Consider the following 288,358-nt stretch of genomic DNA (forward strand, 5'->3'; position numbering starts at 1 on the left):
GGAAGCAGAAGGAAGCAGTGGAATTGTTCACAGTGATGGAGTTTGTCTTCTGAAGTCACCATTACGTGTGATGAAGCCCCGGTTTGCTGGAGGTTGCTGAACACCCTCCTGCTCATGGAAAGTTGTGAATTAATTCCTTGGCTTACTTTGCTCCTCTTGCCTATTAAACTATCTTCATTTCAACTCACAAGTTTTCCTGCTTTCTTCTGGTTCTCTGCCCCACTGGGTGTGAACGAGCATCTGTGTGGGGCTGAGTTGCCAGCTGGAGTTAAACCAGAACACCCTGAACTTCATACATGCTGCTGTGAGTAGTTTTGAGTTTGCTAACAGGTCAACTGCCCCTTTAGCAAGCACCCTATTTCATCAAAGCTCCTCCATTGGGCCCTGTTCATAGCTTATGCCTTAAATTTTCTGTGCAATTTAAGGCATGAGCTGTGTTCATACTGCATGGTAATAGCTGAGCTGCAGAGGTTATCACAGGAGTGCACCAGCAAGGCTTACTTCCACCTGATACTCTTGTCCAAAGGAATTTGGAAAGCATGTGTTGAAGAGCTCTGAGACCCTCTTGCAGTACTGATTGCTTCACTGCTTGCTGTACTGGAACAGGTGACTCTGTTGGGCAAACATCTCAAGCAGACTCCTGATTCTGGGGTCTGCATATCTGTGTCATCATGTCCCAGTTTCACCTTGGCCTGTGCTCAGGCTGAGGGAAAAATGTGCCTTCCTGGCTGCAGACCTGGCTCCAGAGCTGGGCTAGGCTCAGTCTTTTTGGTGATGCTTCTGTGGACACCAAATCTCAGCAGCTCAGCCAATTTCTGCTGCTGTCAGTGGGTCTAACTAGTGCGAGTGGCAGGCTCATTACCTTTCAAGTATAGAGTCCTGCAGGACTTCTCTCAGCGATGCATAAGGAGAGCCAGGAAGCACAGCATTCATATTCATAGAGGTTTGAGACTCTGGAGGGCTCTTGGGGTTGAAAGCAGCCAAACACTTTTTTTGTGCTGATGTCAGCAATAGCTATCCAGTAACTCAGGGAATTTTTTACAGTAATGAGACCAAGGAAAAGTTGATTTACCTGATAGCCCAAGTCAGAGATGTCACAAAATTAAAACAATGATCCCCAACTTTCCTGACATATTTAGCATAGGATAAACAGCTCATCTTGCCCCTGCTACACCTTGGTCATGCCAAAATGACACATGTGCCGTCTTCAAGAGCGAAACTCATTACAGTCATTCTTACAGGAAGTTATACCCCTGTAAGGGTAGAGAAGCAGTGTGGAAAGTAGTATAATTGTAACATGAATTGTTGTTGTAAATAATATAGTTCCCCTCTAGGGAGTGAAGCCTTGCTGAAGGAAGGCACTGTGCCTTGTGAGCAGTGGGAATGGAGCAGATCTGTCCTGCAAGACCACCAGCCCTATGCAAACTACAGTGAAAATTCATCAAGCTTCTGCTTACCTTTGGCTTCTATCCTTCAGCTGGAAAAAAAATAATGGCTTTTAGATTATTATTCAGACTTCAGGAAACATTAGGTTTGAGTACTTTGTGATCTATATTTGTGATAAACCTATGTATTTACAATAGATCTGGGCAAAAAAGGCTGTTTCCTAACACTCAGGGCCCTTTTTGTTATTTAAAACATGAAAGAACATTCAAACAGAGATATTCCTCAAAATGTTTAGGTTTAATTCTCAATGTCAGGCAACTTCTGGTGCTCATTTTGTTCTTACACACCAGCAGGGAAAATCTGTCCTTCCTTATTGTACCTAAACCAGAAAATCTGTCCTTCCTTATTGTACCTAAACTTCAATTCACATTTCAGTTCAGACTAGTCTTTAGTTTTCAGTTTTTCCCATTTTTACACTTGACCTCTGGCTTGAGAAGTCAGTAGCAGGGCACATCTCCTTTATGCTGCAGTTCATTATGTTAGCCATTTTTGTGCATTTGTTCTACGTACTTGTTCTCAAAAAGACTGTGGTGGGCGTATTTATTTTTAGAAGTAAACAGTGACAAATATTCCCATATGGAGAGTAATAAAAAAGTTTCTTCAGTTGAACCTTAAGTTTGACTCACAAGGAAACAGACTTTTCCCATACTTTGAGCTTCTTAAGTGGAAATTTAGGAGACAATTTGAGATAGTACTGAAGATTTTCAGCAGCTCCTGTGTCTGCCAGACATCTAATTGTCTATGAATTTTCTCTGGGAAAACTTTGAGACTCCTGACTGTTCTTTAATATCTCTAAAGATCTCTTCTTGCCTGGTCCTGTGCTGTACATATTGTGTGGCAATAATTCTGACTTTCCCAGAGGTGCTTTACTTAGGTCAGCCTGGATGCTTGAAAGGCACCTGGCTCTGAGAGCACTGCCTGGCAGCACATTTCTGTAAAGCCTTAAAGGCAGGGATGAATCCCACAAATACAAAGCACTGCTGTTTGAATAGTAAAACAAGCAAGGTTATTACTTGGAGGAAGCAATGGAAGTTGGCACTACAGTGTGTCACAGTAAGGTTAAGTGATCTAAAGACTGCAGGCCTATTTAATTAAGTAAATAGATGATCAATCACAAAGAATAACTGTCTTAAATAATAGGTTTATAAGCCTTGCCATCTTCTTCCACAGATTCCAGTGCTGTCCTGTTTTCATTATGCAGAACTGAAGATTTTCATTTAGGAATATATTCTCTGCAGGACAGTGGCTACAAGCTCCTGGCAATTCAGGGAAAAACATAGCCAGATGCTTAGAATAGGTTTGACACTTCAAGTTAAGAGATAGATAGAGTACCACCAGTCCCAAGTGTGCCAAGCTCATGGGTGATTTTGAAATTTTAAGTTCCAGAAGGTAGCAAATATCCTCAGGATTTTACTTTGTATTCTGAATTCTGTAATTACTTTATTTGTATTTTCAGGCTTAAAGGTTGAAGTTTGCTTTATATGTTTTTAACCAAAAACTAAGCTTCTGCTATAATTGTGTAGCTCAGTTGAAATTAAAACACTAAACTGCTGAGCCTCTGAGATATGATCATGAGGGCTAGCAAGACAGTGAGCTGCTCATAAATTCCAGGGAGGAGACACAACAATAAATTCAAGCTGATAGGAGCCATTTTTAATTGAGGTGCCTGAGATCTGATGCTAAATTCTGAAGTCTCCTACTGATTTATTGTAATTCATGTACAACCTACAAATACTTTTCCCCTGCATCCCATAATGATGCCACCTCTTCCATGGTTATGGTTATCCAGAGATCCGAGAAGGTGACTGGATCTCCTACACCTACTGGTGTGTCCCACTGTTCCTTCTTTTGTGGAGATAAATATTAAATCACAAAACTTGACAGCAATGACATAAGAAATCAGACCTCAGGCATCTGGTGCTTGTAAGACAGCAGAAAATTTGCCCTATGACCTTTATTTACAAAAAGAATTAAAAACATGTGTGCATACTCCCTAGTAGGTGTTTGGGATTTGTTTTGGTTTGGCTTCTTTTATTTTTTAAATCCAAAGAATAGAACTTACTATAATTTTTAGTTGACCTTCTCTACAGTTTACCAGTCTTAGCCTAGTATTAAAGAAACTTTCTAACTCTAAACTGCTTTGCTAAAGGTTAATCTTCCTGGTCCTGCTCCAAGCAGCATTGGAGAAGTACTTTCTGTTTCTCTGTAAGACCTGGTACCAGATCTCTAATATTACTGGTTTAGTCAAATCAGATCTTAAACCTCCCATCTGGGTTTCTGAAACTCTTTTTGCTTTTCTGTCTGTGCTATGTCTGCACTTCATCTCATGGTCTTTAAATTGTGGTTTGGGAAAGGGGACACAAACCTCCTCCCCATTACAAATAGAGCAGGAAAGTTTCCTTTCTTAGGGCCCATGTGTCACTACTATTATTGAATGTAGGGTTGACATTTCAAAATGCATGACATACTTCCTGGATAATCCTTGACTGGACCACTTACATAAACAGCTGCTGCCTAACATAAGAAATTACAAAAATGGGTTTTTGTCTTTTCTGAAATTTACAAAGAAAGTCTGATAAAAGTGCATTTAAATTTCATCTCAATAACAACACAAAGGCTGCAACTTAAGATTCTTGTAAGTAAAGAGTTTTTGCTAATGTACAAAACTGTTAGAAATGCCTGTCTATAAAACCCTGGCTAACCTGAACATTTTACTGTAAACTATTCAAATTGACTGCCCTACAAGTTCACCAGTCCTCTCTGGTACAGATCACTTGATAGTTGCATGGGCTAAGCAATCTATCCAGTAATACTTCTGGAAAAATTTCCCATTTTTTCTCCTAGGTCATAGCAGGTTGGGTGGGGGCAAGGTGGTGATGGGGAAAGAAAAAGTACTGACTGAAAACTATGCAATTTCAAAGTGTAAGAAATACAGTTCTCTAGAGACAATAAGAGAAGTAGGGGCAGCTTCTGTTTAATTTAAGTTGCCTTTTCTGTCTCTGTTGTACAGCACACCTGATCCCAAGAAAAGCTGAACTTTCATCCTCTCCTGTTCCTGGCAGAATTAGTGGAAGGTATCCTGTTCTATTGTGTGATTGTGAGCTTCAACTGTATTTCTCTAAATTAACTTAACTGACACTGAAGACACTTCTGATCCCTGGTATCCCAGAAGAATTACATGCTGTGCCCTCTTCATCTGCTTTAGATCTTAGACTAAGCCTCTGATTTCATCTCTCAGTAAATACCTAAATTCTCATCTGCTGTGAAATGTGAGAAAATACACATTGATCTACCTGAATGATTACATACTTTTTTACAGAATGATTGTTCTAAAATGGATGGAAAGGCACTTTGCTTTTACCCTGATATTACCAATACTTGACTTTGGAAAGTTTTATTGCTCAGATCACCAGCCCGAGTATCTCCCAAAGCAGGATATCTGCAGGTAATCAAGAAATTAATTAGAAAGATATTAGTGAAACATTCTAACTTTAACTTTTATTCTGAGGTGGGAAATAAACCATAGAATTTTAGAATCCTTTTTTAAGTATGTAAATGGGGGAAAATATAAAAGAGAAGTGTCTGGAAACAGGAAGACAAAACTTCATTATAATTTATTATTTTATCAGTTCTTCCTCTGTCTTTCTAAGGTCATGTTTGTCTTTCTGCATTTTAGATACTTGGTATTCTAAGAAAACCTTTTTTTTTTACTTACATCTTGGGGAAGAAGGAGGTTGCATTTTTGTCAGCTGATCCAGCTCCATAGCCACTGTGCTGTTTCTGAGCTGAATCCTAAGCAGGAAGAAGAATCAAAATTTGAGACACTGCTAAAATCTATGGTAATCTCAGTTTTTGGGACCAAATCTCACTGGAGCTGATGAAGGGAAGGGGGAAGGGAAAAGAACATCTGCTCTAGTTAGTACTTAATTATGGTCTAAATGTCTGCTCTTCTACAAGGCTCTTTTAGACTATTTCCCATGGCATGGGTTATTCAGAAGTAGACAGCACAAAACACAATTTTAATTCCTAATTTATCCAATCATCCATTAAGTTCTCCAATCTCTATTTTTAAAAACTTCCAACACTCTCACTAATTAGGACTGCCTTCTACCTCCAGCTGTTAATGGGCACAAACATGGACAATTTGAAATATGTCTAATCAGAGTGCTGCCTGATTCTGTCCTCATACAACAGCTATTACCCTAAGGGACAAATTATGTTTTCAGATGCACACACTCATCCCATTCAGAAACAGCTATAGGAAGTTCATCCATTAGAGGGAAAATATATATTGCAATTAGCTGCACAAGTTACATATTTATTCCTTTTTTCCTTAACCTTTATTGATTTATCTATTGTGGATTTGTTTTGCATCTTATTTTTTATTCTAGGAGTGCTATTTTCTTGAAGATACTCTCTCTCCTTTATATTTGTGCCAAAGCCTACAAAGAACCTTGAAGAAACCCACTCTCTTTAAATACCCTTCACAGAACATACTCACAGGAACTCAAGCTACTCTGCAGTTGCAAATTAATCTCAAAATAGCTGTGTTTACTGACAGTTAAAGTTTGATAATCTCTCCAGTGTGATCAGAGACTGCAGGTTCTCTGCCACAAAATATTGCACAATTTCTTGTGGAGGTGCAGATCAAGCTTCACACACTGCTTAGGCAGAGAATAGAGATGGCTTGTGGATTATCCTCAGCCCATGGCTCCTGCATGTATTGTGCTTAAATGGCACTTTGCAACAGCAGAAGGATGTATTTTGAAGGTAGGAAGAAGAAATAAAAGCATCAGGACTCAGCTCTGAGAGGAGGTTGGGAAGGAGGGATTGGAGCATTTGTGGTCCAAGCAAAGGTGCTGGAGGCACAAGCTGTTATCCCTAAGTTTTAGCAAGTGGAGAGGGAAAGGCAGGGTTGGCTCAAGTGTTGTTTTGATCTATACCCAAGCAAGAGTCCCCATGTCACCTCTTGCCTTTAAGTGTCCTCTGCTACTCTTTTGCTTGTTTGCTGAAATTCTTAATGCCGTATAAGAGGAAGGGAATGAGAAAATCAGTGCTTGGAATTTTAACTTCTAGCAAGTCAGAAGCTGATTTCAAAATAGTATGACAAAAGTTGCTGAAAATAAAGGGGAAACTGACTATCAGTCAACTTAGGGCTATTTTCAGTGAAAACCAGAAAGCTGACTGTAAACCACTTAACCCAAGGAAGGCAACCAGTAACTAATACTTCACAGGCATTTAATTGCCGTGTTCACTATTGTCAAGCTTTAGGGCTTTGGGCCTACTTTTACTTAGTACTAATTTACTTCTTAATACTAATTTACTTCTAGCATCACCAAATTCAACTTCCTAGAGTGTTATGCTCTCTCTTCAGTGCTGAATTCACACATAATTTGAGGGTCACAGCCAGGTTAAAGACAGTTGTATTTTAGCTTTGAAGGTGTTGGTAGATCAGATGAGGTAGCAGCTTTTGTACAAACACCTGCTTCCAGAGACATCTGCAATTCAACCCAGCAGGCAATCTCCACAAGATTTGACTCTTACCTAAATGTATAATGTGTCTTGAAAAGTTGGAACAGAGGAATAAAATGTTTGTTAAATTCAGTGGGAGGGAAGGGGGACATGCATGCTTACTAGGTAACAGTAACCCTGCCTTATAGGAATATTCCAGGATTTCAAAACATTCATGTCAATAACGATTTTTCCAAACGAAAAGCATCACCAAGAATTTCATAGGAGTCTTGCTGGTACTGTGAAAGATGTTAAAAATGTTGGACTACCGGTGATCTACATGCTACACAAAAGGTTTGCCTTTTCTGACAGGCATATAAAATTGATTCTGCACCTTCATCCACCTGAATGCTTTCAAGTCTTTTTAATGGGTAAAATGCAGTCCATCCCAAGGTGGCTTGGTTATGCAGGCAGAACTGCTGCTACCTGGATGGATCAGTGACAGATTACACACAGTCTCGAGTAGGTATTCACAGGCTCTAGATGAAGATGAGAGCAGTTGCTCTCTGCTTAACATCTGCAGGAAAGAAATGGATTTGAATTGGTAAATGAAAAAAGGCTGTGGTCTGAGCTGCTCTGGCATCTCATCTTAATGAGTGCAAAAGCTTTTTAAGATGACTCATGGTGGGTCATAGCCTTTATTATCAGTATTGTTTGTCAGGAAAAGTTACCTGTATCCTGACAGAGAAGGAAGAGCAGGCAGGCAAGTAGCAACAGCATTAAAATGCAAAGTGTATTTAGCATAAGCTGTCAGATAGTGAAATACTGCTCTGTTGTTGCTCCTGACTGCAATTCCACTTGCCTTGAATTTGTATTCTAGCTTGCAAATTAATCTATTAGTTATATTTCTGTCAACATAAGAACACAGTTAATGCAGCCTGTATATACTACAGTTTTCTTTGCTCTTTAAGAATGACAGAATTTTTGGCTATTTCAACTAATTAGTACTTGACCTTTTTTCCCTCCATGACTTCGATATGTGACCCTAATTCTTCATGAACCAATATATAAGCATGTTAATACTTGCAGATAGAAAAAGCTTTGCTTAGGATTTTAGATTAAGAAAACAGTTCCTTACTAGAAAAGAAATAATGAAAGTTACTTTTTTTCCTGAGAAAACTGCCTCTGAACAGTGCTATTCATAGAATATCAAGAACAATTTGGCTAATAATCAATTTTCATTTGCTTGTAAGTAAAGCAGCCCAGAGGAAACTGCCGGAACATTTTTCCTAATCCAAAGTTTAAGGAAAAATCTAGGTGATTTTTTATTCTGTTTTGCAGTTTCTGCTGGCTATAGATGTGCAGTGAGGTTTGCATTTTGTGGCTCATTACGGAACCCATTAAAACCATGGAAACCATGAAAAGCCTCTTGCTTAGAAGCAAGGGAACTCAGCAATTGCAGTGGGCACCACTCACACTGAGACTCCTGTGAATGCTTACATTTATCATGACCCAGACCAGCCATGGTGAAGAATTCTTTCTTCCCTTTGTTGATGGTCCAAGGCTTTTCTGCAATGTGGAAAAGTCCACTGCAAAGTTTGCACCATATCCATGCTTAAAGTTGTCTTTAAATCATCACTTCAGCTCAAGGATCAAGTATTTCTGTTTTCAGTCAGTTCTCAGTTCCCTCTGAACTGGTATCTTAAGTTTTCTCATACTACTTGGTTAAGCATCTTAAAATTCTTAAGAATTCTCAAGATTTTTCTTGCTGCTACAAGACTTTTAAGGTGCCTTCCACTTTCATTCTAATATATAACTAAGCAGAAATAGGAATGTAATTTCTAATTATTCTGATCTGGGGTTGAAACTAGAAATACTTAAAGCTTATGAGACAGATTGCTCTTCTAAGATTTCAAGTTAACTTCCATGAATGAAAAAAGCTGAAAATTTGTGGGGAATTATCTATATTAGGCATGAACTCTACATAGCCCAGTTTCTGTATAAAAGTTAAATGCCTGGTCTGAACTCATTGTCGGCCTCCCTTGACAGCTAATGGAGACAATGACACCTACCTTCTAGAGCAGAGACCTTTGCCTAAATGAGACATCTTTCATAGTATAAGATAAAATTCTGTATAAAGGCTCTTATTGCTCTCTGCTGATACAAGTTAGGCACTCCAATTTGACATTTAACTCTTAGCCCACATAAATTAACTGTTATGAATCCACTCATGAATATTTGCACTTTCTATGTTTTGTTTTTAAATTGAAGTAGTAAACAAGGTGATTTGATATGGATTCTTAATTAGTCACACATGATTTCTTTATCTGAGGATATAACTTTTCATTTTTGGCATGTGAGTATGAGGCTTTGAAGCATAACAGTAAAGAAGAACTTGTCTAGATGCCTCTTTTGTTTTCTTGCTCAGGTCATTCTTATTGCAATTTTGAATGAAAAAAAATACCACAAAAACTTGTCCTTTTTATGGGCTTAATAGCAAAATAATGAAAAATCAAAATCTATCAAAATAGTTTTAAAATTCTATAACTGTAATTAAACTTAATAAATTTGAGTATTGCATTTCTCCAGACTAAGATAACTAAAGTCTAATCAATGAATTGATGAATTAACCATAGTGTGTAATTAAGTTAATAATATTCACAAGTGTTGGACAACAGTTAAGGTTCACTTAATGAAAATCTTCTGCATATAGGTGACTCTTACACATGATCAATTATAGAAATAAAAATAATGCAACCTACTTTCCTTACTGTCTTCTGTGTGGGAAGAAGGAGCCTGTTCTAGATGGGATTTACACAGTTAACTCTTGTTCCTTGTGTCAATATAGACTTATGCTTACCTTTATTTTAAGGGTTGTGTGGCAGATTTTTTTTTCATGATTACAATATTAAGCTATGGTGATATGTGGCATTGTGAAATTGTGCTTGCCAAAAATAAGAATCCTCTGGTGCATTTGCTAAATATACAAGGGCAGACTCATCTGCACTCTACACATTGGAGAATATCAGAACAGTATTTATAGGCAAAGGTAATGTCTTTATTAAAAAATCTCTTGCTGGAAGAATGTGATTGGCTTTCAGATGGGCAAGTCCCTTTCCAGATCTGAAGTAGAAATAAGGAATTTAAAATCCTCAGTGGAATGCATTAGATGGGATGTGTTCAAATGAGAGCAGTTGGTGCTTGTGGAGAAGCAGAGAAGGGGAGACAGTAGAAAGGTGTTTATTGCCTGCAGTAAAGGAAGTATTCCCTTCACTCCTCATTCTTGTGTATTTTTATTAGCTCAGCATGTCTTCAAAAAATCACTTTAACAGAAAATTAACAAAGATTCTTGCTTATTTGGCTCAGATAAAAGATTGTCTCTAATGGTAAGCACACTTTACCAGAACAGTATTCCACAAACTTCAAAGTACTTTCAAAAGAAAATTTAAAACTCATATACACTAATTCTTACCCAATCTATAGCACTTTCCCCAAATTTAACAATATGTAATTTACCCTTAATAAATCTATTTAAGGCAATAAAAAAGTTATATTAATTTAAATAGGAACAAGACAGAAGATTATTCAATGAAATAGAATGTACTTTACTGGTATCCAAGTGATACATTCTTTCTCAGCCGTTTGAACAAGATGGAAAGGACACTACCAATTGGAAATAATATAAAATTATTTATCATGTATTTAAAGACAGGAAATTCATACATAACATGTAAAAATTATGGATAATAATTCTTGTACAGTTGTTGTCCTGGGTACTTAGTTTGTGGCATTATTTGATACTTGAAAGTGGAAGTTTATTAATCTTCTAATGCCAATGAAACAATTATTCAGGTTTACATTCATCAGAATTTATTCCCTGAATAACCCTACCAGAATCAGGTATGGAATGAATTTCACTGATTACTTTTTGTAAAGAATCATTTTAATTTGCATTTACACAGTGCTTGGTATCAAAGGATCTCAAAGCATATGACTGTTAATTAAATTTCATGACTGGTCCCTGTGAAAGATATGCCTAGCATTATCATTTAAAGTTTTATTGTATTATTAAAATCTAGGCATTCATTCTCACCATTGTCTTCCCATGGAAAATGTTGAGCTGAATTTTTTGTCAACTTTGTTTTTGTCAGTTCTACCTCAGTGATTACAGTCAATGAAGACTGATAGAAAATTTTAGGTGTGATGGCCCATGGAATGGAATGTTCATTTTAGGAGATTTAGGGAGTATTTTAGGACTCATTGTAAACTTCTTGAACATTGAACAACTTAAGATAATTCCAGGAAATACTGAGGCAAAGAATGGTTATTGGGGTCTTGTTTTTCAGCCCCTTGTTTAAAGATGCAGGACATATTCCCTTCATGGGGGTTTCATAGTTCTAATTCCTCGAAAATAGGTCTGCATCTCTATGAGACATACTTCTAAATGCAGCCCTGTAGAGGAAGACAATTCTGTCCTTTTTTCTGTTGTTAGTTCTCTTGCAAAAGTGAGCTTGGTTTTGGATTTAGGCATCTAAATTTCACCTACATCCAACTTATGGTATTACTAGCCTCTTTTTTTGCAGCTGACTTGATGAGACTAAGCAAATGTAACACATCAAATTTTCCCCTTTTAGGAAATCATAGGAAAACAGTGTATGAGGAGTATAGTTCAACATCACAACAAATTACCCAGGGAGATCACACAATTTCTGTCTTTGGAAATTTTTGGGAACACATTAGACATATCCATGCTACCTGATCTTATGTTGGAAACTGACCCACTCCAAGTAAGACAGTGGTCTATGTGGCCTCGTGATTTCCCTTACAACTGAGATGATTATGCATCTGTGAAATCTTGCTATGTGGGTATCTAGTATGGGTACTCTGATAGCAACCAGCAATGAACTGTCAGTGGTATGCTCACTCTGATAGGATTATGTCAACCCAGCAAGACATCTATCAACAGGTTGATTTTTGGGGATTATTATTGCTCAGATTTATTTGGGTTTGTATTGTATCCAGCTTCTTAATAGTTTTGTCTGCTTCTTCTGGGCTCTACATTCTTATTTATCTTCAACAACAAGAGATGCAAAACCAGGAAATGCTGATGCATGAGAGACTCATCGGCATAGTTGTGAATACAAACCAGAAAACTCAACTCTCCATCCTCATGATGGTGTCTGCACTGAACATCAGCTTTTCCAAGAAGACATGTTCTGGATTGCACGAGCAGAATGGAGCAGAGCACAGTTATAGGAATTAAAGCTCTGCTTCTTGGCAGAAGCCTGTGTGAAATCCCAAGGTTTCTGTGCAACAGTCAATGTCTGGTAGTCAGTGCTAGTTACAGCCACCACTCAAAAATTATAGAGTAGTTATTTCTTTTAAGCATTTAAAAGGGAGCAAAATCATATAAAAGGCTTCTACTTTGGCTGCAGCTGTACAGCAAATATCAGTAAAGAACTACTTTGTCTAAAGTTTTGCAATTCACTGCCTACAGAAGGCTCCAGTAGGCTTGCAAAACTTTTCAGGGTCTGATGGTGATCAATCATTTATCTGCCATCCATAGTCCACCATCCTGGTTGAAAATTAAGAGAGAGATGATTTTTCTGGAGGTGATGCAACTTCTCAGTTACTGGCAGTTCAAAACAATAGGAAGATAAATGGAAAGTATATATGCAGGCATATGTATATGCAAACATAGCAAAAATATTCTTTATTATGACCAAAATCATGAGACAGAGTAAATTTGGTTCTATTGTTTTCTTACATTGATAGTTTTACTAAAATTTAGTGCCTGCGTAACCAGAGGTTGATGTTAATCTCAACTAACTATAGGCAACTAATTTCAAGCTATTTTTCTTCCATGAGTAGTGAGAAGAATCTGGGCACAATAAAACAGTGTGTCATGCATGAAACCTCTAAGATAGATGCATGGACACAGGAGATGAATCCTAACCAGAACTTTCCCACTTCAGCTCAGTTACCATCAATGTCCTTACTTTCTTAAGAAATTCTTCCAAAAAGAGGATGTTCCAGCTTCCAAGAATTTTGACCTTAAAATGTAGTGTGATGACTTCTGCTTTCTTCTGTATGGTAACTATCACGATCTTGGTGGATTCTGTTTCTCATCATAAGACTTATGAAAAGTCCAAGGGGGTTGGAACTAGATGATCATTAAGGTACTTTACATCCCAAACCATTCTATGGTTCTATGATCTTCTTTCTCCAGAGATCACACACACAGAATCACACACACAGAAATTCTAGGTTGGAAGAGACCTTTAAGATCATCGAGTCCAACCCATGTTCTAATACCTCAACTAGATCATGGCACCAAGTGCCACATCCAGTCTTTTTTTAAACTCTTCGAGGGATGGTGACTCCACGACCTCCCTGGGTAGATGATTCCAGTATTTGACTACTCTTTCTGTAAAATACTTCCTCCTTATTTCTAGCTTGCATCTCCCTTGGCGCAGCTTGAGACTGTGTCCTCTTGTTCTGTCGGTTGTTGCCCGGAGAAAGAGACCGACCCCCAGCTCACCACAGCTACCCTTCAGGAAGTTGAAGAGGGTGATAAGGTCACCCCTGAGTCTCCTTTTCTCCAGGCTGAACAACCCCAGCTCCCTCAGTCGCTCTTCATATGGCTTGTGTTCCAAGATCTATCATGAACAGTAATTTCTTTTTGTGTTTTTGGGTTTCTTTTGGGTTTGTTTTATTTTTTTGCTTGGCCTTACTTTTTTTTTTTTGGAATCCTCATTTGAATGCACATACCAAGTAAGAACGAGAAGTTGATCCCTGTTGTCAAAAATCAATATATATTAACTAGGATATTAAATATTGATGAGTTCAAAATCAATCAAATATCAAGGAACAATACATTTTGCTGTGCATCAAAACAAACATAAACCCAGTATTTTGGCCCTGGTATATGTGCAGATATTGCTAAATTCACTACAACTGTGTGCATTTGAAGATAAAAACTGATGAGTTATGCTTTGCTATGTATATTGACCACCATGATCATATATATGTGTTGATACATACATTTTGAACTTCCTACTTAAATTTATGAGTTGCTTTACTTATTTTTCTGAATGAAAATTCTAAAGAAGAAGTGAAATTAAAACCACTGAAAAAGAAATAATGGCCCTTCTCTTCTGTAAAGGCAGCATTAAATTTGATAAAGTTCATTGTTATGAATTAGGATTGAATGAATTATCATGACAAGAAAAATGTATTTCCAGGACCTGTTATTAACCATTACTCATGTGCTAAAAGAACAGAGATAGTTTCAGCTGGTTTCATCCAATCAAGAAATATGCTTCCTATGTGCAATAATACTACATATTTCACATTAATTTTTCTATATTTTTCATCTTTATAATTGTTTTTATAAATATTTTCTTTATTAATTTCTCTATATCCATACTTTCTGAGGCTTTGCTTACTGGAAAAGATTCAATAATTGTGAATGAAATACAGGTATGGGAAACATGATGCATGGGAAAATATGTTTAGGAAGATAAGCATGAACAGAAGCACACTAAAAGATGACCTTGGCAAAGCTAAAGCAAAATTTGAACAAAGCTGAAATCTAACCATTCTATTCAAAAAGTCCTTATTCATCCAAGATAAGCAGTTCCAGACTTAGGGGAGAAGGCTTGAGTCCTTTTATATTTAGAATTTCACTCATATCTCAGAATTAGCCTCCTTGTTTTGGAGAAAGTACTTCACATTTGTCAGGAACAGCATTTATGCCAGAGATGTAGGGCCACAGGAAGCCCAGAGGAGAGGCCAAGCCAACCACTATATAATATGGATGTGTCACTTTTGTCTATATTCTGCTTACAGGAGGGTCTGATTATTGACTCCCTCCTCAGAGCCTCTTTCCTTTATCCTGATCATCAGGAAAAGAGTCAGGCAGGAGATCATTTTGGCTGAACAGGAATTCCTGATGGAGGTCAAATGCATAAGGGAAACTCAGATGGAAGCTTTGTCGGGAAATAGAAATGAGGACAGGCTACCAGGAAAGAATTATTTGCAGTGATTCTTCAAGTGTTGGATACCAGGCTATACAACAATAAAGGTAGAGAGAAAATACTTATTAGATGTGGTTTTGCTCTCTTTTTTTAAGTATGTCTGGGTTTGGGACCCAAGTACCTGTTAGGAATCCAGGTCACAAGATATATGAAAAGAGGGACCTGGCTTTTTTCAGCTGGAGAAGATATTAGAAAGGAAATCTGACTGCTCTCTTCACCTACCTGAAGAGAATTCCAGAGAAGATGGAATCAGATTCTCTCAGTGGTGCATGATGAACAGAGAAGAATCAACAACTGCAAGTCATAATAAAGAAAATAACTGCAAATTCTTTAGAAAAGAACCAACAACAGCAAGTCATAATAAAGAAAATTCCCATTAGGCATAAGGGAATAACAGACTGAATGTGACAGAGCCCACAGAGGCTGTGAAATCTCCATCTCTGGAAATGTTGCAAACTGGTCTGGAAAAGTTGGTCAGCAGCCTAATCAGACTCCATGCCTTGAACAGGAATTTGCATCATGTAGTCTCCACAAATCCCTCCCAGCTTAATATTTTCTCATTCTATGCCATCCAGCTTTGGATCAAGATATTAATTCCTATCCATTTTTCATTCCTGAAAGTGTTCAATTACTGTTTTCCAGTTAGTGACTGTGTCTAAAAAATAATTCTTCAATCTCAAAAAGAGCAAGAATGCAAGCTGGGTTGGAAGAGAATAAAAGGAATATTGCAGTGCAAGAAACCTCAGACTTTTGCAGTGGAATGGAAATCTTATGTGTGAAGTTTAAACTGTGGATATATAATGTAATTGGGATGACTTTCTGTTAACTCAATGGATTTAAAAATGGTGTATCAGAGAAGACAGGACTTAGTACAGACACATTATCAAAGAATCTCCACAGCTCTAAGTTTTTGCAGGAGGAAAAGTCAATAGTGACACCAGAACTTGAGACCAAAGAGGCAAAAATTATCATTTTCACTGTATAAAGTATGGATACTCTAGCTGGGAAAAGAACAGGCAGGCAAGGTCTGTGCATGAATGAAGTTTTTTAAACATCAGTGGGAATGTAGAAGCTGTGAAAGGTGCTAGCAGTATCTGTTAATGGCCAGGGAAACAGTCACATTGAGGAAAGGCAGACTGAAAAGAGAAATGTGATACAGGCTTGCCAAGGAAGGAGATTGAAACAAGAACTGGAAAAAAAATTAAATAAGAGTGTCAATCTCAATGTCAAAGGCTCTGCTTATCACTCCATGAGAAATGAAGTGCAGAGCTGGTGAACGGACCAATCCTCCACCATTAACAGAAGTGCATGAAACATACCTGGGAGCATTTTTGCTTCCCTTTCTTAAGTCTTTGGTACAGGTTGTGTTTAAATCAAGTTATACATGTATTCAGCTCTGGAGCTCTATAGCAGAGGTTCATGTACCACTTGGACTGAGTCCAGAGGAGGGCCATAAGGATGATCAGAGGGATGGAGCACTTCTCATATGAGGAAAGGCTGAGAATTGTTCAGCCTGGAGAGGAGAACACTTCATGGAGACATTATAGCACCTCCCTGTATGCACAAGAAACCTGGAGACGAACTTCTAACAAGGGTATGTAGTCATGCAACAAGGCCTAATGGCTTTTTATTGAAAAAGACTATATTTAGATTAGCTCTTAAGAAGAAATTCTTTACTCAGAGTGGTGAGATACTGGCACAAGTTTCCCAGAGAAGTAGTGTAAGTCTCATTCCTTTTTGCATTTTCAAATTATGATTCTCAAGTCCAATCCAGCTGCAAAGCAGGTGGCAGGAGAGAGCAGCCTATGGGAATACTAATGGTGGAGTCTTGTTTATTGGATGTCAAAATGCTTTTTCCATCCTGAGAGAGTTGGTATTTTATATTTGAAGTATATTGAAGTTTATGCCCTCTCATAATTTTTACACTGTACTAGTGCCATTCAGAGATTTTTTTTTGTTTTAATTCATCCTACCTTTTATAAAAAAAAAAATCATCTTGTTGAAGTTTTGATATTGGGAAATTTTTGTGGCTGTTCCCCAGGTTAAGTGGATGCCACAGAAACACTGTTGTGTTCTAGAACTTCTGCATCTGTCACTTTTCTTTCTATGTGTGTGTTGGTTTTTTTTAATATTCTCATGATGCTAGAAAAAAGTGTCAAGGAGGGAGACTTTTTCTGTGCAGTCATTTTTTTAATCTTGGGCCTTGCACTCCCCAGTTCAGAATGCATGGATGTAAAAGGGTAAATTCCTCACAAATATCAAACTGTCATGAAATGTTCCCTGTTTCGGAATACGGAAAGTAGCCACAGGCTACCTTTGTTTTATCAGTGTTTCCTCCTTTTTTTAAAGTTGAATTTCAAAAAAAGACCTGAAACTGTGAAATCACTTCTTTAGTTTGTTTTCTAGCTTCCTCTGTCTGAATAAACATGTCAATCAGTCTCAGATCCTCTATCTTTCATAGGCCTGGGAAAAGAACAAATAAAAGAGGTTTCTCTTTTCTCTCATTGACTTGCTCTGTTTTCTTGAGTCCTAGTCCACAGGGTCTGTTTGGAAAGAAATTAAGAGCCTTGACATCAGCTTTTTAAAGATCTGAACCTTTTTAAACTAAATGTTCTCCAGGCTTCACTCAGGAAACATATTATCTTAGCAGAAAACTAACTGAGATCAATGCTTGGCATCATAATGATAGAATCATAGAATGCTTTGGATTGGAAGGAGCCTTACAGATGTCCACCTTCTCTGCCATGAGCAGGAGCGCCTTCCACTAGACCAGGTTGCTCAGAGCATCTGACCTGGCATTGAACAATTCCAGGGATGGGGCAGCCACAACTTCTGTGGGAAACCTGTGATAGTATCTCATCACTCTCATAGTGAAGAAATAATAGTTTATTTTATTAAGCGATACTTACATTAACTCCAGCAGTGTTAATTTTGTTTTCTCATGAGCCCAAAAGAGAGCTTAAAAAAAGGGAAAATGAGAGATAAATTAGGTAGATATTTGTGGTCTGGTTTGCTTGGTGATTAATTTCTCTATGCATTTTCCAGGTTCAAATGGAGTGTTCTGGTCAATGTCATTCTTTCATGCAGCAGCACATTTTTTCATGAATTATGCATTTGCACAAAGTACCTATGACTCATGAATGGTGTGCTTAGTAGTCAGGTGCTTCTTTTTCCTCTAAACTGGATAATATGTAAATAAAACAAAGACTGTAAAATTTCATCATCAATCTGTTTGGCTGTAGTTTATGACTCCTCTGCAATTCATGTGTATTTTCTCTCTGCTGTTTTTGCTCATCTTCTTGTGTGCAGGTTTTATTGTATCAAGTTCCCTTTCCAGGTCCTTATGCAGCACTCTTAAGCTTTCAGCTCAGAACTGCTTACACAGGCAAAACTTCCCTTCACTTCACTAGAGATTTCCTTCAGTGAGACACACTCATAGTACTTCATTTTCTCCTGCAATAAGTTAGAGGGGGAATGGAAGAGTCTAATTTCTTGTAAGAGAAGTGGCTCTAAGGCAATATGATTAACAACTGCTTACAGAACACACAAAAATGTAATAGAATATTTTTACTCCAAAACATATCTGTGTCCATGAACAAATATTAGCTGACTTGTTTCCTTTCCAGACCCATGAGTTGACTTTGTACTTCCATCAATTTTGTTTCCATTGTAAATGCAAAATATAGTTTGTGTTGTAGAAGCTCTAAATGAACAGTTTTGGTAAAGAGATGGAGGAATATCTAACTTCAAAGTGAAAGATTCTCCCAAAGTGACTTCCTCTATTACTAAAATATATAAAAAAATTCAATTTAAAAAGAAAAATATGTAAACATAACACATAAAAACAACTTATCCTGATGATAGACCTGAATCAAACTATTAAATTCAATTTTCCTTTGGTTCAGTGGGCACAGGTGGCACTTGAAGATTGCAGGTCATCCTACCAGAGGAGGTGTGTACCCTGAAGCTTTTTTTGTTGCAGGTGGACAATAGCACTTTCCCCTCAGCACAGCATTGCCTCCCATTGACCAAAGAACTAACGAATGTTTTTTTGCACATTCTATTCTTCTTTGTACTTGAATTAAAAATCAGTTGAAGTTGCTTGACTGGGAGCAACTTCAAGACAAGAGCATCTTGCTGGCTGTAAAACAGCATGTGGAGTGCTTTTGGAAATCCCTCCACCCCACTGTGAGCCTTTCTGAGAAGCTCCTTTAATGGTTCCCTACATTCAGACTGCCAATTATTTTTCCAGTAAAGGCTAGTTTCAGTGTTACCTTCTGTAAAGGGAAGCCACGGACTCTTTTCAATAAGCCATTGAGCAGGTTTTATGCACCTTTTCTTTTCGGTCACTGTCAATAGGGCCTGACTCCAGTAATAGCCTAACTTGCTGTCATTCAGATATTACTGGCTGTGTCCCAGTCACTCTTTGTGGTTACTGAGGTGTAATTCAGTTCCAAGGGAACCTGAGGCTCATCTATCACTTTGATATTGCTCTGCTATTATAATTGCACAGATGACTCATCGTGGACTATAACAAAGTCTTCCAAGACACTTAATGGGAACAATAAGGACTCAAAGATATTGGCTGCTGCTTACCCAGTGGAAAAGTTACACTTTTTTTGTTATGCGGGGTAGGACACTGGATTCTGGCTGTCCCCTGTTCTTGCTATGAAAGCCTAGATGTTCAACCAGGATAGACCAATGCACTGGGTTTGGGATGGATCTCGGTTCCTGAAATGAAGTGGGCTCCTACAAGACTTTGCACATGATACACTTACACTTGCTAAATCTTTTCCTTTGAAGCTCCTTCCTGGGCTTTCTAATCACTATACATTTATGTACAGTCATACATCTTAAATCTTACCTGCTCCCATCTATGTTTAGAAAATTGTAGGGGACATTAAACCATTTAAACAAGTGTTTAATACAGGAATTGTTTATCAGGTACTGGAGCTTATATGAAGAGTCATCTGTCTGGTAGCCCTAAAAATAGGGAAATTCAGGTATGTTCCTGTATGAAGAAATTCCTATTGCTTAGTATGTGGCTTTTGCTGGCTATCTGGATATTGCAGATTTCTTTTCTGAGGTTTTTTGTTCATAATAACAGTGACCTTTGGGTTTCCTATTAGTGCCAGACATATAAAGTATTTGTGCTATGATACCCAACTTAAAGGCAAGTAAGACCAATGATGAGGTTTGCTCTGAAGTCTACTTCTGTTCCCAAATTGATTGAGCTGATACAGCCACAAGAAATTTTGGTGCATAGAACTGTGGCAGAGTCTCATTATCTCTGAGATCTTAAACAATTAAATCTATCAGTTAGGCTATTGAAGAGCATGTCCCTGAGACAGTCTATCACTTTTTCTTCCATTGATGTGATGACTTTTACTTCAGGCTGATGGTCAGGAAGCCTGAAGAGATGATACAGCAATGGCTGCTTGTCTCTCACTTCAGTGGGTCCTTCAGGATGGCTGAGCAAAGGCTTGTTACACGGAAAATGAAACTTTTCACAAGTTCTTGTTATTAGAAAATGTGAGGATAAAATTAAACCTGAGACTGAAAAAACACAAACTCTTAGCTGACTGGAGCTGCAGCAACTTAATTTTCCCCATAGTGCATGTTGAAAAGTATCTGAAGAGTTAATGTAACTTTTTCAAAGCAACTATTATAGGCAAAGTTTTAACAATTTTCTTTATTCAGTCTGCTAAAAAATTCACCTGAAATATTCTTTCAGCTTGTTATATCTCCCTACCTTTCAATTTGTTCAATACATTTTTTTCCTGCTAATTTTATATTGTCTCTCTTTACTGAAATGTGAAAGCGACCTATCAGCAGAAACAATTATTGTAGCTTTTCCCTCCAACTTCAGAATGCAGTTGTTATTCTTTAGATTTGTTTGGGTGCTATGGAAACTCTTAATTGACTTTTAATTAATAGCCAAGCTAGATACACCTGAATATTTTAACTGGCATATATACCTTTAGGATTTATAAACCACCACTAACCCACTGCAAACTGTGCTTGAGCATGCTAAAGATTATGCAGAGTTAGTCAGAAAAAGGAAAGCTAAGAAGGGCAAAAGTTGCAGTCATATGCTTCCTGGGAACTTATCAAACAGAAACAAAGTCTATTTAAAAAAGCCAAGGTTATTCCTTTGCCCAGGCTAATCTGTTGTGCTCTGACAGATCAAAACTTGAAGGTACAAACACAGTTTTGGAATAGAGAACTGCTGTGAGCCATGAATTTGCAAAAGTGGAGCTGGCAAAGAGGGGAAGGTGAGCAGGCTGGGCTTAGCTTTAGATGGCTGTTTTTAGACTACCTTCCTCACCTTCAGTTTCTTCTTTAAAACTGTATCTGTCACCGTGGAATTTTTGCATAAAGGACATTGCTTCAAAGCTTTGCATAATTTACGTTCCTCTCCCTCTGATCTTTCTGTTGGCTACTTACAAAGGAATCCATAATAAATTATCACTGGACTAACCAGGAAAAGGCAAGAATGCCAATGTTAAATTTTGAAATTTACAATATCTCCTATATTTCATCCTTATATATCAGTGATCTCAAGTAATTTCAACATTTTCATATAGACCACTTAAAAATTGTACTCACAAAGCAATTATGGAAATACTTATGCATTCAGAAGCTGTCAACCTCTGCTCAGGATACTGGATCTGAACTTCCATAAAAAGTCATCTGTATAAGCCTGTTCCCTCCTGCCTTTTTATTTCAGGAGCCTTCAGACAGGGGTAAATAAGTAAAGCAAGGGCTGTCATGTTTTGGCCATATGATGAGCATTCAACCTGTTATGTGATGGGCTTGAGTAGAGGGACCTGACCAGTTTGATAGAAAGAGATCAGCCAGCTCTATTTCAAGGGCTTCTTATGGCTAATGACAATGAAAATATTGTGCACCCAGAGAGCAAAGTTACACAATCCCATGTTATTTGTTTCGAAGCTGCAATATGAGGTACTTCTGAAAAGTGTTTTTCACAGGCAAATGCTCTCTGTCAGTAGAGTTACTTAGCCAGAGCAAACTGAATTTGTAAGAGAAATTTATGAGAGCGCTACTCCCATTTAAAGAATCTCAGTGAATGAGTAGAAATTCCTTACATTTGGGAACCTCTCCCTCTAAGTTGCACATGGCTGTATGGTGGCTCAACAGCACCATGCAGGACCAAGGATTCGAGTTCACACAATTCCTGTGTTGTCCTTTCCTCAACCATATAGCTTCCCTATCACCTTTAACTCTAGTCCAGTATCTCCTAATGCATGTTGGGTCATAGAACTCTTAGGAACTTAAAATGTCTGGGCAGTACATGTGGAGTCCAGTGCAAGCATACAAAAAGCCAGGGTGTTTTGTCATGCCTTGTAAAGTTGTTCTGATGACTGTAGAAATTTCTTTTTCAACCTTCATGGAAAGGGAAATAAGATGTATTAACTTATACGAAATGATCAGAGTTTCTTTGATGGTAACATTTCAGATGTGTTTGTTATTATTAAAGAATCAGAATAGCCAGTTGATATCTTGTATTTTCTACGCTATTTAATATGCTTTTTTTACATAGGTTGGGTTAATCTGCTAGTGAATGAACACCAATATAGCTCAATATCATCTTTTGGATGTGAATTTTGACTTCATGAAATGCCAATTTCCCTGGAATTACTCTCAATTTAAACTGGTGAAAAAGGAAACCAAAATGAGTTAAAAGTTTATGAATCAAAGAGATTTTCTTTGATTTTGATAGGACATGCTTATATATTCATAGGCAGAATTGGTTGTGCAGCAATCATCTGGCATTTTGCAGCTCTCACACTACTTGAATACAGAAAATGAGAAAGAAGTTTTGGAAACTCAAATAGGTCTCATTACTAAGTGATGCATGAACACCCTCGTGTGCACAGCCTGCAGCACCTAGGAGATATGAAAAATTAAGAATGGCATAAAATTAACACAGAGCTTGCTGTTCCTGTATCTCTTAGGATGTAATTTAATGATTAATTCTCCAGAGAATAGACTGTGTCAACTGATCAATGCAAATGAAAGCTGTTGAGTGGCTAATACCTGCAGTGATGGTTTGAAAAGTGGATGGAGCTAAAAAGTCATAAGCACCAGAAGTAAAACTTGTATTACATTAAGAGACATTCTTTTTGCTTCACTCAAAGGAAGTCTAACGTGCTTATGGAAAACAGGAAACACACTCACTGCAGATAGGTATCTTGTGTAACCCAAGTTAAGTCTATAGGGTGTGATGGGACCATGTTGAGTATGCCCTTATGTCTTGTCCATTATCTCCTGTGAAAATATAGCTTTCTGTACCTGTCCCAGTAAAGTTTTTCTATTTTGTTTCTGAGAGCCTGGAATTCTCAATTTGAATTTAAAGAAGGATATCATAAAGATCTTCTTATCTAAATATCTTTTACTGATATGCTGAGAGGCACACAGCCAGTAACTCAACTTTCCTGTGTAAAAATATCTGCATGTTTTTTTGTGTTTGTCCTGCACAGTGCTCTTGAAAAAATTTCTTCTTCAGCAAACTTTCATGTACAATGTCATCATGATGCACATCAGCTTGAAATCCTAAAACATTGAGCCCAGTGGTGGCCTTCATTTAATAAAAAAAGGCAAACAACTAAAGCTCGACAAAATAAGTGGAGGTTCAAGTGTGGTATTACAAAGCATTTTTTTACTGAGAAGGTGGAAAAACACGGGAACAAGCTTCCTGCAGAGGTGATAGATCCCCAAGCCACTAAGAAGCATCTGTACAATGGCCATAATAATGTGCTTTTATTTTTGATCAGCTCTGAAGTAGTCAGGCAGTTGGACCAGAAGACTGTTGTAGGTCTCTTGCAACTGGAACTGTTCTATTCCATTATATTCTGTGAATGTCACGCAAGGTCAGATTCTGATCTTTTGCCCCCAACTGCTGATTTTAACTTGATCCAAGAGCTCTTGGTGAATCTTCATTAGGAAATGTTCTTGATTGATGTTGCATGATTGGTCACTGTTGCTCCTATCCTTTATTAGTTTGTTTCTGTCAGGTGATGCTATTCTGCATCTCTAGCTGCTTATATCTCATTCCACTGTTTCCTATTTTTCTTCTGTGGTCTTTATACTTTTAAATTTCACTGATCCACATTTAACAATTTTCTATTCATTTCCCTACAATCATTTCATGGACCATTACTTGCATAAATTTTCAAATGACCCTATGGATTAAAATCTCTCTTGGATGAAGATTGGCAGTAAACCATACTCATTCAGAAAGTCTTCAGATATTATCAACTTGTAACACCACCTTTTTTTCTGAAAAAGTCTTCTTTGCTTTTAGACCTTTAATAAAAAACTGCATTCCTTATTTTTTATGTTTAGGAGAGTGAGGGTGAATTTAAAATGAACTGTAAAGATGAAATAGAATTAAGAGCAGAAAATGTACAAGACCTCCTGACGGAGCGTATATACTCACAAGGGCAAAAAGTAGAGGACAATATGTGTGGTATATAAATATCTCATGAAAAATCTGTTCTGCTGAGAAATGGCATCCTGTTGATGTTAGCTTTGTCACAAATACCAAGATTTCTCCTAAATTGGGCAACCTACTGGGAAAGCAGAAAGGATTGCCTGATGCAAGTTTCCTTCTTGCTACAAAAACATTGTGCAACCATCATAAGCATTTAGATATCATTTATGATGGAATTATCAGAGCACATCAAAGTATACTGCCTTGAGCTCAGTGACCTCATCAGCTGCAAGCTGAAAGCATGTTTGACTTTTACATTTGGCTACACATATAAATATATAAATTGAGTTAAAACTCCCTGATCTCATGGAATGGACATCACCACAGCAGCACTATATGGTCCTTTGTGAGCTTGGTTGCTTTTTTCAACAGATGAAGACCAGAAAGGGATTTTAAACATGTCCAAGCTTTTTTCCAAAGCTACCTTAGCAATACAATCCATGTTGGAATAACATCTGGCACATGTAATTATTGCTGTTGGATGGGTCACTGAAGCACTTAACACAAATCTGTGTCCAAAAAATCAACCCAATACTGCCTAACAGCTGCAAAGCAAATGGTGAGGCTAGTTTTGGCAAAAATTACATGACAGGAAATCAAAGAGCTGGTCTGATGCTCACAGCTGCTGCACCTGCTTCTGAAACTCTTTCCAAGAATCATTGTATTAGGAAGAACAGCAAACTTTATATTACTTTTTCTTCGTGCTCCAAATTCCTAGTTTTAATGATGTAAAAGTTCTTTTAGTTTAACAGTTATTTAAATAAGAAGCATAGATTGTGTTAGTTAGGTATATGACTTAACCAGCAGAAAGATGGCTGTTACAAAAATTTATTTTTAAGCCAAAATCTGGTTACTTTGTATGAAAAGCCCATGTTTTTGTGTCAAGGAAGATGAATTGTATGCGTAGCCTGACAATAACCATACATGCACTGCAGGTGGAGGCAGTTTCTGGAAAAGCTCTGGTTGGAGGGAACTAGTCAAGACCACAGATCAAAGACTGAGAAGACATATGTCAATCCTTAAATTTACATGTTTGGTGTTTTGGTGTTGATGTGAATGCCAAACAGTTCATAATTTGAGGAGACTGTTGCCATTTTAAACAAGCTAGGGCAAACTGGGTTCAACTCCTTTGTAATAACCTGGAACCATGCCTAGACATTTGATCCAGGCAGCTCCCAACTACATGACTTCATTAACTTCTCTTATCTGGTTGATGCTGATGAATGTTGTGGATTTCGACTTTATATGCTGTGAGTCACATCAAAGGCTTTAAGGAAGAGGAGAACCTGACAGTCACTGGCTTGGTCTTCTCTTAGATATCCTAGTGGTGCTCTTGTGGAAGAAAAAAAAAGACTTCTGAAATTGCAATGTCACACTGGATAAAGTGCAGAAAAACAAGCACAATTTTTATCTTTGGAAGTGTATCCAAGGCACTAGGGAAAAATCTAAGCATTTGTAACACACATTGGAAACAGTGAGCCAATGAGCCAACCTGGATTTCAGAGCATCATGCTAAAACTGTCCTAGACAAAAAGCTTTTGCTCAGTTTTGAGACAGAGCTCTGTGCTGGTGTATTTAGAACAGATCTTTCCAGTAAAATAATAGTCCAACACTAATTAAAATGAAAATTCATTTCCTCATGTGACAATTCAGAAATTATTGTGGATTGGTTTTTAGTACTAAAATCCAGTTTGAGAGTATCCTAAATCCTTTCTATATTCTTTTTTTTTTTTTTCACTAGAACTGTTTTGAGTCCACATTGGCTCTTATACAAAACTATCAAGGTTTTTTGAAACTTCAGCTCAGCAGATATTTTTTTATTATTTCAGCAAATAATATTAGCCACTCTAAGTAATGCTTGTAAATCACACTCAGCCATGAAATTCTTTTTACTTCCCTTGATTCAGTCACTTACTGTTTCAGTAAGTAAAAACTGCATGTGTGAGGAATTTTTTTCAAGGAGGGCCTACTTAAAGTATAGATAGTTTATGTTTTTGAGAACCAATTGCCTAAGTTTCATACACATCACTGGGAAGCATATACCCAAACATTCCCCCCAGCACAAATTGACCTTTGGCAAGGTCCTACGAATTTATTATATCAGAAAAGTATAATTTGTATGTGCAGATTTGCATTATGCTTATTTACATCATATTGCTAAATATCCTGTGATCCTGCTGAGTCACAAGAAAAAAAAGGCCAGTTTTTGAGAAGTCTTCAATGTCCATGAAATTTTCTCACATTATTGTTTGCTGTTACTTTGTTGGCTAACTTTCCCTCAGCTTCAAAATAAACAAAACAAGTTCCCGCATTGCACATAAAAGTTGGGGCCACTGAAAAATAATGTTTATATGAATATAGTGAAAAATGTTCATGCCAAAAACTTCTTCCAGACTTCCTGCTTTGGCTGATCTTAAATTGTTGGATGTGTTACATTTCTTACCTTATAGCACCAAAAAACATATTGGATGCTTTCCAAAATGCATCAGTTGATGGTCATTCTGACTCCAAGACCAAAAAAAATAAAGGTTAAGATATTTACACCTGAGGATTTGAAATAATTCTGTATTTTTGCATAAGGACCCAGTTGGTAGAATCAACTGATTGCATATAAATGTATTGGATTAATATAAACTTTTTTTTAGATTTTACTATTACAAAGTTATAAACTCAGGAGCCAAGTGTAATTTGAAAAAATACAAGGGAAATATTTGTTTCTTCAGAGAATTCTTTCTGAATATGTAGGCTTAAGTGGCACTTTGAAAACATGAGGGTGTTTGAGATTATTAAGAGAGGATCATACAAAATATTTAGCCTGACTTGCATTTCCCTGACTATTTAGTGCAGGAGTTCCAGTGTTAACTCATTTTTGCCCTCTGTATTTTGTGATTAAGGGTGATGTTATTTAGGAAGAGGTAGATTACTCAGTCAAGTGCATCTGTGATGATCACAAATGTTTTCCAACAAAATTTGCACTTATACCCAAAATTTGCATTAACAGTCGTCCTTTTATTCTGCAATGCTCCAGGATATTCTTGTGTATATTTATCACATTGCTACACACTGAGTCTTCTTCCTTCTTTTATCTGAATATTCCATGTTATCTATTAAAAAGCATGATCAAAGGAGCTCCCTCTTGCAAGGCTTCAATTCATTGTAGGAGAGCTGCCTTGCCTATTCTGTGTCATTCATCAGAAGCACAGGAGGGATTTATCCTAACTAGCTGTAGACATCCCTGCTAATAGCTACAGCTGAGTTTGTGTCTCTAGTGTGTTCATAATGACTGGAGGGAAATGGTAGTCTGTGCTGTGCATCAGCTGGTCCATTCTAGACATCTACTCAGGATGAAATCCATCAGAGTAACACTAGGCACCCTAATATCTCCATTGATTATGAGAAGAGTCTAAGGCCACTACATATTTGAATTCAAGATATTGGCATTCACTCGTGAGTCATTGGCATGACTCATTAGTCCCTTGGTGCATGTTGATAATTTGTTCTACTGACTAGGGTAGAGCAAAGTGGTACTCAGAATGAACACCTTCAGCAGACAGGCAAACGTCCCACACGGCGTAAAACCCTGATGTTTCAGAGCCAAGGATGGATTGAGTTTGATTGACAAGGAAGGCTGAGAGAAGGATTTTGTTTCGAGACGTGTAAAAGTGAAAGATGCAAATGTCATTTCTAGCTATATGAGAAAATTGTCAGCTGGCCATACTTTTTGCTCGTTTTTGGATATTCTTCAGTACCCCAAAATAAGGATAACCATAATTTTCAGAGTGCTGTGAATTTCCATTACCTTATCTGACATATTTAATTAGCATTTTGGTAAAAGCAGTCTTACATCTTGAAATATGCCAAGCACCTAAAGCTTCTTCACATTTCAATGGTTCTTGTCAGCCAGAGTCTCTAATTTCCAGGCAAAGAAGAGATTTAAGGACTAATTTTAAGCACTGAAGACCCAGCCTGGGCCACAAGAATCTATAGTATTTATAAACTAGTATAGCTATCTAGGATGAGAGATATTAAGTGACCATAATCAGATGCAGAAATCCAGGGCTTGAATCCAGAAATGTCTCTAAGACCAGAACTAAGAATCTGTAAGAACTGTAACCATGGTACTATAAAGGCTACTGCACCTGTAGTATCCCATGGTAGCATACTTTAAAAAAAATCAATAAAATCTTTCCTGGACTAATACAAAACTTCAAAAATGTAAATGATTTACAGCTGAATTTTGCAGACCCATTGTCTTCTATGGAATCTAGAACTAAATCTTGCATATCTCTAAAATACAGGTTTACTTAAGAGTTCACAAGTGTTTCAATGCATTCCTCATAAGCATTGCCATAATAAAAATTGAATAATAGATATGCATTTTATGAGGAGTTTCTATGAGCTTATAAGAGAATTTTTTCATCCCGTCTTTCCAGTGTTCTATTCGCAATGAGTACAATGTGCTTGAACATGGCCTCGGGGAGGAGTCTATTTGTAGTTCATTAATAAGGGCTGTTTTCCAAAGAGCTATCTGTTATATAATTACAAAGAACTCTGACAAAATGACCTCACAGTGTCTGTAGTGGGGTTGTTCAATGCTTTCTGAGGGCATGAGAACAGATGAAAACATCTGTGCAGTCCTAGCTTCTTGCCTAATTAGGCAGCCCTTGTATATTTGCTTTTTCTTAAACCATGCAAACACATTTTTCAATTTCATTCTCTCATTTATAGTCTATTGGGTGTAGGGATAAGATGTAAATTACTGTAGTTAACCCTTTTTCTTTCTGCAGACAGATAATATTTCTCCTTTTATGTGACTGGGAATGGCATGCTGGGTATTTCCTGGGTGATCCTAGGATGTAACTGTGCCTGATATATCATTAAGGTGAATAATATGCAGCAGGACCAGCAACTGAGAGGCAAAACTTCTTTCTTTTGACGTTTTCATCACATCTGAGAAAAGAAGGAGGCCTGACAGCCCTTAGGTTGGGCAGGATCCTGCTCAGCAGACTTGGTGAGTAGGGTGCATCCCACTGATCTTCACTGGCATAAAGCACTCTGCCATCTGTGTGGCTCTAAGCAAGGTGCTGGGTTCCTTCATCACTCTGTGAAATATTAATGCCAATATATAATCATCCACCCTACTGTGAAAGGGGAGTTCTGTTTGTAATGGGCTTTGAGCTCCAGGAACACAAGGTGCCCCAGCAAACACAAAATATATGATGGCTCTGAGACTGAATTATATATCTAGCGGGACAAGGGAAGGCACCCTGCTGGAGACTGCATAATGCTTCCAAATGCTCATTTTTTGGTGTGTTTTCCAGGAGTATTTATTGTTTTAAAATTCCTTGTACATGTGTAAAAAACAACAAGGTGACCACGTGTAGCAGAAATGTTGTTTATGTTAGTAGGTGATAGGATTATAAAGAAAAGAGAAAGCCCACCTTCTTCTTCCTAGCTTTCCTCTAGTCTCACAGTATAGTTCTTAGTAATGGAAAATCAACACAAAACCCACCTGTGTTTTCTTTTTTAGCTCTGTAAAACAAATCCTTACTAATAGACTCTTCTCAGATTATTTCATGACGTGTACTGCACTGCTCCATAGTAAACATTATTAAATACTATTGCGGGCTATGTTCTGAGTCATTGCTACATGACTAGGAAAGAAGGAATTTTTATTAAACTTTCAGATATAAATTTATGTATAGGGGCCTAGTAGATGGTTAATAGCTATTTCAATATATAATGAATTATTACAGAGCTTATCAGCTCATTATTTTGCCACTTTCATGTATTTATGTGCATGATGCACTTATAACCATTTGGTACATGTGCAGCTTAGACCTCTTCTATGCTTTTAACATCTATTAATTATTGTAAATAATTTTAATATTTGAATGGTGTGTGGGTTTTAGCATATGAAAAATAGCATTTCAGGTTTCTTAAAAGGAAAGAATAATTTTGTTGTTGGTTGAATGCTCAATATGTTTGGCATCTAATTTAATTTTAGCTTTTCTTGGTTTATGACATGATCTTTCCCTGACAGCTTTCCTTTGACTGTGCCAATACTTGCAGTTGCTTGCTCATGTGTGAATACCATTTGATAAGTCTCTATATCCATATGCTGTGATTATTCTGCAGTAAAATAAAACACCATCCTTTTCAGCCATGGGTAGAATCAGATCCGAGCTTTTCTTTTCACATGAACATAAAGTAAAATGCTGAAGGACAGTATTGCTGTGTTTTGGGAGCTTTGTGAACTGAGCTGATGAGGAAGCAATTAAAGACAGGAAAAAACAGTCCCACTGAATCCTTCTCATACAAATTACAGGAATCAGAAAAGGTTTTCCTATGTAGGAGCCTGTTTCAAAAGCTCTGAGCAGTGAGGAGTAAAAAAACCTGATTTGTGAGCAGTGCACAAAATGGACTAGGGTGAACAGGCATTAGCTCCAGGAGCTTGGAAACTGTGATTCACCTTTATTGTGTAGTAAGTGTTTTGGGGAGCTAGATGTCCAAGTCCTTTCAGATGTATTCACTGAATCTGAACAATAAGGAAGAATTCTACTGTGATTGCAAAATGTTAAATATTTCTCACATTTCCTTCAGGGATTAAAGGCAAGTTCTGCACCCCTCCTGACTGAGACAGAGGCACAGGTTTAAAAAGATAGTTTAATTCCTTGCACACTGGAAGCAGATAGGAAGGGATAGTTCTTCATATTAAGGACTACAGATAATTCTTCAATACGACTGTTGAGTTTTTGAGGTCCCCAGGACGAGGTGAGAGGTGAGAGAATCTGACTCCATGTTCTCAGAAGGCTGATTTTTTATTTTATTATATATTATATTAAAGAATGCTATACTAAAACTATACTAAAGAATACAGAAAGGATACAGACAGAATGCTTAACAAGAATGATAATGAAAACTCAAGACTGACTCCTGAGTCCGACACAGCTGGACTGTGATTTTTCATGAATTAAAAACAGTTCACATGAAACCAATCAAACATGTTGGTAAACAATCTCCAGCCACATTCCAAAGCAGCAAAACATGGAGAAACAAATGAGATAATATTGTTTTTTCTCTGAGGCTTCTCATCTTCCCAGGAGAAGAAATCCTGGTGAAGGGATTTTTTAGAAAATGTGACAGTGACATATGACATCACATAAGATTTGCTGTGAGTCGAAGTCAGGCAGCTGCCTCTGAAAGTGCCTATTGCCCAACCTGTTCCAGGCTCAGGCAGACTCCCACCACCAGCACTGCTGCTGTTGAGGATGTCGCATCTTGTACATGGGTTTGCAGAGCCCTCCACAGCCACACAAGGAGGCTAGTGCAGCACCAGCCAGCACACCAGGTGGGATTTTACTCAGAAGACTGAGAGATGGAGCAGGGGGTGATAGAATTGATTTTTAGCAATTTTCAGTGTAGCTAAGCCATGTTTAGCTACACTGAAAATTGCCATTTTTGCCTTAACAGCTGTTCAAGCAATTTTTGCCTTAAACAGCTTCCACAGGGTTGCAAATTCTTGCTGCTTCCAGGATAAAGATAAAGGGAGTGTGATGGAATATTACAAAAAATACAGTAGATTCTTCTCTTCCCTTCCTCTACCACAAATGACTGTGAAACAATGTTCATGGTCACAAGAGCTAAATTGACCTGTTAGTAGGGTGAAACAATGTTCATGGTCACAAGAGCTAAACTGACCTGTTAGTAGGGTGAAACAATGTTCATGGTCACAAGAGCTAAACTGACCTGTTAGTAGGGTTCCCAATATGCTTTTCATTCTTGCCAGTACCCTCACCCACACTATTCCTGGATATGACACAAGGGCTCTTTCCAAGGGGCTGCCTGGATACAGCCACATGATCTTGGAAGCTCTGAGAGCTCACTCTATGGACACAGGTTAGTTCAGCCCAGTGGGTCTCAGGGCCAAAGTAAGACCCTGGGCACATTTAATTTACTCATACATGTGCACACTCTGTGCTTAACTGGTACATTAGTGAGTCAGGCCCCTCTGATGGAGCAGATGTCACCCTGGATCTCCCAGCTCCAGATGGTTTTGGCAGAGGGGGTGCTAGGGTGCTATGCACGACTGCACAAGTGGGATCCTCCTGCCTCTTTATTCTCTCATTAGGGATTGCTGTTCTTGTCAGTCCCACTGTAAAGACATGATTGTGTAAGAGTAAGGAAAGCAGAGAACAAAGCTCCTGACCATCACCATATTAACACAAATCAATGAAAAGCTGATGAGCAAAATGTTTTGTGAAAGATGATATTGAGTGCATTAATGTTGTTAAAGGGGAAATTAGATTCAAATTGTTGGAAAGCAGTGCAAAACCAGGCTTACAAGAAGTAATTCCTGGAAAAAGCTGGGAGAAGTCAAGAGGCAAAATGCCACTCTGTGATACACAGAAAGGAATACAGCTGTGGCGCTGATGGGGCACTGCATGATAGCACAGGGTTGCAGCAGACAGGGAGGATAGAGGTGGAGAATGCTGCAGCTACTGCTGTCCCCTCCAGCAGAGGCACAATATGGGTCGAAGAGGCAGCTCACCATGACAGGACCTGATTGCTTCAGTTCATGGTTTCACCAGGGCCTTTGTGCACAGACAGACCCCATGGCATCTCCAGTTTCAAGATTTGTAAAACCCAAAAATATGAAGTAAATCAATGTCTAGAGGTGAACAGCACTAGGTATTCTTACAGTGTTTAGTTTGAGGATCTCAATACCATGGAAGTTCATCACCATTCAGAAGCAGCAAGATGGTATTTTTATGCTCAGATTTTTTCTTGAACAGACAAATAACAAAATCTAAAGACAGATCAAATACCAAAATCTAAAACCCATTAACTTAGTACAGCATCATAAATAAGCACCCATTTAGAATCCTAGTCCAACAAGTCATTTTTCAGTTTGTTTTAAACTTCCCCTTCTTCTTATACACATGATATTGGCAAAGAAACTTGATAAGATAATATGAAGTCAAGCCTCTTTAATACAGGATACCCTTTACATGCTAAAAAATGTTAATTGCAAACTATCTCTACAAGTTTATTTACAACCATAATTTTTCATTGCAATTTGTGCATTTGACCTCCCTATGGAATCCTTGATCTGGGGCCAGTCTGGAAACCTTGTATTCCTATGGCAAGACCCATTAAGTAAGTGAAGATCAAGCCCAATGCTATTTCATTGAAAGGGTGAAGTTATTTCTCTTTCTTACAGGAGTCCGAGGTAGTTAGCTTACATTAGATTCTAAGTTTACAGATAACTAGACTCAAGCAGTGTGACTGTCACATGTTAATAACCCGAGGTCTTCGTCCTAATAAAGGTTACATAAAGCTACAAAATTTGTAGCTGCTTTTGCTCTTAGCAGAAAGAAAAGCGGACAACAGTCACCCTCTTCTGTCCTGCAACAAGGGTGGGAGAAAGTGTGTGGTAAAAGGGTTTATTTGTACAGTCCATGCAGAAAGAACTGGCTTGTAGTCGTCCACCACTGCCAGAGGTGGGCACAAGAAAGCCAATAAAGTCAAATGTTCCATTGCTGCTGTAATTGCTGTTCCTGCAGCAACCTCAAAGAACACCTGCCATACATCAGCACCTCACAATGCCAGGCTCCTACTAACACAGGACAAAGGATGATCCTTCCAACAGTTTTACTATTCAAAAGCATCCTAAAATATTCTTACTGCTAACACTCCCTGGTCCGTAATGGTCTGAGTCACTATAGAAGAGTACAACTGAGAAAAAACAATCTCTTCAGCAATATGAATACTACCTGAATATTGATTTTTTAAATTTATCTTTGCTTACTGCTCTTCCAGCTCGTGTCTGGCACTGAGCTGCAAGGCCATTTCTGCATGCTGCTGCTGGAGGAGCCATCCATTCCCAGTCAACCTTTCATTCTGTTTGCTTGGTTTTCAAATGATTCCTCATTCCTCCCAGATGAGTTTCAGTCTCTTAACTGAAACAGCTTCACCAGCATCTGGATGTTTCTGACATCTGGAAACTGGTAAAAAAGTTGAGATTTAAAAAATGTCATGTAGTTACCTCTTATAAGTAATTGCCAGGTCTGAAGGCCTTTTTTCAATATAATTTGTGATAATGGAATTTATACTGCACATAATTAACAGGGTTTGTTTTATGGAACTAAGGATAGGCACCCAAAAAAACATTAGCAGCAATCCTGCTTCCACAGAAATGGGCCCATCTAATGCACAGAATTTAATTAATCTAGGAAAAGCACAGGTGTGTAGAAGGACAGGAAATAACAGTGATATAAAATATGGGGAAAAATATTCTGAGTTCAGTTAAGGGGTAATGTAATAGTGAAAAAAATCAGGTAAACAGAATATTTTGTGCACACAAAATATATTGCTTCAAATTAATAGCATAGTGCAGACACAGATGACAATGAGCACAGCCATGTATTTGTCTTTGTCATAACTGTGCATTGAATACTAAATTAACTCAAAATCCAAAACAATTCAGGGACATAGAAAGCTTCTGTCTAAGTCATCAGTGCAGGAATGCTGTGTAGAGCCAGAGTAATGTAGTCAAAACGGGGAGCAGTGCTTAAATCAATTGTCCTGAGATGCTGCAGTTCCCATAAAGAAAATAATTTATTACTCTCATGTGGGTCTCTGAGTAAAGACGAAGAAATGCAGTGCAATTGTAAGTGAAGAAGCTTTGACGTAGAAAAATTGTAGCCTGATCTTTTAGAATACATTATAAAAAATAATTACAAACTCTCCCAAATATTGAAAGATAATGAAAGAAACAGCATCTGTTTCCCCTATTCTTGTTTACTTTACATATAAACAACAATAATGTCAAGATCTTAAAATTGGAGGTAGGGCAGGCCATAGAAAGTCCTACCTCACCTCCATTTGTGTAAACAGAATCTGGACCTATGACAGCAGCAAGATAGAAACTATCTGGGAGAAATGATAAAACACAAAGTAGACTGATTTTGTCAGGGTGGAACCATCCTTCATCTGTGAAGAGCTGCTTGACACAGTATGGTCAACTGCTTTTGTCTGTGGATTAATCTCGCTAGATGTCAGGAGAGAGAGGTCAGGATTCAAAATGCTAATAGTGAAGGAAATTAATTTCCTCCCTCATCCTCCAGAAATTAATTGGAAAGACTTCAAAAACCTGACCAGAGTGATGGGATCCTGCCTAGCTCAAGGGCAGTAAGAAAGCTTCAGCATGGGTGGTTGTGGAGGAAAGACCCAAACACGGTACAGGAACCAAATGCCCCTCTGTTGTTTAGAAATATTTGAAATTTTCAGGGTTGGTGTTGAAAAAGCAAAATGAGCTGGGAAATGTAAGGAGTTCTCTCAGCATAGATGTGGCAACAAACAAAGAATTGTGCAGACATGAACAAGCCTTGTTGGCAGTCATCACTCTTAACTCCAGGTGTCCAAAGCTTCTTGATTCTGGTAATCTCAGTTTCCTTTGGGGTGACTATAGGGAAGGAGGACTGTTCAAAAATAATACAGATTGCTCTCAGGATGCACTTTTCTTTTTTTCAGTGACTAAAGGAGCTCAAACAACCAGCTTGGACCAGACACCATACTCAAGATGCAAGAAATAAGGTAAATCCCATCTTTAGTAACCCAAAACATACCAGAGGCTTGCCAGTCAAAGAGGGTGACAGAGCCATGGGCCACACCAGGCTCAAAGCTATCATCAGAAGCTCCTGAATTTCTGTGCAAGAGTGGATTTGGGACAAAACCAGCTCTCCATGTCAGCCTACAGTGAGAAGTTCTACCAGTTCAGAAGCAAGTTTCCACAGCTGCATGAAATCTGGTCAGCCTTGACTCCTACAACATGGTTGGTGCTCAGAATTAGAGAGTCAGTGCTGTTTTGAGTGAGGATGGTAAAGCCATTGTGCTAAGAGTTTACCAGAGCTGGTAGAAATTTCCAACTTCTGGAAAAGAAGAAAAAAAGATTTAAAACATGGATTCCAATACAAAATCTGTTTTCACATGAACAACTTTTCCACAAGGCTCCACAGTATGTGCTCTTCACATTCCCTGCACATCACAGAGTATTCTATTAATTTGATTCTCCATTTTAAATTGTGAGCTTCGGATACCAACGTTGCAATATGCTTGAAGCTCTATGGTCAAAGGATCCAGGGGTGATTGTCCTCACTGTAATTCCTTACTCCCCCAAAAAATTTGCTGACATGACTATTGATTACTTTTGGATGGTTTTGACTTAATATTCCTGTGTGCACATATGAAGAGACAGGTACCAGATGTTGACTACAATATCTGTAGGACCAAAATTAGTAACCATTGTGCATTATTTGTTCCATCACCACCTTGAATGCATAACTCAGAAGCTGACTTGTGAGCACTGGCTGCCGTGATCTTGGCAGCGTGAAGAACAAACCTAGCAAAGATTTACTTAGAAGCTCAACACCTCATTAAACAAGTGACTGGAAAGAGGTAGAATAAAACGACTATGAGGCTGAAAATAAAGAAAGTGTTTCACAAGTTTGCTCATGCTCAAGGGAATAGTTCTAGTTCAAAACATAAAAGGGATGCTTTGACTTAGAAGCATATGGCATGCTTGTTCAACTCACAGCCATTAAATCTGCAAAAAATAGGTAAATATTCTGGGAGCTTTATTAGGCATTCTGTTTTCTCTAGAAAGGCATATCCTGGACTAGATTCAGTTCAGAGAGAGGTTCTTAGGCTTTATCAAAGGCACAGAATGCAGCATTTATATCACCCAATTGCTGGAGCTGCCATCACCTCCATTGGGAGGCTTTTCAGTCTGGTAGATCTCACTACAAGGAAAATCACACTAAAATATCAGGTTGAGATCCAATCCTTTCTTTTTTCTTTTGTACTTTTTTAAAATGTATCTTCCTCCCCCTTCACATTAAGGGGGAGGAAGATACATTATGCAAAATATTGTTACAATCATCAGCACCGAGGTATAAGCCCTTCAATTTCTGACACTTAGTTGTCTTTTTCTTGAAATTTGAGCCTTTTGGGTTAAGTTGTAATAATTTCTAATGTATTTCGTCTGGCAGAATCAATCAGGACCTTAGCTGCTGTAGTCACAAGCTATTACTGCCAGCCAGGAATACTCTACCTCCAGTGCAGCTGTGGGCTCCTCTGTGCAGTGCAAGGAGACACATAGGCATGTGAGCAGGGAATTTTCAGAAAACACAGTGAGCTAAATATGATGCGTCTAATAGGTGCAGACATTTGATAGATCCCTGCCATTTAAAAGCAGTGGATATCCACCTGCTCTCGGCATTCCCAACAATGTATCCAGGTCAGCACTTTACCATGAAGGACCTTAAAGTCTACTGCCAATGTGCTCCATAGATGAGGTCTGTGTCCTCTCTTTTTTCCCATAATTACTGAAGAGTGTAGTTAAATAACTCATGACTCTCTGTCATGCTCCTGTGTTTTCTTCCAGAAAGAAGGAATTGTCACATCCCTGAGCTCTTCAACTTAACCTGCTCCAAGAAATGTACTTCTCTGTGTTTTGTGAGTATAATGACCTTGTTTAACCTCAGAAGGGGTCAGCAGCAGAGGCTGTAATGGGAGCTCTCAGCAGTTCAGCAGGGACATGTTGGTGTGCTGGAACAAGAATGCAGACATGAATATAAGCACCTAATGGATGTTGCTGTCTGTTTTGGCTCTCAGCTGCTGTAAAGTTAGGCTGTAGTTGGGCAGAGGGTTTAAGGACTGAAATGGTACTTAGACAGCCAGTCCAGTGTGTCTCTGGAGAGACCTGAAACCTGTATCTGCCATGGTGTGGGCATTTGGTTTCCTGTAACTGAGAAAATGTTCCTTGAGAAGAAGGAAAACACACCTTTTGAGAGAAAAAGGAGATTAAAAATTATGCAAGAACTATAAATTAATTTTGTCTTTTTTTCCTCTAAAGGATTGAAACACAATAGCTGAGTAGGTCCTACAACAAAACTTTGATAGTGGTGAGAAGGTTGTGTGACTCTACATGTTACAGATTTATTCTTGAAGCTGAAGTGGGGTTTGCAGCAAAACAGCAGTGCCTATGGTGACACCTGGCCTCTGTGAAGTCAGTGGGAAAACTCCAGCAATCCCAGAGGATGAGCAGCCTTGAATGTGGGAAAGAGTGAGCAGGATCCAATCTGCTGTCTGACCTGTCAGCTTCTGAATCTCTGACAGAGGGGTGCTCAGTTACAAGTAATTTGGAAGAATATTGTAAGTGTAGAATACTCAATTCCTGGGCCAGTATCTTGTAGCCAAGATATTGTCACTGCTTTTATGTCCTTAACCATGATTTTAGATTATTTAGATATGTTTATCTCATTGCATGAGATATTACATGTGTTCTTTGGACATGGAAAAGCCACATCCTCAGCCTTGAAGACAAAATAATTCAACATTTCAACTTCTTTTTCACTGAGATTAAGGTGATAATTTGTGCTCTCTTTGGAGCAGAATGCATTTTTTCATGGTCCAGACTACAGTTTTGTCCTATGCCTTCTGAACCAAACAGATTCTCCCTTCCCCAAGGGTGCATCATCAAAACCCATGAAATACCAGTGCACTATGAAGTTTTCTTCTTTCCATTTAGTATTTAACATGAGTTGGACAGGGAAATACATTGTACGCAGAGCCCCAAGACTGTCTGGCACAGTTGCTGAGACACGTCAAATGCATTAGTGCGTGTCAGCCCGGGCCAGGTTCTGCACAGGTTGGGAAGTAACGGAGCCTCAGTCCCAGTCACCACTGCCCTCCCAGGGGAATTCCGTGCATGCTTGTGAAACTTCTCCTAGGGGATCTCCCTGGCTGGGAGGGTGTGAGAATAGAGCAATGGACACAGCTGTTTTCCTTATTCTGTGTGCTGAATGTTTTCCCTTCTTGTTTACAATGCCATAAATTATTTTTTAGTTGAACCTTTGTTCTGGGCACAGCTTAGCCTTGAGCTGGGTTTGCTTGTTTGTTTCCGTTCCTGCTTCATTTCCTCTGCCTGCCTCCCAGCATGACTAACGCTGTCTGTGCTGCTTCCCTTGTCTCCCCAGCTTCCCCTCCAGTGCTCTGGCCTGGACATGGCAGCTGCCATGCTGGTCCTCCCTATACTGCCTTCAAAGAGCAGCCTGCTCAGCATGGAGCAGCACGGGGAGGCCTGCTAGTAGTGACAGAGAGGTGCTGACTTCATAGAATCAGAGTTGTGTGGGATAGGAAAGACCTCTGAGATCATTGATCTGGTCATTAATCCAGCACTGCCAAATCCCCCAATTAAGCACGTCCCTAAGTGCTACACCCACACATCTTTTAAATACTCCAGGGATAGTGACTCCACCGTTTCTCTGGGCAACAGGCCTTTGTTTCTCGTTATGAAAACTTTGCTAGGCTTTCCTTATTTTCCTCTTGCACTGCATGAGCAAAACAAGATGGATGTGTGACAAAGAGAAAGAAGTCCTGTGTTCCCTGATGTTGTGGTCTAGGTGCCAGCAGCTAGACCCACACAGCTGCTTGCTCACTGCCTCCAGGGGCATGGGAGAGAGAATCAGAAAGGTGTTAGAAAACTCCTGGGTTGAGATTAAAGACAGTTTAATAGGTAAAGCAAAAGTTGTGCATGCAAACAAAGCAAAACAAGGAATTAATTCATCCCTTCCTTTGGTCAGGCAGGTGTTCAGCCATCCCCAGGAAAGCAGGGCTCCATCACACAAAACCATTTTTGGGAAGATAAACTCTATCTGTCTGAAAGTGTCCCCCTTGCTTCTTCTCCCCCTGCTTGATATGCTGAGCATGATGCCATAAGGTCTGGAACACCCTTTGGATTGGTTAGGGTCAGCTGTCCCAGCTGTGTCCCCTCCCAGCTCCTTGTGCACCCTTAGCCTCCTCACTGGTGGGGTGGGGTGAGGAGCAGAAAAGCCTTGGCTCTGTGTAAACCCTGCTCAGCAGGAATGAAAACATCCCTGTATTATCCACAGTTTCAGCACAAAACCAAAACACAGCCCCATAGTAGGTACTAGGAAGAGCATTAACTCTGCCCCAGCTGAAACCAATACCTGATGTAATTTCTGATGGATTTATATGTCTGGGAGATGTAAAGTGGCACCTGCCTTCATTTGATCATTCATATTCATTTGAACTGATATGCATTTTTCTTCTTTCACTTTGTTTTATATTTTGCTGGTCTGGGACAAGCTTTTTGCTCTCCTATAATCGATATGATACATCTTCATAGATAACAACCCACTTTATCATTTCAAGCCTGCTAAGCCTCCCTGCAGACCTTCACCACAGTCCTTCAGACTCCACAGTGTCTTTGCTGCTTTTGCAGCTGCTGGCAGCCTCTGAGCTCATGGGTTTTCAATGATTTTAGTGAGCTCTGCTTCATGGGTTTTCAATGTTTCTCAGAAAGTGCAGACAGCCCCTTAGCACAGGAATGGCTTTGTGCAATCATGGGTGAGCGTGCACTGCAAGTGTGGACCTGGTGAGCTGACTGGCCTGAGCAAAAGGGCTGAACTATTTCCCTTATTTACTACTCCATTCATGTCTTTTGCAAGTTGAAGTGAAAATGAACTTGAACCAAATTCCACTGTGGTCAGTGAAAAAATTACTGCTTATTTCAGGGGATACTGGAAACTGGCCCTGAAACCTACAGCTCCTCAGGGTACCTACATTTGACCAGCTTTGCACCTCAAGTTATCCTACTGACTTCAGGCAAGTATTTAAAGCTTTGCTGCATCCATTGGGAGTTCACAGAGACCATGCTTCAAAGGTTGTGTGGCAACAGAGTGATAACAGCTCAAAATTCAGCAAAGTAATGGGAAAAGCAAGAGTTCTGTTCCTTAACAGGAATGATTCAACAGAATCAAAATGAGTCAGTGTAAGTTTGTGAGTGGATTTAATGAAAGTTTTGCCAAACCTAGCACATGTTTTGGAATGGACAGATTTCACAAAATACCACTGTTTTTTTATCTCTGTTTTTTTTTATTTCTCTGATATAAATTAAGATGTTGATGGCAGTATTTTTCACTCTGTTACCTGTTTCCTGTCAAGTGTGAAAAACAGTGCTTTTAACACTGGGAGTTATTGTATCCACAGCCTGGGACACCTGCTGGGACTCAAAGGACCTGGATCATTCTACAGCTTCATCATGGACATCATAGATGGTCTGTGTCAGCTACTGCATCTCATTTCCTCATTTATAAAATACGGATTGCAGTGCCTCTCTGTTTTAGAGAATGCTGTCAGGATAATTTCTTCTAATGATTATAAGACACCTGATAGTGATTGAAAGCACACATGTGGATAGATGAAACCTGCTGAGAGACACAGATTGACAAAAATAAATGGGGATGATCTGAATCCAGGGAATTGTTTTCTGCTGAACTACACTGTAGAAAATCTGCTCTTACATGCACCACCCCAACACAAAAATACAAACATTGTGTACATCCTTTCTAGGAATCTTTCTGAATGTATCCGAGGTCCCAACAAACAAAGGAAAGTATTTCAGGATATTCTCTGTGCACAATCTTAGTCATTACTCACTGGCAGGAAGCCAGCTACGCATTTCCCCAGCTTGTCAGCTTTCTGGGCAGCTGAAGCCAGGCCCTATTGCTGGGCAGGACTGCCAGTGGAAGGCTTGTCTTTCTTGTCCTCCTTTCTGTGGAGCTCAGCCCCGGACACAGCTCTCCAGATGTGCCTCATCAGAGCTGAATAGAGGGACAGAATCACCTCCCCTGACCTGCTGGCACTGCTCTTCCTGATGCACCCCAGGATCCCACTGGCCTTCTTAGCCAGGAGGACACTGCTGGCTCAGGGACATCTTACTGTCCACCAGGACCCCCAGGTCCTTCCCTGCACAGCTGCCCTCCATCAGTTTGGCCTCCAGCCTGTGCTGGTGCCTGGGATTATTCCTCCCCAGGTGCAGGATCCTGCCTTTGCCTTTGGGTATCACTCTCTCCTCCCAGTTCTGTATCCTCAGCAAACTTGCTGGGGTTGCACTCTGTCCCACATCCAGGTCACTGATGAGTAAGTTGAACAGCTTGTTCAGTTTAGGCAAAGCTGAACAACCTGCTAACAATATATAATGTATTTCTGATTGCACATTTATTACTGTATAAGTCTGTTAAAATGCTCTAGCATGGAGGCATGTGAGCTTAAATAAATATTAGAATCCTTTGTAAAAACAACTTGTATTTTAAGCAGTAAGTTCCCCATATTGTATGGTTCTTTTATGTATCATTCAACAAATGGAATAAGGAATATATATCCTTATTGATTTAAAATGGACTACAATTCAAAATAGTATTAAAATTTAAGTAGTCTGAAAAGCAATGGCTGTTACCCTTCCTGGCCTAAGCCAAATATCTTGAATGAAGTCCATATGCCAATTATAAAGTGTAGAGTGCAGTGCAAGTTCCTGGTACCAGAACATTGCATTGCCCAAGTGTTTTATTCAGAGTATCAAACAACATGTTCATAACTTATTTAAATGCCAGTGCATCCAGTAATTTCATGATTTTTGTGATTTAATTTATTCCCTAATTAAACTGAGAAAACTAAGGCAGGAGAAGAAAATTAAAAAAAGGGCAATGAAGGTGAGATTTGAATGTAAATGTGACTCCATCAATGATTTGAAGCTGGAAAGAAAGTATTCATCCCATAATCCATATTCTTTATCAGAAAAATAAGCATAAAATATGGTTAACCTAAAAAAAGTAGCATCTGGACAGCTTGTTGTATAGACAATATGGAGAGAGAGAAAACCTCTGGCTTGCTCTAAGGAACTTGTCCCAGAAAATTTGTTATTGAGGTCCCAAAGAGAACTGAACAAAACTAAATAACTTGGAATACAGAAAGGATAAGAAAAATTATAAAATATTTTTTCTGGATAAGAAAAGGATAAGAAAATTTATAAAATGATGCAATGTGCACCACAAGAAAATCAGAATAACCACCCAACCTCTCCTGAAGAAAAGGAGGAAGACACATGCTCCCAGCCTTTCTCCATGTATAGACCTCAGGATGCTGACACACCCCTGACTGACTGTCAGCATTAGTACCCAGAACAGCACTGACAGAGTGAGCATAACTCCAAAGAAAAGAAGGACATACTAAGAGGGCTTTTCTATATAAAATATTTTAAAGATATTGCATTTTTTCTGTATAAAATATTTTAAAGATATTGCAGGTTTTTTGTATTAATTTGGGTTAGCGTACAGTGTGGAGAGATGGATGTGATTGTTACATTGTGAGATGGAGAGGAAAGTGGTTGGATGGTCACATCCAGAGTGTGGTAGTCAATGACTCAGAGTCCCAGTGAACATCAGTGACAAGTGATGTCTCTCAGGGGTCCACATTGGGACCAGTGTTACTTAATATCTTCATTAATGACGCAGGTTAAGGGATTGAGTGCGCCCTCAGCAGGTTTTGAGAGGACACCAAGCTGAGTGGTGCTGTTGATGGACCTGAAGGACAGGATGCCATCTAGAGGGACCTGGGCAAGCCTGAGAAGTGGATCCATGGCAATTTCATGAGGTTTTACTAAATGAAGTGCAAGGTGCTGCACCTGAGTCAGGGCATTCCCCAGTATCAACACAGGCTGGAAAGAGATGGAGAGCAGCTCTGCTGAGAGGAACCTGGGGATGGCTGAGAGGCTGGCCATGAGCTGTCAGTGTGCTCCCACAGCCCAGAGAGCCAAACATGTCCTGGGCTGCATCCATGGTGGGCAGCAGGGCCAGGGAGGGGATTCTGCCCCTCTGCTCTGCTCAGAGCCCACCTGCAGGGCCGCATCAGCTCTGGATCTGCTAGCATAAGAAGGACATGGACCTTTTGGAGTCAGTACAGAGGAGGCCACAAAAATTATCAGAGGGATGGACCACCTCTTATTTGAGGAAAGCTGAGAGAATTGGGATTGTTCAGCCTGGAAAAGCGAAGGCTCTGGAGTGACCTAATTTCAGCTTTTGAGTACCTGAAGGGAGCCTACAAGAAAGACAGAGAGACGTTGTTTACAAGGGCATGCAGTGACAGGACAAGGGTGAATGGCTTAAAACTGCAAGAGTAAGTTTTGATTACATATGAGAAAAAGACTTTTCATAATTATTCTTGACATTATAAATAATGTATCTGACTTTCTGAAAATAGCCTAGCTGTTCAGCAAAGCAACTAAAGTTCCTCAGACCATGGGGAGCCTATCCCTTTCTATATGATGGTTTCACACATTGTAATAATTCTTCTTTGCAAGGCTATGATGTGTTTTATTTCTCACTGGTAGTATTACATACCATGATATAAGCTTTGGAGTATAGCATTTCAGTTTAAGTAAAACTTTCTTCATTGAATAATTTGCAATAAAGCTTTTTTCAGTGACTAAATTATGATTCTGTTAGCAGCTTCCTGTTCTATTTTATTTCTACAAAAAAAACACCCTTTCTATTAAAAGGAGTTTAAAAGAATAAAAAAATATGGTTTAATTAGGAGTTCAGCTGCATCAGAATGGATTCATTTTTGACAACCTGCTCCTGAGCTGTTAGTTTGGCTGTTTAGAGAGCTCAGGCACAGGTGAAGTTTTCAGGTACTTCATATTTGTCCTATAGGTAGAAACATGATCCCACAGGAAATACATGTACTCTGTTCTGGCATTTTCACTAAAAAAACCAACTTAAGCCTGAGATCATATTTTAGGAAATGAGCAGTTAACTGACTTCCTTCAGAAGAATATTTTCAAACCTAATTTGATTTTTTTTTAATCAATATTTTGGTGACTGAAAATAGGACTGTTTTTAAAAGAACTTAAACACTGCAAAGATTAAAAGTGAAGTGTTTGATGCAGTGTAATGCCACAGCCTTTGGCAAATCAGGTAATAGTTTTTGTGCTGGGTTATGCAGCATGAAGCTGGTCCCCACACATAGAGGAGCCCACAGAATCAGTGTGGGGAATCCCAAATGTGTCCCAGACCGCTGCTCTTTGGGCAACCAAAGAGGGTGGCTAACCCCCTGCAGGCTTGTTCCCTACCATGAAGGACCCTAAGACACGGAGATGTGCAGACTCCTGGTATGTCCCCATCTGGGCCCAATTCACCCCTCTGGGGTGTTCTGGGGAGCCTCAGGCCCTGGGCTGGAGCACCTCAGCACCACAAGCCAAAGGAAGAGTTGCCATCCCCCCACTGACAAAGGGATGTGAGGATCACCACTGAGGGGTAGGGAAAGGATATTTTAGGATTGAATGGGATTTACGGGATATTCTGTGAAGGATGGAGGAAAGGGGGACTGAGGTGCTTTGGTGAGAGGTGAGTGGGAAATCAGTAGGATAAGGGGATGCAATGTACATCTATGGGCTGGTCAGTGCACCTGCCTGGCTGTGCCCTATGTGTGACCAGTGTAGTCCATCCTGGACTCTGACTAAACCCCACTTCTAGTCATTTTTCCAGGCAAACAGCCCTGTCCTCTGTGCAGGGAGTCTCAGTGACAGCCCCTGCACTGAGACTAGGGGCTGGAGAGCCCTGTCTATCTGGTGAAAAAGAGACTCTGGTGTCTGGAGAGACCAAGTTAGCTGCTGGAGGGACCAGAGCCTCTGTGTGTGTGTGTGTGTGTGTGTGTGTTTGCATATCAGGGAGTTGTCCATAGCAGCAGCTGCAGGGTGGCAGCCTCAGAGGTTCAGATGTCCAAGTGCCAGCAGCTGGGGAAACTGGGAACCCAGGACAACTGCTGAAACAGCTGAGTGTCTGAGCCCAGTTACTGCAGGAATTCATCTTGGAGGATCACGTTTCCCAGCACAGGACATTCTGCCTGAGCTGACAGACAGAGGACAGAATGAGGCCATTTTGGTGTGGTTTGTGTCTTTTGGAGAACTCTATTCTCTAGCTCTGTTGCTCTGTGTGGCCAGCTAGGTATATATGTACATATGATGGATAAATGTGCTGTATATGCACATGTGCCTTTGGGGGACACCAGTGCACCCTCACTGATGGCTGGATCTGGGGCTATGGAGATGTGACAGCCTTGCTTCTGTCAGGCTGCAGCATTTAGCAATCTCCTAACATCATGTGTAGCTTCACCTTCCTCTAAGTGCCAGCAGCAAGGCAGTCCTCTGCTCTTTAACATACAAAGTTCAAATTAAAGAAGTTGTCCTCAAACAATTTTTTACTTGGAACAAAAATATGGTGTTCAAAGGACTCAAAACAACCTATGATTCTGCGATTGTGTGGTCACTGACCTGAGCTGAGATGTGAGGCCAGGCAGTTCAGGTGAATAAGGATATTATCTAGTTTCCAGGAATGGGAGTGCAGAGCCAATCTCAATGAAGTCACTTGGAAACTCAAGTAGAGACTGAACCATGAGGAAGTTATGGCTATTGGGCTCTAGTCTTTTTTTACAAATTTAAAACTAAGTTGTGGTAATTTCCTTATATGTGTTGAGATTTTGTTTCATGAGTCAGTGCAAATAATTGTCTGGAGAACTACAGTAATTGCTGGGAAACAAAGCTGAAATCCCAGACAGTGACTCTTGGGTCAAAGCAGCTTTATTATTTATCAAAGATTTGTTTTCTGTCCTGTACCCAAGCTGTGCAGATGTGACAACTTCCTCTATAGCAGACAATAGGGAATGATTCCTGAGACTGAAAACACCAGGCTTAGCCAATGACCAATTTTCAGTTTATTTTTTCCTTGACATAAGAGGGTCATTTTCTATTTCATATTTCTACCCATGTCTTGCTGCCTGAATGGCAACAACGTTACTGACATGTGAGGTGAGATGGATTGCTGTGATGGATTGCTTGAGCAGCAGAGCCAGTGTGGGGAGAATACCAACAACCTAGGCAGAGAGAAAACAAATAGAGCAGGAACCAGCAGATGGCTGGGATACACATCTATGAGAAATGTTTGTCAAACACCAAACAGAAGCTCTAAAGGGTCATTTTATGGGCACATTTTATGCATTGTTTGCTGCTTGTTTAAAGACTTGCCACATCTCTTTCCCAGTGAAGCCAGGTTGCAGAAAAACATAGCAAGCAGTTACATGTGAGACATGGCCCATGGATTCTGGTTCTATTTGGTAATTGGTGTCTAATGGGCAGTGGACGTTCAGTGATGTAATAATAAATATTAAAATTAAAGGACAAGTGATTTCCTGTTTCTCAGGGTCTCACAATGCAGTGGGTTGTACTGCTCTGTCTTTGAAATCCTCATGCTTCTTGTAGGAATCAAGGATAATTTTTGTCCCCCATAACAAGAAAATCCTGACCCAAAGCATCTCTTCAACATTCTCTGTTCTTAATTTTTTCTCTGTATTTATAACAATATGCTTAGATATGCTATTTGATTATTCTGTGGTGGTTTGCTTATTTAATTACAGAGCCCAGAGAAATCCAGACTCATGAGCCTTTGTTCTTCATTCTAAACTATGAACTGAAGAGAGGTGAAGGAGCTGCTTGATAGACTCTTTTGAAGACAAGGGTCAAGTAAGAATATATTCAGCTTATTGGTAAGTAGGATGTTTTTCGTGGGAAAGGCACTTGGACTTTCCATGCAGTTCATCTCACAAGCTGCTTGCACAAGCCAAAAAACAGAAAAGGTGTGGGGGCTGAGGGTTTTTGTGCACTGAGTGAACTTATCATATAGTGGTGCAATACTGCAATGTTCAGAGAGATAAGCATAGGCAAGGTTATGCACAGGAGCCAAGGACCATCACACAGGCATCAAATTTTATAACATGGACTCTAATCTTTAGAAGTTAAAGCAATGTATTACCACCCTGAAAGGTTTTTTGCCTTTAGAAAAAATGCCTTTAAGAAAAAATGTTTTGTTGCAGAGCACAGCCATGCTTGCCCATCCTTGTCCTGACTTCCTAGAATCTGTACATCACATGGGAGCAGATCATCAAAGCTTTGTCTGCTCTGGCAGTGTAGTAGTATCAGTTACTCAAGCCTAAAAACAATATACAGATTACAGCACCTAAAGGCCATGGGTATCAGCATTCACACAGAGCTGTGTTACAGGATAGGGGTTTGGGGCCAAAATATCATTCACAGGAAAAAAAAAAAAACAAACCCAAAATAGAATACATCAGTCTCACAGTCTGTTTTGGGGGGTTTTTCCTCAAAGGGGAACATGAGCTGATTTTCAGCAGTGATTTTTCCTCATGATGACCCCTCATGACTGGCAGATTTTTGAGTTTAGACGGTTAAAACAGGTTAATAAAAGTGGCGCAGGGTTGATCTCCCCAATCCCCAACCTGCAGTAGGGCATTTGGAATGACTGTCCTGAGTATTGCTGACTGCTGCAACTTGTGCAGGTCCATGCTCTCAGCTGCATTGTTTTTGTGTGCATGTGCAGTTCACCAAGGGCACAATGGTTTAATTCTGCAGCTTTTGCTGCAGTTTGGGGAGTTTCCATGGTATTCTCAGTATTTTAGGTGAGAGGGTTGCTCTTTGTGGACACCACCAGTCCCTCCAGCCCCCACTGTGCTGCCTCCAGTCCCATGGTTTGGCCATCCACAGACAGCAGCAGGGGTAGTGGGTGCTGCTGCCACCAACAAGGCCTCCGCAGTTGAGCTTGCACTGCCACAGCTGAGCTCACAGCTGGTTAAGAGCAGGGTGATCTGTGCAAATGCAGATTGTGATATTCTTGGGTTTAGATCACATTCTATAGAGAGGCAAGGACTGCTTTGTATCGGAGGCTGATGGGATGAAGCTTAGGTAGTCGCAAAATCTTATCTCATGGTATTGACATTGCCAGGATGGGCACTCTCAGATTCATTATTAGATGATGGTTAACAACCCTTAGAGACAGAGAGGCTATACAGTGACAGTGATTTAGTGCCTGGGCGTCCAGATGCACAGAGCTTTGCTGAAATCAATACCTGTTAGTTATCTGACCAGCTCTGAAGATCTGGGCCAATGGACTCTAAAGCTTCATCAGCTCAGCAAGCACAGCTTTTGCTCGGAAAAACAAGGACAGAGGCTCCTGCTGAGTGTCTAATAATGCCTCATTATGCCTGCTGATTTTACATAAGAGGTGCTCAGACCATCTGCAGACGGACAGCAGCACAAATCTTTCAGGAGCTGTCTAGAAAACTCAGTGTTAGTGTTCAGTCCATTGGATGCTGCTGTTTCACATCGATGCTGCTTACGCTCCTTCTTGTTACGGCAGTGATAAACTGTCAGGCTTATCAGCAAGTTCTTGTCAAAGGTGTGACTTGCATGCACATTCAGAAATCTCCTTTTTCAGTCCTACTCTAGAGCTATCTATCAGCATAAATTTTAATCATTGATATCTCAAGAGGAAATGCTATACTGCAATTAGTGGCTCAAATAATTGTGCTCAGTGTGCGATTTGGCTGACAGTCACAGCTCCTGTTAACTATATGATCGCTTCTGTGGCGTGTACTGGAAAATCATGTTATTACCATTCCAAGATAATCAGCATTAACTCTGTGAATTCGAGGCTGAGCAGGTCAGAGGCACACAGACCAGAGTTACTCTCTGTAACATACTGCATTGCAGCAAGACAGCTAATAACAGTGCAGCAAAGCACATTAGCTGTCAAGCAATACACTAGGCTGTGGAGAACAGACTGACACCATGTCATATTTTTGTAATCATGCATACACTGGGGGATTTTTTAGGAGCTGAGGCGTATTTCTAACAGGGATGCTAATATAATGAGTGCTCAAATGCATTTCTTTCACTGTTATTTGCAAAATATTATCACTCTGCTATTTGTAGATGTTGGTGAGATAATTCTCTATCTGTTAGAGTGCAGTTTGTCTGATGGCATATCCCTTTGGGGACAGAGAAGGATGTAATGTTGCAGGAGTTATACCCTGGTTTAAAGCAAAATCCAACAGCAAGATTTATAGAGCCATAGCATTTTGGGATGAATATACCTTTTCTGTGAGGATTTTTTCAGCCATACAAACCAGAGATGGACCTTTGTTTTCTAGTAAATATGAGCTGTTCCTCTAGAACAAATGGAAATTTCACTGCATAGTTGTCATTGCTGTAATGGTTGTCACTGTTTTGCCTTGTAATTGAGGATCCTTGCAGAGAAAGTATGAGAGCTAGACCTACTCCCATGAGTAAAAAACTACAGACCACAATACATTCTCCCATGTCTTTGCAGGCAGTTTGGGAAGCCCCTGTTAACTCAGCTGTCCTGGACTTTCCCACTGGCCAGTAAGGGTGGTGGTGGGAGAAAAGGCCAAGTCTGATGGGTGCTCAAGTACCTTTGCAGACCTAAGCACAGTAATCACACTTCACAGCACCTTTCAGACTGTGAGGTGACTTGCACTTGTACCTTTTGCTTTGCACCCTTTCCTTACACAAAAACATGTACCAGTCCCAAGAACTGGAGGTTATTTTCCTCCCTAGGGCATGTCATGCAGCCAATTAGTAGTTACGGGTGCAAAAGGTTAATAAATCCCTCTCAGACAAAATATCCCTTAGCCTGTTCTTTAAAACCTGTCCTGAGAAATTATCCTTCCATTTTCTACGCATCCAAGTTGTCTAGAAATGCCCTGGTAAGTAGGATTAACTGTACTGCATAGCTGTACACTAACACATATTTAGCGTCACTGAAGAGAAAAAAATCTGCTACTTTTCTATGCACACATGGAGGAAAATTTTCAAAATACCTCCAGAAATATTAACAGAAGATGCCATTTCATAAGTGAGAGGTGAATCAGGTGGAAGACTTCTGCAGATTTTATTTTATTATGACAAATAAATAAAACAGCTTTCTGATTTTGCACTGAAATACTGAAACTGCTTTTAAACAGCTCACATAAACTGCACAGTGATCCAAAGTAACAATCAGAAATTTTTACCATGAACACTGCAGCAAGATTTAGCAAATTCACAAGGATATATTTTAAAAAACCACGCTCATTTACTGTATACAAAAGTAGCTATGCAGAAAACTGAAGAAAGGAAAGCATCTTGCTGCCTTATATATGCCAATAAATGGTTACATTATATATATACAAATAAGGTATAACAAATTTTAGTGCAAACATGAAGACAACAAAAAAAGCAAGAGAAAGTAGCTGCCTCTCTGGCTTCTAAATTTCTGATTAATCAGAAATGTGTTATTGTGGAGAAGAATTTAACTGGTCTATAGTCTATATGGTCTTTTAACTTTGTCATGAAAAAAATGAAGAATCATGCATAGAAATGTTGATCTCTTTAAAAGTGCTTTATATGAATGGAATATTTTAATAATAAAACAAAACAAATAGCAACAGCTGTTTAATGACCTTCAAGTGATTTAGCTTAAACTCTCTCCAAATGCTCCTCTTGTCAGAGATAAATACAGCAATCTCCAGGTTTATAGACAGCTTTTTGAGAAAAAAATGAGGGGTACATGATAATCGTTTCCCAAATTCATAACCTTAAATATAGTGCCTTTTTCAATAAATTAGGACTATTTTTTTTGATTTTGAAAATACAGATTTGTCTTTGCATCTTTGCATTCATAACTTCTATGAACATAATGATATTTTTATTAAGGTGATTGCTGAAGTTGATTAGTCTTTATCAAACAAATTTTAGGTTATGGGCAATTTTTGAGTGGTTCTCTGCATTATTTCTTCAACAGTGTGACAGTTTTAAACCATCATGATGCTTGTGTTGCTACTGAAGAAGACAGAAGGTGAAATTAGTTTTGTACAAGGAACCCATGCAAATTATTTATGCCTGCCATGAATAAATCGATCATGATTTCCCCAGCAGTGTATGATCAAGGAGACTTGTTTTTTATGCTACTGCTGCTATTTGCATCTTTGCAATGGGCTTCTGTAGCATCTATGAATATTTTGTCTCTAATTACTTAATTTTGTTAACAAGGCAACCTGTTAATCAAAATGTATTCTGCTCCATGTTCAGGGAGTTAGTCTTTCAGCATCCCTCTTGCTGACCAGTTAAAAAAATCTCCTGTAAGGTATACGTAAGAGGCAATACTAAGTTAAAGAAAAAATATGGAGATGAACAAACTACCCTTTATTTAAGAGTATTGATTTCCTGAAGTGTTGAGTTGTAGAGCTCTGTGCTCCTTATTTTAGCCTCAGAGTGAGCTTTTTTTAATATTCTTTTAACAATTAATAGGATTTTGGTTTGGAGAAGAAACAATTCAGCTCAGCTAGGAAACATCACTTTCCCACCAGTAGCCTTGAATATTTTATCACCAAGTAGCTAACAAAATGAAAAGTACTGAGACAATATTCTCTTTCTTTAAAGTCATTTGGGCAAAAGAATGGCATCAAAGAAGCATTTTCTGCAGAGGATGAAAGGCTTCTGGGCTACCTAGCTGCTAGTAGAGTTTTTTGTGCTGTTTGGGGATCAGTTTTTGCTCAGATTTAAGCTAATGTCAATCTCGAATGGAACATGAAGAACCATGATGGTCTAAGAATAGCCTGGCTCCATCTTCTCTGTAATATCCCATCAGATAACTGTAGACAACATCACCTGTTTTCCAGGCTTTTTTACAGGATGAGCAGTGCCAGCTCACTCAACTTCTCCCAGTAGGACAGATACTCCAAAACATAAACATAAACCAGCTTTATTTCCCATCACTATCAAGATCTGCACTCTGCAAAGCTTAGTTAGAAGTACCACGCCAATGGATTGCATCTAAGCATTGGCTGAAGAAGTGAAGTATTCATGTGTTCAGCATCAATTGATCTCCACTGTCACAGGCTTGAAAAGTTATAATTTCAGCAAATTCAAAATAATTAGCATCTCTGAAAAAAAATACAATCCAATGCACTAATTTTGGAAATGGTCATGGCTCTCTTTGTCATAGAGTAAGCAAGTGTGGTTTTGAGTCACTTGGCCATTCTTGTGAATTATGAATTTCTTCTGTTCTTGTTTACACAGAGCCCTGTTAAGGTTCACTTTCTACCTGCTCTGATTTGAAACAGGCACTGAATAGTTATCTACAACAGAGACAATGCATGTCCCCTATCTACTTTTGCAAGTTGCTTTCCAGGGCACAGGTAAAACAAAGCATCCACAGATTAATTTGTTCCATGCTCAGTAAAAGAGTGTTAATCATTGTGAACTAATGTGTTTTTAATAGGAATGTCATAAGTTCCCCAATGCAAATTCTATTTTAATGTAGCCATTAATTGTGCTATAATTTCACTGAATGAGATAGCTTGCAATGCAGCATTAGGGCTGGTGCACTGAAATGATGCGACCTTTGATGCAGACCTGTGTTACTGACAGGATCCGCCTACACAAACCTTGAAAACAGTGTGGGCCAGGTGGCTGGAAGGGGGTACGTACAGACCAAATTTCATTCTCTACTCTTGTTTCTTACAAAGTAATTAAGCCAACTGAAGGAATCAAAAGCAGGCTACTAGAGGATGACTGGCCAATATTTCTGGTAGAGATACCTAGTTTATAAATCACTTAAGACAAGAATCCCTAATTCTCACAGGGAAAAGAACTTCTGTCTCCACTGACCAGCATGACTTATTTATTTGCACTCAATTACCTCCACTGGAACTTTCCCATTGCCTGTAGCATTTCCAAGAGTCATAGACAGAAGAACAGACCTTCCCATCTCACAAAGAAGTATAGAAACTCCCTCTGTAGTACTGCTGAAAGAATTGTCCATCTTCCCAGTGAGCTGGGACAGTAAGAAGGGTAAATAGCCCTCAGTACCTGCATCAACAGCTGAAAAATAGGTGTTTGGAGAGGTGTTTTGAGGCTAATATGCTCTGTCCCACACTTCTATGACCACCTTAACACTGAAGTGATCTTCTCACACTGCCCAACTCATGTGATATCAGTTACAGAACTGCAGTGACCTCCAAAGAGAAGAGAGAACGGGGTATTAACTTCTCACAGCCACTGATAGACACAAGTGGCTGTCCCGACTTTGAGCAAGTCTTCTCTATCAGTGGATAAGGGAAAGGCTGATGTCCAGGTCACTGGATACAAGCAGGAGTCAGGCTTCCTCCCAGATATATTCTGTCCTGTCAGCTGGAATTTGACTTGCCTTCTTGTGCAATACCCCCAGTTCTGCTAGTGTTGTGGCATTTTTTTGTGAACTAAGGGCATATTCTGGGAAGGGATCCAAGAATAAGAAATTCAAACCCTCAAAGCCTGAGAAGGAAAAAAAATCCCAAACTTTTTCTTTTTCCTAGGTAGTAGTCTGGTTGGTAAGTAGTCTTCCAAACTAGATCTCTTCTGAGGAGTTTTTGAATGGTCAAAGGCGCTACTGTGTAAAGAAAGGGTTTAAAGGTAGGTTGCAAATAAATTGATGCTGGCTCATTGTGAAAATATGGATAATATTTCTCCAAGGTGAGTAAAAATCATTTGAACTCTATGACTTCTCTGGCAGAAAACATAATTGGTACAAGTAAATTGGTTATAAATAAAAATAGGTCAGAATTCACAAGAAATTTCCTAAACTTCTAAAGACTGAATCTTTGGTAGATTTCTCCAAAGCTCCTCCAACTGGGGAAAGAAAGTCAACACTCTTTAAGGCAGAGTTTGTTAAAGATAATTAGGAGAAACTTATGACTTGGCTGAATATAACATCAAGAGTCTGGACTGAGTGAATCAGGAAGACTTTCTGGTTTATATTCTTATAGCTATCATCTTTGTAAGTACCTCTGGGGCAAGACTTGGCAGCTTACATGAGAAGATTATGAGGGAATTGCTATTTTTCATCCAGTCAATTTTGCCTCTTGTTTCTGCCATTTCATTTCCACTTTTCATCCAAAGTGATACCTGTGATCAGGTTTTGTTGTTCTTGTTTTCAATCAGAATGAACAGAGGCAATAAACACCTGAGATAATCCCACAGCTGTTAGCAATTGGATTTTTTTTAGGAAAGCCTTACAGCTACTGAATTGGAATCAGAAATGAATTTGGAAGTCAAACAGGACCCTGACTGATGCACATTCCTGTTTTCTAGATGAGACTCCCGTCCCCCAGAGCAATGAGAACTACACACAACTCGTACAAAGCTTGAGCCTTCAGTTGTGGCTGTTTCCTGCAAAATGTTTTCAGAGCAAGTTCACTCTGCAGCATGTATCTCAATTACACATTTATTCCAATGGCTAGATGCATTGTCAGGAGGATAATAAGGATAGTGGGGACAGGTAAGATTTATCTGGCTAGGAAAAATCACATTGTGTTCAAACTCCCTGTAAAGCTTTCATTGACTCTGCTGCCAGCACAGATTAGTGCAATGCAGAAATGTTAAATACAAAACATGCACTTCCCATTTAAATGGTTCAAATAATTAACAGTTCTGAGCCTTTCCAGTTACATCTTTTTAACAGCTGGCAGACTCATTTTCAAAAATATATTTTCATGGATTTATCTGCCCCTTTACCACTTCTGAATTCAAAGTCTTTTACTGGGCACTCCGTAACTATGGATAAACATCATACCAAGTGCAACATCTTCAGAAGAATATGTCAATTAATATATTCATTTATATCAGTCATATAACTCCCGTACCTACAGGGTTTAAATTGTGTGGTAGCATGAATATAATAAATTCCTTTCTGATTCTCTTTCAATCAGATTTCTTTCCACTAACAATAGAGAGACCCTGAAGGTATTCAGTCCTATCTTGACTTCAGTATCTAATAGTTTATAGAAAGCTGTCAATGTTTCGTCTCAGGTGTGAGGCAATGTACCCTTTCTGACAGCCTGGTATTCAGCACAGGATAGGAAGGAAGTGAAGGAAGAATGGATCTCCAAAGTGTATTACAGTGTATTGGGTTTTCATGGACATGTTTTGGAATTGGGAGGGACCACAGGAGTGGTGAGAAGCTGCCAGAAGCTTCTCCTATGTCTGAGAGAGCCAATGCTAGCTGGCTCTAAGACGGACATACGGCCACCGGCCAAAGCCAAGCCAACTAGCAATGGTGGTAGTGCCTTTGGGATAACAAATTTATGAAGGAAAAAAAGTTATTGCATAGATGTAATTGTGTCCAGAAGAGAGAGGAGTGAGAATATGTGCAAGGAACAGCCTTGCAGACCCCAAGGTCAGTGGAGAAGGAAGGGAAGGATGTGCTTCAGTCACCAGAGCTGAGATTTCCCTGTAGCCCCTGGTGCAGACTATGGTGAGGCAGTTGTGCCCCTGTTTCCCCATGGAAATCCATGGTGGAGCAGAGATCCACCTGCAGCCCCTGGAAGAACCCCACTGGAGGAGGTGGCTGCCCAAAAGAACACTGTGACCCTGTGGGCAGCCCACATTGGAGAAGGTCCCTGGCAGGAGCTGTAGCCCATAGAGAGAGAAGCCCACACGGGAGGAGATTCGCTGGCAGGACTTCTGATCCTGTGGAGGGACCCAGGCTGGAGCACCATGCTCCTAAAGACTTCATCCTATGGAAGGGACCCATGCAGGAGCAGTTCCTGAAGAACTGTAGCCTGTGGGAAGGGCTCACTGAGGAGGAAGTGGCAGAGGAAACAACATGGTATGAACTGACCATAAACCCCATTCTTGTCTCCCTGTGCCACTGGAGGGGAGGAGATAGAGAAATGGGAAATAAGTGAAGCCCAAGAAGGAGGAAAGGGTGGTGGAAAGGTGTTTTTAAAATCAGTTTTACTTCTCATTATTCTACTCTGATTTTGATCAGTAATAAATTCAAGTAATTTCCCTAAGTCAAGTCTGTTTAGCCCATGACAGTAACTGGTGAGTGATCTCTCCCTGTTCTTATTTTAAGCCATGAGAATTTTATTATAATTTTTTTCTCTCCTGTCCAGTTGCAGAGGTGAATGATAGAGGAGCTTCGGTGGGCACCTGGTGTCCAGTCAGGGTTAACTACCTATATACAGTTATCAAGTTCTCAGCTCTTTTTCAGATCCAAAGGGTTATACCTCAAAACAGGGAGGGTACAGGAATAAATTGTTTCTGTGTGTTCTAGGTGCTTCATTATTATTGTGTAAGAGCAGCACTTTCTCTTCATTGGTTTATACAGTACCATATAAAATTTTACTTCTTCTGCCTCCTTGTCTGGCTAAATGATACTTGAAGCTTGCAGTAGAAGAGGTTCAGAATTTCAAACATATGTGGAGAAAATAGTGATGGAGAGGAGGTGCATGCTGTGTATAAATTGTCTACCTAAGAGCAAGTATTGCTTCAGACAAGGTGGGACCCTGAGAAAAAAAAGATGAGAAATGGGACTCTAAAATATACTTTAAAAAGGAAAAACCAATGTGACCCTGCCAGAAGCCTATCCACTAAGCAGGTCAACTTCCTTTTCTTGTTTGCATAAGCCCACTTTCCCCAAAAAGCAGGATTAAAGAGAACAGCATGTACATTGGCTGTACTATGCAACAACTGCAGGTCCAGCACTAAGTGCAGTGCTATTTTATTATTAGCTTTGATTTTTTTCTTGCCTCCTGCCAGATTCTTTTGAGCCTGATATTTGACTTCAGAGAATAGCTTCCATGAATTTGCAGGAACCTCTTTGCTTAGTTTTTTTAAATTGCAGGTGACTTCTGTGTGTAAAACGGGAGACAATAATTGGTAGTTGTAATGACCATATGGCTGAAGTCCAACCCTGTAAAAGTTGCTGCCTTCAAATCCTCTGACCTTGGTATCATTTTATGTTCCCAGGCAAAGGGTCTTTACACTGGTAGCTGTGAAAAATCAATTACGACTCCCTAAAGATGGAAGCACTGTTGCTAAATGTCACTGAGAGTTAGCAGCTGCTTTTCACTGGCTGTAGCTTCGAAGAGAAATTTTAAAAAGTAAATAGCGGTTTGGGGACAGTATGCAGGTTCCAGTGTTTGGGTTGATGTTTCAACTGTGATTTTAAATTTTTGGTATCCATATCTGGAGAGATTTTGTCTCAGTGTACACTGTTGTCTTTTCCTCTCCTAAGATTTTATGTGTTTTGGGGGTCATCCATAGAGCTGTGTATGTTCTGGGTTCTCATTACAGGCATCAACGAAACTGTGTGGGACTGATGTTCACATTATTCTGGTCCAATAAATTCTCTGTGAATAATTGGTAAAACAGAAGAACTGACTTCATTAGAATATCTTCTTCTATTTAATTTAACCAAATAAAACTCAGAACCAAATATCTTAGGAAATAGACTCCACAAAGATTAATTAGTACAACTCACAACTAGTATGTGCAAATGTGTACCAGTGTATCTGTGTTTGTGCTTTCTGCTGGGTATAATACAAGCAGTGATTGAGTTAAATTTTTATATCTGTTGGTTTCTTGATGATTGATATTTTAGAAACTTAAATAAATAAATAAATAAAATTAAGAAAAGCCAAAAACAACCAAAGGAAGAAAAACAGTACAGGTGATTAAACACGGAATTAATAATGAAAATTTCCAGAGGTCCCTAGACTCAGCTAAATCCCTATATTTCCTCAGTGTCTTTAGCAACTCCTGAAACCCTTTTCTCTCTGGAGCATGGGCATAATAAGAGTTATTTGTCTAATTCATTGTGAATTTGAGGCTTTCATAATAGATTTTTTTATGTCCTAACTGTTGTTACTCAATTTTTTTAAACACAAAACTGCTGAAAAACATAATCTTGAAAAAAATAGCTATGCTTGTCTTCTATTTTTCTGTGGATATTCATTTCTCCTTCAAATTCTGAGTTGCGCACCAGCAAATTATAACCCTGCCCAGATAATCCTGTATCTTCCTTTCCTTCCCAGATTTGTAGTATTACAGTTATTAATTTGGATTACTGTTATTTATAATCACTGGTGTCAGTCTTGAATACACAGATTGCAGGGTTAAAGGAAAACAGTGGTTAAAACGTAGTTGTACTCTCCAGGATATTCATAAAGCCTTTTCAGTATGTTTGATGACAAATACTAGAAGGAAGTACCCTAAGACCCTTAAAATTGTTTTAAATGAGATATTGCAATTTTATGTTTTAATCAGCAGTATCAAATTATTGCTAGCATTAACTATCTGCCACAACTGACACATTTAAACAAAAAAGCTTCACTGAAATGTTGGTCTAGCCATGCTGCCACTGTGCTTTCTCAGAAATACAACAAATTGTTTGACTAATAGGGTGGGATGCAGTCTTCTAAATACAGGTCTCAAGCTGCCTTTCCGAAAGGGTTTGGGACTCTCCAGACCATGTTTCACATCTGCTGATCCCATCTGGCGTCTCAGATACCACAGAGCACCTGAAAAATGTGGTCCTGAATATCAGTGTTCAGGCAACTGGTCTCCTCTCACTATGTGCCTTATCAAGCAGTTGATCTGCCCTGGGGGAAGGAAGATAGAGGAAGAGGATACAAATTAGTTGCCATTTCCATATCTGGTGCAGTTTTAAAAGGCCTCGAAATTACTTAACTGATTTCAGAAAATTAAATCCTCAGTCATTTATACTTTTCATATGTATCAGGACAAAGTGCAAGTCTTGGAGAGTCACTTAAATTGTTGGGAGGAAGTCCTGGAGTCTTCTTGTCCAACCTCTTGCTCAAAGTAGGATTGTTGCTGACACTAGATGATAGCTATGTGGCTTTAGTGAGATGAGTCTTGAAAGCCTCCAAGGATGGAGGTTTGAAAATCTCTCTAGGCAGCCTGTGCCAGGGCTGCACTTCTGCAAAAAATATTTTCTCCTCATGTCCATGCAGACTGTCTCAAGGCAGGAACTGTGACTGTTGCTCCTTCTTACACCATTTAATATAAAAATGAGTTTTACACTGCTGCTTCTCTAAGTCTCCTTCAAGCAGCCACTGACAGCTATTAGCTTTTCCCTAACTCTCCTCTTCACCAGATCAAACAAACCCATTTCCTCAGCCTTTCCTTATGGGCCATGAGTTCAAGGTTTCCTCACCATCTTGTATTTTCTTCAGGTTTTTGATGCTGTTCTTGAACTAGAGGGACTAAATCTAGACATGGGATTCCTGGTGTTGCCTCATCAGTGGTAAATGTTGGGGGACACCACCTTCTCTTCAGCTGATGAAATCACCCTAAAGTATCTCAGGATGCAGTTTGCACTATTTGCACTGGGAGCACACAGCTGGCTGATGTTCAGCCCGGTGCCAACAGTAATTGTCCTTTGATCATGACTCTACTCAGCTGGTCATCTCCCAGATTGCATTGGTCCACCAGGGCACAGAAATTTTTGGTTCCCACTACTGAAATCTGTGTAATTTCTGCTGTCCAGAAATCGAGTCCTTCTGGACTGAGACTTTATAATGCACTGTCTTCATTGTGCCTTCCTTTTTTTCACCTCCTATGTATTATCATTTAAAGATATGATAAAGTTTTTACTTCTCTGTGTACAGGACAACAATGAAGACACTAAATAAGACTGCTTTTGTACTGGCCTTTGGGTCTCTTGTTTACAGTCTTGCAGAGAATTCACAGTTGTTATATGGTTTACATTATTTCCCAGTCAATTCTTTGCTGTTTGTTCACATGTATCAGATTACACTGGCACTGCATATTCTTAAACTCAGTAGACCTCTTAAATTAAAACAGACAATTAAGGTCTAAGTGCTGGGAACATATACTTCCTGCAGAAAACAAAGACAGCTGGGTGAACTCAGTAACTTTGAAAGAGTAGAGAAAAAACTAGTTTAAATATGGACTTAGGTACTAAATTTTTGTGATTTAATGTGATATTATTAATGAAATTTATGGCTTGTACAATGTCCAGAGAATGCACTAATTTCTACTGTCAGATACCTAACAGATGTCTAAGGTAGAAGCTGCATCTCATTACTAAATTCAGTAAAGGAAGATAGGAAAATAGGAACAGAGAAGCACAGCTACAGCCACACACAATTTTGTCCAGCGGGTTCTTCATCCCACCTCAGAGGCACCTTTGACTCTTACAGTGTTAGAGGTCTACAGGCAGATACTGAGCATGCTGTTAAAATTGCTGTGGGGAAATAAGCATTTTTAGGCATAATTCTTCTGACTAAATGTAGAAATCCACCTTAGGTTGTCTGTTTCTCTCTGTTCGTTATATATATGGGATGTTCTTATTGTTGATTTACTTGTGAATGCTTATGTTATGGACATCTTCACCTGGTCAACTGAATCTCACCCTTGTTGACTATAGAGGGATCTCATGGTTTACACAAATTCCAAACTTCCATACCTAAATAAATATGTTTCTTCTTTATGTTCTGCAATGAAATGAAAGCTGTCTCTTACTGATTTCTGTGATCTCAGATCAAGTGAAGTTGCTGTCAAATATCTCATCTAAATGCTTTGCAGCAATTTAAATTCATCTTTGCTGTGCTCATTTTTGGTTTACTTTTTGGTCATTGCAAGTACAGGAGTGGCTCCAAATATCAGAGTTTTCTTTTCTCCTGTATAGCCATAATGAGAGGACACCTCTGGAGATTATCAAAATGCATCCTAGAAAGACATTTGGTTTATCCAAACTATAAAACAAAGAGTGATCTGATAGTAGTTGAAACTGCAGGTGACAAAAATAAAAATCTTTGATAGAATCAGAGAGGAAAGAATCAGGAAGAACATCTAGAGGAATGACAGAACTCAATACAATTCACTATCCAAATAGAAAATTAAATGAACCTTGGTCTTACTCAGTTAGGTAAGACTGACTCCATCACAGTGAATAAGCCACTTACATTGATGTCATTTTAGTATTAGAACATATGCACAAGATTTTAGTTTCTTGTAATTGTACACAAATGACTAGAGATTTGAATCACTAATATTAACAGAATTGAAGAAGACGCCTGCTGTTAATGCCATGTGCGAAGAACAATGGATTGTCCATAGAAACAATACAGTGCAATACCATTAGTAGTATTAGGTAACTACTAATATCAAAGAATCACAGAATCATAGGATTTCCTGAGTTCCCCAAGATGTCCTGTGCAGGGCCAGGAGCACACTGCCCAAATGCTCCTTGAACTCTGTCAGGCTGGTGCTGTGAACATTCCCTGGGGAGCCTGTTCCAGTGCCCAGCCACCCTCTGGGTGAAGAACCTTTTCCTGATATCCAACCTAAATCTCCCCCAACTCAGCTTCATGCTGTTTCCTTGGGTCCTTACTTTTTTCTCAGCTATTTCTTCTTAGTTGAGATCTGCTACCCAGAAAAACTTGCTTCTGATTGATGTGGAACTTCTTTTGCAACCCTCAGCAATGTTCTAGCATAGAAGAGCCCTGACCTAAGCCTGAGAGCACTCAGAGGCCTTTTTGTGTTATGGAACCACAATTTTTGATTTCAGTGGGGAAACAGGATTCTTCACAAGGCAATGCCAGCCACTACCTAGAAAGTATAATTTGTTTGAAATAAAACTATTTTCTACTGTTTCATATTCTGTTTGTTACATAGAATTCTAGTCTGGGAATTGAAAAGTTGCCCAGTTGATCTCAGTGGGAATTTTCGTAGTGAAAAAAGAGGTAGTTTATGTAGTGTTGCATATGATAAAATTCCTTAATGAAATCATGCTTTTATTGGCTGTAAAACACACCCCTCCTGGTGTAGTAAAATTCTGTAGGTTCTATGGAAAGCGCTGGTGTGCACTGCTCAGATAGTATTTCTTCTCTGGCGAGCTGTTGAATCTTGCCTCAAAATCCAAAGTGGTAATGTATGCTTTTGGCAACTAATAAGGTGGTTAAAGTTTCACTTCTTTTAAAGACTGTGTAAAACTTACAGTGTATTTTTTCTGACTTCAGAGTTTTAAGAATCATTTGCTGACTGCAGCACAGCATTATTAAAAAAAAAAATGTTGAAAAATTGGCACTATTTACTGTGCAGTCAGCAGGGGTGGCAGGTAACATTTAATTACATATTTAAATGCCCACATGTTCTGCTATGAACATTCAAACAAGGAAAAAGATCGCATTTTATTAATAACACTAATTCCCGATCTGGCTATTATTCCACATGGCAGGTGGTGCTGCTAGGATCACAAAGCTGTAATCAAAAGGGCATTAAAGCAAGATTGATCACTTTCAGAACACTTACTTTTTTTCAACTTGCAGGATTTTTACAGTCTTTTACAATTGTCTCACTTTGTGCCATTGTAACTCCATACAAAGGCATAATTTTCTGCAGTTGCAGCTCTCTCCTTAGGAGTTGGATTTTTAATTTTTTTTATTTACGTGCTTTCCTCTCCCTCCCTCCCTCCCTTCCTTCCTCCCTTCCTTCCTTCCTTCCTTCCTCCCTTCCTCCCTTCCTTCCTTCCTTCCTTCCTTCCTTCCTTCCTTCCTTCCTTCCTTCCTTCCTTCCTTCCTTCCTTCCTTCCTTCCTTCCTTCCTTCCTTCCTTCCTTCCTTCCTCCCTCCCTCCCTCCCTCCCTCCCTCCCTCTTTAAATGCTTACCAATAAACTTGAGTTTAACTAGCTAAAACAATTAATTATTAAAATTACCTAATTTATGATAAAGAATTTACTTTGAACTGCAAAAATACAAAGCTGAATAAGCTCCACACTATGCTGCCAGGGAACAAGGTGATACTGCCTTCCCCAGTCAGCCTTTACTAACAGCTTAAAGTGATGATTCTGAGGTTTTGGGTTTTTTTTCCTTTTCAGTTAATTTTAATGCAGATACTTCCATGGTGTAGCTCACTTCATGACTATGTGTTAGCAACATTGGAGGTCAGGCAGAAGAAGCTAAAGTCCACTGGACTGATATCAAAGCTACTGGAACTTAGCTTTTTGGATGAAGGACAAACCATCCAAGTCAAAGTGACAACATTACCAAACCTCATTACCTTCAAGAAATTAACTTAAGCGTACACACACAAGCTTTGCTGAAATTCTGTTGTGAACAAGTCTCTTTGAGATTCAGAGATTGAATATGTACCCTCTAGACATGCTCAGATCCATGAAACCAAACCAGAATTAACAACACAGAAATTAACTTATTTTCCAGGTTATGATGAATTTTTCTCAGCTTCCAGTTTTGGGACACTTGTACCCCTCTGGCACTTCTTTTTTTCTTTAAAGTTATGTCTTAAACCCAAAATCTTTTTAACTGCAGGAAACTGATAATTTATATATTCTGTATATAAATATTTCTACCTCATTGTAGAACAGTTCTTGCAAGTGGTCCTTCTGGACAATTTTTTCTTTCTCAAAAACTGCACAGGTAATTATTTTTAAGCTCACTTATGATATTTACTGTCTATAATTAAAAAAAATGTTTTGCAAAATATACTGCAGCACCAATTTGTTTTAGTGTTTAGAATCTGTCTCTGTTTACTGGATCAAAACAAAATTAATCCAGTCTTTCTCTACAGCATGAAAGCAGCATTAAATTAAATGGTGTCTTCTCTATGGTATCATTCTGCCCATGCTGCTAAGAAGTACAGCACTAGAAATAAGATGCCATAGTACCTATCATGCACTTTAATTCCTGCAAGGCTTCTGTCATTTGTTTCTCTGCAATCTAGGATTTCCTTAGCACAGTAAGAAACACAGAGAAGATTTTTGAGAGAGCAAAAGCATAATTTATAGCATGGTCCTTGATCCATTCCTCAACTAATAAGACCAGTTCTATCCTCTGTGATACCTGAATGTCATGGGGAGTTAATCATCAGAGCTTTTGGCTGTTGCAAAGTTCCCACCAGGCATACCGCACTATGGTTTCTCAGTCTAATGTCTCTTCCCAAATTCATATTCCTTATCCTGTCCATATTATTCTGCAGAATTATTTATTTGGGATTTTACTAATGCACCACGCACTTCAGCTGGCCCAACATTGATTGAATGAACACATTAGGTTTCTACAAAAATTCTGAATTTCAAAGGTGATTTTCAATATCCAGTTTGTCTTTACAGTGACTGGGAATTTATAATCAGCTATGTTAGACAGCTAGATAAATATTTTTATTTTTCTGGAGTCAGAATTAGCATATCTGTCTCTTAAAAAAATAATCCTGTGAGTGCCAGCTTTCTGTCATTACATCTGCAATATCTACAGTTTCCTGCAGTGCTCAAGGGTTCAGCTTCTTCTGGCACATTTTATTGGCACCCATTGCTCATGAATGAGCGCTGGCTGATGCCGATGAGGTTTGACTGAGCAATGTTGCTGCAGGGATCGTACATGGAATCAGGGGGTGCAAATCACCAGCTGTTCACAGGTTGGAAAGGAACCTGCTTTAAAAATTGGCTGTTTTTCTCAGAAAAAAAAATTGGTTTTAGGTGGGATTTTATCTTCAAAAACTCAGGAAAGCCTCTACAGAAAATAAGTATTTGTGAAGAAGGTATCTATATATTTATTCTAAGTTTCACTATTTTTCCAATTAATATCACACATCAGGAAATATGGGGAAACTGAAACCCTGAGTTGTATTCATTTTTGGATGTGCGCTCTTAGAATGTTTTTCTAACTTGTGGTGACATCACTTTGATCTAGGTAAATAAATAGCACAAGCTGAAAACTGTGTAAATAAATAGCACAAGCTGAAAACTATGGCTCAAGAGAAGCATGGCTGCTCTGATTTGCACAAAGAGGTTTGCCGTGTCATTCCACCAAAATAAACTTATTGCAGACAAGATCTAATGTAAATTAATCAGCAGGACTACGACAGAAGGAATAACTGTTTCTTTGTGGACCAGAATCAGTTAGCCCGTGAATCCACTGGGGAAAACAACTGACACGGACATGGGGTTAAAATTAAATCTTGCTTTTGCACACTAGCTGATATAGAGGGACCTGAAAAACCTGGAGCAAACTGGTTGTGTTGGAATATAAATAATAGAAATACCAAGCTCTGAGTTTTAAGCATGTACTCCAACTAAGCTTGGGAGCTAAGGGGTTGGTATTTTCCTGTAGAACTACCTCTGGAAACAATTGTAATGATCCACACCACAAATGACATGATATATGACATTGTACGCCTCAATAGAATTAGTACTCTACAAGCGTGATAAATCCATCTGCCATCCTTCCCAAGGAAAAAGGAATTTCTATAGCTTCCTCTGCCTCACACAATCCATTTCAGCTGAATTCCAAACAACAGGGCAGGGTAGGTTTCCCAGCCACTTGTACATTCTCTCATAATAATTCTTTTGGGGGAACTCAGTCTTCCTGTTATTAGTCAGAATGTATTTTAGAATTGCCCATTGCTTCACTCTGTCCTAACTGTTCAGAATGAAGAGGCAGCTCAGAATTAATTGACGGGAAGTTTCTGTTTTCTGCAGTTTTTATGACTTTTTTGTTACATTGCATCCTGCCATTCAGTCATCACTGGAAAGAACACAGAGCATTGTTTGCCAATAGATATGGGAGAGGACTTTGCAGTGATCTGTCATTTATTTTTAGTTTCAATGGATTTTAGTGTGAAATAACGGATGATGTAATCCTCATGGCCAGTTTAGTTGGCAAAAACTGCCTTGGACTAGGCAGTGTGAATAAACAGCTTTGTATTAGTAATTTTCTTCAATGAGGAAAATTATTTATTTGCAATGCAATAGTGTGCTTGTGCTTGAATTTACCTTACTTTTTACAGAACATGCCAACATATCTGCATTCTAGTCTTGTAAATGCTGCCTCAAGGCCATATTTAACAAATATAACTGCATTTAACCTCATATTTAGTTCAGGCCTGTGTAGCAATAACATGTAAAACCACTGTTTTAGAAGGAAGAGGTGGGGAATGGTTACACAATCAAGTAGGAACAGTTAATCTACATGACCTTTATTCAAAGCTCAGGGAGAGGTGTGTTTAGTTACCAGTGACAACTCAGTCCAATTATTCAGCTTTCCATCTACAAATGCGTCTACTGGGACCAGCCTTCAACCTTCATCAGAAAGGCTTCATAACCCTCTGTATTACCCTGTATGAACAACTCTTTCCATGCCTCACCAGTCCCTACTTCTTATGGTACCACCTGCTAATTGGTATGCATTAGGAACCAAAGGTGTAGAAGTTGTACCAAAGTGAGCTTTTGGGTGACCTTGACAAGGGAGTGCTTCTTCCTCTCTGTTCTCCTTCCCTGATCTGGTTTAGATATTTGTGTTGTGGTCAGGGAAGCTGCCCTGCATTGACTTGATTCTGTCTTGTGACTGTCAGAGGATAAAAGGCCAGGCCAGAGATGCATTACCAGACATTTTAACAATGCTGGCTTTCTGGGCCAAAGACTCCATTAATTATCCAACTGATAAGCAGTGTACAGTCATGATATAGAATGGAAGGAAAGCATCTCAAAGCCAGACTAATCTTGCTGCTTTTAGAGGAAAGAAGGCTCATACTCATCATTCATCCTTGTGTGTCTTTTCCCACTCTGTCCAGACTCCTGTAGTACATATTGGATATCTTCTTTAAGGTCTCCTCTCTCCATAGGTTGTGGCCTTATGAACCTGGGACTAATTATCACCGTAGATGAAAATGATAGTGCTAGAGGGTTTTCTAGGAGTCACAGCCCAAGGTTGCTGCTTGCAAGTGAAATAAGGTAAGGAGGGTGTTCATGCTTTCATGCAGTTCACCATTTGCTATATCTTGAGACAGTGAGACCTCAGGGTTCTTCTAACAGAGATCTGAGGTCAACAGCAATGCCTAAAATTCAAAGACCTTGGCAGAGGTATATGGAGCATTTCCTCTTTTCTTGTGCACTGCATTTCTCTATCAAAGGCACATTTCTTTGATGTAGGCTTAAACACCCAAAAGACAAAGTGTAGCTGTTGGCAATCTTTCAAGTCTTGTGCAGAAAAGCCAAACTGCAAAATTCACAGAAAGAAATTCAGCTGAAGAGTTTCAATGAACTACAACTAACAACCTTCAGTAACTGTGCTGAGCAGACATCTCAAGATTTCTTGTGTGAACAATGGAAGCCTGGAAGAAAAATGAGACTGTCTTGCAGAGCACTTGTATTAAAAGCCTTCAGTGATTTTTAAAGAAAGGAAATTTACCTACAGTGTAAGAATATTTCTCTTTGCCTGCTGATGAATTTTATCTTAGAGGAGGATTTGAAAATTTTCTGCCTATTTTTAAATATAGATTTATGGAATAGTTTGTATACTTGTATGCAAATTTTTAAAATTTATATATATTGTGGCTATAATCATACATACACAGATAAATTCCCAAGATGCATTTGATCAGGGAATTATTGAGTTTTTTAATAAACTGAGGAGAAGTAGGTGCTTGGAACAAATTGCAGTTAAAGAAATTACTCTGGAAACTTCCTGAGATAATAAAAATCACTACATCTTAAGAGTAATTTATTGTACGCTGTTGTACAGCAAGTTTCTCTGTTATTTGGTACCTTATCAGGTGCTCTACATGAAGGAAAGTTCATAAGGTCCTTTGCAGTTTTCAAGGACCACCTAGATAATTTGTTTTTTCTGGAGCATGCAGCCTCCACAAGTTTTCTCTGAGTTAAAGGCTTTAAAATGGCCTTTTAAAATTTCCAGCATTTATCTATAGGCACCTTTTTTCCTGTTTTATGCTGCCCATAATTTTGTGGCTTACACATATTTTATAAAGAGTAAATAATATTATTGTGTGTCAGCCTTCACTTTGATAAGCTAAAAATGTCAGGTTGATTCTTTGGTCAAACCACTTGTGGAGTGTTTACTTACATGTTCCTGAAGGTCAATGTCATTGGGAATCAGACATTGCAGTTTGTGTAATGCTAATCTAGTTTAGTGTCAGGATGCAGTGGAAAAGGGAGGAGGTGTCAATGGGAAGAACAGTTCACTTAGCAGATGCCTCAAATATGGTTTATAGTTGGGTTATCACTTCCAGCTGATAGGTGGGTTATTACTTTGCCAACTTACAGTAGGGTCCTACATGAGTATTCAACATGGTGTTTTGGGAACTAAAAGCAAACTGCTGCCTGTAAACACATCAGCCACAAGAAAACTCCTTCAGCATACACCCACAATCATTCTAAACATTCTGTGTTGTTTTGTTTTTAATGTATAGATTTTTGTGTCCATGGGAGCTTTGGTCTATCCAATGAGTACCCTTTGGTCTCTGTTTTTCAATAAGCACTTTTGTGAGGGGTAAAGAACAGCAGTTTGGTATTTGCTGAACATTGCATAGCTTCTTAAAATGCTTGTCAGACAGAACTCAGATAAAATAAAAAGCTCTTGATGCTGGCCAAAGCTCACTGCAATCAGCTATGATATTAAAATGCAAGGACTAGTTTTCATTTGCTCCTTGATTTAGCTTTATGTAGAAGGACTTTTCAAGGGATACTTCCATTTTGATTATTAAAATCGCTGACTCATTTGCTCCTGAACATTTCAGGTATGCGGTAGCTGCATTTCCCAGTGAAACTAATTTGCTTACCTTTTCTTGTCAGGGTCCTAATTTGGACCCAAGCGTCTTCATTTTAATTGAAAAAAACAATTAGTCTTCTTCATGCAGCCTACATGGCTTATCTTCATTTAATAATCAGTTGTGTAATTGGTGCTCAGATACAGTTTAACTGAGAAAATTGCAGTGTTTTGCCAGTGTGGGGTTATTTGAATACTGAAAGAGCAGCTTCCTATAATGCGATCAATTCCTTGAGGGCACACAAATCCTTGCCTGACCTTTTGAAATAAATTAGCAACAGAATCCAAGGGTTGGTATTTTGATGTAAAGGTTGCAATGAATGCCATCTGTTGGGTATCAGAACAGTTTAATGAAGGCCTCTTACATCAGGTGCTCTACAGGTTCAGGAAGATGCTCTGGGGGCTCAGCTCTGTGCTGCACCTGACCTGTATATTCTGGGAAAGCTGGACAATTTGCTTTCCTATGCCTTAATGAGAGAACATGTCTGGAAGCTGCAAAATAACTGCAGTCTCCAGTCCTTCCCTGGTGTATAAAGGATCCCTGTGATGGCCTCCTGAGCAGTGCTAGTGGCCCCTGAGTCTGGCAGCTGGATGGAGGCTGATGCATTCACCCTCCCATGACGGTCCCCTGACAGTGACCACCCTCCCCTCTGTGAGGTGATGGGGACCCTGTCCTCTTGGCTTGTGGTGATGGGTATCCCACATCCCTGAGACTCTCCAGGGAAGCCTGGAGTGAGGGTGTTGGGGTCTCCATTGCTGTGGTGAGGTGACTGGGTCTTCCTCCTGGGCCATGTGTCCCTCTGCTCATCTTGTGCACTGGCAGAAGTCTTTAGCCATTTAAGCTAAAAAATTGTTACTGTACCTTGGCGGAAAATCCTCCAGCACGGATGTTTGGCCTTTCTCCCCCCACCACCTAAGATACTCTTTCTGGTCCTGGAATTTACCATCCTGGTGATACTGTTGGATATATGTGGCAGGGAGAAGGCCTGGTCATCACAGACTGGAGAGTCTTCCACGAGCCACAGTCCTCAGTGGAAGTCCAAGGGTTCATCAGACTTTTCTCTGTCTCCACACAATTTGTCAAAACTAATGCCTCACCTTTCCTCTACAAAATCTAGTAAAAAGAGCTGAATCTCCATCCCTGAAGAAATTCAAAACCCAACTGGACAGGACTGAGCACTGCTGTAGTGCTGTAGATGGCCCTGCTTTGGACAGAGGGCTGGACAAGACCATCTCCAGAGGTCCCTTCCCACCTCAGCCAGCCTGGGATTCTTCAATGTAAAATGGTCCCCCATTTTGAAGGAGGGAATCCTCTTTCTTCCCATAATAAATGCAAGTGGAAGAACAGTATTACCAAAAAATTTTTTTATTCTTTCACAAAAAGTGATGAGAATGGGAGCACAAAGAAATATTTGACAGAATTGTATTGGTATGAAGGGTGGTTCTCCAGACCACCTTCATCTCAGAAAGGGTAAACTGGTTTCAGATTGAAATGAGAGAGTTCATTTCAGTATCCCCTACCTGAGATGTATCCCCTACTTGAGATGATACTCTCCAAACTCAAAACAAAAAGGTTAAGATGTCTGCTCTTATTATTTTTCTAAGGAAATGTGATGAATAAAAGTTGAGTTTTTTCCTTATGTCAAAGAATTTGATCCTTTATGTCAAAATATTTGAAGGTACCCAGTCATTTTTATCCTGTTTGCTTTGTACTAGCTCTGAAACTGAAATTCTTTCAAGTGAAGCAGAAATCTTTGTCAGCTTGAAATTGGAGCATCAAACACATTAACTGTTATTACATAACTATTTCCATTTTTATTAAAGCTTGTCTGTGCCACAGCAAGTTTCTATAAGCAGTACATAAATGAGGCTTTGAAACTCAGTTTCAAAAAGCAGGTTATATAAGCTCAGTTTTGAAATATAAATTTTTGCTAGAAGAATTTCAGACCATCTTAAGTCAAATCAGTTTTAAAAGACAGACTGAACCTAGAATATTTCCCTCCTATTATTCATGGCAGAACATTTGCTGGTTTGGAAATTCCATTTCTAGGAGAAGTATTTGGAACTAGATGATCTTCAAGGTCACTTCCAACCCAAGCCATTCTGTGATTCTTTAAAAAGAAATGGAAAATTGAATTTGTAGTTTGAACATTTAAAGCAGATTTTCACTGCCTGTCAATGAATGACTAAATAAACTATGAATGTTTATTTCAGCATATTTGACCAAGACTGTCAATAAACAAAGTTAAAACTCCTTTAATGAGGTACAGGAATACTGATTTCTAAATTTTCATTATGTGCTGCACTGGAGTCCCTGTGAGAATAAGTACAAATTGGACCTCTGCTGAAATTTACATTACAGCAGTGTATATGGGCAATGCACTCTGGACAAGAGCAAGAGAAATCTTAACTGAATTTACAGGCAAATATTTTTACAGCTGTTACAGTTCTTAAAATTAGCTAGAGGAAGATTCTGTTCTTCAAAAAGGAGAAGATGAACATTTTAAAAAAACACTACTTTTAGAAAAAGGTGATGGTAAGTTCCTGAATGATGTGAACGAAAAACTTTTATAGATGAAGAAACGCAGAGCTGCTTTCTAAGTTTCAGATTTATTTAAGCTTTCACTTACACATTCCTTGAGGACAAACTGGTGTTAGCTAGCCATTAGTTATGGAGGTGTGTAGCAATGCCAGGTGGGAGGGCTTTATGCCATCCTTGAACATTTTGGAGTTGCTGAGTTGCTGTCTATGAAGTTTATTCAGTGCATTTCCAAAAGGCAAAAAATATCTCCTCTACCAATTAACTATGGCCCTGTTCTGTATCTTCTGACTGCCTTTAAAAAAAAAAAAAAGAAAAAATATACAGTATTTTTTTTCTTTGAGTAACAAGGAGCAAACCAAAGGGGATAAATATGCTCATCTGAATGTCTGAGTTCTTCAGATCACTAGCATTACTGTACAGAAAAAGGTGCTCATGCATGAGGACAGACTAAAAAGCTGGGTTCCCACACTACTGTATGCTCTCTGAATTTCCCTTATCAGGGGATCTGGCTTGTGAATAATCAATTGGGCAAAAATTTCATGTTCTTATTCAGTCCAAGATCCAATGACAGCCTAAGGCAGCTTCAGCTTAACACAAGAACCTTAAATTGAAAGTAGTTACCAAAGCTTTGAAGGTTACTATTTGCCGCAACACAGCAAAAGCTGCTTCTGGCAAAGCTGGAGGAAATGCCCAAACCCAGAAGCATAGCTCAAATTTGCCCAGCTCGAGAGCCCCTAGGCTCCTTCAGCTGCCCTGCAGGCATTGGATGCTCAGCTCTGCCCTTGCTGAGGTGAGATGCAGAGCTCCTGCAGCAGCCTTCTCTGGCAGTAAGGAGCAGCTATAGCAAGATGAGTTCAGACGTCTCTCCTGGAGCCAAGCCAAGCCTGCAGGGGCTGAGATCAGCACCAAATATGGGGGGATGTCCTAATCCAGCTCTAAGAAATGCTGTGCTGCTGTCACACTACTGCTGTTCCACAAGGAAGCTGTCAGCTCTGCCAGCTTGGGGGTTCAAACTCGATTGTCCCAAAATTGCACTTTGGTCCTTCCCTGATGCTCCTGGGAATGACTGCTAAAATTCAGAAGGAGACCTTGTGAGTATGGATGGTGTCATGTTGTGGAAATGTCTTTCATTTTTTCTTCATCCAAATACGAATAATCACTCAGAATGTCTTCTTTCAAAAGCAGTATTTATTTTTTCATCAAGATAAGACACATTACATACCGCACCAAGAAAAAAGTACTGCTAGGAAAGCTGCATTTAACTGAGATAAAAAAAATATACATGGATTGCACTTGAGAAAGTAGGCTCCATCCCAGAAGAACATAGTAAATAAAAAGCTGATGAGTGGTTTGAAATTAGGACTTTTTCTGAATTGCCTTTGAAAATGTATTTGTTTTGGGGGGTTTCCAATTCCACAAATAAAACTGAACCAGATTAGGTTTTTTTTAACATCTTTGTTCTTTAAGTATGTAAACAACATAATTATACAAAGACAAAAGAGGGAAAAAAGTATGAAGATACACCTTTGCAATTTCTGCTAATAAATAAAAAGGAAAAATGTTGCTGTTTTTTGGTTTCACCAGGGTCACTGCATCTTGGGGCTTGTGTTTTGGGGAGTTTTTCTTATTTCACATATATGCCATCATCCCCACACTGCCACACAAAGCCCATCCTTGACCCTCCTGCACTGGCTGGGAGAACGGTGTCTGTATGGCAGCAGGAAGCACTGAGTGGTTCCATTAATTAATAAGTGTCCCAGGAGTAATATTTGAAAATTTGTGACAAACTTAGCTTACATTTAAGAAGGTTAAAACATCATTAAGCAAGAGGATTTTTTTTTTACTTTGCATGTGAATTTTTCTGTTGGACCCAGGCATCCATTGCTGCCTTTATCTGACTCAGTTAGCTGAATTCTCAGCTGTTCAGCCTTTAAAAGGAGTATTCATACTATCTACTTCTGTGTATCCCACTTAGATGTCCAAATCAAATCTCTAATATTTCTATATAGTCAAAGGAGAGAAAGGAATGCTCCCAAACTGTGTGATTTCAATCTCTGGACTAAGGAACACTATGGGAGAGCCTCTCCCAGCTGCCTCTAGGGGTAACTCAGGCTCCCAGCCAAGGCTGAAATCCTCTGATTAGGAGTGATAAGTGCCCCTCACAACACTTGGGGTGGGACTGGGCAAGCAGGTGGTGCTGCCTGGCACACATCTGGCACAACACTGCCTGTTGCCCAGTTCCCTTGGAGGGTGGGAATCAAAGGACCCCTTAGAGCTCTTTGTGTATCCTGCAACCAATGCTAACTATGAAATCAGAGTGCTTAGGCATGATTCAGACAGAGATAAAAACAGGAGTTCAGTATCTCAGAAACAATCCGTACTGCCAAGGTCTTGCATGCAAATTTATTCCAAACTTAGCTAAAACTTATGGAAGGGCTGGGTCAATCTTGTTATTAAGCTAGAGACAGAAAAAGAATGAGATGTTCTTTAAATAGTCCTGAACTACAAAATGAAGGTGGTAATCTTTGGTAACAGGGCTGTTCTTTAAATGCGAATTGCTTTGAAAAATGATGAATCACTTCCCAAGTAAGCATTCAGGAGCATTTTTAAACAGACATCTGGGAGCCAGAGAGGAAAAATTAATATAAATAATAAAACCCCCACACTTTCTGAATCTCCAAGGTTAACGTACAGGAAAGAAAGTAACATAACATTTTTAAGGGACCTTTCAGCAAAGTTTTGCTAAAATTATAAAAAAGCACTTACAAAATACTTGAGCTGATGAAGAGGGAAAATGAGAACATTAGGGTGCTTTTGTAACAAACCTGTGGAGTACTAAAACATACTGGTTTGAAGGCCTTGTATTTTATAGCACATGCCATTTTCCACTAATTATAATGCACTATTGTCAACCTACTTCACTCTTTTAGAGAGACAGAAAGACAAGAGCCAACACAGACAAGATGATTTGATGCAGCCTATGTCTACCATAAAACATAAAACCTCAGCCATTAAATGTGCCATCCTATTCCCTCTGTTACAATCATGATCAAAACTCCAAATCTTTGCGAAACTTAAATCTGCCTGGTTTTTACATTTTTGGAGCAGCACTTGAAAATCCTTAAAGATAGCTTGGAAAGATCTTTTTTGTTTTTCAGCTAGAGCACTTTTGTAATAGTTTAAAAGGCATAGGAAGCTATGCTGTAGCTTTTAAAGTGCTAATTTTATTATGAGGTGGTTATTTAGTGATATTCTGAAATTTAATAAATGATGCACATTCGTGATGACTGACAGACATTACTTAATGAGCTAATATGCTTCAGCAAAATGCAATTTAAAAAAAAAAAAGAAATTCACTGTCAACACTTTAACCATGGCAACACACAGAGCTGGAATGAGACAACTAACCTCAGATAACTAAGATTAATGCATATATGACAAAGTTAAAAAACAAATAAAGAAACCCCAAACCAAATAATGATAATTAAATCTCAAACACAGTTTTGTTTCCCAGTAACACAACTGCAAAACAAATCAATATTTTCAACAAACAAGTGCCCTATCTTCATCTCCTCCACAGGAAAGCACGGCACTCCTCGAACTGCTGCGAGGAGGATCCAAGGGGAGGGCTGGCTCTCCCTCCTTCTATAGAGGGGGCTCCTCTTGGGCAACTGTGGGGCCACTCTGGGCAAGGGGCTGGAATCCAGATCAGGTAGGTAGTGACCAATATCAGTTCCAGCCCACAGGTATTTAGCTGGGGAGCTGGCAGGAGCCCCCTCTTGCAGAAGCACTTGGGCGATGGCTGCCTTGGAGCCACCTTGGCAGAAGTGCCAGCCTCGGCACCCCCTACCACCCTCGGTGTCCTGGCTAATGCAAAGCATCTACTAACTTCAGCACACGACTTGCTCCAGTACAAACAGCAAGATTTGACTTTTCTGACGTGTGATTTTATGTAATGATGGATTTGAAGCATTCTATCTCACTCTGTCGGGCCAGAATGCTGAGAAGTTCCCTCTGAGAGTGGGGCAAACCATTTTGCACTCCTACAGGCTCAAATTCTCTCCTCATTTATACCCATCATTAAACCCTACCTACCATCAGGAGAGCTGAGGAGGTAGAAATGGGAGCAGAATTTGAGTGTAGGAACTGGTGAGTGAAAAAGAAACACAATGCTATTTCATTGCCAGCTATCACAAAAACCTACACACCTGGTATTTAAATTCAGTGGGAACTGTGTGCCTAAGGACTGCAATTGAGCTTTTAAAATCTCAACCCTCAGAATCTAGCTACAGATAACCACAATCCTAAATCCTTGGATGCTGACACATAAATGTATGATATATCTTTTTAGTTGCCATGACACTAATCAGCACAGCAATGGTTTTTGCTAATTGCAAAGGCAGGCTAGTAGCAAATTTCAAATGATTAGTGAGTAAAGGTCCTCAGAGCAATCCTGCTTGAAAGTAAATGTCCGGTAAGATGCAATTAGTGTGTCTGTTTTTTTCTTTTCTTTCTTTGTTTTTCCTTTTTTATCGGGGTGGTCTTGAACTGCAGACACAATCACAACGCTCATGGTGATCCAGCTGTATGTCTACCAAGGACATGTTGTTCCTGATTCTGCTTCTTTTTCTGGTATGCCCGGCCTCAGGGACAAACTTCAGCACCTGCGAGGATCAACAGAAATGCATTGAATTAGAAAACGCTGTGGGAGATCTGAGGATGAGAACGTTGGGGCCCGAAGGGCCCCAACAGCCCTTAATAGCCCTGACCATCATTAATTTGGACACATTTTTGTTTTATTTCCAGCTTTTTCTTTGCACACTTTGACATCCTGCTGTATTGTTTGTCCTGGAGCTTGGACAGACTGTATTTTTTCCTATATCAGGTATCTTTGAATCATGCAGCTTCCTAACCATGTCCAGAGTTGCTCCTTTGCATGCGAACTATCAAGCAGGTTTCCTTTGGCTCATTTTTGCAGTCCCATTCCTATTTGAGCTGCCCTATCCCTCCTCTCTCTTGTAGAATATTTTTGCTCTTAAGAAAAAGGGACATTTTTTTATGCAATTTGAAATTTCTGAAGCACCTATCATTAGATTTGGTCCAAAACTTAAATACTTGTGAAGGGCAGAAGGAGATGAAGGAGCTTGCACAAAATACATGTGAGATACTATTGAGTTTTGGTGGAATCTGAGTTCTGTTGGGTTATCTTAAAAATCTCTGCCTCAACCTAAATGATTTTTGAAGAATTTAATGTGAATAATGTCAAGCAAACAAGAAAGCAAAATTACTTCCTAGGGAAGCATGGATCATAATAGACATTTCTGAAAAAAATCCATCTAGGCAAGATGATCATGAGACCCCTAGGAAGGAGGCTGTAAGTTGTAAAAAGGAGCTGGCTTGGCCAAGTGACTGCCAGATCAGCTGCATTTCTCTTGCTTTTTCAAAGATGGAGAGATGTCTGTTAAGTTCATGTCTTCCCAAAGCCAGTGGCCAGCTGGGAAGTGGGACCTAAATGTCTGTAACACTTCAGCACCTCACTGAAGCACCCATGTTTCTGCCCTAACAAATCATACTGGTTTATAACAGATCACTCTGTTACTCAACAATCCTCTTTTTTCTTCCTTTTTACAAAGCAGTTTCTGTATTTTGATGTCATAGCACCTTACGAGAGTTGAGATGGTTTTGGAAATGACAGGGAATAAGAGGCTGTGTTCCAGATCAACAGAGTATTAGCATTTTCAACAGGATTAGAAAGCCCCAGAAAGCAAATGTGAAGCACTTGCCAAAGGACAACCAGAGATGCTGTGCAGGGTGGGTGGGGAAAGGCAGGCAGGTTAGCAGCTCTCAGGAGGAGACCTTTTGTTCTCTGCCATTAATGTCTTGAGGCTAGAAAAGCCATGAGATATAACAAAAGTGATAAGCACTGAACAGAGTCTATTATTTTGTTCTCTGTTTTGTGATGAAATTGATATTTAGCCTATGTAATACTGAAAGGAAGGACCGTGCCTAAGCAAGTTACAGAATTATTTTATAGTATCTTTGAATTGATTTCAAACATTGGTTGCATCCATATATGCAATAAATCCTGATGGACACTAGGACAATTTGCTGTATCACACTGTCATCCCAAGCACAAAGGAACTGAACCCAATCAGGTTGCTGCAATTATTACAGAGCTAAAAATAGAGCACAACTTCAAAGATGCTTTTTCAAGGAAAACGTACTTTAAAAATCAAGTACAGATGCTGACACTGAACCCATGATAAATTCCTTATTTAAAGAAGTCTTCAAGCAAATTATGACCAATCCAGATGACTGGCAGTTTGCAAAATCATAGAGTAGATAGATCTGATTTTTTCCAGCTGAGAACAAATCAAAGTATGCAATGGGATAAGAGCAAAGATGTGGACTGTATTTAAGTTAACAGACCATCTGACAGCTCGGGGACTTTCTCTGTGTTTTTTATCAAGAAGCATTAGCACAGTATATAGGCTTTGCTGATAAGAAAATGAACTGTCAGGCACTTCCTCCGACAAGACAGGAAAACAGTGATTGAACACAGCTGAAATTATCAAATCATAGAGTCCTTTAGGTGGGAAAAGACCTCTGAGATCATTGGGTCCAACCCTCATCCCAGCACCACCAAGTCAACCACTAACTTCTGTCCCCTAATGCCACATCTCACATGCTTTTTGAATTCTTCCAGGAATAGCAACTCTTCCACTTCCCTGGGCAGCCCGTTTCAATGTTTGACCATTGTTGCAGTAAAGAAAATTTCCCTTATATCCAGTTTCCCTTATCCCTTATATCCCTTATATCCATTGTTGCAGTAAAGAAAATTTCCCTTATATCTAAACCTCCCCTGGTGCAACTTGAGGCATGTCCTCTTGTTCTGACACTTGTTATCTGGGAGAAGAGGCCCACCGCACCTGCTACACCCTCCTTCAGGCACTTAGAGAGAGGGATAAGGTTCCCCCGAGCCTCTTTTGCTCCAGTCTAAACACTCTGAGCTCCCTCAGATGTGAGACTTGTGCTCCAGACCCTTCTCCAGCTCTGTTCCTCTTCCCTGGATTTGAGGTGACCTTACCAGTGCTGGGTGACCTCAGCAGTGCTGGCTACAGGGGGACGGTCACTGCCCTGCTCCTGCTGGCCACACCTGGCTGATCCAGGCCAGGATGCCATCGGCCTTCTTGGCCACCTGGGCACACTCTGGATCGTGTTCAGCTGCTGTCAACCAGCACCCCCAGGGCCTTTTCTGCCAGAGAGCTTTTCACTCTGCCACATCCTGTAGCACTGCCTGGGGCTGTTGTGACCCAAGTGCAGGACCCAGCACTTGGTCTTGTTGGACCTCACACAACTGGTCTCAGATTCAGTCTGTCCAGATCCCCCTCCAGAGCTCCTTTAATAGCTGATCACAGAGCTGATATTCAAAGCTCCCTGTCTTACTCCCACCTAACAGTTTTATTTTCATCTAAGTATAAGGAAATTAAAAAGAATCTGGAAATAAGGCCAATTCTGGTGACCACAGTAGAAGGAACATAACCCTTTATTCTGCAAATAGCTGCTGTTTATTTATCACATGGTTATGTCCTTAAAACTGAGAAACTATTGAATTAATGAGAACAGCTCAAATAAATTCTGTTCAGGACACTTTATCACTCATTTTTTCATGGGATCAGTAGCTGTAAGAAAATATGGATATGATAGGTCTACAATGCTCAAAAGGCTTGTTTTTTGGGGTTTTTTTGTTTGTTGCTTCTTTTTTTTTTTTTTTGCGGTGAAAAGGAACAACCTTGTAGTTTTCAAATTAAAGGATCAACATCTGTCACTTCTCACCAAATTGCAGTGCCTCAGCTACTCAGATCATTGCCTCACAAAGAGCATGTAACTACAGTCATGTCCCTCTCATCAAACACTGAGTAAATTATGGTTATCAAACTATTAAAATAAAATAAAATCAAGACAGATTATTCTGCTTTTGAGCTGGATTTGGTGCTTATAGGTAATACAAGAAAAAGGGCAGTAGGGCATTTTTTTACAGAGAGGCTCATAGGAGCACACCAATATGCTGGATGGTATTTTACTTTGTAGATGTGTCTGAGCATCTATCTGAGAAGTTTCAAGGTATGATGACTGTAGCCACCACGTAACTTTCCTTGGGGGCAGTGATCTAGGAAATATAAAGAAAATGCTTACATGTGTTTCCCTGCCAGCAATCTTGCTCATTGATTATGTATTGGATTTGGATGCCAGTTTCTGAAAGCCTCTTTAAATGAGATCAAAGCCATGACAAAAACCAGGATCTGGAAACTGAAGCCAGAAAAACTTCAAGTGGAATTAGGGCACACATGTTTAAGTCAGGCCCACACATCACTTAGACAGCCCTCCAAGGAACTGGGGGGTTTCCAGCCTGTTTGAGGATTGCCTTTCCAGGAGGTGTATGGGTTGTGCTCTGGGGGCAGCAGGTGCTCTCCTGTCGCCTGTGGAGCACAGGAAGTCAGGGCTGATGGCCCCTATCATCTCAGCAGGTCTGTAAGAACACTTAAGAACTCTTAACACTTCAAGATGTGGGGCTGAGGACAGCAGAGTGGCAGTGACTGCCAGGAAAAGGACCCAGCTAGAGAGAACTTGTTCACCCTGATCCATACATGGCATGTCTCCAGTAGAAGCTGGAATAAAGCAGCAACTCCAGAGCATGATACACCTGAAACACCCACCTCTGGCAGGGATAGCTCTGGGGACTGGGAAAGGAGCCCAAAGCTTGGACTCAAAGTGTTAGATGGGTAGAGGCAGATGAGGTGAACCATCCCTTCAGCATTTGCTGATGGTCCTAGCCAGGTATCACTGACCCTTGCAGTCAGGCAACATTTAGCAATGACAGTCCATGATAGCTGATTTCTATTTCTATTTTATTAAAAAGCAAATAAGGGGTAGCAAACATAGTCAAAACTTAAAAAAAAATTCCTGACAGGTATTTTTGACTTATCATTTACTTATTAGCAACAACAGTAATATTGTTTTTTTAAATTCTTGACCAGTATTTTAAGCACCAACAGAAAAATGAAGCCTCACTCAAAAATTGGCTTTTTTTTTTCTTATTAGCTTAAGAAGCCTACAGAAAATCAATAATATGTCTATGGCTTACCCAATATCTAATTAGCTTCATATTCTTGTGACAGAGAATGGTGAGCAACTCTGGATGCTATTTTAGTTAGTGAAATTTGTACTTTGCAGAACTTATTTTAAAATTCTACTATGCAGCATTATCTAATCTCCTTCTGCACATCTAAAAATAACACCATTCTAGCATGAAAACCAAATTATATTTGTCTGAGATTCATGAAAGAGGAAGCATCAAAAGTGCAAAACATTCAACACAGATCCAAGTTCTGATAGACATAAAAAATCTTACTCTGCAATTTTTGAAAGTTATCTAATCCAAAGGTCACACACGGTTTAGCTGTGCTCTGAGTATAAGAAGCCAAGTATTATGGGAATGTGGTTCATTATTTAGCACAAGGACCTTTGTTCTAGTAGGAACATAGCCCAAACCAATGACATAGACCCAAAGATGTATTCTTACAAATACAGGTTATCGGAGACAAGAAAAATGAGTTGCCTTGCTGATCACTGGTAGCAGGCAAAATAAGGGATTATTAAATATAGATGGGATTATTATTTCTATTTTTTTATTTTTATGCATAAGAAACGCCTGGTTTTAATACAACAAACATGGAAAAAAATTAATTGGCTTAAAACTCAAGTACCTGAAGCACTCACTAAAGCAATGATGTTTTTGACATATGTGACATCAACAAGACCCTCACTTTTTCTGATCTTGTCAGGAATTATGTGTGCATTATGCTACAGCTGTTGTTTTCTCACTGACTAGACACAGGTGCTCCTCCTTCACAAACTGCCTCCCTGTCCTGACATGTTACAGGATGTCTCACTTAACTTCCAGATGTCAACCAAAGAACTTCATTTTTCGTCTAGTTAAAAATGAACCTTTTTCTCTCACTGCAGTTCTGTGTTCTCTCTGCTCATCCCGTGACCTAGCAGTAATTTCTGACTCATTTTTTTCCTTGTACTTGCATTCCAAATAAATCCCATTGCTGCTTCTTGTACAATATTCCACAAATTAACTCTTTTGTCAGACTAATTCTATGCCTTTATTACCATAACAACCTTTTATCTCCTTTATACATGTACTATCAACTCCAGGACATACAACAATCAGACCATATTCCTTGCACACTGCTTTGATGATTCTAGCTCTTTTTAATCCCTTAGCAACTTTCCTTTGTTCTGTCAGCAGCATTTGGATCATTTTTTGACCAGTTTTCTTATGGTTCCCTGTGTAAGGATAGGCTGAGAATTATTGTCCTCTCTCTCAAGTGCCTCCTTGAGGTTTGCTTCTCATTTCTCCGAAAAATGAAAGAAAAAAAGAAAAAAGCCCTGACAGCATCCAATTGTATTAGTTACATTTCTTAACTCCACTGCAGTAAGATTGTCTCACTGAAGTTTCACTTTTTAATTCTCTATTGTGCTCCCATGTTCTTTTCTCCTGTATAATATTCCCTCTGTCTTGTTTTCCCTTTGCACTGTTGGGTTCAGTTGAAGCTGTTTTTATGCCCCAGCAATTTGTGTCAAGATACAATACTGTGTGCTCTGGGGTACCTACTGCCTCTCTCAAAGCAACCAAAGGTTATGAAATTGCCACCCTAACACTGATCAAAATCTTCTCTCTGAGAATTAACTGAATCTACATCCTGTGAAGGCACCAGACAAGCTACAGTCAAGATCAAACTTGAATTGAGGCATAATTCTTCAAAAAGGGGTGGGGGAAGAATCACCTTATAGACAGCCGACAACACATCAGGATTTACAGGAGACACAAATAAGTAGGTAAAAGCTGCAATCAGCTATCACCACTTTTCTTTTTTCCTTTTATGTCCCTTAGGTGTGCAGCTCAGTACTGTTTGCAGAGTTTTATACATTCTGACAAATTCTGGTTGCTACCTTAAGAGCACTTATTCCCCAGGGAAACTCATTTCACATCTCATCAGTTATAGCAATGAGATGGGGAAACTGATTTCTTGTTTCTCTGAGATATGTGCATGCTGGCTGGATGGAACAGCCACAGCCACAGCTGAACTGAGTCCTGGCCTGAGTTCCCCCACACCTTCTCTGTGCTGAGTAACCTCCAGGTTTAGAGCCTGTGCCTCTTTAAAGAGAAGCTCCAGGCATTTTTAAGGAAATTAACTACAATGGGAAGCACATTTTTATATCAGGTCTGCTTTAGAAAGTTAGACAGCTGTAGGGCTGAGCTTTGATTAAGGTGTGCTGAGTCCACTTCCATGTACTGCTTTGTCCTTCCCTTGCACAGAGCATTGCAACATAACTCAGTATCACTCATGGCAGACTATGCCTGAGAGACGTTTTCAGACACTGCCAGGACTTGGCCTGTTTGGTTTCAAGGGTTCGTGACACTGTGTGGTAAGTCATGAATATTTGTCCAGAGTATTTGCTCTGCTCCAAAGCAAACCCAGAAGCCATGGAAAAACCACAGAGCATCACAAGACTCCTGCAAGGGAAAAAAAAAAATCCATCCCCACCAATAAAACTATCTGTTTACCCAAGTTATGACCCCATTCATTTCTGAAAACTGCTGAGTATTTTGGTAAAGTCAGGGCAAACTTCCAGGCTACAAAGAAGACCAAAGATCTCATGATTACCATCTCCCAGGGCAATAAAGAAAAAGCTACCCCTTATTGTGGCCATCTCACGTTCTCATTTTCCCTGTTTTTGCATCACTTCCTACAGTCAGACATGATAGAGAAGAGCGGTACATTCCGTTCAGGAAACTGGAGCAGCACTCTCCAGCTTGGGAAAATTAAAGGCTCCACATGACAGCTATTAGTCCTGAGAGGCCAGGCTAGGAGAGAGTGCTCAGTGATTACACTGGGAGGCTTTGAACAGGAACTCAGAGGGAACTAAAAAGCAGTAAGAGCATAAGGAGAAGATAACCTTGAAACCTCTCTGGACTAGAAGCCTCTCTTTCAAGAAACACCCTGGACTTTAAGGTCCCCACAGCTACCAACATGCAGCTACTCCAGAATTGGCTACAAAGCCAAAAAAGGAGCCTATTGCTTATGGAAAATTTGCCTGTCTTTCTCACATAGAAATACTGGGTAGCTCAGAAATGCCTGGGAACTTTTAAGTGATCTCCAGAGACACTTTTACATTTTGAGGACAAGCATATCCATGCGCAGGACACAAAACTCTTGCAGGTTCAGGAGCTGAGCAGAATAAGCTCCAGGATAGGGAAAATCAGTCTGGCAGGAGAAGGGGTCTGGGGTCTGCAGGTCTCAAGTCTCAGATACTTCAAACATCTTCTTTGCTCCAACACCTAGTATTTCCTTCTGGTGTCTTCTGTAAATCAAATTAACTGAGACTTGTGTTTGAATCTGGCCTATGTCCTCCTGCAGTAGGAGGCTGAGCTTTTTAACCAAATTAATGGTGCTGGGGATTTCATAAGTGTAAAGCTCCATCCTTCGTTATGCAAGTAAACGCTCTTTGGATAAGGTTGGTGGGTTTCAAATAGGCTTTTAAGAGAGTAAACTGGCTCTATAGTTCTAAAACTGGCATGTGGAGAGGGCTCTCCTCAGTGCCTTTTCCACCTGGTATTTAAGTAAAATTAAAGTGTCAAAGGAGAATAAGAATAAAACTGATTAACTGTGTGTGGCTAATAATAATAATAAAGTGGAAAACATTTTGGACTAAAATTAATGGACACATCTTTAGTATGTCATACATGAATTTATCTGCATGACTTCCACTCATGTTAATGGGAGACACTAGACTAAATATCTGCTCAGTGAGCTGTTAATTCATCCCTAAGGGATAAAATTTAAATTTAAACTTACAAAGGCCATTTAATGTTAAAGATAAAACACTGTCTTGAATTCATATGATTTTCAGAGTAGAAATGAGCAGGAAAATAAATTAGAAGTGATATATTTGTGTGAATGTTGAATGTTGAGTTTCCTGAATTTCATTATTAATTTGGGGCAGTCATAAGTCATGACATCCTGATGCTGAGCAATACCTGGCTAGTGTGATATTCTGATATTCCAGCAATACTTGTTTCTAAACACCTGAAAAAAGTCCTTTACAACATATTTATAACAGCACTTTTCTTTCTAGCTACTGTCAATAGTTGACTTATTTTTGATACAGCTGTAAACCAGGATTCCTCAGTTTATATTTGACTTCTAGTTCTTTCAGAAATCTTCTGCATTATGCACAACTCATAGTTAAGTGTTGAAATTCCATACAGATTTACTGTGAAAAAACCCAATTCCCTTTTATAATTTTAATTTAGTTTCCTTCCAGTCTCTCTCTTGTTCTTTTCTTAACAAAAAGATTACTTAGGAAGGTCTAATTTTCCTTTAGCTATTATTCATTATTTCCTATCTTTTGGTGTCCTCTCTTTAGTTTTTTTTTCCTAAATGAAATGATCCAGAACTTTTGAGCCACTTTCCTTAAATATATTTTTGATCTGTATCTTCCCCTGCATCTCTCATGATGTATGCTTGCTGCTTCTATTTATTTTTTCTAGTCCTGCCTTTGTCCTTTTAAGCACCAATGGTCAAGTCCTCCACCAATTTATCCAGACCACAATATTTACTGTGTTATTACCCCTTCATCTCCATTCCTGCAGAAGACTGTCACTTGTCTTTTTCTTATCACTGCACTAAACTGTTTTCCTGAAGCTCTTCACAGTGATTCACTGCTTGACCTTTAGCCCAATTTCCACCCCTCATTTCTTCCTCCTCCCCTCACACACCCAGAGTTATATGAATGAATAGTTGAGATGTCTCACACTAATGCTTGTTGCTTTTCTAACCTGCATTTATAAGCATTTACAAAGACCTTCTGAAATTCCTCACAGCCTTCTCTGCTGTTCAAGTATGCTATCTCCTGTTCAAGTATGTTATCACCTGTCATTTTTGCCACCTCTCTGTTCACCTCCCTCCAGACTGAACATATGTGAAATAATAACCTTTGTACTGGGGGCACCCTCAGATAGCCCTTTCCCATTTAGAAAATCACTTGTCTCTTCCACCTCGTTGCTCTTTATCTCTTAACCAGCTTCTAATCCATGTCTGATCTTGTCTGGCTGACTGTTTGCTCTCTGCAGGAGGTGCCAGTCCTTTTAGCATTCTTGTACAATATTGTGGTGCTATATAAATATTTATTCACATATAAGGCATTCTGAGTTAATTTTATCAGCTCATAGTCATCTAGGTGCTTTATACTATTAATTTTTTTCCAATTAACTTTTCTACCACTGAGATAAGGCTTTCTACTCTGTAATTACTAGGGTCATCCCCTGCATCTTGTTTAAAATTAGAGAAAATATTAACTATTCTCCAGTCTTGTCTTCATCTGAAAATACTGTGTTAGTGGTAGGAATACAAAATGCTCTTTCATTGTGTTTTTTCCTCTCTAGATGCATCCTGAATGGATTAAAATAATGGGCATTGTTCCTATGCAAAAATTTTGCTTTCCTGAAAAATTGCTGAGTGGGGAAAGAAAAGCTAAGGCTGAATGATTCAGCTGCCTCCTATAAGTGACTTAATTTTAATTTCCAAGTGTGAGCATAAGTTTAAAGAAAGAGGAAATGAAGTCAAGTATCTCAAGGAATCCATGTCTCTGTGCTACTAAAAAGAGTATTTCCAGTGGTATATATATTTACTTTGTATTAGTCCTCGACTGGGAAAAATCAGTCTAACATAAGGCTCATTCTTGAAACAAAGTTCACTAGGATGAGTGGTTCTCAAAGTTCACTGTGCTGGCACTCAGGTGGCAAAAGTTCTCTCCAACTTCTTCTGAGTTAACTTACACATAAATACTGTCAACACCCCTTTCTCATACCTACATAGTCTCTTAACAAGCAGCATACACAGCTCTGAGAAAAGACTTCAGAATCCATGGAAGCAATAAATACCCAAAAGAAGTAACAAAGAAAGAATGAAAATACCTCATGATACTTTTTCACAGTTTTCCCTGTCACGCAGGTGCAGGACTTCCAGTTTGGAGTGCCACAGCCACAGTTTCCGCCACAGCGCTGGACAAGGAGGCAGCGGGGGAAGAAAACGACGTTTGTCAGCTTCAGCTCCTCCCTTAAATTGACAGAGTAGTTCCTTGGAGTGCAGCTGTAACGCTTCACATCATCATTCAACCTGTCCAGGTCAACTGCAATGCAAAAAAAGCTTCATTAGTGAGGTGAGAAGCTTCATTAGAGAGGGACATTCCTTTGGCTGATGCTGCTCCCCGGGCAGTCAATAACACAGAGTGATGGGGTGCTGGTTGAAAAATATGTGAACTATAGGAGTGACTTCTGAACAGATAAACATAAACCTACCAAATTTAAATCATTACAGGTGACCATCCAGGCTATCATCCTTCTCCCACTGACTGCCATAGCATAGATCACACCGACTATAAAGGTGCAGGGAAGGTTTGCAGTAAAATACTGGCCTGAAAGCTGAGGACTGGTCATTTTATTTGCTTTGTCACTCCACATATTTGGATCCTTGGGCAAGAGATTCCACCTCTGACACTCTCTTCCCTTCTCTGTTTATACCTGGCTTACTTAGATGCTAAGATCTATTTTTTTTTATTATGAGCAAAAACAAGGCCCTTCCTGTGCTCACTAGAGAAACATTTTTGGGGAGTGATACATCCCTTCCATGGCAAGAGCATTTAGGACTTTCTTCCTCAAGTTGCCTGCCTATACTGTTTATGAATAGAATTTAGACAGTTCATTTTTAGATGGAGAAACCAATCTCAGCAGCATTAATTTTATCTGGTGTTACTATTAGAGGCATACAAATAAATACAATTAAAATTAATAGGCCCTTTGAATGCCAGTAGTTGGTTGATGTTTAAATGCCTAGTATGAGAGATCTGTCATGTAAACAAGTGGTAAAGCCAGCCATAAAAATAACTTATAGACTATCAAATGTGAGCCTAAATGCTGTTTTTAGTTTTGGCTTGTAAAGCTAAAGCAAAACCAAAAACTGCTTTTATAAATATATTTTCCACAATTGTGACACAGATAAAAGCAACAAATTTAATGAGTTCTATTTCTATAGAAATAGATTTCTTTTTCCTTCCTTTTCTGTCTTCTTTTTTCCTTAGTATTCTGTCTACCAACTAGGTGTTCAAAGCTCAGTAATTCATTCAGGAGTGCGGGGCATGTGAACTTGTGTTGAGTTTGACTCCAAACAGTATTTGCTAACAGAAGCATCAACAGGAAAACAGGATTGGCTCAAATGAGAACTGAGATAACAGTCTAGTGTTTGTGAACATATCAAATTTTCAGGGCATATTTAACAGGTCAACATAACCTCTGCTTCTGACAACACTTATGCTTGTGCTTTAATACAAATATGTGAAACCTTACAACAAAGATAATTCATACTTTCTGTGACTCAGGCCTTGTCAACATCACTAAGTTAATTGTGGAAAAAGTGGTTGATTTGTAAACATCATGCACCTTTACATTCTAACCTGGAGGTAATCACAAGGCTGATATGCAAGAGACAAGGATACATAAATATCAGAAGTGCTATTACAGAAAATCATAGCAGATTCACTTTTTTTCTGACAAGGTGTTATCTCAGTCAATGGGAATTTAGCAGATAAATTGCTATTTTATAGCAATTATGATACATTCCCCCATGAAATCTCAGTGGTTCTCTCCAGAGAGCTAGCATCTCTCCAGAAGAGGTATAGATCATCCTCCTGCTATAAGCACAAAATCAATGGGACTGGTGGTACACTCATGCACGGAGAGAAAAATACACTGTGAGTGTCCTTAGCCAGGACTGGCAAGTCCAGGGTATATTGATTTCTTTGTTTTAACAGATTATATTTTCTTCTCCACTGTCATTCTTCAAAGCCACGTATTCTCACTGCAGGCTTTCAGGCTAATTCTTTCCACAAGGAAGTGTTTCCCACACCTCTAAACATTCTCACCAGGACCTTTGCCATCAGCTTTGCTAACTGGTAAAGAAAGCACTAGCTGGCTACTATTCACTTCAGCCAACTGATGTGACAGAAAAATCTACTAAAGGAAGAAGAGGGCTGAAAATTTGCTGCCTTCATCACTAATGAGATTGCTTGAGGGGAAGGCCTGGATCATCCACACTGACACTGCAGCAATTCAGGGGAGTATCCATGAGATACTCAGATAAGCAGGAAGGTCTTATATTAGTGATGTTGCAAATGAAAATGAGTAATCTCAAGGAGAGAAGAAAAGCCTAAATAAACAATTTAAGAGACACACAAGTCATCCTCCATTAAAATTAATTTGGAAGTAAACACCTGCACTCTTTTTTTACTCTGCTCTACAGAACTGCAGTGCTTGGTGGGAATAAGGTGAGCATGCAGAGTACTCAGAACAATGTATCCTGTACTCTGGTAGCACCACACTGACATACAAGAACAGTTCCCATTGCCTAATTAAATCCTAAGCTCTAGACCACAGTTTATTGCCCCCCAACAAAAGAGCACATTTTATTCTAAAGAACTCTCTCTGCTGAAAGCTTTAATAATCATTTTTTCCTGTCTTTGGATTGTTTTACTGTCTGGAGCTAGTCCATTTCCTCATCCATATAAGAATGAGATTTTACAGTACAGTCAGTTTCATGCATCACTTCACTGCTGTGACTAAAATGTAACCGAGCCTTGGTGTGATTGGTGTGAAATCCAGCTGCTTTACTTATCAAGGACTGAAACCACTGGAGTCCTTAATTTAAAACTAGAACTAAAAGGTTCTTTAGACTGGATGCAAATAATTCCCAAGCATTATTGCAGAATGTCTGCATCAGAGACAGCTTAAAAGTAAGGCAAGCATAAAAGGGATGCACTGGAGCACTAAACTGGATACTTGGGACCCAATGTTTGCCCCTTCCTTCTCTTAAATCCTCTGATTAAATCCATCCTCATTTCACATAGCTTTATGGCATGTGTTTACCTTGAAGCATTCATCAAAATATTTTGTGATTCTATGATCTTAATCAGAGGTAGGCACTGAAATCAGAGAAGACAGCTAATGCCAAGTTTTATTCTGAAAAAGGAGGCCTTAAAGATTGAGAAGAAAACCTCTGCTGCTGGTCACTGATTAATTTTAATAAGACAGTCGGTCTGTTAAGGTTGCTTTTAACACTTTATCTGCTTCAAATGCACATCTGATCATTCTACACTTCTTCATGCATCAGTCACAGAGCAGAGCTAAGGTGTAAGAGATGGCAGCCACCTTGCCATGGTATTCCTATACCACATGTCAAAGCCATCTACAAGACAAGGCAAGGCAAGGAGGATTCGGGCAGCTGCAGACTGGTCAGCCTACGATGAAATTAAGGGGCAAATCCTTCTTGGAAGCAATGCCCAGGCATATGACAGACAAGGGGGTGACTGGGAACATCCAGAATAGATTTAACGAGACCAACCTCAGAACTGGCTCTGAGACATCTGTCTTGCTGGATGAGGTGAAAGCAGCAGAGGCATCTGCTGATTTTTGAAAGAGATGCATAGCATCCTTGCAGCCAGATTTCTGAGATATAATGGAATAGGTGGACTACAAATTCAGTAGATAACTGGAATATCTGAAACTTGATGAAAGTAGTCAGCAATTCCAAGAACATCTGGTAGCTGGTTAATATTTGTGTTCCCCACAGGGTAACACTGGGGTCAATACTGCTAAAGATCTGCAGGTAAACTAGAGGCACTGTAAAAGCCATCAAAAACATTCAGAGCAGTGCTGTATCTGACTGAAGCTATGATGTGGCTGAACTTGAGTTGGAAAATTCACAAATAAGCTGGAGAGGGACTTTTTACAAGGGCAAGTAGTGATAGGACAAGGGGATATTGCTTCATACAAAAAAAAAAATAGGTTTAGATTAGATATTAGGAAGAAATTCATTACTGTGAGGCTGGTGAGACACTGGAAAAGGTGATACAGAGAGGTTGTGGATGCCCCATTCCCAGCAGTGTTCTAGGTTGGATGGGTTTTGAGCAACCTGGTCTGGTGCAAGGAGTCTCTGTCCATAGCAAGGGCACTGGAATTGGATGATCTCTGAGTCCCTTCGAGTCCAAACCATTCTGTGATTCTATAATCTCAACAATGTAACAAAGAATATTTGGATTTCCAAGATAATGATATTCTTACAATTATATGGCAATAACAAATGAAATATAATTTCCCAGTCTCATCTTCTGCTGGTTAAATCATCTAAATGCTCAGACACTGATGAAATCATTCTTCTCTATACAAAATTTTGACCAAACCCTGTAGCTTTTAGACTTCAACACATATGCCTAATGGTTTTGACTGTTCCACTGCACGTGCTTAATGATATCACAATAAGCAATTTGTTAAATATACCTGGAAACTTGAGAGCTATCTAAATCCTTCTCATGGGAGCTAAGAAGATCTAAGATCTTGCAATTTGCATTTACTGCAGAATCACAGCACCAAGACAAATCTCCTCAATACAGCAGCTATCATTTTAGAGGAACAAAAGATCAAGATTTCAGTAGGATTATAACTGTTTTCATGGAACAAAGGGCAAAATATATAGGCCTATTATGGACTGGCAAACCAATTACCAGCTGTGGTACAGGTCAAGTAGCAAAAGCAGGCCAAACTATTGGACACTGCTTCACTGAAATCAATGGAAAAGAGCAGCTTATTCCAGTGATAAATAACATGCTATAAGTTTCACTAGCATTTTAAAAAAGGGTTTAATAAGAGAATCTTTCACTGCAGTGACCAACAATTGCATCACGTAACATGCGAGGGAAAATCTCATTTGTCACAGAGGGGGAAGGTAGGAATGTAGATCTGAATTATTCTGTGAAATGAAGGAATGTGTGCAGTTTGCATGCAACAGACAACTTGGCTCCTAACTGAAGAAGAGTGGGGAAAATATTCTGGTTTTTAAGCCCAGGGAATACTTTAAATTACAGCTATTTAAGAAGGTATTCCATGTACTTAGAATATTCAAATTTGCCATGAATGAGCAAGCATTCAGCATTTGTGATGCCTGCACTCCCTGTCTGGTGCACTGAAACTTGCTGGTAGCCATCCCAGAATCTTTCAAGGAAGAGTGCATGGATGCTTGCAGTAATTTATTGGCCACTGCTTGCATGCCTGCGAGAAATAACATTAAAATTTTAACTTCTTGCTGGACTATTTTAAGTTATGACAATTAAAAACTATTGTTAAGGACATGGTGAAACTTGCCTGATCTTGGGAACTGATTTGGCAGTGAACAGCAGAAACATTCCGTGAAGATTCATGGTTTGACCTCACTATTCCCCTTCCAGAGAGCAGTGTGGCTATGCCAGCAAGTGTTTATTTATTTAACTTGTAAAGCTGTCACTGGAGAGAGATGCTATTGCAAAAATGTCCCACCTGATTAATTTCCTCTGATAGCCAAAAGCTTCTTGTGTATTATTTCCAAAGAAAATGAACTTAGAGGAAGGGATAATCTTGTGAATTACCAGAATGTATCTATCTACATGTGCTCCTGCTTCTAAGGTTTATTTATGGGAAAACAAAAAAACCCACTCCATTCCTTTCTAAAGATAACCCCTTTCTTTGGGTACCAGCTCCATGACATTTAGATTTACTTCTATGATGAGAAACAGTGACCTTGTTCTTTTTCCTTTCTTTCTTCATTTGTATGGAAACTATTTCACAGGTGGAGGTCTTTTTTTAATTAAAAATCCTTATTCAATGGGAGGTAAGAAATCAGAGACGACAGCAAAACATAAATGCAAACAAGTATGTGGGAAAAATTAAATAATGTTTAATTGGTGGATTGAATTGCTTGCAACAGTATCTCTTAGAAGCTCTTCTAATATTATTAGTCAGATAAATTCATGCTTACAGAAATTTAAACTAGGATGAAGATGCTTCCTTGAAACATGTCTGTACTCTCCTCATGACTCTCTAGAAGAACAGAAACCTTTGTCTGTGAAGAACTTCAACATAATGGTGAAGCATGGATGTTTACTTCTTTACCTGTGTTCTTGCCATGAACAGTATTAAATAACCCAAAAGTGATATCTTTCTGGAGATGCTTAATATTTGTAATAATCAAATTACTATGACACTGAGATCATCAATATATTACAATATATTACAGAAATGTAAAAGGAATTATTTTAAAATAATACTTTTTTCCTAACAACCTAGGATGAAAATAAAGCTGAATATTTATACTTTCAGAGTTTCTAAAATGCAGAAATTGGTCACCTTTATGAGTATATTTACAACTGGAGAGGTTATTTGAAATAACTATCATATTTTCATGTAGGTGTACACCATAGTTTATAGCTTATACAAGGCCTCTCATTTCAGAATTGTGAAAATCTGAATGCATCTTCTCCTTTCTTTTCTGTCCTGTTCTGCCATCTGGATTGCACTGTAATTTTATGGTTAGCTTTCACTGGAGTGGTTAACAGCAAACCTTGCTGAACATATAGAGAATTAAATATCAAACTTCATGTGGTTATTAGTGAGACACATTTCATACCAATATCTCACTTCAATAGTAAGAAATGCAATAGAAATTTCAATAGAAATGCAATTTTGGTTTCAGAAGAAAGAAATGCACTTAACTCAATAGAATTGCATGAATATTGTAGAGGTGTGAGATCAGATTTTGTTGACTGAATGGAGTTACCATAAATATGGATTTAATCCACACACTCTTCAACTTTCAGGTACTTGCAAGAGATATATAGGAAAAGACTGATCTGTATATGCATACATTAATGTGTACGAATACAAAAAAATCATAAAATCCTTTGGCCTTCAAACATCAAAGATACAACTGTAAATCAAGCACTGCCATAATAATCTCTAAACCATATTCCCACATGCCACATTCACACATCTTTTGAATATTTCCAGGGATGGCATCTCCACCACTTTCCCTGCGTAGTCCGTTCCAATGCCTGATGACCATTTCTGTGAAACTCATTTCCCTAATATCCAATCTAAACCTCCCCTGTTGTAAATTCATGCCATTTCCTCTTGTCCTGTCACTTGCAGCCTGGGAGAGGAGACCAATCCCAGTTTGGCCGCACCCTCCTGTCAGGCAGCTGCAGAGAGTGATGAGGTCCCCCTGAGCCTCCTTTTCTCCAGGCTGAACACCCCCAGCTCCCTCAGCTGCTCCTCACAGCACTTGTGCTCCAGAGCCTTCCCCAGCTCCGCTGCCCTTCCCTGGACACGCTCCAGCCCCTCAATGTCTCTCTTGCACTGAGGGGCCCAGAACTGAGCACAGCATTGGAGCTGTGGCCTCAGCAGTGCTGGCTACAGGGGGACGGTCACTGCCCTGCTCCTGCTGGCCACACCTGGCTGATCCAGGCCAGGATGCCATCGGCCTTCTTGGCCACCTGGGCACACTCTGGATCGTGTTCAGCTGCTGTTGAACAGCACCCCCAGGTCTTTTTTCACTGGGAAGCTTTCCAGCTCCTGTCCCCAGCCTGCAGCACTGCCTGGGGTTGCTGTGACCCAAGGCAGGATGCAGAACTCAGCCTTGCTGAGCCTCATACCATTGGCATCAATGTAGCAATGATGGGAAGAAGCAAGAATGGAGCCAGAGACTACTTTTAAAGAACAAAAGGTTCTGAACTCAAATTTTAAGATATAAAAACCTATTTAAACGTTGAAAACTAGATTTTGGGTTTTTGTTTGTTTGTTTTTGTTCAGAGAGTGGTTCCAGAGAGATTGAGCAGCCTCCATGCTTGGAGATATTAAAAACCTGACTTGACATGGTCATGAGCAATCTTCTATTGATGACCCTGCCTTGAGGAAGGGCATTTAAGTTCCTGAGGTGGCCTCCCACTTAATCTATTCCCCGATTCTGTGAGTTTCAGTTATGATAAAATAGTGACTTCTTATTTGCTTGACCTTGATAGTTGTAGATTATTAATTGGCGAATTAAGAAAACACACCATTTAAATATCATTTATCACCTGTCCCTGTTATCAAAATTAGTATTCAGCAACACTGCCTCTCTTAGCTCAATTTCGTGCCAGAGTTTGGTATGGGTAGAAGGTTGGATAGGAGTGAAAGTATTAGTGATTAATTTATACCATTTACATGGTGTGATCTGAAAATGCTGTGAAAGATAGGCAGAGATTACATCAAATTGCTCTTACCTGCCCCAAGGCTGTTCTAACTTAGGATAAAAAAATAAAACCTAAGCTGTAAGCTGAAACAGATAGATATCTGAAATAAATTATGATATAATCTACTGCTCTCTTTGCTACAAGGTTACCCCAGTGCCTATAAACATTCCTCAGAGATCCACTCTGTCTGTGTTTAAAAGCCACCAAACATTTCTAATTTAAGGATTTGTAAAGCTGTTCCTTACTCCTCACATCCTCCAAGAACAAGCCTTTAATCTTGTCAGAAGTTTATGACTAAAAAAAATTCTTAACTGAAATTTTTAAAAGATTTCTCTGTGGTGAGGTACTTTAGCCCAGAGAGCTGCTAACAGTCAGGGAATTCGGCCTTTAGTTCAAAAACAAAAGGAAAACTGTTATAAAACCTTTTTTCTTTTTCCTGTAACCAACCACCACCAACAAAAAAGCCTATTAAATCAAGTATTAAAACTGTAACTGGAAAAATGTTATGCATCTGAATTTTCTGAGCACTATCAGATCAGTTTGATACCTCCAGTCTGCATAATTAGCATCAATAAAGCATCAAATGCTATTTTATACTTATGTGGTTATTTAAATATATGGGATACTGGGCCAAATAGGATCTGAGAATGAAATGATATCTGGAAATCAGAACCAGTACAGGATACAGGATCCTAAACAGCTTCTAATAAAAACAGAACAGACCCTTCATTTCTTTTTTATACATATCTACTGGTGCCAAATCCAGCCTGGATGAATTAGGGACACACAGATCATGTTCCACACACCACAGAAGATCAAAACACTCTTGAAAGTCACACAGTGATACTTAGGTGAAGTTTTTCCCCAACAATGGTGGTTCTTGCCTGAAAATTCTGACGTGCCAAAAGGGAGCAAAGTAAAGGGGTTCACTTCTTGCTGAATGGGTGCTCAGGGCTTTATTACAGATTCCTTTGAAATGCTGAGCCCAGAAACAAAGAAAGCCAACCTGTCTTGGAAACTGTACACCAGTACTGTGTCTACTAATACACAGCAAGTGCCTGTGGTTATTCTCCTGCTCCAAGGATAACAGCCACAGGACAGCCCACATTCCTGCCATTCACCTCTTACTCTCCAAGTCAAGGTGGGCACATAAATGACAGGTGGCCTCTGCCAGATCCTGGTTCATGCCTAACAATGACCAGGCTGACAATTTAGCAATATAATGATTGTATTTCAGGGCCTGGGAACACTTCTTGACAGTTTTCCCTAATACAGATGTAGTCTATATATTCCTTTTAAGAGCAAAGCCTCATAATTTGATAACAAGTTACAAACATGGAACTACAGTTCTCTCTTGCTCCTTAGAACATGCTTAAGGTATGGGGGGATGGGATCTGAGATGTAAATAAATGCTAGATTGCAAAGAATTGGAATTGTGATTTGGGAATTATAATTTTAAAGTTACAAATAAGAATGCATGTGATTACATAACTTGAAAATAGATGACAACATGAGAAATCAAACAAAATTCTTAACTCCAGATCTGGTGTGAAAACTACAGTGACTGTCATCCTAAAGAATCCTAACAGACATCCTACATTTATACTGCACATGAAGGGCAATTTCGTCAGGCCCTTCAGTGCATGGTTACCTCAGAGCACAACTGTGACTTCTCAATAGTGTTGCTTTATTCATTATGGCTTTGTACTGCCAGCTAAACACCCCTTTGCTTTACCATTTGGTGGATGATTTGAACTAACAGAAGGAAACAAGAAACATAACCCAGAAATGTATGCTTTGCTCAATTACAGACAAAGATGTTAAACCATAATAATGTTCCCTGCCAACATAATGAAAAACAGTGAAATGTTCACATCCTAAAAAAACCAGCTGCACATACAGGTGTCTGCACCAGATGCTTTCCTAAGCACAATGTGATAAAAGTGATCATTCCTCACTCAACAGAGAACAGTCCCTAAGCAGGGTATTTAAAGAAGGATAATAACACTGGTAATTAGGAGCCCCACGCTTTACACACAAAGCAATGATTAAGAGGGTAAAGCTTAGAACCATATGTCTTTACATGTGGACCTGTGTTTTTATTTGTGAATTTATCATAAAAATGGGCAGTTTTCAGTCTGATTTCTCACGTGAGATCCTACCTGGAAACTGATTAAGGATTGAACGACACATCCCTGGTTTTAATAGGTGGTACCTTGCCCTGTGACTCCAATAGGAACATGAGCGCCAGAATGTAACACCTGACTGATGGACTTTCCTATGAGGAGTGAAGGAATATCCTGTCCTTTCCCCAAAGTATGTGTAAGTATGTTCCAAAGTATTTTCCTACCTTTGGACTTTCTGTCATGGTAGCTCCTGCCTCGATAATGGTGGCCACTGTCTGTGTACAGATTCTCAAGATCTTCTTGCCAGGAGTCTGGGTTGAAGTGTTTGAGCAGATCCTCCACCGTGTCAAAGGCAGCGATGGTCTGATCCAGTGCTTCCGCCGTGAGCGTAGGGTCAGTCACTGATGGAGAGGGATAGGATACCCCCTAAGAGTGACATACATCTCAGTGTACTTGGAATAAATTACAGCACCACTTTAAACAACTGAAAACAGTTACTGACAAGCTTGTTTCATTATTGAGAGAAACAGTTACTTTGGGCCATCTTTTCAAGTCTTTGGGCCAGGACTTTCTTACACCTGTGTTTTCTTTTTGTAAGACGAGATACCAAGAAATTTCCAAGTAAATCCCAGAAGAGATGCCGGGAGCAAAAGTACTGCCACTGGTGGACTGTGAGTATTCAAATGCAGTCCTCAAAGGGAATGATGGTTTGCATACATGCAAAGATGCAATGAAAATGTGTTTTGAAAGCACTGTGATAGTCATGGCCACAGAAATGGAAATGCCAGTTGCTATTTCACATGAGGCAGATCAGAGACCACAGCAGAGTAAGACAAATGCAAAGAAGTCCACTAGACAATCTTTCTCTGGTCAATTTGGACAACAATTTTGGCATGGCTAGAGACTTGGAAAAATGGCCCTTTATTATCCAGAATTAAATGTTTTAAAAAACAAAGATGAATTGACATTGAACTGACATTTTACCAAAAATAAACTTACTAAGCAAACAGAAAAAACATGATATTTGGATCTTGGAGATGTTGGTGGGTGAGAAGCTGGACATGACCTGGCAATGTGCTCACAGTCAGGAAAGCCAATGGTGTCCTGGGCTGCATCTAAAACAGCGTGGGCAGCAGGGCCAGGGAGGGGATTCTGCCCCTCTGCTCTGCTGAGATCCCACCAGCACTGGGGTGTCAGCACAGGGAGGACATGGACCTGTTGGAGTGAGTCCAGAGGAGGGACACCAAGATGATTAGTGGGATGAAGGAAAGACTATGAGAATTGGAATTGTTCAGCCTAGAGAAGAAAAGGCATCAGGGTGACCTAACTCCGTCCTTCCAATGCCTGAAGGGAGCCTACAAGAAAGATGAAGAGAAACTTTTTACAAGAGGAGGTAGTGATAAGACAAGGTGGAATGGCTTTAAAATCAAAGAGGGCAGGTCTGGATTAGATTTGAGGAAAAAATTCTTTACTGTGAGGGTGATGAGACACTGGAACAGGTCTGAAAGAGTCTGTGGAAGCCCCATCCCTGACAGTGTTCACAGTCAGGTTGGAGAGGGCTGTGAGCAGTCTGGTCCACTGAAAGGCATTCCTGCCCATTGCAAGGGCATTGAAACTAGGTGATCTCTAAGGAACCTTCCAACCCTAAACATTCTATAATTCTACCATCTCAGCAAGGTAAAAATGAATATTTGGACGACTAACGTAGTATCCTCACAATTATAACACCAAATGGAATGCTTATTTTCCACCAGTAAGGACCAAGTACTGTTCTCTGAGTGTTCCCACTGAACTTTGGCACAATTTGACTTTGACAGAAGGATTGCAGCATTTTCAGTTTTATTGGAGAGGACTTGAAACATTGTTAAAATTCTTAATTTAGTATCAAAATATTCACTATCCTGATATCACTTTTTCCATTATCTAAGCACAAGGCCGAATAGTATGCAAAATATGCACTAGAAAAACTATTAATACAGATCTCTTACTTTCTGAAGAACCACAATCAATTTTGTCCAAAAACAGGCATAGTACAGCACACAAATTGTTTGGTCTTGTAAGTTCAAACGTTGGGGAGAAACCCCTAGAAACCTAAATTCTTTCATGAAAACCCAGCTCTGAAGTAATGCACCAGAAATATGCCAGTTAAAATTGATGGCTTCCCAAAATATTTGTTTTGCCTCATCTCCCAAGTAAATCTGTATGTTAAACTATTAATCTTTGTGATTAACTTCACTCCGTTAGGTCAGAATGGGAAGGTCTACTCATTTGAGCAAATTCACTCACTTGTTTGCAGGATTGTGTCTTTCAATTCCTCCTATAATGGTTTTAGAGTATATATTTTTTTTTTTTTTCAAATAAAACGCTTCTCTTTAATGGTAAGCTGTATCACACAGCTAACAACTCTTTACATTTTCCTGCATATATTTGCTGAAAATATGGACAGTCCAAATCATTAAAAATCAGGAAGAGAAGAAACAGCAAACATAACAATAGTGCAGTCAAGAAAGCATAGCTGCACTTTACAGCTTAGCACCCATAGCCCAAGAAGTTTCAGTGGGCCCACCTGGGATTGCAGTGCCTTTCTAGTGCAGTGCCAAGGCACAGTGCAGAGGCCTGTAAAAATTCATGATCCCTTAAAAAGGAAGGCACACCTTTAAGCCTCTCTCCTGACTTCTACATGGCTGGGACTAGAGACTGTCAGAGAGGTGGAAGTCCCAGCAGTAGAAAAGCTCACAGCAGCAAAGTGAACACAGCATTGGTATTTAAAGCAGTGTTGTAGGACAGACTGTGCTGCAGCCAGCATCATGCAGTGTGCTAACACAGGGGCTGGGGTTACAAAAGGGAAAGGCACCTAAACGCTACTCATGGCAGTCCAGTAGGGAAAGATCAGCCCCTGACTGCCTTTCAAAAGTGAGAGAGATGCTCCAAGAATGCTGAAGAAACGGGAGCATAAATATCAGTCATAGGTGTGTGGTTTACTCAGTGTAGGAGATTTTTTCCCACATGTTCAACTGCACATTTCATTACAGAAGTGGAGGTCAAGCTGTGAAAATGAAGGGCATGTCAAACTCATACAGGCAGCTGGGATTCCCCATTTTCTTTTCAAATAAAAGCTCCTACTCAAGAGATTCATGCAGCCTTGCTAAAACACAGAAGAAAGCTTAACTTTTTCTCAGTGACAGCCAAATCAAGAGGAATTATTTCAACAGCTGAGATAGCCTCCTGGCAGCAACATCATGTGACAGGCCCAAAAGCAACTTCAAAGCTGCCAACCCAACTGCCTCTCTTTTGTCCTGCCAAGAATGAGGCGCTCGCTTTGGGAGAGTTTGTGCTTGTCATAATCTGACTTCTGAGATCATATCCAAAGAGGGGGCAAGAGGAAATGTAAGAAGCAGTAAGAGTAAGAAATGTAAGAAGAGGAGCAAAGATCTTCCACATTATGTACCTCCTTTGTATTTCTTAAACGCACTGAGTACATTTTTAATTTACTGCAACACAAAGGTATCTCTTTTGTATGTGCTCTTGCCCTTAATTTCTGTTCACTCATTCTTTTCACTTTTCTATCTCTATTGTGTGCCTGACAGGCAATTCAATGTACACCACAGTTTTTTGTTGGTCATAAAATTACTTTACATATAATGGAAACTAACCTTATAAGAAGTTAGGTTTTATTTCCTTTTTTTTTTCCTGGGTTTGCCACTATGGGTTAAGGGTAGAAGCATTTTTTTAAGCTTTCTGAGAAAAAACCCTAACAAAAAACCAGACCAAAATATAACTCTGTAATACGACCTCAGAGATGGAAGAAAGACTTTGCTTACTCTAAAATTTTTATTCTGAGAGTTGTAATGTGTCTATATCCTAAAATGAGTCTTTTGGTTACTTGTGGGTTTGAGAGAAGAAACTCAGGCCTTCCCTGCTACCTGAGCATCAGCAGAATTGTATGTCATCTTGTCCAAGACTCACAGGTCTGAGTTTGTCCTTCTGCTTCTCAAGACCATAACAGAATCCCTGAATCTTTCTCTCCTGAAGAACTTGGATGTCCTCAGACATTTTCCTTGGTGCTTTTGTGAAAAATTGCTCAATCTCCCTGCCTTATTTTCTCTGAGGATAAAAATGACTTGTGGGTGCAATGTGCAGGAGAAAGTATATCTTATTACATAGGGAATGACATGGGAAAACCAATGAAACTGAGGTTCTGCTTCTGGTTTAGCTGTAGGTTTCTACATGACCTTGGGCATCAGCTTGCTACCTGTGATATTTGTATTGAACTTCCTTAGCTGCAACACATTAAAAACAATTTTTAAGGAAAAAAAAAAAGGGAAGCAAAAAGATAAACTTGATTTTTCAATATGAAAAGGATACTGGGTTATTGTTTGGTATATTGTGCATTTTATGACATTAACAATGGTAACTAACATGGCGTTTACCATAGGCTTAGTCTCATTTACATACTTACCTGATGAGGGAGCCCTAGGCTTACTTTTTCAAACATCAGCCTACCATATTTTTAAACAAAATATTTCATTACACTGAGGTATTTTTCCCATGCCCACATTAGAATGAAAAATGGATTTGTGTATTTTAGTAAACCTGTTCTATCATCTCCTGCTTGGCACATCCAGTAGATCTCACCCCTGCTAACATCACTCCTCAAGACTTTCAGCACAGTTGGTTCCAGGCAATCAGTGAATCGTATCATGAAGGGCAAGTGTCATTTGCAAATTCAAGAGTAAACACAAGTGAGATTGGCTTAACATCTTCTCATTTTGGCAGCACAGAGTTTTCTCTCTACTTGCTGCCTTGATTGGACCCCTATCAGTAGAATTAACCCATATTTTATTCACTGCTCATTCGCTAGCTACTCCTGGCAGCTACTGTAACAAAGGCACTATTAATAAGCTCTCTTCCATGAATGCTTCAGACATTGGTCTCAAGCCTGCTTTAAGCATTTACCCCCATCTCATGTGTTTTAAGAGGAGTTAACAAGAACCACGACGTGGTGTGGAGCAGGCAGCAAAGCACACAGAAGAGGACTGCCCATATTATGAACTCTCATGGTACTGTGCCATTCCCCAGTACTGGGAAATGGCAGAGAGGGCAGATTTTTTGCCAACGACACAAATCAAATGTAATGAAGAGAAAATTGAAATTTTTTACTAGCTTACTTGGGTTTTTTTTCTTTCTTGATTTTTCTCCCAAGCTGCAATTCGCTGCTGAATATGGAGTAACTGTACCTGACTTCAGATATAATATTTTATTGGAAACACTTAAAAAAAAAATCTCAGTATTGACAATGAAATGCCAGATCCATTTTCCTGCCAGCCTGCTTTATGTGTGGTCTTCCATGTAAGTTGAGACATTCAATGATTAAAAATTTAGGTTTGTATCTGGTATTTTCATACTGGCAGGATGAGTTTGAAAACAAGAAATGTTTCTCAATGGCTGTCTCATGTGTTTACAACAGCAAAGGGCATATCCTGAATCTTTTATCCCTAAAAACATACTGATTGAGTCCAGTTTCATCAGCTGGATAAAAACTTTATTCACCTTCTTTCAGGTGAATACATAGTTTCTCTGTACAGAAACTCTGCCATTTTATTGACTTGGATTCAAGCCACTCTATCAATCCATTGACGGGCAAAACAGCGAGAAATTACTTACTGAGACAGAGCTTGTGACTGACTCCCAGTTGGTTTCTGAGGCTGCATGCTGGAAATCATCCTAAGGGGAGAAACACACAGGAAAAATCACCATTAAGGCAATATCCTAAATTAATTACAAAATCTAAAAAAATTTTCAGCATTCAACATCTGTCACTTTTTCTAACCCTTTTTTTTAATGCAAAAGTCCCTTGCTATGTGTCACTCCTCAATAAAGCTACTTCCATTCAGGTTCCTCCCTTTTCAATGTTTATAAAATCCTTGTGAGCTTGCTTGGACAATAATGGATGAATATTATTATTGTTATTGTTATTATTATTATCATCATAATCAACCACAATAACAGTAATAATAATAATACCAATCTGATATATGCTGCTTTGCAGAGCAAGACCTAATCTGGTCAAGGACATTACATTCATCTGCCAACATAAATATTAAACAACATCTCTGTATGTCTACAACCAGAGTATTAATGCAGTTGCCAAACTGATCTGTTGGAAAAAATTTGAACGTGCTAATTCCCTGGTACTACTTAGTCCAGGTGAAAAGCAGGATAATCTAATCCATCTCAAAAGTAGTCCTAACATGACTGTACTGCTTTTGGTACTTGTGCTGAACAGTACATGATCATCACTGTACCATGTTTTGTTACATCAAAAAACCTAGCCACAGTACATTGCCATTAATGGTGTCATTGCACAGAATCTCTGGCATTTATGATTAATTTGAGCACAAGGATCGGATCCATAACATCTGTCTTTGGACAACTATGAAGCCAACATCTAAGCAAGCCTTGTTTCCATTTACAATCAACTAAACCTGCCATTTCTGGGGTGCAAATCATCTGATCTGGGTTAGAAGCTTTACTTGGGATGACAGTGCACCCTGAAAATGCATTTTTGTCTCCATTGTCTCTATAAAGGGAACCTGGGAGGCTGATCTTAGAAACAGATGTCAAAACTGTAGATATTGACATGTGGTCACCTAAAACCCAATCCACTTGTCTGACCAGTGATGAGCAATCACTACTTAAATAATGAAGAAGCCACTTCTTTAATATTTTGACAGCTTTATTCATTTCCAATTGGAATAACTAAACTGTGAAAAATGGAAAAAAAAAGGCAGCATTATAGAATGGTTATTAAACACACACATGCAGTGAATAGCTAATGATCAGCATGAATATGCAGGTAAGGAAAGTGGACTGAAGTGACAGCATACCAAGTTTTTAATTTCTAAAAAAAGAATATATAATGAAAAGGTTTAAGGAAGATGGATCAATGCCTTTGCTCACAATTTCATACTGAGTCAGTATCTGATAAGCTTTTTTTTAAGCTGGCAACTGAAAGGGGAAATGGAAAGGAAACTGCACAGCTGATGTGCAGTTGCTAGACTTGATCCTGTATTCCACCATACATATATATATATGCATATATTAAATTATTTCTTAGGAATGGAAAACTGAAAATTGATCTCATAATTTGCTAATTTGCCAATAAAAGGTTCCTTTACCCAAGAAGGAAGAGAGCTACTTTCAGATCCAGAATCAATATACTTCGTTTTTTAATATTTTCCATTTGCTATAGAAAAATATTTAATGCCTCAAAAGTTACAGGATTGTTTATTCAAAAATGTTACTGTTTCTTCTTCTTCAGTATTTAAGATTAAAAGAGATTGAGAAATCTCAACCCTAAGTGACCACTGAAGCTGCAGAGCAATAAAAATATTTATAACTATGTGGTCATTTTCTGCTAAGAATACAGAAGAAAAACTGGTGAAATTTTCAATGCAGATTTTTTTCTTAAAAATAGTACAGAGATCTGAAAGCTATAATCAGATCATACACCATTCTGAATATGCCTCCCTTGGCCACATTCTCTACACGTTTGGTTGCCCAGTTTTTGACAAGTAACAATTTAAATTAAATAAAAATGTATTTGAAAAGCTTATGAATCCTCTGGTAAAGTCTGCCAGTTGCAGAACTTGGAAATAATTTCCCCTCTGTCATTAGCTTCCATTTAGCACTTCCAGGAAAAAAAAGTGGCATGGAGTTCTAAAGCATTATTTTAAAACAGAAACAATTTGCTTCACTGAATGTTTTCAGAAGACTGTAGTCTTATGTTCAAAGGGATGGGCCACTTTTTTATCTAAATGTGGATATCTAAACTGTTTCTTTAGTCTGTGATTCTTTGAGTTGGTTCATGCCAGGAAACCCCTCCAAAATCCTGATATAGACACGTGTACCACCTGCTTCTTGGATCTCAAACCTGATGACTGCACATTTCAACTCTGATTATATTCAATCTGCATAAACTATTCACAACTATATGGCTTTGTTCCACCACCACTCAAGGCAGCTGCAGTCATTCTTGGCTTCACGGTGCTTTCAACCTCTACAGTTTGGAGAATATTATTATCTATGGCTTCTGCTCGCAGCTATTTCAAATAATAATATCAAAGTGGTTCTCATCATTACAAAACCCTCTCCTCCTTCTCACCATCGCCCCTAGCAGAAGCTGAAGGACAAATCTATTTTCAGTGCTATTTGTTCGGTTCATTCTACCTTGTTCATGTGAATTTGCCTGTGCTTTGGCTGTTGTTTTGCTGTTACTTCTTCATTACTTGAAACAACATTAAAACTTTTAGTTCAAACATTGAAAAAACACCAAAATTCTCATATGTTTTCTTACCAAATCAGGAACAACAGGGTGGTAATAATTTGGTGACATCACCTTGACAACAGTGCTTCTATTTTTGCATTTGTGTCATGGTAACATAAAAACTTTACTAGAGACTTCAGCAAAGCATTGAATTAATTGTTCTACAAGCAGCAAAAAAACAGGCAAAACAACAGAACTACCAATCACCTTCTGATAGCAGCTACACTCAGTGAAGAAAAATTACTTCCAAACATCAACTTCCAAAATTACACCTCAGCAAGACAAATTCTGAGTCAGTCCCCAGAGTAAAATATGTATGGACATTGATGCATTGTTCCTGGCTCTGTTTTGGACAAAGAAAAGCTACTCTCTTCTTTGCAGACAGACTTTATAGCCTGTCTCTCACCATTGATGGCCACTAAGTGACAAGGAGTCAAGGGGAATAATCCCTGTTTCACCCAGGTCTTTCCAAGTGGAGATCATGATGCAAAACCACAGCTATCAATGATATATGAGACTGCAGAGCCAGATAGCACTGGTTCCTGAGGAAGATGATTTGCACCCATGACCTGCAGCAGCACAGGCTCTGCTGTGTTGAAGCCATGGGGCTTGGTAGGGTCATTAGGAACTGAGAGACATCAGGAAAACACCCGGGATGTGGCTGGGAAGCTTTCCAGTTGGAGAAGCATATTGTCATGACTCACTTTGTTGTACCACCCATGTGGCAAAACATGCGAGTCCTCTCAGCTATGCTGAGTTACTGCCTGGTCCTCAAATTACAAGCAAGAAGCACTGTGATTTTTCGCCTTTTTTACATGTTTTTTCACTGAAGATTAGTCTTTTGTCATCTTGGTGCATGACTACTGTGAGGAAGGATGCCTGGGATAGGCAATAACCACTACAGGATGGGCACAACACCCAGACAGCTCTTTCCAATGCAAAGAAGCAGCCTCACATCTCTATAAGCTTCTCTGTCAATTATTTTTTCTTAATCTGCAGTTTTCTGGGGTGATTGGACTAGTTTTGGTAAAAAAAATGTTCGTCTGACAAAACAACCACAAACTATTGCTCATGAAAGCTGAGGCAATGCTCTCCACTTCAGTGAGTGGGAAAGGTTCTCAAAGGAGTTGTGATTAAGAATTAGATTACAGGCAGTACCCTGACTGATGATTTGGGCTCACTGGTTCAGTAAGGTCCTCTCCTAAAGGAGCACCTTCTCTACTGTACCCTTCTACTCAGAAGACAAGTGAGGGAGAAAGGGTCAAAATGCAGGCATGATCTTGGGGAAATAAGCATGAAAAAGAATGCAGTAAACTAAGAAAAAATTAAGACAGAGAAGCTGAAGTGTTGAGCTCTGCCTGTGGTCATCCCATTTGTGGTATTTAGACACCATAATTATAAATGATCCAAAAGAAAAGCAGTTTCTAGAAATTTACAGAAGAACGGGGCTAATGGATGTACTGAGACACACAGATGATCCTGCAGAAACAAATCATGGGTGAAATGGAGCATGTTCAAAGAGGTCCAGTACAGAAACAAAAGGAAGTTGTGAGCTCTCCCTGGAATGAATGAATTAGGGATGAAGGCCAATGGAATGTCTGTAAGGAAAAATTAGAGTAAATCGCAACTTGAAGAAAAAAAGAGACAAAATTATCCTAACATTTAGGTTAATAAACAGAAACTCAATGATACTCATTGTTGAAAAACAGTCAACATGTACTCTATTGCATTCAGAGTTATGTGCAGACAGGTGGCTGATAAGCAGATAAACTTGTATTTGTATATAGTAACAATAAAATATAATAACCTGTAAATTATTTTTTTTTCCTGCCACAAGCAATAGTACCTATATTCTCACTAACAATTATATTTACAGGTATTACATTTCCTATACAAAGAGACACATATTTCAAGCAAATAAACTCCAAACTCAGAACATGCTGTATAACAGAAATGGTGTTATATAAGTTAGAGGTAAAATAAAAATCATAGTTCCATTCAAAAAAGTGCTGTGATACACATTCAAGTTTGTACAATTCAACTGATTAAATTTAGTTTCTCATGCAGCATTTTAGGACACTCCAATTTCTATAAATATAAGCATATATATTTACACTTTGAAATAACTGTTTCTTCTACTATACTTTCATTTTGTCACATTGCTGGGTTTTAATTTAGTATCAGAATGATATTTATTAACAACTCCTAAGGATGCTGAAAGGTACCTACAGCAGGTTACTATGAAGCCAGAGGCTGCATTTTTCTTACAGTAATGGTCAAACTGCTGCTTCTCTGTTCAGCTCTGGTGACCAGACATTAATAAAAATAAAAGTTACTGAATTTGGAGAGTGAGCAACAATGACAGCGCATAATCTGGGAATCATGCCTTGCAATGAAACATTGAGCTCAGGCCAGTGTTTTTAATGAAGGTTAGATGTGAATTGACCTTGTCTCTCCAGATAATAACCCATCCTCTGCTAAAAGAGCCTATTACCAATGTCAACAAGTTCTTTCATTTGGCAGTGCAAGCATTAACAAATCCAGGTAACAGTAATGTGAAGGCAGTAGTATCCAAACTGGAAGTATGAGCAAATTTTACCACTGACGCCAGCTATTACTGGAACAGCTAAGAAATCAACAAATATCTTTAATCATATTGAATTTTCTTTTCTACTTTTTGATGCAGTCCTATAAAGGCAGGGCATCCATGACAAGAGTATTTTAAAGTCAGTAACAAAAGGTCAGACAGCCACCAAACTGTCTGATCTCAAGTGTAATAGTGTGATTCTTGCCCCTCAAAAAAGACATAAATTGAGTTTCTGAAGCCCAGTTGCCACTACACATCAGTAGCTACAACCTTATCAACCAAGTTAATACTAGAGCAAGGTAATATATAAAATCCCTCTTGATTTTTTCTGACACATTTACTAGCTATAAATGGACAGGAAACATAAGATACTTAAAATTTTAAAAGTTTAAGGTGGTAATAATGACTTAGGTTAACTGCAGTTTGTTACATTAATTTATGAAAAGCTGAAGTAAAACTGAAGCAGAAGAATATATTTAATAAGTTAGGTTTTGTCAATACTCCTCTTCATCCTTCACCTAAGCCTGGAAATAGGCATTGCTGGGTGCATACTGGAAGAATGTCCAAGACACTGACTTTAAATGATCTGTCTAAGAGGTCACATAATACTTGTTCAAATGAGATTACAGTTATGCCTTTGAAAAATCAGATGTCATCTGACACTATTATGCCTATCAGCATCCTGTTTGCTACTCATACCTACAAGGACTTCATTACCAAGCTGTGCAAATTGTGCATTACCATTATTTTTTCCATTTATCACAGAAACCTGTCCTCATATATCCATGTACAAGGGATTTGCTAATAGCTAATCTGCTGCATACTGCAATTAAGCAATTGTAAACAAAACACAAATCAACTAACATTCATTGTAAATATTCTGCAATTTCTCCTTTACCATTTTTATCTGAACGGCAAATTTTGATTCTGCAGTCAAACACCAGGACACAAAACTTGAAAGGTTCTCTCTCTCAGGCTGTCTCTTCCAAACCCCTCAGACTGGTTGGCTGTTTCCAAGCTAAATTTATCTTTATTGCACTTATGTAACTACCAGCTTTATCCTTTTCTTCCTCTCCCAAGTTTGCTTCCTGCAGTAATTCTGAAGAGATGTTATATCTCCTCTCAGCATCCGTTTTATTACATTAAGCAAGCCAAGCTGTCTTGGCCCTTAGTAAGAAATGCCCTCTTCTCCCCCATTGTCCCTGAACTCAGTCCAAGAAAAATGTGGTTGCTGTGTACCATGGAGACCAGAACTGTACAAAGTACTCCAGAAGAGATGTAACTACAGCCTCATTGGTCACATGCCTCGTACACTGACAAATTTTCTTTTCCCCTTTTCAATAACCAGTGCTATGCCATTTAACAGCAAATAATGTTGCTATTAATCTCTAAATGAGTGACCTCTTTGCTCATTTTTGGGCTGTTCCATTTCACTGCAAATCAATTCTGTGCTGCTCAAGATCATCCAGCTTGCCTCTCCGATACACTGATTTCCCCATTCATGAGCAACGAACTTCAGCATTGTGCTTGCTGCAAAAACCACTAAAATGCTACTCTGCAGATTGTTCCCTGGTCCCTAAAACATCCCAAAAATAAACCTGACTATGAGATTAACCTTTTAGAAGCCTTTTAGGATTAGCAAGCTGTGCCTGGCTGGATACTCCTTTCTGCATTACAGGACACTGCCTGCCCTTTGACTGTTATGTACCATCCAAGCACAAGGGACAGTTTCCTGCATGACACTGGGTGAGATGTTCCTCTGAAGTCCAATTACATTTGTTAGACAGCACTTCCTTCCATTCCAAGCAATCCTTCAGTCTGGATTGAGTTTCTTTGATAAAGAGATGTGGAGTTTTATTCCTAAATTCCTGCATGCTTAACCACCTTTTTTGCTGACGAGTGCCCTGTAAGCATTCTAGGTCAGACTTAGGAGCGTGAAGGTGCCCTGGCACTCTCCTGTCATTGATGCTATAGGCTGCCAGCCATTCACCATCTCCATGTGAGCCGTGGCTCACCTTACAGGGGATGCAATCCAGCTATATTACACTTACACTGCATCTGCTCCACTCCCTCTCTATTCCTATTGCATGTAAAGGAGACCTGCTTTCAGAAGTGCCTCTTGATGCCTTATGGTCTGTAGTGCCCATCTTTTGGCAGTGACAGTGGAGCAGTCTGAAGGCAACTGGGCTCCTTGCTCACCTTGGGTCTGTGTCTAAGCACACCTGGGCCATGGTGGCATCCCATTTTGCAGGGTTTGCTGGTCCCTCGAGATGCCCCATGCTAGCTCTGCTGGGGCAGTGGGAAGCAAACATCCAGAGGGGTCCTGGTCAGGGCAATGCTGCACATCAGAGTGAGAAAAGAGCTTGGGAGGAGTTATCCCATGAGCCAAAAACTTGATGTCAGGTCAGTTTTTGACATTATATGTGTGCCCTTGCGAGGACTTTGGTGAACTTCTGCCACACTGACTGGCAGGGTTTTGGAAGCAGCCTCCCTGGTAATAGGTGACTCTGCCCTGAGCAAAACTGAAAAGCTGATACTTCACTTGTCCATAGTGTCCAGGTGGGCAAAAAACTCTTTCAGAGAAACAGAAGGCAGTGACAGCTGGTTATTTCAGGTCCCCTCCTACTTGGTGTGACTCATAACAAAAGGGAATGTACTGAAAGGCCCCAGTACTAGGGATAGAAGGAAAAATATTAATGAGAGAAAACCTCCTAGGAGCAAGCTATTAATTTTCTGACTTCTTTCCACTTTGGTTTCTACACATTTTTTATAGATTTAAACACGGTCCATAATTACAAAAAAATAATCATTAACAAATACAGTGTAATTTCATTTAATAGTCCAAGTTTTCCATTAGAATATTAAATGAATAAGATCTACTAAGTGCTCGGACATGCACACTTACATCTTCAGACATCATCTGGGAGAAACATGGAAGCAATAATAATAATAACAAAAAACTCTAATGGAGCTCAGCAAATTTAATTCTGAAGCTGAGGACACAATATAGAAGGGTACTGGTAAGGGACATTAGCTATCCTAGCAGTAATCCCAGCCTATTGATTTTTTGTGAAGGATCCATTTGTTTTTGAGCTCTCTGTCAGAGGATGGTGTTTAATTCTGCAGTAAGCATGCAGCAGGGAGCATGTGTTATGTTTCACAGATAATGCAAAACAAAGCAATTTGTTCATCCTCCTGCTTTGACTGGAAGGCATTGCATTTTCTAGGACAACTAAAAAGGACTTCTATCCAAGCTTTCTAAGATGTTCAATAATCATAAAAATAGAGAGAAAACCTAATCTTTGAAGACTAAAAGAACTAATTTCTCATAGCTTTTCTAGGTTTTTGATGTGATCAAAAGCAGTTAATTTACTGCACACAGCACAGGATACTGCTTATTGGGGATTTTGTTTAACATGAGTTTCATCAAAGAGCTAAATTAAGGAAAAATCCAAATTATCCCAACTGAACTTCCAGATCCAGATCTATTCCTCAGAAACACCACTGCTGTTAAAGCTAAATACAAGTACTTTAGGAGCAGTTAAGCTTCCCATTTATCTTATGCATAATTTCGCAAATATCAATTGTAAGTGATACTATGAGTAAAGACAAGGTAAAGAGCACCTTACATTTGCCACCTTTTGCAAACAATCTAACAAAATCATGTTAACAGTTTCGGGATTAGTTTACCAAAAAAACGGCCTTGAAAATCCTTCTAAACACCAAACTGAGACCATAATCTCAGGACCAGGAGGGTGTGTACTGGGCCACAATTAGTGTGTGACACATTTTATTTGAATTCTGACTAAACATAAGCATAACCAAATAGACTAAGGGTGGCTGTAAAATTATAATAGGATAAATATTTTCAAGCAATGAAAATCAAGACAAACAGTTTAATTCAGTTTCATACTAATGACATGGAAAATGTCACAGAAAATTGAACTGGCAAAAAAAATAAAAAGAAGTTGTAAACATCATTCAATAGAAAGAAAAATGGTAGGATTACCAGAGGTCAGAAGCAGTGGCAGGTAAGAAAAACAAGCTTTCACTTTAAAGAATGTAAGTGGAGAAAAAGGTACAAGCCATAAACTCTGATGGCACACATGGACTCTGAAAGGAACTGGTGCCAAGAGACTGAATGGAACAAAGATAAAAAAACATGACATTAATCCGAAATGTAACACAGTGGCACAGCATGGAGGGTGACTTATGCCTGTACAGAGATCTTCCCCAGGCACAGAGATGCTTTCCCCATACCAAGGGGACACCCACTATCACAAATCACCACCTAGGGGATACCACATCACCATAAACCACCACCTCCCAGGGAACGTGGGCACAGGTAGGGCTTCTCCTCACTGGGAGGGATGGGTGAGCATTTGCACATCTTCACCACCTTCCTATGTGTGCAGAACAGGGTTATGCTCAGAAAAAAGTGATGTTTGTAGGTGCAAGCAGCTCTTCTGGAAACTGAAGATGGGTATTCTCAAGACAACAGGCACAGTTAGGTTTATACTGCATTGGTGTGATATCAGTATTGATAAAAATTGCAGAAGTAGCTACATACCCCATCTGTGGAGATGCCAAGGTGACACCAAACCCCTGCCATCCTGGCCTTGCACTGCTGGTCTGCACAGGCCAGGCATTTCAGCTCCCCACCTCCATCAGCAATGCAGGCTTGTGAGGAGAAAGCATTGGGGAGGGCTCTCACACACTCCGGCAGAAAGACCTTGCTCTATGGTATAAAAACTCTTGAGCATTTCCTGAACATCAGACAGCACTTTTAAAGTACCAGACCCACAGACTGTTTAGTTTCTACTCCTGGTTTTTAGCACAGCTCTCCTAGCCACCTTGTCCATCTTTGTCCAGGAGGACTAGACCTGGACTGCAGCAGCAGTAGGCTCACACCCATGCAATACTCCTAATTTCAGCTGCTATTACAAGCATTGTCTCTGCTTTTAATCTATCCCTTAATGCACCTGGAAAATGTACCTGAACCAGCACTGAGCTAGCACTGTCAGCACACAAAGTTGCTGCTAAGGTGAGAAAACAGTGTTTATTTTCACGTATTTCTGACAGAGATAAATTATCTGTATAGGGAGCAGAGTGTCCTATTTCTGCTGCCTTACAAACCTTCTCTGAGTTGGTCTTTTTGCTCTCTCTTCAGAACTAAATAATGCCAATTTTTCTGTATCAACTCATGCATATGCAAAAGGAGATGGAAGGCCTGAATAAGAATATGACTGGTACACTCAGGTTCTTTCCTAACCATCAGCATAAGATAAGCACACAAGACTTTGTCTGCACCACACCTGCTTAGAGGAGAGGCAGCTCAGAGATGAATACACACATGTAAGTACAATGCACATTTTGAAATAAGATCCCATTTCCAATCAGGCACAAAAGTTCCGCCTCATCTGTAAAAAACAGCAATTGCTTTGTGCTTGGTTTAGGTTCCCATCCCAACAGAGCATTCCCAATTTTTTGTCGAGAAGGCAAAGTTTTCAGCAGCCTATTTCTATTACTAGTGGTCTCTTCAGCATGCAACAGAAACCACACAGAGCAGTCAGACGACTAGTCCTCATGATGCCCAGGTTCTTTCAGGAATTTTTTTTTGTTTCAAGTTTATTGGCCAGACCTTGGTGTGAGATAAATTTTTGCAGTCCCAAGGTGTTTTTTTTTTTACCCTGCCCTACAACAGTGGAAAAATTAGCCTCATACTTTCTAAGCTGTTTTCTCAAGTTTCAGGGATTTTTTGTTATTATCATTTTTCTTTCCTCAAAGATAAAATTACTTTTCAAACTTACCCATAAGTCTGAAAACACTGAATCCCAGGTTTCACAAATGCTGTTAATTGTGTCACTCACAACATTGTCCGGAGTTACAAGAAAATGAAAGAAAAGATGACCTCCATATAATAACTTCTGGGCTACATCTATATTAAGTGGTAAAATGAGGTGGAGATTGATCAGATACGGTGTGACTCATTCAGACACAACTATTACCCTGTAAAACAGAGTGGCCACAACAAATTGCACATTAGAAACAGCCCAGGGCCTGTTCTAGCTGCAAACTAGCCATGCTAAAAATGTGATGGGTGCAAACAATCTTGGGCCTATGCCTTGACTTACACACATCCCATTGAAAAGTCTCTGCTGACAATTCTGGATATATAGACTTCCTTATTAGAGGGTCTGATCCTGCAAGAGCGTGCCTTAAAGCTTCATGCCTGGACAACAACAGTGCCAAGAATCAGGAACACAAAATGAGACAATATAGTGCCCCATTCCTAGAGTCTAAGGAAAAGTTTATTACTGTTTCTCACAAAACATGACCTAAGGACAAGATCAGGACAAAAATATTGATTGAAAGGAAGCATTTTTATAGCTGCCAAGATCAGAAGTATTATTTAAAAAAACCAGGATTCTTCAGGTTGGGAAAGGGACCTGGAAAATAAGTTTTATCTGCCACAAAACACCATTTTGTACAATTAAGCTATATTCCTGAACAAAAACTATTAAAATGAAAAAAAGCCCCTGTTATTACCGGTCACAGAAAAAGTGGCTGTTATTTGATTCTGCTGAAAATGATCTAACAAGAAGATACACTAATTCCATGTACCTAAAAGCTATTTTTAGCTTTCAGTGTTAAAGATGAGTTGCAAAATCTGACCCTGTGTTGTTATAGGCTCAGACCTTCCCTAATTAAGCTCTGACTAGTTATCAAACTGACAATTGAGGAAAATAGAACTGAATTTTTCTTGGTATTACAAGAGATAGGAAATATGATTTTTTTTTTTTGCATGCCATTTATATTCAAAATCAGTTCAACGTGGAGAGAAATCTGTGGGTTGAAACAGAGATGAGGTTGCAGGCAAAGAATGATGAAGAACCCAAGCCCTGGGCTGGAGGAGGTGTTCAGTTCAGTAGCACAAAGCTCAGCAACATGCTGAGTTATTTTATGTAACAGTGCCATTTAGCCAAAAATTTTCAACTAAGATTTATCCTAAAAAGTCTAAAAAATGACAGGAACCCTGCAAGTAATAAAACATGTGCGTGTAAATATACATGTGTAAGGGCAAACCAAAACCACTCTGCCATGTGTGTCACCTATTTTATTATGAAGACATGCATGGACTTTATTGAGTGCTCAGGGCAAAACCAAAGGCTGTCAATTTAATAAAGATGCATGCATACAAAACACAATTTACACAGCACCATGACTGTCTTTGGAAATGTGGTGTAGGCTGTGAAGGTTATTGAAGCCAGAACCACTGTGCTGAGCAAACAACAGCAGCAGCCTGAGAGCAAACCAGCTTCCCCAGCAGGGAGGAAGGACCATCTTTGATGACCTGTGCCTGGGGCTATAGAGTCAGAACAAAACTAAGCTTTGTTAAAAGGAAGTGTGGAGATCACAAGTGCTCCAGTCATCATTGCTACCTAAGAAGAAAGGCAGGATGAAAACAGGGACAAGCTTTCTCACACCCACCAGAGACCAGTGGCTCAGTGAGGTCTGAAGCTGGGATTTTTGTTCTTTCACCTTCCTGGTTTGGAATCTGGGATTGCTGTTCTCTATTCTGTAGGCATGTAATTTCTTACACTACAGAGGACCCAGGTAAATCTGGCAGGCACAGGGAAAGTGAGCATCCAAATGAAACAGCACAGCAGACAAACCCCTTTGCTGATCACTCTTGGTTGGACCATGCAGCCCACCCTGCTGGCAGTGTCCCAGACTGGAAGCTGGAACACCACCTGCTTCTCTAGTGTCTTTTAGAAGTTAATTTTGTGGCATTTTACAAATGAGGTGCCTATCTTTGAGGTGAGAAGGTCTCAGGCTGTGAGCAGGTGTTAGGGCACTGGTGGAGCCTGGCCTGGAAGCCAGCACCCTCCCTTATGTCATGATGCTGCATCCAAACCCATGGAAATCGCAACTGCATGCACAACCATCTTCACTGAGGACATGCAAAAATCACTGCATGGGTATCATAACCCAACACAAGGAAAGTTTGCTGTGGAAAGATGCAACCTAATGTGTTTCTGGATTACATGCTGAATGGAAGGAGGAGCCTAGGAAACCTGGGAGCCCAAAGATGGACTGAGCTGACAAAACAAAACCCATTAAAGGACACATTCCCAGTGTTAGGGTAGGCAGGCTGTCAACTGTCATGCAGACCTGCCTAAGAAGTGTAACCTGATAGGTGACACTGATGCCAAAATGATTTTTGACAACACTACCCATGACACAGCCCTGGTGATGCCTGAACAACCAGACCCAGAGAGACATTGTAAAAAGTTAGGAAAATCTGGGGCAGTTCTGATAAGAACATCAAAAACTCTGAGGGGATTAAATAGCCTGATTTTTTTGGATAAGATTAAAAGCTAAACATGGACATCTTTGCTTGACTAAGCAAAAAGCAAAGAAGCATGAAAGCACTGCAAATATCTAAGGGAGATATACACCCACAACAAACGAACAGACTTCTTTATCATAAATCAGTAAGAGGTATAATTGCAGGCAAGGGTATGGCATTAAAAAAAAGGAAATTAAAACTTATTATGAAAGAAAAAATGTCTTTGCAACAGTGATTTATTACTCCATGGTTAAATGTTCCTATGTGCTTGTGATATTTAAAAATTATACTAGATGATCAAGTAATGAATTTACAATACAGAAAATTCTTGTCCTGAAGGAAAGTTGACTGAATCACCTCACATCAGAATTCTAGGTTTGTCTGCATTAGACATTACTTGGGAAAAAAAAGCCTAAATTTAGATTCAGTAATCTTAAAACAATCAGTATCATCTGATCCAGAGATGTAAGTAGTCTACAGCAGTTACAGCTGCTGCAACAAACAAGGCAAAGATTTATTATGTAAGCAATTAAACACCCATTATACACAATGCATTGTGTTCCCTGGCTTGCCAAGAATGACAGAAACACATTGAACAGTGCTAAGGCTGAAAGAGACTCTGCAACCCAAACTCAGCTAGAACAGTACAAGAGCAGAATTGTGCTGCCAGGCTTTGCAAGGTGCTGACACACAGTCAAATAAATAGTACTGAAGGAGCACAGAACATGAAGTTGTGCCTTTGAGCCTCTCTCTACACAAGGCTGTGAAGACACGCAATCCTTGTTTTGATTTAAAAGACAACTTGCAACCAACACCTGCTGTGATGGATTTTCACAAGTTCCTCAGTGCAGCTGGAGGTCTAGCATGTTTCAATGCACCATACCACTTTTGGTATTTGCTTCTGACAGACTTCCAGAGGAAGCAGACTGACTTCCTACTCTTCTCCAACACAGTTGGTACACTTAAATTAAGCTGTGCACCTTCATCTTCTGTAGAAAATCTAGAGCAGAGGCTGCTCAACAGGAATAGGGCCTGGGAAGAACTGGTCATTTCCTCTTCCCTTGTGTCCATGGTAGCAAGTCAGAGTAGTGTTGCCACATTGAAGAACCATAAGTTAATTAACGCCTCTTTGAAGCACTGCAATAGAATTAAACTTTTTACAGAATCAAGCATAGCCCCTCTCTTCTCCCAAAAAATCTTCCATTTTAACTAAATTTTTAGAAAACACTCTCCAGATTTACCAAACCAAGTTCTTCATATGTTATGAACATTTCACATGCCAAAATTCTTCAACTGTTGCTGAACTGGAAGTACAGGACAGAAGATGGATTTACACAGACAGCATTACATCCTCAAGGTCTAAAACAGTCCTGCTTTTCAAATAAACAGCTCATGTGATCGACAGGTTAATAATGAGTGCTGTTAAAAAAGTCTGACAGTGTAAACTCACCTCATGTTCATGCATACTGATGTGCTGTTTAGGGTTAGTTAACAGGGGAGAATGGTTGGATTTACTCTCCTCTTTAGTGCAGATACAAAAGAGGATCACAAGTCTACCAGCAGCACTGACTGGGTGTTTATGTTGGCTCAGTTTGCTACTGCATTTGCAATCTCTTCTGGTGTCTTCTTAATGGCCAACTCCAAGCAGACAAATTAACTATGAGGCCTTTCTATGTCATCTAACAGAAACTGAATTAAAGCTGTGACTGGTCTGTCTCTTTTACAAAACACCAGCTCCAAGATATTTATATTTTCTGTTTGTTTGCACAGACATGGGAAGCAAAGCCAGTGAACAGGGTGGTCTTTGCCCTCTCCCAGGTTATGCTCATTATGGCACATAAAATATACCCCTTCATTTCATGCTCTATGATTTTTGGTGTTGGATTCATCCTATCTTTCTGCTACCTACACATATTTAGTGTTAATTAAAAATATCGCTTTATAGATACCATGAGAAAGCTGTCCAACACACTCGGTAAGTAAAGTTATGGATTTTAACACTGGCAAGCTCTAAAAAAAGCCTTAGGTATTAAATATCTTTTAAAACTGACTGATTTATCCAGAGTAGTTTTAATAAACAATACCTTAAATATCTTCCATCCATTTCCTAACCAAAATTAATTCTAAAGATTCCTAGACTACTAGGAATCATTGATTTGTTTCCCTAATTAAAAAAAACAAACAACAAAACCAAACAAAACCAAACAAAACAAAAAAACCCCAAAAAACAAAAAACTACATAAGAGTTTCCCAAGTTTGGGAATGGATTTAATTTTTTACTTTTCCAATAGAACAATTTTGCCACAACCAGTATCATTAACTCTGGCTCACTGGAAGTCTGCTTTTCTTGTACTCTGTATTTTTCTTTAACAGAGATTGCTTGACTGTAACTGACACTTGAAGAACAGGGAAAAGATTGGCTTTTGTATTGAATTTTTTATGTATCCAAATATATTATGACTAAAATATGACTATGAACCAGGAAGCAATATAGGCATGTATCCTGGGTTGAGCTAGGCTGGAGTTAATTTCTTCTCAGTAGCTGTTACAGTGCAGATTTGGAAAGTGAATAGTGTTGAAAACATACAGATTTAGGTTTTTGCTAAGTCATGTTTATCCTAAGTCAAAAACTTCTTTTTTCTCTCCTAGTCTCATGCTTTGCCAGTGAGGAGGCATGCAAAAGAAACTGGGAGGGAGCTGGGACTGCTGACCCAAACTGACCAAAGGGATATTGCACATCACAGAACAACACTTTTTGTTTACTGTTTATTATCATCATTATTACTGTATTTTACTTTATTTTCAATTATTAAACTGTTCTTATGTCAACATACAAGTTTTACTTCAATCCTCCTCCCCATTCCACCAGGGTGGAGAGAGGAGGGGCATGAGTGAGTGGCTGCGTGGTGCTTAATTTCCATCTGGGATTAAACCACAACAGTATGAAAACTAACAGGGCATATGATTTACTGTGAATCTTCACACATGCCCTCACTTAGTCAAATACAATGGCAAGATCATGGCCAGTTGCTATGATACCATGGCTCCCTTCATTCAATTAAAATACTGAAGTCACTGTTCTACCAGTATACACACTTTCCAACAACTGCAACATTCCTGTGATTCTCATCTGCTACTCTTACATGCTATGATCTCATTGCTAATATGAATGTGTGCTTCTTGCAATTTGCATTTTCCAATTTACTTCTGTTGTATTTTGCAAGAAATCATCCTCATACTGAATGAGGCTTGTGAGTCTCTGATTATTTTTGTCTAACATAGGTAAGTAACCCTCTTGTACTGCATATGATGATTTTTCCCTGTTGGTGTCTTTTGTTCCTCTAACTTATCTTGGAAAAGTGGAAATTTCCTCTGGGTCACTAATTTCCTTAGGAATTCTTTAAACAGGTAAGTTCTGACTGCAGGAAATGCAGTTTCTGCAAAATCTAAAGCTGTCCTAAATGAACCTAAATGCCTCTAAGTCTTGTTAGAATCAATTATTTGAGACAGGACAGGATACTGGATTTGAAAATAAAACATTTGTCTGTACAGTCCTTTGAAGGTGCAAAGCACTGCATCTCCTCATTCTTGGCCACCACCACAAGTTTGGTAAATTCTCATCCAGTGAAAAGCACATGACTGGAGTTAAGATGTAGCATTTTCAGCAGGAATTGGACATTAACAGGACTACTGCTATGTTAAGACAGATCAATGACAACATCCTGCAAAGAAGCCACACTTTAACTGAGCTGTCAGCAAATCAAGGACAGAGGAGAGCAAATGGCCAGTTCTCCCTCATGCTGTTCAAACAACAAAACTGCCAAGCACACATGCTTGCAGCTGAGAAAACACAGGCATTAAGGTCTATTTTCCTTTCTGATTAAAACAATTGTTTTATCAGTTGAAGTCTGACAGCTTCCAGGAGCTTCTGTGTGTTTATATGGTCCCACTGCTTCTGGATTTGCTATCTTCTTTGCAAGAAGGTCTGTATTTCCCTGGCTGTAACTCAATTCCTCATTCACATTCCCAGTCAACTCTTTTCACTTTTGAAATATATTCAAACCCAATCCTCAAGTTCACAGACAGAGGTTTTGCTAAATGAGGTTGATCTAGCAAAATGGTCTTACTTCTGTATTGCTTTCTACCTGCCCTCCCTCCTTTCCTGGACACATTCTTTCTTATTTCAAGACCACTTCCTCTTTAATATCACACATGCATTTTCCTCTTTTCCTTCTGAACCATGCCACTATGACTCTTCTGGGGTACCCAAATCCTTCCTTCTCTTCATTTCCTTATTAAAAATGTTTCCCTATTGCCATTTACCCTCTTGAGTCCAAGTGAAAACATATTCATGTGACTGTAAAGAACAAGTGACATGTGAATGCCTTCCTAGTAAGGAGGGAAGGCTCCTTCTTTCATGGTGTGCTTGCCAAGTTTGATACTGTTAGGCACAGCCTTTCTGTCCTTTGGTTATGCAATTTTTCCTTCTGTTTTCAAGAATATTTGCTTGTCTGGGGCTTCGCCTACCTCTCCCACCATTTGGTGTTTCTGCTGCCTTCTCTCTCTCTCTGTGGATTTGACTCTTCCACTATGTGTGTTTGCCTTACCCATAAAAACCTTTATGTCTGAACTTGGACTGTATTTTACTGTCCTCCTTTGTCTTTGCTGCTGCCACTGTTTCATTGCCATTTCTGGACGATCCTGTATCTGTCCTTCCCTCTAGTACTTGCAGCATCCTCTAATGCCAAGCTGGCAGGTGATTCTCCCTGACACCTCTGAATTTTGAATGCCTTTAAAAATTAAGACACAAAACAGGGAGACTACCAATGAAGTTTAAAATTTAGTGAGTCACATAGCAGAAGGATGGGGACCCATCTTAGTGTCTGAGACAAGAGTAAACATGGAAGGGGCATGAGACCTTCGGAAGACCTGCTAAGAGAAGGACTCTGTTAGGATCACAGCCTAGGGGACACTGGGGGACAATTCAGTCTGGGACAACTGACTGTGAAGTGCTGGGTCATGTCAGGTTTGGCTGCTCTGGCTGCAGCCCCCAGGCCCCCTGTGAGTCATGTGCTGCATTCAGCTGGTGCATCTCACACTTGAAAACCTGCAAGTTTTCCCACCCTGGAGGAAAAGAGACTGGGCGGACAAGACTTAGGAGTTAGTCAGTAAAGGTTTAGGGTTTTGGAAGGTGTGACAAGATGCTGAAAGCAGAAAAAGCTCTTGGGTTTGATGCAAATGTTGGCATGAATCTTTTAATTAGAAACTTTGGCTGTCCCTAGAGTAGCCAATGCTGCCTGTGAAACTGACCATTCAGACATGCCTTCTGAATCCAAGAATACCCTTTCCTTATTGCCAAGCTGACTCCCACTTTTGCTTTTTTTTGCATCCTTCACTATCTTTTGTTCTGCTCTGAGCGCTGGGAAAACTAGAATTTGCCAGCCTACCACAGTGCCTTGCTTTTCTACCATGTCGCCTTCCTTTCTTCATCAAACTTTGCTGAAGGACAGGTTAGGTCCTGTGAATTAAGCAGCAGGTTGAGGATTGCTGGACTCTCAGGAACCCTTATTAAATGGAAAGCATTCTACCTCCCCATATAAAATTACTCTGAGATACTCCATGTCTCAAGATGCACCAAGAAGTAATACCTCTTTTTAATGTGCTGCCATCTTATGTTGGTGTTTAAAAATTTTAACATCTTCCAAAATTAAAAAAAAATAAATTAATTTTGCATAGATAATCTCTTAAATTCCCTGCTTATGTGAAGTTGGAGAAGTAATGTCTAAGATTTTGAGCAAGCCTTATCTAATTAGAACCTAGGACTTAATTACTTCTCTCCTGAAAGATGAGCCTCTGGGAGATAATTTTATGAGGATAGTATGCCTTGAGCAAAACACGGAAAATAGTCTTCTGTCAAAACTTAAGAAAATTGAAGTTTCATCATATAGATTATTAACTGTTTTGCACATGGGCTGTATTTATAAAAAGTCAGGCAACCAAAACTGAAATCAGAGAAAGTAGCAGAAGAATTGATAAAAGGTCACAATTAAGTTCTTCTTTCTTTGTTGTGAAATCTATTTCATGTTCAGTCACTTTATTAACCAAGACAGGCCACACCACCCCATGCCCTTTCTTTTGTACTCCCAGCAATTTACTGGGACTCCTTCTGTGGATTATCTAATAGCAGGGAAGGTATAGATGCACCATTATCACTCCTGTTGTCACATGAGATATATTACATGGAGTTTGAGGCAGAGTATTTTGTCCTGGATACAGAAATGAATTATCTGTCCATTCTGTGAAAGAAGTGACAAGCTAAAACAGAAGTACAGCAGCAGACTCATGCACCATCCAGGCTGGCTTCAGTTTAGAATTAATCATTCCTTATGATCTTTATGAATCTGTATTCCCACTGGTGAGTCTTTTTATGATCGTGTTAACTCTTAAGGGCATTTATTTATTGACTTATTTAAAAAACCCTTAAGCCTGCTGCTGCACTACTTGTGCAGACAAGTGTAGTAAAACACAGGGAACCAGTCACTTAATTCAGAGTGATAGCAATGAGTACAAGTTCAGGATCAGCTTCTTATTTTTCCCATTTTCATTTTCTGATTGCTCTTCCAATTTTGTTTGTTTTCTTCTGAGCTTAACAGGCAAGTATTAAACAGTTTAAGCCTGGAATTTGAGCAAACTTTGACTGGTCAATATTCTTTGCATAGGAAAGTGAATTTAATTGTGGTGTCTTACCCCTGTTTGTGACTATGCTCTCTTTTCAATCATAGGTGTGGTGATCTATATACAGTGTTTAGCAGAAAGCTACTCCCTGTAAAATTTCACATATGGATCCAAACTCAAAGTTCCTCCCTCCTCCAGTCCATTAATTTTTTATGGCTCCCTTATCCAAAAAACTTCATTTTTAAACAAGCCAAAACTACTTAGGATTTAACGCCTTGATATTTTGATGCATAAGCTTATCTTGGGACAAATGCTCTTATGTTCTCCTGTTTAATACCACATATCCACAAGGATATGTGTATGTATGTAAAAAAGATGTATATGTATCCTTACACCTTTATATAGATGCATGTTTATACAAGTACATATACCTATGTTCCTAATTTTTTTGGTAGCCTTTGTTTCCAAAAATGATTTTAGTCGAAATTCCAAAGTATGGATTTCATTTAGGATTAATCAAGCAATTAGTACAGCAATAGGAATTTATTGTTATAAATGTATACCAAATATGTGCCTTTTACAATAAACTTAAAATAATGTTTCTAATTAGCAAATGGAATACAACATTTTCTAGCTGTCTCATTAAAATGAAATTAGATGCACAGTTGGGAATTTTAATTCCAAACATTCACCTTTATTGTTGAAACATGTTCCTGAATGAGTTCCTTGACTATTTCACAAAATGTCCATGCAAATGAAGTTGTAAAACATGGGATCGAATCTTGTTAACATCCCTTTCCAGAATTATGACATTGAAAGAACTTCAGAAGGAAAAAGGGGATAATATAAATTTATCCTCCTCTGTTTCATGGATTTCTACACTGTTTGTTCTGAATGATTATGTCCTTAGCGTAAAAGTAATGTAACAAAAAAACCCCCAAAAAACAACAACAAAACCCCCAAACCCCACAAACAAACAAAAACAAACAAAAAACCCACCACCCTAGAATACCTCAGTTCCTTCTATAATACAATTTAATATTTCTAAGGCAATTCAAGAAAAGGATTAAAAATATTAAGAAATAATGGTTTTACGTGATAACAGTAGGGAGGAGTTTCAAACAAATTTGCAATCACATGAGGCTCATGCCTAATAATTGCAGTCTAGGTCTTGCTCCAGACCATTTCTGCTCTAAATCTGTGAGCCTTAAAGCAAAAGGCAATTTTTAAAGAGGTTCAAGGGAAACAATTCTCTGTGTGGATACCCAGACCAAGCCAACAAACCTGGGGCTTTTAACGTGAAGTGTCGAGTGTAGAGATCAGCCTCCAGCTGCACACGCCTACCTCCTCCTGCAACCAGCACACAGGAGGAGGGACTTTTTCCAGAGAGGTTAGGACACTTTTGACTCTTAGGCAACTTGAGGTCAGCAGTGGGAAGTGGGACGCACATAACTCACTAACAACCTCCTGGAGTCAGGTCCACCCTGGAGCTCGCACTCAAGGGAATGCTGTAACTTTGTGAGGGAAGAGCAGATCTGGGACAGGCAGCAGCATACTGAACCTGTCCTGTGCCTTCAAGACCCCCATCACTGCTCCCCTTCTGGCCTTCTGAGTCCTTCAGATCCACAGAGGGGAGAGTAGAGGCAGAGGTGCCAAAACACAGAAGATGAGGGAAGAGGAGGAAGAAGGTGGAGGGAGACAGGGGAGACAGCCTTGACAAGCAAAAGTTCCTAAATGCTGTAATTAGATGGTCAGACTTTATTATACAGATTTTTCTCCCCTGTCCCTATGTTATATTGGGACAGTTAAATATTTACATGTATCCATATAGTTTTCAACCTTATACTATTAAAGACCATCCTTGTATCTTTTTTGGTTTAATTTTCCAGAATCAGTCCGAGTTCTAATCCCATTGAGCCCTTTCATCCTACATGGGGTGTTTACTTCCTATTGCCTTCACAAAGGCAAATGGATACAAGTGATGCAAGTCTAATTTATGTCTTCTCTAGAAAAATAATCCCCTTTTGTTTCTCTAAATAGTACTGAAATGTGCAGTTAACAGAAAAACACAAGTATACAAAGATAGTGAAGGATGTTTCTGCTAAGCTCTCTGGTGCCTTATTTGTGCCTCATGTAGAGTGCTGACCGAAGTGAAAGCCTGATCTGCATCAAATGTAGTGAACTTCACTGACTTCCTTGAAGATTTATTAATGAGAGGCCAAAAAGTCAAGCTGCAAGGCTGCTTGGCTGCATGAGTGACTGTGAGAAATTCACCCAGTCATTCTGGCATGATGCACAGAAGATGGAGCTGATCAATAAATTCCAGATCACTTATTTTCTCAGAGTCTGGTATACAAATAAACAACTGCCACACAGATCCAAACTCCAAAAATAAGAAAAAGCAAGGGAATTAAGAGATTTGTGCATATCTTGTGCACCATGTTCCAAGAAAGGCCCCAGAAGTAGCCCTTTGTTGGAGAAGGTTATGAAGGGAAGGAAAAAAGGCATTGTAAAGCTCCTTAATTTAATCTCGTAGAAAATACCATACGTTTTTACATGCTTCATTAATGCTCCCTGGTTTACCAACTAGAAACACACAGCGAGTCCAACCTTCAGGGGTCAGCAGTGCTCAGGATATCTCTGAACTGCACTCTAGGCACTGTGGGGACTATGGAATAAGGGCTGACTCTGCTCAGAATTAATCCTGCACTTTTAGGATTGTATGGCTTGGAATCTGAAGAGCAGCTAACTGAAAATCAGCCCTCATCTCACAAACACCACCAATCACCAGGGCTCTTCCCTGAAATAAAGCAGTGCTTCATTCAGAGGGTGCACTTAGAGATTATTCTTGTAAATAGATTTGCTAGATTGCAAATTCTCAGTTCACTCCCTAGTTTTGAAATTAGATAAATACAGTAGCCTTTTCTGAGCTTTCTAGTGCAGATAGTCCTGTGTCTTATGAGTGATCACATTCATTTTTGGAAAGCCTAACACTATCAGACTATCTGTATATTCTCTGGAATAAAACTTGCTAAATGCAGCAGAGTTTCTGTGGCTGTGCTGAAATACAAACTGTATAAAGAAAGGCTGCTGCTTCACTCTCATTTTTATGCCCAGTGGTCTTTCATAGACTGTTCTGCCTGAATTTAAGTTTTAGTAGATTATCTTCAAATTAGAGCTCAGGATGTACTTACAATTTAATGCCTCACTCCACTAGAAGCCTAACAATTTAAATGCAAGGGAGCAAAATCTTTATAGCTTTGCTTTGTCTTGACAATGTGCTGTTTATGGACTCTTTTTCAGCATACACAGGCATACATGCATGCAAAGCCAAGAGGTGGAAGTGAAATGACTCAAACAATGAATCTTTCCTGTTACAATGTTATGCTATTCCAGGCTTTCTTATTCTTGTTAAAGGACAGTGGATTGAATAAAAAGGGAATAAGAAGTGTGATGGATAGGAAAATATAATGATGACAGTATAATAAATTATTGCTTACCATTTCCTGAGTGTTTGCAAAATCTGCCTCTTTCGAGCTACACTGCACCAAAAGCATTATATTATTAATCAGGGCAATACAAAGGAATACATATTTGTATCAAAATCTACTTAAGTGTACTGATCATTCCTGCTCCCTAAAAGCAAAACCAAAATAAAAACAAAAGAAAAAAAAGAGGAGATTTTCATCTCGTTGAAACAGTACATGATACACTACTAATACTTCTGCATATACAGAGGTATGTTGATATCTGATTAAAAATACAGTCTGAGCCTTAGCACACTGTCTTGCATGCAGACTTTTATTGAATACATGATAAACTACTCTTTATCTGAGAATCACAGCCATAACCCCTCAAGGTATTTTTATTTGACCTCGAATGAACATGAAAAAGAGGTTCACAGAGCAGCCATTTCTTTGCTATTTCTGCAGCATCTCTCAAGGCAGTGGCAGTGCAGCTTTAGTGTAGAAAGTGTTAGTGCTTCTGAAACATGTAATTAGAGTAAATCTTGAACTGAACTTGACTTTATTTTATATTTAATGACACGATCTCAAAAATACTTTGATCTGCATTAATGCAGTTGCTAGAATAAAATTACTTTCAGTCATTTAGTGTTTTGATCCCACATTTAGCTACACTATCTAGTCTTCAAGAACTGATGGTCTTTTACACTGCAAGCTGTCTCTTACCCCTATTACCCCTAGAAGACTTACCACTAGAGAGTAACATATCTTGAATCCAGGTTTAGCCACAAAGTAGTCATCAGATTTGAAGGTTATCTTTATGTGATTTGTCCTTGATGTTATTCTTGGAGGCACTTCCTTGTGTCCACACCACCGTCCTCGAATAACTGTGCTGGTCTCTGACACATCTTCCACTTCCACAAAGTCATACCTGAAAAAGAGTATGAATAATTAGTTTCTGCTGAGTCTGGTTACAGAAGGTGCTTGCAAATTGACAGGAGCACAGCTGGAGATACAAAGACATCTGTCCCCTGTTCTCCACTCCAAAACATCTGACTAAATATTACAAATGGTGGACAAGTCTGTGCACCACTAATACACTAAGCTGCAAGCTACTGCCTGAGTGCTCAAATGACTGATTTCTGTGCTCCTGGAACATGACAGTATTTGCTACCACGTTAAAACAGCAAGAAGAAGCACTTGCATGTGCTTAGTATACAGTAAGCATACGCATTGCGTTTCATGTGGTGGGTAAATAATTTAGAAACCTGATAAAATATTATTTAAGGCAAGCTGCCCAACCTGAGCAGCTGCAAGCACTTGTGCACTTTGTGGTGGTCACCCAACTCCCTGCAGCAGCAGCAGCAGCCACAGGCGCCGGCTCTGTTGGTCAGAGGGCTAGAGAGGGGCAGCCATTGTGCCAGGAGCAAAGGGAGGTGCTGGAGGGACACAGGGCAGTGCATGATACTGAAAGGTGCTTTTTAGGACCTTCCTTGTAGGTGGTACATTGCTCCTGTAGCTGGTTTGGAAAGATTTATGTCTAGCTTTCAAGCAGGAAAGCATGCTGCTGCTCTGTGTGCTGCAGTGGGGAGTTTATGTGCATGCTGTCACCAGGGAAAATGCAACAGGACATCTTGTTCTGTGAAAAGTCACATCTTGGCCAGGCACCCCTGCCACAGCAGTGGTTCCTGAGCCCAAAGAGGGCACTGCCAGGAGCAGAAGGCACCAAACCCCAGGGATGAAGGGACACAGTGGCAGCACTCACTGCTCCAGTCTGTGCATTTGCCTGCTTGGGTATAAATGACCATATAAATAAATACATAAATGTGTACAGTTATTGAGCTGGAGAATAAAGGGGACAGAGAATGAAGTTCTGCTTTTACTAAATCTATGACAAAATATCTCTCAATATCTTTGGAGGCAGAATTAGGCCCCACACATTGCTGCCAGTGAGGCAGAGGTGATGACAAGAGGGGCAGCTGGAGTGCCATCCTCACAGTACAGTAAAGCCTTAAAACCCTGGAGGTCTTTACCAGGAATGTTTTCTATTATCAAAACATCTGCTCCCTCCAAAGAAGGAGTTCAGGACTGTTGAGTGATTCTTGCTAGCAATGCACTGCTTCCCACCCCCAAGTCTGTGAGCCAAGCACCCTCCTCCCTGCCCAATTGTGGGAGCTGAATAGCTCTGTAAATAACAGACCTGCTTTTCTTTTTCTGCTGAGAGCCCATGAGATAAAAACCACAAGTACTATGTGGTTTGAGAATATCAGCTCTGCTGCTTTTATATTCACCAACGCCAAATTGCACAGAACAGAAAATAACAGATCCACCATGACCACTTAAATCTACCCAAACTCTGCTGAAATATTCTTTTTTTGAAGCACACCGAAATTTAGTTCCAGGTAGAGGTAAACTTGTCTCAATCTCCCTCCACCACTCCAAGCTCCCACTCCCTGGTGGCGATGGATGTGGTACCCAGCAGAGCTCCCAAGGATCCACCCTGGCCCCCTGGGAAACATGGAATTGTGAATGCCTATTCCAACACTAGGGGTTGTGGTGCCCAGCAGGAGATAACCCTGTAAGCTTTGGTGAAAGCTGTCCTGACTGGCCTCCCCACTTTTGGAGGCCAGAAGCCAGATAAAGCAGAAAAAACAGGGAAAATCCATGGACTTTCAAGGATTATATCTGCTTTCCACAGCAGAGGCTTTGCTGCAACGATCATAGAAGTAGGTGTATTCTCAGTTGCTTCTGTGCATCCAAGGAGGCTGGGTAATTTAATTGCTTTTCAGAATAATTTCTTATCAAGTGCCTGTGGAAATGCTAACAGCACTTCTTGAACATTCTGTAAGACCTTGAATATTTCCTCTCCTTCTTCAGAAGCTCTGAAGAAATATAGCTCTGCTAAAATATACCTTTTCATTCCTCAGCCTGAATGAATTTCAATCAGGTCAGTCTTAATAGTATGCAAATTACAATAATTAGCATTAATAAAAAATTGAAAGAAAACACTGGGAAGTTTCTGGAGAAAAAAGCTTAAGGTCAAAAACAAACACAAAAGCAAGGTAAGGTGCAGAGGTCCTGAATTACTTGTCCAGTATGCCTTCAAGCATATGCTTAGCTCTCGGCATTCATTTCAATTAAAACAGCCCTGGCTGTCTCTCTAAAGCAGCACTGCAGGGATTGTCAGGGACTGAAGCTGCAGAAGGGATCTAGTTTTGAAAAATATATTGAGCATTAGCAAAACATCCAACTGCATACAGTATTTAAGAGACTTAAAGCCATCACAATCTGTCTGACAAAAAAATTCCTCACTCTGGAAGTAATACTACCCAAACAAAGGTCTTCCAGAAACTCTAGGGAAAGTTTTTCTGTGGAAAAGGATGTGATATTTCTCCAGCACTATGGATGATGGAAGGTCTTTGCTTTTCTCTGCATTCTAAATTAGCTGCTCTGGAAAAAGCAAGCAGACTGTCTTCCAAGATGCTCTCCAAGCACATAATGCCAGTAACAGCTTGACTTTCCCTCACTGTGCCACCACCTTCAACGGCTTTTGACAGACAATACTTCATCTTTTTTTCCACAGTAAATTAGCCCTCTGTTTCAAAGTTGCAATGCTTTAAGTTCAGCCACAGTTTATCCACTATGTAAATATTAACAGGCCGCTTCTGTGTGCATTAGGCTCTGAATCTGGGAAAGCATTTGGGGTACTGGGAGGTTACTGTTGTTACTGACTCTGCTGCTGATCTTGGACCAACATCACCAGAGCAGACCTGCCAAGGAGCAGGGAAGGAGAGCCAATTTTAGGCTGCATTCTTTTATTGCTGCATGGAAAACAAACCTGCGGGAACGGTTCCCTCTATCAGTAATGCAGAAAATTTAACAAAGAAAAATAAGGAAAAAAATCCATCCTGTAAAATGCCTGCAGAGATGCCAAGCCCTACAAACACAAATTAATTGACAAAGATAAGATAAGAAGAGGCTGGGTGTGCAGAAACACTAACAACCAAGTTCTGTGCATAGATAAGGTGTAAGTAACAACATGATCACACAGAGTTGGAGGCTGAGACTTGAGCATTTCAAGTAAGCAGCATCACAGCAATCTGCCTTTTGGAGGGCATGGGAATCCTGAGCCAGTTTTCTCTCACAGAAAAGAGAGCTGAATAAAAGAAATATAAACACATGGATTTATACTGTTTTAGTGAATGCTGGCAAGATTCACCTCTGTACTTTACTAATGCAAAACAGTTTATCCACCTAGGTTAACCAGCCAGATCAGCTGAGCTTAAGGTCACTTCTGCTTAAAAGGGGAACCAAAGCAACTGGGATATGGTAGGGCAGGCTTTATCAGATTTACAGATACATCAGCATGCATCAGTACACTGATATTTGTGGACCTACATTTGAAATTTTTAAAAGGAATTGTACAAGTGAAGAGTAAAAATAAAGTTAAGCAAGTAATTTGAACATAATTCTATTTTTCAATACATTTTTATCTGTCCCTCACAACCCAATATAAACGCTTACCTACTCACTCAAACCTTCTAGAGCCCTCCACCTACTGAAAAAGATGTTTCTTGCCTGGCTGAAATGCAACAGAGGTGATAGAGGACAAAATCCTATTAAAGTAGTACCTATGTTGTTAGATAGTGGGATTTGAGCACACAAGTACCTTGTGCTTAAAACGTTATAGAAGGACTAAAACCTGACAAAACTGCTTTGGGTCCAGGACAGCTCAGTTTATTTATGAACTCAAAGTCCAATTTCAGCTGTGAGGGCCCCTTAAAGGTCTGTCCTCCTGGCAAGGACATCCTAGACCCATCCAGAGATGCCCTGATTTTGCTTTGCAGTCTCATGCCAGTGAGCTCAAAGGTGGTCCTTAGGAAGTGCTTTGCAAACTTTCACTTGGCACTCACCTGCAGATCTCATTTTCGGGTTCCTCCAGCCCAAACTGATTATCAAAAGCCAGCTGGATCCTGGTGCTCTCTGGGGAGTGGAGGCGCCACGTCAGCAGGAGGTTCCTGGGGTAGCTGCTGGGGAAGCGAGGACTGTGGATGCAGCCGTTCCCTGCCACGCTGATGGTCTCCTCCTTTCGGTACAAGTCTGTGAGGTGATTGCTCTCTGTTAGTAGTCACAACTTGTAGAAATTAGTATGTTGTTCCAGTTACAGGAAGGCAAAAAACACAACAGTTTATAACACAGCACAATTATTATTAGCATTTCAAGTCTATAAAATGTTTGGTCTAGGAGCAGATATTATTAAATGGGAAGTACACTGTATTTTCTCTTAATTCAATCCTCTATTAAACAGTAAGAACAACAGAGCTCAAGTATATAGACTCTTTATTTTACAAGAAATGTACAATTATTTTTCTACATTTATATTGATTATATAAGTTCATTCTCACCACTTTGGCTTTAAAACAGAATTAAACTTTAATAAAAGCTTGAGAACAACGAAGTAAGAAAGACTGAAATGAAAAATGTAAATAGTCCCACTTCCCAAATTCTGTGCTCTGGGGAGCAATGCCCTCTGAACAAAAGCAGCAATGAAGGACTGCAGAAAAGTGAGTATGGGTGAATTTAAATTTCTTTACTGTGCTTAAGTATTTCCTTCCAGAAACATGTGTAAGGTCGTGTTTTGATTTTATTTATATGGTTTGAACCATTTTCTGCCTATGGTCTGTTTACTCAAACAGTTACTCCATGCTTATACCAATGTAAACGAGGCCAGATCCTATCCCATCAACCATCTTACTCAATAACTTCAAGACAAATAGCCAGTCTTCACTTAATTAAAATTCCACAATTTTTGCCTGAGCAAATATTCAATTGTTCATAAAGTTTACTTTTACCGAGGTAAAACCTCTGCTGCTGTAAATCCATGGCTCCAAGGATTACAGGAACTGTGTCAAGACCCAGATCTCTAAAAGCCAAAATGTCTTCTCAGTTGCACCACGCACTTCCACTGCCCAGCTGTTTCTGATACTGGAATTTGGGTCAATTTGCATCAAAGAACTGCAAACAACCAATCTTCCGTGCATTGACAACTTTAGCATGGGGAAATTTTGAGGATCAGAAGACTCCAAGGCAACATTCAGATGACAGCAGGTTTCAGTTCCCAGTCAAAACATGCACCCCTGAGCCTCCACATGTGGGACAGCTACCTGTGTTCCTTCCCCACATGATGTATGGGGATCTACATGAATTTGGACACTTGTTTTCATGTAAACACCCAGACTCTGGTGTCTTTATCTTAAACTGAACATCACTCCACTCTGCTGAATGCCACACCAACCTCCAGTTCCACTGCAAGCAATAGAAATAGAAAACTGTTTTCTTCTCCTGAATCTGGCTACTGAGGAAGAACAAATGGGGGAAAATATCTCCACCAGGCCACTCTGTGAACGCTGGAACTACAAAACCAAAGCAACCAGCCACAGCTATCTGTCACACACACCAATCTAAGTCTTCACTTTTAAAATAAAATCTAATGTGTGACCGAATTTTTCTAAGATCTTTATATGAAATAAATATACTTGTTTCATAAATGCTCATTGAAACCAGGAATCCAGACAAACGGTACAAACTTCTTGATTAGTGCATCTATTTTTCAGGTTGCTTTTCACTGGTTCCTGGCTGTAAATACCTCCCTGCATGCAGCTGTAAACAAAGCACGATTGTCTAACCATTCATTGTACTCTTCTGACAGCACAGTAATTCTACCTTCCAAACAACCTGAAACTCAGAAGAAAAAAGTCTATGTTTCTTATAAAACTATCTCCACAGACCTAACTGTGACATCTTTCTAAGATGCTTTCACACTCTAAGCCACCCTATCTAGGCAAACACAGCCCTAGTTCAAAAAGTGCAGAACTATTCAGTTTTGTTTTGTTCTGCTTTAACCAAACAATTTGCTTTGGAAAAGTGCCAATTTGGTGAAAATAAAGACCCCCCAACTATTAGTTTTGTTGCGATTTTCATCAGGGACATCTATGCTGAAGTCTGTTTTTTATTTGCTTTTATTCTAAAAAAAGGACAAAAAAGACATCTGTGGGGTTTTTTTCCCCTGATCTGGAATGAAACAAAATGTCCAGCCAACACTACTGAGCTCTTACTGAAATCCTGAGGACCTCTGAACTCTGAAAACACCCAGTACACTAAGAGGACACTATTTCACAGGACTTTATCCAAAACGTCCAAGAAAAGGGATAAAAATAAACCAGACTTGATGATAACAAATCTAGTGAAAAACAACCATTCCCTAAGTCGGAACAAAAGTTACTGCAGTAAAACATGGCAAAACTCATCCTGTGCCTGAGAGTCCATTACTTTTCTTTCTTGAACAGCAAACTATTGTCATTTTCCCTCTGTCACCATGCACTTCACTGTGTGGTTCAATCTGGTTCATGATTCTGAGGGAAAGGTTCCCTTTTCCTGGACATTTCTAGTGCTGGCTTTACTCTCGTGTCGTCAGCTGCTGAAATTAAGAGTTCTGGGGACAGTATCTCTGAAATGTGCTCATACATATACCCCCAAACAAAACATCTGTGCACACAGCACACCAACTGAGAATGAGTACTATTTTCTCTCTTGTACATCAAGAAGAGGGTCTGTCACAGCTTTTCATTTAAATTAAACTCTGAATCATGCAGACTACAGTGCTCTGCCTGCAAGGCAGTCACACCTGACCAAGACCAGTACTGAAATGTCACAGCTGGCACAGCTCTGCAGCATCCAAGTAGTACAGGTACATGAAGCAATAGAGCTGCACGTGTTATGAAGCTTATAAATCAAAGCACAGTGACTTGTTATTTCCACCATGGTAAACGTGGCAATTATAAAATCATTGTAGAGGAAAGGCTGGAGAGAAGCATGGGGAGAAAATTCTCACTATAGTAAAGTAAGGGATATTCAAATATTACACTCTGAGGAAAAGCCCTTTCCGTAATGGAATAAAGTATGTTTGATAAGAATGGCCATAAATACTGTTTCTATAGCCCACATGGGATGAAATCTCAAGCTATTCAGAGCCCTCATGTGATGCTGGAGCAGACTCTTCAGGAGCTCTGAAACAGCCTGATTCCCTCTCACCCCTCCTCACCATGCACTAAATTACGATCTAAAGTGGTGTAGCCAGCACTGTAATCAAACACCACAGAATTTTCTAAGGTGATTTTCATTAGGATTTCACAGATAGAACACAGTCAACATAGAGTTGCTCCCAGGAGGTTGGCTCCTCATAAATCATCAAGCATCTGGGAAACAGCTTGAGGAGATGTGAGCAACTCTCGTACCTTTTGTATCAACAAATCTATGAGACTAAAATAAGACCTTTCCAAGAAGACAAGCACTGTCCTCATCAGATACACTGGGGGAGCTCATGGAAATCACACATTCACCAAGGGAAAAGTTGGGATAAAAACCAGTTAATAAAAGGCATAGGCAAAGGAAAAGACAGTACATCTTTCAAGGCACTGAACTGTCCCATGTTGTAACACAACACAATGCAGCACCACACCGTGTCCTGGATGTCACATTCTAACTGTATTCCATAATGCTTTATGGGAGCAAATAAAACACAACAGTGCATAATGCACTGCCTGTCACATTTACTAAAAAGCATACAAAATCATTTCACAATGAATAAAAGCAGGTGCTAAGTCATAAGGCAAAAAGGCCATTTAGGTCATAAACAGAAGGAGGATATTTGAGATTGCAGAAGCCACAAACACATCCTTGCACTGGGGGAGAAAAACTATCTCATAAGGAAGATGAATGGGAAGGAATCTGGAAGACATCCTTTTTGGTGAGGCAATTCCCTGTAGAGAGTCTGAGCTGATTGTGAAGCAGCTTGCTCTATATTTTATTAATCTGAACTAATCTCTCCTTTTTTTTCCCCTCTTAATTCTTTCGCAACCACTAAGTTTAAATATGGCATACATGATGGTCCAGCTGTCCAAATTAGAGGAGCTTCCTTTTAAATGCTCAAGGCAACTGTATTTTCCAAAGTGTTTGCCTTCCTCCCCTGCAAGGAGTGCAGCTGAATGTCAGAGAGGGAACTGGGATGTACAGTTCAATATTCAGGAAAATGTGCTTGTCTCAAGACAGGCCTCACCATGCATGACCAGTGCATCCAATGTTTCCCTTTCCCAGTGATGCCATGCTGCAGGAGCAGGAAGAATCAGAAAGATGAATTTCATCCTGTGTTTTCTCTGGATGCCTGCACTTCCTTGTGAGCTTAGGAACATATCAACACTTTCCTCTTGAAGCTACTCCTCCTAGTCATGACATGCCTATTACTATAGACAGAAGTCTGCTTGTATCATCATCATCATTCAACAGGCAATGAAGTCCTTCACTAAAACAATGGTAATAATAATTTAAAAAATCCCAACCAACCTAAAAGGCAATTTCTAACTGATAATAGCTAATCTGACATCTGTTCTGTAATATATCCAGCAAGGAGAGTCTTTAAGTGTCAATTCCTTTAGAAAGAAGAAGACTTGAGAAAATGACCTTGTCTAAGGACCTAACCAACAATATGGAATACTTAGCTCCACCCTTCTAAGGTTTCTGAATTTCAACACTTCCCACATTTCCTAAAGTGTTGTTTTGTTTCTAAGTTTGCTTCTGTCTTTCTTCCCCTTGGGTAAGTTGGCCAACCAACTTTGATACAGCAGTAAAGGCTGAAAAAATACCATATTCTGAATGTATTATGACAAGAAATACACCCTCTGAAATGCCATGGAGCGCAACCTCATGAGCTCATCCCTCTGGTACAGCTGAGGAGAGAGTTTCTGAGAACCATGGTGAAGTTCATTTTATTACTTATGAAAGTATTTGGTATTTCAGGAAAGGTCCTTGGAATTTTGCACATGGGGGTTTTCCAGATATAACTCTCCTCCCCCACTGCTGTTGTCTTAAAAAAAACAAAACCAAAAAACAAAAACCAGCAGTCAGTGGTTTGCCACCAGTTTTTAAACAAATGAGATAACCTTCAGGGAGAATAATAGCTCTTCAGCTCCTCCAGTTGAAAATTAGCCTGATCTAAATAGCTGAATCCACCTAGAAAGAACAGTAAAACACTTTTGAATCCAGACCACAAATCAGCCCATCTCAGGGACAGGAATGTCAAGCGAGTTGTATTTATGGTAGCCTGCTTAGGCAGTCACTGGCTTTTTTTTACTCCCCACCCTCCTGCAATAAGCAGAAACTTTGCTATCCATAAGGTTCAGTGTAAATCAAATTAAAAGATGACACAGTTCATTGTAAAAATAGTGTATGGCATAGCTGGTCACAACTTGTTGGGAAGATGTAAAACTGTAAGATCATTTTTCTTGTTAAAAAAGAGGGTTTTTTTGATTTTTATTTTTTGTGGGTTTGTTTGTTTAAATGGATATAAACAATAAACTGAATCCTAGACAGTGAACACAACATCACACTTCTACTTTCTAATGCAGAATATAATCCTATATGGTAGTACCAGTCCTAGACATCTCTTTCCTTTTAATGACAGAGGCCTAACTCACGTAAGTCAGCTCTGCTCCCATCACTATTCACCAGCAGTTCTCCAAGAAGGCAAACCAAAGGAGGGAAAGGATTGGGATGGTCAGTGATAAAACAGGTATACCACACTCCCAGCCAGCTAAAAGATCCAAATTGTCTCTTATAGAGGCACTAAACTGAGAAACAGCCAATCCGGTATAAGGACGTGTATGTAGGAGCACATTAAGGCAGTGGATCCATCCAAAACATCACTTCAAGTTGCTTTCAGCTTTATACAACTTCAATAACCCCATTTATTTCAAGAACACAACAAACCCATAGTCAAGCTCATACTTAAGGAGTTTGCTGGATCAAGACCCAAAAACAAGAGAACAGCATTTTAACACCACCAAACATCTTCCTTACCACCCAGTAAATGAGCAATTAAAAAGTGAACCTAAATCCCACAGGAGCTGATGAAAGACTATCAACTTGGTTGGTTTGCCACTGGACTTCAAAGAAGAAGCTCCAAGTACCTGCTCCTTCTCTTATTAACAGGCCTCTTCTTTTTATCAGGAGCATGAAAGATACTCCAAGCAACATGACAGTTCAAATCTAAAGCATGACCTGTTCTATCACAGAGGTAATATCAAAAGATGCTCTGTGCATGTTCAGCTAAATTCAGACCTGAGCTGTGTGCAGATCTTTGCCAGAAGAATATATCCATAGAGGATTTATAAAAGAAACAAAATTGAGCTTTAGTTGAAAGAAATAAAATTAGTCAGGGCACAACACCAGTACAGAAGGTATCAAAGAATGAAAACACTCCAGACATCTAAAATTCAATTCAGAGCTATCATCCATTTGGTAACAGAAGGGTTAGTGGTCTGCCTGTGGTTCTGTGCAGAGCAACTCCACTAGTCCTGGTGGTACACAATCAGTGGTTGAACATGACCTCAGCAAAGACCACTTATGAGAATAGTAAATGAGCAATTGATAAGGAAGTCCAGGCACATAATTCAAAGAGACAGCCTGTCTCCATGCTTCTCACTGTAATAAGCATAGTTTTACTTGCATTTAATAATAGTATTTTCCCTGTGAAATGGTCACCACCATAATTGCATTTTGCATACAGAACTGAAAAAATAGTCCTGAAATGAAGAACAGACAGGACTGCATTTTGGTGGGGTGAAGGCTCTCCTTTTGTCTGCTGCAGTGAGGGCCTTGCTCAGACTTCCACAGATGAATGCTGAGAAAACAACTCCTTAATTATGTTTACAAAGATACCAAACTAAGAGCAGTTCGCTTTTAGCAGTGACTTGTATTACTTGCTTTTATTTGACTTCTTGATAGAGATTTTCTTCTACACAAAAGAACATCCTGAATGTGTTATAGAAAAGCAAAAGTGTCTTTAGAAAAGTAACATATGTTAGGCAAACATATAAAACACTTTGTTAACTGCTAGCTCTTTCCTGATGGGTGGTAGTGTTGCAATGCACCTCTGCTGGACTCTTAAACCAACAGCAAACTGAAGGTTTGCATATTTATATATTTTTTTCTTTGGGATTTCATAAGTATGAAAGAAGAAAATGTGTGTATCAAGAACGTGTATCTCTAATAATGTGCAGTAAGACTAATGCATATATCCTCATGATTGTGAGCATAAAAACACATAAAACCTTGAGAAACAGTGAGAAAAAAAATACAGAAGGAAATGGTTCTCCTGGTGCTGCAAAGAGCTTAAGGGAAACATGATAACGGAAGCAGATGTTTGCAGTGAGTGCCAACATCTTTCTAAGAAGGCTGGTACATAAAACTTGCGTAGTGCCTTGGAGAAGATGGTGCCATTAGAGACACAATTGCTATTAAACACAAATACCAACACTGGACATCGGCTCATAATGTTTTGCAAAGAAATAGCAAACTGTGAACTTAGACACTCTGAATTTTCCTGTTTAGGCAATGGCTTCAAGAAACTAGACCTTTATGGGAAGCTTCCTTCAAATTCTCCTGAAAATATATTTTCATATATACACAAAAATATATTCCTTTTCCATTTTCCCATTTTCTCTTCATTATTTTTCACTTTTTTACAACCAAACAAAGACTTTTTGCCTTGTAAATCTGGCATAGCTCAAGTCTTAAAAGAGAATCTGTTTTAAAATACTGTTTTAGAAACTGTTTCACTCAAGTACTTCTATGTCTGAACAAGACATGGAATTTTTTTACAGAAAAAAAATGCTGATAGAAGGAAAAAGAAAATCCAATCAAAAGGGGAAAGTCTTCTCATGTTGAACATATTGTAGTAGATACATAGGCAATTACAGAGTGGAGGTCACATGTTGGGACATTGGGCAGTAAAAGGAGATGTGTTCCATAAGACAAATCAAGGCAATTTTCTCTTGTGATGTGATGTTTCCTTACCCTCTGTGTCAGCACTGAAGATCTAAAATGTCTGAAAGGGAGTGAAAGGTCACTTCTTATAATGGAAAGTCTGGCAAAAGAATTCTAACAGACATCCTTTCCTTGGACTCCATTTGCCATGGACATGTTTTTTTGTGTCTTAGAGTCCACACACCAACCAACTGCACAAATATAAAAGCTTGTGAGGATACTTCAGTCCCTTTAAGGCAGGTGCACTAAATACCTAATACCATAAAGTTACCTTAATCTTTTTTAAAAAGGCAGATCTCAATTCATTAAAGTATGATTGGTAGTAGTCTGTTCCTTTTTGTAGACTAGCCTAACAGCTAAAAAATGAACTCCATTCTCAAAATGAGGACACAGCTTAATCTCCTCCAAGGAAACAGAAGCCTGTGTTGTGATTCTTCTACTTGCTCAAGAAAATTCAGACCACTTCTGTCTACTCTCAAGGGACAGATAGCTTCTGGATATTGCTTAAAGATGGCTTGTCCATTTTCCAAGGAATGGATAGAGGTAAAATGCAGGAAAAATTCTTGGCGCAAGGACTAGGTCTCAAGATTAAGCCAAAAATTAAAGACCCAGCAGCTTTTCTACTTTCTACTCCAAGGCACTGTCATCAGTCTCTGACAGTTCAGACCAGAGCAGAGCACACCACAGCCTCTTTTTGCCCCTATGTCTCAGTTTTCTTCTGCTGAACACCACAGCACTGGTGCAAGGAGAGCAGAAGGCATTGAGATCTTTTCCTGGAATGAAGGCAGAACACGACCAGGGCCACTGGGGCGGCGTTACATCATTTAGATAAAACCCATGTTGAGAAACAAAATTCCCAGTCCGGAAAGTAATTTAAGTCATGCATTCTGAAAGTACTGAGAACTTGAAGTGCAGGGGATCTTTCCTGTAAGTGCTTAGGATTTTCTCTGGAGGTCTGGCATCAGAATGCTGCAGAGCTGTCGTGTGGATAGATACTGCAATTCAACAAAGTTTCCAGGCACATAAAATTCTTGGCTGTGGCTTTCTTTTATTGTTATGATCCTGCACCAAAGGATCATCTAGACATTTCCTTAGTCCTTCACCTAGGAACAAAACTACATGTGGTGGAGTGCAGGAGAGCTCATTCACTGCCAATATTTAGGGACAAGTGGCTGGGAAGATGATACTGGTGTGTAACAGCATAGCCCACTAGCTCAGGAGCTGCTGTACCACGGGCAGCAACCATCTATCTTACCAGTACAGACACATCCTGACCACCATAAGCCAAAACCAAAATTGGAAAAAGAGCTATCTCCAAAGGTTTGATTTACACACCTCAGCTTCCCAAGCCCTTTCTGGAAAAACAGCTGTTTGGCTCATTACCAAGAGGAAGTTATTGGAAACATTCTTTCTAGGCTGTATAGGGGGATGTTGATGGAAAAAAAGGAAGAGCCTAACTTACTCTTAGGTTTGTTATGTTAGAGGCACAACAGATCCTATGTGAGCAGATGAAAGCACGCTGAAACCTGTGTGGAGGCAATGATAACCAGAACTTTGCTAAGACTCCACGGGGAGCAGACATTATGTATCTTTATGCTCTGAGCAGGGCTGAGTATACTATTGGCAAATCAGGATGTAATTAAATAATCCTTCACTTTCATAGACCTTCAATGAACTCTCACTTTTAAACGGAAAGCTGGAGTCCCCTGTGCAGTTGCACTGGAGACAAAGCCAAACTTCAAAGTCATCTTTGACTGTGGATTCAGTGAAATGTTTGACTAAAAGAAGAATGCAGCGGTTACAATGAAAAATTCAGCCAGCTTTGGCTACAGATCTCACTAGCAGGAACACAAAGGGACACATTTCACTCCTCCAGCTTTCAGAAGACACATGAGATTACTTCAGAGTAACCAGCAGACACCATCAGCACCCCTTCACATTAAAGCTTCCAGAGAGACACGGTGAACCAACCAAACCCAGTTTGCCCCCACCTAGCTGAAAGCATAATACTGAGGAGAAATGCCTGCAGATATCACAGCAGAGGATTTAAGGGAGCAATCTCAGGTTTTGCTTTACACTTCCTGATGTAGATTGCACAGCAAAAAAGGAGAAATGCACACAATGGTGGTATGCATGTGTCTGCACAACAGGCAGGACTTGGATGCTTGGCTGAGGCATGACCCAGAATAGGTCCCTGAGAGCCTGTGAAACCCAAGAGATCAACACCAAGCCACCGAGGCTTGCAGCCTGCAGGTGAGAAGGTCTAGCCTCCATCTGTTTTAGAAGGGGAGGTCAAGGGGGACTATTTCACTCCTGTGTCACCCCAGTTCCATGCTGATACTGATGCTGCACATCTGGGTGAACACCATGTGCTGAGGTCCTGTCCGTTCAGAGGGCACAGCTGCGTGCTGACTATTAAACACAGCTCCGAGCAGCTGTTTGGCAAAGAGGAGCCAGATAAGAGGCTTATGTAAGGGAGATAAAAAGGGTGAGAAAGTCCAGTAAATACAGTACTCTCACATCATTTCATTAACACCCTGTATCAGAGCTATTGAAGGGAGACAGGGACATATTGCACCATTTCCTGCAAAAACTGTTTTCCACACTAATGCTTGAAATGCATAAGGATACCTTGGCACTCTTTGGACTACCCAAACAAATGGCTTCTACTCAATTGGCTTTGCATATTTTTTTGGCATCTAGAATTACAGTCCAGTAAGACAAAAAAAACATCTCTACTTATAACAGCAATGGAATATACTATGTGAGAAAAATTTTTTTGTTCATGTGTTTGACACAAGAAAGAAAAAAAAATTAATCTTGGAAGAACAAATATGAAAGCTGGATTAATGACAAATTTGGTGTCAAAACTGTATTTTTCTGATATCTATTTATTGGCAAGAATTCCAGAGACCACTCTTTTTCTTGTTTGAACTTCCAACCTGTTTCATTTATTTGTTCTTCCTTAGTTTATCTCAGTCTTTTCTATGGAAGCTATGGAAGAAAAGGATGAAATTTTAAACCTTTCTTGATTTAGAGACTTCAGAAGTCCTACTTTACAGTAGACACTCTAGATAACATAGCAGCAACCATTTTTGGATTCCCTGGGGTGAAATGTTCTGGGTCTTTTTATAGTTTAGACTGTAAATAAGAAAATAACACAAGTATGACCTTAAATAACATCTAGTATAAACTATAATTAAGTAACTGACAACTTTGGTAAATGACAGCTTCATTGCATGTTACTAAAATCAGGTTTGAGAAGTTTAAGTACGTAGCACTGCTGTCCTATCATTTGCTGGCCTATGTACTGATTTATTTTATTTAAAGTTGTTCATTTTTTGCATTTTTGTGGCGCTCCCCATCTCACAACAGCTCCATCTTTCTCAGACCTTCACTTCTCATTTGCTCCTAAAAAAAGGTTCCCACCTGGCGAACCTCATGAGCTGTTACAGACACTGATACTCTCCATGACTGGCCATTTCTCCTCTCTGCTCCCAGTGGCACTGGGCAGCTGCAAGGACCAGTGAGATGCTGGCCTTGGCTACAGCGGTAGGGGAGGGGAGGGGAGCAGACACCAGCTAAGAGAGGCTCCAAGAGCACTGGTGGAATCACAGCGAGACATTTCACGCCACCTCCTTCCCACATAGCAGATTTGCCAGCCCAGTCTTTGCCCTTTCATTGCCCAAAACGAGGGGCAGCGTGTCAGAGCCATCGCTCTCACTGCACTCCACAGGGGCATCACGGGCTAAGGACAGGATGGAGTATGCAATGGCACAGACTGCTCACATCCATGCACTTCTCTCAATTACAGGCCCGTAGGAGTTTTTTAAGCCCATACTGACATTTGCAAACACTACCATGATTTGTGCAGCACATATTTGCCAAGGAGAAGGCAATTTTCCCTCTCTCTCTCTCTTCTTCCCTCCCTCCCTGCCCAGGAGCAGCAAGGGTCAGTCCTGACATGCAGAAGGTGGTGGCATTCCCCAAAAAGCATCCAGAAACCCTAAAAGCCCAGCAAAACCCCAGGTTCCCACCAGCTGAGGGTTTGTCTGCTACAGCTGCAAGGTAAAGGCTGAGAGTCTTCCCTGATTCATTCACTTTAATTAAGGGACTGGTGGTCCCCAACCTACCAGTTCAAGTCTAGCCACATACACATTTGCTTGGTTATTTCATACATAAAGCTTTAAATAAAATGCCTTTCTTTTTTCTTCCTACTTTTTAATGGATGCAGAGAACCATTCTGTCAAGAACAAAACAAACGCCCCACTAAACCCATCTCAATGGACAATTTGTTTCTCCAATGCAGCCTTTAAGTAATAAAGAAAGAATAAACATAACATTCTCCTAAGAAATAAAATGAAAACACTCTAAAAAAAACCCCTTGCTTGTCTGAGGCATACTAAGATGTTAATAAACTCAGCTCAGACATTTACAAAAGAAGCTTGCTCACCAAATCCATTTTCATAGAGCAGTAAGACAGCCTGGAACCAGATCACCTGCTTGTGTAAATCAGCAGCATCCCTACAGTGATCACAGCTATTTACACCAGCTGAGGATCTGACCAAAGCAGGAGGTGAAAAGGGGAAGAGAAAACTTTAATCTGAACAGGACCAGCAGCAATAAGTGCCCAGTGCTGTGATACACTGAACTCACGAGAAATTGAACTTAATTGGCTCATAGGGAAAATTCAAGGTGTGCCTCTCTGACCTATTAAACAGAATTGGAGAACTTATGCATGTTTTTTTTTATTTGCAGGTTAAGTTGGGGAAGATTCCTAATTATATCAACATGGACTGAGTTGTTTGATTCAAAGGAAAACATTTGCATTTGTTTTTACACAAGTATTAATATATTGGGTTTTGTCATTTCCAAATTATCTTCTGTACATAAATGTAATAGCTGAATTCAGTAAAATGTTTGATTTTTATTCACTCTTTCCACACCTTAAGTGCTGTTAGAATTTGCTGGGATCAGCAAGTCAGGCACCCTTGAAAGTCTCACCCCCATGCACTGGGGACTCCCATGTGATTCAGGAGAATTTCAGCTCCTCAACCAGTGCAAACCAGTATTGCTCACATGACACAAACTGAGCTTTCACCCAGGCAATTGTTCCTATCATGGTTTTTTCCTTTCCTGGTCACAAAATTGCCACTACTGCACAGAGCTAAAACACAGATTTTGAAATAAGAATTTGAGATTGAAATACACAGTTTACCACTTATAAAAAGACTCAGATGCTATACCATTTGTGGATCTTTAAAAACTAATGTAATGTCTGTCACTGATGTAAACACATAGATACTTTCAGGGCCTTATTTCAAAATTCACATAAAATCTTGTCAATGCCAGATTCATGCATACAATACTTAACTTTAGGGATTTTTTTCCTCTCTTTCTTTAATCATCTGAAATATTTCCATATGGCTATAAAAAGACTGCTTTTAAAAAGCAAGTTCTGAAAGAAATGCTAACTAATCATTAAAAACCTAGGAATCAATTATATATGTGCTGAGTACTTCACATTCTCCAAATACATGTGGCTGTTTTGTCAAAATGCAGAATTATCAGTCTTTATGTACTATAACAATTAATGAAGAAATCCAAGAGCTGAATCCAAGAGCTCAAAAAAAAAAAATTGGAGGAGGTGGTTTCAAAAAAGTCCACTGGCAGCACCATTTTTAAAAAAGAAATATTAACAGAAAAAAAAAAAAACAACTCAAGCCAACTACAGGTTTGAAAAAGAAAAGAAAAATTTTAAAAAGCAGGGATTTTTTTTCTTAAATGAGAATGAATAGAATGGATGTAAAGATCAACTTCTTTCTCCCCCTAAAAGACAAGAGCTCATAAACTGCACCAAATGTTGTACAGAAAAAGGTTTGCAGAGAACAGCTTTCTACCAGAACATAACACTGGCTGATTATAGGGAAGCCAGAAGACTGTATCTTCTCTCAGATACAAAAATTAAGGAGCCGGACACAAAGACTTTCAAGGCAACTGATGCTACCATAAGTATCTAAGGTTTGTGAGAGACCCTGAAAGAAAGTATTTCTCTCTAAATTAAACAGTGGCAGATAAGAGAAGGGAGTTTTCTTGGCTGCTGGAAAAGATATGAGACACGTTAGAACTATAAATTATCAGCATCATGGTACCAGCGGAAATATTTTTAATACACAGTGACTTCCTGCAGACTAAGACCAAGTCTCTGATATGGTAGGTGTTGACAAACAGAATGGGAAAAAGACTGGAGTCCTAGGAGGTCATGTGTTGAAGAGATACCACCAAAGCGACCTAAATTACCCCGGGATTCAGACAAAATCTGCAATTCAGGGAGACTGGACACTGTATTACTTTATAAGGAGAACCAATACATTTGTCATTACTCATATTATTTGTACTCCAAATTGTGGTTAGATCCAAAAATACCGCTTGGGCATCACATCTGTTCTACAATTCTGGCAGAATTGTATTTCTTAACTTCACTGTAAAATTGCCACCTCTCTTCTTAGATATCTGTGAGCATCACACCTTCTGCAGGTCTTTACTTTCCACCTTCTGTCCCAGCCCACATCCAGATCATCTCAAAGACAGACTGACTGGACACGAATTACCCCTGATTCTGTGTTTGTAAGAGATCATTTTCTGACAGATTACAAAAGCTTTTTATCAGGCACGCCATGGAGCACGCATACTGTGACAGAATTCAAAATGTTGACAGTCTGAACTTCTGTGCATGCAGAATTATACATTCACAGCCCTTTTTTTGAGAATCTGCATACACAGCTAAGACATTTCTGCATGTATGCCTCTGGTGATTTTTTCCCCCCTAGATGAGTACATTTATGATTAAATTATAATAGTTTTCTACATAGCATTCTTAATGTTTAGACAGATTGATAGAAGAATATATTTTATTCCCATTACTTGAAAAAGCTCTCTTACTGAAAGTAAACAGTGATTACAGAAACCATAAACATTGCTTCATTCAGAATTAAAGCCACTTCAGCTACTTGTTTCGTAGAAACTATGGAAAGAAGCAAGGCAGACATGGTGCTGTTACTCCATAGAATCTGCTCACAGCACCAATAATTTTTTAAGTGTCATCATATTTTAACAGGAAGAAATGCAATTATCAGAATAGGTGTGGATCTCAGTATATTTTACTATCCCGCTCACTTCCACTGCCAGGAATAAGAGAAACCAAGAAGACAGAAACTGAAAAACTCCAACCACAATTGAGTAGCAATTAGTTATGAAAGGCTCCCTTGTTATAATATCCTTTAATCTAGATTCTGTTTGATTATTGCAGAAGACACCCAGTGGCTTTAATACATTTTGGACAAAAAATAGAGACTGTGAGAGAAAAAGCCCCACTTTCTTGCCAAGCAAAATTTGGGGAGGATAGTATTAGCGAATGTTCATGTAGATTCCTTCTTAAGACACGATCTTATTCTTCTTGAAACTGTGCTAGTTTCATCAGTAACAGGACTGGGCTCCAATTGTTCATTTATGATGGATTTTGTTTCTGTGCTTTTCTCCTCATCCCCGCTTCATAGCTGGGAAAGATGTAAACCATATAAACAGATGGGATTTTGCTACACTAGTTAACATGTTGATCAATCACATCATCTGCTGTGTGAGCCTTCCATCTCCTCCCTCCCCTCCTTTTGTAATCACACAAAAAACCCCAGCAGACTGCTTGTATATCATTGGTCAGGATGACAGGCAACACATTTCTCAATCTGCTTTCTCCTTTGAACACAGTAAGGTCTACAGAAGGTTTTCACACCTAACTAAACCACAGATACACAATACTCCGGAAAAAACGCCCCACTGGTTCCTGCTTTACAGTGTACAGTGCAGGACAGACGTGCCCACAGCCTCCTGGAAGCCTTCCTCCCGGGATGGCAGAGCAGCACGCCACATCTGCCTGGGGACACCTTCAGTGACAAGATGTCTCTTCACGATATGGCTGTTGCTCTTAAAATGCATCATGGCAGCAACCTGTAGTCCTCAGGATTCAAGGCGTTTCCTGAGCTAGGCACCATATGGTTATATAAAACCCTTCTGCAAAAGTTGCTGTGATGACAACTGGCAGGACAGGAAAAGAACTGGAGATGGAGCACAAAAACCAGGTAAGTGCAACAATGACAAGTAAGAGAAGAACATATAAAAGGCAAGTCATATTCACATCCATAACTAATTATATGCCCATCATTTGCCAGTAGAAAAACACTATATGGTCTGAGGGTAGAAAAGGAAGATTGCAAGAAAAATTAACATTTTTAGTTAGACTAATTGAATTGGCTTAAAAAGAAAAAAATCAGAATGCCTTTGGGTACACAGGATTTTCACTGATCCTCTCTGTTTTTGTGTCTGGGTCCCACTGGTGAGGTTTAGAAGTGGATTTTTTAAGATCTCCCTTCTACTCATGCCAGACTGGGGAGTGCAGGAAGGGCAGACGAAGCACACTCTCCAGACCACTGGGACCAGAGCTTTTCTCCTGGAAGTGAAAACCTTGACGAAAATGGAGAAGAGATAAACCACTCCTGACTTAAACAACAGGCTTCCTTACTGCATGCCAGTGAGATGCCAGGGCTGGACTCCATGTTTTAGCAAAACTCATAAGTAGAATCATACCTACTTTATTGTAAGAATTTTTAGCAGTAATTAACACACATAGATTGCAAAGCTCTTCTAGGCACTGTGATGCTGCTGTTCTCTAAAGATGCTCAGGAAGACATCACACTGCTCCCTGCCTTAAAAACTGCTAATAAAAGCAGGCTTTAATTCTGAAGTGCATTCAGCGCACATGGGGGAGCAAAATCAATGCTTGGTTTAACAGATCAAGGAAAACAACTCCCTGGCAAGGTAACCGTGTTTTTCAGACTCCTATGTGCCCTGTTCAAATGCTACTAAAGTCAATGCAAAAACTCCCCAGGGAATTTGACAGATGAAAAAAACAAGGAAAAAAAATCAAATCCAAATCCAAAACCTTGACCAAAGCAAATTTAAAATCCCATCACAATACACCTCATATTCTCTGAACCCAAGTGTTTTAGTATGAGAATCAGATTAAGGTGTGCAAAGTCCCTTCAGTTGGTTCACATATTAGTGAGAGAACTCTGCCAACCATCAAGATTTCAACAGAAACATCACTTCTGTTAACGTTATCTGAAAGAGCTATAGCTTCTAATATTGAAACATCAAAGGAACGGAATATATCCCAGCAAAACTACTGATCTTTAAAGGCAGAATTAAGCAAACATTTTCAACACAATGAGAGACTGAAGATTTCTCTGCATTATCTTACTATTGTTCAATAATCTGTGTCCATTCAGGGGTTGCAGTACAAGCTTAAAATATTGAAGAAATTGCATTCCAGCCATGGCAACAGTATAGATGCAATCGACTCTTGACTTTGATTCTTTTGAAGGAAAAAGGCTGAAAAATGTGGCTGTACTTATGGTAAAAGCAGTGCAAAAGTAGTTAGAGAAAGACAGGAAGAAAAGATGCGAACACTTCCCTTTTAAAGTGACATCTGATCTGGAATATAAAGGTTCAATTATTATTTAGAAAGCTGTGTTCTCAACAGACATTTTCCTAAACCTGTAAAGGAAAAATACTCCAGCATTACATCAAAAACTTTTATTTCACCTTTTTTTAAAATTTTTGTGAATAATTTACCACTAGAAAGTGGTTGCTAAAAACATATATTAATATCAACATTTATTTTAAAAACTTCCAAACCTTTCTTTAAAAAAATACATAGAATACAGGCAAAGAAATTAAAGAGAAGAGAAGCCGTGGACAGAATTCATAATATCAAAAATTACTGATCTTGCATAAGCATTATGCACTATGTAAGAAGAAGAACTTGCTCCTCTTCAGAATACAATTGTTTTGTGCAATACTCATTTGTTTCTGCTAAAGAAAAATCATGGGCAACACTATTTTGGTCGTCTTCACCACCAAAATGTGAAAATCTTATGCCTACTGTAGTCTTACAAGTATTTTTGACTGGATTCAAATCATTCAGAACATTTTTCTTATAACAATCAGGCTTTCCTGCAACATTTTTAATGACATTTTCTATGTCTAGATATTGCAATTACATTAGAGAAAGAGACTCAGAACTGACTAGACACCCGAGATCTGAACCTGATGCACTCTCTCCTGCACTGTTTGCTTCAGGGAAGTCATTGCACAACACCAAATTTCCAGAAATAGAAGTCAGCAATTTGGATTAAGTATATTTTTGTGACAATCAGCAAGCTTTATGGAGCACTAAGATAAATAATTCCCAAAGTGAGAGAATTTCTACAGAGAACAATCCAGTCATAACTGAAGCTCAAAGCAGTATTATTTCTCTGTGTTTTTATATGCATCACTGATACAAGAACAGGTGAATACTACTGTGAAAAAGAAACTCAATAATGTATGAAAAGAATTATTGTTCATGCCTCTTAGTTGTTCCTAAAGGTGCTAAAACACACCACAGTAATACCTAGACTGGTCTTGAGGACACGCAGGACCACCCTCATTCAGAAAGTCCATGGCTGAAGCTAGAGTACAATACACAGACAAAAGAAGCAAAATTTGGGATCCCCTTCTTTCAAACCTCACTGAAGAGCTGATTTCAGAGCAGTTGTGAGATAACAGGCTGCAGTTAGCTATCTAATTAATAAATAAATAAACCAATAACCCAATCACACCAAACCCAAATCATTATCTAAATCCATTATCTACAGGTTATAATCACAGTGTCAGTTAAAAAAAAAGGAAAGAGAAAAATGGGGACAAGGTAAGTATTGATATGTATCCAAGAATCAACAAATACATTATTGCTAGACAAAAAGTTCACAAATGATAAAATCAAAACAGAACATCATGAACATCCATTTTAACTTTGACAGCATACAGGCTATAGCCCACAGTCAAAATGTATTAGATTAGAAACAATGGTTCTGCACAGAAGAACAAATGAAGGTTGGTTTCCTACTGCCTCTCTCTTGCTTGCTCAACTCCTGAGTTCAATTATACTAAGACATTCTGCTGTCTTTGTCTTTCTCCTTATTAATTTTACTTCACAGCATTTGGCAGCATTCTAAAGACCACTCTAGGAAAGAGGTCCCAAAGATGCTATGGCTGCAGCACTTTACTGATCCCTTCAAGGTCATGCAGTAAAACACGGGCAGAATGGGCAGAATATCCTGACATGAACAGCAAGCACCTGACCTTCAAGGGTTCATGGTGAGCATTTTCCAAGGCCAGCCCCACTCTCCGTTTCAGACTGAGTGTCTTAATAAGAAGGATCAGAGAGATCTCTGGAAATCAGATAATGCCAAAATTGCCCTTTCTTAACCTCAAATGTGAAGATCAGGGATCAGGAGTTACCTGACAAAATGCTGCATTGGATTTTGCGTGGCCAGGTTTTGGTATGAGGGGTGGCTTCTGTGAGAAGCTGCCAGATGCTTTCCCAATGTCTGGCAGAGCCAATCTCTGGCAAATCCCCCAAATCAGATGGGGCTGCTGCTGGCCAAGGCTGGGGCAATTCGAAATGGTGGTAACACCTCTGCAATGACATTTTTAAGAAGAAAATAAAAATTATGGCACAGATGTAATTGTGGCCAGGGAAAAGCAGAGTGAGAACATGTGAGAGGAAACAGCCTGGCAGACACAAATATTTGTGATAACTGATACCTGCATATGGGAAAGAGATATGGCACTTGGCTACTTACAAGGAAAGATTAACAACTCAACATACAGGAGTCCCCCAGCTTGATTCTAGCAGCAGGATGGAATAGATGTTCATGAATCTGATTTCTTCTAGATGCCTTGAGGGATAATGAGCAAAGCTAATTAAAACTACATCAAAAAAGTAACGGTATTCTTTTTCCACTAAATTCAGGTATGACTTTAATTCTCCAAATTCTGTGCCAATGATGGACTCTGAGAAGGATGTAACCACATCTCACGGACTGCACAGGGCATCTAAAATATCTTTCAAATCAGCAAAATAAAGGATGGAAAAAGAATGCAGAGAAAGTAGCTTCAAGCTGCATTAATTTCTAACCCTGTCCTTTCCCAGAAATTATCTAGCAAAGCAGACAACATCTCTACTTCAGTTTCATCCAGTGTGACAGCATATATGTGTGTTTGACAGGTATGAGGATCATTACTTGTCACAATTCATTTTGGAACCCAATCACTTCTCCTACTTGCTGCTTTGAAAGCACACACATATCAAAAAGGCAGAAAAATAGATTAGCAGCTGTATCAATTTATTCCACTTTGTATCCTAAGCACTGGAAGGAGCATGTGTGTCAATGGTTGTTCTGTTGATGGAAAAGGTCAATGTGTACAGAAGGAGAAGTTGCTAAAACAGTATTGTCTGGTTTTTTTTGTACAGGTACTTTTAGTGTAGCCTTCATAGGGAACCCATGTTTAAAAAAAGGAAGGGTCAACTTAGCAAAAAAAGCCAATTACAATATTGGGTAAAGAAAAGAGGGTTAGAACAAATAATCAAACTCACAGTTATGGTGGCAACATCATGAAATTTTGTGCAATCTAGACAATGTCTTAAAACAGCAGTAGTAGAAGCAAACAAGCAATAAAGATGTCAATTACTATGAGGGGAGATGGCTTTTATTTGCAGTCTTTTTTGTGAGTTTTATTTTTTTTTCTCCAAACCCCTCATTTCATACAAATGAAGCAAAAATTTACAATTTACAAGGCAGATATGTACAGTTCAACTACAGGGGAGATAGTTTTCTGTGACCCTATAAAAAATTCCAGGAACCTTGCAGAATTTTTCCTTTGCAGCAGCACCTTGGCTTTATAATGTGAGTCAGATAAAAGTCCTACGGGACCCAGCAGCTGCTCCTTCATATTCTGAAGACATTCAGATCACACTTAGTCAGGCATATAGCATAGAAAAAATATATTTTTTTAAATAGCTGTTTTCATAAGTCCATATTCAATAAGCACCACTTTTGACCTTGAGAACCAGATAGCTATTCAGAGAACTTCGCCCATGCTCAGGGCGAGACTGAGGTGAAGGAAGTTCCTGGCCTTTGCCAAAGGGATCTGAAGCCCCTCAACAGCACTTGGTGCGACGTCTCATGTCTCTGAAATTACATATGGACCTGAACGCCTGGAATGAGACCAGTCACTGCATTCTCTTTGTTTTCTAACAAGCGTGAACAATATATGCAAAATTCACTCCCTACCCTCTCAGGATTATCTGTCCTAGCAGAGATAAGATTGTGGGCATTTGGTTGTCAAAAATTAAATAATGGGCTATACTGTATTTGTAGCCCATGCTTGCTGCAAGAACTGCGTGTAGCTCAGCCAGCCCAGCAATGGACCATGGGATGGTGGCATTCCGCACTCATGATTTATTTGGTTTGCTCTATGTCCTGAGGTCCAAAGCCAGGTCAGGATGCCAATCTGACAGAGCTGTCATGGTGGAAGCAAATGGTCCTGCACACCCATGTCCACGTGCACTCAAAGCAAGCAAGGCTCTGTAATGGAGCTGAACAGCATGTTGGACTTCAGGTCAGGGGGCTCTGATATGCTACAGTCAACAAAAAAAAGAGCAGCTTTAAAAAAAGGTATTTAGGGCTACAATGCAAGGAAAAAATTTTCCAAGATAAGAAATAGCCCAAAGAAGGGGTTTAGTTTTTTGGATTTCAGGAACAAATAGGATCTTTATGGAAGACTTGCTTTTTTCCAAAGGTAAAACTCTAATATAAACTACTTCAAGTTTTATTAGTCATGTAAGTCCTTTTGAAGTGCTTCAAAACCAAACTTATGACAAACATTTATTTTAAAAGATCATGCTCATGGTTTTCAGGGGCCAGAGTCTGAAATTCCTTCTTTGCCTGCTTTCCCCCATTCAAGAGTTTGGGCAGACTCAACAGCGTGCCAAGCTGACAGAGTGCCAAGCTCCTTCCTAATGCGACAGTCACAAATCATGTACAAGTGTCCCATTTCTGAGGACTGAAAACACTGATATTCTGCAATCCTAAACAAGAGAATTGAGTAAATCACCAAACCTGACAATACAATGCTCACAGACTTCTCTGTGTACTTTTTCACATAATACAACAGCAGCCATTAAGAAACCATCACTGCCAGGCAGTGAGACATCAAAGCCTTGCTGCACACCCCAAGCCTGGGATAACTCATTTCAATTAACAGCTGACATGCTGAGCATTGCTGTATCCAATAAAGTAGATATCTATGACAAAAGATGTACTGATAAGGAGAAAAAGAAACAGGTAGTCCCTTGCATCTCATTTATTGGGGTTCTACCATCATATTTCTGGTCTGTAGTGTTGGCAGGCAGCACCTTCTCACTCCAGGTCCTCTATTTGTTATGTTTGCCATGCATAAACTGTACCTGTTGTCTCACAGCAAGTTAAAATGTGGTCTAAGCTGTCATCTCCACCTTCATCACAAGAACTTGTGCACCATTCATATCTATCCTGAAAACTCCTGCAAACATCATTTTCTCAGGCCTATGCCTTTGACCACATCACATCACCTATACATCCTTCACTGACCCACTCTACTCTGCTGTAGCACATACACAGTACTTGTCCTGACTTCCAAAGGCTGTATAATTTATTATGCCTTACTCATAACTTCTGATGTGCTATCAACTCTTGATTATAAACTATGTCCTATGATCTGCAGTCCTTGACTGCTATAATTAGTTCGCTATGTAACTTAGAAATATGTCCCCACCAGCCACTGAGGAACTCATTTATGCTCCCTTACACTCTCCTGCATATAATACCCATGGAAACTTTACAATGACCAGGTCAGACCAGATATTGGCTATTATGCTAACTTGTTTGCATTGAATGGTTTGCATTGGAAGGTGCTTCCAAAGATTATCTAGTCCAATCCCCCTGCCATTGGCAGGGACATCACTAGATCAGGCTCCATGCAACCTGGCCTTGAAAACTATCAATGATAGGATATCCACAAATTCTCTCACCAACGCGTTCCAGAAACTCACCATATCACTGCAGAAATATCTTCCTCACATCCAATACAAACTTACCCTCTTCTCAGCTTAAAGCCATTGTCCCTTGAACTGACACTACATGCCCAGGCAAAAAGTTTCTCTTTTTTTTATAAGCCCTCTTTATGTGTTGAAAACCTGCAGTAATATTCCCCTTAGCCTTCTGTTCCCCAGACTGAACATTTCCAACCCTTTCAGCCTATCTTCATAGGAGGTGTGTTCCACTCCTCGGGTCATTTTCAGGGCCCCTCTCTGGACTTGCTGTAACAGACCCATGCTTTTCTTTCTGGGCTCAGGGCCTCAGAGTTGGATGCAGCACTTCAGGTGGGTATTATCTCAACCTGCTGGCCATGCTGCTTTGCTTTGGATGCAGCCCAGAACATGACTGGCTTTCTGGGTTGTGAGTGCACATTGCACATTTCTAATTTTTTAGCCACCAGTACCTTGAAGTCCTTCTCCACAGGACTGCTCTTAGTTTGTAAATTTAATCTAACACTGCTTGTGTTGGAATCCATCTGTCAGAGTAACCTCCTCTTCTTTTTCATTCATGCCACACTCAGGACAAAAAAGATGCCCAATGGTACTGATGGCAGAGGATAAGACCGGTTTATCTTTGGGAAATGTGACCTAAGCAGAACCAGGACTGGAATGCTGAAGAAGGTCATACCTTTGCTGCTGAAAATCCAACTAAACCTGTCACATAAGCTCCATTTACATGTGTTGGACTCCATCTGTCAGAGTAACCTCCTTTTCTTTTTCATTCATGCCACACTCAGGACAAAAAAGATGCCCAATGGTACTGATGGCAGAGGATAAGACCGGTTTATCTTTGGGAAATGTGACCTAAGCAGAACCAGGACTGGAATGCTGAAGAAGGTCATACCTTTGCTGCTGAAAATCCAACTAAACCTGTCACATAGGCTCCATTTACATTCAGTGGATTCAGAATTAATTAAGATATTTATCTGCTGTCAGGAGCATGTAAATAATCTCACTTTAGGATGCTCATTGTTTGGTGCGGCAATGCCCACCTTGAAGTAGGAGGCTGCAGGCGACAGCATGGGGCTGTTGGTTTCTCCAGCCCCACTCTGGGGACTCTGGGGAGCACCCATCCCATCCACCAAGGGCCTGCTCACTCCTGGGCAAGGTCCAACAACCTTCTTTGTTTTGGTCCCATTCATCACAGTTGGGTACCTTGACCAGGACCATCACAGTATCTGGTGTTACTGAGAGGGCTGAGGACTTTGGGGACCACTGCCACAAGTTTTAACCAGCTCCTAGAATTTAACATAGCTTCTATTACAACAGCAAGTGGGATTTCAGGAAAGATTAATTGGCTTTCTGGTCCGCCTGCCCTGCTGTCAATACACTCCACTCACTGGAGTAACAGGTCTTCTCACACACAGTTTGAAGTGAATGGTTTGTATTAAGTTTTAGTGAGAGGCAGAGAGCTAAACTACCTCAGGAGTACTTTGATCATGCCTAACTGGGGACTGCAGATTTAAAAAAATTCACTCTTCTTTTTCTTCTGGACAAGGCCACACATTTCAGGTCTTTTTCTTCCTCTCCACTAACTCAAAACCAGAGAGACAGCATTCGGGCTGTAACAGACTTTACACAATCTGATACACACTACAATACTTGACAACACTGACAACTTTATCTGATTTTGTAGAAATATATTGCTTCTGACTTCTTCTTGAAAACCAGGTTTGATTCTGTGTTCTCACTGAGTAGCACAAGCTTGGATATGCAGGCATTTCTTCCTCCTTGTTTCTTATCCATAAACCTCCCCAAACTAGCACACCTTAGGTGGAATAAAGAGGTTAAAAAGAGTAGGGCTTGATTTATGTTTTTTTCCCCCTTCCACCATTTGGTGCTGCTGTGGCATCACAAACCTTGGCTCTTCGTCTTGTTTTTATTAACATAAATGTGATGGGCAGCCCCCAAACCATGTGATCATTCTTTACATCTGAAAAAACTCACCTGCACACATGAGACCAAGTGCCTAGTTCATCTAAAATCACCCCTGGGGTGTGTATCAGTTACCTCACCTTCAAGATAAAGCCACTAAACACTTACATAGGCTAGAAACAAAGAGGGCACACACCAAAACAGGACTCCCACCATCAGTAACAACTGCTGGCAGGGTTCAGTGGAAGGAGTGTGATTTCCAACCTCGCGCTGCCAGTTTTGGGTATTCTGAGAACCATGACTTGGGAGTCAGGAGTCTGTGAGGAAGCTGTGAGGAGTGAACCAGGGACCCCAAATGCTGTAGAAGCCAATGATGCACGAGTGCAGGCTCCAGTTCCTGTGCTGGAGACAACGCTCCTGACATAAGGCAGCACATCACCCACTGCCTGGAGATGGAGGAGCAGAGTGTGGGGCCCCTCCTGAGCAGTCCGTTCCTCCTGGTGACCATTGGCAAATACAGTGCTTCCCCTACACAAGACAGCACTATTCTACACCACCCAGTCAGCTGAGATGTCACAGAAAGCACAGGTAGCCCTGTGCTCCCCAGAGAAGCCCTGGTGTGACCACAGGGAAATTCATCTTCAGCTTCAACCAGGAGATGCTCCACATGGCTTCACTCACAGGAGCTCCTCAGAGTATCCATTCAGTACAGACAAATACACAACCTTTCTCTTGGATATGTGTAGCAATGGCACAAAAAAACCTACTTTTTTATAGGAAATTCAGCCCCTCACCCACACCACCAACCACCCCCTGAAAAATTTCAAGCCTTCATCAAGATGCAGAGAAGTTATAGCTACTCAAAGTCAATACATTTATCAAGAACAGAAAACAAACTTTTTTCCCTGCTGCTTTATTCCCAGAAATTCCCGACATTTTCCGGTCATAATTTTTCTAAAGAAAATAATTAAAATAATATGGCTTTTAAAATAATTAAAATAAGATCGCTTATTCATCTTGGAAAAACTCATCCCAAGCTGTCAAAGTGTAGCACAGTCATCAATCTTGAGGGAAAAAAAAAAAAAGACAAAGAAAAAGGAGGAAGTGAATGAAGTATTCATAAGAGATGTCATTCCTAAGAATGCCCAGTGGGACTGTGAGTGGACCGGAGCTGAGCCAGTCCTTCCTTCCAAGACACACGGGGGGTTTTTGGAGGGTGGTGCAAACCACATGGTGGGTGGAGTGCCAGCCAGCTCTGGAGTGTGCTGAGTGGCAGCTGCCCTCAGGGGCATGGTGGGCAGCTCTTGAGCTCTCTCTCCAAGCACAGAATTAGAAGGATAAACTCCAGGCCATATGAGTGAATCGAGTGTAGCTTTAAAAGCAAATGAATATGAGCAATAATCCTAGATAATTTTTAAGAGCACTTTAGCTGTTTGTCCAGGAGCTTCCCTGATCCATCTCCACCATAGTCCCCCCTCTGCTTTGGTGTGACACAAGGGGTTTATCAGCACTCTTCCAAGAAAAGTGCGTAATTGTGCCATGGCTCATCTCCAGCAATACAGACAGACCCCATAAAACTCACAATAAAATCCTTATCTCATATCCCACAGAACACCTTTTTTTTTCCCCTTGTTCCCTCTCACCCTTCTCTACCTATAAACACATGCAACTGACGAATGTAATCTTGTATAAAATTTAGAAAGTAAGACCACCATGAAGTGCTGATCACATTACAACATTCAGATTTTGTAGATTAAGACTGAATAAAATATGCACACAATCGCACACATCCACACAAGCTGAGAAGCTGAACATGTACTCCCAGAGAAGACACCTTTAACTGAAAATTGCCTTCATATCTTGCTTCCTGCCAGAATATAGTTCTAAATGCTGTAAATCTAAGTAGAAAAACGTGCACTATTAACTAATATACATCAGTCTCAACTTATTCTACTCCTCAGGCATTGATGCTTTTGCCCTCAAAGGTTAATCATTTAAGAAGACAATATTATGACTTTTCAGAGCACTGTATATTATAAGAAGTGTTGAAGAAAGAACTTCACTGAAAGCCCTTGATGAAACATTCCTCTGAAAAAAACCCAAAAATCAATAAAACCTTTGAAGTGTTGTTTTGAAGTACAACTGGTCTCATTTTCTGATGTGCCAACATAAAACTGACTTCTGAGCATTTTCTATAGAAACAAATAAGTGGGAATTGTCTTATATTAAATTAAAGCCATGATAAAATCAGTAGAAAATGTATACAACCTTTTAGATAAATGCACTTAACAATTTCAAAAATTAATGACAGAGACAAATTCTTGAAATCAGTGAGGCTTCTTGAACTCAATGGGTTCGGCATCTCCCTGGAATTTTAGACTGAGGGAAGATTTGAGCTTCCTGTTCCCAGGATCCTGATAACTGCCTTGGAACGGGAGTTTAAGTGGTCTCTTGGTAGCTCCTGCAGCCTTCCCTGCTTTCCCACCAGTGCTGGTATAGTTCAGGAAGATGACACACACCCCACGGGAGAGGGCACACCCAAGCCCACAGCTGAGGCAGACTTGAAAGTCTGTCTGTACTTAATAAATGTCAGGTTTTAATAGCATGCATCGTTACTGTTAATTGTATTCAAACCCCCAGCAGGGCCCGTGTCCATATTGCATTCATCAATTTGTACAAAAGCTAACAAGCTTTAGCCTCCACATGTGCAAAAGCAGCCTGCATACCTGGCACAAACCCAAGGAAGCTGCAGCAAGGTGGGAGTCAGCCTCTTCCCGCAGGCAACCAGTGGGAAAACAGGACAGGACAAAAGAGGACAAAAGCAAATGGAGTTGCACTGCACCAGCAGAGGTTCAGGTCAGACATCCCCAATAATTTCTTCACTGAAAGGGTTGATAAGCATTGGAATGGACTGCCCAGGGAGGTGGCGGAGACTTGAACACCCCGGAGGTGTTCAAGAAATGACAAGATGTGGCACTTAGTGTCATTGTCTACTTGACATGGAGGTGCTCAGTGACAGGTTAGACTTGATCTTGGAGGTTTTTTACAACCTTAATGACTCCGTGATTCTATGATTTGCACCAATGATCTCCTTATCTATTAATTCAACCCTTGACTAGAGTGCTATGATATCTATGGGATTGTATAATCTCAATTGATACTAATCAATAATAAATAACTTCAAAGTCTACAAAGGCTACTAGAGTAATTTGGAACCACTAAATGACAATATTACCTGATAGGGCTGCAGTAGACTTTGTCATCGTTCCTTATACAAAATCTGTAAAGTTACAATGAGAAACTGAAGGTGTGTGGCAACATCTACCCCTATTTCCAGGACTGTCATAGCACTTACGGGATAGTCAAAAGTATCAATGAAATGTTTTTGCTGATTATAATTTCACCACATTTTCATGTTGCATAGGTGAGAAATGTTATTGATTTAACATGGTGTTTTTAGGAATGTCACACCCCTAATGCATTTTCATACAACTATTGCTTTTGTTTTTTCTTTTTAATACTGTGATTTTTTTATGTGTTAAAGTACCTTTGTGATATTGCTATTCAAAAGGCACTCCTGAAGTGAAGGTTAAAAGCAGTCAGGAGAGGAGACTTCTTCCATGTTCTCCCAAGCATCCATCAAGAGGTGAACAATTCACTCTGACCACTTCCAAGGGACCATGGGCAATGCTCACATTGCCCCTAAGCATGGATCACTGCTCTGTTCATGTCTTGCACCTCTCACCTCTGAAGCCACCTGCTGAAGAGCTGCTTCCACTCCTCTTTTGATGTTCAAAATATTTTTTCCTTTTGAAACACATTTCAGCATCACCCCCACACAGCAACAGTCTGTGCAACCTCAGAATTAAATAATTTTCAGTACACCAATGGGCTGGCAATATTGACATGTCCATGTCACCCCAGGCTTATGATGATACACAGTGTCCCTCTGTCCAACCAGACTTGTCACTCTGACCTTCAGGCAAACACTAATGTCAACAACTATTAACTTTGCTAAGTTCATTATGCATTGAGTGTTTTTCTTGAAATTATTCTTGTTTGTGATCTTGCACTGCATAATGTTTTACTCAGGGTTCTACTATTTTCAGTATGGTGTGGAATCAGACTTTGAATACCATTATTACAAAACAAGAACAGCCATCTTTATATTTCCTCAATTTGGAGATAAATAATTGCAAATGATAGAGAAGAAACAGATGGGCAATCACAGCAAGCAGAAACAGACAGGGTCTCTGTTTAAACTGTCACTGACTTGTGCCACCAGAACACCACTGGTGCCAAAATGAGACAACATCCCACTCTTCCACGAGCCACAGGAATTCACGCAATCAGGAAAAATGGTAAGAACTATGTTAATATTATCATGAAGTCTCAATGTTTCTAATTAAATATGTCAAAATTTCATGACTACTGAAATATTACAGGGCTAATTTGTAAAAGAGAAGTGTCCATGCAGGCAGTCATGGACTTACAAAGATCTCCAGATTCATGCAGATGACTCTGTACCTTCAAAATGATCTTTAAATGCCTAATCTTTTAATGATCTCTAAATACCTTTTAACAACTTCTGCAATATTAGAGAGTCCTGGTAGGGTTAATGGAAGCAAGCTATTCTGAAGTAAAGTGAAAGCCCTCTCAATATCTCTGTTCCAGCTTGTCCTTAATAATAGGTCCAGACTGCAATAACAGTTTTTGTGTCTTAGAACAATTCCTAAGATATTCCAAATACTCAGTCTGATATGTGTGGGTGATAAAAGGGATATCATTGTCTTTCACCCTTTTTCATGCTTCTGTGAGGAAAAAAAAAACTGGCTTGATGCCTTCATTAATATTTTTCAGTTCACTAACAAATGCTATGAAATACAGCCTCAAGTGAGAGGGAAATAAATGAACTTTCTGAGCCACTGGAAATTAATTGTGAAAGACCGCCTAGATCTGGTGAGCTCCCAAAAAAAAGGGAAAAAGGAAAACGTGGCCTCTGTTTTTCAAAAACAGAGTTAACAAGTACCGGGACGGCAAAGCAACATGCCTCTTACCCTTCCAAAGGCAGGCAGCTGAGTCCCCAGCCCTCTACTTAACCCACAGGGTGAACATGCTACTTGAGTGTCATACTGAAAAAGCATCAAAAAACCAGAAAATTGACAAACTATAAATGGGAAAGTGACCAAACTGTGACATGGAAGAACAGCATTTTTCTGCACCATGACTGCTTTTGCAAAAGCAATAAAGAATGTGGAAGTTCATTTGCAATGTAGAAAATCACATCCAAGGGGACAATACTATTTCCCCAAAAGAAGTGCTCCAAATGAAGTATTTGGCTTTATTTTTAACCCATTTAATAATTTACAAAGAAAGACTATCAACGAGCACCTAATCAGAATTTTACCTCCTTGAGTTACAAAAACCAGCAAGTCTGTCATTGCAAACCATCTGTTAGACACAGCTGGCAACTCCTCTGCTTATAAATCTGACGCTGCCTTTTACGAGCCCTTGCTGAAGTCATGATGATGAGGTTGTTACTTCATAACTGAATAATGCAGTTTTATAGCTTGTAAATTCCCTGCTGAATGGCTTGAGGTGAACTTGTGGAAAGCAGAGGGAGACAGAATGGCTGAAGAAGACAACTGCTGCAGAAATCTGCCATCCCACTGCCCAGAGGCAACTTCACATTCTTTCTCACCAAAGGCTGAGTCTGCAGCTTGAGAAGGAACTAGAAATTTGAAAAATATTTCAGGATGCAAGACAAAAATGGTGCAAGGTGTTTTGTCCTTGTTTTCTGTATTGGTTTGAGAGTAGGAATAGAGCATTCAGAGGCTGTGCTGTGTTTGGCTTATCAAATAACATTTTGCTCTCCAAATTTATTTCTGTTATATTTCTGAGCTACAAACCCAAAATTTTTTGCAGGTCAGGTCTGGGCTTCTAGAACTTCTTGGATTGTAAAAACACCCTACTACATACAGTTTCTGTTCAGAATAGGAAATGAGGGTTCTGGAAAAAATACTAGAAGAGAAACTCAAATTATTTATAAAGAAAAATAAGTGCTTTATTGCAAAAGATAAAGAAGTGAAACTGCAATGCAGCATTGCAGCAGAGAAATGCATGAAATTGAATGAAACACTACAGCATAAGAGGGAGAAGAATTCACAGAGAAACACAGTAAAGAAAATTATTACAAAGAATAAAAGGTTAAACTGTATTTTTATGCTACATGTTAACCCATAAGGTACTTAAGGGTATATATTTGCAGACAGTGTGCCTAAACAAGAGTCTGGAGAAAATTATTTCTCTCAATGAAAGGCAGATTTTTCTGTCACCAGTGCTGAAGTAGCCATTTTATTCTCTGCCAAACTACAGATTGCTTTGAAAGAAAAGAGGTTTCATTTTTATTATGAGGACTCTAAACCAGTTACAGCTGTGCAACAAAACAGATGTGGGACTGCAAAAGTGGAGTAAAGTTCACTGGATCAAATGTAAAGGAAATAATTATGATACAATACACTATTCTGGAACCTGAAGTCAGTGCAGAAATGCTGACATCTTTAATGTGGGCTCCCCCTTCGCAATCCCATGATCTGCTGACAAATGCAAGCACTGTTGAATTGCATCTCCCTGTTCCTGAAAGGCACTGATGCTGCTCCTGCTGCTGGGATGGTCTGAATTTTAATGCTGCCCTTTCACAAGAAGAAAAAGACAGTAATTCTTATGATGGTGTCCTGCACTTCCCTCACATAATTTCCTTCACCTTTTTCATTTCCTACAGTCAAACTGAATACCTGCAAACTGAGAAAAGCACTCTTCCTTTTCCATTTTCCATTTTCTATTTTCCATTATCTTGTTGGGTATACTCCATATATTATATAGAATACTCATTCACTGTGTAATCAGAGTACTTATTCACAGTCAACACTCCAGGAGTCACCAGAGCTCAAGGGAACATATTGGAGCTATCTTTAAATTAGCTATCTCAGTGTTGATAGCAGGGTAGCTATCATAGCACACAGCACATCACAGCATGCCGAATATTGCAGCTCCTTGAAACTTACCACAGGTTTTTCTAAGAGAGCTACAACCTCAGCAGCATTTGTAATGATGGGTTCTTCTATTTTTTTTCCCCCATATTTACTGTAACTATTTTGAGTTTACAAATGAAGAAGGGAGAATAATGAAGTAACAAGAAGAAAGTATGAAAACCATTCTGAATTAGCTGAAGGGAGAAAACAAAAAAACCAGGCTTCTTCACCCCTTAAGTCATTCAGGTTATTAAGTACTATTTTTACTATATTACCAGGTAAAACAATCTTTTGGCCTAGATCTGCTCAAATTGAAGTCAACAGCTAAAAATTTAAAAAAACCCAAAACAAACAAACAAACAAAAAAAAATCCAAACAAAATTAATGGGATGACAGTATCAGGTTGAGTGACTTCCCAGAGCTGGGAACTACATAGAAACGTGATGACAAATGACAGAAGTTTGGGAAGTCATTACTTTTACTAAACTTAGGACTCTAAAGGAAGCTTAATTTGCAGTTATGTAATGGACTCTTACACATTTGCTTAAATTCTCCCAGAAAACCAAGAAAGCATAAGCTTACTTTCAGGTGAGAGAAGGATGACTTTTCAGGTGACTGAGGCCTGGTCAGCAGAATGAATAGATATGAGGGAGGCCCTCAGGTATGATGCAAGAAACATCTAAGACTTAGAGATAAGCACACTTCCAAGCTACTTATGGTGGGAAATTGCCCACATCTGGAAATTCATATCAGGCATCATGTATACAATAGAAAGAACATCAGTGAATTGACAACACAACTTCCAAAACAAACTTTGAGATTTCTTACCGGTCAGCCTTGTTTGACTTAAACCACTATCTCAGTGACCCAGTGCTGTGGATCAGAGATCTTCACCCAAGGGAGCATACATAGGCAGATGAGCTGTCAGTCAGTTCCCTCTCCTCCTGTTTTGAGATCTTTTATCTATCTACTTTTCTTTAAGAAATATCCCTACTGATGCATTTTCAGTAACTCATTCACCTAATCTTCATTTTCATCCAGGTTATTTCTTTAGCTAGATAACTTTAATGATCAATATGTTATGAAGCCAAGAATTATCAGAGTATATTAGGAAATATTTGGAAGACTTCAATGATGCTACTGGAAAAAGTTGTTTGAATTATATTCCAAAACTTGCACAAAGTCTCAAAACTTGTGTAAACCTATATTAAACTGAAAACTCTTCTCATTCCACTGGATTACCATATGTCACAGGTCTTGTGCAACCGAAGTAGAGATATGGAATAAAAAGGAGCCCAAAAGCCAAAGTCTATCATAAAAGATTTCGTTTCAAAAAAAATACTGCTATAAATACCCATGAAAAGCATTCCTGGCAAGTTCTCACCAGAGGGAGTGCCATAGATCTAGGAAGAGATACCAAAGATGAATGTTGAAGCTTAATTTTCTAAGAGATATCAGTTTTTTAATCTCTGTAGCCTCTAGACACAGAAAGTGAATTTGATCATGTAAAAAGATGGTGATCAAAAGCTTGGACAGTCATAAAAATGTTCTGGGGGAAAGGGATAATACTGAATAACACAACATTCCATGTTGTCCTATGGTCTGTACAGCTTCTTATCAATAAAAAATTTACTTACCTAAACATATCCAGGGCAAATATTCTCCCCAGCTTCACCAAAGCCACTCAACTTTGAGGTCCATGAGTTGAGACAAATGTAGAAAAAGGCAGGATTATATTATTCACTGCAATTCTTCATTTATGAACTATGCTAATAACATTTACTTGCAACAAAAAAGTAAATGGAAATATCTACATAGATGGTGAGTGGCTAGCTTTTTATAGAAAATTATCTTTCTCTTTTGGAGAAATTAGTCTTTTTTAAAAAAATGCACCATATTCATGGGTGACTATGTCCTCAGAGAACAGTAACATTAGAAATAATTATGAACCATCTTAATTCATTAAAGCTGGTTTTCCACCCACTTAAGTTTTTAATTTATTGCTGTGCTAGCCAATTGAAAAGTAACACACTGACAGTAAGGAACTGATTATATCACCACCAGCACTTTCTGAAAAAGGCAAGAGCCAAACATTGGCTTGTCCTTGGGCAAGAATTCAAGTCTAGGAAAAAAAGTCAAACTGAACCTGGTAAAAGCAGTACCAGATGAAAGACTTGAGGTATTTGTGTACTAATGTCTCTCCCTAAAGCCCAGTTTCAGAAAGACATGTTCATACTGGCACAGGTAACAGGCTAGGAAGAGATCAATGTGACAAGCACACACAAAAGACAACAGAACCAACTTAATCTCTCTGCAATGTGAGGGAACAAAGACATGATTTTATGTCTTTAATTTTGGCTTATATTTAAAAAGGCTTTTCAGAAAGAATGGTGCTCACATGCTCCACATTCAAGGCCACATTGTCTCCAAATAATGTTAAAAATTTTGGCCAGGAATAACTATACTATGGCTCTGCTTCCCCAAGTGCCACTGCATAGAAATACAGGATAATACTTAGTGGATGAGAGAAGTTCATGCAATGGCACCTACAAAAACAGAGCAGGCCGCAGTACAAATCTGCTGGACCAAGACTTGAGGGAATGGTGCTGTGAATTTTCATTCATTGAAGAAAAATAAAAAGTAACGAATACAAGATACCACTGACTCAGGAAAATGTAACTCATTTCACAGACAAACTTTAAAACCCCTGTGTCTGAGGATTATTTAGTTATGGCCAGCTCTGCTGGACCTGATCTTCATCAACAAGGACTGATCAGAAATGTGAAGGCTGAGGGCAGCCTTGGCTTCAGGACCAAGAAATGGGAAAAGTGAGGCTCCTGAGAAGATGGAACATGGCAAACAGTAGGATAACAGCCCTGGATTTTGAGAGAATCAACTTTGGCCTGTTAGGGGATCTGCTTCAAAGAACTTCATAGGATATCATCCTGGAGCAAAGAGGTGTCCAAAAGCTGCTTGACTTTCAAGGATCACCTCCTCCAAGCTCAAAATTAGTCCATTCCTAAAAATCAGGAAGTCAAATGCAGGTGGCAGGCAGCCTCCACGGATGATTAAGGTCCTGCTCAAACATAAAGAGTGTAAGAGGTGGAAGCAAGGACAGAAGAAATGCTGAAACAGCTTGAACGTGCAGGAACGGAGCTGTGAAAAACTAAAGCCAATCTGGAGTTTAATCTCATTACAGGCAACAGCAAAAGCTTCCACAAGTATATCCACAACAGAAAAGCTAAGGAAAATGCAAGCCTACTGCTGAATAGGAATTGAGATCTGCCAACAAAGGACAAGGAAACAACTGCATTTTTTAGCTATAAGCAGATGAAGCATAGTCTAGGTAAGTGGACAGTGAATGTGACTGAAAACTAGCAAGCTCACAGGGCTGTGGCCAGTGCCATGAAATCCAAACCAGCCTGAAAGCCAGTCACCAGTGGTGCACCCCGTATTTCATAGTGGCATCTACTAAATACTGCCTAGTATCCTCATTAATCACCTAGATGATGGAGGAGAGTGCACCAGAAAGTCTGCAGATGACACAAAATTGGGAGTAGTGGCTGATACATCAGATGGATTTGCTCCCATTCAGAGAGACCTCAAAACAAATTGAGAAATCAGCTGACAAGGACCCCATGAAGTTCAACAAAGAACCTGTGAGGAAATAATGCCAAAGACCAGGACAGACTGATCAAACAACTGAAAAGCAGCTCTTCAGAGAACGTCCTGGTAAGCACCTAGTTCAACACAAGCCAGCAATGTCTCCCTGTGACAAAGGCCAACAGCTCCATCAGGCAGAGCACTGCCAGCAGGTAGCCCTGCCCCTCTGCACAGCACTGCTGGGACACACCTGGAGTGCTGTGCCCAGTTCTGGGGTCCTTAGTTTGAGGGAGACATGGACATACTGAGAGAATCCAGCAAAGGTACACAAAGATGATTACAGTCTTGGAGCACCTGTCATATGATGAGAGGCTGTAAGAGCTGGTTCTGCTCAGCCTAGAGAAGGAAAGGCTCTTATCAATGAATGTAAATACCTGATGGGGGTGTAAAGAAGATGAAGATAGAATCTTTTTACTGGTGCACTATCAAAAAAAAGTAGTAATGGGCACAAACTGAAATGCATGGAACTTCATTTAGACATCATAAAAAATAACTTAGTCTCAAGAATGGTCGAATTTTACAAAGGGCTGCCCACAGAAAGTGCGGAGTTTTATCTTTATAGATATTCAAAATGCAGCTGGTCACAGCCCTAGGTCATCTGCTCCAGCTGACCTTGCTTTGAATGGTCTTGATGATTTTCAGAGATGCCTTCTGACCTCATCTATCCTGTGAGTGCCATTCTGTTTCTCCTAGTATCCTGATAGTTGCCTTCCTACAGTGTGAAAATACAAAGCATTTTAAGAGCACAAAAGCACCAAGGGCATACATGTTTGCACGCACTCAAGCAGTCTACACAAGCAGAATAGCAGATGCCTTTACAGGCTTGCAATACTGTGTGGAAGTTGTACCACAACCTCTGTTCTTGTGCCAAGAGAGAGAACTGACCCACAGATGAATACACAGCAGAAAAGCAGTGTATTCATCATTTTTCAATCAAATGAAAAGAGAGAAAGTGAGATGAGCATGCTGCACAGGAATGTTGGGAAGCAAGTGCCAGCCATCAAACCACATCTGTACTCCTGGAGTATCATTTTACACTGCTCATGGCTGGAATGTGCTGCAGCAGCATGGTCCAATTGGCAGCTGGAGTGTCAAACCCAGTGCCTACATTCAGCTGGCTGCCTTTCCTGGGGCAGCTCAAAGAATAGCTGGCTGAGCGGCCAACCCTCCTCCCACGCCAGCTCACAGGCCTCTAGGCTCCTCTGCCTGTCTCTGAGGGAGCAGATGGGAAGAGTTGCTACTTCTGGTGGTGAGAGAGAGAGGGAATAATCTTTGGTTGCCCACGGGGTGGGCAGTATACCTAAGGAGGGAAAAGGTGTGAGTGGGCTGCTGCTGCCTGCTGCTGCCTTGGGGTGTGGGGAAGGCAGGCTCTTGTGCAGGAAGTGTGGATATGGGAAGATGCTGTTAGAAGAGTGGCTGGTGTTTCAGGGGGAGAAACAGGGAGTGAGGGAGTGGCCCTCTCTGGGATAACACAGAATGGATCCACCTGTCGAGATCACTCTGCACAAGTGCATCTCCATAAATTCCTTCTAACAGCACTAGTGATGAAATGCCTTGTTTCTAGTATCATAGTCCTATGCTATTTAATTGCTCACCTTCCCACTTCACGTGTGAGCACATCACTGCCCTGCCCTGGTCAATGCCCAGCTTCTCTGCTACACACAAAACTGCAGCCACTCTGCCATGCAACCATGCATGCAAGATCACAAGGATAGAGCTACCAGTCTGGCAGGCCTCTGCCAAACCTGCACATTCCTTCCTTATGTACTCACTTCTTTGACATGATATTGCTTAAGCACCTTTGGTGCTTTGCCTGAATCCTGTAAACAGGAAGAATCCTGTAAATATGAAGATGAGGCATTAGCTTTTTCTCTACCAATTAGTAACTTTTACTGGCAGTTTCCTGATTCCCTCAATTTTTCAGGTCAAGTTTACTTTACCATAGCTATGCAAAATTATGAGGTAAGTTTCTGCAAATGCATATGAACTTATCTAGATACAGGGACATATGAAGTATCAGACAGAAGGGACATAGCATCAGAATTCATATTAAAATATAGTCACTAACTTCATTAACCCAAGAGAGAATATGTTGGACATGGACAATCAAGAGGAAAATGTATTTGAAGCTCAGATTCTACACATTCACTGGGCCCATGCTAACCTCATCACTCCTAGGCAGTGCAAATGCAAAACAAAGGGAAATTCTAAAGCCAACTTGCTTATAAGACAGACACAAAGCTAATTCCCCAGAGAGTCCAAAGTGAGGTGCCCATCTGCTCCTCTCCACTGGAGATACACTTCCACAATGATAAACAGCTGCTAGGAAAAACTCTGAGAGACAGCAACTGAGAACAATATAAATTAAGACAAACTATATCAGAAAAGTCACTACCAAACCCCACGCATTTCTGATAACAAACCAAAGGGCCCGCCTGAGATGTGAAAACCCTCTCCAGCTAGTAGCCCTGTAATGGCACCCCTAATCCCCCATGACCCATAGCTCCAGGGAATATTTTCTACCCTGAAGGAAAATTATCCATCTCTAATAGCTGCAGGATGCTAGACAGATGGGGAATTAAGGCTACAGACTAAAGACATTGAGTTTTGTGTGGCTATCTTTCTAGTTTGTCAGTACAACTGTTATGCCAGACAGGGGGATATGGCCTCAGCTGTCAGGAAGGGGAGAGTCCCTACAGGAGGTGTCTGGAAACAGCTGGGAAACCTCCTCACACTTTCTACCCCATGATAAATCAGCAATAAAACAACACTTTGTAAATGAAGCAAATACCTGGATTTAGTGTGGGCTTTCTTTCCAGTGACCCTTGCAGTATTGTACAATGATGGGAAAGTGCCACAGTGTTCATTTTACATCAGGGTAACAGCAGTACTTCTAATGGCAGTAATGGAAACTAAATCCAAAGCTGCAACACTAGATAGCTCCATGGCTATCTAAGAAATTTTACCATTAATATAATTGAAGCCAAATTTCACTCAGCTCCTCTGAGTCCTCCACATTTCTTTCAGTCTCCTTTTTTTGGAATGAACTTGCTGTAGCTTTTTAAAGGTGTGGAAAGGGCTGTTTCCTTGGATTCCTCTTAGCAGTTCCTATTTCTTTTTTACAAAAACACTCACTATATACCAGGGAAACAAAGACCACTTTCGCACTTCTTAATTCAGGAGTCCTAAGGTGGATATAGGGAAAGATGAAGACATTGAGAAGCTGAGAAAAAAAAAAAGCCTGAAATTCAAAACAATAAGCTGAAAAATGTTATTAACTGCTTTTGCTTGTATTTTAACTGGCAGTATGCATGCACAAAATGCAAACATTCTCCATGATATCCCCAGAATACAGTAGCTCCTGGACCTACTGGAGTCAATTCTAGGAGCACAGAGCACAAAGATAACTCAATACCTGTAATCATTCATGTTGAGGCCTCTGAAGTGAGGCACATGGCAATGTCAGCATCACTATGCCTTGGTCATGATGTAGCACCTTTCCTGTTATTTTCTGTCTTATAAAATATTCATTATGTTTTTTTCTATCCTATCATTAACTTGCTGGAAGTTCTCTCACATGGCTGACTCTCTCACCTTGTGTTTGATCCCCCTCAAAATCTGCCCATGACTTTCTGTTCCCACCATCTTAACAGTTCTGCCTTCATGTCTCCAAACAGTGCAGTCCCAGTGCCAAGCCCTCCTTCAGCTCTATGGACACCCATTCCTGCCCCCTGGCACTTTGATCCTTCCTGAAGTCATTCTGTTGGTTTAACAATATTAACATTTAAAGAAAAGCCATGGGATTATTACTTGAATGTGAGCTTTGCCAGAAGCTCTGGATTTGGCTCACTGAGATTATACACCTCCAGCAGAAACCAGCTCATGGATTTAGGCACAGTGCCAGAACACTAAACCTGATATATAGATAAAAGGTATTTCTTGAATTAGTGTCACAGAAGGGCACTGACTTCTCTTGTCACCACAGACAACCAGACCATACTCTCTCCTTACTCCAAACTCAAAACCCAAACAAGCAAAAAAACTCAACCCAACCAAAATCAAACCAAAGCAGATCTTTGACAAGTCAAGAACTGTTCTCAAAGACATCTATGCTCCTAAAGGTAATACCACACCTTCAAGCAACATTGAGCCACATCATATTAGCAGAAGCTAATCAATTTCCAGTCACCACAGTGTTTTAAAGAAGGGTGCAGGGAACAATCCTTACAGAAGGAAGCCCCACTCCATACCTGGCCAGCACTTAGGGCAGGGCCATCACTCACCATCACTTGGAAGAGCAGCAGTGTTCACCACCACCTCTCATCATGGGCAGAAGGGTAACGCAACTCAATTTGGCTGATGCCAGGATGCACACGTGGTGATGGCTTGATCTGCCTGCATTCAGCATCCTATGTCATCAAATACAGTCAGCATGCTAGAGACTTTTTAAAAGCCACAATGAGGAGACAGCATGTTCTTCAATGATAGATGACCCTAAACAAGCTCATACATAAAATTAGAAGCCATCTGTAGAACTGCAGTTTTTATTCTCCCATGGAATTGAAAGGAGGATGATTATTATAGCAGCAATTGTTAGGGCTGCTGTATCAAAAGGTCAATGTGCAATTACCTACACCCCTCAATACATACACACAGAACAAACAGCAAACCATTCCATTTCAAGAGCTTGTAACTCCTCCAGACACGTCATGTAGTATACAAATCTGAGCCCAAGAGCACTCACTCATCATAGTAAAACTAGAAGGTCTATTTGTAGGTATATTTGAAGTTGAGAAGGGCTTATAAAACCTGGGTACATTTTCATGTCAGCTTGTTCCACACACTTCAGCAAAACAGCTTTTATTTTTTCTTACTGAGAAATTCTGCACCCTATTAACCTTTTTTCTATTGTATCAGGAACATGAGCACAGCAACATTATTCGCTTGTGCAGGAACCAGAAGCCAGACTTAGAACAGGGACTGATCCTTGTCATTGATCCTTTCACCCTCAGTACACTTGCAGAATGTAACCAACTTACAAACCACATTCCTACAGGATTGAAATGTCTATCCACAGTAAAAGGTCAACTACTTTACTACAACAAAAACTTTAAACTTGCATTGTCTCTTTAATGTAAAAGCTTCTTCTGAAATCAAAGCCATAATATCTATTGGTTTGATGACATTTTTAAAATTGCTAAATGTTTTGTGATTGTGATCGAAGAAAATGAAATTATTTTATTTCACATAAGAGCTTCAACTTCTAGAAATATTATCTATGATGAAATGATATACTAGCTCAATAAGATGCTCCACTACAATGCCCCACAAGAATATCACTGAAATTTTGGGTGATGAACGCTGTAATATTGAACATTGTTACGACTGAAGGAAAATATATGAGGGAATCTTCAGTGCATTAAAAGCAATTACCAACTAAACTAAGATCAATGATGTGAAAAAGTACAACATAGGAATGATTTTGCTTACACTGTTTCATCTGCTTTCAAGTTCCAAACACAAATCTTGGAGCTTCTGAATTTCATGACCTTCTAGTATAATTTGCTTAGTTCACAACAAAAACTTACAGATAATTTTATCAGTATAGCTATTTTGATAGCATAACATTAGTCTGATCTGTTGCAATTCATTCTGTTTCAAAGCAAAAAAACACCACAGATTAGACACTGCCATTATCTTAACCTAGAGAGTACATTTACTCTTGACACCAAACATGGTATTTATTTTTAAATGGCAGTTGTAGTTAAGTCATTATACAAAACTACAAGAAAATAAATCTCCCGTTTTTCAACAGCATCACACAGCTTGGTGTCGATGGCAAGCTTTCTGAGAGTGCACTAAATACCTCTTAGACCCTGAGCCACTGACCCTAACTCTTTGAATGCAGCCATCCCTTTTAAAGCAGCCATACTCCTCTCCCACTCTACTTATGCAGACATGTGCATGCAGACATTTGCCATCTGCATAGGACTTCACAGCAAACTACTGTTCCTCCATAATTATCAGGTTAAAAAGAGAAAGGGGAACTCATATCAGGAATTCAAGTCTCTTTAAGTTTTTTATGCAGAAAGAGAAAGAACCTAGGAAATAATGTGGAACTGTATTTTGATTTCCCATTTATGTCTGGCATCTTTTGCCTTATAATGACTGTTTCTACATTAAAAGAGAAGATACAAAAGCCTCACCTCAGTTACAGTCTACTGCCTAAATGCATTAGGGATAATTTGTGTACAGTGTCAAAAACCATGGCAAAAGCTAGGCCATTAAAAAAGTACATATCTAAATAGCATGGTTATGTTAAGGATAAAAGAAAAATGTATTGTGGTTGAAGTCTGGCATGTGTTTGGGAATGTAAAACAGAACACACTTGCAGAGGAGACATCGGCAGAGTCTCAGTTATAACACACAGTTATTTCCACTGTAATATAATTCAGATATTTCAAATACTTCAAACATTTATATTTTTTGTACAATCACAATACTTTTGAAAATTCACTGTGTTTGAGCAGTGCATTTATGGGGCTGAAGGACAGGATGTTGCAGGCACAGATGACATTCATCAGTCACGAAGCAGAGGGATGCCGCTGCCTGAGGCAATGACACAGTTCTAACACAGATTTTTACATGCAGCTATAGAATTTCGGACTTCAATAACAGAGTCAGCTTTTACTAGCTTATGTTTAAAACAGCTTTGTCAAAAGGTGTTAAGTACCCTGATCTTTTGCTTCAGAAAAACAATTCTTGCACAGTAGGTGCAATTTCTTCTTGATCACAACTAACCATTAAAGCAGTATTAAATCTTAATACAAAAATGGTAGGGAACTTATGAGCATTTCCTATTTAATAATGGAACTAAAAAACCTTGAAGCAAACAAAACTTAATGATAACATCTCTACCTATTCCTATTAAGAGACTAAATTAAAAATAAAACCATTTAAGCATTTAATTTCTTTAACAATGATAATCTTACTCAAAAAAATGAAAGAAAACTGAATATATTTAAAATTTATTCACTCTGCACTTGATGAAATGCAGAGGAAACCTATATCTCCACCTCTGAAACCAGCAAGTTTTAAATATGACTGTGATTTGTTTTCTTTCCATGCAAGGCAGTATCTAAATCATTGCTCCACACCACCCACACAGCTATACTCTAATGCCCTTTCCAGAACCCAGCTTTATTGTTATCTAAAGGAGAATGAAGGCTAAACCTTAGTCCTATGAAATCAGACTGAAGCTTCCCTTGTTGTCACCAGAGTACCAGAAATACACAGTGGATGGTTCATACCACTCACCAGAGATACTGATGCTAGGACTGGCTGAACCCCCTTACAGAGGGACAGCTCTTTCCATCGATTGTGGAGAAAGACTGATGAAGCCTTCCCTACGTTTGAGGTGTAATTTTAAAATCGCCCAAACCAGCTGGATACCAGTCTGAGCAGGAAAGAGATCTGGCACTTGTCACAGAGGAGCATCAGAGCACAGCAGTCAGCTGGGGCTGGCTGGTGGAAGGCGCAGGACAGTCCCTGGGCTACACTTCTCTTCCTAGGGCAAGGACCAGCCCTACTGGGGCATTTGCAGCTCTGACTTTTCAGAAACAGTGGCTGTTCAGCACAACTCCATAATAACTTAAAAGAAGCCATAGAAGGACATGGGGTACAACAGACACTCAATAAACAAAAGGTGTGTATGATCCTTAAAAAACAACCCTTACACCTCAAGTCAGTTTCATCATTCCCTCATTACCCAGAATCATTTTACCATCTGTCCTCTTTGCAATCTGTTTTCCCCTCCCACATGCTAGTATATAACTGAACAAGGCACCATGACCCCCCTGATGTTACTGACACCAATTTCTTTGTAGCAAAGGTAATGGATGTCAATGGCACCAACACAATCCTGCAGTTTCTTGTGTTGTTCCCTCCAAATAACCTGAATTCACATCATGTCAGTGAGGCCACTGCGAGGCCACTCCTTTCAGTAGGAGTTGTTCATACAAATAAAGATCATTTCCTTGACCCCAAATGCAAAAGATGTCTACAAGAGTAGCACAGCAATTTCAGTGTCTGAGGCTGTTAGAGCCCTATGATTAGTTTATTAGAGCACTGGAAGGTGCCTTTGCATCAGTGCCAACTTTCTCACATATGACAATATACTGTATAGAGTGTTTAGCTCTATGTATTTAAGCAAGAAGAGAAACCAATACACACTATTCACTCCAATTACTCACCAAGATATGAAGAATCTCTCATCTCACGAACATAAAAACAAACAACAGTTGTGACACATATTCCTTTGAAAACAAGCCATGGTTGTTCATAAAGCTTTTGAATTTTCTGGCAAGTCCTTTTTGCTTATTGACAGGCTGTAATTGCTGCCTCTTAGCTAAAGTGAACTTTCAGCCTGATACCTGACCTTGCCCCTGACCCCTACTTTAATCTTTTATATTGACTTAGATACAATCTGTGCCTAACACATTTTGGCAAAGTACCACAACTTGATATTGTTTTGCTTTTGACAGGCTTCTCCTAACTCTGGCCATTTCTGTGGTTTCACTCACTGCAACTATCTGGCATTATCAGGGGATTGAAATGTGCAAATGGTATGCTGCTTGTAAAAAAAAAAATCCCCAAAAGCCTCCTTGAGGCCAAAAGAAATTCCCTGCCTGCCCTTGAGCTGAGCTCTCCTCATGCTTCGTCTCACTGGGCTTGAGTCTGGAGGCAGAGACTGGCTCCAGGTCAGAGCAGAGGCTGCCAGCCCCCAGCAAGGCTCAGGTCTGGCAGAGACCTCGGCAGCAGGCGTGACAGCTGGGACCTATGACAGAGGTGGAAAGGCTGGAGCTGTCAGAGCAACCCCAATGAGAAATCTGGCAGTTCTGCCGTTAAACAAGATTTGAAACAGATATTCTGACCAGACGTTTGGATACAGAAAGATCATCAATAAAGTTTCTCAACAAGAAAAGCCACAATGAAATCAACATTGCAATAAGCGAGGAATGCAGGCCTTTACAAAGATGCAGGATTTCTAAGTAAAAAAAATCCCGAAGAAGAAGGCAAAGCTGACACTTATTTGGTTGCTGATGCTTTCTGAACAGAAAGATTGAACTGGCTTCTTTATATCATGCAATTATCCCTAGCGCAAAAGTCTCCCAGAGGGGAATGGACCACTCCCCCTCTTACTGCTTTGAGTCCAAGATACTTACCTGCTTGAACCCACACAAGTAATTTTCTCTCCTCTCTCCCTCTAAGTAGTAGAAAATAAAGGCATGTTATGTTACCCAAGGTGGGGTTCATCCAGGTACAGTCATCTAGAGCCAAGGTATCTCTGTCACTTCAAGGCTTTTTCTGTAGCTGGCAAAGAGAGGCTGGAAAGGAGCTCAACCTCCATATACCCTTAGAAAAGGTGAAATTTACTTACAGGTCTCCATTTACTTTTAAATGGACAAAACTGGGTAACAAATTCCCACTAGACCAAGTGTGCCATTTTTCAGGTACCTTCTTTCCTACACAAGAATAAGACAATTGCGAGAAGTGAAACGGCTGCCAAAATAGTACTAAAATAGAAGTGGTCTGCATCAGTTCAGGGTAATCCCAGCTTCAGATGAGGTCAGGAATTTCTGTAGCAGTGAATCGGCGCTCTCTGGATTTCACAGTGAGGTCTGTGGTCTATGTGACAAAGCTACCAAGTTGTTTCTGCGTCATAGGATTGCTCTCCTAGCCCTATTGCAGTGTGTTTGTGGCACTTCTGTGGTGGCAGGAGAGCATACACAGACTGTCTGGGATGAGAATCATCTGCTACAATTTGCTGTGTTTAAGTGTTAGAAGGCAGCTGGCTTCAGCTCTTTCATGCCAAGCAAAGTGATGGACAAGAGACAGAGGAGAAATGCACTACTTTAGATGTTCCTTGCAGCCTCACTCCTCCTGCTCCCTTGGTCCTCATTAAATGTTTGCTCATTCCATCAAATTCATTCAACTATTGTTTTCCCAGCTTGGCTGTTTTGAGGGACTCTGACAACTATTCCTGATGAACATCTGGGATCCCCAGCAAAGTATTGCAGAAGAAAGAATGACACATAGTACAGAAGAAAAGAACAAAAATTGACAAAAGACGTGGCTTTATCTGAACTGTAGACCACAAGATTCAGAACCTCTCCTTTCCATGAATGGAAGTGAAGAAGGAAGGCTAAAATGGTACCTTGAATGTAGAATTCACTTTGAGATACACTTTGAGAGCAGTTTTTATGCATCATAATAAAAAGTGAGCTGGAGTTGACCCATGATTCCTGAAATAGAACAATTTTAAAGCCTCATAAGGGATAGGAAAGGCTACAATGAAGAGGAGATCTAAATAGAAAACACTAACTGATTAAAATAAAAAATCGCTACTAACCGAACTGGGAAAAGTCACTGAAAAGCTGTCTAGCAGAAAAGAATCTGACAGTGTTAGTCAACAGCAGCTGAACATGAACCAGCAATGTGCCAAGAAGGTGGCCAAGAAGGCCGATGGCATCCTGGCCTGGATCAGCCAGGTGTGGCCAGCAGGAGCAGGGCAGTGACCGTCCCCCTGTAGCCAGCACTGCTGAGGCCACAGCTCCAATGCTGTGCTCAGTTCTGGGCCCCTCAGTGCAAGAGAGACATTGAGGGGCTGGAGCGTGTCCAGGGAAGGGCAACGGAGCTGGGGAAGGCTCTGGAGCACAAGTGCTGTGAGGAGCAGCTGAGGGAGCTGGGGGTGTTCAGCCTGGAGAAAAGGAGGCTCAGGGGGGACCTTATTTAAAAGCAGGTTGTAGAGAGGTTGGGGATGATCCCTTGTCCCAGGTAACAAGTGAAAAGATGACAGGAAATGGCCTCAAATTGCACCAGGGGAGGTGCAAATTAGATATTAATGCAAATTTCTTCACTGAAAGGGCTGTCAAGCATTGGAACAGGATGGCCAGGAAAGCAGGGGAATTGCTGCCTATGGAGGTATTTGAAAGACTTCTACATGTGGCACTCAGGGACTTGGACTAGTGGTGAACCTGGTAGTGTTGGGTAAATGGTTGGACCTGATGACATTAGAGATCTTTTCCAATCTAAAAGGTTCTGTGATTCCATGAATGGGTGCTTAGGGTTCTCAAGTCCCTGCACAAGCTTCAGCTGTCTCTGACCTAAGAACTAGATGGAACTTTGCTCTCCAGGGTGCCTCTTGTCCAACTACAGGTGAATAGAGGTCAATTAAAAAAGGACCAAGGAGAACATAAACACTGTATTTTTAAAGTATGCTATTGCATTTGAATTCACCTGTGGCTAATAACCCTATTTAAACTCAAAGTGAGAACAATTATGTCTATTAAAACATATAACATTAATACTGTTTTACTTACACTGGCTAATTGAAATAATACGTGCTTGTTGCAAAGTTTCAAAACAAGTCAAATACCTAAAGTGGTTTATTAGTAATGAGTTAAATGGAAGACAGTGGTTAAGCACCTAGAATACCAAGTGCTGAAACTGATTCTGACAGCACTAGTCTCTTCTGCAAATATAGATAATGTATCTTTCTTGACAGTTTATTTAAGTATTTTTGGTTCACTGAATAATTCATTAAAAGCTGAAACCAGCAAAGAGTTGAGGAAATAAGAACCAAAACAAAAAGCTTCAGATAGCTTGCTTTCTAATTTCATCTTGTGAGTAAAAGCACAGGGTGATAGGATGAGCACTGCAGTTCTGAAGCCTTGAATGCAGTTATTAGAAATAAACATATTAAGTCAATAATTAAAATGTTATTTTGTTTAATTAATTACTTTATTATAAATGATAAAACTTGCAAAAAATAGTGAAACGTATACATCATATACTTTAACTGACTGAAGAAATACTACCTAAATAAATAAGAAAAAGAAGGTGTTCAAAACTGCTTCTTGCTCCCATAGAAGCAGATTCAAACCTGTAAATGATCACTATAACGAAGTGCAAAAAAGAAGAAAATGAAGAAAGTCAATATGAAGAATTCCTCTTTCAGAGATCATGTTGCTGAAATATTTGCTTTCTGTTAAAATTCTTCAAACTGTGAATTTAAAATATCACAGGTCCTTTATCACTCTGAGAAGACAAATTTACACTGCTTAATTTGTATCCAGAAGAAATGAAGGCAAAAAAGCTTCACCTGACACTCAGTCATGCAGTCTTTTCTTAGCTCTGCTGTATTACTGCATAAAAGAGATAAAATACCATCACTGGTGAAGCTTTGAATGCTTCATTGTAGCGTACAGCCTCCTGGGTGCTTGTCCTTGAACAGCTCTGCAACAGCTTCCCCCAAAGTTGGGCTGCAAATGAAGGGCTGGCAGACTCCAGGAGTGCCTGGCCACTATCTGCAGAGATTCAATTGCTGGAAAGACTCTAAGCAGTTTTCTTCAAAGAGAACACTTCATTAAAACTTCAATATACAAATGACGTTTGGTCATGTCAAACACTGTTTGGGCACAAGAAAAAGACTGCTGCTGTGTCAGACAAGAAAGTCTGCCTGAATTGCATGGTTTGGCACTAGAAAAATCCCAACCCCTTTCTGTACTGCAAGCAAAGAAACAGCAGCAAGAATTAGTCAGCGGTGGGTCACAAAAGCTAAAACAATGCTGGCCTGCTTTATTTCCACTAGCAGAAACCAGAGATCATTCATCACCATACCTGTATAAACAACCTATTACAATGCTTCATGCCAAAAAAGTAAAACAAGAGGGTTTACTTCACAACGTATGGCTACAACCCAACTTTGCTATTGCTGAGATGCTGGAGAGGAGAGGCACAGTGCCCACACACCCCACCACTCTCCTCACACTGAGCTGTCCAGCCATATTTTGGGGGTCAGAAGGAGGACAAGCGGTTCATTGATTGACTCCAGTTCCCAGGGAAGAGAGAGTCGTAACCCCAAAACTGGGAATCTTGGACAATCCTAACTCCACCTGGCTCCCCATGCTGCCACCACAGGCAACCAGTACCTGGCACTTCCAGATACCTGACACAGACCCCTCGCTGCTCTCATGATCTCCAGCATCGCGATCGCTGCAATGCTACCCACGCGATGCAGGAGGTCTGAACTCAAGGATCCTTAATTAATTCCTGAGTCCTCCTTGAGGGAACAGAAGCTGCTGAAGCATCTTGGCTTCCCAAGACAAAGCAGGAGTTAGCTGTTTTGTTTATTTTCTTGGCTTCTGCCAGGGTGGCCCTGTGTGGTGTGTCTTGAGCACAAGGAGTTGCACAAACACAGACAACATTCCTTTAAGAGCATTTCTGGTGGGCATGGAGCCATTCCTCGCCAACACCCCAGCTGCTCCGCCCAGCTGAACTTGAAAAAGCAGTATCTCCCAAAGCCAAGCACTATTCTACAAGATCATCAATTATCTCATTGAGAATCATCGACTTAAGGGAGGATTTCGTCTCTGAGGTGGGGAAGAAAGTTCCCTGGGAGATGCCAGGAGACAGCACCATGGATAATCAGTGAAACATAAAAAAAAAAAACCAAAAAAAAACATTATAAAGCAAGCCAGGCTGTAGCAGAGCAGTCCTGCAGAACAGGTTTTCTACATCCAGAACCTAAAGAAATATTAGGAATTCAAGGGGAATTACTCTAAAGAGCCACAGGATTTATGATAAGGTGTTAAACTTTCTGTTAGCATTTTGACCTATCACATATAAAATACTACAGGTATGCAGCTTTTGAGAGTATGTTCCTAATATAACTTTTTATTTTTCTTATTTTCTAGTAAAGGTTTCATGAGCTTTCAGCAAGCATTTTATTCCTATAGAGTTTATTTGAGATCCTTGTCTGTTAGTCCAGTGGTGGTTCAAAAGCACTTGAAAGGTCTCTCGATGACATTTTTCCCTCCACTGTTAGATCTTTGCAAAAGGTGACACATTCTCCACAAACTGCTGGCTAGCTGCCCAGCACAGGAAAGAGATGAAGCACCTGCCACCTCCCCTCCTACTTCTGTAAGGAGAAGAGAAAGGGAAATTCTTTCCTGAACAACATGAGCTGAGCTGCATAGACATGCTATTGGAGATGGTTGCTGTGGGAAGACATGTGGGAAAGTCTCCAATGAACAATCAAAAGGAATGAGGAAAAGTGCCATCCTCAGACAAATGGGAATTCCACCTAAAAAGTGAACAACTCAGAAAGACCTTGAAAATTTGCATTTAGGGCTTTTGAGCATTTCTGAGCAATGCTGGCAGACCTGGGAAGATGTTGTGCTGCAAAGTTGATGCTGCTGCATTTGTAGGGTCCCTCTAATGCCAGAGGGACTCATTACTGCACAAAGATCGGCACCAGCTCTGCAAGGAGCACCACATCACACTGGCTTTAAGAGAGAATGCCACCTCCTCCCTCCTCCTTTCTCTTGTGAAAGCTAAGAAACCAGTCCAGCATTTAAATACACACCCCTCCCCCTCAACTTTGTATGAAAAAGAAACAATAGAAACCACTCAGATCTCAATGCATATTAATTTTCACTTTACATGCTATTGCTATCCACCATTTAAAATACAATTGGTTGTGTATTAAAAAATACTTTACATGTGACTTTAGGTTTCTCTTTTTTAATTAGCAGGAGTAAGTGTGTTTAGGAGGCTTAACTAAAATTAACTGAAATAATTGGCTGGTGGTTTTAAGAATTAAATGCCTTTCTATTCCTAGGCTGAAAATGGGACAGCACGTTAGCAACACAGAGGGTGTGGGGAAGGTCAGACACTTCACTGAATATAACTTCACTTTGGTCTCTTTCCACGAAGTGAGCAAAAGTGCCACTGACACCTTTTTCTGCCAAAAGAAAGCAGACCAAGAAATGGTTGGGTTGAACTTAAAATGAAAAGGATATTCCTTTGCTTTCCTATAGCCAAGGAATGTAACGTAAAGAAGCCAATCACTCCAGTCATGCACAATTTGGCACAGGAGAAGAGGCAAAAAGATGGTCACCATGTACCCATGCTCAGCCAGGTACTCTGAGCCACACTCTCCAAAACGACTTACCCTCTGCACAGGGACAGGAAGAAAGTCGCATCACAGTGAGGAAAATGGATATTGTGCAATATAAGCAGAACATTTACAGGCAGCAAAATCAAATAGCTTCCATGCAGCACATAATACCTTGTACAGCTTACTGTAACAGGAAATGGAAAAGGTTTACGTGAGTTTAAAAAATATTAGACATTTGTAGAGGATGGATTCATCATAAGCTGTAAAATACGATGGTTTGGATGCAAACTATGGCTCAGCAAGCCTCCACAGTGATACTGATTACTGAAAGTTGGGAGAGTGTAGCAGAGGAAATGTCTCCAACTTTCCTCTGATTTTATATTCCTTGGCTCGACCTTGTGTTATTGCAGTCTTTGCACAACTGAAAAGAGGCTCTCTGCATGCAAGAGGCTACACCAAGAAAGCCAGAATCTACTTTGTATTAGGCACTAAATGTCTTTGTGGCTCTCAGGAAGGCATGTGACCTCAGTTTTCATTCTGCCATCACCAACGTGCAAGCGGTTTGTTGACAATTAATTAGCTAATGTTTATATGTCTTAACCATGAAATAGAATTATAAAATCATGTAGATTTGAAAATAGCTTTAAGATCATCAAGTTCAACCATTAACCCCGCACTCCCAACTTCACCACTATAAACCATGTCCCTAAGAACCATGTCTTTCAAATACCTCCTGGGGTGGTGGCCCATCCATTTCCCTGGAGAGCTTGTATTTCCCCATGTATCCAGTAAATGATAGAGATTCTCCTTGATGCTTTCTTCTGCTGCTAAGGTATTTGAAAACATATTTTTTGTTGTCTTTTATGGCACTATCCTGTCTAAGTTCTAGCTGGGCTTTGGCTCTTTTCACTTTCTCCCTGCATAACCTCATGGTACTTATTTGTAGTCCTCTTGAGTTGCCTTCCTCTATTCCTAAAGGTTAAAAGTTCTCCTTTTCTTCCCAAGTTCCACCCAGATCTCTCCATTCAGCCATCCAATAATCACCATTCCCCACTGGCTCATTCTTTGACATCTGGGGACAGCCTGCTCCTGCATCTTTAAGATTTCCTTCTTAAAGCCCATCCAGCCTTCCTAGACTCATCTGCTCTTTATGTCTCACTCTCAAGGACTCTTTCAGCTGCCCTTGTAAAATGGATCAAAGTTTGCCCTCTGAAGTCCAAGTTCAGAGGAACTGGAACCAAAAACATGACTGCTGTGCCCCGGACAGCTTCCAACCACCCCACTGCCCACCAGTCCCACTCTGCTCAGAAACAGGTGGTCCAGGGGGACACCCTCCCTAGTTGGCTCCCTCACCAGCTTTCAGTTTCAGGAAAGTCTTTTCCACAGCCTCCAGGAATACCCTGGACTGTTTCCTCTCTGCTGTGTTGTACTTTCAGCAGACATATGGTAAGTTGAAATCCCCCACAAGGACAAGTGCTAGTAATTGTGAAACTTCTCCCAGCTTCTTATAGAATGTTTTACGTGCTCCCTCACCCTGGCTGGCTGGCCTGTAACAGACTTCCACCAGAACAGCTGCCCTGTTGGCCTTCCCCCTGGTTCTGACCCATAAATGCTCAACCCTACGGTCACCATCATTAAGCTCCAGACAGTTGAGACACTCCCCAACATACAGAGCTACCCCATCATCTCTCACTGCTTGCCTATCACTTCTCAAGAACTTGTAGCTGTCCATTGCAGCACACCAGTTGTGTGAGTCATCCCACACTTCTGTGAAGGCAATGTCACAGTTTTCCTGCTAGGCCACGGTTTCTATTTCCTCCTGCTTGTTGCCCATGGCGTGTGCATTGTTGTTGATGCACTTCACAGGCTACTGATGCCACTGCATTTTTGGGGGAAGAAGTCCTAATTCCAGTGTGACTGTTCTCAGGCACATCATCAACCCTTCCATCTTTGCTGCTGACTGGATGTCCATCCACAACTTCCACTGAGATGGCAGACAGAATCACCTTGCTAGCACACAATCTCTCAAACATCAGTGTGATGTCCTCAGGCTTTAATCCTTTCCCCTTCAAATCTAGTTTAAAGGTCACTCAATGAGCCCTGATAACATGTGTGCAAAGATCCTACATATCATATTCTACATATCATCACTTAATCTCATTTAACAAACCCCAAGAAAAGTATTTATTAAAAATCCATTTTCTTTAGGAAGTTGTACAAAGAAGTAGCTATTACAGCTTCTAGTACAGCAACCTGACATTAAAAAAAAAAATCATCAGTATCTTAAAATATTGTATTAGAACTGTACAGGTTTGAGGGTGAGATGTGGACGACATAGCCACTTCTCAATTGTTACACAGTACTAGCTTCAAATTCATAATACTAAGTTTACATGGATCATGCCAGAATTTTGTGGAGATGAGATACTACATAAGTGGTATCTTCCAGATCAATCTTGTCTCAGAGACTGCAGAACACAGACATGACTATGCCACGGTCTGCTGCAATAGTAATTCATGGAAACCCCTGCCTTATCTTTCAAACTACACCTAAATCTGAATACCCATAAGACTACAGGTTACAGCAGCACCATAAAGCTTAAGGTGAAATAACTACCAAGGCATTTGCCCAGTTCCTTGGGAAAGCCTCCCCAGCTATCCAGAGCTCTATATGTATGTGATGGCAAAACGTATTTAAGGTAGTAGTCCAATGTTGCACTGGGTATACACAAATGCAGTCCCTACAGCCAAAGAGCTTACTAGGTGGGATAAGCCATCTAAAGTTTTCTACCCCACCTAATTCAATGTTTGGGTTTCCTCCACAGTCAAAAGAGCTGGAATGTCCAAGAACAGACTAAATCTGACATTTTGTGTGTAACAGTAAATATCCAGTTCTGGACATGAGATTTTCTGGGTACCAGACATGAACTACATTCATACCTCCATACTTCATTCAGGTTTGTCTGCTGTTCTAATTGAATAAAGTAATAAAACTATCACTGTGCTATGTAAAAAGCCTTAATGTGGCTGTCAGAGCAAATTAAAAGACAAAAGGACCAGTACTTTATCACATCATTTATTGCTGAGAAAAACAGCATATTCAAGCTATTACCACTATTATGCTACAAGTTATAACAGGAAATCAATAAGGGTAAGAAAGAGGAATGTCCACATTTATCCCCAAGGCACAGCAATCTCCTCTCCTTTATGCAAAATGGAAGGAGATAATTGAATGACTGCAGTGTTACTGAACAATGTCAAAAGGCACAGCTGTTACTCACAGTGAAATGTTGCCACCGCAGCTATTTAGTGAACTTTGATTTTAAATTCAGGGAATTTTCTAGCAAACAAGCATCACACTGTAGCAAATGGGGTGCAGAAGCACATCCTCTGCCCAGCAGAGCTCTCCCCAGCCCTGACACTGACTGCAGCTGGCACCTCAAGATGCTGACAGTCAGGTCTTACACCCATCTCCTGTGCAAATGGAGCAAGGAAAGAAGATCAAGGAGCTCCCCTCTCCTCCTGCTCTGCTCCTGCTTTCCTCTCACCAAGTCCAGCTACAGCACAGGCTGTTCTTCTCTCCCCAGCTCATAGCTTCCTGACCTTCAGGACCTTTAGCTGAATGTTGCTACTTGCTATTATCATTGGTGTACTTAGAAAGAAATACATATGTACTACAGAATAGCAGTAGACCAGCAAGTAACAGACTTTTAAATGAAAGGTCAGTCCATTCTCCTTGGGGGCAAAAATAACCCTATTAAGAATTACTTTTATGCAACTATCTAGCATCTATTCTGGTTATAGTGTGGCTCTCCTGAGGATGTGAAGGAGTGAGGTCATTCATGATCACACCTACTGGAATCCCTTCATTCCATTTCATTCCACTCTGCAACTTCTGCTACCACTCACATTAACCCACTTTTGCTACACAAAAGTGCAGCAGCTTCCAGCCTGTGCTGTGCAAGGAAAAGTCCAATTTAACCTAAGATGCTAAAATTATGAGGGACAGACTCTCAGTAAACATTCTACATTCCAAGTGATTTTTCATTTATTCTCTACTCTGTGTCTTTTCACAATTTTTTTTACCATATATTAACTGTACTAACTTCTCTCTAGCAACAAGACACAAACACAGCAATTGGCAGCTTAACATAGCTTTCAGCTTTTCCAGCCATTTTTGGTCCCAGTTGTGCAACATCTTTCATGTGCTACAGCCTCTTCAGAGCAACACATGGCCTAGCCTATTCATTTACAAAGAGAAAGAAAGGAAGTTGAAAAAATAATGTAAACTAATATATTTTCCCTGGGGACTAGGGAAAATAAAATAAGGAATAGAAGGAAGAAGACTGGTCATAGATCAAAGAAATGCCCTAACCAAAGTTTTTAACTGAATGGAAAGTCAGAAACATCTAGCCTGCTTTGAAATGTTAACCGTGGGATGCAGACTTCTGTTGCGGAAAACCAGTCCCACAGGACAGTCAGAAGGTTAGGAAACAAGAAAAAAAGGAAAGATGAGGGGATTAGTATGATCTTGCCTTAACATCAGTCTGAGGTATGCTAAAGACTTCTCAGGATGAGCCCATCACTGTTCACTGCCTGCAGACAGAACCCAGATGAACAGCTTCACATACACACTGCTTAAATCACTGAGTGAGATGAACTGAAAGGTGCCACCAACTCTGCCCCATTTCAGTGGGATATTCTTCAGTGAGGAAAAGAATCTATCTGTAAGGCAGCCTCAGGAACACCTGTGCAAGTGTGTGTGACTTTGAAACCACTGCAAGTCTGTGTTCTACTGCATCTCCCTGTAAACAAGATGATATCACTTTCTATTTTCATCCTCTCTGGCAAACTATTTCATCAGCATTTCTCCTGTAATCACTAACTGACAACACATGTTAGCATTTTTTAGCACAATATTTAACGTTGTATACAGAAAGATCTCTGCCAAAGTTTCACTGTCCTACTGGCATGTTAGATAATACTATATTCTCCAACCAGGAAGCCTGCCACTTCCACAATCTATGCTTTTTATTTTCCTCTGGAAAACTACTTGATATTCACTCTTTCCTGACACTGCAAGACTCTCAAACTCTCTGGAATATTACCTTGGCATTTAAAGCTTCATTACAACAATTAATAGATTAATATAATTTCCAGTGAACTTCACTACTTCCTTTTTTCATAATGACATTCTGAACCACAATCCCTTGCTTCTGTTAAGCAAGAGGTAACAGCTCAGACTAGTTATGTGTGGAGCTAATGAAGTATGAGAAAGCTACACCAAATCTGAAGGATTACCACCACTGGAGACAGTGGCTGGATTCAAATATTTCCCAAACAAAACTTAAAACATCTCTCTTCATGATAGGAAAGAAAAAGGAAGACGTGGTTTTACACATAAAGCAGACGTCAGAGGGAACGCAACATGCCCTAACAGGGAGGAGACAGGAGACAGAGGTCCCCTTTTATCAGCTAGAAAATATCCAATTCCAGAGTTCTCCTATATGGAAAGGAACAGACCCAACTTCGTGGGGGAAAAAAATTCTTCTCAAAACACCAACCTTCATGGAGGATCCAGGATATAAAGCAAGGTATGTTTTTTTGGGAAAGCAGCTGTGTTATGACCATGATTTTCACTGGTAGATCATAAGCTGCTCTGAGTCTGAAATCATCCTGACATATACCTCACATAAGTATAGCAGGGCTATTTGACTTCATGCCACATCTTATTTTAAAGTTTAGTAATAAAGTGTAAAGTTATCTTGAAAAATCTGAATTCCAGTCAGTCTCTTAAGTGACAAAACTATATAAAACTGACATAAAGAACAAGTTGTTTTATTGCTTTAAAATGCTGGGAATAGTCTCTCACACTAGAGCAAATTCACAGACTGAAAATTTTCTTAGCCAGTACACATCTTCTATTCTCATTACCATTATCGCAAATATTTATATTTGAGGCACAGCAAGCTGCTGCAGTTCAGACAAGCCTAGACAAATTCAGACTGAAAATGAGATTAAATTAACTCCAAACCAGTGGAGTAACTTAACAATGGATTCCAGCAAGCTTAAACGTTTTAAAAAAAGATTTTTAAGTAATGAAACAAGAATTTTATTCTAACCCTATTCAGAAATATGTCATTGCAATGAAGTAACCTTTCGATGAAATAGTGCACTCTGTTTAATGAAGAATGCCAGAATCGATCTAGTGGTTTTTTCTGGTCTATAACTTGCTTACCAGTTCTGCAAGAACTCTTGTAGAATAACTACCCTGGCTAAAACCCCCTGCATTGATACCAATCATGTGAGCCCACAACAATGGCATTATTTGAAAGGCCACTGTCAGCATTGCAGCTGTAATGCATCAGGCCTCTCCTTTGTAGCACCCTACTTCTGCTGAAATCATTCAAGCTACAGTGGCGTGAAACAAGAAAAAGGTCTTCAAGACTCAAAAAACCACAGCTTTTGTTTAGAAATGAGAGAGATGGTGAGATCTGTGTTTCAATTCAACATCCACATGGTGATCAGCAACCACAATGGAAATAATAATACACAGATGGCGTGGAAAGAGATCTCAGTGTAAGAGAAAGATTCCTCAAGTCTTTCTACCCTAAAATAGTATTCAAGTTTCTTTTATTATACTGTTTATGTTAACCTCATTAATTCTTAAAACACATTATTCCCCTCAACAGAAAAAAAACCAAAACACCAACTAATAATATCAAATATATTAGAGAATTCTGAAAAAAAATGCAAGTATTCATCACATTTCACCCTGCAGTAACATGCAACTTTTGCTGAGAGCCCCTCTAGTTCTAGCTGCTGGCACATAGCAGCACTGTGTTCTTCTAAGTATGAGGATTTGACAGTGCATCTCAGAAGGAGATTTTCACCTTTAGGCCACTGGTTCATATAACTTCTGCAATCAGCCCTTTGTTTAGGATGTACAGACATGGACATAAAGAAGCTGAATGCTACTGAAGTCAATGGGATGGGAGTTGAGTGTTATCTTGATTCAGGGCCAAAAAATATGTCTCTTGAAAACAAGAGGTTCAAAAAATGGCTATTGGAAGTTGTGACTCTGATGGAGAATTCTTCTAAGTATTTAACACCCAGTAAATTGTAGGTGTCAAAGGATCTTGCTCCTTTCTTCCACTCAAGCCAACAGAAAATCCCAGAGGTGCAAAGTTTTAGAGATCTAACACTTACCACCTCAATGGGGTGTGTATGCCTGGTATTTCAAGAGTATCAACATTATCTCCACTTTCCACAAAGAACTGTGATAGACAGAGGTAGGATAGCAGCCTTCAAACCGTTTCCACAAAAACTCTTTAGTCATATATATTTTTTGTCAACGTATATTACTATTTTTAAGTATGTGACACGTTCACTTGGTGAGCTGTAATTTAGTAATTGCACTTTGACTGAAGCATGCACAATACCATTCAATACCAAAGGGATCCTGTACAAGGCATACATTTACACACAGAATTTTAGAGCTGGTTATCCATGGAAGCATACTAAGTCACCATGCATCCTTGTCAATACCCACTACTGGATTTTTAACCTTCACGCCCATTGGAACCAATGTGAGATGGGAAAAGAGGCTCCAAAGTACAGTATTTCTGCAAGTTAAGAGAAAACAGGACGCCAGCTAGAAAAAGGGATTCTGCTAGTGACACTGGTTCAGGAAAAGACTGCACAATCGGAGGACCCCTACCAGGTATCAGGGAATCCACACTGGCTCTCATCATAAAGTCTGAAAACCCTAAAGAAACCAATCTTTATTAGCTCACTGCTCATAAAACTACTTACTGTCATTCAGGAAAGCATTTTAATAGCATAGCACCCAAAACCTAATTCATCTGTCATCTCTATAAGACTTCAACCACGTTTAATACGCTGTCCACTGCTTGAACAGCAGTATAGCCCTCATGTGCTAAAACTGGAGACCAGCGTGCTAGTTCTGCATTCCAGAAGGGACTAGGAAACAAAACTATTCAGAACATCTTCCTATTAGCAAGGGTCAGCTTATCAGTACACAACATGCTCATTTTCTATAAATACACCACGGTGTTAATTTCAAAGAAAGAGAAACACTCAACATGGAGGGAAAAGTTCATCTGGGAGCAAACAGATGAAAACTTGGCACTTACAAATCATGGCCAGAATGGCAGGAAGGCTGCTTGGCAGCTTTGTTACAGCCCCCAAGTAGTACCAGCAGTAGCAAAGAATATACTATTTTTAAGATGGAGTTCACTTGACCTGTATACAGATACCTGGACTAAGGCAACCCTTTCAGTTGCAGTGTCAGCAAGAAAAAGGACAAAGGTGAAGTACTGGCACAAATGAAGTATGTGAATTTTAGCAAAGGATTTCATAGAAGGCATGAGGAGCAGGAAATTACCTTAGGAATATTCCCTAGCCAGAAGACAGATGCATCTTTCTTAATGGGAAAAACTTCACACCCCAGAAAAATTAGTTTAATAAAGCATAATAAAAAAGGCAGGAGAAGAGAAAGACAACCTGCAGATAGTGTGAGGTGGTACTTACCCCTACTGAAGGATACAAAGTGGAATGAGCTGCACAAGAAAGTGAAGGACAGAAATAGTTCAGTTGAAGAATGGGAGAGGGCAATCAAGATAAGGAAACTCCAGACATAATGCCAAACAAGTCTCTAAAAGTTGACTCCTGCTTAGGGTAGAGAGACCACAGGTTTGCAAAATGTGAAGGACACCATGTGATCTACTCCCAGGATTCAACACATTTAAATTTGTTGTTATATTTGAGCCATGACTCTCAGCATTTTTTAGACCAAGCCAGAAAGGAGGAGGAAAAAGCCACCTAACAATTGTGAACCTCATGAAGATGTCAAGTGAAAAGATGAAGAGACGCAGGAAGAGAAAGGAGTACCTTAGCTTTACTTTTAATTCATGTTGAAAGCCTTCAATTTGCAGACTAAAATTTAGATATGAAATGCTATTATTCTGTTCAGTTCCTTCATTCTGAACTAGCCTTTCCCCCAGTGGACAGCTATTCAGTCCAAGAGAGGACTGATGCTAAAATCCTCTGGTTCTGATCACTTCCAAGTGAACTTTTCAGTGTGTCAACAGATAATAACCAGATGAGAGGAAACCCAGCTACAGCTTGTAGAAACCATTATCTCCAACATATTACACACATCTGCCTTTGCTTTTCTGTTTAATCTAAGTGCAATAATAGAGGCCAAGAAAGAACTCTGATGAAACAGGTCAAATCAGTCATTCAGTCTGATATCTCTCTATTGATAGAGCTTGTGCCAAGTTCCTCAAAGGGCAACTTAAAACAACAACAGGCATAAGCAATTCTGTAATATTAGATAACAAAGAAAAACATTTTTGGTTCATGGGTTTATTGTTGTTTTTTTTTTTTTTAATTCTATTTGGACTCCTAGCCCTATAAACATTCGGTTAATTTAATGACAGTTTCTATTCAATTTCATTCAGGGTCCAGTACTGAATTTGGAAACAAAGATAGCAATGTCTTTATCTTCCAGGGCATATGGTCAAGTCCAGAAGTGTCTTAGCATTGCTCAAAATATATTAAACCATTTGTCTCACATTAGATGCAATCAAATACCCTTTAGAAATATTCTGAATCAAGACTTCTACCACATGAACTTCTGCAAGTGAATTTATTGAGTAAATAAATCCTTACAGGACCTCTACAGAATTACTGTTTTTCATTTAAATTGGGTTCCACTATATTCCCAAAGAGGGTCAAAGAAAGAGTCAAAGAAAAAGCCCCATGGCTTTTCTGTAATTTGCCATTTATACATCCTCTCATTTCTGCTTACTAGGTCTTTTACTATTATTATTATAATATATATATATATATATATATATACACATACATACACATTTTTTTTTCTTCTTGGTGCAGTTAATTTAACCAAATAAAAGTAGTAAGACAAAAAAAGCAACACTCAAAGCCCCTACTGAATGTTTCTGTATATCAGCTTTTCATGCTTGTGGTGTCCTGCTTTTGGTTTGCCCCAGTTCCTCCCCATTCACCTGTTGGTGGTTCTGCCCGGAATTCCCCTATCCCAGACCATTGTCTGCCAATCTTCTAGTCCCTCCCCTGTTTCCATAGTTTCAAAAATGTATCTTTGTTCTCTCCACCCCAGGCCCCCTTTCCATCACCTGGCTTCCCTTCCCCTTCTTCTGGATTCTTCTTCCCAGGGCGTCGGGTAATTGGTTAGGGGTCAGGGGCCCCTCCCCAGAGCTTGCTTCATTTGATGATCCTGCCTGCCATTCAGTAATGTATCTGTTTCCCCTGTACCTTGGTTGGTCTGTAGTAAGTTCCACCCATTCCCACCTCCCTACATTTATAAGTGAGTGGCGTCCATATTTTTCTGTCTCCAAGGCTTCTCTCCCCACCTGTTCACCACCCTTTCCTGCCTTTGCCCGGTTGGGCTCAATAAACCCAACCTTGTTCCAACGGACCTCGGAGTCCTCCCTTCTTTTCTCCGTGCACTTCGCCGTTGTGCCCGTGGAGCGGCCAAGACCCACGAAGGCGCAGACTGGACTTCGAGTCCGGCAAGCATCCCTCCACTGCGAGCTAGGCTGGTGAGCTTGCCAGGCGCTCTTTCAATACCCAGAGACCAGCGCAGCCGCACATGCTTAACTTTGAGAAGACAACTAGTTAATAGCTATACCATTTTAAACTACATATTATTTGTGGAGACAAACGTCCAAGTTGCAAATGAGGTTTTTTTAACATGAGTAGTTGAAAGAAAATAATGTAATAATCTGGGTAAGAACTGGCTGTGTCTTTTCTTGAAAAGAAAGGATTGGAGCATGCTGAGTTATAAAATTTTAGTTGTGTTGTAAATTCTGTATGTGTGAACCAGAAACAGTAGTTGGATGGTCAGAGAATACTCAGTTTCTAGCTGCAATTATTTGGGTTTCAGAGCCACCGCACAATGCTAAACAAACCTTACAGACTCATGGTGTTCCTGACACAATATAAATCTCAGTCTAATATCCAAAACATGATTTACCTCTCTACTACTTCTCCAATGCAAACAGCCATTTATATTATGCATCTGTTCTACTTTCAGATAAGAATTATACATTAACTACCTTTACTGGCAAGTTTATATATACAACCTTATGTTCATTCTTAATGGAACGGACTCTTTCCAGGCTCTTGCTTTCACTAATTTCTTTTGACTATTACCATTTTAAAGCGACATTAATTTTCTCTGCTTGAAAAACTAGAGAAATTCCATACCTTCTATGACTCTTTGTTCCTTTATGTGTTTAAATTCTAGTATCTGAAATACTCATAACTCTCTCAGAAATAAAAATATGACTGGATGGGGATTTCTGAAAGCTCCCAATACTCTATTCCCATTGAAGTCAATGCTAGTTTATTCCACACTCCTGTGAAATGAGAGCTTAGGCAGCACTGAAGCCTGATTTCATGCTGTAATGTTTCCATAAATGGACTTCTAGGTATACACAAAATCTATTTTTAATCCATAAGCACTCAATAACATCACCAGGGTGGATTTGCTCTATGCCTATATTCCCACTTGTGAGTTTCCCTAATATCTGTTGAACCTGTTGGCTAAATTGAGGATAAAGCCTCAAAGGTATTTCAGTTCTATAAGGCTTCTGAAGACTAGCAGGAAAAGAGAGAGAAGAGAGACTGTATTAATGTCTCTCAGGGAGTTAGGAAGAGCCTCATCCTCACTGCTCAGCAGTCAATCCAGAGGGAGAACATTATGGTATGCCTTAACACTGGGAAAAGTTTAGAATGCAGCTCACATTCACAGAATCACAGAATAATGGAATCACAGAATGAACTGAGTTAAGGGACTGAAGGGACTGACCAAGATCAAGGAGTACAACTCCCAGCCCTGCACAGGACCATCCCCAAGAACCAGAGCATATGCCTCTTGAGCATATGCCTCAGAGTAATGTCCAAACACTTCTGGAACTCTGGCAGCCTACCAATGAGGTAAAAAGTCTTAAGTTTGCAATACTTCAAATATACAGAGAATTACACTTGATTTGAACAAAATTAATTATGCTTAAGACTTAACACAGTAATATTTGGACATTTTATATCTGCATTTAGGTAATTTAAGGGAGAAAATGCTAAAACAAATTCTAAATATATTTGGGATTATTTACTTTTCTTTGCTTCTTATCTTCTGATCAACAAAGGAAAACAGTATCTTACAACACGTGAGCAGCAGATGGGTACCAAGCATCTCCCACTACACAGTCTGAGGTGCAGGAACACACGTAGGAGTCAATGACTACGTGCACTACAGCTGCTCCAGGGAGGAGGGCTGCAGGTGCACATCTTTCAGTCAGCACTGTGCCTGAGTGGGTTTGGTCAGGAAGACTTAAGAGAGGGAAAGGGAAAAGAGCTGGTTGAGCAGTGAGACAAACACAACTGAAAAGATCAGAAGGTAGAGATACTGGGCTAAAAATATGTAAATTTGTGTTTGCACTTACATGTTTGTGCAACTAGCCCACACCCAAAGTATAATCCTACAGATGTTACCACAACAACATTTATGATGTTCTTTGCAGTATTCAATCAATCCTCTTTCCCTCCAGCACTTGCAACTCTGCAGCAACCCCTGGCTCTATTTTTATGACTATGTACCTTCAACCAGGTGTGGCCAAGAGCTTCTTCCTTACAAGCAGTGATCTCAGACCCCGCCAGAAACCTCTGATAAATTCATTCTCATTGAGTCAGACACTAATATACCATTATAAGGTCTAAACCAGCTGACAGGAGTGAGCTGTATTAATCTCAGTTGACCTCAGTTAACCTCAGTTGACCACTACACATAAAGAATTGCTAACATAAGATCTTGTGAAGTATATGCTGGCCTTAGTCTATTTAATAACTGCCTGAGATCCTGGAAAAAAAAAAAAAAAAGGAAGGCAAACCTAATCCTAAATCTTCTCATACTCCAACAGCAGTGTCAACCCTCCACATTTCATCCCAGAAGCATTGGCAGTGAATGTTTATTCTTGAAGCTTGCATTTTGCAGAGTAATGGACTGTTACAACTTACTAGTCAGAAATAACTACTATATTGTCATTGCTCATCACTCTAAAGAAATCTTTAATCTTATCCTAAAAATGCAGCATTTTGAATAGATCTAGAAGATCCAAATCATGTTTCCCAGAGAGCAATAAAGCCAGAAATATTTGTAGGCAATTTTGTGAGTTTGCTATGCTAGTGACCTACTTGCCCTAGACTTTCTCTGAGTACAAGAAGAAGACACATGGAGAAGGTAATTCATCCCACCTGAAGGCAGACATCTAAAACAAATGGGATGAGCAGTTCTCCGCAGGTCTCTTTCTCTCCCCTCTCCCCCTCAATTGCAAGGGAAGCTTTAGTAAGATGTCCCATTTTTCAAACCACCAAAATGTTTTAAAATGAACTTTTTTTTCTCAACCAGTTGCATTTCAGCCTCCTTTAAAAGGTAAGGCAGACTGAATGTAAATGTAAATGTGTATGAATCCCTTAAGCACACGGCAAATCAACACATAGATACAGATGGCTGTACATACATATACACACACTTTTCAAAGGCCTGCAGCCAGGACCTGAGATGAAGTGACTGACTTCATGACAGATTTTCTGATCTGTTGTGGAGATAGGCAGATGGACTGAATCACATCTGAGATTTCAGCTCAGTTCTAAAGGTACAGGTAGGAAGCCTAGCTTTATATCTTAATTTTAGTCTGAGTTTTCATTTTTACTTTTTGAGATTGCTTGTTTTAAAAGAATATTTAAAGACACAACCATCAAGAACACACTGTCTGCAATTAAATATAACTTAGCACAAGATCAAGTAGTTCTGCTCCCCAGGAAGATGAGCTATGTTTAATAACATTTAAATCTATTTTGTCTCATCATACATATACTGTGCGGCCTGAATTTTATGATTTTTAAGACATCAGAGAACATACTCATAATAAAGTTGTTTTGACTATGGTAAGCTCCATTTAGACAGGAATTAGAATTGAATTAAAATATGTATATCTCAGCATTTTAAATAGTTCTTAGTTAAGAAAAACTACCTAATTGTGCTGAAAATATCAGAAAAAGAATTGCCATAACATGTTTGACTTAGTAAAAAGAAAATTTGCCTATTAATCAACTCCAACTGCTCCTATTCACCAACAGCAGCCATATTTCTGAAATGATTCATGGACCCCAAAATAAAATGAAAATTTAAATCTTTTTTAAAGCATCTGTGCAGGTGTGTTCCTATTTTTATTTTGGATGTTTTATTCTGCAGTGCTGACTTTGTACATTTGGTTTTTACTTATGGACTGAAAGAGAAAACCAATTATTCTGTTTGTGATCTGTTTGGTCTGGGGACTTTCATAAGCCCAAACTAACTTCTCAATTTTGAGTGAACTGAACAAAATGAAAAATTAATATTTCCTCTACAACTTCAGATAAATTGAAAACAGGAATAATGAAAGCAAAATTTCTGTACAGTGGCAATTGAAGACTGCAGATTTTGAAAAAAATAAGAAATGCCAAAACCATTATTCAACCTACTGTAAATGTGGTCCCTACTGATATTTAATGAACTGCATCTCACTGTGCTGTAGTTGCAAAACTTGGGCTGACCTCCAGAAATAAAAATAGTTATTCACTTCCATACCTAATTAAGAAAACAGCAATATTTCAAGTAGAATTTAAGATATTTCAATGAAAGCCTTTTACACTTATCCAGTAACGTGTCTTACATTTTGCAAAGTATTACATTTTGCTCACATCTTCAAATAAGCTGCCATAACTTCAAATGGGTTTCTTTTTCAAGCTAGATAGCAAATGTTTTTTATTAAGAATGTTTTTATTACACAAAGGAGCCCTAGGTAAAAGAAAAGTATATATAATCACAAAGAAAAATTGGCAGATTTTATGGAGATTTGTGCAGAATAATCTGCAGTGTAGCAGCACCACCAGCATTTAGTTTGCAAAGCAGCAGATATAAACAATACAGAAAAAGTAAAGAGACCTTCAAAAAGCTATTAATTTCATCAACACCATATGATACCAATTCTTCAAAACAAGAGAGGATTAGAAAGATTTTCATTAAAATATAAACCAATATTATATCTAAGAACAACACATTTAGGATTGTAGTATTAAAGTTTTATGTCCAGATAAGTCCAAATCTGTAGAAGCAAAAAAAGCATGACCTGCTTTTCAATGTCTATCAGAACAATAAGAAGTCCTGCACAGATTTTAAATAGAAGGTTGTAGGGCCTGTAAACAAAATTGTACCATTTTGACACCTGAATTCAGAGTTAGGTCTCAGGTACTGAGAGATCAGCATCAGCTTAAGACCACGCATACCACCAGGGATTGTGAAACTAAATGAATCTGTAAAACTTTGCACTGATTTGAGAGAAATCCTAACTATACGTGACATCTAAACTTTCTCATTGGCTGACAATGTCACTCAGTCTGTCAGGAATTCTTTGCAAAACAGAGGCAAACAGAAAAGGATTATTCTGAAATTATTCCAGCAGAAAGAGCCAAAGGAAAAAAACTAAAATGTTACAGCATAGACACTGCCTATTATCTTTGTAATGCTCTATGGAAACAGATATTTGCACTAGAATCAAGCAAGACTGCACACTGTTTGATTACCTTTCCACAGACAGACCAACTGCTACGCACACGGGCACAGGAACCAACTCTCTTAGACAAACAGGATGTGGGAGAAGGTGGCAGAATATGGTTAAGGTCTTAAAACTAGATCCTTTAGAGCACTAGAAACCAGAGAATTCCAGAGAATCACTAAGACTTCCACTTGACACCCCCAGCACTGGCATGATGAATGCAAGCCTCAATCATGTTGCAGCAGAGGATTTCTTTATGAGGAGCTGTCTGAGGTATTCCTTTTTCAGTTTAGAAGTTACCAGAATAATCATAAGGACAGAGACAGTAATCACTAAAGGATAATAAAAGAGTAAGTCAAAATTTACATACTTAACATTAGACAGAATCAGCTGCTGCCCCAGTATTGACTGAGTGATCCTGATGGGTTTATGGGACACAATGCTAGATACTGTACTCCTCAGTCAAATGTTTCTTTGCATACAGGACAGCATTCATACACCAAATCTAGAGGGGAGCACACATAAAGACATTCCCTCTTATGTTTTCTGTAATGTTCCTTTCTCCTCTGTCAACCACAAGGCAGAAAAGCCATAATTGTTATATTTACTATTCCTTCTCTTCTCTACTGAAAGTCAAATATGGATTCATAGAATATGAATGTAAATATATCAGTTAATACTGAAAAGACAGACCTCAAGCCACAGTGGCAATAACAGCTTCATTATAGTTTGACTACTTTTAGCAAAGATGTCTAAAAATTGACAAATTTGAGAAACTAATCAGTGTACTGGGGAAATTAGTGCTAATTAAGTTATCTGAGTACCTGAACTTTTGCAACAGAAAAACTGTGAAATAGATTAGCATTTTATTTACTGTTCATTATTAAGAGGTGAGTTGCACCTGAAATCACACTACATGAATAAGGTCACAATTACAGTAAATTACTTTTTTGCAAACTGAACAGTTTGCAGTTCAGTTTAATCACACAATGCTTAAAATTCCATTATTCCCAGTCGTGGGGACAAGGTGAAGACAGGATCTACACCCAGTGTCCATTTTCCACAGGAAGTAAAAATGGCCTGCATTGACAAATGCACAAAATATACCTATATCTCACATGAGGCACACATGGATGGTCTCTCCCACACAGCTCTTTGAGGAATACAGAGACTGAACACATAATTTGTTTTTCATGGAATCATCTAACCATAAATTGATTGGAATGGACTTCTGAATGTCATCTAGTCCAATCACCCAGCAATGATCAGGGACATCTTTTTCTTAGCAAGAGCTGCAGTACCACATGGAAGAACTATGAAAAGTCAAATCTGGCAATATATCAGATTGCTTGCTGACACAGGGCTAAGATGAGGCTTCAGTTATACAGACACAGGAGTGAGCCCCATCCAGTGCACACTGAAACAAGAGGATGCCCTTCCACATTCACCAGCAAGACATGGAGCAGTTACTTCAGCAGGAAGTAAGGAGGAGTCTTGGCACACTATCCAACTTCTCTCTGCCTTAGCAGCCATTTACAACATCCCCTCCCCCTTCTACTGCACTGTGTTGGGACACCCAAGGGAAGATTATTTGGGAAAGGGAGGCAGGGCGGATGCTCCTTCACCTTCCTTACGACACTCAGTACATGGCTGGTGATGCACCTGGCTGAACATGCAGGATTTCACCCTTTACTGCTGCTGTGTCTGGCCTGACAATGCATCTAACAAAAACACCCAAAACATAAAAACCGCCCTCGCCACCACCACCACCACAAAAAAAACTTCAAGATTTTTAGTTCATCTGTTTTCTTATTTTGAACATTTAACAAGGCTGTGTAGTCAATTCAACTTTGTACCTAACGTGATTTTGAATTTCTTTTTTTAAAAAGTATGTTTCAGGTTAAACCCACATGATCAGTGATCTGACAGTGCTTTTATTTTTTGGGTTTTTTATGTCCTGGCAAAAACCAAAACAAAAATGTCTCTGATGCTTTCTTTCTTTCTGGCTGCTTTCCTTTGCTTTATTTTAAAAGCAAATATTTAGTGAAAAGTTTGTGAGAGCAGTGCTTTGTTTTGAATACAGTAAATGTGGGGATTTGACAGGTTCTAGAAATCCTGAGCTTCAAGTATTGCCAGACTATTCTCAATTTTCTTTTTCTGAGCCTCAGATGTCAGCACCAGTCAGTCAAAATTACCAGCTTTTTAACAGAAATGCTGTGCATATGTGCATGAAAAAGTGGACATTCTATGTGAAACTATTCAGCAATCATTATGGGTGACATCTCTTTGTTGGTGTCCATGATAAGCAAGCACAGTGTATGTCTTAGGTAGCTCTCTGACAGAGGTTCAGCCAAGCCCCCAGTGGGAGCTCCCTGGGTTTCCCGGAGTCAGCTCTTTCACCAGCCCCACTCATGCCCTGTGAAAAGCTCTGCCAGCTGCTGCTGCACACACGGGAACCTCTGGCAAAAACAATTTAGAGAACTGCCTGGTTTCACATGCTGGCATCAGGTCCTCCATTTTATCTGGCAATTTTAAGCAACTTTTAACAGGAAAGAACATCAAGTCAGCAAGATAATGATAATACTGTGGAGTTCATAGTGGTTTGTCTTTTAAGAACAGGCTTTGTGTTAGCTACAGTAACTATAAAATAAAAATTAAAAGTATCTACAATACTGATTTATAATAAACAACTGAAGGAAATGCTTCTCTCCCAGCTTTGGAAACAGAAGGGAAGAAGTTGCATTAGGTGACAAGGCTGGGTATCTCCCTAAAATGAAGCAAGGCAGCTCACAGTATTTTTGTTCTGGTGTGGCCAAATACCTTTGAAGCTACCTGCAAATACCTTTTTGAAATTGATGTGCTAGCAATTCATTGTCAAAACTGCAATGACATGTACTTAAATTTGCAATCATTTCACTGTAAAAACATATATAGAAATACATTTTGTCTCACTTCTGATAAGAAAAACAGGTGACACTTTTTCCCTTGCCTAAGGTAAACTTTAAAAGCAATCTGCTTGACAAGGTTTAACTTTAAAACCTGCAAAGGTTGGTGATGGTACAAAAGATAGCAGGAGAATCAGGAAATGGCACGGTCATTGGAGACAAATCCTGAGACAAGATCCCTGTACAAAAATAAAAGGGAGCTCCTGCGAGCCTTGAAAAATATCCTGCACACATTGATAAAAAGGCCTTTAAAGTCATTCTTCAAAAAAATAAACTGAACTGACATATCCAGTCATTGTGATTTCTTCTTCGTGACCTTCCTCTATATCCTTACGCACTAGATGAAACCAAACCCAGAGAACAAAAGTGCAAAGTAACAAAACCAGAATAATAGCTTTCCCTGTTTTGTTCCAGGGTTTCTTCACAGAAGAGACTGCTATTTAACTCCCATATCACAGAAGTCATATTCAGGCAAGCATGTGAAAACCAAGATATTTGATTTTTATACAGGACATCACACTGTCATTTTGTGTAATTCTTTGTTCCCCAAAACTGGCTATTTACGTGCCCTGTTATTTTACCTCATGTATGGCACATGGCTCTCAGTCTGCAAAAACAGGGGCAGCTCTGAGCAGGAAAGTAGACAGGAGGTAGGACAGCACAGACAGCAAGGCCACAGCAAGTTAAGGGTGGTTGCACCCTGGTAAGGATCTCCAGTCTTTGCCCATCCATGGCTGTGGGTAGCACTTCTGCCTCTCCAAGCTGCCAGGGCTCAACCCTGACATTGAAACTAAAGGTATTTACATGCAGTGATATTGCCTGCAGGAAAATATTGTCAAATGCATGTACACTGCCCAGGAAAGGCTTACTGTGTGTGTGCTGTGACCAGTGAGAAGACTGGGGAAAGAGCAGGGAACAGTCATACTGATCCACTTCTCATCCACCTTTCCTTGCCAGTGTGGGAACAACACAGGTACAGGATCAGTCCTCAGATGTCTACTAGAGTATAGCATGAGGTTCCTCTGTGGTGCAAAAAATTTTATTTCTGGAGTGATGCTTGTTTCTATGTTGTCACATGGCCAAGAGAATTCCTCATTTCTTGAAGTCTCCTGGGAGGCAAGGCTGTATCCCTGCCATGCAGGTCCAAGAACAGACTCAAGACACCTTAATATTACACAAGGGTTCTGCAAAGATGTGGTTGTCACTGCAGCCACTTCTCAGAGGCACCACTCAAGACACCCTGAGTATACTGTGAACAGGGTGTGTGTGCTGGCAGAGAACTGACTCTGGAGGTTCAAACGTTTGCACTGGCTAATTATGTAACAGCAGACCACACACATACCTGGAGCAGCCAAATCACTACTATATATGATGCTAGACTTTTGTATTTTGCTTAAAAGAAGAGTTTAATTTTCCAGGATCTTATAAATGTCAGGAACTGGTGAGAAATGCATATCATGTCAATAAGCTCTCCTGGGTGATAAGTATTAATTCCAAACAAAAATAAAGCCAAGCCTATTCAGGTACAGAGCAGTTTCCTTCCATTAGGAGGATGAAAAAAACAATCCCTTTCCCCTTCTCACAATTTCAAAGACATCTTACTAGAGTAGCAGTGATACATGCATATCTGGGGGTTTGGGAACCCCAGGTCACACCATATGGCTAGTGATGAAGCAAACCAGCATCCCCCTGTGCAAACTGCCAAACATTCAGAAACGTAACAAAGCAATGTGAATGTGGCTAATAGAGCAAGGGAACAGGCTTACAACCTGATCTACAAAGGGAAACAGTGCCATAACTTTGGGGTTTCTATCAATTTCAAAGCAGAAAATTCCCTGTAGGCTTCTGCAAGGAGGTCTTAAACCCTTTTACTGACATCTGGATGTGTGAATAAAATCACTCCTATCAGTGATTATCCCTGCTGTGGAATCATGATTAAGAAGCTGTGTTGGTCCATCTCCACAAAGAATGCCAAGGCATTATCACCACCTACTTGCTGTTCTCACTCAGCATTACTGCCACTGGTTTGCTAAGGCAAAGGATTTATCTTTCAAGAAAACTGGCTGAAAAAGTAAGGGCAGAACAGTACATAAAGGGTTTCTAGATCCCACAGTACATCTGGTCATCAACATTCTGTGTATCTATTTTTATTCCTTCGCTCTAGCCAGTCTGGGTCTCTGCTTCATCCTCAATCCACTTTTTTGTGAGTCACATCAGATTAGAAATACATTCAACTATGAGAAAAATCTTTTGCAACTGATCCAAAAAGAAACAATAACAGAAACCCCCGCATATTACATTTGGAGCCTCTTTAAAAAACAAACAGAAACAATGCAAGACACTGAAAAATATGGACAAGTTTCCTTATGGTCTTGTTTAGAAATGTACTGCAGCTGAAGTCACTTGTAGGATATCCTGTGGGTGACACATAAGGTAGTCAGTATAAGAGAAAAAGAAACTGGACATCCGAATACAAGGCTTTGTTCTGCATTTTTGCTACACAATCTCTAACTACATCAGTTACCCCTCCACCTCTATCAGTACAAAGGATTTGTTTGGATTGTCTCAGTGTATGGACACTAACCGAACATCCTACCTTTGAGTACTGTACACAAGTCCCCCACCACAAGAAAGAAAATGAGGCGCTGAGGCGCATCCAAAGAGAAACAAAACTCAGGTAGGGTCTGGAGCACAAACCTGACAAGGAGTGACCAAGGGAACTGGGGATGTTCAGCCTGGAGAAGAGGAAGTGCAGGTGGACCATATCAATCTCTGCAACGCCCTGAAAGGAGGGTGTAGCCAGGTGGGGCTTGATCTCCCAAGTAACAAGCAATAGGATAAGAGCAAGTGCCATTACACAACACCAAGTGAGATTTTGACTGAATATTAGGAAAGATTTCTTCACTGTAGGGGCTGTCAAACACTGGAAGAGGCTACCCAGGGAAGCGTTTTAGTCACTACACCTAGAGGTATTTAAAAGATGTGTAGATGTGACACTAAGGGATATGGTTTAGTGGTGGGCTTGGCGGTGCTATGTGGCCTCAATCTTAAGAGTCTTTTTCAAATTAAACATTTCTATGAATGTTTGATTTTATTACAAACTCATCACTGAATTCCTACGCATTTTATTCTATCCTGTATTAACTCATGTGAACTGTGTGCTAGGCCTTGCCACAAGAAGTGCTGATGGAAGTTTTGTCATTGATTTTAGTGCAGCAAAAGTCAAGATGGCTATTTTTCAAGTTTTTCATGGACCTACTGCTTAATAAGTAGTTTTACAGAGTCTCAACATCATCAAGTCCCAAGGCACAGCAAGATTAAAACACACTGGCATGAAGTTTGAACAGAAGGTAAAAGTGTGTCCTCCTCCACCATCTCCAAATACACAGAGCTCTAATTAACAAAGCAGAAACATGGGATGTTGGCCTTCACAGCGTGGGATACAGATCAAAAAGGAAACATGAAACTGAAGATTACTCAAGTACAATAGGAAGCTCAAGATCATGGAGCATTTATTCACTACCAAAAATATTAGAGCCAAACCCAAACTCCCAAGAGAAAGTATCTCCAGTTTCACACTAAACAGGACACTTCCTTAGCTTTGTAAACAGGAGACTGAGTTGAAACAAACTGCCAAACAACTCTATTTCAATCCAGTATTTCAGCTAAGAGAACATCACCAGAAGCAATGATCTAAGTGCTCTCTTATCCAAAATGCGGTATAATATAATCAACCTCACAGATAAAATAGCAGGAATTTTGGAGGCAGTTCTTGAATACAGCTTGAATCAACTGACTAAAAGATTACTACTAAATTTCCCTGCATTAGTGGGCAAAGTCTTACTACAGAGAAGGCCAACGAAGAGTCTTCATGGTATTTCTTAGGACTCCTTTAGCACCCTGACGTCAAATCCCTGCAGGTGCACAAAAGCCAGAGCAAGCCAGGGTAGCCCTTATTTGGGGTTGGGGCCATGCTAATTTTAAGAATCAAAATCATTGAGCTGGACTCAATGATCATTCTTGGTCTCTTCTAACTAAATATATTTTGTGATTCTGTGATAGGCGAATATCTATTTTGCTATATTAGAAGATATTGTAAAGATAAAAAATATATTTATTCTGCAAATGAATGTACAAAAGACTCATGCCTATGATACGTATACTTTTTTTATTTTGATAGACTAAATACAACTAACAAAAATGTAGCAACAAAGCCTGTAGAAAAGCCAAGGTTGCGTATGCCTTCTTTGCCTCAGTCTTTGATCGTAAGACCAGTTTGCTTTGGGTATCCAGCCTCCTGTACTGGAAGAACAGGGAGCAGAATGAAGCCCCATCAATCCAAAAGGAAATGGTCAGTGACTTGCTACACCGCTTAGACACAAGTCTGTGGGGACAGGTGGGACCCACCCAAGGGTCCTGACAGCTGGCAGAAGTGCTTACCATGCCACATTCCACCGTTTATCAATAGTTCTAGCAAATCTGGAAGGTCCAATTAACTGGAGGTCAGCAAATGTGACACCCATCTACGTGAATGGCCAGGAGGATAGAGGGAAATACAGGCCTGCCAGCCTGACCTCAGTGCAGGGGAAAGTCATAGCACAGCTCGTCAATAGAGTGTCCTCATGCAGAACATGCGTGACAACCAGGGTATCAGGCCCACTCAGCAAGGCTGTAAGAAAGGCAGGTCCTGACTGACCAGCCTGATCTCCTTCTGTGACCACGTGACCCACCCAGTGGATGAGGGAAAGGCTCTGGATGTTGTCTGCCTGGACTTTTATGTACTGGGTTTACCTTGACTGGACACCAAGCACCCATCAAGCCTCTCTATCACTCTCCTTCTCAGTGGGACAAGGGAGGGAAAGTAAGACGGAAAACAACTTATAGCTTGATGTAAGGCACTTTACTAAACCAAAACAAACAAAAAAAAGGCAAAAATTTGGTGTGTATAAACAAAGAGAAAAAAGTTTATTCTTTACTTTCCATCAAGGGGTGATATCCAGCCACTTCCCAGGAAGCAAAGTTGCAGCACATGTAGTGATTGCTCTGGAAGGCAAGCACTGTAAAATAAAAAATACCCCTCATTCCCCCTCGCTCCTTTAGCTTTTATATCTGAGCTGATGTCATATGGAATACCCCTTTGGTTAATTTGGGCCCGAATTTGTGCGCCATCCCAGGACCTTTCTCACTCCCAGGCACTTGAGAGGGGCAGAATGTTAGAGAGACAGCCCCGATGCTGTGCCAGCACTGCTCAGCAGTAGCCACAACACTGCTGTGTCATCCACACCTTTCTAACTACCAATGCAAACCACAGCACTGTGAGGGCTGATGTGGGGAAAATTAACTCAATCTCAGCCAGTCCTGAGACACTTTAGTAAGGCTTTTGACACCATATCCCACAGAATTATCCTGCAGAAAACAGATGCTCATGGCTAGGAGAGGTGCATTGTTTCATGTATAAAAGACTGCTATATTATCCAGGTCCAGAGAGTGGTGCTGAACGGAGCTACATCCAGCTGGTGGCTGCTCCCATGTCAGTTCAACAGAGTTCAGTCCTGTTGAGTATCTTTATCAATGCCCTGGATGAGAGGAGCGAGTGCACCCTCACCAAGCCTGCAGATAAAAGCAAGTTGGGCAGGAGTGTTGGTTTGCTGCCGGGTAGGAAGGCTCTGCAGAGGGATCTGGACAGGCTGGATCAATGGCCCAAGGCCAATTGTAAGAGTGCTGAGTAAACAGCTGGGCTTGATCGTCTTGGAGGTCTTTTCTGACCTAAACAATTCTATGATTCCTAATTTTGCAAATACTTGGTACACTCGGTTCATAAAAAATATACGGTTATTTTTACTCACCTCATTTACATATAAGCTATTCCAGCTTTCTTATCACACTGTCCTGTATGACTTGAACCCCTTGACTTCAGCAGAATTATGAAGATGGTCAAAGTTAAGCACATGATGAATATTACTGCACTAATGATCCCCTGTGAATTTTCTATTTATGCCTATTCCTAGAAGTTTTATGAAACACAACATCTCTGTGGCAAAACAGTGGAAAAGAACTCCCAACGTTATTTTAGATTTTCAGCACTGTTCAGTTTCTACAAATCAAAGCAATACAATTATTAAGTTTTCTCTTCCAGCCCTTTAAGGATTAGTTGGCCTAATTCAGTTTCACAGTAATACTTAAAAAAGCCCCAAATGAAAACCAAGAAGTTTCAAGAGACTGAAGAATTTATAGTGACTTACACTATGATATACATCTGCCTGATAAAACATATTTCAAGTTCCTTTAGAGAATTCCTCTATGCTGCCTGCTGCTGAGTCAGGGTTGGAATTCTCATGCAATATGCTTTGATATTTCAGTCCAAACTGTTAATTATACAGATAAGAGACACATCAAAGTCAGATAATTGTAGACCAAAGTGCATTACTGCAGGGAAATTAGTAAGGCTTTTTTTTTCAAACTGATGAAGCCTGAAATACATATTTCTATACAAAATCTAGAAAACAAGGAAATAAAACCTGTAAAAACCAGTTTATTTTGGCCATTTTACAGTTGACACAATTTTATGTTACCAGAGTCCCCTAAAGAAATGTATACAAGCCTATTATAAAAGAACTCAGTAAGTGCATTCCAAAAGTGATGCTTTGTACCACTAGTGATACCAGACACACTTCATAGAATCATGGAAACATAAAATCACAGAGTCACGGAATGGCTTGAGTTGAAAGGAACCTTGAGGGTCATCTAGTTCCAATCCCCTGCCATGGGCTCCCTGCCATGAGCAAGGACGCTTTGCATTAGACCAGCTTGATGAAACCCCTTGAATACACCTCTCTGGGCAACCACATCTGGCCCCACCATATCCACAGTAAAGAATTTCTCCTAATACCACAGACTCATAAGATGGCTTGGGTTGGGAGGGACCTTAAAGCATTTAATCTAAACCTATCCTCTTTAAAAACCCAACCAAACAACCAAAAAACAGAAAACAACACAATCTTCTCCCCAGACAGACATTTAACATTTGTTTGGTGAGAGAATACTGCCCAAATTACCATACACTTTTTCCTGTGATTAGGCATCAGCCAATACAGGGAAGAAGAGGGTGGAGTTAATGGCATACATCCGTTTGGACTGGGCCTTTAAGAGCCAAAAGCTGCAGGCAGTTATCCAGAATTGTAAAGTACAGATTTTTCTTTGTATTTTGGTGGTGCACAAGCAAAGCAAAGTTTGAAAATTCCTTTTTTTTTTGATTCATAATGAAAACCACAAGAGCGTGGAATCTTATCATGAGTCATCTCATGTTATGGTTTCAAATCCACATCAGAAGATACTCATTCCATGACTTTCAGTTGTTTACATACTGAAATGACCTGACACTACGCTGTCTGTTCTGTTCTGTCTTTTCTTTGAACTCTGGAGTTCGAAGTATGTATGGTGATGCTTAGTCTGAAGATACAGACTAGGCATACTTCCCTATACTAAGCAGATGTTTATTCAATAACTGATAAGAAAAAGCATGTGATGTTTCAGTTAGACATTACATAGTAAATAATATTATTTAGCACTTTTTATCTTCTACTTTTCATCTCCGAGTACACATCAACAACCAAAACAGGAGAAACAAAATACCAGACTTCTTGTAATTAGGCAGTATTACCTGCATACTGCAAACTGGGAAACTGAGTCAAAATAGCACAATGGAAGCATCTGGAAGACCTCTGTGTTATTCTGATGAACTTCAAAGTACTTAGCTTAATAGCATTAATAAACACTCTAAGTGAATACCAGTACTTGTGCTATAAATGTCGCTGGCATCTCCAGGACACTTTAAAAAATTGATTAGTGCTACACTGGACTGCTGAATCATCAATGACCGTCCTTCAACTAGGACAAGAGGATGTCTCGTAAGCAAGTTATTTATATTCTTATTATCTTCAGCAGAAAGTAGAGTCTGGTTAGGTTTGGTAGTCATTAAACAGCAATTTTTGTAGGAGCTGCCCTCCTCCATAGATTTCTTATCAGATCAACTTCAGTCTTAAATAAGAGCAATTACAAATAGGCCAACTTCTTTTAGTCTGAAAGAAGAAAGGCAATACTGAATCACGCACACTACAAAGGTTTGTTTTGGCCAGAAGCAAGACCAAGCCTCCATATTAAACTCTGTGTATGCAGTACCACTAAGTTATCCCACTTGGAACTGGAACTCAAAGGGTTGCTTTTTTTTTTAATAAAATGTGCAGGTGGCCTTGAACTTCCCAAGATATTTTTTTGAAGCTGAGTAGGCCGTGTTTCCTCTTCTCTTTTAATTTCAAAAATCTAATAATCATGATCATTAACCCCAAGCACAATATTAAACTACTTTTTATCTTTGCTGTGTGTTTTGAGACTGTTGTAACACATTTACCCCAATGTACTGCATGCTCTCAGATCCCATTCTGTATTATCGTATCTGCAAATATTTACAAAGCAAAAAATACTGCCTGACTCAGCAACGAAACTCACATGTCTTTCATGCTGTTCCATATAATTGCTTCAGACCAAAACAACACAAAAACACCACTGCGAATTACAAAAGACAGAAATACTATTAGTGGCCTACAGCCAACTGTGGTCTAAGCATTTGCTGGCGAGCCCGTCACATGCATGCAACATTTGGAATACTGCTCAAAACCTCTGGCTGTACAAATATAGACCTTCAGTCAAGGAACTCTAGCAAAAGTTTCATTTGAGTAAAATCAGGGAGATCAGCAGCTGATCTGCTTTAAATGTTGCAACCCCACACCAGAACACACCGTCCTTTGCAAAGAAAAAGCAACAGGATTCCCAAGCACAGGAAGAGAGCAAGGCAGCAGCATGCTAAGGGTCTGCACTTCAATGAAGTCTGTGACCTCTTCAGAACATCCACAACATCCACTCAGGAATTGCAGAAGTGTCAGACTTTAGCATGGGCACATTCACTGTAGGCTGCAAGGCTCACTAGCACATGTCCCAGCAAAGATGAAAAGTAGGATGTAACTACACAGAGATCTGCCACCTTCCAACAGCCTCGGTATTAGTCCCCCTGGTACCCACAAAGATCAACCACTACAAGTTGCTTTGGGTAATTTCAGAGATGCAAAGCTTAATCAAATTGTTAAATTATCACAACTAGGAAGACAGCAATTAAGTAGTAATTTCAGAGGCTGGTTCTCTTCATCACTCCAAGAAGCAAGTTCACCACTGGAAGTCTTCTGAGGAGTAAAACACCTGTCACACTTCCATTAATATGAAAACTTTATTTATATTAGGGGTTAGTGATTTCTTCATTGACTATACAGAGATGATCAGAGTAATACACATTTTGATGTTCTAAGTATGTAAGTTTTCAATGAAAAAGCTTGTTTGAAGTTTGAGCTGGATGGAAGCTTGCTTAGACATATTCAGAGATAGTTTCAGTTCTATGAAGATGACAGGCTAAAAAGTCATAAAGCTTGACAAAAACACAAAATAATTTTAAAGAATGAAACAGAAATAACAAATATGTACTTTTATTGCAAACACATACTTTTTTTTTTTCTTTAATGAGATTAAATTTGACTTCTTTATCAAAAGAACTGCAATTCTATCCTGCTTCCTGAGTCAACATTTCCATTATAAGAAAAAAATCCTCCACCTTCTCTAAGTCTTCTTTCAGTGACTAGGAAAGGCATAAAAATATTATTAAGTTCAATATGGCTCCAAACTTTAAACAAAAACATCTTCCTAAATCAACTGTATACCCATTACATGCATTGTATACATGCTGGAAAATAAACACTGGCAAATACAGTCTTGGATATGGCTCAAGGGCCTGGGTTTTTGAAAAGAGTTTATAAAATATATAACTGCTGTCAACTGGAAGATGTTAACTTCAAGACTGATGTTAACTTTAACTGTTCATTTGCAAGGAGAACATCCTGCATTTCCTCGTCGAAGAAGGTGCACGGCAACGTGCAAAAGCAAGCTCTCCCATGTGAGGCGGGAACATTCCAGGCTGCTCCCTGGCCAATGCCCATCGCTCTTCCCAAACTGAAAGTCATGGATTCTAGAGGTGAATTTCAGCAGCGCTATGTCTATGCAGTCTCCCCGTTCGCTCCCCGTGGTGTCACGGCACACGACCACGTTCACGGGAGGCACCTGCGTCCCGCACTGCCGCGCTGTGACCTGGCAGCACCTCGGCTGTCCAGGACATCCTCTGCCGGCAGCTCCCGGAGGGAACCGCAGCGGAGCTCAGGCTGAAAACACCCTTCCCACGGTGTCCGAGAGCCCGCTGCCGCCCTGATGGGCGCGCACCATCCCCGGCCAGCACAAGGGACGAGGCCAGTCCTGGTGGGGCAGTGCCCAGGGGAGCACCAAGCCCTGGGCTCAGACCCTCCGCTCGAGAAGTCCCCTAAACCGGCGAGCAGCACGCCGACAGCCCTTACAGCAGGCGAAGCCGGTGAGGCTGTGGCAGGGCTGGGAGACGATCATGCTCCCGCCAAGGAGCCCTGGGGCGACGGCAGCGCCCCCGACACACCGCCCCTGAGAGCCCCAGCAGCGGCGCCCGCGCGGCCGGAGCCGCCACGAAGCCGCCGCTCGCCCCGCTCTGCCCCGCCGCCGGCCCATCACAGGCACACGGGGGACACGGGCCCAGGGGTGCCGAGGGACGCCCGGCGGGGCCCGCCTGGGCAGCCGGGACCGAGCACTCCGCGTTGTCTGCCCCCCCGCAGACCAGAAGGGACGCTGGGGGTACCGCCGACTCCCAGGAGACCTCCTCGAAGTTGCCCCGAGAAGTTTGGGACCGCCCGGAGGTGCAGCCGCCGGGCAGAGTCGCCCCCTCATCCCACACCTCCCTCCTGCCACCTGGCCACACGCTCCCGGACCGGCCGCCGGGACCGGACCCCGGAGACCGACCCCACGACCTGGTTGAGCCCCCCGGGACGGGACCGGACCGCGGACCAACCCCAGTCGCCCTCTGGGCAAGCGGCCTTCGCTCCTGGGACAGGGGAGCGGCAGCCCCGAGGCGCGCTTAAGGGCTACCCCCGCAAAAGCAGCCCTCGGGTATAAAAGCAGCAGGACACCTACCATCTCGCCTGATGTTGGAAGCCCGCAGGGCTTTTATAGATCCGCTCTGGGCAGGGGCGGTGGTGCCCTGACGGCTGCAGAAGTTCGCACAGACGACGGCGTAGAGCAGGAGGAGGATGAGCAGTTGCATTGGGACCAGCTGCGAGCGGGACCGTGTCTCTGCGAAGAAACGGACTCTCCTCTCCCGCCGAGGGTGCTTCCCTCGTTCGTGTTCTCTTCCCCCTTACCGGACTTTTTGATTGTTGTGGGTTGCTTGTGTGTTTGGGGAAGTTGTATGCGGGGGGCAAAAAAGGCACAATCCCCGCAAAAAAAGCTCAAAACCCCGGAGCAGGCGAAGCAGCGGTCACCGCCACCGCGCTACTCTCCGAGCTGCCTCAAAACTTCCTGCATGCTGAACTCTCGGCTGCCCTTCTGGGCCGGCCAAACTCGGCAGAGGTGCGCAGGGCCCGGGCCGGGACCGCCGCCCACTCCCCTCGCCCAGCGCGGCCGTGCCCCAGGAGCAGGCGGGGGCTGCCGCAGCCGCGTTAGCCCGCGGCCGCCGCGGGGCTGCACCGCGCCTCGCACCGCCCCCGCCCGCCGCGGAGCCGCCGCCGCCGCCGGGGTCCGCAGCGCCGGGAGCGCCCCGCTCTCCGCGCCGGGGGAGGAAAGGGGGCCCGCGGCAAGGGGGCGGGAGCGGTGCCCGGGCCCTCCCTGAGCTGCCGCCCGCGCTGTCTCCACTCCGGGCAAAAAGTGGCAGGAGGGATGGTGCGGGGAGGGGGCTGTCCCCGGTGCGGAGTGAACGCTCCCGGCGACTGGATAGGACGGGAGCCGTGTGCCAAGGGCTCTCCGCCAGCACAGGGGCCGCGCACCCGGCGGTCCCGTCACCCTCGGGCCCGCGGTGGCCGCGTGAAAGTCATCGCTGGGCCGTATGCCTCAAATCTCTGAGCTGTGCCAGGGCGGGTGGGAAGACTTAGTGGGACAACTGGGGAATAATCCGCAGTTGTCCCAGGGAGAAATATATGGGCTTCTCCTGTCACGTCAAGCACTGTCCAAATCTTTTAATAAAAAGTTACTTCTTACTAATTTAGACCCTCATTAAATTGGGTCTGGCATTAAAATATTGTATTTCTGCCTGGAAGAGTTTAGGTCTAAACCAAAGGTATGTGAGAGTTGTAATCAGATTGCTAGTTTAACATTCTTTTTCTTTCCATTAGTTGCAATGAAAATAATCAAAAGGAAGATGCAACCCCCCCCCCCCAAAAAAAAAAAAAACCCGCTCAGGTTTTAGCAGTTCTCTAATAATTTTTCCCTACTCAGTTTATTTCTTACAACATTTTATGCAGTCTTAGCCAGTCTAACAAACGGTTATATGCTGCCAGATCTTTAACAACATGAAACATCCGTCATTAGCAGAAGAATGTCAATATGGTGCTGTATCAGGAGTCTTGGACGAGTCGTGCTACACTGTGAGTTCTGCCTCTGGCTGTGTGAAGCATTTTCTCCAAGAGCATGCTAGGACGACAATGGGACTGAAACATCTTGTATGTCTCAGGAAACCAGTAGGGTGCAATTCTGTTATGCATAATTCATGCTCCTTTATCCCTTTCATGTTCCCCAAAACTGACAGCGAACCTAATCCTGCTCCCATGTGGTAGATAATGGAAAGACTCCAACAGTGCTTCATTTGTGAGCAGATGTGACTATATTTTAGGTGCCCATTTCAGGGGGGAACTAGTGAACAGAGGGAAGGTGGCCAATTCAATCATCCAAGTAGAAACAGAATGTCAAATAGAGGACACAGAATGAATGAGTGTGGGGGAGCTTGGGAGATGTTCTCTCTTCATCCAGTCAATGGGTCTACCTCTCTCCAGTTACCTTACAAGGAACTTCCAGAAAATGCCAATAGAATCCCTGCTCCCCAACTCTCTTCTGACCTTTACCACAACTTGTCTTGCCTTTCTCAGTGCCTTGAGGCTCTCCTTCTCTTTTAGATTCGGGATGCTGGAATCTGTAATTGGTTCTCTTTGGTGAAGTGGTCATTTTAATGTGGAAGAGAAAGATGGACAGATTACCTTCCAGCCAACAGTCAGACAAAAGATGTTTTGACAGTATCTGAGCAATTGCACAATTCAGTCAAGAAATGGCAGTATTTCCCAGGTTGTTTCTCTTTCTGTATTGAAATTCATCCATATAAATTTGCTTATATAAAATTCATATGTCTTCCCAAGACCTGGTATAGAGACAGTCTCTCTGGCCCCATGCCTTGCTGGCTGCAAAGGTCTAACTTTAACAGAAGAGTAAAAGAGACTTTTGTCTTTAACAGTCCACAGCTGTTTGGCTGACATGCTCCTTGGCTTGATAGAGACTATAAGTTTAAACTTCCTCAAGCTCTCAAGCTGACCAGGGCACAGAAGTGAGGTTTCCTCAGCACTTTTTTTCTTTTTTTTTTAAGAGCACATACTGTTTTGGTACATAAGATGAAATTCCTGTTTATGTAGCAGAGATACCTGGTTGCTTAGAGACTTCTCAAGCAAAACAGCATGAGGCCTCATGAGCTAGACGATGATGGATACAGGCAAGTGGATTCCACCACCTGTGGCTTTGATACATACTAAGAGGATGTAGCTCATATCATATGCTCACAGTACATTTCTGTTTCTCCCTGTACAAAGCATGGGATAGTGCCACTCTTTCTTAAATCAAAAAATATTTCTGTAGCAGACAAGTCTCTTTGTCAGGTCAGAAAACAGGGAATAACATTGTGGGGTCCAAAACAGAGGCCTGGCTCTATGAATTATCAAATATTTATTTTAGCCCTAGTATAGAAAAAACCCCCAGATTTTCCAGTTTGATGTACAGGTGAACAGAAAGATTTTGGGACAGAGAAGCAAAACTAACATACATTAGAGGACTGTTAGAGGAAAGGCCTGCACCTGCATTCCAATGACTGTGGCTACAGCTTCTTAGTTCACTTTCAAAACCACTAGACCCACTAAAAGCCAGAAAAGTGTCTTTATAATAAGGTGTCATAGAACCCCCATCAAAGAGAGAGAAGTTTGGATTAGACTCAGACAGTTTTATAAGCATATCACTGAGTCTTTGCTTTCTGGCAAAAACTCTAGCACATTGGCTAATCTGCATTCTAAGTGCTTGGAATAATTTAAAGCATCAGGTGGCTTCTGTAGGAAGACCTATAGCAAGTCATGGTTGCTGCATAAAAGGACACACTGATGTATAAGTGTGATAACCTAGGTAATTATAGATTTGTCTGCTCAATTGGGACCCTAATAAAAAAATCTTCACATAAAAGTCAATTAATAGAAGTTATAAAGAAAATAATATAATTGTTTTCTATCAACCTGGAAAATCTTACCATGCCAACTTGGAAATCTGGTTGACAAGCAGAATAGCATCCAATTATGGCTTTCATAACATACCAATTGGTACTGCATGATTTGAATCATATGAAATGAAAGCCATGCATACTAAGTGTTTTTAAAACTTCTTAAATGACAGGCTTAAAAATGTTTATGAAAAAGGGGAAAATTATTAAATGGATTCTCTTTGAGAGAGTGCCACTTAGACTAATTTTTTACTTCTGCACTGGTTTACACTTGTAGGCACACAGTTTGTGGTAATTGGGAGTGGGGCTGCGGCTGAGCCTCATCCCCAATGGGCTACAGCTGTGCAGGGCAGGTGAGCAGCGTTGGAGGTAATGGGACATGCATTTCCAACAATGACCTGTGAAAATTGCAGCTATTACTGATGACTACTGAAGATGACAAAAACTTTGGGGGAGTAACAATAGGATGATTGATAGTGTTGGTGACATATTGAGACAAGTGTGTAGTTACTACATATAAGTGTAAAGCTGAGCCCTGGCCCAGCTTATGCATCAAAATAGCTACTGGCAGCACTTCCCAGTGCCTGTGGAATCTACCTCACCTTGTTTTAGTCCCCTGAAAGTGCCTGGTGTTAGCCAGTTGCAAAGTTTCTCATTGTTCATGGAGAGAATTGGGTTCCCATCAGAGGGCCCTCTAGCCCAGAGGTTTTAGGCAATCATGCTGGGGTGGTTTGGAAGGTCCAGTTTCTCTCCACTGACAAAGAGAGTACAGGGGAAAAACACATCCATAGTTATAGGAGAGAGTGTTTAATCCTAGGAAGCACTGATGCAGAAAAAAAAGATGGGGGTAGATTATCAAGAAAGTCAATGGGCTGTAGCAATCTCTGTTATCATTTTTCGACTGGGAGATGCTCCAGAGTAATGCAGTTTGTCTATGGAACACAAATGCACTGTTTTTCCAGAACATTTAAGCTATGTTGATTAAGTAGCAAAATCCAAGATATCTGTGAGTTTTCTCTGGAATCCTTGAATATTTATTTTTAAAAGAGAGTATCAGTTAAAGTAGGGGCATTATGCCTTCTTCTGTTATTATTAGATTGCTGCCTCAAGTTCCTATGAATAAAGTCTTAGAAAAGATCATAATAAAGTGAGAAACACTGAGAGGAAAACCACAGGGTTAGCTGGAGGTTGAGAAATATGCCACTCAGAGGAAAGCTTAAAAAATCACAAGCTGTTTAGCTTGTCAAGGAGAAAATCCAGAGGGGTCACAGCTACCTCCTGGAGGTAGGATATTGATTCTAGATGGCTATTTTGTCTAGTGGACAATGACATATCAAGGTGAAAGCTGGAGACAGACAAATTAAGGTTAGAAGTAAAAGACACATTTTTCTCTGTGGAAAACTATGGAAGTATCAAAGTTCTTCACCACTGAAAATCTGAAAGGCAAGAGTTGATGTTTTCCTAACACCAGTCAAGTGGTTTCAAGCTGTGCTTAGGAACTCTTGGGGTCTATTGATCACTTCTAGAAAGTCTGTAAAGGCAACAGTGGAAAGCATGTTCATATGTTCTATACTACAAGCCACAGATAAATTTTTAAGTGATTTTGCAGTTTCTTGGAAAACAACAACTAAGAAAAATAAAGCTCCAAGGATTAATTTCAGCCACTGTGATTTTGGTTATATAGGAGGGCAATGACCTCATCCCCTAGTTTATAATCTGTGACAAAGATGTAAGAATGAGCAGAGGTACATAGAGTAGGATGGAGAAAAATCTCAAAATTGCTGAAATATGTCTTAAGTAAACAACTGTAACCATGATGGAAGACCAAAAGAATGTAAGGAAAATTAGACCAAAGCCATTCTATGTCTGGACTTAGAAAACACAGGCAGAGTCATGTGTTACTAAGAAAATTGCCCCAGGCACCATGACATCAAGAAAAAAAAATGCAGCACAGGGATCTATGGCCAGATTTACTACCTGAGCCTACAGGCAGTGATTCAAAAACACAGACAGAAAATCCCCAGTGAAACTGATCATTTTAGGTGACCAGACCTATAAAACACAAGCTCAAGCACTGCTGTCTGCTATCACTACAAGCGTAGCATTGATTTGTGGAACCTCATGTTAAAGCACTGAATATTAGATCTGGGCCACAGACCTGCAAGTGGTGCTGCTGTTTGTCCTCTTCCAATGACCAGCTGTGCAAGTCGCTTGTCTGGCCCATTCTTGAGAACAGCTGCAGGCAGGTTTGATTTGTCCAGTCTTCTGATTTTCCTTTTTGTGCCTGCACTGCTACAGGATGCTGGGCCCTTCTCCCTTTTGTATGTGTGCTTCTGATCCTGACTCTTAAATGACTTTTGCTGGCTTTATGTAACTTTTGGACAGTTTTCCACTGCAAATGTTGAGACAAATATTGCACCAACATGCACATAGGAAGGGAGAGAAAAACAATATCCCAAGCTGAACATGCTGATATATTAAATTCTGAGAAACTGTCATATCACTCAGACTGTTGCCCTGGTACCTAGTGACAGTACCGATTGACATCTAGTGTGCATGCAATATTCAGAGTCATGCTTTCAAAAACTGAATATAATCCACAATGAAATAAGAAATGTTGCCTTTCTGAGGTCAATTAGGGTTTTTACCACCCATTTATATCAGTGGAACCAGCATTTAGACATAAATTCAGGTTTAAAAATACTGGGCTATGTTTTCTCATAAGTTTTTCATAATAAGAAAGTAATAGCTTCAAAAAGACTGCATTTCTTCTGTAGCCCTGTTCCCAGATTTGTAGATTTAAAGCTGAAGAGACCTTTCTGACATAATACAGTTTGACTTCTTGCATTAATAAGCCAAACAGTTTTTCTGTCTGACCTCCTGCTTTGTTTGCTTAAGAGTGTGGTACCTTTTAGAAAAAGAAAAGATCAAAGCTTTATTTTAAAATAGGAAATCAATTTTACAGTATCTTAAGCCATAGAATCACCCACCATCAATGTTAGGTAATTCAAGTGATTAATGACTGGTTTTAATATGGTTGATTTTTTCCTCTGGATCTTGTGTTGTGAATGAACAGTAATGGTTTATCAGGATCCTGTGCTGAGTCTTAAATATTTGGATGTAAGTAATCTGAAACTATTAGTTTGGATTTAGTAAAAGAGCTGTCCACAAACACTTGTATCTTCTACCTAACCACTTGTGTTATTTCTGTGATCAATTTCTTTGCACCTGTCAAAATTATGACAGATTTTGTCTTCAAATACATTTGAGTTAGAATTTATCTAAAATTTTAGATGTCAGTTTTCTAGGAATGTTTTAAAACTGGTAGTATGAGATTTCTAGAATCTGAAGTTTCAGACTCAGAATTTTTAATGATAATTCCTGCTTTCTGTCTGCATGTTGCCAATATTACTTTACAAATAAAACAACAAGTTTTAGTAAGAACAGTAATGGTGTAGGTTCTCTGTGTGTAATACTGCCCAGACATTCCTTCTGGACTGCTCTGTGTTCTCTTCTCTGGGGCAAGATGTATTTGCCTTCTCTTGACTTCAGCATCTTTTTTTCTTCAGCATGTTTTCAGCATGGGAACACTTCACAAGTTCTGTAAATTATCTTGTAAACAACTTAGGAGATATCACCCAAGCATTATTGTAAAGACTGAAATGCATCTTGATGCTGAAGCCTGAGAGCAGTAACTCATGTCTTGGCACAACAAAGATGGCATGTGAACTTGTCATCTACTGTGTTTCAGTTTGTGCTCAATTCAGAATACATGTAAGAGATCAAATATCTTCAACTTTGGTGATGGAAGATTTCCCTTCATTTTTCCCAAGACTGAAGTTCTGAGCAGCCATCATACATATGGGTCCTATGTAAATTCCTCTACACATCCACCTAGATAATCATAGCTTTATTGAAATATTTTAAGGATTTTTTAAGGACTGAACCTTCTAGTTATGCAAAATTCTTTCCTGTCCTCTTGAGTTACAGCTTGCCTTTAATCCTTTGTTAAGTTCAACAGAACATCACTGACTCATATTGTTGATAGTGTTCCAAAACTGCCAAGCCATGATTCTGGGCTTTTTTTTGTTTTTTTTTTTTTTCATTCCTTTGTGGGTAATTTCATTCCTTTTTGAGGTCTGGGCACACATGTGCAGTATACATATTTCCTAAATCTGATCATCCAAGAACCTTAGCCCTTTTTTTTTTTTGTTTTTCTTTCCCACTTAAGAATTTTCCAACACCACTTCATAAATAGGGAAGATTCTGGCTAGCAGTGAGAAATGTGCAATGCAGAATGGAGAACAATTTTTCCATTGCTGACCCTCTTGGTAATGAGTTTAGTTATGTTGTTGGAAAGCGAACTTGTCATATTCTCTCTTGATTTGCCTGTATTTCATAGACATAGCAAAATGAAGCCTTCACAGTCATTTCACAATCAATAATTTGACATAATTAAACGGAAAAATCGAGAACATAAAAGTAAAAAATGCAAAACTCTGAGGCTCAAAATTCAGAGCTTTTCTCATAGAATCATAAATGGATTTGAGTTGGAAAGAACAATAATGATCACATAGGGAAACCTCCCTGCTACGGGCAGGGACATCTCTCACTAGATCAGGTTGCTCAAAGCCACATCCAACCTGACTTTCAGCATTTACTGTAATGGGACTACCAGAACTTCTGTCAGTGACCTGTTTCAGTAGGTCAGCACCCTCACAATGGAAAAAACCAAAACAATTATTCTTTACGTCCAATCTGAACCTCTCCTCTTTTGCTTAAAACTATTGTCCCTTGTACTGTCATTACACGTCCTGGTAAAAATTCTCCCTGATCTTTTCTATAAGTCCTGTTTGGGTATTGAAGGAAGTCAATAAAGTCCTCCCTGAGACTTTTCCCGACTGATTATTGCCAGCTCTGTAAGCCTTTGTCCGTAGGAGAGGTATACCAGCCCTTGGACCATTTTCAGGGTCCATCTCTGGACCTGCTCTAACAGGTTGCTGTCTTTTTTGCACTGGAGCATCCAGAGCTGGATGCAGCACTTCAGGTGGGGTATCACAAATGGGGAATTGAGGGGGGAAACACCTCTCTTGCCTTGCTGGCTATGCTTCTTTTGATGCAGCTGAGGATGTGGTTGGCTTTTTGGGCCATTAGCACACATTGACAAGTCACGTCCCTTTTTTCATCCACTGATGAAAGTCCTTCTTCCCAGGGTTGCTCTCAATCCATTTATTCCTCCAGTCCGTATTGATACTGGACATTGCCCTGACCCACGTGCAGAGCCTTCCAGTCACCCTTGTTGTTGTAAAATGTACCTCTGCACATACAGTTTGGGTTTGGTTTCTTTAATAAAGACTGATTTAGATCATAAAAAAAAAACCAGAACCCATATATAACTGATAAAAATATACAAGCAACCAGATTTTCAAATTGACTTGATTTATAAATATTGAGAAAGCACACAAAGCATGCTTAAGATTTTCTTTTGAATATATGCAGTTTTTAAATCAGCTTGCTAAGAAAAAAATATTTGAATCTGCTTTGGATGGCAATGAGAGTCTTCAACTTATCTTAGGGGCACCAGTGAGAATGACTTATCTCTGGTTCCAGATTAGTGGGAATACATTCAGGCTGCCAAATCTTTCTTGAGATCACATTGTCATAGAGAGGAGTTGAGTTCACAGTTTTATGCACAGAACACATTACACAAACTAGTTAATCACCTGGCATTGGTTAAGCAGAATTTATGCTAGTACTGTGCTAATGACCTTGCACTATCATTAGACTAAATCAGTCTCCTGGGGGAGAACCCAACAAGGCATACTAATTCAGTGCATTCCTAGGAAGTAGCATGTACAGTAAAATATATTTTGTCATTTATTGAGCTCCATTTTTAATTCAAGAAGTATTAGATTAAATACTATGGCCTCTCCAGAGACCTCTAGAATGGCAGAACAAGATAAAAACATGCAGTAGAAAAATACAAGGAAAAGAAAGATTTGTGCATTCCTACAGCATTTGTGGACATTTAAAAATACTGATGTACTCAATAAACAAATGTCAGAGTAGTCTGCTCTAAACATAGATTTAAAAAACAAAACGTAGAACGGTAAACAAAACTTTGAGGGCTAAATCTGATTCAGACATTGTATATTCCATTTGCAGTCAGGTGCCACCAGAGAGCGCTTGATCCAATATGCCATTTTCATAATTAACTTAGAAGTGTTGAGTTCCCCTAACCCTTCCCCTACCTCCAATGGCCTTCTTTTTGCCTTGTAAGACAAATGCAGATGATTAGCCCAGACTTAGGTGTTTATCTTAAGAAAACCTAAGTTAGCAATCAGGAGTTAGAACATTTCTGAAATAAAACACTTTATGAAACTTAATTCAGCCACCTTTTGGCATATGTTGTAATTACTATGTGTGAAAACTACTTTTTTCGGAAGATTAAATATACCTAATGGAGATAAATCATGACTTTGCAGTACAAAGGGAGATAGCCTGCAGAACCTTTACTTCATTTGTTGCAGTGTTTAAAGTCATGAATTGAGTGGGGCAGGAGGTAGATGGAAAAGAAAACTGAATCCCTGAGGCAGCTGAGTGACGTGGAAGGGTTTCTACACCCACCTGTGTGTTGTTACACAGATGACACAAACCAGATTTCTCACAGCTGGTCTTCAGCTCTATGTTTCTCATTTTCTGGATGCCCAGCTGGAGACAGTAGAGTCTCATTAGAAAAAGTTCAGAGCATGCATAACTATATTTGAAGTTAACAGTTGCTGTCCGCTGTTTCTTGAATATGTGTAGTGCTACATAATACCAAACATTATAAATCTCAGTCTAGAACTAACAGAAACTTAATCTTTCTGCACCCCAATCCCATTTGAGAAAAGGGATGATATAGTTCACTATACACTGTAGCACCCAAATTAAAAACTAGTATATGATCTGCCAAATAAAACCCTGCATCTGATCATATGATCATAAATATCTGTAACATAGACAAAAATTGACAGTTTTTGAACAGCGTTAATGTGTCTGAGAATAAACTGAGTTGCACCCTGGAATTACCTTTTTTTTTTTTTTTTTTTTTTTTTTTTTCTGTGAAACTAAGGGAAACACAAACTGTCTACTTCAGCTGTAGACCTTAGGGCTGCACATATCTGGAGGCAATACAGGTGCATCCTGCTTTCTCTGCTGACCTCCATTTTGGGCACTGAATGAGGCAGAGGCTATAAGAAAAAAATTGACTCAGATCATGTTATTTGTTAGTTGTCTTTGAAATAGCTGTGCACAAGGGACCAAACTAAGTTTGCACAGAATGTTTTTTGAAAGTTTGCCGTGGCAATCTTAAGAGCAGTATAATAGTTGTTCTGTGGGAATGAAAAGACATCAGCCTGAGGCAGACACTTGAAATGTTGCATTTCAGCTCAAACAGTTAAAGTTTGAAAAGAGAGTTGAACAGTAGGAAAAGAGAACAAATTGATAATAGGTAATTTTACCAGCTCTCCCTGAGAAGCCTTCATCATTTCTCAGTCCTGCGGCCTGCAACAGAGCTTGCAGGGCAGCCCTGTGCCAGTGCATGTCTCAGCTCTAGTGCTATGTTCAGCATTCCGCTAGAGTTATTAAGGACATTTTAATTTTCAAGAGTTTTCACAAAAATGGCCTAATCCTCAGGAATGGGAAACTATCTCGGTGTTTGTTAACACTGTAGAAATTCACACTGTAGAAATAGGGAAAACATCAACTGCAATTATTTGTCTGGGGTCACATTGCACAAAACTATCAGGTAACAAATGGAAAAGAGTCAGTGTTTAACTCATTAGGCTAACATTCCTTACAAAGTTTTCTCTCTGTTTCTTCCTGACAAGGCTGCACTGTCCCATTGCATGTGGGCAATGACTTTGCATGCTGATGTTACAGGCTTGTCTAAAAGAAGGACCTTGACTAAGCCCTGAAAACTGTGTGATATGATCATTTAAAACAGCTCAGGGATTACAGTGTCTGGCAGGAGGTGATTGTACTGCTTGATTCACAGTTCCTCAGACACAGTTTATGTTAAGCTTACCAGCCATCTTTCATGTGTCTTCCTGGTATAAGTCTTGTGGACATTTTATGAGCATTGAAAAGTCTTTCAGTCTCACCAAACAGTATTAGATACCATTGTACTTCCTTCCAAAATTTTTCATTTGCACTTGGCTTGCTTAGAAGATGCCCTGGATGGGGGAAGTCAGTAAGATCAGGCATTAGAGGCTCTGCTGCAGGGTCACTCTGGCTGTGTTGCAATGAAAATTTATTTTAAGCAGGGATAGGCCATGTGAGGTCCTTATTAGCCATTATGAACCCACTGAACATTGTATGAGAACATGTGACCTTCCTCGGCAGGGCATAAACATCCAACATATTGTAAAAGGGCTTTGGGGGCATCAATTCTGAGTCTGACTTGATTTAGTTTACCATAATGACACCAGAAAACTGATTTTGACCTTTAAATAAAGGTCAAACTGCCAAAACTGCCTACTAATTTTAGAAATCTGATTTTCAGAAGAGTGCATCATCTTCAGCCACAGTAGATATTCAGGCATTACAATTGTATCTCTATTGCTGTTGCAGATTTACTTGGGAAGGAAAAAGAGAAATGGACTATGAACTTTTTAGTAATTCTGTTAACACTGACCAAATCAGCACATTATTAGATGTATTTGCATTGCTACCATTCTGCACCCACAGTTTTTAAACAAGAACTGTGGGACTACTCATTGAGTAACCAAGATTTTTTGGAGAACTGCTGTTTGTGTGGCTATACTACCAGCTAGTTTATATAAAAAGCCACTGGAGGTGGGAATGAATTGTATTTATCAATTTGATATCTGAATTTACCCTGTGCAGATCTGCAGAACAAAAAGTCACATAGTGATGCTATACACAGCTGTTTTAGACTAAGCACATCATAGTTCTGGTGCAGATCTAAGACACCAAGCAAAAACTTCAACAAAGTCATCTACAGATATTTACTGATGAAAGAAATATCCCTGCTTTGAACTACAGAATCTGCAGCTATGGTCTTCAGTCAGATGTCAAAGTAAACTAATCTGGAGCAAAATCAGCTGAGTCACTGAGATCTGAAAAGAACAATTTGTAAAAGGAAAAATGATCAGTCTCTTTCTTGGATTAAAAGATAAAGGAGGCTTACTGCAGGTTTTTACAAAAGCATTCAAACAATGTTTTCTGATCAAATCTCACAGTTTTAACAGAGAAGGAATTTGTTTAGGTAATTGAAATGGAAGTTATGTGCCTATTTTTATTGTAGTCTTAAAGGTGACACTTTTACCTCTTCACACCTACACAAACACACAAAGAGTCATATATTTGCATGAGAGAGATCTTATGTCCCTCATTGGATATAATCAGTAATGAAAAGGACCTCAGTTCTAGTAATGTAGCTTTGTGACAGTGAGGCAGGTAACCAGTCTATGATTTACAATCTATTTTTTAATCATGTTTTCTCAACATTTTCATAACAAAATAACGATAATAACTCTACAGAAGCAATAATAATGCATTTTTCTCAATTCTGTTGCTGAACATACAGAAGCAAAAGCAAATGAGGTGGAAGGGGCATTTTCTGTTTGTCTGAAAATGCCCTTCAAAGTCTGTTATACTTTAAATAGTGTAAACAGAGATTTAGATGTAAAATTAGGAGGTTGGCTCTTATGTTAGGTGTTTGAGAAGCATGAAGAAAAAAAAAATTACTCCAAGGAAGATGAGCATACTTAGCTTGGAATTCAGTACATAATTGCAGAGGAAAGAGCCACAGTTTAAAGAAGTAAATCAGCAATGGTAGTTCGTAAAAGTTGATCAGTAGGTGATTTTAATGCTTGGCTCCCTGTTGGTATTCTCAGTCACAGTCTCAATGTGATTGACAGCTGAGCTGTAGTCCAAGTAATTGTTAGTTATAGCCCCACTAGCCAATTATTAATGTATGTTGAACTACCCTGCACAGCATTTATGTGTTACTTTACCTTTACCCTAAGTTTCAAGGTACCCAAGGTGATCATGTTTCCTTTTCTGAGGGAGTGATGGAAATGGCCTTAGGCTTCTTTACAAGCAGTACTGATTCATGAGCAGTAGTCCATTTGAAGTCTTTTGTTAGTCTCCATAAAACATTATTAATTTTAAAAATTGAAATACATCATATTAGACATGCTTGGTTTAGTAAGAATATATCACATTTTGAGTAAATTCAGCTTTTGGGATCTTATACCAATTTGTATCTTTTCAGAAGTACTGAACATCAAGTGACAATCTACCTGGTAACAGGATGAGGTGTCTCAATATGTTCCATACCAACTGAATCTTAGGTAGAATCTGTGATGAGTAAATTCAGACCTGTGTAGTTCATACAGAGGTGATAAACAGGTGTTGTGAAATAATAATACATTTGTGCCTTCCTTTGATTTATAATTAACATTGCCTTCATTTTCCTGCTATCTCCCTAAATTCAATTTTTCTTCCCTTTTTTGTAGCTATTCTTGAACTTTGTTATGCACATCTTAGTCTTTCTGGAGGCAGGTATATTGGCCTATTCTGCACTGATCTTCCATAATTGATTTGGGATGTGTGCCAGTCTCTTTTATTATTCTGTGCTGATATCTTTATATGACTGGCTTTTATCCAAATGCTGTCATCTTTTCCATTCTCTTTATCCTTTTGCTCTTTTTGTGCTGAGAGACCATATTTTTAGCCTTTGAGTGTTGCCCCTTCTTCCCTCTAATTTGCAGTGTAGAAGGAACAAAGGACAAACAAATATTGAGATCCCCATGCCTGACCTTTTTAATATTTTCTTTACTCATTTTGTTTAAGGCCATTGTTGCACATAGTTACTGAAATGATATTTAAAGATTTCATTAATTTTATTCTGATTTAGTGCTTTGGTGAACTTATTTTTATTGCCTTTTTTATTTTTTAAAAAGCGCTTTACTTTGTATTTCCCACACTATATTTGATTCATTAAAGAAAAGGATGTGATACATAATCAGAACACAGTACTCTCAGCATGTTCCCATATAGTTTCTCAAAGACAGCTCCTCTATGACTGCTCTATGCCCCCATGAGCCCTGGCATGATAGGGCACAGACTTTTCAGGAGTTCAGTTGATAGAGTCCCTTGGGAGGCAGACCTGAAGGACAAAGTAGTAAAGGAAGGCTGGACATTCTTCAAGAAGATCTAGAAAACCACAGGGGAAAGATGTCCCCATGCGCCAAAAGATAAGCCAGAGGGGCTGGCTAAACAGAGAGCTTTATCTGGAACTGAGGAAGAAAAGGAGAGTTTATGGAACACTTTGGAAAAAGGGGCAGGCAAACTCAGAAGGACTGTGAGGATGTTGAGAGGTTATGAAGAGGAAAACTAAAATAGCAAAAGCGCAACTAAAACTTAATATCTCTACTGCCATAAAAGACAACAAAGAATGCTATTTCAAATACAATGGCAAAAACAGAAGGGCCAAGGAAAATCTCTAGCCTTTACTGGATGCAGAGGAACACTTAGCAAGAAGGGCTGAGGAACTTAATGCCTTCTTTGCCTCAGTCCATAATTTCCTCAGTCCATGTTTCCCTGGTACCCAGTCCTCTGAGCTGGAAGACAGGGATGAGGAGCAAAGTGAAGTCCCTATAACCCAGGGAAATGGTCAGCAGCTGGTATCTTTAGATACACATAAGTCTGTGGAGCTGGATGGAGTTTTCAGTGGGCTGTGTGTCAGTCTCTTCTAGGTAACAGGTGACAAGACAAGAGGAAGTGGCCTCAAATTGTGCCAGGGGAGGTTTAAATTGGATATTAGGAAATAAAATTCCTCACCAAATGGGTTGCCAAGCACTGGAACAGGCTCCCACAGCAGTAGTGGAGTCACCATCCCTGGAGGTATTTAAAAGATGTGTAGATGTGGCACATAGGGACATGGTTTAGTGGAGCACTTCCCAGTGCTGGGCTAAACTAAGAGATCTTGGAGATCTTTTCCAACTCTAATAATTTGATGATCTCTGTAAAAAATGTATTTAACTAGATAACTTTATAATGCATTTTAATGTAATGGAAAATCATCTTGGTTTTGTACTGCGGATCACTGTGTTTTCATCTTCATTATAAGGCTCATAATATGTATGACTTCTTTTTGATTAAATGAAAGAAGCTATTCCTAGACAAAAGAAAATTCCAATGTTGTTTATGTTTGATTTTTTTTTCATGGTCCAGCTCTTTCTTCATGTGTCATCTGTTGCAAAATGAGCTCTGCTCTAGATAATATAGAAGAAAACCAGTTCCTTGGTATCTTGCTATGAATTTTCAGCAGCAATCTACAGAGGAAAAAAATTTAAAATTCAGTTTAATTGTGGGCCCAGAGAAAATCACATATAACCAATATCCTCAATATGTATTTTTTTTAGTTTTTAATCCGAATTCCAAGCAAAAACTTTGTTGTTTCAGACCATTAAACCTTGGATAATAGAGCAACCTTATTCAGCACAGTGCATTATCATTCCCTTAGCCAAAAATGTGTGGCTAATTCAGTCAGTTGAACTAATATGATTAGTAGGCTGTATATCAGGTTGACATTGATAAATTAGGTATTTGCTGGAGGAGAAGAAGGCTTCACAAACTTTTTTTTTTTGGACTTATTACCAGCCAGATGCCCATCACTAACTTAATGAAGACCTTGTAGCCATCCTCTCCTGTGTTCAGTTTATGACATCATCATTGATTCATTTTTTTACTACTCTAAGGCCCAATTTTTTTGCATATGGAAAAGTTTTCATGGATGAACCCAGCTGGACCCTCAGTATTTGAATAAGTAAGTGAGCAAGTGAAAAAGACTTGTAGTTAATGTTCTTTTTGTAAGCAAGATTATGATTTTCATGCCTATGGTTTTAAGGTTGTAAATACTGGAGAACATACACATAGAAGTTTGGGATCTGATTCCAGCAAATATAAGGATTTTTACCTGGATGCTTTAGAGATTACACTACTTGGATGTGTTTCTGGAGTATTAGATTTCCTTTGGTATCCTTATGCAAATTCAGATAACACCTTGTAACTCTGTATGGATTCTTTTAGTAGTACTAAAAATTACAATGAATTACCATGTCTTTAATACAATTTATGTAATATACTATGTGGAACTGATACAATTACAATCATTCCCCATCTTAAATAGTATCTGAGCTATTTTCAAGATATGTTCATCTCTGTAACACCTCTCTTATGCATTATTAATTATAACTTGTCATTGTTTTACAGAAGAACTGGAAAACAGAGGTTCTGTGTATGCTGTTCTTTGAAAGTAGATTCACTAATTGCCCTTCTTATTCATGAGGAGTGATCCAAAGGCCAGGTTTAGGATAAGCCAGCTGTTGTACACAGTAGGGAAATTTCTAGTACCTCCTGCATTGTAAAGTGTATCCAAAGGTGCTGTTATCTGCTGTGACAGCAGATCCACCCCAGAAGAATGTGTCTGGCTGTTTTCATATTTCTTGCCCACCTTTGCAGGGGCATCACAGGATTAATATCATGCATGCAAGAGAGAACAAAATTCTTAGAAGGTACTGATTTATCATTTACAAGGGAGAGTGGAATTTTCAGTCAGTCCTCATTCTAATTGCTTACAAGGACAAGGTGGATACCATATCCCATTGTAATATTGTAGATATTTGGCTTTCTGTCCTATAACTGAAGCAACTCATACTTGCCAGCTAGTATGCTCAAAACTTTTGAGAAGGCAGGAGATTATTATCCTGTGTACACAGGTATTAGCCCTGAACCCAAAGGCTGCAGTGTTTAGCTGATTTAGATCATGGATTTGAATTTTCTGAGCAATTTGAAATTCAAGACATAGCACCACAGAAGATCAAATCCTTGTGCAGTCTATCCAAATGATTCAGTAGACTATTTTACCATCTTGTCCTATGATTAACTATAGTGAGTAGTAATTAGCAAGGGTGCTTTAAGCTCTTGATTTAATGCGCTTTTAAAATAGATACAAGGTAAATGGAACCCTGGACAATCTTTCTGGCTTTCTCTTCTCTTCTCTAGCATTTCAAAGGCACCTAGAAACTTGGCTTCTTAGTACTACTAAGCAGATTTTAGACCCAAAGGGCATGAGATACATAAAAATTAGTCTGGCTGTAACAGAAAATGGAAAGGGCAGATTGGCAGCATTACATCAGAGAACACCATTTCTTCAGCATAAAAGAGGAAAAGAATATGATACCAGGTTGGACTATCTCTTAAAACTCTTAGACTTCACATGACATTAATAAGCTAATTTTTCTCTCATGCTAGTATTACTATGTACAGGAGAAGAATATAATGCTTTTGAGCACAATTTATTCTGCTAATCCCGTACTCTGGGGAGAACTTTCAGAGTTCGACTCCAAATTTACAGGACTTGAAGAGATGTTGAAGTGTAGCTGCAGACACATGAACATGAGTGAAGCTGACATAAAAAAAACAAAAAAAAACAGATAAGCAAGTGAACTACTAGTATCACTCATTGCTACAAAATGTATTGAAGCTAAGAGTTCAAGAGGAAACAGGAAATACTGGATGATTCGTGAGTAAGCATAAAGCAGCCTTGTAGTACCTATAAACAACTTAGATGGAGGCTGGAGAGGGATTTTTAAAAGGACATGTAGTGACAGCAGATAGGGGAATAGCTTTAAACTGATGGAGGTCAAGGTAAGGTCAGATATTAGAAGAAATCCTTTACTGTGAAGGTGGTGAGGCACTGGAACAAGTTGTCCAGAGAAATTGTGGATGCTCCATGCCTGGGAGCGTTCAAGGCCAGGTTAGATGTGGTACTGGGGACATGGTTTAGTGGGAATTTGGCAATGCTTGGTTAACAGTTGGACTGGATGATCTTAGAGGTCTTTTCCAGCCTAAATGAATCAGTGATTTTGTGATTCTTGACTGATAAGTCACAGAAAAGCAGTGTGATCCACCATGAAATTTAATGTAGATCATCATCTCAAACCACCATAGAAAGAGACTTCTATTGCAAGCTCTGTAAGACCCCCTGAGCATTAGTGTTATTTATTTCTTACAACATAGCTTTCACAGTATTTTCCATCAAGAAATTTGCTCTGGACTTTGCTTTCTATTTAAGATTTAAAAGGGTGAGGAATTTGGCTATCTTTTGAGTCAAAAATGGTTGATTCAGTTCTTTAATCAATTGATCTGTTATTAGTATACAAAACTGAAGCAAAAATTCTATGAAGATAGGATAAGTCTCCAAAATATTGTGGAAAAGGACTGCAAATGATCTGTTAGACTGAATTATTATATAAAATTAGTTCCTGATGTGAAATGGGATAAAAAACTAGTTGGAACTGGTCTTTCAGAAAATATTCCTAATTAGAAGTAGCTCAGATTTAGTATCATATTCATTGTATAATTTAAAGTAGAACAATGTAAGAAAACAAAAACAAATTGCTGTTTATTGCTGTTTATGAAGTAGAGGTTCCTTACTCCTTTGGTGCAGTTTAGCATGACTGATTTTTCTGGGAATTACATTTTCACATTTGGTATAAAAAATCACTGTCCCAGTCTCAGTCACTACGTAAACATCTACATTTAAATAAGCATACAGTGCAGGGGACTGATTCTAGAAAGTATTTGGGCACCTAATTCCTACCCTTGTGTCCTCCAGTATCTTTCCTAATCAAGTCACATTAATCTATCAAACACTTCCAATACTAAGATAGGAATCTACCTTTCAAATATTATTTATTAAATTCTCAGGGCCCTGTGAGTTTGGCAGACTTTGGACAGCTTTTTTAAAGAGCAGTACATGCAGGTTCAAAGGTGCTAAATTGATGATGAGGCACATTGTGGAAGAGCTGTGTCAAGTACCCATCAGACTTAAATTCTAGTCCTCTGCAGTCAACACTTCTTTATGGAGTCGCCTATGTATATGAGATATAAAGCCCCAAAAACGTGCACTTCTGTAAAATTTCTTGTACTCAGTAATCTCTAGTATATTTCTCTGTAGTATTCTCTTGTACTTGAGATTCAATACATGGATGGTTTCCTAGAAGTCAAAGAAAATGAAATATCATTATGAGTTTCAGTATGAGTTCCTAAGGCATAAGTAAATGGGATTTTTCCAAAGTTCATCTTGCTGCCAAAGATGACTTTTTAGTCATCTTTTGTTTTATTGTGACTTTTTAGTTATTGGGGGTATTTTTCAGTCTTTTGTAATGATTTGTTAATCCTTATTGCCACAGAATATGGAGCTGTTCCATGCAGATATTTTTTCTTTTTGGATCAGAGCAGGAAGATACTGACAAAACTTAGACATGGCAAAACTTACTGTCTTTGATACAAAATAAAGTAGGAAAGATACAAAATTCTATTTTTTCACTCTATAAGACATATTACAAATTAGCTCAACTGCAAAGTACATTATCATTGAATGCTAAATGGCATTCTGAACTGTATAAATTATACAAGATGCATAAGACAATTTCACAAATAAAGCATTTTTATTTGAACTGTGTAGGCAAAGAAAAGCCACATGTGGTTTGTAAAAGAAATTCATACATACTGCTCAGCTGTAGTAGCTTGCATTTCAGTAAGTGATAGCTGTCAGCTTAGCTTTCTCACTACACATCCACTCAAGGGAGGCAGAAATCCCACAGCACTGGCAAGCCATAAAATTGTAAGAGACTCTATGTAAAGGCTTTTCCAGCTGTACTATTTCAACTAAAGAAAAGCTTTGCCATTATTTACAGATTTTTCTATGCCTGTCTTCTCAGGCATCTATGATTACGTTACTGCTGGATGATTTTCTGTGGCCCTTTGATACAGCATGCCTCAGATATAAGGAAAATAATGAGGCCCTGACTCTGAAAAATGTCTGAGCCTTATTTTAAACCTTGCAGCATCCATCTTCAAATTGAACCACTTTACAAACCTAAGTATAAGCACCCACATAATTATTTTGTGGAATGGGAACCACAGAAGCAGTAGAGAGAGAAATCTTACTGAAAGCTTTTATAGAGCTTTGCTCTGTGTCCCAGCTTCTCAGTATATTGCAACACCAAGGGTTTAGACCAACAAACCCCCCCACCCCACCAAAACACCAAAGAAACCACCCAGAAAACAATTGGTGGGAAAATAAATGGAAAAAAATACACAATTGCTACTAAAAAATGTTTAAAATATATGTAAATAAATATTTTCTCTTTTTCAGATATATGTTATGTGAAACATAATTATCTTAAGAAATTTGAAGATACTGAAACTTATTTCAAGTGCTATTAAAAAAAAAAAGGTGTAGTGACTAAAAATGAATTACTTTCAAAGAGCTAAGCAAATTCCAAAATCCTCTGAAAATCTACCAGGTGCTTTTTTAGATGTGCCAAGTGTATCTCTCTGCTATTTTTCATTTTAGTCTTCCTATAGATTTTTTACAAAATTTGATATATGATTAAAAATGATAACTTTCTTTTTTTTTTTTATGGTTGATTGATACCACTGTCAAGATCCAAGTTTTTGGGCTGCCTCACTGCTATGAGAGGGAAAAATCCATCCCTGCTATATTTTTTTATGAATTTCCACAGGTCAGCAGTGTACCTCCTACACAGCTTTGGAACATGGGGGTTCTAAGTGAAGAACCTGAGTATTTTTCAGGTGAATCTGATATATGGAAATATCAATGATCAAATTATGGGAGTCTTGGACACCTTCCCAGGGCTGCATGAAATTTAAACATTCCAGTGGAGAAATGCGGATACTAATCCCGTCCCTCTAATGGTAAGGTTCAGCAGATGCTTTGTGGTTTTGTCCTGGGCAAGACCAGACACATGTCAGTTTGTGATGGGGGCTGAAATGTTTGGCTCCTGACTCAGTAAGAAGCCTTTTCCAGAGAGCCGGAATTCCCATAGTCCATACTCATAGAGCAGCCCAGCTCAGTAGAGTAGCCTTTAACTCCTTTTAAGAGGATCTACAGAATCAGCACAGCATCAGAACAAATGACCTCTGTGTTCACACAACAAGACTTGAGAATATTTAATCTACTGATTTAGCTATATTTATAGAGGTACACTATACCCTCTAAAATAAAAAGATAAGACAAGACTTAGAAAACAAAGAGGTTGGAGGTTTAGTTACTTGACTGATTCTGTATTATCATCCTTTACAAGCAAAAGAACAAGATTTCTTAGGAACGGAGAAGTTATCAATTAAGGGAAAAAGAGAAGCTTAAGTAGTGGAAAGTGTTTTACAGAACTCCTTCATTGATGCTACTGCAGAAAGGGAAGAACAGAGTATGTACAGAATTTTAACAATCATCACTTGTCTCATGAGACATCACCTGAAGTAATGTGACCAGGGATTATTCAGCCTGGAGAAGGCTTCAGGTGGAATTTTATTGTGGCCCTTCAATATTTATAGAAAAATCGAGACCTTTTTAACAGGGCCTGTAGTAACAGGAAAAGGGATGATTGTTCTAAAACAAAATAAGTGTGATTTAAAATAGAAGTAAGGAAGATTTTTTTTAAATTTTTTTTTTTTTTACCATGAGAGTGATGAGACACTGAAACAGTTTGCGGAGAGACTTTGTGGATGCCTCACCACTGGAAATATTAAAAGTCAGGCTGTTTGAGGTTTTGAGCAGCATGATCCAGTGAAACCTGTCCCTGCCTATAGCAGGTATGTTGGACTAGGGGTTCATTAAATTACTTTCCAACCCAAATCATTCTGTGGCTCAATGTTATGGAATACTTTGTGCAATTCTATAACTCTCAAATCTGCAACTTGCCCTGCTGACAGAGTAATCATTGTGGCATCTCTTTTATATGCCTGCGAGTAGACAGAGATACAGAAGTTGGAGAAATTTGTTAAAGTGGTCTGAGGGTCTCCTTAGCATTCGGTTGACCTCATGCTTTCAACAGCTTGGCAGCACAGAAATGGCAATGATGCAGAAGCTCTTCTGGATGTCACACCAATTCTTTTTATTTATTTGGAGCATACATAGTATGATTCAGTTATCTAAAATCTATGTAAGATTAGAAATGTTCTAGAGAATTCATTGCAGCTTACTGGTACCACTCAGGACTTGTAGAAGTCTGTTCCCTTCTGCAGTAGCATCTGAGGGCCCAACAGGAAACAGAAGCCATTTCAAATGGCACCAAATACTCTAGAAAAACAAGCCCCATTGTCTTGAAAATGTGTGAAAAAAAATGCAAAAATGCAAAAAAAATGCAAAAATGTGGGAAAAAAAAGGCAAAAAGTTCACAGGTTCATTAAAACACCACTCCCACAGGACAGATTTTGGGGCAAAACATCCAGGCAGTAATTTTTAAATCAAAAAGTTACTTTAATCAGATTTACTCTCATAATAAAAACAAAAACCTTCCAACAATTCTAAGTTGTTACAATATCTATGTAAATTACTTCCTGGAAAATCACATAGGAGTTTCATTCTGATCACTGTTGCACAGTGAGCTTGAATGCTTTCTTTTTTTAGACACTGATATATTCTCATGAAGTCACATTGTATTATATATTTTGGATTTAATTTTTATTATAAGTACCATAACTTGTTGGGAATTACTGTTAGAGGATCTCAGTATTTAAAAGACTATTTATTAGGGTATTTTTGTACACAGTCTTGAAAAACCAATAGATAAATGTAGAAATTCCCTTGTATCCTCTGAACTGGTTCTTCTTTATTAGTTTAATTTAAATGTTTCATAGGAAGCATTCACTTTCCTATAATTCAAAATTACTTTTACTTAGAGGAGCAAGACATGGGTTTAGCTGTCCTTAAAGAATGTCTATTTAGGATTCACTGGAAAATGGACACCCATTTCAGGAGAGGAATTCACACCCAAAGAAGAAGGAAAAAGCCCTTTCTGTGACTACAACACCGCCCATTACTGAATCTTATTCTAGGTAGCCTGGCTTCTACAGAGTGGGTGGAAAAAAGACTCTTTGAAACAATATTTGAATTTGATCACTGCCTATGACAGTTGGCAGCCTTTCCCAAAGCATAGGTAACACTGCCATGATCTTCGTACCATTGGTTTTGTGATCCAGTGCAGAAAAGAAGCAGAGAAAATGTGTGGGTGGAAAAAAAGGCATGAAGTTCACAGGTATCAGTTTAGAACTAGAAAATGGAGAAGTCAGACTTCAGAAAAATTTTAAACTATGAGGAATGGTACAATTTTCTCAGGAAAGCGACATCATCTAAAATGCAGTGTGGAATTTATTCAAGTGCACTTTCTGTTGGATTATTACAGACATTAAAAAATAACACGAGGCTCATAAATGTCACCTGGGAATAACACATAATAAACTACAACAAATGATTTTCTGAACAGCTGGAGTCCACCAGAGTTCTTTTGTGTGGCTGGGGTTTTATTTCCCTAGTTTTTGATAACTGTGCTGGACAATTGATTCCTATGTGGGATCTTCACTAGATGACCTTACTAAGCTTTAACAGTAAGAAAGAATGGATTAGGCAATAAAAAGAATTTCTCCACTGAAATAAGTAGAGCTGTGCTAATTTACCTAGACTGCTTCTGGCTCTGGAAGACCAATAATGCTCAATGGAAAAAGGTTGTGGTTTAGCAATGCCTTGACCTGCAAGTAAAATGGAGTCACTGAGAAGTAGTGCTGTGGTAAGTGTGATAGAGAAAGCCCTTGGATGCCCTGATGCATTAAGCACACAGCTTTATCATGTTCAGGATTACTTTGTGGGATCAAAAAAAAAGCCATCAAGATGACCTAGCACAGTAGATATGACATACATTAAAACTCACAAGAGACAATAAGAACTGAAAAGTTGCTGCAGGTACTAATAGGAGCAATGAAAAATGTGATCAGTTGTCTTTGTGTGAAAAAAACCATTACCTTTGGTATCACAAATAGTGACAAATAATTCATTATTCGTGGCCAGCATAAAATAGCAGGGAGCAAAATAATTGTTTATGCTGGATATGTAATATTTAGTAATCTGGTCTGTGATTAAACCTAATCAATCCATTCCAAAATGGCACTTTTCAGTGGAATTCTAAAGACAAAGACAAAATTGTGCATACTTCCATTATATTAATACAAATATCAAAATCCCTTAAGATTAAAGTTTTCTCAGAAGAAGAACATCATATAACAAAAGAGTTAATGGACTAATTATCAAATTATGAAACTTTACCAAAGCATTTAAAGCTGCAATGATTAAGTAGTTTGGTGGAACAAGTCTTTCAAATGAGATCGTCTGGAAAGACTGCAGTGTTGGTTCTGGCACTGTTGGGTACAAACTGACCCATCAGGAAGAGTATTATTTAGGTCTATGAAATAGTGAAAAATTAAAAAATAATGAGATGTGAAGCTCTCAGTTATTGTTTAGAGAAGTCATTACAGTAAGACCAACAACTGTATCTTGCCTTCTGCTCTGAAGATGAAAATACTGGATCCTGAGTTGAGAGCAGAATAAAATTCCACTAATGATTGCTTTGTTATATCCAAGATATATCTAACTTGAAGTGTACCAGAGAGTAACACTGTGCATAAAATTATTCTTAGATATTAAAATTCTTGTATGGGGGTTCATTCCAATATGGAACTATTTACCAAATAAGTGATTGAAATGGATAGAGAGCTTCATGCAGCTGTGATAAGATGACTTTGCAGTTTGGCCACAGAGGTGTAGAAATAAGGGTCTGTGAACATCCTGACTCTTTATAAAGCTTGTGTATCCAGTATAATTTTATATATATAGAATTATACATTAAAATTTCATATCTATAATTTTATGTATATATATATATTCTGAACTCTTTTCCATAAACATTAGTTCAGACACAGTTACTCCTATGTCTGAAGCTGAGTCTACATCTTGGTCTATTTTAAAACCCTAAGCATGACAAAGGCAATATCAACTACAAACCAGCTTTCATAACAGGAATGTAACTTGTTTCAGTGAGATCATCATTGTATAAAAATACCAACTCACAACCAAAATATATGAAGTAATACAGACAAAATCCAATCAAAACTAACATTGATGCTTGAAGTGAAGTCAAGGTATTGACCTAACAGTCTATTACTTCACTTCAAGCATCAATGTTAGTTTTGATTGGATTTTGTCTTGTTTGAACTTCCAGTGGCTCTGGTCTTTTGGGAAGTGGTCAGAGTATCTTCCTCACTCTAACAAATTATAACTACAGCACTTAAAAAACCTATATGTAGTCATCCTATTACACAAAAATTCCCATCTTATCTGGGATTTACTATTCCTTACCTCCTCTGATGTGTGAGTGGAAAACTTTTCTTTTGCCTGCACCACTGCAGCTTAGTGCACCCATCTCCACAGAGAACATCCAAATGACAATTTGTGCAATCCTCCAACCATTGGCATTTGACAGTCAGTCCTACAGAATTTCCAGGTGGATGCTTTTGTACCAAAGTCAAAGTGTTGAAGGTTCACAGTACCTTCCACTGAGAGCTCTTCTCTGTGCAGTATACATTTGTTCTCCAGACAACATACTCATAAATGAGCTGAAGAGTGTGAGCTCTGAGGTCTCAAAGTCTGCTGATGATATGAATCTATTAAAAATAAAAAAGACAGGTGATCACTATGAAGATCTACATAGGGTGCTTACAAGATTGAGTGACTAGGCAATAAAATGAAATTATGTGAAGTGATGCATGTGAGGAGAAAGACACTTAGTTTCCTGTATAAAATGATGGGGTCTGAGGTGACCATTAATGCTATAAAAGTAAGACTTGAGATTATGACAGATAGATCAGTGGAAAAATGCACTCGGTACCTGACAGATCAACCAACCAACAGAAACAAAAGAAACACCAAACCAAAATCAACAAATCATATCCTGGACCTATAAGAAAATTATTTGGGATAAAAGACAATACAAAATTATATAAATGTATAAATTCATGGATCACCCTCATGCGGAATCTGCAGAGTATTCAGAGCAAGAGCATTCCTGTCTACACCAAGCAATGTCCATTTTGTGCAGAAAACAGCATTCCAAAGGAAACAAAATTACAGCCTGGTGCAAGGTCAGTTTGACAATGAATCATGCTGACAACCATGATCTAAAACAATCACTGAGTAGAGTAATAAAGCCTTTGTTTCATTTGTAGCAAAAAGACAGAAAAGCACTTAGTAAAATGTTTTTGGGAATGAGGAATATTTGTATTTCTCTAGCTTTTGTGTATATACATATATATCTATATCTATATATATATATCTTAAAGAAGACAAGCTGTTAGAGGAACAAGCTTTCCACGAGGAGTAACACAGTAAGTATCAAACTAAATTACAACTGTGATTGATTAAGATGGATATAATTTTATACCAGAGAAAAAACAGACTGGGCAGAGGGAAGAAGATACTGGAAAATTGTAAAGGCTTGTGAACCCATGTTCCTGTTCAGTCTATGACTCCACTAGTTGAATGAACTATTAATTTTAGTTGCCAAGATTGTAGATGACCATCGAAGAACATCGGCATCAGGCACAGCATGGCCAGCTGGGCAAGGGAGGGGATTGTCCTGCTCTGCTCTGCTGTGGGGCAGCCTCACCTCCAGTGCTGGGGGCAGTTCTGGGTGCCACAATATAAGAAAGACATTAAACTAGAGAGAGTGTCTACAGGAGGGCAACAAAGATGGTGAAGGGTCTTGAGGGGAAGCCTTATGAGGAACAGCTGAGGTCAATTGGTGTGTTCAGCCTGGAGAAGACTGAGGGGAGACCTCATTGCAGTCTACAGCTTCCTCATGAGTGGAAGAAGAGGGGGGATAGGCACTGATCTCTTCACTCTCATGACCGGTGACAGGACTTGAGGAGACAGCATGAAGCTGAGTCAGAGGAAGTAGAAGTTGGATTTTGGGAAAAGGTTCTTCACCCAGAGGGTAGCTGAGCACTGGAACAGGCTTTCCAGGGAAATGGTCATAGCACCCAGCCTGTCAGAGTGTTTGGACAATGTTCTCAGGCATATAGAGTGATTCTTCAGGTATTCTGTGCAGGGTCAGGTCCTCCATATTGGGGGCTACTACCAAAATATATCTGCCAACATCCTCTCATAAGCTTGCCTGAAATAAGTTGCAAGTAACTGGTCACAAACTGGTTTCAATTAATGGTGAAGAGGACTGTTGTGTTCTACTGATGTGTATTAATTAAATGGCAAGATCTGATTTGAAGGTGCTGGGAAATGGCTTACTCCAGGTCAGAAGGCTATGACATCTCTTGGGTTTCACATACTTTTTCTGTTTCCTACCAAATAGTGTTTTTCTTGAAGGGAAGGAAAAACTATGGGGGGTGAGAAGACAAGAAATATTTGTGACCCATGTTGAACTGCAGCCAAATAGGGCACAGTAGAAAAGTGGACTTCTGTAAAGTCAGAGTGATATAATTTCCCACACAGCATATCTTACTGTCCCTTGTATTTAGCTTCAAAGCTGTTTGGGATCAGGCATCCTTTTGACAGAGATTACAGACAATGACTGCTAGGCTCATGTTCTTGTGCAAGGGGATGGATGCCAGCAGCAGAGAAGCAGAATCTGCAGGGACCTCTCTGCCAAGATTTGCAAAGGTGGGAACAGGTAAGACCCGTGCCACACACAGGAACATACTACTTTGTGCCATGCAAAGGGCAGAAGGGGTACTGGGTTGCTTGGTGCCTGGGGAATGACACACTATGCATACCTGGGAGGAAAAACACTTTTTGTTGACATGTGTAGGATAATCTAAGAAACTTGAATTTGGGTAATCTAAATGGTGGTGTTTGAAAAAGATTATAGGAAAATAAAAGTCAAATTTTCTGGGAGTGAAGCTACTAGGAAAAAAATAACACACATCTTTTCTGTTAAATCTCTTTGTGTGAAATTTGGCTTCAAAAACTTGGAATAGGTTCTCTTGTTCTTAAGGTGAGAGAATGGTAAGGGCAGAACAGTAGATTTGGCAAGTCTGAGAAGAAATCTATTGCTTATTTTTATTGAACTTTGCATTCACCTTGCTGCTGAAAGAATATTTTTTCAGTATTATGCAGAGAGGAAATCTGTTCATAATAAAGTCCTGAATTTTCCCTTCCTGCTCAGATTTTATCCCTAATAAAGGGTGTTGCTACATGGCACAAGTACCCATGGGAGCTATAAACATAGCACTGAAGTATTTTTTACTGAATCAAGTTAGAGTAGAATAACATGAATCATGTTGGAGTAGAATAAGAAATAATAAATTAGAAGAAAAAAGGCTTTTGATGCTACTGTTTATATGTATTATTCAATAAATGTCCCGTGCAGACTGCATAAATAGCCCTGGTGACACCCAGAACTTCCTCCTCTTGTGTGTTTAAAATACTGGCCTACAGAATCAAGGCTTTGGGAAGCAGAACAGTTCATGCAGTTAGAGGACTTTCTCCACAACCACCAGTCTGTGATGCTGGTTGGGCATCCTTTGTCCTTAGGACTGATTGTGTTAGACTCTTGTTACAGTCAGTGGAGAGAAACAGGAACATTTAATGTTGCTATTCATCTTAATCAAAGGGGTCATCTGCTGTGGAAGTACTGATCCTCTCCATTGACTCAATTGTCTATGTACCTAAAGAGACAGACATCTCTATATATGTCAGTAGTGTATTTTCCTGTGGTCAAAGGAGACAAATACCAATCCCTAGGGATTTTGGTGGTACACAGATGTTACAAAAACAAAGTCAGTATGAGATGAATGATAAATATTGTGCTAGGAGACCTGCAAAACCAGATTTTGAGGCTGGGCATCTCAAATTGGCAGATACTTTCAACTTTCTGTTCCTAAAGCTCTTTTATATCCCTGTGAATAAAATTAGTGCTGATTTACCTTGGAAGGCAGTTAAAAGTCTGTAAATCTGTATAATTTTGACAATAATCAAAGGTAGACCAAAGAAGAAACAATGTGCACTTAGCTTTGGATCAGGACAAAAGTACCTCACCAAGAAACAACTTATAGGACTGTGAACGGAGTAGCGCTTTGTCATTATTCTCCAGCTGAGTACAATTCATCCTGTGCAGTGACAGCCAACATGGTAGTCATTCTGTTTTCAGTATTTACTAAAATATTTACTAAAATATTATAAAATATATTCTGTAATAAATTATTGAACACCCATTCATATAATTGACTTGTGAGATAAAACACTCTATTTAGAGAATAAAGGGTGACTGCTGGGGCTAAACTACTGTGAGGTGACCACAGCACTGGCCCAAGAGGCTGTCCACAGAGACAGAAGAGACAGCAGCTCACCATGTTGGCCATTTTCTATCACCATTATCTTTTCTGAAAAATCCTTCGCCCAGGATTTCTTCTCCTGGGAAGCTGAGAAGCCTCAGAGAAAAATGAAAACAATAATTATCTGATTCGCTTCTCCTGTGTTTTTCTGCTTTGGAATGTGGTTTGGACATTGTTTACCAACTGGTCATTGTTTCATTGGTTTCATGTGAGTTGTTTTAACTTTATGACCAATTATGGCCCAGCTGTGTTGAGGCTCTGGAGAGAGACATGAGTTTTTCATTAGTATCTTTTAGCCTTTTGTCTGTATCCCTTCTCTATTCTTTAGTACAGCTTTAGTATAGTATTCTTCAATATAATATAGATCATAAAATAATAAATTAGCTTTCTAAGAAAATGGAGTCAGACTCTCAATTGCTTCTCCATCTGGGGAACCCAGAAAATACCACAATTTCCCCATGGGCCTGAGCTCTGGGGCATATCCATCTCACAACATTTAACAAGGCTGAAGAGTGACAGCCCATTTTCTCCAGGCAGCCAAAGGCCTGGGCATTCCCTCTGGCTGTGGCTCCCTAAATTGACATGGTGGCACCAGGGAGAATGCTGGTTGTTGCTATGACAGAGGGGCTCAGGATGAGTGTAGCAAAGGCTGTGTGAGTGCTGGCCCAGAGGGGAGGTGAAGAGGGGCATGGAGGGGAGGGCAGGCTGGCTGAGCCCATACAGCAGGCAGGGGTTGCCCATGGTGTGACAGATGGCAGCTGCCCCTCCTTCTCCAGAGCCAGAGGCTCACACAAGGCTCTGGCCCTAAGTCCTTAGCCACACAGCCACAGGTTCTCTACCTTCTCTTACGACACAGACACCAAGGTATGGAGAGACTTGTAGAGCCATGGGAATGAGTTGACTAAGGCCAGTAAGTACAAATGCAATATTGCCTGTTCTGCCTTTTACAACTCCAGGTACAAAAAAGGACAGGACCAGATGTGGTATATACTGATCCTAAGCCACACAGAAAGAAAATCTTAGGGCCATGAGCAAATACCTCACTTTAACGTGTTAACAGCTCTGCAATGTGCCTGAAGTACCGATGAAAATAACAGAAATGATAAAATAATTCCTATCAGGAAAAGAAAATAAATCCTGAAATCAGAGAACCAAGGAAAACAAACACTCTGGTAAGGAGATATGACCAAATTAAAATGCAATTGAAAAAAACCCAGGAAATTTGAAATGCAGTGGTTATGACCAAATGTACTGAGATGAAATGACATGCACTGAAAAGGACCAAAACTTGAAGAAATGCAAACAAAGAGACAAAGAAGAATCTGAAGAAATGAGATACCACAAAAATTAAAAAAAAAAAAAAAAAAAAAGAAAATTAGTGATTGAAGAGAAAGGAAATTCTTCCTTTCAGGAAAGGGAATAAAATCTTGAAATCGCAGAAAAAAGGGGAACAGACACTCTGGAAACCCATGACAGGAGATATGATAAAAAAAAAAAATCCATGAATAACACCAGAAAATTTGAAATGCAGAGACGAAAAGCAATTGCAGTGAGATGAAATGAAGTCCAGAGAAAAGGACTAAAACTTGCCAAAATGATCCCCACTGAAATCCAAAAGTCGGGGAAGAAATCCAAACAAAGAGACAGAGAAAAAAACTGAAGAAATAAAATATCACCAATAGACAGAAAAAATACTGAAATGAAGTGAAAACAATAAAAGCCAATGGGATGACATGAAGAGCAGGGAAATGGACTAAAGCTTGCCCACTTGATCCTCATTGAAATTGCAGCATTTCATTCACTTTCCTGAAAGGAAATTCTTCAAATGCATTTTTAAATATTTGTTGATGATGGATTTTTCTACAAGTTATAAGTAAGACACACATTATATGTATTTTATGCTAATTAATCCAATAAACCTAATAATGTAATTATTTTCACCATCCTGTGTTCATTTATTATTTAGACATGTACATTAAGAAAAAAAAAGAAACCACCATGAGGTGTGTTCCTTTAGTTAAGAGTAGTTAAATCAGAGGGTCAATGTTGTTCTCCTAAACATGGCACATATTGAAGCAAACACTTGGAAATAAATGGTCACAGTAGGCTAGTGTAGAAGAAAATAAATGGGAGAAAGAGGAACATGGGAGGATTAGTATAGGAGAAAGAAAATTATTATAATTGTGAAGGAGCCTGAACACTGAAATAGATTGTTTGGGGATTCTGTGAAATCTGCATAACTAGGATTTTTAGGATTAGGGTAAATAAACATAGGTCAGGAGTGATTTAGGTAGAAATAATTGTGCCCAGGGACAGGATGACTTCCCTTTGTGAATTATGTCATTATATGTCTCTTTATTGATGACCTTTGAGGAGTTCAGGAATCATATTAGTATGGAGAATGACTGCTTCTAGTGAGTCTCACCAGTATAGCTGCAGTTTATTTTAATGGTGCCTTTCTTTGGAAGATGTCTACAGAAGACTTTGACAGAATTTCTGGTTTTTTACAAGCACTTTAGAAAGGGAACACTGTAATTTTTACAACAGAGTAGTCATAAATTTTGGCAAAAAATTTGAAGAGCTTATGATTTTTTATATATGTTTATAAAATCTACAGTCGTTCTCTTTATGTTAGAATTTCAGGGATGAGTCTTATCAAGAATTTCAAAAACACTTTAGGTGAGATCTGAAACTTGTTTATGACAGCAGAAATTTTCATATTACTTCTTAATTGGCTTCGTGTCAAGCTTTTTATGTGCTGTTCATGTAGTGACTGCTGCTTTCTTACTATGAATTCTTACTAAGTAACTATTACACAGTATGATAAATTTTCCTTTTACCTTGGTTAAAGGAAGTTTTTTCCATGTCCACAGTCAGCTGCATGTGTCCAACACCTTGTTCCTGGGCTGTGTTGAGGAAAGCTGTGATATATATCTTGAATCTGCCTGCCTCAGTGACTACAAGAGACTTTGACTGTTTTTGCCTGCTAAGAGTTCATGATACATCTTATGAAAAGACAAGCTGTGTTATCAAAATACTGCTAGCCACACAGAATAGCATCAAACACCCTTACTTAATTTCTTTAAATGCATCTCAGACTGAATTTAATGGTGCTGCTAGTTTTTCTCAGACATATTTCAGACTACACTCACTCTGCCTGACATAGACAATCCCCTTAAAAACACAAAAAGAATTCAAAAAACTGTCTGCAATTGAACCCATTAACATTTGTTAACATGTCAACACTAGAAGTCTGAAAACATGTAAGTGCTATTTAAGATTGCTACACAAATTATCCCTTCCCTTCCATATGCCTTTAGGTTTGTCTTTCCTCCACTTCCCTCCTCCTACCAAATGCAGTTACTAGCTGAATTTTTAAACTAGAAACATCTGTTCTCAGTGCATTTTAAGAAAATAGTTACTATTTAAAAAAAAAGTATAGAAGTAAGAATTACAGTAAGATGAAGTACCTGGAGTGTCCAGACTTAAAACCAGTATAACTTAAAGGTGTTTTAGGAGGAATATTAGAGAACTAAGAGAATATTTATTACTGAAGAAGGTATGAACATCATGAATTTGAAAATAGATGGGTTCAGACTCTGAATAGCATTTTGGAAGTTTCTCTGTAGTCCAGTAGAGTTGCTGTTTTCTCTTCAGATACCTTGTTGGTATCTTTTCCATGCAAAGCAGGAAAATTTGACAAAATACATACTTCCAAGTAGCAGCGTTGCCCAAAGCCACATTATCTTTTACTGTTTCTGATAGCGAGCCAGTGAGTAATCACACCTTGAAACTTGGATGGTTGTTCTTCAGCAAAATCCAGGGGTCTACAGGAAGGAACCCCAGGATGAACACAGCCTGTTGGTTGCTGAAGGCACAGCCTGGGGGTCACAGCTTGAGGGTTTCAGAGATCCTCTTCTCAGAAATACCTGATGGTTTGTGTGGCCAGAGCTTTGAATGTCTGCCTGCCTCCCAGTGCCTTGTTCTTCAGTAACACCCAACACCTCTGCCTACTGTTAAATTACAATTTCAGTCAGGTTGCAAGAGCTAAGCAGGTGGTGACTGAATGTTACTCATGATTTTGAAGCAGTGACAGGGAGACACCTTTAACGTGTATCAGTGGTGCAGGGAAGAGGTAAAAGCCAAAGGCTGTGAGGGAAAGACAATTTTGTTTAAAACTTTTTTTCTGACCAAAAAACTGGTGAGTGGCTTCCATGAGGAGTTCTTAATATTTTTGGATATTGAAAGTCTGTACACTTTATTTCAGGTAAATAAGGGGAAGCAGAATCATAGGAAGAACTATAGAAAAGGTTAGAATTGAGGATCATGCATCTTGTTTTGGCTTTACTTAATTCACATGTAACAACTGCTCATTTACTGCATGCCTCTCAAGTCTGCTTGTCACATGATTCTGATAAACAGCTAATGGCTTTTTGTAAACTGGAGTATTTTCTGCCAATATATCAAATACAGATCCAGCCTCTTCTGCAATAGTCCCAATAAGTGAGGTGGGTTAGTAAATTGAGGTGTATGTGCTTAAAACAGCCCTGAGTTGTCTTTATTGTATTTGTTGGAAACACAAAAAAACAACTATAGGCATTCTAAACCATATAAAATGTAATGTAAGGATCAGGATTTGTTTTTTCATGGGGAGAAAGAGGGTTTTGATGCTTATATTTCAGTAAAAGCTACTCATTGTTCCATTGTAGTTTTGATAGTTAAAGTTTCTTAGCTGCAGTCTGAACATAGTACATATAGATTTAGACTTGACTAGTGGTACTGTTATGCCATCTACATGCCAACTGTTTATGGAGTTGCACTGTAAACTGCTGCCAGGTCACTGCCTTTGTCTGTATTCTAGATATGCTAGACAGATTACACTTAGGATACCTTTCCCACCACCCCTCTCCCCTCCTTCTCCAAACTCCACTTATAAAGGTTTTTTGGCTTACTTTTCCTAAAATTTTTGAAGTCTAGGAGTAAGAATAGCATCTGAACATTTATGTAATAGGGAGAAAATAGTTTAATAATTTATCATTGTTTATCATTCAGTCATACTGAAGTTCACAGTCTTTCAACAGTAATGCCAGAGTGAATTTGAATAATCATGTGATTATTTTCAACAAATATACTGAAGAAGCTGTAACTCAATAACTAGTAGAATGTGTGTCAAAATTAGTTTGACAAAATTAGCTACAGTATTAAACCACAGCCAGTTACCTCTCTTTGTACGTGTCTCCTTAGATTTAAGGAGACACGTACAAAGAGTTGTATGTGTCCAGTTGCAAGTGATTTTTAAAATATTTTTTCACTGAAATATACAATATGATGTAGGGTATTTTTAAAACAGATGTTCTTTGAATAATTTAGTCAGCTTCAGTTTCTGATAAGAAATGGCTGAAACTCCTGCTTGCTTTGTAGAAAATATTTCTGAAGAAATAGAAACAGAAGGTGTTTCTGCCTACAAAGTAGTCTTGTTTATCTCTTATAAAATAAATATATTAAGAAATATCCTTGTCACCTGCTCATAGTTGAGGGTTTATTTTATTGGTGCTTTTTAAAAATTCTTTTTATTATTTTGGCCAGCTCTCAAAGATTCACTAGAGCTGTTTAACAGCAATATAATGCAACCAGAGGAACTAGGCAACTACTGGACAGGGCCTTGTCTGGACATTAATGTGCATTAATTCCATAGCCCTTTGCTAGAGCATTTGCAGAAACAATGACATGGTTTCCCTTGGAAGAAGAGGCAAAAGCAGGGTGCTGTTGTTACGTCCTGCACATGGACCAAAAGGGCCTTCTGAAGCCCTGGTTTGTTCTCTCAGGTGACACTGAACACAACAAGGAAAGACTTGGTCTGCACAGGTTTGTTTACGAATGAGAAAGTGTAATCCGCCCCATCTTCACCCTCCTTGGTTGCATGGCATTATTAGAACACCTCTTGTTCCTTTTTTCCTCTGAGCTAATTCTACTCATCCTTTGTGAGTTTCTGGGACTTTTGATCTATTTGCTGTTCTTGTGTTCTGCCTCTCCTTACTTGTAGAAACCAAGAGACAGCAGAACAGAGGTTTCTTTCTACCATGCTGTTCACTGCCATATCCATATGGGAAGTGCATAGAGTGGCTTTTGAACTGATGCTTTTTTCTCTCTATTCTGCAACATAAAGAGATTTGGTTTTCTTATGCATAAATCAGGCTATGTGTCTTGGGGATTGTTTATTATCCCATCCCATTTTTGGGGGTTTTTGATCTGTTTTGCTTGGTTGTATGCTCAGAGGTGGCAGCTGTCCCTGCCTCACTCCCCATGCTCCCTGGCTCCGGGGCTGTCACACCAAAAGGAAGCTGAGCTGGGATTTCTGGGGAGAGCTAGGGGTGAGGCAAGAGGCAGTCTGCTCTCTTCCAGTGGGTGGTTAGACTGAACACTCCTGGCCAATATTTCTGACCAGGGATCCTGCTGTTTCTATGGGGTTTTGCCTGCTTCTTTTTGATTTTTTTTTTTTTTGCGTGTGTGTGTGTGTGTGGGGGGGGGATTTTTTTGGTTGTTATTGGTTTGGGGTTTTTTGTTGTTGTTTTTTGCTTTGACACTGTGACTGAGCATGCCTGCTTGGCTTCTTTTGCTGCTCTGCTGCCGGGGACTGCCAGCGCTAGTGAGAAAAGCCCGAGGAGCCTTTTACTGCATCCCAGGGCTGGACTGCTACTGCCCAACCCGCACCATACCTCTGCCATTGCTCTGGGTTTGTGCTGCACTGCAGCTTTTCACCCTCTGCCTGCCATTCCAGCTTGCTTCTCTGGAGGTTTCCTGCTGTTATGACAGACAGATAATGAGATGATTGGCTCTCGCAATTAAAAGATAACTATTGTGTGAATATTAAGAAAAGCTGTAGTGATGTATAGTTATGTTATTGTAGTTTAGTTGTCCTCTGTTCTCCCCATAGTTCCTTTCCCCCCTCCCTGTATTGTGACCATCAGACAGCCAGTGTTGTCTAGGACAGGTAAGAAGAAGGCTGCACATGTGCCCCTTGCATGGGGAAGTTGGGAATGGGAAAAGCTTGGTGCTTAGGGGGTGCGGCATGGCAACGCCTGACCTCCAACCAAGTTACAAGAAAATGGCTTCCACCAATAAATGGCAAGAAGAGCTGACTGACAGACTTTGGGAGGGGCCAGGGCTGGCTGATGCAACCCCCAGGGGTATAAAGGACTGAGCATCCATCTTGAAGCTGAACTGGCCATGTGGTATGCGTGAGGGGCAGTTCCCAGCGCTGCAGCTTTTTCCTTATGTAGTCCTTTGTTGTATTTTTGTTAAGGTTTAATAAACCTTTTTTAATTTTTCAAAGTGAGCAGTTGTTTCTCATACTACAACAGCTCCTTTTGCTATCCGGAGGGGTGGGCGATCCTGGCGCTCCCTGGAGAGCCATAAAAGAAGCCTCTTCTCCATCCCTTCTCCATCCCTTCTCCATCTCTTCTCCATCCCTTCTCCATCCCTTCCTGCCAGCTGCTTCCCCTGTCACCACATTCTCCCCCGCGCCACAGCACCCCCTGCAGCTGCGGAGGAATCACAGCACTGGCCCCGCCCACTGGGAGCCACCAGCGCCCCCTCTGGCCGTGACTGCACTGACGGAGGAGGTGGCACAGCGGAAAGGCTGACTCTGGGTTCCCGGTTCTGTTTGGTGTTGATGCTGTAATTGTCGTTGCTTGTTTGCCTTGTTATACATACTAGTAAAGAACTGTTATTCCTGTTCCCATATCTTTGCCTGAAAGCCCCTTAATTTCCTGTTCCCATAGCTTTGCCTGAAAGCCCCTTAATTTCAAAATTATTATAATGATAATTCAGAAGGAGTTAATGTTTTTCCATTCCAAGGGGACTTCCTGCCTTCCTTAGCAGACACCTGTCTTTCAAATCAAGACACTGTGCCATAAAAGTTTTGAGGAGTTAAAGATCCATGTTTTTTCTGATGAGTGCCTGCAATGAGTTGAATTTGGGTTGTTTGGGAACTGAGATAGTGTGTTCACTACCCAGCCAAAACCCTTCCTATTTTGAACACTCTTAATTGACATTCAGAATAGATTATTGGAAATGATCTAACAAAGAACTTTGAGTAGTGACTGGACCACTGAAAAAAACTCCATGATCTGCTAATAATAATTTGTGATAATTTGTGAGGATATAAAATAAAATAAAGCAATCTCCATAAGAGCCACAGTCAGTTTTCCTATTTGGTATGTGTTTTGTTACATTGCTACAGTGAAACAGCCAACCTAGAATAGCAGTAGCAGGAAATGTACAGATGCTTCTGTTTAGCATAATTCTACAGAGCTCACCAAATTGTGCATTAGCTACAGGCAGCAGGAAATCACTCAGTTATTTTTTCAGTGTTTTTCCAAATGTCTCAGAAAGACACTGGTAATATTTTGCAAGGTCCTTAGAGAATTCATCTCTGAGGTCTAGGTAGCTCTTCTGGTACCACAAAGGAAATACTGTATTATTGGATCACAGCAGTGCAGAGAGCAGTCAGCATCCCATCATTTCCTGTTGCTGTCACTTGCTGCAGAGAAGCGGCGCTGACAGGTTACTGTAGAGAGCAGAGAGCTGTTGGTAAGCCTATTTGATTTTCAATTTTCCTATACTATGTGCAGCCTAGCTGGGAACCCTGCACGCTCTTCTATATTGTGAATAATTCCAGTGAATTTCATAGATGAATTAAAACATAAAGATCCATCTCAAAGGATGAGATGTAACTGAAGAAGGAATGATTGCATTTGAAAAATGAGGTTTTAGTGCATGTGACTGTGAGATGCTGTGACCTGAAGGCTATTTTTTCACTGGCTGTTGATAAATATGTCTCTTAGGCCACCAAGGGCACAAACAAGTATTAACACCACGAGAGGGCAGGAGACCAAACCACCCCTCTTTTTCCTGCTGAAAACAAGGGCACATTCCACCTTTATCTCTGCAGAAGATTTGGTTTCTGAGCTGCATACTGCTGAGAATTGAGAATTGCTGAGAACATACGCATTCTGCTTGCTGCACTATATAAGCCCTCTGAGCTTCATGTTTGCTCTAGAGATATTTTTCTTCCTGGTGGCTAAAACCCAGGTTACAGAGTCTAAGTACCAGCTTCACTATCTATGTCTACCATGCATCACTTGGTGACCTGAGCTTTTGGTGAACCCCCATTCTTGGGGGCCTCTTGGTGACCTCCATTGTGCCAAAGGGGGCCAGCCTCTCTTGGTCCATGCTTATTGTCTTGAAGATGCACAGCAGATGCCTCTTATGAGGTGCTGTTATGATGGGTCACTGCTATTAATGTTTGCTTCTCTGCCCCATCTTTGACTTTATACTACTCTGCATTTTCAGGACTTTAATCATGTCAGAAGGCTGATGTCATTGCAGGACAAAACAATGGAAAAAATGGGGTCAGAGTCAAAGCTTTTATTCCTGTATAAATATCTGAAGTAACACAGGCACTCCTAAGTCTTAACAATGCATTTCTCTTTCCATGTGTTTCCTTTTCTTTTTAATAAAACATGCTCTGTTCCCAAAATCCTGCTTCTGTGATCAAAGTGTTAGAATAGGATGAGCTACATGTTAGCCTCCTGAAAGATTAGTGATCCTCTAACACATATTTTAACGGCTCATTAGTGTAAAAGGGATGGTTGCTGGACTGGTGGGACATAAACATTATTCATACTCAAAAATAATATCTTGCTCTGAGTTCCCTTGCTAGCTCGCTCTTGGCAAAAAGGGCAAAGTGCAGCCATTAAAAGGTAGAAACCAAGAAAACACAGACAAGTGCTTCTGACCTGAGTGATATGCAGGCAAACTCATCACTGAAGGAGGTTAGATTGTTTTACAGGTCTGAGTGGGTGCAATTCTCTGGGATTAAGTAGAGCTACTTGTCTTTACAGCAGCAGAGAATGTAACATCAAATGTTTAATGGTTTGATACACAGTTCAGAGAAAACAAGTCTACGTCCATCACTTAACTTTATTGAATATTTGAACCATCCTCATGTTTTCTGAGGTCTCCAGCTCACATTGTGGCAACAAAGGAAAATACCTGGAATATAAACAATGAGATCTAGTCTAAAAATTAAGCATTGGAGATGGGTTTGAATTTGAAGTGCTTGCTTTGTCTGTTTCTTCTGTGGGCATCCCCTGTGTACATCTGACTCAAGCCCCTTTGGCAGAGGTATGAGTGTAGCTGTTTTTAAGCCCACATTACCTGTAACCTGTAACTGGTAAGCTAATCACCACTGGCAATACACCAGGAGCTGGTGTAAAATTGTTTGTTTGGCATTGCTCTCTGCTGAGAGCTGTCTGAGTTAACCTGGTTACTTCTCTGATATCACTGTTTGACTCTAGAGACACCCTTGTAATATTTCCTTTGGCACTTTAGAAGAGGTACTTATATGTTTGACACCTCCTTTGACATTTTGAGGCAACTAGGGAAAAAAGGCACCCTGCAGAGCTGAGCTGTAAGTGCCTCTGAAGTGGGAATAGGGTCGTGATATTGCCGTGCTAACAAGATGCACTTAAGAATGTTCATGTCTTGCAGGTACTCGGTAGTGTTACTTTAATTTAAGTTGTAATTCATTCAGGAGTACTTAATTTTTTGGTTCACCAATATGCTTCAGTTTAGAAATTACACATTTGAGTTTTACCTGCATTTGGACCAGTGATCTTGATTAAATAGTTCTTCCCTGATTTCTAGTGCAGTGATTCATTCAGGAAGAGTTTTGCCAATATCAGTAAGTATCTTAAAATGCCATAATTCATTTTTAGTACAGTCAATAGTGGCAGATCATGATGAAGGATCAACAATTCTTTTTCTCTACCTCCCCCAGTGAATCTACAAACATGTACATACTCTCTTTTATAGTGAGGCAGCATGCCTTTGTAGTGTGAATATTTACACTGGAAGGATTTTTTGTTGAAAAATTAGTTCTAATTGACAGTGCTGCCCCTTTACGTACTTATGTTATTTGTTGGTTTTTTTCCTGTCTGTTGGTCTTCCACTACAACTTTCAAGTATTTGTAGCTCTGGTTCATGTTTCTTCCTCAAGGTAGATTATAGATGCAGACAATAAGTTACTGGGGGTTAAGAATGTTTCTTTAATCCCTAACGACTGATATAATTGATGTATCTGAAGCAGTTTCAAAACAAATTCATTTAACTTATGCAAAAAGTCTTTCTGAAATATTGGTTTTTTTCTATCCTGTTCATTTCAAGGATCATTAATAGCAGAGGTTGCAGGTAAATAATTGGTTGTTTAAAAAAAAAAAAGAGCATATGATAGGGAAGAATGCTTTTTTGAGAAGTTGCTGTAGGATACAGGATGATATATGGAGAACCAGTGAAAGGAGGAGGCAATGCATTTATCTGACCAAATTCATGTTTCTTATGGTTTCTTACACCTAAGGTGGCTGTTGAACCTTGTTTTGTAGTCACTGGAAAGAAACAGGAGCTTCTGAGATTAAGCTTGTGGACAGCTAAAATAGATCAGATGAACCAAACCTTAAGAAAAACCCCAATTTTCTATGTGTTTACAGGGAGATCCTCGAGTGACTAGTTTCAGAGCAGACATTTACTCAGGCGTCCCACCACATGAGTCTTGCTGTTACCTGGCTTAGTTTTACAGCAGTGGCTGTGACAAAGGGAAGGTGCCCTGTTCCAAATTCACCCAAGTGGATGTGGCTCTAGCACGTGCATCTCTTGCACTGAGCTGATGCCATGAGATCTGATTTATGGGAGGGCAATGCTGTGTCCCATGGTGGCACTGGAACCTCAGTGCTACTTCTTGATCAGGTAGCTCCGGCAGCTGGCTGAAATGAAGTAAATAAATCTTAGTCCAACATGGTTAGTGTGTCTGTTTGGCTACTCCTGTGTCATGAGGAAAACTAAGAAGCCTTGGTTCTGATGAGGAACAAAAAAAAAATGTTTTAACTATTCATATGAACAACTCATGGTAAAACTGCAAAGCATCAGGAGAGAACTGACAAGGTCTCACTTTTTAAAATGAGGGATGAGTTTTCAACTACTTGAGGGGATGCCCAGAAGTAAGAATGTTAGTCTTTGGAATATTCCTGTAATTTCAAACAGTTATTATTTTAGTACAATTGCATAGTGGGTTTGTTTTTTTTTTTTAACCTTCACCATTATTAATGTAATATGCACACTGTCTGTATCTGTTCCTTAAAAAATATCCTGCTCTTGGAAGAGCTTAATTATCTGTTTCTTCTTCTTTTCTCTTTTTTACTGTCGTCCCCTGTGCTGTCAGTCCCTGCATGTTTTTTTTTTTTCCTTCTTTAAGAAGAGTGAATCTATTTGTGTCTTTTAAAGTCTCACCTGACAAATAAAGCTGGTCTCCAAATGGAATTTCCTCATATATTAAAATAATGATGGTATTGTGTCTAAGTTTATTTTTCAAAGACTTGTGCTCCCTCCAAAATGCAAGCTGTGTAGATAAAGAGATCTTATGGCAGATATGAAATTAAATTTTTCTCTAAGAAGTTCAGAATCAGCTAAGGAAATGTAGTTCTTAACAGAATGGTGCAGACACTGCTGGAATTGATTACTATGATGTTACCCTAGGAGATCAAGCTGACCTCACTGTGCAATTAATACATTACAATGAATGCACTGGATGATATCACTTAATAGGAGGAACTTGTGCTAAACATCATTATCAATACTGCTTTTTCAATTTCAGATTGTGGTTAACTGATTTGACATTAAATTCCCCTTTACTTTTGTCCTGCACTGCAGAGATTAATTGTTTTGTGGCCAGAGATCAACAGAATATCGATCCACAAGTCAAATCTGTCTACCCACCTTTTACATGCTTTTTGCTTACTACATGGTAGAGTAAATTAAACTGATCTGCTACTGTAAGCTGCTATTTCAATATAAATCTCTCCTTTTATCTTAAGCTCTTTATCACAGTTTTAACAGTGAATTCTGCTCACTCAGTTACTCCTGTCTGTTCAGATTCACCAGTCTTAGGATCCTTCATGCCAGACAGTATCTGCTTCAGTAGGACTGGCATAATTTAGCAGCTTTGAAAATGCTACTGTCATTTATTCTAGGAGTCAGCTGTCTTAGAAGGACCCAGGAAAGGCCAAAGCAGTTTGCATTTATTGGCAAACTATTGCTTGTGTTAGTACTGACTTTCAATTTAAGCGCAAAGATGAGAAAGTAAACATTATTTTGGAAACTTCAGTCAATAGAGATCATTGAGGAATTTTTTTCCTTATTTCAAAAAGAATAAACCAGATGTTAATACTGGAATTCCAAATTAATCAAGAAAAGGCTAATGCTCTAAAAGGCTGGAATATTTTCAAAATGCTTTGAAGACAAAGCTGGTCATTATATGCACATATTTACCTAATTGAAATAGACTGTTACATGAACAGAGGACCAAGGTGCATTTTAAAATGGCAGGAAAAAAGCTATCCAACATTATCCATCTTGGGAAAAATATAGGATCTGTCTTTGGGTTAGAATAGTGACAATTCAAGAAAATTCAAACATGAATACAGAAAGATCTAGTCTGTGTGTATTATGTTTTGCCAAGAAGGTTTGTGAAACCAGGCCTGCCCCTACTTAGAGAGGAACTTGTGAATAAAACCAAAATACACTTTTACGAATGAAAAATGTTACTAGAAAGAATCAACATAATTCTGTCAGTTGTGCACCCATATTCCTTTGCAATTACTGCAAGAAAGGCTTGGAAATATAAATTACTATTTTGTTGAGAACTGTGAAGTCTTTGTACATAAATTATGAGAAAATCCAAATTTGGTCACCACCACCAATCTAGAAAGATGCAGGCAAAATGAAGACAGTTTCTGCTGTAGACCATATACAGTGTAGAGTGGAAGGGAATGAAACACCAGTGCCTACTTCTTTTAGTAGAAATGTACCTGACTTTCCCTTCCAGAAAAATGAGTTGGAGTCCCACCTGTTCATTTAATAAAATCAGTGATATGAAGGGGACTTGATTCTTTAGAAGTGTATCAATTAAAGCTGTCATAAAATTTACAAGTTTCTAAACTCTGAAGCGCGATGTCTATTTTAAGAGCTTGACCTATCATGATATATCAAAATAGCCTGTAATATGGCAGATAACAATCACTAACTCCACTCCTTTTTCTAAACATTGATTCTGTATAAAAAAGTGTGATGGAGGGACAGTGGAGTTGCTTATCGGTGCTCAGTCTTAGCAAGACAGTGTTGATAAGACTTTGCAGATGTTACACCAATTAATTTGTATTAGAATTGTAAAAAATGATTTGCTGCTGATTTTGACTGCAGACATTATTAATAAAGCCTTTTAAAAAGTATTTAGCAGCACAGATTAGAGATGAAAATCCTGGGTTTATAATGGTTTCTGGGTTCCATAATTCTGCATTAAGTGTTTTTCATGTATACTTTCAGCCAGGTTGGTCAAAATATTCTACCTGTACTGAAGTATTCTGGAGTTGTTATAAGAAAAGAACTAGTAAGCAAAAAAGATTTGACCAATATTTGAATACAGTAACAATTTGAAATTTGTTAATGGTCTTAGAAATCTTGAACAATTATTATTTTGATATTCTTTCTAGCAGTGTCTGTGCCTTTATGAGAACGAAAAATGAGTTATTTCTCTGCCTCATTTTGTTGGCAAGCATCAGTAGCTGTCTCTCCCTTCACTCTGAATCAAAGTTTTCTTGCAGGTAGAGGAGCAAGAGATTATTCCCCTGCAAAAATAAGAAAACTTTTTAAGCTCTTTAGTGCACTTCTATAATGGACAAAAGTTTTAAATTTTTTAGTATTGCTAAGTCTTGTGATTTTTGTAAATTATTGGGGGTGTTAATCATATTAAGCTTTAATATTCTCTTTGGATTTTGAGATCTGGTACTTTGGGCCTTATATGAAAATCCTGGCTTATACCAAAGGAATTTTTGGGTTTGGTTTTGTTTTGTTTTTGTGTTTCTTTTTAATTTGTTTTTGTTTTTTTCCTTTCTTTTCCTGGGGGTTTAGAGTGTGATCCATTCTTTTTGAGCTCCATGTTGCTCAGAAAGAAATTAAAAGCACTCTCTTCACTTTTATTTCGTGCTGTTTGGTCACAAGAGAAGAACAGAAAGCAGAGCCAAGCTTGATTATTTAAGAACAAATGCTAACGTTCAACATGTTCAGTCAGAAAATAACTCTTTCATTCACTCTGACTTCTCTGTGGCATCTCTCTGGTGGACAACACAGGTATCTTCTATAGGAGGTAAAAATAATACCATAGGAAAAGTCTCTTTTTGAGGTCTGAGATTCTCAGGGAATATCACTGAGATTATCAGGGAAGCTCACCAGAGAGGACATGGTTAGTGAAACAATTGAATACCAGAAAGTGCACACAGTTCCTGCAGGATGAGTAAAGAGGGCACTGACCAGAGCAGACAGATCTATGCTGACTACTAACAGTGGTACCTTAGGATACTGTCTTTTCTAAAAAGTCAGTTTACACATGTAGGATGGTTGCAGTAGGGTTGTACTTCTCCTGCACCAATAAGTGCTACTTCCAAAAACTTTGTTTTCCTACAAAACAGTAGGCAGCAGAAAGGGGCATTATGTCATCTCAGTGACATTTTTAGAATCATTAACATTTCAATCTGAAATTCTCAGCAGCTGAAGAGAGGCTCAGTTGCTGAAATAAAAGTGTCCACAACACTGATTAGAAGCTGAAAGGATTAGCTTGATGTCTCTGATGTTAATGCTTGCTGAAATGAAAAGGAAAAAAATGTTCAAAGGCCCAGACGCAATGTACCTGACTTCCTCAGACCTATCAAAGGGTTAGCATCAATAACCAAGTAATGGCTGCTTTATAGTTTGAATTTTCTGACCCAGTGTTTTCAAAAGGCTAATAAAAAGCCACACTGCTGAGACAAAATTTTAGGTTGTAATGACTATAAAAATGAAATAGTAATGATAGAGCAATTTGTCTTGGTCTAAGAGAGGAAGTTAAACCTGTAACTGTGCCAATCTTGAAGAGCATGCTGGAAAAAAATAAGTTGCATGTTTTCATGTGCATAGCCAAACATACTAAAAAAACAAAGATTGCATAGGAATGAATTTTTTTAAAGGGTGTTTTTAAAAACCTCTGCTTCTCATGGAAAATGCCCCTTTTTGCTCTACAAGAGGGTCTTAAACACTATCAACGTCTAGATTGTTGAAAACAGGCATTTTAAAGATGTTGACTGCAATGTCCTTTTGAGTGTAATGTTAAACTTCACTTAGGCTACATTTTAGGCTTTAGATATGCAAGTAATTGTTCAACTATTTAAGTTTTATGTATGCATCAGCCTTCATGGAACTGGAAGTAGAATTCAAAAAATTTAAACTCTGCTTAAAAAGAGGAGAGTTTGGGCCTATAAGAATGAGATAGCTCACTCGCTTGAGCCATAGAATCATTGTTAAAATTAATTTCATTTCTGCCTGCTTCAAGTTTCTGTAGTATTGACAATAACTCTTAGGGAAGGGAAATAAATTATATTGGTTGTATTGCAGCTTAAATAATTTGTATTTTCCCACTTTAATTTTTGGGCAATACATGCACGCAAGTCTAAACGTCATCTGGTAGAAAATGATTTATCTCTCTCAGATGTAATAAACACTTTTGTTCTCTTTCTGTCTGAAGCTTAAAAAATCTTCCATCTAGAAAACAGAGTGCAGGAAAATAGTTGGTTAAATTATGCACAGTTTTTGGAAAACAAGCTTCTGCAACTTTTATGTCAGATAATGCCATCACCACCTCTGGAGATTGCACCTACCTTTCAGGTTATAAAATATCACAGTGGGCCTCCTTTGGATCTCCCTGGACACAGAGAAGATATAACAAAATTTGAATTATCAGAAATCATATCTTCAGCTATAACAATGTGCGTTTTGAAGACTCTGGTGTCTCTGAGTTATTGTTATTATCCCCCATTCTACACTCAGAAACCAGGTCACATACTGCCAGCTGTACCTTCTTTTTTCCTTCTTTATTTGGGCTTACATCCAAAAGTTCTATTTTCCCTTCATAAATGTAGTCTATGGAATACCCAGGTGCACTTCTTCACATAGGACAAATAATGTGAAGTAATGGGAAGAGAAATCCTTTAAACCTTCCTTGCACAAAGCAGATTATTTTCCCTGTTGTTGAATAATTTTTTATATGTATAAACCACATTTATCTAGTTATGTGCTGTGCCATTTATTATGATGGAACTGAGAAGTGATATCTGCCTTTGCAAGGACAGAATTGTGGTGCAGCCAAGTTTCTTCTGCTAGTCTATTTTCCTCACCATCTTCCTAGGTGACTTCTCTCAAATACTGCCAAGAGTTGCATTTTTCATTTTCTTAGCTTGTCTAGCTTTTTAAATTTCCATTTTGTTAGTTGGCTGTTTTGTCCATTTTTTTCCCTAGCTTGTAATTTCAGTGTATAAGGAAATTTCATTTAGATCTATACACTTCATGGAGACTGAGGCTTTGCATGCCAGTTTTTTGTGACACTATCAGAGAAATAAAACCCCCCAGTCATAATGAAAGATTACAGAACACAAATGTTCTTTCTTAAAGTTGTGCCCTGTGGGATTTAGTCATAGTTCGTAAGTATTATGTATATTCCACTGTCTTTTATGTGCCTTTTGTCAGCTCTATTAAGTAGACAAGGTCCCCTGTTAACTGGTAGCCAAGGTCATCCTATACTGAATGACAAAATAAACTTGAACATCAAATAGGCTGGAAACATTGGAAAATTTCCTTTGAGAATGACAAGATCTGTTTTATTTCAGTGAAGTTATACCTAATCAGTGGCACAGCACATAAAATTAAAACTGTCTAAGATGCTAATTGTAACATATTTAGGAATATTCAGAAATAATTTAACCCAAACACTTATTGTTCAGCCTAAAACTAAATAAAACCTCCCTTCCATTTTTTGTTTGTTTTTCTTTCCCCTCCAATGATTAATTCATGTTTTCAATGCCCCTTTCTTCACCCCATGCAGAAAATTTGAAAATAGCTGTTGGGTGAGTTATGGGCTTCTGGCATGAAAAAAATTGGTCTCTGACATTAGTATGCACAGGGAGAAAGACATGCTGAGAAGCTGCATTTGAGCTATAAGACCAGTGGTAGTTTTCAGTCATTCTGTGATGCCCATAAGGGGATTGCTTTTCTACAAATTCAGCTGAGTGCACCTGAATCTTTTCTTCAGTAAGCCATTGGCAGCTCTAATGTTTTTGCCCCCCTCTCCCCCCTAAAAATAAAAGGAAAGATGAAAAGAAGTAAGAAGATATTTAAAACTGAATGTTCAAATGTTATATATTCAACCAAATATGTGGTTTTCAGTGAGGTCACTCCTTGCATGATTTGTTTCACTGTGAAACTGTACTAGAGAAAGGACTCAGTTAATTTTTACATGGGTTGACCTTTTAACCAAGTTTGAGCTTGCCTAGCTGTGGCATTGAAAAAACTTTTTCTTTGCTTTGTTTCCCTAAAAAGTTGGAAAAAGCTTTATGCTTTGTTAAAAAAAAACAAACCAAAACAAAAACAAAAACAACAAACTCTCAAAAAAAGAAAAAAAACCCCAAAAACCAAAAAAGAAAACCCAGTTTCACTCCCTTCTAGTTTTTTGACAAAAGAATCCAAAATTTATTCTCCTCCTTTCTCTAGATGATCACATAGGATCGGGATGCTTCAGAGGGCCTTTTCTTTCTGCTGCCCTTATGAGTTACTGTAGTACTTTTATTCATATGTTATTTTAGATGGAGGGCTCAAATGACCTCAGTGTTGTACAGATGATCTCAAGAAGGAGCTGAGCTTTCCCAGAAATGTTGAGGTGAGGGCTCTTTCCTTGGCAGAGCTTTACTTTGGGGCCCCCAAACCGGAGCATAAATGCAATGGGGTTGAAACTTTTCACATTAAATTCATGAGTATGAAATCCTCTTGTTGCACCTTTCCTTTCATTTTGTGTTTACTGAGTGTAGCTTTGGAACAATTTATGGGTGAAGGATTCCTGATACAGAAAACAGGCATCTTGTTATTCTGCAGCTGTGGCTGCAAATTGAAATTTATAGTGTCTGTAAATTGATAAAAGAGATATGGAAACCAGGTTCCTCTCTATTATTTCCATCCTCTCAGTAGGCCACTTAGTTGTCAAAGGCTAGTAAAACTGCAGTCTTTTCTTCCAGACAGTATGGTAGGCTTAACTCCTTTAGAAGAAGCCTTGGGGAAAAAAAAACAAACATTTTTTTTAAATAGTAACCCATCATTAAGGAGTAGTACTTTATCATATATCTGTTCTTGCTGGTTTCAAGAACTGGTGGTTCTCAGAATGCATGTTGAAAAAAAGTGTGACTCCTGTGTTTCCAGCCTCTGCTCATAATCAGTGTGCTTTATGATCTCTCAATTTTTCATTGTAGGAGGTTATAGGCACAGAGAGAGCAGAGTATTGTGGCAGTGTGTCTGTCAAGGTAACTCAAGGACTAAACAAGCAAGCCAGGAATTATTTGAAGCACTGGGACCTTGATCCTCTGTACTGCTCAATTGTTTGTTCTTTCAATGGCCTGGTCTGGTGGTATTCCAAGTGCTTTGCTCCTGGGTAAATAGAGAGGGCTGGTGCTAAGCACTCTTGGGTTGAGCTGCTTGGACTGGCTGGCTTCACAATCTGAGCCAACATCTAGAATGTTTCAGATGGGCACAAGAACAGCTGGCCTCTGACCTCTGAGAGTAGCACACTAACAAGCAAGCAAATGGCTTTCCTCATCCCCCTGCATGAGCATCATGAAGGATCATTACATTATGCTCTAATGAGTCTGCCTGGTCCTTCACAGTAAGAGTAAGAACTTCACCAGTGCAATGTAATTCAGCATCCGAGGAATCTTGTCTTATTGACTTTTGTAGATTTCTTGTAGGCAGAACCATGTTCTCCTCTGACTTTGGAACAAAAAGGAGCACTGCAGATCCTACTGAAATTGGAATGATTGAAAAAGGATTTGTATTTTGAATATTTGGAATTGAAATGATTGAAAAAGGAGTTGTATTTTGAATGCTTTGGAAGCCTTTGCAAAGATGCATCTTTAAACAAAGCACTGTAGTCGATTGTTGCACTGCACGGGCAGTACCTCAGTAGGATGAGTAATTCCTTAGTTTTTTATACTACTCCACTTTAATGAAAAATCAGCCTGCCACACTCGTGTCTTTTAGAAAATTCAATATAGTGAGTTTTAAGGCCTTGTTTCCTTTCTTAGAAGGGGTACACTGATGAGTTTCTACATGGTATCAATTATTGCATAGACGTGAAAAAATCCTAAGTAGTAAAATGAAACATTATATTGCTTTTCAATAAATATTTATTTTCATGGCTGAGAAAATAAAATGAAAATATTCCATGTGAATTTAAGGCAGAGTATGTAATTCCTACACTCACTCATGAATAAAGCAAGGCAATGATGAAGCATCATTCTTTAATAAATTTTTGCTTTCCACCACTCAAGGCTGAAAGTAAATTTTTAGTTTATTTGTAAGCAAGCTTGTTATGGTATATATTAAGTATATCTGTTGCTTCAGTTTTGCCTTTCGTTAGTTCATTCATCTGGCCAACCTAAAAAGAAGAGGTCTAATCAAGCTCCTGGACATTAAGTGATAGCTGCATGACTTTTAGACAGCTCCTATTTTCTTAGTGTCCTCTCTGTTCATCTTCTAATATACATCTGTACTCAAAAAAATAAAATCTATAGATAAAAAGATTTTGTGTACTTTCCATCCCTGCAGTGTTCAAGGCTGGATGAGGCTCTGAGTAACCTTGTCTTGTGGAAGGTTCCCTGCCCATGGCAACAGGGTTGGAACAAGATGATATCAAGGGTCCCTTCCATGCCAAACCATTCTATGATACTATGATTCTATGCCTGCAACAAACTGAAATGCTACCTTTTTTCCTCTCTGGTATTTCATATGGTGGCTTCTTATGTCTTCTTTCTTCTTTTTTTCTTTCTGGGTTTCTTTTTTTTATATTTGCTGTGGGAGCTAGATAACCTTCTTTCAACTTTTGTTGTCAAAAATCCCATTTTGATCTTGTTCTTAAATTCAGTAATGGGTCTACTTCTTTTTCTTCCCTAGAAAACTGAAGTTATTGTTATATAAGCCACAACTTTTCTTAACATTTGTTGCTTTCCGATAACCCTAATAATCTCTGGGTCTATAAAATGCATTTGTCTTTTTAGAACACCTGCTTTCAGGGGCCAGAACACAAAAGTACAAGTGTTGGCTATCATCCTTCCAGCTGTATGCCAGAACATCCTGCTTGACTAGCCCTAAGACAGAAAAAGTAAAAATATTCAGTTAGGCATTTTCAAGTTATTCACTACAAGTTTGGGAACTTTTTATTCCTCCTGTGAAAACTTGTGGTATTGATTGATTTTCTTCTATCCAAAGGAGCTACTGCAGTTAAGTGTGGGATAACCGATACAACTGTTTACTCCCTTCTAGTGTGAATGTGTGAATATCCTATACACCCTTAAAGAGTGAAAAATACCTGCTGAATTATCTCATTAGTAGGAATCTGGCTGTGAATTGACAATATTTGAGCAGAACAAATCAAAACCTTTCCCATAAATTATCTGTTGACAATTAGTCCTTTTGCCTACATGATGGAGGCTTCTGATACTGTTGTGTGAAAGTGTTATCAGGAATAGAGTGCTTCAAGGAATAGAGTGCTTCAAGTAGTCTTTTGAATACAGGAAATTAAAAATCTTGGCTTTGTGCAGATTTGTGTCCCATGACTGCCTGATTTTGGTGTGTCTCTTTGTGAGATCCAAGTGAAGCTTTCTCATGGTTAGTACGTCAAGGAAAAGAGGAAAAAGGAGGAACTTCATCCCTCTTATGTTTTCTGGCACTAATGACATCTTTAGTTCCTGCATCACCATACAGTTTACTTGAGATGTTAATAGGTTCTTTCTTCTCTGCTTCATCATCTGCTTGATGATCTGCTTGATCACTGCTACAAGTGTTGTATATACAATAGTTTTTTAGGTGTTGACCTTTCCATAAAACAAGTTTTGAAAACAGTCAGTGAACAGAAAAACTAACGGTGAGAAAGAGGAAAATACAAATGGACAATGGGTATGCATAACGGCCCCCAAGGGCCTTTCCTGCCCTGGCAGCCAGGGTGACAGCACAAAGATGTAGTTGCCTGGCTTCAAGAATACAATTGAGACAGTGAATGGGAAGAGGTGGACGTCAAAAGATGACATTTGTGGCTGTGTTTAGTACACTAAACAGGGAATGGCTAAACAAGCAAAGAGGGAGTGCCAAAGCAGCTGTATCCAGTTAACCACCTTTGTCCTTGATTTCCTTCCCACAAAAGCCAGGAACATGAGTGTAAAAAGCACACTCTACAGGAGAACAAGCCACTGCCTTCTTTTTGCAGCAGAGCTCCTCAGTTAGACCATTTTCTGGCAATACCTATGTAGGCTTGATTCCTGAATTTCCTGGATGGAATTAAACATTCTACTTCACAGTAGAGGGTCAAACTAAAGCATTTTGCTGAGGTGGAGAGTTCTAGGCTAACGTTGGAACCAGATACCTCCATGATTCAGCTGAAACCTGTCACTTGCACTCCAAGCAAAGAATCTGTCAGCTTGCTTGCTGTCAGCTGTTACCTGTCTTCAGTAATACAACTTCAAGCACCTTCAGAAAGCTTACTTTCCTGATAAGCCATAAACAAATAAACTGTATGTAGGAAACATGGGAAAAGTTGTCAAACTCTTTTGCAGAAGCCATTAATGCCTGCACTTTGGACAACTTAGTGCTTCTTTAGATTTCATGCAGGTTTTCTGCAAAATGATTTATCTACTGAGTGAGACTGAAGGAAGGAAAAAGTGACTGTTCTTAGTTTTTTGAAGAAAACAAGAAAAACGTATATCAAGCAATTTTCATCTATAAAACTGAAAAGTTTCCAGAAAAAATATAAATAGTTTTTAAAAAGCTAGAGATAATAGAAAGTGCACTAAAGTTATTAAATTAGATTAAATAATATATCTTTAAAGGATGAAATTACTGATAAAACCCTAAATATTTAAGTGTCCTGCCTCTGTGTTTACCAGTCCCCTTTGCTTATGCTATTGCTCCTTGGAGCTTTAGGCAATTTAATTTTTCTTACTGACTACTTTAACTCTAATGGGATACAATGAGTTTTTGGGGCAATATGATTCCATCTCAGGGAGCATTTAGAAGAACTTGCAGCCACCTGAACCCACTGACCCTTAAAATTAAGGCCTATGTAAGCAGTTATAAATCTGTAATTATGTCACTCAGGAATACTAAATATTAAGAGACATTGTCCAGAACCACAGAATCCAGAGCAGTCAGGAGTAAAACCAACGTTTCCTAGATCGAAGTGCTGTTTACTGATTGTATTGCAAGTCGATATTCAGTATGCTGCATATCAGGTTTAATTAACCTGGTTGGTATTTACAGTTAACATAAAGTGGTTTTGTACAGTGAAGGACTGTACAAGCACTGAATACTGCACAACAAATGTTTAGCAGGTGAAACCACAATGCCACCTGTAACAATACCTGCAATACTATAGACATCAAGCACATACAATATACATATTCAGTGTGTCACATGCCTAGTTAGTCAAGGAAATTATATCTAATTATTGGCGTGGCCACAGAAATACATGAAAAATTCTGCCTCTATGCATGCAAATAACATCAACATTAAAAAAAATTAGTATAACATTTGCTTTAGCATCTTATCTTTGAAAATTATGCCTCCCAAAAAAACCCCCAGTGTTTGAAAGACCACATCTTAATAACACTTCCATGAAGCCTAAATTGTTTATTCTGTCTAATCAACAGAACAGGTGTGGCATGTATGTGACGTGGAATCATAAGAAGACTATCTAAGGAATACAGTTTTGCTAGCACAGTATAATCTTTGAGTTATTAGTGTCTATTGTAATGGGTCTTGCTGAGAACAGTGATCTAGTGAAAGCATCAACTCATTTTTGTGAAGTTTTGTATCCCAGACAAATGGTCATAACTCAGTGATATTTCTATCTTGGCTGGGTTTGCACTGTCATTGAAAAAAAGTTATTAGTCACACAGCAATAAATTACTGGGAAAGATATGATGTTTCAAACTCTACTGTGTGATAAATTGAGCCTGAAAAATCCCTGGATTCCATTTTATGAAAAGGCTTACAGGGACTTACCGAGACAACTGAATAAATGGAAGACTTAATGGTGAGGATGAGGATGGATTGACACGGCAATAAAAGAATTCTGCACTGTTTATCATATGATCTTCCAACTCCCAGCAGTATTTCAGAAGTTTGGTAGTCACTTAAGTGAGTTATGATATCTTTAACACATTATAATACAGTTTATATTGTTTCCATGTGGCTATTATGAATTTGCATTTCAGAGTTACTGCTGTTGTCTTTAGACTTCATCTTGCAAAGAATGAAACTAAAAAGCTGCTGGTACTGCATCCAGGCCTATTTTCAAACATGGTGGTAAAAAGACATATAAAGCCAGTCAGAAATTTATCGTCTCTACAAGGCTGTTTCATGCCATATCAAATTGACATTGTGCATTGCATTTTTAGAGGTGGTATATGTTGTATTTTTAGAGCCTTTTACATTCTTAATGAGGGCTTCATTCTTTGAATAAACCTATATCTAGGTAATTGTGTGATTTCTGCAAACATGATCATGAGCCACTCTGATTCATGGCCTTTCCAAAGAAGTGGGAACTAGTGGGAACTTGCAGCAATGTCAGGGATAGGAGGAAAGTGAATGGATATTGTCAGGTTATCAGTTTCTCCTAAATAATTTTATGATCTGAATGAACACTCAGAAAGTTAAAAGATTAATTGCTAGTGACAATCTTTTCTGGAAAAAAGTCACCCCCAACACGTATGCTGCTACCTGTCACCATGATATTTACTGAAAAATCCCTTCACCAGGATTTCTTCTCCTGGGAAGTTGAGAGGCCTCAGAGAAAAATGTAAATAAGAATTATCTGATTTCTTCTCCATGGGTTTTGCTGCTTTGGAATGCAGTAGGTGAGTCTTTCATTGGTTCTATGTGAATTGTTTTAACTTAATGACCAATCCCAGTCCAGCTGTGTTGGGATTCTGGTCAGTCATGAGTTTTTATTATTCATCTATTTATTCATTCATTTATTTATTCATTCATTCATTTATTCTTGTGTAGCCTTCTGATGTCTCCTTTCTCTTTCTTTAGTATAGACTTAGTATATAATATAATATAATATAATATAATATAATATAATATAATATAATAATAATAAATCAGCCTTCTGAGAACTTGGAGTCAAATTCTCATCTCTCACCTCATCCTGGGGATGCTCACAACACCACAACAGCTACCTAATAGAACCTTGTACAGACAGATTTTTCAATTCTTATTGACAGTAATTCCAAGGTGTTTTGTAACAGCACATGCTAACTGGAGGCAATAAATTAGTAAATAAAATAAAATTTGATTTTTGCTCTGTAGTCCTTCAGAAGCCAAGTTAATTGAGATTCAGAGATTATTTCTACTGTATATTACATTCATTTTTCATACTAAAGTACTTTTGTGCATACCCATGGGTAATGCAGTCTTAAAGGATTGCATAGTGTGCTTTAACATCACCTGTATATGAGTGTTGATGGTAGAAAAGGCACACAAAGAAAGGCCAGATATAAAAGATTTTTTTTTTCATTTTAAAAACAAAGCAATAGCAGGCAATTCTTTGTGGATTATTAGTAGTTGGGTGAGGAAATGTAATATTCATCAATATGTAAAGTAAGATTGGAATGGCAAGTGTGAGGTTTGCAGTACTGAAGCAGTATTATGGAGTGCTCAGAAAGGGCTCTTTGTTTCTCAAGTTCTGAAGGTGATCGAGACAACTTTTGTGAAATCAGTTGGGAAAAGTCACAGTACTTTGGGGGGAAACTGGAACTATGGCATTAACACAGGGGTTTCACACTGATTCAGAACAGGTTATACCTCTGTTCTTTGTATTCCTTTGAGTCCATAACACACCTGCAAGGATGTCAGAGGAGGTTTGTACAGAGAGACTATAGGTAGAACAAGGCCTTAATGTAGTAGTTAAATTTATTTGTTCTGTTAGATGTAACTGGATAGATGTAACCTTGTATTTTCATTTAAAAGCTACATGAAGTTTTGTAGTCCCTTTCTGTAGTTATTGCAAACAGGGAAAGATATCCAGGGAAAATTTATTCAAGTTTCTCAGGTATCTTCTGTTCCAGTTGGATCATAGAATCGTAGAAGGGTTTGGATTGGAGGGGACCTTCCTCCTAAACATCATTTAGTTCCAACCCCCATGCCATGGGCAGGGCACCTTTTACTAGATCAGTTTTCTCAAAGTCCCATCCAACCTGGCCTTGAACACTTTCAGGAACTGGGTATCCAGTTTCTCTGGGCAACCTGTTCCAGTGTCACACCACCCTCACAGAAAAGAACTCATAACTCTAGAATAATCCTGAAAGCAATTTCTCTTCTGCTGCTTCAGAACTATGGAATAGGTATTCTTGTGTAATTTTTCTAAGGTAAGACCTAAAGTGTTTCTCAAGAGCCTTTAACTTGGACACTGCATTGCAAGATGATATAGAGGATCTATAAAACAAACCTAACCTTCTTTTGCAATCAGTGGGGAACATTGGAGGTTTTCAGAGGAGCCGCAAATGTGTTTTGGGGCTTTCTTCAGGTAAATAAATGGAAGTGATGGCACTACAGTGGTGTCTGGACTCTCACGTTCTAGAGTGACTGCAAATGGTACAGAAAGTATCTCTGTCCATTTCCTGTTTTCCAGTGAATGCCTCAGTTAAACTAGATTTAGTCTGGAGATTAGAAATCAAACACCAAGTCCAGTCCTGACTGGTGCCACAGGAGTTGGGTAAAGACTGCAATAGGCAAACCACCAGTGCCAGTCACAGGGCACTGTTCCAAATCTGTCAGTCTGGACTCCATTGTAGCCTGGGCCTAGGCCCAACAGAAATCTTCCTGAGAGAGAGCAAGAATGATTTTGGAGTTTGCAAGGCCTGGGGATCACCCACAATAAGCATTGCCTTAATTGGCTCTGCCCACCCCATTTTTGGGAGTAAACAGTGATGATAAATTCCACACATGAACAATTTTTCCACCTCAAGAGAGCCTTCAGAAGGGAGTTCAATGTTTTGTGTGATAAATGATGCAAATACCAACCAGTAGACTTTTGGGTCATCTAAGTGCCACTCATGCCTACATTGTACTGGCTGGACTACAGGCACTACAGCTTTCCCTAAAGACCAGGACTTAGCTCTTTTTAAAGTTATAACAGCAATGTTTTTATAGGCATAAATAACTGATGGCATCATTGCCTTTCTGCACTGATTTGTGATCGTACCAATAAAATAGACAACTGATATTGAAAGAAGTGATCTGCAGAAGAAGCAATACTGCATCTCTTATTATTCTAAATCACAAACTCTCACTCAAATGCAAGGTTTAGTTTTAAAATTTTTCTTTGAGGTAGATATTTTTCTTTGGCATTTCCATTGCACAATATGAATTATATTTAGTAGTTTACTTTTTGCTTTCAGGTCATAAAATAGTGAAACTTTGTTTGAGTTACCCCTATAAATGATAACACAGAATATATTTTGTAAATTATTAGGAATCTTGGAACTGATGATAATAATTTATTCTTTTTATATCAAGAATGTGGCCTGCTAGAAAGTATTATTTCATCCATGCAGCAGTGTAAGCCATTTATATTTTAATACTCATCTGTAGTATTATCTATTTAGTTAAATGGATAATGTTGATATGCTGAAAGAATAAACCAGCATCTATCAAATAAAATCTGTCAAATCCCAAAGATACAGCTGTAAACAGCTTGGCAGTGCTCAAATGCAGGATGGTTAACTGCAAAGCTGAAATGACATATCTCAAAGAAATTGACATTTTATTAACTTTCTAGAAGCTGATATTATTATCAATAACTCATCCCAAGGGATGATTTAATGGCATTTAGCTAATATCATAAAACACTTATATAGCAAATGAAAAAATAGTCCAATCCATATCTAGACAAAGGAAATCTAACAGAATGAGGGAGAAGTATAACAGAAAAATAAGACTAAAAGGTATTTTTGGTGGTGAGAGGGGGAGAGGTAGTCCACTGTATCTTCTAAGATATATCTTGACAAATGCTCAGTTAGCTTAATCTTAAACAACTTCTCCCTTTCCTCTTTGCAGTTTATTTCAGCAGTTTATTTTCTTTATCTTTACCAAAGGAAAAATGTCTTTAAAGTCCTCCTTGAATTTTTCTTATTACAATTTTAATCTCCTATCTTGCTATCTTAGCTCTCATTAGCATGAAATTCTCTCCATTTGGCAGCCATACTTAGTTATCAGCTACCTCCTCAATCTTCTCCTCTTTAGACAAAACCATTTAATTTTTTCAGTCTTCCTGATTTTAGCTCACACCATGAGCTAAACAAATGACAGGTGAATTTCTTGTCCTTTCATCATTCTTCTAATTCTCTTTTGGACTTTCTTATTTGGAAAGTTTTGATCAAAAATGATCCAGATGCTGCAGCTGCCTCAGCATGAATTTTTTTCAAGAATTGCAGATTCTTACTCTTTCAGTATGACCTGCAGACGATGCTACTTTTTTTCACAAGTGTGACACTGTTGACTCATATTCAGCTGTCATCTGCTGTAATCTGAAACCCTACTCTGAAGTGTGTTTCCTAAGCAGTTGTTCTGTAGTCTGTTTAAATGGATTTTTCCTGCACAAGTGTACAACTTGCCCCTTATCACCCTTTGAATTTTATTTATTATTTCTACTCCCTGTGACCAATTTGTCAAGATTACTTTGAATTCTCCACACACATTTTCACATTACTTGCAGATTTCAAAAGCATAAACTCTATTTCATAATTCCTGTAATTAAGGGAAAGATAAACCCAGACCCAGGTGAAACTTTATGCTAGGCATTATTCTACTTGATTGCTGGTAAAATATATTATTAAAAAAAAAAACAACAAAAAGTATGATGTTTAAATCTAGATCATATGTTTATAACTTGGTTGTGAAAGCATCATTGGAGCTACCTGGAGTCAAAATTCCTAAACATCAGGTAGCTCATGACTAGACTTGAGTATTTGCTATCTGTGTATTCTTGCTTGTAGAAGACAATTAGACTGATTTAACACAAGGTGTTACTAAAAAGCACATGATAGCCATTGTGCATGTCTTTTGCAAGCTGTTTGCCAATGTCTAGATATGTCTATTTATTTATTACAAAATCTGCTGGGAATTTAAGTCAAAATGGTCAGTATATAGTCCATAATCTCTTATTTTGCTCCTTATTTTAAAAACAGCACAATATTCAGTCTTTTTTTTCACATTCCAAGTATTTTGCTGCCTTTTCACTTCGTCATTTCTCAGAGAGAAACATTAATGGCTCTGATACTGCTTCAGCTATTTCTTTAGGTACTGTTTAATTAATTTTATTGGACCCAATGGTTGTGCATTCAATACAAAACTTTAGTAGCAGCTGCGTGGTGTTGGAGTCAGTGGATTTCAGAAGTTGATACCAGGACGAGTCTGTATTCCTAAGTGAAAACACTACAAAAATGCAGTCATGCATATAGAACATAGGGGAACAGGTTTGGTTCTGCTGTTTTAGTAAAGACAAGGAAGCATTAAAGCTGTGGCTGCCCTCACAGTCCCTCTGAAGTTCTCTTTATTCATAGTGCCATATGCTGGGAAAAGTTACTGGTATGATCAGGGGAATGAAACATCTTTCTAACAGGAGTTTATGGCTGAAGCTTCTTTTTCTTGAACATATACATGCAAAAGGGAGACAGGTTGCTGTTGGTATTACAGATAACTGTAATACCACAATTACAAGACAGTGCAGAGGTTTTGTGTTTGTAGGTCACCATGGTTATAGCCTATACTCCTCTTAGGATAGCTGCTTTTGATTAGAGGTGAAAATTTATGCATTTTACCATCTTGATTGATTGAGACGATAGTTTAGATTGATAACATTGGCTGAACCTGCAAGTTGTACTAAGTCCATCCACACTCCATGAAAGAAAAGTTATAAAAAAATGAAAAGAAGAAAGACAATGAGGTAAAGAGTGGAAGGTCATTTGAAGTCAGTTCTCCTTACAAGCAGCCAGGATAATTGCTATAAGGAATATTTACCACATTTATTATAAGATGTGGATGGCCAAAGAGAAGGGCTCATGTATTTTCTGTATTATATAAACTGGAAAGCTGATTAATGATTCTTAGAAAAATAATGATCAGAAAAATTATAAAGTTTTTCCTTCTTATAAAGATAGATACAGAGAGTTTAACCTGCTGCAACATCACTGCCAAACAGACAGGAACATCTGTTTTTTCTGGCTTGACAGTCAATGGTTTTAAAGACGCCAGGTGTCAGGATTATGTACCACTAAAATATTCACTTTTCAAGCCCTCAATACTATGCTGGCAAACATCCAAAAGGATCAAACTGAAAGGTAGATTTCCAATGACATAAGTGGCACACATTTGTTTAAACTAAATATGTGAGGTGTTCCAGTGCTGCTGTGACAGCAAAGAATTCTATTTCCCTAATTATGGACTGAAAATTTCTCTCCTGAGTAACTCAACACTGATGTTAAAAGCAACTTACATTCCCTACAGTAAGACTTGTCATGTTGCACTACTAAATCTCTGAGTAAAGAATAGCCTGCCAAAATTTAAGAAAAAATGACTGAATAGTTGAAATAGTCATTCAATTTTATTCAGTCTGTCTTGATAAGATATTCTTCAAGAATAAGGTTATATGCTTACTAACCAGTAGAAGAACATTTATATACAGTCAGAGCCCATTCAACTAATTTGGGATCAGGAACTGAAATTTGCAGTGCATATGGCTAGTGAGGTACTGTTTGGATATATTGTCTGTGTTACTGGAGAGCATTGGAAGCCCACAATTCCTAGTTTTACAGTGTTCTGGTTCCCCTCATTTCAAATTTCATTTGCTGTGATAGCAATGGGCTAGTCAACCAAATTCTCCTGAAAGCAGTGCAGAGCAGCTCTCTTACTTGGGGGAAAGACCTTTTTTTCAATCTGCCATTTCTAAAACAATGTCTAGAGGACACTTTGAGGTACCATAAGTCTCTGTACCAGCAGATTTTTCTCAAATTTGCAGGCCTTTAGTGGAGATCTACCTAATTGATTAAATGGCTAGGATAAGTGATTTATGAGAAAAGATTAAAATAACTTTATACATATTGCTTGGTTAAATCACAATTACTCTGCCTTTAATAATGATCTACAGGTATTATTTGAGGAGCATATGTTCCTTGGATGGAGATGAATTGTTCACTGTTATCCAGGGACTAGAAAACTTTCTATATAACTAGAAATATAGCTGCAAGAATGATACAAAACCAATCACCAAGATAATATTTGTGATCCCTTTAGTCACTTAAAATTAAGATTCATGCAAAACCAATTTCTTTGACAAGCAAGTTCATAGAATATTCATATCAGAGTATTCCTACAAATGGAGCATACCATTTGTGTGCCTAGATGCCCTTCTTGTATTGGCAGCAGCTAAAAATCAGCATAAAAACCCTTAGGATTGAAATCCATCCATTGCACAGGCAGAAGCAATAGCACATTGCAGGCACAGCAAGTAGTCAGCTATGAGTAGATGATACTCAAAGTAGTAATCAATAATCACTTAGGGAAAGATTATCTGCAAATGTTAATATTAGCCAAAGGAACTATAGCTAAGGATGGGGAGAAATGCAGCAAGACAGACTAGTCCAGGTTGTAGAAAATAATTTCCTGAATTTCCTCAGTTGAGTAACTTGTTTGTTCCTAGACCCTATTGGCTGGTGGCATTCTCCCCAAGCTACTGTTGGAGTTTATTCACCCCACTCTGCTGTCTGAAACAGGCTTGTAAAAAACATTCATCATGCAAAAGCACAAACACAAAGAGCTCTCTCTCAAACACTGTAGTGGTGTCAGGGTTCATTCAAATATGACTGCTGCTCAAATTTACATCTGGTTTCTTTCGGTTTTGTTTTGTGGTGGTTGGATTTTCTTGTTGTCATTGGGGATTGGGTTTTTTTTGTTTGTTTCTTCGGTGTTTCTGATTCTTCGTTTTGATGCTAGGAAATTCAAGCTGTTCCGTGTGGGTCTTGCCATGTGGTTTCCAGGTACAATGTTAGGCTTGTGCATTGCAGATTGTTTTCTGAACCAATCTCACTGCTGAAGTACAGGACAAATGAAACTAAACATTTTCCCTCCTGTTTAATATTTTCATGTTTTGATGTTGTCTCAGCCATGAATGACCAGGGGTAAGGCATTGCAGTACAACTAGAAAAACTTAGTCTGGATGGTAATAGACCTTTGGAAGCAGCACTGAGCTTTGTGACGTGTAGACTTTACACGATGATTAGAGAAAATAGGCCAAGGAAATGTCATGAAGGTAGATGAGAGAAGAGTCAGAGCATAGTCAGTCCTGTGATTCTTGCAAGAGCATTTATTTGTGCTTGTTCACTCAGACTGTTTCTAGCGACATCAGCTATTATTCACCTGTATGCCAAACATCATTTGAAAGTGTTTTGTCTTATTATGGGTGCATGCCTCATATCTACAGATATATCCATACATGCACCTCATCAACATCTTTTATAGAACAAGAATCCCTCTACTAATATTTTTGATTCAGAACTTCTTAATAAAGATTTAATCGCATGTTCCTCTTTAAAACAGATACCTGTTATTCTGAAATGGGACAGGAAGATTAAAATGAGGGTGAAATAGCAGAGCCCTTTCCTATTAAAAAGCCTGCCTTTGTATAGTAAAGTGATCATTACTGCCAGACCCAGTAATAACAATTGGGTACCCTATTCAAAAAACAACTGGGTACCCCATTCAAATCTAATAGAATTTAATAAGATTCAGCATTTTATATCCTTATCTGAAAACTCTATTGGCACTGCTTTTATAGGCAGACAGTTCAGTGTAAAATGCTAGAGGAGACAAGACACAGTTACTTTGATGTAGTTTCTTGAGTTGTAGGTTCCCTGAATTTTACACTGTGATAAACAGCTACCATGAGATTGTGTGTTTTACAATGAGATGGGAAGTTTTTACAGACATTACCATTGTCTTTTTTAAGATGTTTCTGACACTTGAAAGGAGCCTTAATAAGAATGCAGAACAAGAATTTGTACCCACTTCAAAGCTCCTTTATACTGCCAAAGTGGCGATTAGTGGCTTTTGTGCAAATGGCAATCAGACCCATGTGATTTTAAACTTTTTTTTTTATGTGTGGAGAGCAACTTAGTAGCATAATGCTGTGTGGAATGGCTTCTCATAGCTATAACTTCATCATTTTTTTTATGGTTAAATATGGAAAGGAGTGGGAGGCTAATTGCAATTTTATTTAGTTTTTCCTACTGGTTTCCAAGTGTGAAAGGGTTTTTGGGGAGAAAGGGAAATTATTTCCCTTGGTTAATATGCTGGTTTTGGCTGGAGTGGGTATTTTTCTTCATAGTACCTACCACAGGACTGAATTTTTGATTTGTGCTGAAAACAGAGTTGATAACACAAGGATGTTTTTGCTATTGCTGAGCAGGGGGTTACACAGAGCTAAGGACTCTTCACCCTCTCACCTCACTCTACCAGTGAGGAGGCTGGGGGTGCACACAGAGTTTGGAGGGCACACAGCTGGGACAGCAGAACCCAACTGACCCAAGAGATACTCAGGGCCATATGGTGTTTTGTTTGGTAATAAAAAGCTGGGTGAAGAAAGAACGGAAGGATGTTTGGGGTGATGGCGTTTGTCTTCCTAAGCAACTTCTATGTGTGATGGAGTCCTGCTTTCCTGGGGATGTCTGGACACCATGCCTTGCCTATTAAAGTATCTTTATATCAATCCACCAATTTTTCTCACTTTTCTAATCCTGTGCCCCATCCCACTAAGGGAGAATTGAGTCCATGGCTGGCTGGTGCTTAGTTGCCAGCTGGGGTCAAACCATGACAGTTCAAAAAATAAAGAAAAGGTTAGATATGAAATATCCAACAGTATCTTATTTATTTTCTGACGTCATCTGTCTCTTGTCAGCCTTTTAAAATGTGTAGTCCAAAACAGTGGCTAAGGGGGCTTCTCCTAAATTTTTCTTGTTTAATTTGTTCTGCTGCAGCAGGTGTCTTCTTTCTGACAATTTCCTTGAAAGTTTTTTAGGGCAGGGAGGTAGTCTCATTAATTTTAGAGTGTAGTAAGGACTCAGTATCTCAGTGAAATTTTAAGGTGATGTAGTAAGTAAATACTTATGACTACAGTATTCTGCTTGCTAAAAGAATAATGATTTTTGGTGATGCTCCAGGTACAAGGCAAAGGAACAAATTATTAATCGTACAGGGAAAAAGTCATAGTTTGGCTCATAAGGAGTCAACTTGAAGGCTTGTTAGGCCACATGAGAATGAGGAATCATTTGTTATTCTAGGGGAAATGAGATATGAAGTTGTAATTACTGATGATTAATCTATTGCATTTCAACCTCCTGTAGTTTATTCTGACTAAACCCAGCTTCTTTTCCTAATGCATTAAGTACATGGAGTAAGTCATGTATTCAGACCAAAGTAAACTCAGTGAGATACAGGGAGCAATATCCATGCAATACCCTGAGTAGCACTGACAGTTCAGTTAAATTTTCAGTGACATTTCTGTGCCTGTGAAGGCTTAGAGGATGTCATGCTAATTTCTGTGAGCCTTAGAAACTCCACCGTGATGGTTCAGCGCAGTGAAAATATTTCTGCTGGTAGTATCACCTAAATACCTGCTGATGAATCTAGATCCCAACTGCAGTCCCACCACAGCAGAGGGCTGGCTCCTGCTCTAAAGAGCTCTATCTCATAATATTGTAATACATGGTCAAAGTGTAAGGGTGAAAGAAAACAGTGGCATTTTACAATGACAGAGCCAGAAAATACCTAGGCATGATTTTGAAACTTTGAAGGATAAGAAAGTAGCTTTGACAAATTTCCTTTGACAGGAAACTCTTTCTAAAAGGAACAGCAGTCATGGAGAAGGCATGAAAATGCTTCTCTGAAAATAAAGTGAGAAATAGTCTTGGACATCAGGAAAAGGAAACAGAATGTTTGATGCAATAGAGAGAAAGGGCTGGCACACTTCATTAGACCAGGTTGCTTAGACCCCCATCCAGCCTCACCTTGAGTATTTCCAGGAATGGGGCATCCACAACTTCTTCCACTGCCTCACTACCCTCACACTAAAATATTTCTTCCTGATTTCTGATCTAACCTACTCTCTTTTTCAGTTTGAATCCATTTCCCCTTGTCCTGTCACTACATTCCCCTGTAAATGGTCTCTCTCCATCTTGTTGTCCCCTTCAGGTACTGGAAGGCTACAACTAGGTAACCCCAGAGCCTTCTCTTTTCCAGACTAAACAATGCCAACTATCTCAGTCTTTCCTCTTATGAGACGTTCTCCATCCCTCTAATCTTGGTGTCCCTCCTCTGTAGTCACTCCAACAGGTCCCTGTCCTCCCTGTGCTGGGACCCCAGAGCTGATGCAGCCCTGCAGGTGGGCTCTGAGCAGAGCAGAGGGGCAGAATCCCCTCCCTGGCCCTGCTGCCCACACTGCTTTGGATGCAGCCTGGCATGCACTGTTGGCTTTTTTGGGATGTGAGTGCACATGGGCTGGGTTGTGTCCAGCCTCTCATCCACCAGCATGCCCAAGTCGTTCTCAGCAGGGCTGCTCTTGATCCACTCATCCCCAGCCTGTGCTGATACACCTGACCCAGGAGCAGCACCTCGTAGTTGTCCTTGTTCAAAGCACAAGATATTCCCATGAGCCCACATTTCAAGCTTGTGTGGGTGGAGTCCTAGGTGGGATTAGGTGTGTATAAGATTTCTCCTGAAAGTTATTTTAACTGGTCTTTCTTCCACCATGCTGCACTGGCAGTGTTGTCAGAAACCATATGTCAAACCAGCCTGGAGGGAATTTTTCTGAGTTCTCATCCTCTTAAGACTGGGATTTAAAGTAGGAGCAAAGATACAGATTTAACTATTGCAATCATTTTGAGCACTGCTGCAAGCTAAAGTGTCGAAACAGACAGATAGGTAGATGGATAGATAAAAAAGGCTTCTGAATATCTTCTAGACTTCTCTTTTTTCCCATGACAGACTCCTGCAAGTGATTGTATGGATTTACATTGCATACAAATTACTCAGGACTTGGCAGTACATACTTCAATTATTTGCTATCACTTGCAAGATCAATGCTTCACATGCACAAGCTTGCATGTGGAACAGTATTTTAAACCATTTAGTAGCAATAAAAAATAAATTAAAAGCAAGAGGAGGAAAAAAAAGGTAGAAAATACTAATTAATAGACATGAAGGCAAATCTTAAGTAGAAGCTTTTATTAGCTGTGAGCCTATGCTAGGAAGGTAATTTTCCTGTGCATGGAATTTTTTTTTCCTGCCTTTGCAAATAAAACCTTGAGATGTATTTCAGACTTTAAGGAAAGTTATTCTGACAGAAGGATTATATAAAAATCTGGGGGAAGGCAAGAAAATATATAGGTTTTACTCTGGAGTCATCTAAATGATAAAATGATCATTACAGGGTGTAGTCTGCTTACTAATGAAATTTATATTTTTAATAATAGATTCATAATTTCAGCACAGAAATAATTGCAGATATCTCTGAATGTAAATAACATTTTTTCTTGAAAGTTTAAAGAATAAAACAGTTGCATAGCTGCATTTCATTTATATGCTGAAGAAATTCATACAGTAATTTAACTGTGGTGAGCTTTTAAAAATCACTGAAATAAATTCATCTCATGAGTCTTCTTGATTTTCATTCTTTCTGGCTCCTCTAAAGACAGACTGTACCACACATTGCTGCACAGGCAAGAGTGGTGTGAGCATCAGACTAAACTGCTCTGGCTAGCTGGAGGCAGCCTGGCTAAGCAGCATAAGGGTCTATCCAGGCTGATTAATACCAGTGAAAAGCACAGAGATCTGTGCTGCAATGAGCTGTTTGCTAACAGGATTTAGGATTGCAGTCCTGAATTCATGATTGCTTTGGTATCTATGCCCACTCTCTGACCTGAACGACGATGGCTTGGCATTACTCACCACAGTCTCCCTATGGCTTTGCAGTAGTTTAGTAACGCATTTGCTGCTTTCTCATCTGAAAAAATCAGTTTGATTAAGTTGTGCTGGTTTTGTTTGTAAGTGTGTGGGAGTCTGTGTGTTTTCCTGGAGAGGCTGCAAGGAAGATAGGTAAAAGATTGTCTAATGTTATTTTGATTGTAACAAATAATAATAAAAAAAGAACATGAAAACGGAAGATGCAAATTGACAGAATGTTAACAATGTCAGCCGCCTGTTGGGATTGCAAAACACTGAGACAAATTTCACACAAAATATGATCCTGGTTCTGTGATCCATATGTAACTAATATGTTTAACAGATAAACTATTGCTTTGGAGTAATTAGTTTATTCCTTTTCACACACAGTTGCATACATATGAACAATATGCACAAAAATTATAAATCAGTGTACATGTTATTTACATTTTAAAAAATGCAATAGAAGATTCACAGAAATGCTTAGTGAAAATGAAGAGCAAGAAGATGTTAACCCCAAATTTCTTCTTTAATGAGATCCTTGAAAATATAATGAAAATTATCTTTCTATAATAGTTTGAAATTACTGAGCAACCTTGGGAGTTCAAGTAGAAAATCAATTTACAGCTCTTGTGGATGGATGCATAAAATTTTACTGGCCACACCAAACACCTTTGCATACTAAAACGTGTCTTAACTTTAAAGCCTATAAATTGCATTAATTAAATATATATATATCATGACCCTATGGTTTAGAAATTGACCTCATGATTTGGATGTAGGCCACAATCTGAGCACCTGTTGGAGAACATTATAAAAGGTAAATGCAATGTAACATGTTACCAGATGGCATATATGTCTCTCTACAGTCTTACATGTGAGAAATCAGGCAGCCAGGAAATGATCATTTTAAGAAATGAATGAAAGTCTAATGCTTTTTTGAAATTTCCACTCAAGAATTTGATTTGATAAAGTCCTTTATTCATTCAAGGGATGAAGATCTATCCCTGGGACAAGACTGACCCAAAATTTTATCTTCTGGTGCAGCAGTTCTTAAGAGAATATAGGGGCAGAAGCTATAATTCCCTTTCCAAGTGGCCTATGGAAAACAATTCCTATATGTTACTGGGCTGACAGGATTGAGCTATGTGCAATACCATTCCCTTGCAGCTGTGCTTACGTGACTTTGTCTGGAGCAAGGGAAAATACTTATACTTCCTGCAGTAACATTCAAAGAGACTTCTTATTTTTTTAGGGTTTTATATGCATTTCTATTACTGGTACAGTTCTGATTTTTTTTTTAATTCTGCTATTATTTATTTTTATCACTCAAAATACATCTCCTTACTTGGAAGGTTTTCTCAAGCTTTTTAAATTTTTGTACAAAATATCCCTATGGACTGTGGTATCCATAAGTTTCAGACCATGGTGGTGTACAAGGCAGTTCTGCAGACTCTTGCATCATATTAATCCAGTCCTTTATTACTGTATTGCTTTAGCAGAGTATCCAAAGCATCTCATGACTAAGTTGAGCACCATCTCATATTGTGTAAAGCAGCCAGTTCTCATACCGCAAATGTGTTCTAGTGGTCCTTTAGTACTTGCATTCCATAAAAGAGAAAAAGAGAAGTGAAAATCAAGCCCTTGTCTCCTTAAAAAGACACTGGCCTTTTCATGTAATGGTTATTCTTGGGAGGATATTCTCTGATTTTAAAATACTTTTTGACAAATAGTATATTTTTGCTAAACCAGTTTTAGAAAAAAATTACCCAAGGCATGGAAATTGCAGACAATACGAAGTCAAAATTAATTAAAAATGTTATTAAAAAGAAGTGAAGGCTGTGTAAGAGAAATGCTCTTGTCCCACAATTGCCTCTTTGAAGTCTATATTTAGCATCCATGGTAAGACATTACTTTGCCTAGAAAAGGTTCAACTGCACTGTGTTGAAGGAAGTGCCAGGTGCCATATACACTTGTTCTCACTTCATTTTTTTATGTCTAACACCTACCTTAGGATTTTCCTGTATAGCCTGTTCTAAATCAAATTTGGTGTCATTTTCTTTTTCTCTTAGATTCCTGCTATACAAAGAAATCCTATTTTTAACAAAACCACTGTTAATTAGGATAATTACTGCCTTGTCTTTTTACCTTGCCTTTTTCATATTTTTACATTTATTTTTACATTTATTCTCATTGCCTGAAGCTCCTCTCTAACATGTATGGAGTTATATATAATATTATTTTATTAATGTTTTGCTTAATTTATTGCTCAGTTTCCACAGCCTTGCTATATGCCTCTGACCTATTGCTGTGTAAGATGCTGTGTTAAATATATTGCAATTAATTAGCAATTATTGGGATATCAACAGGTGTCATTCAGCCAACAGATCTCTGAGAGACCTGTTTGTATTTGTGCTACCAAGCTACATCCATTGTTTATATAAATGCCCACTCTGCACTTATCAAAGCCAATAACTGCACTGACTTCATGGGGAATATAATGAAATTTAGTGTGAAATCTTATGCATGTGGACAAGTTCATTTTTTTCTCAAATGCCCAAGATACAGCTAGACGATGTGGTGAATCCTGTAGTGTACTTTGCAATATCAGTGGTGTTACTTCCAGCCCCTTCTTCTACTTAAATAGGTACAATACATGAGTTAAGGAAGATTTACTCAACACTGGGACAGATTATAGGTTAAAAATTCCATCTTTTTGTGCAAGAAATCTGTTATTATATGTCTTTTATCCCATTTCTTAGCTTTTTGTAGTGGAAAAAGTCAGGACCAAGGCTTCAGCTGACTTAAATTTGGGGAAGCTGGTTTGATTTACCAGAGTTGCATGGACTTAGAAGGAGCCAGGAACCCCCCTAAATTAGTATGAAATTTTACTTGATCTCTAGGAAATGTGATTCAAATTAAGTTAGAATTGTAAAGCTTCCAAGAGCCCTATGTGATGCAAATTGAAAAATTTCAGTGCCAGTTGTTCTCTTACCACCTGTAAATGACAATTGAGGAGATTTCCTTGCCAAAATAAAGTTGCATTGAAAAGTGGGATGCGGGGATGTGTGCATGGCAAAAGGCAAAGTGGAACACTACAGAGGAAAAAAATCAGGATCAGGACTGACAAACTATTCCCTCATTTCACATGGAAGAGGTAAATAGAAAGATATATTGCACACAGATGCCTGAAAACTCTTGTCTCATGCAGCAGAATTAGACACACATGAATACTTAAATCAACAGAACTTTTATGTGACTAAAGCAAACTCATAATGGATATACTATATCAGCTATGTTGCAGCTGTCTCTGGCTATCAAAGCTTCCTTTTTCTGACCTAAGGGAACGGTAACTCACTTGTAGAATGCAAGATTCAGGGAAACGGAGTGTTCTTTAGAATTTTGGGAATAAAAAGCTCCAAACAGCCCCATTCTGGTCACAAAGTGGAATATGATGTCAGGTAATACACAGATCGTCTGTTTGTAGAGGGCCATCTATTTTCATCCGCTAACATTATGTGGGAGGAAACAGAAGGACCTAAATCTTGCTAAGTACCTTCAGTCTAGCTGATGCTTCTTTCTAAGAGCTGTTTTGATTGAAGCAATTAAGGCAGACATAAGATGGGAGAAGGGAGGATGATGAAAAGTGCAGCTATTTCAAGATAATGCAATTTCTGATGTGTACTCAATACATTTGTGCTTAGGAACAATAATGAACTGTGGGAGGGGTCTGGGTACAAAGAACTGTGGCTTTGCATGAGTAAGCAATGCATTTGTATTGAGAACTGAAGGAGGAAGAGAAGACATGCTTGAAATCTTCCCTCTCTTATTGTGCAGGCTTAGAGATTGTGCTTCTTCCCCTTCTTCATAGCTGCTTCACCACTAGGCATGGACATACAATGAAGTTTAGGGGCTTTCTGCTTTCTTCCAGTTTGCATCCCGCTGCAGTAGCTGCCAGAGTTGGGCAAGACAGTTTTACCTCATTTCTGCCTCCCCAGGTTCCACTGCATCCTGACTTGTAGCCTGCTGGCTTCACAGAGATGATGCCTTAGGTAGGTAGGGCTACCAGTTACCATGTGTCTCTTTTGACAGTTTTGTGAAAGAGACTTCTGTGCCACGGAGTTTTAAGGGTTCTTTCTGTCTATAAGTAATATTCATTCATTTCTATGCAGAACAGAAGTAAATAAAATGAAATGTAAAAGCTCCCAGGCTTAGATGTCAATGAAATTTTCTCAGAACAATTGTCTGGCCCATGAATAATCATATCTAGTCTGTTTGACCTGATAACATGATTTAGTTACATCCAATTTGTCTCAGTAAGCTCAGGGAGGCAGAAGGGAAAAATAGAAGCTTCTGAGTAAGAAAATCAAGGCCAGCTGACTATAACCAATGTTTTCTACCAATATGAACTCTTCTCATTTTGCCTGTCTAAATCATGCAGAATACTAGTAGGGCTCAGATATTACCTGCATCAATAAGGTGTGGCAACACTATGTGTGAGTCTTTTGGAACAGCCAGAATAGACCAGGCAGAAAAGAAGTTAGGCTTCTTAAAAGAACACAAGGGAAGAATGCTCAATAGATTTTGAGATTACTTTGAAGGTAGGAGCTGCATTTGTATGTGCAAGAGTATATGTTAGTAAAATCATAAAAATCTGTCACCTTCATAATGCTTTTCAGTAAAGTCTTTTCCTCCTTACTTATACGGTAGTTTCCTACAGTTTTGGCACAGACTGGAGCTATGCACATGTAACATCGCTCTGTCTTCTTCAGATCTGGTTCCCTGATATAGAAATGTGCTTTTGCTTTGTGCTGATATTTTGGTGTAGTAACTAGGTTTACTTACCTGATCCAGACTGTTACCATCATTTGTTTGGGAAACATCCTCTTATTGCAGTAACTTTTATTGTTGAATTGCACTAAGGGGAAGGACTCTTTATTGGTATGTTTGGGAGTTAGAAGATCTTGTGCTATGAGATGATAATGAAAGAGAGGGTGGTAATAGCACGTTATAGAGATGAATGTTTACAAAACAGTGGCATTCCAACAGTGAGCAAGCCAGTAAGAAAGGAAAAATGTGAGCCCTTTACAGATAAGCAAATTAAAATCCAATCTTTTTGCACAGCTTTTAAAAAAGTAATTTTAGCAGTTTGTGTGAAATTAGCATACTAATTGTGAAGCAGATTCTTGGGCTAATTAGTATTAGTTAATAAAGATGTAATTTGACATCTCAATGATTTTTTTTTTAATTTCCAATATGATCACATCAAGGAAAAGATGGACAAAAGTGGTTCTAACTTCCAATCCCAAATTCACAAATTGCTGTCTTGTTTCCAGGTCCCACTCTAACACTTAGAAAATATGGTGTTTCAGATTTCATACATAAAATATGAAGTTCTGTCTGAGAGTGATGAGAATATTTGAATTCCTCTTCTTTAGGGCTGCAAACATCGCTGGTCAGTGCAGAAAAACTTACTTTGCTATTATGTTTGAGAAACACACTTGCATGGAACAAGAACTTTGTTTTTCTGTATTTGAATGCTCCTTTAAAGAGCATAGAAGACTTCTATCAGCAGCTTTTTATGGGAGTGGCCATAATCACTTCTCACCTTCCTGCAAGTATCAGGTTTTATTTGCCTCAGATGCTCTACCTGATTGATTGACATACCTACTTTGAATTAGAGCAGTTGTTCTACTCCATAGCTGTGAAGTCTTATTCTGTATTTTTCTTTTTTTTTTGGAATGTGAGAACATCTCAGGTGCCCAAAATCAAATATCTTTCCCTTTTAAAGATTATACACATTCGTTTAATGAAAGATATTATCTCTACAGACCTTAATTGACTTCAGATAAAAAATAACACTCTAAATTCTCTTTCTGACACTTTTGTTAGATTGGTCCAGATAAACACGTCTAATATTCTTGACTAGGTTTTCCTTATGTCTATATAATCTCTGAGTTGACTTGGACATTAGGAAAGAATTAATGACAACTCTTCTTTTCTTATAAGGAAGTTTTTCTTAGCAACATATTCTAGGTGCTTTTGTAGGTCTCGGGTAGGGCCTTGAATATCTCACACTGCAATACTGGTTTTCTCTGGAGACAATGACTGCTATCCTTTTTATTGACAGAAGACCATGACAGAGAGTTGTGTGCCAAAACCAACCAAGCATAAATCAGACTACCTTCTGACTCCCTGCTCATAACACCAGGTTGTGAAATATCTTTCTTTACTAATATGGTCAGGTCAAGTTTTGCTGAAAGTACCAAATTCCAGTTGGTTCCAGTTAAAGAGCCTCATACAAAGAGTTGTAACCATTTCAGCTTAGTCATTCATCACAGCACTATATTGGAAATGTTTGACATGAGCTGAGGAACAGCTGCTGCAGAGAAGAATGCTATATTAGAAGTGCCATAGCAAATGAAAATGCAAGTGTTGACCAAATACAGGTAAGGCTGAAAACAGCATCTACTCATCGATGAAACTGGTGATAGAGAGGCTGAACCTCACAGATTTCGAGGCCACCGTGAATCACAATTGTCATCCAGACTTGAGCACTCACAAAAGCACACTGCAGAATTTGGAGAGTTGAAGAAAAATATTTTGGAAAAGAATAATGGTTCAACTTCCAATAGCCCAAAGAATAATTTCAGTTTTTTGGAAAAGATAAGTGGTTTCTTGAACACCTCTGTGACAGACTAGGTCACAATTCCTTGGAAATTCTTGCAGCCCTTTCTTTATTGAGAAAATTAGCTTCCAGCCCTGTAAATGTGCAAAACCACTCCCATTTTGTGTTTCCTTTGCACCACTTCCAGCTTTATCTGCTTCATCGTGGTAATCAGGGTAGATGTAGTTGCCTTCCCTGTGGAAAAATCTTACATTACAAATGATGTCCCTCAATTTGCCTCCTTTCCTGCTACTCGCTGTGTTTTCCCCTAGCATCTGACATGGCAGTCAGTGACCTTGCAAGTCTCCTTGAAGGTAGAAGGAATGTTGAAGCTGCTGTTTGAGGACAAGAGACTACAGTATTCCTTAGACTAATGGGATCAGAACTTTACACTCTAAAGTAGTACAGCAGTAGAGAGGGTTCCTTTGTAGGAAGGTGGTGTCATCCTTGCCAAGTTACAAAATCAGGCTCCTTCCTTTCTGGTCTTTGGCTCCACTTCTGAATGGAAAATAGATGGGTTAGGCTTTGCCTTCAGCTCTTCTACAAGAGTGTTGATGAGGAGAAACAGGCTTGATCTGAGGCAGTAAATTGCTTGCTCCTGCTACCTGTGTGGCCAGTAGGCTGTGAGAGAGATGAAGGGGAAGGGATGTGGAAATTCAGGAAGGGTTTTCAGGCCATAATTTTCTTCTCATAGGCATTGAAAGACGTAGAGAAAGAAAATATTTTCTCTCATTTCTTGTTAGTACATACAAAGCTGACATTGGAAGTCCTATTGGTTTCTGGCTTTCCCCAATGACTGTATATGAAATTCCTGTACTTCCCTTAGGTTTTTGTGTCCAGTACACCTTGGGAATTTGGATCCAGAGGTACTTGTAAAATATCTAACAGTGCAGGATAATCTACATGTGCATTTATAAAATCAAAAGTGTTGAACAAACCTTCTTCCAAGAATGCCAGTCAGAAGGATGTCTTTTAAAGTGTAGGAACTTCAATAAAGAAAAAGTGAATTTACTTCTGTGAAAACAGGTAGTCATTACTAGTAATATTACTACTCTGTAAAGCAAGAGATTAATTTTAACCATCTAAAAATACTTTCTTAAATTTAATCCAATTTTAAAATTTCTAAGAAACTGATGATGATTCAATATGCTTTACTGCATCTCTTTTCAATTTTCTCTGCAAACAGTGTCTTCAGTCTAAATTAGAAGACTGTTTTCCAATGCAGAGCTAAAAATTTTATAGATTACATTATTCTGTATCTAATTAGCCACACTTTTAACACATTGTCAAAAACATTAAGCAAAGAGGCATGATGTTATTCTAATCCTTTAGAGTATTTTCTTAGATTGACATGAATTTTTTGTGTGTTTTTCAAGTCCCTAAACAGCTGATATATAAAGGACTTCTTTTGCATTGCATCTGTACTGTAATCTGTATTGACTGAAACATCCATGATGGGTTGCTAGGTAGTTCAGCCTTGTCTGTACAGTATCACAGTGATTCTGTGGTGTCTGTGAATAGCAGCAGCAGTTATGAAAAAGTACCAGGTCATTTACACTCTCTTTGTATTATGTTAGCCAACAGTCATTTTTTTTACTTCACATCATCTCTGGACATCTTTTTTCACTGTATGAATTTTTCACTTTAATGTACCTGATTCAAAAGATAACAGGACCAGGGATCTGAAAGTAGTTAATTTTGTGTATTTAGGCCCCACAATTTAATTTCATAGACTGAAAAGAAATTATATTTGTTCTCTGATTGGATAAGCATGTCAGCAGTTATCAAATAAACAGTTACAGAAGCAAATCTAGATGCATGAAATTGAAATTTGTTTTGCCATGAACATATACAGAAATTAACTTAAGGTGGGTGAAGAAAAGTGTAGCTGGAGAAGATTTTAAAAAATCACCTAAAAATAACCCTCAAAACAAAAAGATCTGTAATTGAAATTTTCATAAGACTGAGAGGCTGGTGTTGATGTTCACAGTTTGCCTAATAGATTTGAGAGTGCAGAGATCCTAGTGTATCCTTATTCAGAAGCTGTGGAGCCTTTGGAGCTAACAAGGATGCTTCTTGATCAATATTTAATACTTCAGTAGGTAAAGAGTGAAAGCCTCATATGACACTGAGCAATGTGGTCAGAGCAGACACCATGTCATGATTCTGAATGTGCCTGATCTCACATTGTATCAGAGTTATTATTGCCGTGACATCCAGTATATTTGTTTTTTAGTGACAGTCCTATATAACACGTACAGAAACATTGAAGTAGAGAAGCCCTAGCCAAGTGTGCCAGCTTTGGAATGTTAGGCCTTCTGCCCTGCACTGACCTGACAGCCAGGCCTGGCCAAACACAGTGCTGCACAAAGCAGGGTAGAGAAGGGGGAACGAAACTGTGGAATGCTTGGATTACTATATCTCAAGGTCACACAACTTCTTTTAAACCACTGACATATTGAAGGTGGTTATTCAAGGCATCTCAAGAGGGGTAAGTGGATTGATTTATTTGATGTTTGTTATAAAAATATCAGCATATTCCTGACACTTTCTCTATCTGACCACCTTTTTATTGTCATCATTCCATACATGAAGCGTAAATCTCTTCTATTAAGGACAACTCAAGAGAGGATTATTTAGCAGGAAAATCTTAAAAACTTGTCAGTCCAGTGACCTTTTGACATGATTATGCCACACAGAACACAACTTGGATTGTGTGTGTATCCTGTTGTGACAAATTGAGGCCTCCCCTGTTGCCTCCTCTCCAGGCTGAACAGACC

General features: G+C 39.4%; 1 protein-coding gene across 1 annotated transcript; it reads right to left on the minus strand.

The window, feature by feature from the left end:
- Positions 1-73,328: 73,328 nt before the first annotated feature.
- On the minus strand, positions 73,329-212,451 carry PDGFD (platelet derived growth factor D). Its single transcript, XM_066570803.1, has 7 exons — positions 212,086-212,451; positions 131,822-132,026; positions 127,659-127,839; positions 103,168-103,227; positions 97,728-97,929; positions 87,204-87,418; positions 73,329-76,818 (listed from the first exon to the last, which is right to left on the minus strand). The coding sequence occupies exons 1-7, from the start codon at positions 212,213-212,215 to the stop codon at positions 76,684-76,686; spliced, it is 1,128 nt and encodes a 375-aa protein (XP_066426900.1). The 5' UTR covers positions 212,216-212,451; the 3' UTR covers positions 73,329-76,683.
- Positions 212,452-288,358: the final 75,907 nt, after the last annotated feature.

This window comes from Molothrus aeneus, chromosome 2 (genome assembly GCF_037042795.1).
Source record: "Molothrus aeneus isolate 106 chromosome 2, BPBGC_Maene_1.0, whole genome shotgun sequence".
NCBI lineage: Eukaryota > Metazoa > Chordata > Aves > Passeriformes > Icteridae > Molothrus > Molothrus aeneus.

Excerpts from the sequence above, each read along its gene's own strand:
- PDGFD (XM_066570803.1), bottom strand. The coding sequence starts at position 212,215 with ATGCAACTGCTCATCCTCCTCCTGCTCTACGCCGTCGTCTGTGCGAAC. Across the intron at positions 127,840-131,821 it reads CCCGAAAATGAGATCTGCAG|GTATGACTTTGTGGAAGTGG; the intron begins GTGAGTGCCAAG and ends ACTCTTTTTCAG. Across the intron at positions 76,819-87,203 it reads CTGTGAAAAAGTATCATGAG|GTGCTGAAGTTTGTCCCTGA; the intron begins GTATTTTCATTC and ends TGATCCTCGCAG.